Source organism: Liolophura sinensis, chromosome 6, assembly GCF_032854445.1.
Source record: "Liolophura sinensis isolate JHLJ2023 chromosome 6, CUHK_Ljap_v2, whole genome shotgun sequence".
NCBI lineage: Eukaryota > Metazoa > Mollusca > Polyplacophora > Chitonida > Chitonidae > Liolophura > Liolophura sinensis.
In genome coordinates, this window is record NC_088300.1 from 11,036,788 (window position 1) to 11,302,543 (window position 265,756).

Below are 265,756 nucleotides of genomic sequence, written 5' to 3' on the forward strand. Positions count from 1 at the left end.
AGGGTATAGGTCCCTTAATGATGTGGTAAGTAAATTTCACAGTATTGTCAACGTATTCCTAACTTTGGATATGTTTTAATTATACATGTACATCGTAAAATCACGAGGAATATGTTTTTGATTTGTATTTATTATTATGCTTTTACCTTCAGCATCCACCAAAGTCTCGGAGCTGCAAACGGTAAGAGCTTGGCAGTCTCATAGAGAACCACGTGAGACCCGGCGTTCACTCCCAGGCTCCTCAAGGTCTTCTGGAAGTCTTGTAGGGTGGGAATAGAGGACGGGATGTACGGCATCTGGGCCGGGCACAATCTCATCAGGTCGATGTACCGAGCGGACGGGATATGACATCTGAAACAGATACGAAAGATGGATTTGAGCCCGAGACCTTCTCGGTGTGACGAAGAAAAACGCTAACTGATTGAGGCAGCGAGGTCCATCATCTTAGAGGTGTATTAAATCAGTAGACGTTAGGACAGTAAACCTAATGCCTCTTTCGCACTGTGCGATTCCCAGTTACCACTCGAAAAGGGCAACCACATATGATTTGCTGATTTTGACTAAACATGAATCACAATTCACAATTTATGGAAATATTTACTGAATTCTGATTCGCCAAATCTGCTACCGTACAGATGGAATGGCTAATCGTCCAGCGGGGAACGGACAAAAACCCCGCGGACATAAGCCCCTCGATCAGTTTTAAGTGTATATGGAAAATGACATAAGTTGTTTGCTTGCTTGAAAAAACTTGAAACATTCTCCCTGAAGTGACGTTTCAGATTTCAATACATGTTTGCGGTCAATAGAATCTCGTCTTACTCGTTCAATCACCATCTATTCTAATCGTTTTTGACGTCACCGGAAAGAGATATATATCTGTCAGCGGTATACAGAATGCTCGACCTCCATTCCAGGCTTCTCTGAAAACTAAAGAAGTCTACAAGTAAGGTAAACGATTGCTGTATTGCAGCTTTAGTTAGACTTTTTTCCAATTCACAAATCTTACATATATATGATTCTAAGAACACAAATCTTAGATATATGTCAATCGTTCCTATCTTGGAGATATAATTCACATGCTATTGCCTAACACCTCTAAAGAAAACGATTGATTCCACATACTTGTAGCAGTGATGGTTTTAACGTCAGAATCTAAAGAAAAAACAAAATGTGCCTGTTTCGATCTTTCCGAGTGTAGGTGTTTTTTTATTCTTTTTAAGAGTATTCAAAAATAATGTTTTTCTTGTGAACTATAATAAGATTTGGTTTAAATGTCTAAATAATCAAAGTTTTTTTTTTAAATAAATCTGCAATGGGGAACACATAAAATTGCATACGATACCTGTAAATGGACTCAAAATGTATAATTCACTACTGTGAATCGTAGTAAGCTATAACCTGTATACCATGTTGAAATATTTCATCTAGACAAATTAAGTATAGTGGTACTATGTAGAATAAACTTATATTTGCTCGTCGGAAAGCATTCGATAATTATATCAGAGACATCAGAGACAGTCATTTTGGCGATATTGTTTTGAAAATGTACGTGTATAACGCTTATGAGAGGAAAGCTTTTGAACCCGAGTGACAGACTAGGATACGCTTTGATGACAGATTTTTAGATGGAAATCAAAGTCACACTATATATGAATTCCCGTCAACAAATCTTTGACTTCATGTTTTCTAGAGTGTCGGATATGTTCTGCCGATTAATCAAAACGACGGGTTTTTTGTCCGCCGGGGTTTTTTGTCCGCCGGGCTTCTGTCCACGGGGCTTTTGTCCTAGACTCCCGTCCAGCAATCGTTAATGTATCCCCACGTAAAACAACTGAAATATCTCAGTGCGACATTTAATTCTGTTCAAGAAAAGTTTTTAAAAGTTAAGGCGCCTTAAATATACTGGTTTGTTTGATTTCACGTTGTATTTGGGTTTTAAAAACATGCATTCACTTCTAGTATTTCTTCTTTTTTAATGTAGGCCTACGAGTCATATCAGGTCATCGATGCCATTCCGTATCTCACATAGGTGATTGCTACTAGCCTGTGTAGGCTGTATCATACCGTACAGCGGCGTAGGAAGCGGGCGCCCAAGGGGGACATGCCCCACCCCCCACTTTCAAAAGTGTGTGTGTGGGGGGGGGCATATTTTTTGCCCCCATCCCCCCCCCCCCCCCCCCTTTTCAGGTTCCGGAAATTATATATACTTGTAACACAAACAAGACCCTTCGCCGAGTAAAACATCACACTATTTGCAAATATATTTTCTCGGTAAACTAAACATGGTAAACTGCAACCTTTCCCAGTGCACATTGGTATTAATATAGGGCCTACATGTTTTTTCGGTCTTTCGGCCTACATATTATATGTTTATGAGTTAGCTCCCTTAGATGAGATTCGTCAGTCGATTGAAATGGAGCCGCCTGACCAAACTTCGTCGAGTTCAACGGTCGATAGATTCCTGCAACGTCGGTTTTGTATTTTATGCATCCATGCAACCATGGCTGCAATTGTCATAAGTTTGTGAATTTTGATTATTTCCTCAAAGATTTTGCTTTTCCAGATCACGTGATATAGAGTCAGCAAGTTATATTTGCCTGTTTTTCCAAACAGATAATATGCCAAAATTACACAGGTTTATGTAGGTTTGCTTGTTTTAACGTTCAGTACACATGCAAAAGTAGCATATATTAATATGTACAATTCTCCCATGGAAGGGCAAATCATCTACAGTGTAATTTGACAAAAAAGTCGGCTCATTTGTCTCCAAACACAATCTTTTTTCTGATTTAGTGACTATGTTTTATTGCGATGACGTTGCAGTTCCATTCAGCCCAAAAAGCAGAATAATTAATATATTTGTACAATATATGCGCTCATCGGTGTTTAGTTATTTATTTCATTATGGTTTATCGTCATTCCAAGATCTTTTCACTTAGGACGGGTTGCAAGATTCATCAGTGAAGGAAAAATAAGTAACCGTTGTAACCACCGACTTTGGCGCGTTACTGACATTCCCCTAAATCAGATGCACGCCTTTCTTCTAAGCCAAAGATCTTATCAAAAAGTGTATGTATACATTTGAATGACATTGATTTCAATCGAAATCAAGTCAGCGCGAATAGGCCGGCAAGTTTACCACCAAGGCCAGAAAAAAAATGGATGTTTCTTTCCCCCCGATCTCTCCTCCATGTGAGTTAAACATACCTCAACAATTGAGCTAACGTCTATTTCAATTTTTTGAGGCAGGCTTAAATAGTCAGTAACACTTCAGTTGACATATCTAAGATACGGCAAACCGTCTCTAAGGCGATATAGCTCCTTCAGAGCTTCCGGGGCCTTGGCGGCCCCTGGACCCACGCCTTTTTTGCTGGGACTCTTGGCCCCCCACTTTTAAATTGCTTCCTACGCCCCTGTCATATCTGTCAGGTACATACATCTTGTAGTCCTCCATCCCGGGCCGTTCTCTGTGAATGTCGTGTCCAGGACCCGGATGTCCTGGTTCTTGTTGGTTAGTTGTTCGTGAAGCCATTGGGCTGTGACCAGCGCTGGACAACACTCGTCCCCGGAGCTCATTTTGCTTCACAGCTCCCTGTATCTGTCCCGTTGTTCCAGGTATGTGTACGGCGGCTTTGGGTCTGTGTCCGGTGGATTCGGATTTCTCGCTGTAATAAGACTGACATGTGTAGCTAAGAGAGTTGTATATAACTTGAATGGTTCAAATTGTGCGTTATTTAGTTAATTAGCTGTCGGATCGAATATATATAAATTCAAACAGCCACGATACATACTGGTACACGCATGGAGTATAACGTGCTGCTAAAATTCGGTGAAGCACAGCTGTGCACAATGAGGTGCAATTGAAATAACGTCATGGGCGAGGGATGGCAGTACATAACAAAACTAGGCCACAAAACTGACTAAAACATGACCTAAACTGGTAACCAGCGGATGATTTGACGTATTAATCTGCAGTCGACTCGATCTGGAGAGTAATATGTCATGGATAAAGGATGAAGCCAGAAAATCTGTCTACATTTAAATAAATATGATTGCTAGTGCAGCAGAATGACGCTGGAGCCTCTCGCCAATACAATTACTCTCTGTTCAGATGATGCTATAGCTTCCTCTCCTATGGTTTTCTCATTCATTTAATTTGTGTTTAATTCAGTACTCAAGATGTTTTCACTTACACGACGGCAGTCAGGAGTGTCCGGAGTAATTAAACCAACCAACCAACCTGGAAAGCGACGAGAGCTAGGTTCGCCCCCGACATTACTGATGGTTTAAGTGAGGTAACGCTCTAACCATCGGTAAAAGCAAACTGGGTTTTAAAAAAGCTACATTCTTACCCTGGATTGTTAACGTATCTGATAGGTAATGACCGCCCCAAACAAGAAATTTCTACTTATATGAAAGATTAATGGTGAATGAAATCAGGCACAGCCCGAGGAAAGCCATTGCCCTTTATAACTTATGTAAAGCCGCGATGCAAACAGCGAGCGTTGGATTCGAACACGCGACCTTACTGATCAAAAAACTTTCGGCCGACATAATATCGCCGCATTGTTCTGCAGCTTGTGTGATGTCAGCACTAAGCGCCATGCCGTGAATATCACACCTGGGCTGGGTAACTCACAGGTGTCTAAGGTAAATAATCATTCAATCATGTCAGTCAGTTTGGATTCAAACATTCACACTCCATACGACTCGACAACGTTTATCACAGATTCATCAGTATAGGTATAGTATTAATGTTTTTAAATGATTTTATACACAAGTAAACCTGTGTTTCTTTCACATTGGTTAAACAGTCGATGCAGTGTACATGAACATAACTGTTTATTATAGGCCTACGTGCAACTGTAGATACAGTACTGCTGCCCACATACTACGTATTGTCCCATGACCGTACACACGGTCACTTAGTAGCTGGATTGAACTGATCCCGAATATAAGCTCCACTAAAGTATATCCACGTCTCATGTACGCTCATCAGGCTTAATAATGGGCCTATACGTAAACAGAATTTGACGGTTAACCCCTGCGTCGCGAACTTACCTGCGACGTGGATTATGTGACAGCGTAGGCTAGCTATAAGCTGACTACATAGAGAAGGCTGGTGGGGTAGGAGGCACACACACACACTCACGGTGTCACACAACCGTACAGTTATTATGTCACCCTGGGACAGCTGGATAACGTGTGGACTGGGCTGATAGGCTGTCAGGATCAGTGATAAGTCAGTCCCAGTCTATACTGACACTGCAGGGTGGGGTTTATGGTCTAGATACTCCTATGTATAGGCTACCACGATTGTAGATGAACACTGCAGGTCTAATGTCAGCAGGTCACCCGCCTTTCACAATGCAAACACTTCATATCTACCAACAGGGACACATACATGTATACAGGTTTTCTAGTGTGGGGGTCTAAAAATGGGTCGCTTAATTTCCCCTGGAGTAGGCTATACATATACGCTGCGCTGCAGAGGCGATCAAACAGAACACACTACGTGTACATGTAGGTATCCTGCGGCTAGTGCACCGATGAAAGTATTTCTGCGTGAATATCAACTAAGGGAACCTTACATTATAGACTACATTCTTTATTAAAGTATTTGTGAGAAGAAGGCAGATATCAATATAGCTCAGAGAGTAAAACCATAACATGCAGAAACGACCATGCGAAAGTTGACCGAAACTGTCGTTAGTCATAAAAAATGTACCGTGCTAAAATTCTTACTTAAGAGCAGATATTCCTACCGGAGATGCCGAAAAGTAGAAATTACACTTCTGTTGCCGTTCTTTCGGAAAAGTAAATGTATGGATAGTTTGTTCATCAGATGGATTAGCAATGTGAGAAAATAAAAACTGTGTATTCCCTTCTACACAAAGGGCAAACTAGATATCACTCCCCCCCCCCCCCCCCCCCCAAATTAGAAGAATTAGGTATCTCAGCTGCGCTGTAAATTCAATATACAACGCGCCGATTTTATTTAACACGACGCATATACAACCCCTAGCCCCGGCTTAAAAAATGGGATTAGACAAATTATGAAGCAGAGTGGCTGATATTCCGGACACTCCATCTGAACATGTTCATGAATTAATTGTATTAATATTGTTTTAAAATATAAGACATAAATGAGTTGAAGGCGTATGATGGAATATCCTTGACACACTGGACTATTGTTTGCAATAACAACTTGTATACGAGATATGTGTCCAAGCAATGTCCAGAATCATTTGGTATACTGCCATACTATTGCAGATATAACTAACAATGGATGTCAAAACAGAAACTCTCCATCTTGTGATAAAGGCGGGGTGACATGAAACTGTCGTCGTCTGAATACGTCTGAAGAAAACAGACGGCACACTTAGATGGGTCCCATGTGGGCATGATCTGGGCATCTGGGTATGGGTTTGCCCAGATATATCCCATGTGGGGCCCACATGGGTAGAATAAGGGAAATTCAGTTATTTTCCCATTAAGATCCCATGTGGGTCCCTCATGGGTAACATGTGGGTAAAAAGGAATCCAGGCAGAGACTTAGGGAAGAGTAAATATTTAGATTTCATTTGGAGTCGTCTGGGCTTGGGATGCCCATCAGGGTTCCATATACATCTGCCCATCTGGGCCTCATACACAAATACCCATCTGGGACCCATATTCAAAAACCCATCTGAGATCTATATCTGAATGCCCATATGGCCGACATATGGAAATATCCAATCATGCATATAATGCTCCCCAGCTTATACACAAGGTTTCATGAAGGATCCCATATTCGACATGTATTAGTATGGATCAGAGTTAATGGGCCCCACATACCTCCCGTATGGGACCCAGATGTAAATATTCATGGGCCCCATCTGGGATGGGGCCCATATCATATGGGAACCATGTGGGCCCCATGTTCGAATGCTATCTGGGAAGGTGAACCATCAAGAGAGTCTGTTGGTTCTTTTAAAATCAGCGAAGGTGGATGTGTTTCTTTCACAACCTTCAAAAAAAAAAAAAAACATAGGCCTAACACGAGTTATTTACAGCTAGCAGATCATCAAAATGCCATCTAGTGAATGAAGTAGCTTGATAAACATTACCTGTACTCCACGACAACTTCTGTACAGTCGTATTTGTATCAATGGGAATACTTATATACTGTTCATATACAGTTTCGCAGAATGTATCACACACTGTTCATATACAGTTTTCCAGAATGTATCACATGCTGTTCATATACAGTTTGAAAGCATGTATCAGACACTGTTCATATAGTTTCCCAGAATGTATCACACACTGTTCATATAGTTTCATCAGCATATATCACACACTGTTACAAAAATGTAACACAAACTTTTCATATACAGTTTCCCAGAATGTATCACACACTGTTCATATAGTTTCACCAGCATATATCACACACTGTTACAAAAATGTAACAAACTTTTCATATACAGTTCCCAGAATGTATCACACAGTGTTCATATACAGTTTCCCAGGTTGTATCACATACTGTTCATATACAGTTTCCCAGAATGTATTACATACTGTTCATATACACTTTCCCAGAATGTATCACACACTGTTCATATTGTTTCCCAGAATGTATCACACACTGTTCATAAAGTTTCCCAGAATGTATTACACTCTGTTCATATAGTTTCCCAAGCATGTATCACACACTGTTCATATACAGTTTCCCAGAATGTATTACATACTGTTCATATACACTTTCCCAGAATGCATGACATACTGTTCATATAGTTTCCCAGAATGTATCACACATTGTTCATATAGTTTCCCAAACTGTATCACAAACTTTTCATATAGTTTCCCAGAATGTATCACAAACTTTTCATATAGTTTCCCAGAATGTATCACATACTATTCATATACAGTTTTCCAGAATGTATCACATACTGTTCATATACAGTTTCCAGAATTTTATCACACAGATGTTAATTATCGGAAATTAAAGCAACTCAGTGAATCTGTATGTTATGAATCTGGAGAATGCATTTGATGTAATGAAGCAGTGATCCATTAAAGTGAACACCAAAACAATTAAAGACAAGAAATTCTCTCAGTTAAATCTCCATGATAACAGTAAAGAGTAGTAAAAAAGAGAAAAGAATGAAGAAGTATCCTAGTCCAGTCTTCATGGTGACGTTTTAATTTAAAAATCCCTCTAGAGCCGATGACTCATGTAAGGGTAATGTTATGATACATCCAGTAAAAGGAAGGCACCATAAAATATTTTTTTGGGTGGGTGGGAGGGGGGGTGTTGAGGTAAAAATTTAAAAATAGTTTTCTCAGAGTGTAGGTCGTGATCAGATTCGTTGAAGGAGCCAGGGTTACTGTTGCGTTTAACTCCTCTACCAGAACTTCAGTAATGCCAGTAGTTCTTTCAGCCTAAAAGAATATCACCAAGAGCTTTGTCTTCTGAACAATTACATATTTACCCAGAGAGTCAGCAAGTAAGAGAATAGGCTGCATGGGTAGCATTGCTATTTATATTGTGGATTGCAGACAGGACTTCCTGCCTTGACAACCCAAGTGTCAACCCAAACCAATGCTGCTTGATGTACAAGGCACTGCACCAAACTCTGGTAATACTGCTTTATGTGCAAGGCACTGCACCAAACTCTGATAATGCTGCTTGGTATACAAGGCATTGCACCAAACTCTAATAATGCCGCTTGATGTATAAGGTACTACGCCAAACTCTGATAATGCTGCTTGGTGTACAAGGCATTGCAATAAACTCTGATATTGCCTCTTAATGGACAAGGACTTGCAACAAACTCTAATAATGCTTCTCGATGTACAAGGCATTGCAATAAACTCTGATAATGCTGCTTGATGGACAATGCAATGCAATAAACACAGATAATGCTGCTTGATGGACAATGCATTGCAAAAAACTCTGATAATGCTCCTTGATGCACCAGGCATTGCAATTAACTCTGATAATGCTGCTTGATATACAAGGCATTGAAATAAACTCTGATAATGCTGCTCGATGTACAAAAGCAATCCGCCAAACATGTAATGCTACTTGATGTTCAAGACATTCCAAGCAAGAGTTATCAAGTTATCGAGTTATCAATGTCTATCAAGTCTTGGTACACTTCTGTAAGAACATATCCATTTAACAAATGAAATCACTCACTCACAAGCTTTAGATTTTCATTCAGTCATTTTATTTCACTACACAGTCTACCAACCGTACAGTGTCATGAAAATACATTACAATATGTTATCTTCGTATGATTAATTTTTGAAACATGTATTTATAGATGATACAGTAATGTTAAAGAGATCTGCAGGTTGGATGAGTCTCAGCCGGTGTGCACCCAACCATGTGTATTATATGTAGCTGGCTGGTAACACAAATCTTGACAAGACATAAAACACATGAACACAATAGTTCTGAAGAACAATCACAAGACAATAACATGCTTGTTTTCTGGGGGATACAGCACTGTATCATTACTGACAGAGGCCGACATACGTATACAAGACATTTGTGTTTTCTGGGGATACAGCAGTGTAGCATTATTGACAGAAGCTGGAGCTGATGCATATGATGCTTGTATTTTCTGGGGATACAATACTGCACATGTAGCATTACTGACAAAAGCTGGACCTGATGGACAGGATGTCTGTTTTCTGGGGATACAGCATTGCAGCATTACTGACAGAAGCTGTACCTGATTCACAGTATGTCTGTTTTCTTGTGAAACAATGCTGTAGCATTACTAGTGGACCTGATGGACAGGGTGTTTGTGTTTTCCGGGGATACAGCATTGTAGCATTACTGACAGAAGCTGTACCTGATTCACAGTATGTCTGTTTTCTTGTGAAACAATGCTGTAGCATTACTAGTGGACCTGATGGATAGGGTGTTTGTGTTTTCCGGGGATACAGCATTGTAGCATTACTGACAGAAGCTGCACCTGATTAACAGGATGTTTATGTTTTCTGGGAATACAGCACTGTAGCTTTACTGACCTGATGAACATGATGTTTGTGTCTTCTGGGGATACAGACAATATTGTGATTTAAACATTTTGAAAACAATTAGTGTTGTAATGAACATCTATACAACAGTTGTGAACCAAAATCTCAGTAAGCTCTACTAACACATACAAGTAATAAGTGAATCCTATACCAAGAGTTCTGGTTAACAATAAGGAATGCTGCAGAATGAAATGCCCCTTTTCACAACGAGGTTAAGGTGACAGAGCACCAGGTAAGTGATGTGTATAACAGGTAAAAACAGACTGAGGATCAAAAAGTTCAGGGCAAAGATGTAGAATAGTAACAAGCACACAAACTTACATGGATGATCAAACAGATCTGTGTTCAGGGTAAACAGATCAGTGTCCAGGGCCCACAGTGTCAAGCACATTACATGTATGTACATTTACAAAAATGACAGGTGTAAACTGTACAAATAGCTGCTGCAAAATCTGAGCTATTTGTAGCATTAACAAAAAGTCTTATCCCATGGCATCAATCTCATACTCATATCATAATAATATCAATAATAGGCTACTAGGGTAACTCTGGCACACTATATGTAGATGTACCATTAGTAACTCAGCTAATAACTAGCACTATTACCCCAAGTAATTTGTACCTCCAGTAACACCGGTCTACTGTTGCATTCCATTATTTGGAATAACAAGGTATATTATGTATAAGGACAAGCTCTTACATCTTCACATCAGTAAGGCATTCTGGCTCCACAACACACATCAACTGTCCCCCATGACATGTCAACTGTCCCCCTTGTTAACTCCCTTTGTACATTCCAACATTCAGAAAACAAAGGTAAGGAGCACTTGAGGGCATAAGGACAACAACACTATAGCAGAACACTTAAGTCATACTTAGCCATACCCCTAGGGCTTGTAATAACCTACATGTACCTCACAGATACATGTAGTAATTTACCTCAGTAAATACAACACACTAAAGACCCAGGCATATATTCTTTAGAACTTCCAAACACATACCTTTACAGTAAAGGAATAGCAAATACATCATTGTCACTAGTGTTACACAAAATGCTGTGTGTATATCCTTCACTAAGGTCAGTATAAGGAGACTTACTTTTTACAGAATACATTTTCATTAGGTTTATGAGTTTGAAGATTATTATTAAGTTCTTTTTAAGTTCCATTTGATATTAAAGTCTTTCAAGATTCACAGAATAAAACATAGGTAAAATCCATGTACCTGTGAGCATTCAGCATTTGTGTCACAGGTACAGTCACAACTGTCTGTGGCATGTGAATGGATGGGTACCCTCATGACTACACAACCATCTGACATGCTCCTAAAATCCACAACAACCCACAAACACACCCAACTGACACAGAACCAGAACTATATGCACTTTTTTTTTCAAAACTATTTACAAAATCCTTATATACAAAATGTATCATTAGCCTACTTATCAGAAGTCTTCAGTTATGTCAAATGATTTTAAAAGCTTATTTTCGGCTAAGTGTTATTCAGCCACAAAAATATTCAGTCAGAAAGGTCAGGCTTAAACCTGGAGAAATTACAACAAAATCCTAAAATTCCTTTCTTGCAGCCTACATCTAAATTGTTTGAGATATATACTCTCTATTTAGAGTAGACAGCGTGCACCTTAAAAGTAGATACATGTAGCAGAGAAGTTTTCAATTCAAATTCACAAAATGATTACACATGTAAAACTGTGCCATTAGTAAAGGGGCTAGGTAGCAGCCTGTTATAGCAGGATAATGTTTCTCATAAGCTACAAATGTAGTATCTAGAACTACTTCATACCCACATCATTGCTTAGCAACTGTAGAGAGACAAACTGAAGGCTGCCAAACTTCTCACAGCTATTCAATTTTACCCTTGCAAGAGATAAGCAAATTTTCTGTCAATACACAATAAAGATCACTTCGATACTTTAATATTGCCTAAATACAACAAAATGTTCAAGACAATATTGTGTGCAAAGCTATCAGAGCGCAAAGGGCATACTGTCAGAACCACAGGTACACTAATGACAAAATCAATTCTCATCCCATATGCCAATTTTACAATAATTAACACTGAACTTTATTTCATTAATTTATTCCAGACCTGCATGTACATGTATGTGTTCCTATGTGAAAAGTTGTTAGATGTGTCCAGCATTTACCCCTCCCATCAATCCGGCTCTGGAGTAACTCTAAAAGACATTACTTTATTTATCTTAAGGGGTAAGTGGTGAGCAATAATGGCAATGGACTGAGGAAACCTATCATTCCTAGTAAAATGAAATGAAACCCTTGAATCCAACAGCCTTTCATCTGGCTGGAGACTAAGGAATCATGTGAAACATAATCCACTTATGAGTGGAGATAAAGAGCCCAAACGACACAAGACATTCAGATACGGTACATGACTTATCTTTGCAGAGCACCTTTATAGCCTCAATGCATAGCATTATTATTTAATATATGAATAAGTCAGTAAAAATTGATCTCTCTTTTCCAGCCTCATTTTTCATGATGTTTTTCCTAAAGGTTTCAAAAGAAAAAAAAACTTGCACAAATATTGTGGATCAACTTTTACAGTATATCTGAAGAAAGAAAATACTTCCAAAGCCATAAATAAACTGACATTGTCAAAATCTGACTTTCATTCTTAAAACGTTGGCACTAGCTATACTGTGGTAACAATGCAGGACTATACTGGCAGTATAAGTCAAAAAGTCTCAATGAATGAGTGACAATTTCTGTTATATATTTGGTATGAAGCAGCAAATGCATTGTATACACACACACATACAAGTAGCACTGCAGGACACACCCAGGGATAACCAAAAACTTACTGATACATCAGCTTTACACTGCAGGATAAACCTTGGGATAACAAAAAAATTTATTGATACATCAGCTTTACACTGTAGGACACACCCAGGGATAACCAAAAACTTACTGATACATCAGCTTTACATTGCAGGACACACCCAGGGATAACCAAAAACTGACTGATACATCAGCTTTACACTGCAGGATAAACCCAGGGATAGCCAAAAACTTATTGATATATCAGCTTTACACTGTAGGACACACCCAAGGATAACCAAAAACTTACTGATACATCCGCTTTACATTGCAGGATAAACCCAGGGATAACCAAAAAATTACTGATATATCAACTTTACACTGCAGGATAAACCCAGGGACAGCCAAAATCTTACTGATACATCAGCTTTACATTGCAGGATAAAGCCAGGGATAGCCAAAACACTTAATGGTACACCAGCTTTATATAGCAGCATAAATCCAGGGATAGCCAGTGAGAGCTATTGGTACTTCAGCTTTACACTGCAGGATAAGTCCAGAGATAGCGAACAACAGTTACTGGTACATATCAACATAAATCCAGGGATAGCCAGTGAGAGCTATTGGTACTTCAGCTTTACACTGCAGGATAAGTCCAGAGATAGCCAACAACAGTTACTGGTACACCAGTTTTACATATCAACATAAATCCAGGGATAGCCAGTGAGAGCTATTGGTACTTCAGCTTTACACTGCAGGATAAGTCCAGAGATAGCCAACAACAGTTACTGGTACACCAGCTTTACATATCAACATAAATACAGGGACAGTCAGCGAGAGCTACTAGTACTTCAGCTTTACACTGCAGGATAAATCCAGGGATAGCCAACAACTGTTACTGGTACTCCAGCTTTATACTGCAGAAAAAATCCAGGGACAGTCAGCGAGAGCTACTAGTACATCAACTTTATACTGCAGGATAATTCCAGTGATAGCCAACAACAGTTACTGGTACTCCAGCTTTATACTGCAGAATAAATCCAGGTATAGCCAGCGAGAGCTACTAGTATATCAGCTTTATTCTGTAGGATAAATCCAGAGATAGCCAACAACAGTTACTGGTACTCCAGCTTTATACTGCAGAATAAATCCAGGGACAGTCAGCGAGAGCTACTAGTACATAAGCTTTATACTGCAGAATAAATCCAGGGATAGCCAACAACAGTTACTGGTACTCCAGCTTTATACTGCAGAATAAATCCAGGGACAGTCAGCGAGAGCTACTAGTACATCAACTTTATACTGCAGGATAATTCCAGTGATAGCCAACAACAGTTACTGGTACTCCAGCTTTATGCGGCAGGATAAATCCAGGGACAGTCAGCGAGAGCTACTAGTACATCAGCTTTATACTGCAGGATAAATCCAGGGATAGCCAACAACAATTACTGGTACGCCAGCTTTATACTGCAGAATATATCCAGTGATAGCCAGCAAGAGCTACTTGTACATCAGCTTTATACTGCAGGGTAAGTCTAGGGATAGCCAACAACAGTTACCGGTACTCCTGCTTTATGCAGCAGGATAAATAGATAGCCAGTGATACTTACTGGTACATGTACATCAGTTTCACAGTGTTAATATCTTCCCTAACAGATGAAGGCTTGAGAACACAACTTCATGACACAGTGACAAAAAAGACATACAGGATATAACAATAACTGACTACATGTATCAAGTCATTTCCTGTTCCTGTATTCCATGACAGAGTATATAATCATCAAGGGGCAGTAACTCTTGATAAGAGCACTTCACCCAGTCTATGATTATCTACCTTAATAATTGAGCACTATACAACTCCAGTTTGAAGCAACCAATAATGTTGTAATCCTCTCAGCAAACAGATGGACGATAAACTTGCTGCCTAAGAAAACCTTTTCTGAACATCCATCCATTTTGCCAGGTAAAGACGGATGCTTAACAAAAGGACGGTTAATGTCGCTGGGAAAATCAAAGTTAGAAAGCTGGCCTGCAAATGTCTGAAATGTACGTAACTAAGATGTACAATGATGAGACCGAGGTGAGATGAACTGAAGAAAAAGATGAATTTACACACAGTCCAGTGTGAGCCTATATGTACAGGGTACCATGGTGACCATTCCCATCTCCCAAGTCCAACTCCAAATCCTGCTCCTGCAAACTAATCTGGTTGATGGAGGCAGTTGCCATGGCAATGTCTGGCATCATCTCATTCAGAATACTGTCACTACAGGCACTCGCTTCATTCTACAACAGAAAACATAGAAAAGGTGATTACTGGCAGACAGGTAACATACATGTAGCACAGGTGATTACTGGCAAGCAGGTAAATAGCATAGGTGATTACTGGTAGACAGGCAACATAGCACAGGTGACTGTTGACAGACAGGCAAAAAACCACAGGTGATTACTGGCAGACAGGTAACATAGCACAGGTGATTACTGGCAGATATGTAACATAGCATACGTGACTACTGACAAACAGGCAACATTGCACAGATAGACAGCTTCAGTCTACAAAAGTAACAGCACAGGTGATTACTGGTAGACAGGTAACATAGCACTGGTGATTACTGGCAGACAGGTAACATAGCACAGGTGATTAGTGACAGACAGCTTGAGTTTAGAACATGTAACACAGCACAGGTGATTGTTGGCAGACAGCTTCAGTCTACAACGGTAACACAGCACAGGTGATTACTGGCAGGCAGGTAACATAGCACTGATAATTACTGGCTCACACACAACATAGCACAGGTGATTACTGGCAGACACCTTAAGATTACAACAGGTAACATAGTACAGCTGATTAAATTATCACTTTTCAGTAATTCCTTCAACACCCATGACTGGTAACTAACTGCATCAACAGCATTATCTTGTCAACAAGGGCAATGTGATGATTACGGTTAGGCCACATCAAAGATTTTAATATAATAAATCTTGATACCAGGCTGGCTAGGCACAAAGCAATGCTTGGCTCAGTGTCAGCTGTATGTTACTTGTGAGGAGGTAATTACAATATCCCATATCTAACATAAATGCACATGCATAATGACAGACAATGTCAAGTCAAAACTGTGAAAGTCTACAGCCACGTTAGTTTCGTGAACTACAAATATGTGAATCTAAATGTTAAATGTGGCATACCCAAATTTAATAGAAAGCCAAGTTGGTGGAGATTTATTTTATTACTATTCTGCATAGATCAACTAAGCCAGCCTAGCTTCAACCACGCTACCTTTCTCATAGACACGACATGCTGACTGCTGAGATGAAAACAATTACTGTGCAGGAAGCAATGGTACAGAGCTGAGGTCTGTTTACTGTTGCAGATTCTAACATTGGGGTCAAACTCAACTTGCTCATTTTCTCTAATTTTGTGTTAATAATTTTTGTCTGTGTGATAGTCTCATAAATCAAAAAGCATCAACAATGATGACTGATACAAAATATGAATCAAGTAGATCTTAATGATGACAGAATAAAACAGATGGTGACTTGAGACTTACCTCAACTGGGCTGTAGGAGTGGGTGGGTGAGATAGGGGTGGAGGAACTATGTTTGACAGGTGATGCTAGACGGCGATGACTCCGTGGGGTGGCAGTTCTGGGATAGTGACGCTCCAGATGTACAAACTGCAAGTCCTCTGGGTAGTAAAACTGACCATTCTGCAGAACTTCCACCGTGCTGTCCGGGAGACCAAACTCACGCACGATTCGCAACTGTAGCTGCAAAGTTATGGCCCTTTTGTCGAGGTAGGGAGTAGAGTAGGCCTTGAGCACCAGGCTACTCTGCTGTAACTCATGTTCTCTCTGGGTCATTAGCAGAAGCGTGTTTCTGTCTGGAACTGAACAGAAGCATCACTTCAGCATGAGTAAACTGGTACAGAAACTCAACTAGGGTCTGAGATGGTGAAGTACACGGAAAACAGGTTTAAAACAAGCAACAACAAATACACATACTCCAGTGTTAGTTATCTAGGAAGGAAGGATTGAAACAGATGCATACATGTATCGTCACAAACAGTTATTTCCAATGTGCTTGGCCACTAAGTCATGGGATACGGCATGTCAGAGAAACCAGAAATGTTAGGTTATGTTACTCTTAGCACACATAGCAAAAAGGCAACAGAGTGTTCGAATGACGACAGAGGTAACAGGTGCGTTCTTGGGTTATAAACTGGTAACATGGCCATATTTTTGATTTTCTTGAAGATTTTCTTTATTTCAAACTGCGATATCTTGGTTAGGTAACATCACAAAAATTAAAACTCATGGTTTCAAAACTTTATGTGGGATACTTTACTGATACATATATACATTTGCCTGCATTGTCTTTTTTAACGTTAATTTTCCAGCAGGACTAACCAACCTGTCCTGAGGCACCAATCAGAAGAATTAAAGGTCACTCTCACTATTATTCTTAATCAATACTAAAAAAAAAAAGACAAAAAAGAACGGCCACTTTTTTACATTTCCTTAGAACCACCGTTTAACAGATCTGTACTGTACAGACATGACATCAGTACGTCGTAACCTGTACTTACCTGGTATTGTCCCAGCGATGATATCTACAGTGGCAGTAGAGGTGCTGATATAGTTCCCCGGTGGGTATGGAGACAAGGGGCACTGTCGTTCATCCACCATGTACAGCGTATCTGGGATGGAAGACATGTGGATTGTGCGGATACGAGATGGCTCACTCTCCTGACCCTGGGACAATTGTTCCTCTAACAATGCCTACAATCACAACAGGGAGAATGGCAACCAAACTCTTTACAGCATCACCAAACTTACTCTGGCCCAGCCATAAAACAGATCTCTCTTTCTTTTCCCTGTACCAAATACCAACACACCCACTTCTCCCATAAGTGGAATAAATTGCTTCACAATCTTAAAGACTGGTTGTCCGTACCTGCGATTAAAATAATCCTCACATTAGCCTATAATTTGTACATTTGTTCTATTCTACTGACAGATGCACACAAATTATAACAGCAAGATAAATGTCATGATTAATGTCCAGGCATTAATCTCGATATCAGTACTTGAGAAATAACGCACCTTCATCTCCTCATAGTAGGGCATGAAGAGTCGAGGTTTCACATACATGCCGCTGTTTTTGCCGCGGATCCAGGCACAGCCCTGCAGACCGTGGGTCTCATCCGCCATCATGTGGGAGGGTGGCGTGCTGACCAGTCCCCGCTTGATGGCATTACTCAGCACATCATTGTTAGCCGGGATCACATGGTCCATCCTCACCAGAGGCAGCAAGTCCACTAGCACATCCCGCAGCTCTACATCATTCAGGTCACGTTTCTTCACACCCTTCTTACTGACGCTGTGAGCAGTATGACTTAAGAGGTTTGGCTCTACAACGCAGAAACATCACTGATTTAGAACCACCTGAAGGGTAATACTGATCATCATCTATACATGTACTTGAACATGATGCTACAACATCTATTTGAGCCTTTTTGGTCTTTCCTTTTTTCCCCCCCCCATCTTAAACAACTGGAAGTTTAGGCCACGCCTCTAAACTCCTTACAGTGGAGGCATTGTCCACATTATCTGCAGATACCATTTGTTATATGTACCTATAGTGCTAGGAAGTATCCCCTAGCATATCCGAGGTGTTGAGTGTGCCAGCGCGGCGCAATGACCCAGTTGCCTCTTACTGATGGTGACTTTGTCTCTGGACATATGTGGGAAAGTTTGCCAACAACCAGCGGATAGTCATGGATTTCCCCAGTCTCTGTCCGGTTTCCTCCCATCGTAGTGCTGACCACCATCGTATAAGTGAAATATCCATGAGTATGGTGTATAACACAATCAAATAAATTAAATACATAAATAAAGTATCCTCAGACTGAATCTGGAGGAAACAGCAGGTCATTTTTCTTGCGAATTAATCAGAAATAATTTGTCTTGCGCAATTAATAAGAAATATTTTTTCTTCAAATCAATTTACGTACCCACAAATAAAATTTAACAGCTATGAATTATCCCGTTGTACCCTTTAACATCCATGAGAGTAGATGACAAATGGCAGGTGTGCTGTGTAATGTGTAATCTAGTTAACATGAGTTGGTAATATTTATTGTTGCACTCTTCCTTTACTATGTTTCACAAATACATGTACTGTACTTATTCAACAGCTGATTTCTCAACACAAAGTGGAAAAACTGAGCTGACACTGTATACAGCTATACCAGTGCACTTATTCAATCTTTGACATATAGAAAATGACAAGTTGGAAATTCTGAATCTCACTGGCAATATTCTGAAATCATATTGGCTGGATGGATATGTATTGAACAGTTTGAACAAATGAATCTCAGCACAATGGCTCTTGAACACTGTTATCAGGAGTTCCTTCATCCCGTGTATACCCTTATTGTACTTTTAATCATAGGCAAATGTCCAGTACAATGTACAGTGTATGCTGCAAGTGTAACCAGGCAAGTCTAGGAGAGAGCACCTGGTACATGTGTACATGCTAAGGTGTGGAGATTAACACTGATATAAACCTGTGAATGTTTCTGGACATTCTGGCACCATCATTCTGTACATCTGGCATCATCAAAGGTAGAGTTAGTCTAAACTTTACAGCCCTGGGGTCTGACACTGACCTTCTCACAGTGGTTATCATCCACATGCATACAGAGGCAGAGCAAGGGTCTACACACCACAGCCGTATCTAGTAAGTCATGTTGTCTTCTGTAGTATGATTAGAACCCAGTGGGAATACCACACACGTCATTTTTAATACTGGTCATATTTTATGGCTTTTGGGGGAGGGGGGCAACACTATTGCTAAATGCAATAGTTATTCACTTGCAAACAAAAAAAAAAACATTCTGTTAAAAAAAGAAAAGAAAAAAATACTCAAATACTGTTAGAAAACCTATAACTAACCCTGTTCCAAAGTAACAATCCCTTTCCTAAAACATGTAAATCACTTCCCAAAATGGTAACAAACCATCACAAATCACAAAAGCCATCCCAAAACGAATATCAAACCATATCCTAAATTCTATCTTAACTCCAACTACATACTAAGTTTCAAATCCTGTAACAAACCCTCTCCCAACTCCCATCACAAACCCTGTCCCAATCCCATAACAACCCTATATAAAACCCTATAACAAACCCTGTCCCAAATCCTGTAACAAACCCTCTCCCAACTCCCATCACAAACCCTGTCCCAATCCCATAACAACCCTGTATAAAACCCTATAACAAACCCTGTCCCAAATCCTGTAACAAACCCTCTCCCAACTCCCATCACAAACCCTGTCCCAATCCCATAACAACCCTGTATAAAACCCTATAACAAACCCTGTCCCAAATCCTGTAACAAACCCTCTCCCAACTCCCATCACAAACCCTGTCCCAATCCCATAACAACCCTGTATAAAACCCTTTAACAAACCCTGTCCCAAATCCTGTAACAAACCATCACAAATATTTGTAACAAACCCTGTCACAAACACTGTAAGAAACCATCCCAATCCTGTCACAAACCCTACCCCAAATAACAATCAAAATTTTTTAATAAACCATCACAAATCCTGTAACAAAACTGTCACGCATCAAGCAGCATGATGTGCAGAGTGTTGCTCCTTACCTCGCTCTTCCATCCTTCGGATCAGCTGGTGCTCTCCCCATTTTAAAACAGCTGTCAGCACATCAATCTCTCCCGCCTGTGAATGAAAAACATACAGTATTAACTCAACGACTGCCACTTCGTCTGGCAAACAAACACATGTACAGTACAAACTGTTAGCACTCCAGGTAGTATAAAACTTACACACACAGGTAAACAAACATTAACACATTCTACAGTCTTCAGGTAACTGTTCTCACACTGTAAATGTCTGCACTGTGAGATGGAAATGTACATGTAGCATATTCAGATGAATGTCACCAAATGACAGAGAGGAAATGTCAGACAGGCAGCTTCTGTACCAATGCACCTATGAGGAACATCAATATGGATTCCCCGGTACAAGAATGATTAGGGTTTTATGCCACTTCAGCAATATTGCAGCCATGTTGTGAAGATGAGAGAAAAGAGGGCGACCATCAACAGACACTAATGAGGAGGTCTTTGAGAAATGCAATGGATTGGTATGATGATGATGATTACATGTAGGACAGGAAGTGGTGATGAAATGTATGAGGCTCTATCCACACATACTGAGCAAAAAAAGAAACTTCACGAGTATTACTTTATGTTCCAAACATATCCATGCCCATGTAGAACATAGTGTGGTGCTTGTGGATAAATCTAGTTTGTGGACATAGTGAGCGTACACTAAAACAGGATTATACATTAAGGTGTACTTGGTGCACCCCCTTGTCAAATGTAGCATAATGGGGTCTCTCGCATTCACAACAGCAAAGGAACATTGTCTCCTTGGCTGCCTTACACCCGTAAACAGAGCATTAGGCAACCTGTGCCACTGCTGTACCAACAAGGCACCCAGCTCTTAAACATTCTGGGGTTGATGTCTCAAGACGTGAGGTCTTCTTCCAAGAGCATGTTCTTCTTCCCATACATGTTCAATGGGATTGAGGTGAGGTCTCGTGTCAACAACACTTTCAAAATCAACATTTGTAAGGCTTGGCATGAGAATTGTTTGTTGCCACGTGTGAACTCAAGGAATAATGGATAACTCAAACTGACAAAGTTTAGAGTACCTTGTTCTCTTCTTTCTTTTTTCCATAGTTAGTGATATAGGTAGTCAGATACCTCAGTAATTCAGTGACAGTTCATATATTTTAAACAAAACGGTTGAGTGATTACGCTAATTTTTAATTTACAAAGTGAAAAATTGAAAATGAAAATGAAAATTAGATCTGCAAGAAACACCAAACACCAACACTTATTTGATGAAATGCTATTAATACTAAACATATATATGTATATGGAAAAAATATTTTCCACCGCTTCCCAGGTCAAAAGTACACGATATCGAAAAAGCGTTTCCCAGCAATTCTGAAATTCTCATGCCTGATATGGCTTTAATTTCCTAACATCCATCACTAAATCCACACCGCTGTGAGATCATATACTACAAGAAATAACATAAAATTCATTTATCAAGGTTCTACCATACTAAAACATGTAAACAATTTCAAAAATGGCAATGTCAGTAACAGGGATTATAGTTAATTCGATACCAGTTTAGGTAACTGGGGATGACCTCCATTAAAACATGTTGAACTCTGCCCAATATCCAGCATGTCACTGGTTTTTTAATAATTATGACGTCACCCGAGGCAATAGGTTCTTGCTATCTAAACCGAGCTTATGAACTTCAACAATGTGAATTAGAAAAGGAGTTCTCACTTAATTTTCCTAACAATAATAAGACTTCCAAAATATTCATGTGTAGAGGTGGTGTTGTTACGTGGCACTGACTAAAGGCAATTTCGGAAGCGAATATGACTGATTTTACAGACAGCTGGATATAGGCGAGTCTCTAAAAGAAACAGACTATAAAAGTACATGCTGTATGCATCCAGCCTGGTTCACCACAACTGTAACGGTCAGATGTGTCAGGTTAGAAATGGCCATTATGGTATTCGCCAATATTAACTACATGTACCTTGTGCTACCCTTTTCCAACATAATTCATTTCTCCAAATGTGAAGTTTCTTTTCCTGTTCGGTATACACATACACGTAGGTGTACATGTAGCTGCCAGGAGTGCTAGCAGGTGCTCTAGTTGTGTACTACAGGTATTATAGTAGTGCAGTGCCGCACATGTGGTCTTCATACCACATCGGAAGCTGTCTTACCAGCACAAACACTAGCTGTAGTGTGGTGGAGAGTGAGGGGACTTCAGATATGCCGTCTGTGAATGATACTGGGTGTTCCAGTTGTAGTACTACACATGTTCAGGGAGTATGAGATGTCGGAATGGGGGGTGGGACAAGCAATGAGAGTGACCTTAAAGGATGCATGAAACGCGTTGGTTTTATATCTTAATGTGCAGATAATGATGTGCAATAACATATGACAGTATAAACAAATTTTTCAACTTTTGCTCTGGGGGGTAAAAATGGCTTCGAAGTACAGTTTTCTTATGGCCCCAGCGGAAAGTCTAGAAATTAAGTAGCTTGCAGCGGTGACATCAAGGATGATTCCTCTTTAAAAACAGAACTAGGGAACAAACTGAATGGGTCTGGCTGAACGGAGGGGCAGGAGTGTGCTGAACAGACCGAATGGAGGTGGATGTAGGGGTGCGGAGGGGGCGCTAAGCTGGCCCGAAGAAGCCATACAGTATCTGTGTACTTGTCACACAGAATTCTGAGCAAGATCAATGATGATGTAATTTCCGAAAAAATCTGATTGTTGACGGAAAAATATGCATAATAGAGGGGTATTTAACAGGTATAAAAATACTCCAAAAATGAAATGATTTTACCAAAAATTCTGGAGCATAGAAACATAATCTTTGTTTTAGAGTTCCTTTTCATGTATTCTTTAAGTCTACTCCGACTGGCCAACTTGCCCAATGTCTCACTCTCTACTAACATATTAAACACATCTCCCTTGATAATTCACGTCTACATGTACATGTACACTATCATTCTGTTAACTCTAAACCCTCAACACCACAAACCTGCTACTGGGTCGGCAGTTAGGCAATGTCTCTGCCCTAGTCATACAGTAGGTGAGGTCAGGACAAATGTGATTACTACATCTCCTGAACATGGTGCATGGTATAGATACACAGCTGTCTTGTACATATACATGTACATGTACCAAGTCTCTTCAAACATCTCTGCCAGGTGACTGCCTTTACAAAGTTTAAGACATCACTTTCCCATCTACTGATGATCATTCACTTCATTACTTACATGTATATGTACATGTATCTGTCTCTCATTCATGCACTGGCAGGCAGTCACGTTTCTGGGTGGGGTTAATCACAGAGCATGGCAAATATCCGGATGTACATGTGAGTATTTATTTACTTATCATTGATGTTTTACACCATACTCACAAATATTTCACTCTGAAGTCTGTGTGGCCACCTAATCACTAAGACCAGAGAAGATCCAGCAAGATTCAGTCAGATAATGTCTGAACTGAAGTTGACCAGACTACACCCTTTTAAATCTGACTTTCTCTGAGCTGAGGCACACATATATGTACAGGTAGGCCAGGCTAGATGAAGCACTCACCATACAAATGTACAGGTACATGTTTGTCATGTTAATTTCATGCCACCTTCCTGATTTACCTTTAGTTTGCCCTGACTCCATGTAAATGTATCTACCCCCATAACCCCTCAACTTGCTCCTGCATGCCACAAACATTCATGTCAAACAAGAATGCACGTAAATCACATGTCTTTACACATTCAAGTATTCATTCATAATGAAACCCAACTATTGATCTGATCTGATGTGATTATGTTCAACAGATTTATACTCAACAATTTCTCAGGTATATGTACATGTATATAATATAATAAAAAGTTATGTGCTTTGAGGTAACGGTCATTGACCCCTGACAAGTTATTGGCAAACTTTCCCGCATGTGACATACATGTACATCATACTGGTGGAATAAGGTATATGTAGGCACCATGTGATCTTACCTGGAGAAAGTCTGAGCGTAATGCCTGTATTAAGTACTCTTTGCTGAGGTCGAAGAGTATCGGTGAGTGAGCGATCTGCAGGAACTCCTCACGCAGGAAGTGGATAGCCTGGCGGTGCACCCACTTGGAGCCATGAGCCTCCGAACTCCAGCCCAGTATGGACGTCAGGTTTTCCAGATTAATACTGTCAGAGATAATATCTTCACAACCTACAACATGTACACAATCCTTAATACTGTCAGATATAATATCTTCACAATCTAAAACATACACACACACACACACACACGCACAATCCCTATGCTGTCAGATATAATATCCTCACAACCTAAAACACACACACAATCCCAATGCTGTCAGATATAATATCTTTACAATCTAAAACACACACACACACGCACACACACAAATGCACAATCCCAATGCTGTCATATATAATATCCTCACAACCCAAAACACACACACAAAATCCCAATGCTGTCAGATGTAATATCTTCACAATCTAAAACACACACACACAAACACCCACACACAATCCCAATACTGTCAGATATAATATCTTCACAATCTACAACACACACACAATCCCAATGCTGTCAGATATAATATCTTCACAATCTAAAACACACACACACACACAAAACACAATGCTGTTAGATGTAATATCTTCACAATCTAAAACACACACACACACAATCCCAATGCTGTCAGATATAATATCTTCACAATCTAAAACACACACACACACAATCCCTATGCTGTCAGATGTAATATCTTCACAATCTAAAAACACACACACACACAATCCCAATGCTGTCAGATATAATATCTTCACAATCTAAAACACACACACACACAATCCCAAAGCTGTCAGATGTAATATCTTCACAATCTAAAACACACACACACACAATCACAATGCTGTCAGATATAATGTCTTCATGATCTAAAATGCACACACACACACACAATCCCAATGCTGCCAGATATAATATCTTCACAATCTAAAATGCACACACACACACACAATCACAATGCTGTTAGATGTAATATCTTCACAATCTAAATCACACACACAATCCCAATGCTGTCAGATATAATATCTTCACAATCTAAATCACACACACAATCCCAATGCTATCAGATATAATATCTTCACATTCTAAATCACACACACAGTCTCAATGCTGTCAGATATAATATCTTCACAATCTAAAATACACACACACAATCACAATGCTGTCAGATATAATATCTTCACATTCTAAATCACACACACAATCTCAATGCTGTCAGATATAATATCTTCACAATCTAAAATGCACACACACACACACAATCCCAATGCTGTCAGATATAATATCTTCACAATCTAAAATGCACACACAATCTCAATGCTGTCAGATATAATACCTTCACTACCTAAAATGCACAAACACACTCACAATCCCAATGCTGTCAGATATAATATCTTCACAATCTAAAATGCACACACACACACACACACAATCCCAATGCTGTCAGATATAATATCCTCACATTCTAAATCACACACACAATCTCAATGCTGTCAGATATAATATCTTCACAATCTAAAACACACACACACACAATCCCTATGCTGTCAGATGTAATATCTTCACAATCTAAAAACACACACACACAATCCCAATGCTGTCAGATATAATATCTTCACAATCTAAAACACACACACACACAATCCCAAAGCTGTCAGATGTAATATCTTCACAATCTAAAACACACACACACACAATCACAATGCTGTCAGATATAATGTCTTCATGATCTAAAATGCACACACACACACACAATCCCAATGCTGCCAGATATAATATCTTCACAATCTAAAATGCACACACACACACACAATCACAATGCTGTTAGATGTAATATCTTCACAATCTAAATCACACACACAATCCCAATGCTGTCAGATATAATATCTTCACAATCTAAATCACACACACAATCCCAATGCTATCAGATATAATATCTTCACATTCTAAATCACACACACAGTCTCAATGCTGTCAGATATAATATCTTCACAATCTAAAATACACACACACACACACAATCACAATGCTGTCAGATATAATATCTTCACATTCTAAATCACACACACAATCTCAATGCTGTCAGATATAATATCTTCACAATCTAAAATGCACACACACACACACAATCCCAATGCTGTCAGATATAATATCTTCACAATCTAAAATGCACATACAATCTCAATGCTGTCAGATATAATACCTTCACTACCTAAAATGCACAAACACACTCACAATCCCAATGCTGTCAGATATAATATCTTCACAATCTAAAATGCACACACACACACACACACAATCCCAATGCTGTCAGATATAATATCCTCACATTCTAAATCACACACACAATCTCAATGCTGTCAGATATAATATCTTCACAATCTAAAACACACACACACACAATCCCTATGCTGTCAGATGTAATATCTTCACAATCTAAAAACACACACACACACAATCCCAATGCTGTCAGATATAATATCTTCACAATCTAAAACACACACACACACAATCCCAAAGCTGTCAGATGTAATATCTTCACAATCTAAAACACACACACACACAATCACAATGCTGTCAGATATAATGTCTTCATGATCTAAAATGCACACACACACACACAATCCCAATGCTGCCAGATATAATATCTTCACAATCTAAAATGCACACACACACACACAATCACAATGCTGTTAGATGTAATATCTTCACAATCTAAAACACACACACAATCCCAATGCTGTCAGATATAATATCTTCACAATCTAAATCACACACACAATCCCAATGCTATCAGATATAATATCTTCACATTCTAAATCACACACACAATCTCAATGCTGTCAGATATAATATCTTCACAATCTAAAATGCACACACACACACACAATCCCAATGCTGTCAGATATAATATCTTCACATTCTAAATCACACACACAATCTCAATGCTGTCAGATATAATATCTTCACAATCTAAAATGCACACACACACACACAATCCCAATGCTGTCAGATATAATATCTTCACAATCTAAAATGCACACACAATCTCAATGCTGTCAGATATAATACCTTCACTACCTAAAATGCACAAACACACTCACAATCCCAATGCTGTCAGATATAATATCTTCACAATCTAAAATGCACACACACACACACAATCCCAATGCTGTCAGATATAATATCCTCACATTCTAAATCACACACACAATCTCAATGCTGTCAGATATAATATCTTCACAATCTAAAATGCACAAACACACTCACAATCCCAATGCTGTCAGATATAATATCTTCACATTCTAAATCACACACACAATCCCAATGCTGTCAGATATAATATCTTCACAATCTAAAATGCACACACACACACACAATCCCAATGCTGTCAGATATAATATCTTCACATTCTAAAACACACACACAATCTCAATGCTGTCAGATATAATACCTTCACAACCTAAAACGCACAAACACACATAATCCCCAATACAATAATATATTTTTATGGCAGTACAGTGATCCTCGCAATTTCAGCACAGGAGTACTGGCTTATATCATACATGTAGGAGCACTGGCTACTCCGAGAAAGCCATTTATCAAGAACAATATACAAGTAAGGATCGTCAGTGTCCTTGTGTTCATCCTTACACTTTAATTTCATTTATTTCACTAAAACATAAAATTAACAGGGTTAATGTGTGTACAATACACTGTGCATTTAAATTAAAATGTTTAAATTATGTTAAATTAAATGTAAATTAAGTTGCAGTGAAATATTTGGCAGGACTAAAACCCTAATTGGCTTGCATTACCCCATAAACTGATACTATTTTTATATTATTTATCAAGGAGATCAGTAAAGAGAATTCCCCTTGAACATGAAAAGGTGAAGGTAAAACTAAAATCATCCACATATTAACCACAAGTTTAAGAGGTATAGGAGGAAATATAACAAGTACAGTGTATAACACGTTTTTGATCATGGATATTTCTATAGTTGACACAGTGATGTGTAATATTTTCTTTCCAGGCATAGATGTATTAGGTGCAGGTACAAACTATACCTGGAGCACTGATGTAGGTATTATGAACTCACATGTGCCATTTAACAACATTTCACTTCAACTAAATTTGAACCAAATAACATTTTGTAGGTTTTGCACTTTCAAACTGATTGACCAGCTGTTAATGAATCCACTGAAATGTGATGTATACAAATTTTCAATTGGCCCTAAACATGCATGTAGTTACCTACAGTGCATGTAGTAACTTATGTTTTCCTACTTCTAAGAATATATCTTACCTATATATATAAAACACATGAATGCAAAACTTCTCTAGTGACGTTACACTGGTGTCTTAAAAGCAGGCCAAAACAATATGAATAAAAATCTGAGTTGCTTTCCTGAATTGTAAAGAAACTGCTGGGTATTAAAACTGATATACACAAATACCTAGAGGTGGAGGCAGAGTGATATGTATAGGAAGAGAGGCTTACCTTGAGACAAAACAGGAAAGTCCAGAAACTGACCGATCTGGTAAATCTCCATGGCTTCATCAGCATGAGTCATATGGCCTTTACCGGCTACCATAGCTTGCACTTCACTTAAGCTGCACATACTGGTGCTGCCACGCACAATGCAGCTGAGGTCTATGGAGTCCAAGTAGACAGCATGCAACAGAACACGTGCATACTGCCGTGGAATGACGGACTCGTCTAACACTATACGCGTGGGAGCCTGCAACGTCCGTTCTGTGATCTCCTCTCCCGACCTGGCCCTTCGCAGGAGCAAGTTCCTGAAGAAAGGGGAGCGCGCAGCCAGCACGGCCTTGTGGCAGCACAGCTCCTGTTTGGTGGAGTGGAAGGAGCCAGCCATGTCACACTGACTATCATGGAGGTCACAGTCTGAGGTAAACACCAACACTGCATCACAGTAGTCCCCAGTCTCTAACAGAGTCCTCAAGTCCTGCTCCAGTGGGCTGGGCATGCCAAACTCGTCCACCAGTCTGGACAGCACTTCCACTTGAGCCAGTCGTTGTACCGTCGGTACAGAGATCGTCGGTGTACAGATAGCGCAAAAGTGCTGCAAACATGGCAACGTCCACACCTGGCGTTTTCACTTTGATTGGAACCTGTGCCCCGTATTCGGGATACTTAGCTAAGATTTCTCTGAAGAATGGGCAGCGCACGGAGAGAAGGGCACGATGTGAGGGGAAGCAGGCCCCATGGTAGATCAGGTCCACATCTGTACAGTACTTGTAGTCAAACAGCGTTGACAGGTCCCTCCTGAGGCTGCGGGCTGGAGGCCGGGCCAGGTTGGCCGCTGTCGCCAGCTCCTTCAGTGTGATGGAGGCTTCATACTCTTCCACCAGCGAGCTCAAGTCACGGATGCTCCAGCTGGCTGTCAGCTCGCGCACAACTTTGGAGTAATCGAGCGAACGACTATGTCGCCTAACACGTGTCAACTTCTTCCTTAGTGTTGCGAATTTGGATGCTTTCTTTTTCTTTTCCCTAGTAACCACATCACTTTCGGCCCCATGGGATGCTGTATGTGATGTGGCGTGTCTTGTCAAGGAGGCTGGCTTTCCTGGGGCTGCCTGCTGTGCACGCTCCTGAGTGGAGTTTGCAGCTCCCATCATGCACCTGAGGCTTGATTAATCAGATCCTGTCAAACCATCAGCCTGTGGATAACATCTTTGAACCTGCAATGAACAATAACTCCATCACAAGTCACAATTTATCTACGAAATCCGGCGCACATACATGTACATGTTTTAGTAGACATTTAAGTGCATAACTATCCCACATGCACATGTACATCAACCATTCTTAGTGGTTCTGGGCCAGAACATATATGTCATGCTCTATCTCTAACAGTCAACGCTTGTGTGACCAGGGCAATGTGTGTGAAACTTTGGACAACATCTGTGTGATCAAAATGGGATAATGTCTGTGTGACCTGAGACAAGGTCTGTGAAACCTGAGACAAGGTCTATGTGACCAGGGACAATGTTTGTGAGACCAGGGACAATGTCTGTGAGACCTTGGACAACATCTGTGTGATCAAAATGGGATAATGTCTGTGTGACATGAGACAAGGTCTGTGTAATCTGAGACGAGGTCTATGTGACCAGCGACAACGTTTGTGAGACCTGGGACAATGTTTGTGAGACCTGGGACAATGTCTGTGTGACCTGGGACAAGGTCTGTGTAATCTGAGACAAGGTCTGTGTAATCTGAGACAAGGTCTCTGTGACCAGGGACAATGTTTGTGAGACCTGGGACAATGTTTGTGAGACCTGGGACAATGTCCGTGTGACCAAAAACAAAGTCTGTGAGGCCTGAGACGATGTCTGTGAAACCTGAGACAATGTCTGTGTGATGAGGGGCAATGTCCGTGAGACCTGGGACTATGTCTGTGTGACCTGAGACAATGTCTGTGAGGCCTGAGACAAGGTCTGTGTGACCAGGGTCAAGGTTTGTGTGACCTGGGACAAGGTCTGTGTGACCTGAGACAATGTCTGTGTAACCTGAGACAAGGTCTGTGTGATCCGGAACAATGTATGTGTGACCTGAGACAGCATCTATGTGACCAAGCACAATGTCTGTGATACCTGAGACAAGATCTGTGTAACCTGAGATAGTGTCTATGTAACCTGAGACAAGGTTGGTGTGACCCGCAACAATGTACATGTATCTGTGACCTGAGACAAGGTCTGTGTAACCTGAGACAAGGTCTGTGCGATCCAGAACAATGTATGTGTGACCTGCGACAGCATGTATGTGACCAAGCACAATGTGTGTGTGACCAGGGACAAAGTCTGTGTGACCAGGGACAAAGTCTGTGTAACCTGAGACAATGTCTGTGTGACCAGGGACAATGTTTGTGAGACCTGGGACAATGTCTCTGTGACCGGGGACGATGTCTGTTAAACCTGGAACAATGTCTGTATGACCAGGGGCAATGTTTGGGAGACCTGAGACAATGTTATGTAACATGAGACAAGGTGTGTGTAACCTGAGACAATGTCTGTGTAACCTGAGACAAGGTCAGTGTGACCCGGAACAATGTATGTGTGACCTGAGACAGCATCTATGTTACCAAGCACAATGTATGTGATACCTGAGACAAAGTCTGTGTGACAAAGGACATAGTCTGTGTGACCAGGGACAAAGTCTGTGTAACCTGAAACAAGGTCTGTGTGACCAGCGACAATGTTTGTGAGACCTAGAAGAATGTCTGTGTGACCTGAGACAATGTCTGTGTAAACTGAACATTCTGGAACATGATCTGTGTGATCAGGGGCAATGTCTGTGTAACCTAAGACAAGGCCTGTGTGACCAGGGACAGTGTTTGCGAGACCTGGGACAATGTTTGTGAGACCTGGGACAATGTCTGTGAAACCTGAACATTCTGGAACATGATCTGTGTGATCAGGGGCAATGTCTGTGAGACCTGAGACAAGGTCTGTGTAACCTAAGATAATGGCTGTGTAACCTGAGACAAGATCTATGTGACCCAGGAGAATGTATGTGTGACCAGGGGCAATGTCTGTGAGACCCCGAGACAAGGTCTGTGTAACCTGAGATAATAGCTGTGTAACCTGAGACAAGGTCTGTGTGACCCAGAGCAATGTATGTGTGACCTGAGACAGCATCTATGTGACCAAGCAAGTCTGTGATACCGGGGACAAAGTCTGTGTGACCAGGAACATTGTATGTGTGATCTGAGACAATGTCTGTGTGACCAGGGACAATGTTTGTGAGACCTGGGACAATGTCTCTGTGACCGGGGACAATGTATGTGTGATCTGAGACAATGTCTGTGTAACGTGAGACAAGGTCTGTGAGATCTGGCACAAAGTCTGTGTGACAAGAGACAATGTATGTATGATCTGAGACAATGTCTGTGCAACCTAGGACAACATCTATGTCACTAAGCACAATGTCTGTGAGACCTGAGACAAGGTCTGAGACTAGGGACAACGTGCGACCTGAGACAATATCTGTGTGACCTAGGACAGCATCTATGTGACCAAGCACAATGCCTGTGAGACCTGGGACAAAGTCTGTGTGACCAGGGACAAAGTCTGTGTGATAAAGGACAACGTCTGCATGACCTGCAACAAGGTCTGTGAGACTAGGGACAATGTGCGACCTGAGACAATATCTGTGTGACCAGGGACAAAGTTTGTGAGGCCTGAGACAAAGCCTGTGAACAGGGACAATGTCTGCGTGACCTGGCAAAATACTTAAAACCTGAGACAATGTCTGTCTGACCATGGATATAGTCTGTCTGACCTGGGACAATGTCTGTGCAGCCCGGGACAACGTCTGCGTGACCTAAGAAATGGAAAGATGCCTGTGTGATAAGGGACAACATCTGTGTGACCTAGGACAACAACTGTTGAATATCTATTTTAATTTAATTCTTTATTTGTTAACTGAAGATATCCCACAACCCATGGGTCACTAGGGGGTCTCCTCAAACTTATATACATCATACATTTATATAATCAAAACTTGATAGTGAAGAATAACATATTTGCAATACACATAGGCGTCCAATACTGCACACACTCATATACTTCATTAGGTACCGATTATATAACTGATTTAAGAATGGGTTTCAGTCTTAGCACTTTGTACCACAAAAGGAGCTTGTTTGAACTACTTGGTGAGTACGATGGATAAATCTTCGAGTATCTTGAATGAATTTGTGCACAGAACAGAATATGGTTTTATTGTCTTCAAGAGATAGGTCATTTGATCCAAAACGTAAAATATTTGAGATATGTCTTGAGCAATGCGGAAGGAAAATAGATAAGTGAGCATTTGGAGAAATCGTTTTAGTAAACCTGTCGAACATGTGCTTCCTTTGAGCGGCATATGCGGGACATTCAATAAGAAAATGATGAGAATTTTCACATTTGTAATTACATTTATGACAAGACTGGTCATATGAAAGGCCATTGGTAAATAAGTCTGCGTGAAGAGCGCTCAGTCCCATCCGTATCCTACAATGCAGTATCAAGGAAAATGTTACAAAAGAATCGTACAGTACGGAAATAGTAATGCTGTCAACAAAACTAGGTTTGAGATAGGATTTAAGCTTTTCTAGAGTCGTGACGAAAGTGGGGAGGTATTGAATTCCAATCTTTAATTGTTTGGGGAATAAATGATGACATGTACAACTGGATACGACCTTTGGGAAGACGGATGTTGTGCTTATTTCGTAGATTGTATGTACTGGCGACAGCTTCATTTCCGCATGGTAGTAATGTTTTCAAATAAGGAGGCGATAGCCCATTTATAATTTTATGGAAGAGAAGAATTCTGTGGGATCTACGTCTCACATAAAGCGGTTCCCATCTTAGTTCATATCTAGGCCAAGTCTACATCTCACACAGAGGAACAATATCAGGGAAATGACATGTCCATACGTAATGGCAAGTTTTGTATCCCAGAATACAGCTCTACAAAAGTTATACCCTAATTCTTCTAATTTTTGGGACGCCCGTTCTGCTCTGTCTACCAAATATACATATAATTGTATCATGAATATTTAGATTCTCTTTTTTTGCATGGTTAGTCCATCTAATGAACAACAGATTCATATGTTTACACCACAAATGTGCTGGAAAAAGACACACCAGTCTAGGTGAAATGATCACATACTGTACTCTACATGTACAAAGGCTTGTGTTGAAGTATACGGTCTCCCTGACAGCTGAACATGAAAAGGTGAACACAGGTCATTTATCACCCTTACATGCACACATCAAGTGTGATGCAAAAGAAGCGCAGACGAAAGCGACATGTGTGTGTACATGTATGTGTACTGTGGAAGTAAAAAATGTATGAAAAGCAACATGTCTGATTTCAATGCTTAAACACTAAGGTCATGAGAACAAAATACCAACCCTGAGTGTTAAATTAAAGGACTGGAAGATAAGGAATACATGTACAATACAGGTGGTCTGTTACAGTCATACCTGTAGATTACCTGTTTATAGCTGATCCCTGGTAACATTTCATTTTCACATTTAATTGTCAAGCTCCTCTGCTTCAAAAGATATGCACCCTGCATTACACTATCCATAATTCAGTCCAAAGCAAATTCACTCTTCAAATTGAATCTACGTTTTTTATGGTTATCGCTATCATCAACCAAGTTTACACATACATCATCATCACTCAGCTTGCCTACTTTCCTAAAGGTACCTTTTACATGGTTATCACTCACTCTGTCTTGTTCTGCCTTATCTAAGTTTACATGTGGGTTTTTCATACCATGGTTCTGCTATGAGCTAAACTTTAACACCTATGTCTTAATCTCTCTCCTCCACATGTGAAAAATCACTGTCTCTGTGTAACCAGTACATGCTGGCAACCCTTTCAGCAGTCTAACAGCTTACTAGCCTTATTCATTTACAATTACAAATGTCTATAATTAGATTGCCATGGATCAAGCTTCAACATTTCCTGCAGAACTAATTGGATGATGTCATGTCAGACTTGTCAAAAACTATAGACATAACAATTTGTAAAATAGCCTATTATACAGGTGAAGTCTTCTAATTAGTACTGCCTTCACCACACATGAATATGTAAAGTTCTACAGGCCACTTGACCACTCAGTACTGCCATCACTGTACATGTGCAATTAGCTAATATTACAGCAGACCAATACATATCCCCCTGCTTTCCGTAGAAGCTGCTTGCACACACAGGCATAACAATACTGCAATATACCTGTATAAGGCACATCTGTTATACATGTACATGTACCAATAACCTTATGCACATGTACCAATAACCTTAAGAAATACAGTACATATACCAATAACCATATGTACATGTCCCAATGACCTTAAGAACTACGTGTACATGTACCAATAACCTTAAGAAATATGTGTACATGTACCAATAACCTAAAATACATGTACATGTACCAAAACCCTTAATAATTACATGTACATGTACCAATAACCTTATGTACATGTACCCATAACCTTTACAAATACATGTACATGCACCAATAACCTCAACAAATATATAAATGTGCGTTTAAATTAGTAAATTCTGCACTGAGATGGACAGCAGAGACCTGGGCATTGCCCCTGTGGGACCACACTGACAAAATACCCAGTTATTTTGAGACACAGTCAAGGAAAAGATTAACAGCATCCTCCATAATGTAGATGTAATGTGCTCCAGATTTGTGAAGCTTTCCCCCACCCAAAGGCAGATAAGGGTGGGAGGCTAGCAAAACACTGTCACTTATCCACTAGACCCTCCTTACTCAAACCAACCAGGCTTTGAGGTCACCCTCTAGACCCTCACAAATTTGCAAACTACTACTGATAAATTTCATCTCTAGTTACATGTTGGGAGAGGAAAAAGGAAACTAAACCTGTAAAGCTGGACTGGAAAACTTTGGCTAGGGTCAACAAAATAGTTCTGTACAAACATCTCAACACAAACAGTAGATATCAATGCTTCTCGGGTCTCCCTCAATGCAGCAGTTTTTCTTGATGTCAGAACAGATTTACCTTGATCTCTCTCCAAGGGCTGCTGCAGATTAAATTCCAACGAAAAAACAGCCTGTTTGTGACTAGTATACTAAAGCTGACAGTACACAAGGAAGGTAAAACGAGCAGCCTTATAGCTACTTCTGGAAAATCCCATCATACCATCACGAAAAAGAATGTTCAGGCAGTTCACTTCCAGTACCCTTGGTGTATAATCTGTATATCAGGTCACATACTCAGATGGAGGAAGTATGTAAATCATATCCTACAGACACTTGCTTATCTAATAATAAATATGCTTTTATGCACCCACAAGGTGTGAAATTAATCACAAGCATATGCACATCTTTTAATAATTGCTCATGGTGTGTTATGTAGTCATATACATCATGTAGAGTACATCTAGTGCCATAAGAGAGTTAGTCACATAATGCATGCCCTGACCTGGTGGACTACATCATTGGTAACAGAACACCCAAAACATACATGTACGCTTAATTAAAACCACCTTGCCTTCAGTAGTTCCAATGACTACATGGGAAGAATTTTATTCTATACCTATATATGTATATAGGCTGAAGGCACTTAAGAATTTTTCATTCATGATACGAGGAGAGTCATTAGATGTGTGTGTGTATGTATTGTGTCTTCAGGTCGCAGGGCACACCCATGTCGCTGGATGCCACTGGGGTGCCATGCTAAAGACAACAGACATGAAACCCCAATGGGTCACATTATACTGACACCAGGCCAACCAGTCATGTTTCCTCTTGGTGTTGAACCATAAGTAAGGCAGTAAACAGAAAAAAAATCATCCCTTATATGCAAGAAAGACAAAGAAGCAAAATTAAATTCTTTAATTCTCATAAACTTAGAGAAAAAAATTATATCATAAGTTTTAATTAATTTTAATCATTGTCTAATGAGATGCTGTCTTCTCATTCCCATCAACCTTTGGCATACTTAATGAATTTTGTCACTGATTCTGATATTTGTTATTTAGTATTTGTTATTTAGAAACTGCTGACTAAATGGTAAAATGAACGACAAAAAATGTCTTTGTACAAGATGAACGACATGTCTTTAGTAGGCCTTAGGTCTACTGAAGAGACTGATTTGAGCTGAGAGTATGTTACTGTCTGAAATGATATGTGAAACCGTCGTTGAATATTACAGTGCTTGTACATGTACATCAACTAATTTTATGTCTGTGATGGTCCGTAAATGATACAGACCTGTCCAACAACACTGTGTGAAATGGCTCCCTGGCTATATGTAACTAAATCATTGCATCTCAAAATGATGCAGCAGTTCTGTGTTAAATGTACCTTATGTCACTTCATGGAGTGAATGGGTAAAGGCTACATCACAGCTTAGGCCATGCAATCTCATTGCAACGCGTTTGATAGGGTAAAATTCTCAAAATGTCTGCTGCGATTCACACCAGTCATTTGCGCAGAACTGACATTTTGTTCCATATGTTATTTGGTGAAATCTCATTAAAATAATAAAGTATGATACTTTTTAAAAGTCTTGAGAATCCTGCTTTTGACTGAAATATGTTTTAGCCAGGTGCTGTTTTGTCCCTTAACTATAATGATCTGTAAATAGAGAGACTACATATTTAGACAGATAAAATACACTGCTGTCACATTTTCCACTATAAATATGGCTGGATCTCAACGGCCTGAAGTCCTGTCTGGTACACATCTCCATGTTCAGTCTTTGAACAAAAAATATGAACAAAAAACAAATGCTGGTAAATGTTCATATATATGGCAAAGAAGGTTTTAATTTCGCTCAATCTTCTGACTCTCAAAAACGAAACCTGGAAGCAAACTGCGTGCTTGACTTGACAAGAACTGAAGATATTAGCACCACTTGACGTCAGGGGGAGGAAGCCAGCCTGACCATTTGCGCTCACATGCAGTCATTCGCGCTACGTTATTGTCAAAAACAGAGAGATCGGAACCTGAAGTAGGTTAAATTATTCGTGTGGATCGGCAGAGAGCAAAGAATCCTAATACTTGATTTCATATGCCCTTCCATTTACAAAAATAGCTTTCTTAAATCTAATAACACAGAGGGTAAAGAAGATTTCCATAAAAAGGGAGGTAACTCGTAACACTAACAGGTTGTTTCGCAGAACTTTGGATATCTCCAAATTGAGTGTATGTACAATTTTGAATATTTCTTTCCAAAAACAACCTCAAATTCAATAAACATAACCAGTATTGAGTTTTTTATTCAACTGAGAGACCGAAAACCGGCTTGTACAGACTTTTTCTATGAATCCCTGATGGCATACGCACTATAGATCTAGCTCTTTTAAACACTGCACAAAGGTCTAACGGTTTGAAGAAGTGCCATACAAAAGAATGGTGCACACCTGCAAGCAGTTGTAGAAAGTCTTTCTACAGCTCTGCTAAAAGCCACTTAACAATGCACACACATCACATCACTGCTATAAAGGCCACTGAACAATGCACACACATCAAATCACCGTGATAAATGCCACTGAAACAATGCACGCACATCAATTCACCATGATAAATGCCACTAAGCAATGCACACACATCAAGTCACCACTATAAAGGCCACTCAACAATGCACACACATCAAGTCACCCCTATAAAGGCCACTGAACAATGCACGCACATCAATTCACCATGATAACAGCCACTGAACAATGCACCCACATCAATTTGCCATGATAAATGCCACTGAACAGTACACTGACATCAATTCACTGTGATTAAAGCCACTGAGCAATGCATGCACATCGATTCACCACGATGAAACATTATGCTTCATTTCCAAACATTCGTGAAAATACTGCTATTTTACCGATACACTATACTTCATTATGTAAAGCTTATTATGTGCATACCGTCTGCAATGTCCTTACGCCACAACTTCTTACACTGTGAATAGGAAGAAAAGTAACCTTGTCCTGAGAAGGGGTAAGGCTTTTGCATTTGGAATGCATCACAAAGTTGTGTAGTTGTGGGATCATCACATGGTGGTGTAGTTGTGGAATCCATCACATGGTGGTGTAGTTGTGGAATCCATCACATGGTGGTGTAGTTGTGAAATCATCACAAGGTGGTGCAGTTGTGAAATCCATCACATGGTGGTGTAGTTGTGGATTCAATCACATGGTGGTGTAGTAGTGGAATCCATCACATGGTGGTGTAGTTGTGGAATCATCACATGGTGGTGTAATTGTGGAATCATCACATGGTGGTGTAGTTGTGGAGTCCATCACATGGTGGTGTAGTTGTGGAGTCCATCACATGGTGGTGTAGTTGTGGAGTCATCACATGGTGGTGTAGTTGTGCAATCATCACATGGTGGTGTAATTGTGGAATCATCACATGGTGGTGTAGTTGTGGAATCCATCACAAGGTGGTGTAGTTGTGGAATCAATCACATGGTGGTGTAGTTGTGGAGACCATCACATGGTGGTGTAGTTGTGGAGTCCCTCACATGGTGGTGTAGTAGTGGAATCATCACATGGTGGTGTAGTTGTGGAATCCATCACAAGGTGGTGTAGTGGAATCATCACAAGGTGGTGTAGTTGTGAAATCCATCACATGGTGGTGTAGTTGTGGAGTCCATGACAAGGTAGTGTAGTTGTGGAGTCCCTCACATGGTGGTGTGGTTGTGGAATCCATCACAAGGTGGTGTAGTTGTGAAATCCATCACATGGTGGTGTAGTTGTGGAGTCCATCACATGGTGGTGTAGTTGTGGAGTCATCACATGGTGGTGTAGTTGTGAAATCCATCACATGGTAGTGTAGTTGTGAAATCATCACATGGTGGTGTAGTTGTGAAATTCATCACATGGTGGTGTAGTTGTGAAATCATCCAGTGGTGTAGTAGTGGAATCATCACACACTGGTGTAGTTGTGAAATCATCCAGTGGTGTAGTTGTGGAATCATCACATGGTGGTGTAGTTGTGGAGTCCATCACAAGGGGGTGTAGTTATGGAATCATCACATGGTGGTGTAGTTGTGGAGTCCATCACATGGTGGTGTAGTAGTGGAATCCATCACATGGTGGTGTAGTTGTGCAATCATCACATGGTGATGTAGTTGTGGAATCATCACATGGTGGTGTAGTTGTGGAATCCATCACAAGGTGGTGTAGTTGTGGAATCCATCACATGGTGGTGTAGTTGTGGAATCCATCACATGGTGGTATAGTTGTGGAATCGTCACAAGGTGGTGTAGTTGTGGAATCCATCACATGGTGGTGTAGTTGTGGAATCCATCACAAGGTGGTGTAGTTGTGGAATCCATCACATGGTGGTGTAGTTGTGGAATCCATCACATGGTGGTGTAGTAGTGGAATCCATCACATGGTGGTGTAGTTGTGAAGTCCATCACTTGGTGGTGTAGTTGTGGAATCATCACATGGTGGTGTAGTTGTGGAATCCATCACATGGTGGTGTTTAAGTTGAATCCATCACATGGCGGTGTAGTCCTATGTCATCAAGTGTGCGTGTGCGGGCATCTCGTGCTCATCCAGCATATTTTATGAGACCAGTCAGAAGTTGGAGGTCATGTGACCACCCTTTCATGTTCAAAACAAAAAGGCTGCCCAATGTTAAAGCATTGGGGAAAAGGTCACCCCGTGCCAATTCGCTGGCGACCACTAAGGCCAACAAAATAACATTCTGCAGAAATAACCAGACAATCTGGAAAGCTGAAAATTGAACAACGGATACAAAATTGCTGACAGCGATTCAAAATTAGGCATTTTCCCATGCAATAACATTGGGAGGATCATTTTCTTCACCCACACTGTTTGTCACTAAGCAGATCACATGGTCATTAGCTTCAGATCCAGCTTTCAGAATATACACAATGATGTTTTCCAGGCTATGTTTCCACACAGATTTACATGCATGTAATCGGTGAGGGTGAGGGGGGGTGGGGGGGGGGGGGTGAGGGATAGTATCCATCTACATACAGGTGTACATCACAAGTGTAAAATGTGACATACACCACACAACCATATCACCAGTGACATGCCTTACTAGCACACATGATGTACATACCACCACCCACAGTATCCCAGACGGCACAACAGACAAATCAACAGCTTGTACATGTACTTATCCAGAGTATAAATACAGAATCAGGACATCCAGTCAAATGAAGCTAGATGTGGAATCTTAACCTATATCTGTGGGCTGTTTATGGGGTAAGAAATCAGGGTAACCCACCAACACATGCCATGTGTCTATCAGCACTTGACACTCTGCCAAATTCCACTGCCATGGGATCCAGGAGGGAGGGAAAGGGGGGGGGGAGCTGTAGTAGATATCATACACACCCCTCCTCACATATCACAGTTACTTACATCCTACTGACAGATATATAGACCAACTCCTTCTCACAGCATTAGATAACCATAGAATTACAACACAGACATACACCCATCTCACTCAAGCTTGCAGGACAAAAAACAGGTAAAGGTTACATGCTTTCCTACAAAAACACATCCTGTATTGTACAAGAGCTATCTCATGGTTTACATGTCACTGAACACAAAACACCTCTCCTACAAAGTCAAAAGTAACAAAAATTTAATAAAATGCAAGTCTTCTGTGATGTTAGTTGATTAAAAAAATGCCTGCAATATACTAAAAATACACCGTTGTGTCATACATCCAAACTTATCCTGTTTAAGTGCCTAACAGACTGATGATTCTCAACATCATCCGAATTACTGAGAATTCTTTGGCTCAGACACAGTGCATGTACAACACACATGTGACTCACCAGGTAAACCAACTGTTACTTGTAAATATACAATGAACACATGACATCTTGTGTTAGGATTCTAATCATACATGTACATGTAATCACACCAGTTTTAATGTTGGCTACATCAATCACTCATCCATAATCTTCTCAGATATATATCTGATGAGAGATAAACCTTACCCAAGTGTCAATCAAAAATATGCACTGGACCATTCACGATCAATGTGACTGCACTGACATTACAAGGGTCTCCAGAGTTCATGCAGGTTTGGAAGAAACAAGGTGGTGGGTCTCACAAACTAAAGGGGCTAAAAGGTGCGATTTTTCAATATCTGCTAAACTGAACACACATCTTGCATATTCAGGTATGTTGGCTCAGCGGCGCTGTTGGCAGCTACATTGTCGTTGGGGGGAATGTCGGTACCCCGAATGTTTCGGATCCAACCATTGGTCAGACCACTGAAAATCATCACACCAAGAATTGGAGGGGTTGGGAGAATGAAGGAAGACTGCATCTTTTAGGTTACTGTTACACTATAAATTTCTGCACTCCTTTTTTGCACCTAGTAAACTAAAATATATCAGAATTTTGCCAGATCTGAGTAGACCACAAAATGTTTGTGCAATCTCACAGCTCATCCCCTGGAGGTTACTTCACTTCCAGCAACCACAGCTGAAAACAAATGGTCATGCTAGGTTGAGGTTTTGACATGTTGAATAGAAAATAATGCAAGCTGCATATGGCGGTATGGCACAGTACAACACCAAAGTACTACATGTAGTAAGGAAAATCTATGCCCCTAGAGCTTGGTCAAGGAGAGCAATGAGATCAGCAGACAGCCACCAGTCACCCACCCCCACTGATGCCCATGTGACAGCCAGACATCGATGCCCCACCCTTCACACACACACAAACACCCAACTGCCTCACCTAATGCCAGGCAATAATGGGCATCCTGGATGGTCCCTGACCCTCCCACCCTTAGAGTGGTACTCTGCATGGCGTATTATCTGGTGAGTGTCCACACTTCTGGGTAAGTTGCAGCTGACCAGAACTAATAAATGACCAATGAAATATAATACATGTACTATGACTGTGCACATGTATCTTCAGTGTTCCACTCATCCAAACAGATCAAAGAACGATATTTTATTGTCCAACTCAACCTATACTTACATGTACATGCAAAAGTCAATTTAATTGCTTGGAATTTTTCAGCAGAGCCGACAGGTTATAGCAGAGGCTTCATGGAAATAAACTTGTACTTTCTCTAATTCTTCAAACTTTTCCACCTCAACACCCAGCACACTATTCCAGGCACAGCCCAAATGATCAGTTACGACGTCATCCACCTATTTCACGTGGGGGGATGACATATATAAACAACTCCACGGTTTACCGATGGGATCCCCCCTATCACCACTTATCTCCGAAATACACATGACAGAATTTGAGAACAAAGCCTTAGCTGCAAGCCCCATCAAACCGTTGTGTTGGTTCCGTAAGGTAGATGACACATTCGTAGCACTAAACAAGACTGACAACCCCCAGTCCCTACTTGACCACCTCAACACCCAGAACAACAGGATACAGTTCACCATGGAACAAGAATGCAACAAAACCATACCGTTTCTGGATGTACTTATTAGCAAGAGGAACCACAAACTCCTCACTTCAGTATATCGCAAACCCACACACTCAGACTGATACGTGAATTACTAATCTAACCAACCTAATCGGATCAAGAGAGGAATAATATCTACCCTAACAAAACGAGCCCTACAGATATCCAGCATCAACCTCCAAGAAGAAATAAATCACCTCAAAACAGCCTTCACCACCCAAAACCGATACCCCCCACAATTAGTGGAGAGAATGATCAGCAAAACCCTCAATCCGGCTAACAAGACCAGAGCAACGAGACCCGACCACCCCAATATATATATAACCATTCCGTATATAGGCACCCCAAGCTACCAGATAAGAAGACCCCTGCATGACAAACTGAACATACAAACAACGCTTACCTCCGCCTCTAACCTTAAAACCCTACTCAAAGCCAATGGAAAGAAACAGCCAACCCATAGGCAAGAACCCAAAGGATCTGTGTACTGCACTAATTGTGATTGTCAACAGCAATACATTGGAGAAACCGGTAGACCACTCAATATCAGAATTGCAGAGCACAAGGCCTCAGTAGAAAAATTAGATGGAAAATCAGCCCTCAGTGACCACATCAGAGCCCATCCAGAACACCAACTCCAATGGAACACAGTTCATACCCTACAAAACAACCAGTCAGACTATAAAAGAAGGAAACTGCTGGAAGCCATCATGATCCGACGACACAATCCACAGCTTAACCGAGACAGCGGGTACCACCTACCGAGCGCCTACAATGACCTCAATAGATTAGACAGTGACCGCCTTAAACCCTGAAGCCATTAATATCTATGTTACATTGTTGCCTGTTTTTAACACCACTCACTCTCTTATTGTATATATGTTGTCTTGTATCTCTGTATGTTCATATGGTTTGATAACGATGTAAGATCCTACATCGAAACGTCACCAACACAATAAATCCAGGAGTTGTTATCCATAAGTAATGCCTCTGTCAATCTATACCATCCCAATTCCTAAATGCCTCTGAAAGAAGAAACCTTTTCACATGTTTGCATGGTGTTTATTCAAGCACATTCTGAAGGCATTATTGTGTGAATACTAATAAAATCATACTTTTCGTAAAGCCCTGAAGGTGGCCAATCCAACTAGTGTAGTTCTGTCTCTAAAAACTAATTATAAATGTGTATATACTGCAATGAAAGTTGATTTTTCTTATGCAAAGATGTTGAGGCATCAGAATATCTGCGAAAAAAAAATATGGACATAGAATTTTCCAGCATTAGTTAGGCTTATCAGTTAACCTGTGTGCCTTGAGTAACTACCAGACTTGGGCAGACCTCCTGATTTAAGCCAGTCACCTCACAGGCCAGAGGCCAGCAGTTAGCCCAATAACAAGTTTAACTGTAAACACCAACATACATGTAACTTTATCTTATCCAGTTGAAATGCCATGCTTTGTGGTACCAATAATAAACAACAGGTCTACAGAGCAGTACTTGGAGCAGAGCAGGGGACAACCTTCAAGCTGGAGAGTTCACAGTTGATATGTAAGCCATGCTACAATATGGCAACCACATAAATGACGCACAGGTGTGTACGATGAAACATGCCGTTTCAAACCACATACAAAGAATAACATTACAGGTAATCTTATGTGAACTTGCAGTAAAGTCACACTCTCTTGGAGCTGGATTAAACTGACTTTCAAATTTCAAGTCTTCTTACATTTAAAGCCACCCTTTCTGAGAAAACCAGAAAATTTGTGAACATTACCCCTTTATCTTTTTAATATGGTACATATAACACTAAATTCATTTTATTCCCCAATATGCTGCACGCACCATATTCCACAATCTCTTTTCTATAAGTAGCTAGAAGAGTCTTCTTATCACAGGTGAGGCTGATGACAAGGCTGCAATCACTTCATAATCACATGTGACATATCCAATGAGTAAAACAAAAGACAACAAAAAAGTTAATACCAAACTAAAATACCTAAGTTATTTCAGGAGAGAGGTCCCTACAGATTGAAACTGGCATCTTAGCATTTTTTTATTACGTGCTTGGTAACTTTATGAATCAGATTTTAATCTGGGATTCTCACGAATATGCCATTTTAGAGAAACCGGAAACATGATGTCGCATCATCCGTACCCTACGCTCTTCAGTACTAGAGGCGAGACACTCTTTTGTTGTGCACACGAACAGTCCCCCACTATTATTACAACATTCCATGCATTTATACCTTGGGGACTCATGCCAGATGTGTTCCACTACCACTTTTTCATTGAGCATGGCTTTATATATCTGAATTGTTGCGGAATCAGAAGTGTCAAACGGTGGAATCTGATTAGATCATAAATCTCGTGTATTCATAAAGAAAAGCTCAAGGCTTTTAAAAGTTAATATGGTGCAGTAAATAAAGGCAGATGATGTTGGACATCTCTAGCCTGATTATTGAAGATGAAGTTGGATTTTCCATACATTTGGATGTTTTGCTTACTTTCAACTACTTTCAACTATCTTGTTTATCCTCCATCACAAAATAAAAACTGGTGTTTTCTGAACTTTAAATATGACTCGTTATCGATATTTTCTACTCTTGTCTTTTAACCTACTCACGAATAACACCTTACATACTGTACTACCTATATGATTGCCGGAAGCCTACAAATGCAAAACAATCATTCACATGTAGCTTTGTTTTCTTACTGAACAAAACATTATGAAAGATAAAATTCACGTTGTCTATTAAATAACTTCTGGTGCTCTCAAGTATGTGTTCCTAATTCCTATCAACAACACATAATAAAGGCACGTGCAATTTGATGCGCACATATCATCATAATAATATTGTGGTGCAATGACCCAGATGTTTCCCATTAATGTAGTCTCTGTGAGTTCAAACCCAGCTCATGCTGGCTTTGTCTCCAGCCGTAAGTGGGAAACACTAATCAAATAAATAAATCTAAATGCACCTGTTGGGACAAGTGTATGTATATACATGTACATAATACATACATGCACATCTGCATAGGTGCATGATGTGGCACCTCTGAATATTTATATATATTAAACTTCATGCATGAGTACAATGTAAGTAACGCATGAACATATTAATTATTACATTATGAGCAATCTAGGCCTGAGAACAAAGGACACGGATCATGTGTGACACAGATGAGTGAGTTCAGAAGACATTTTAAGCTTGCTGCCTTTATATCTGATCTTAACTCCCAGGCATACCTGTACCTGTGTGAATAGTACGAACATGTAAGGAATGATGGCAAATGTCGGGGGCTAAACTCTTGTAACATGTCTTACAAAGGATTTCATCAAGACATGGCACAAGTAAAATCAGTGCAGCACTAAATCTCATGACATTCTCATGTACAGGAGATATACATTATTACATGCATGTACCAGGTAAGCAAACGTAGGGCAATGTTCACTGATGGTGTGCCCCAAACTCAAAATGTAAGATTTTAGTCACGATTATTATACTTTCACATCAAAGTTAATACCTAAAACTGAATGAGACAATTTGAACAAATATACAAGATCTGGAAGGAACACTGTCTTGCACAACTACTGTGCATAGACTAAAGTATGAAGTACTCATGTGAGTTGACAGCAGTGTTGTGGACACTTACATCTTCGTGTCCGTTGAAGAGGAATGTAACGAGCTGTCTCCCACTATGGCACTAACCGGTTTCATATGTCAGGGCTACTGGTTGCCACAGTTGCAGGATTGGCAGTCATATTTGTCCTTGGTATACTGTACCTTTTGCTCTAGATGTACACATTTTGTTTGTGATGGCCTGGGGTAAGAACAGTTTTCTTGTAAATTGGCCAAGTTTATACTTTGATAAACAAAGATACTATACATGTATATTTATATAATACAACTAAACCATTGTTATTCAAGAATGAAAGAAATTGTCATTCACTTTTTAGTGCTGTTCAAAGTTAGTTTCATGTCAGAAGGAAGACTGATGCTGGAGTTTCATACTACATCTATATGTCAATAGAGTCAACATTATTTTTAATCCACACCTACATGCACATATTTATATGGATACTGCTTCTGTGGCTTAATGGTTATAGCATCCACCTCCCAAGTCAGGACAAATGGGATCAAACCCAGGTTGGGTCATAACAAAGACCCTGTAGAGAAGGCAATTTCACACAGACCATGCATATTGCACTAAAATACCTGGATCATTTATCTTGACATCGGCAACTTTTTCGGGTAAAACCTTTAACAGCTGGATCGTAATAGTACGCTGAATCTGGCAGTAAACCTGCATCTCCTCTCCTCTGCACAAACACCATTATACCCACAATCTTCCCTACTGCATGCACATCCACATCGCAAGGGCTGTAGTAATCATGTAGTGGTCTCTTAATGCAACAAAGGCAATGCCAAGGCAAATCATCCAAGCTCTTAACAAGTGTTATTTTGGTGCAATACCAAGTGGGGCCTGTAGTTGAATATACAGTACATCCTTCGAAGTGTAGTAACCTCTACAACCTTGCGAAGTGGCAGTGAACAGATATTTTTTTTTCCAAAATCGTGCACATTCGGGCATTTCTCTCACATGAGGGAGTGACAAGCAGACAACAAGGTGAGAGACCTAAATACTCTGACTGGTACCAAATGAAAATGACAGTATGTTTAATTGTTAGGCAACAAAACAATCTGCAAAGCTTACATGTACATGAATGTAAATTGTGAACGTGAACAAAACCTGGTTTAATGCTTATGAGTTTGAAAAGTAGAGCTTTGTATTAACTCACATGTTATTTAGACAATGAATTTACCACACTGTCTACTCCAGTAAAGCATACTGACAAGAGTAGAATGGCAAATACTTGGATGTCCACGGTCTCAAATAGGTGCATGTTTAGTTCATCTTGATAAGTTTATCCCTATCTCTCAAAAAATTTGCCACACATTTCCAAACGCTGAAGTTTTAGCAGTTTATGTGACCACAATACAGCAAGCTAATTAGCGTGCGATGATTTTCGCGACAAGCTGGCTGCTAAGGAATAAAGGTGAGGCCGCCAAAATTGTAGAGCACATATTTGTGCAGGTCACAAGGTAAGTGCCTGAGGTGTGAGGTAGCAAAAATGATATGAAAATTAAATAAAATGTTGTATACCTCTACTGGAGTGTTGGCAGTGGAAGAGCTATGTTGAGCCAAGAGTTGGCTCCCTGTTGTGGCATGTCAAACTTCACCACATGAGTTATTGTAGCACCACACTACACAAATTATAGCATTAAAATGCCTTATTTGAGTAATTTTTAAAAAGGAGAGAGAGAGAGAACACACCTTGTCTCACTGCAAATAAAACATTAAGTGGAAAAGATACATTACCCATACACATCATTAATTTCCAAAAGAGTAACCTCCCCTATTTATTATGTTGTGTACGTTTTCATGTCTTACAACTTATACTGAAAGACACGCAGGTTGATACCTTCGTGTGCTAGAAGGATATAACACTACTGTAGAGAGAAGAATAAAGGGTGCGCTATTAAATGCACCAAGAGCCCAAGTTACACTGTAATTTACCGCATCAATTGACTCAACTCGCACTTCTCTGCTGAAGTTGAAATAAAACTGAGCCTCCCCATCTACGCGAGTCACGCCTCGAGCACTTCATCAAAATGTCTGAAATCTACAATTTTTACACACTAAGACGCAAAAGATTAGCACAAATCAAGCTCAAAGTACAATTGATATACATACCGCTGTTAGCTACGTTTCACCCATTTCAATGTTTGTCGCTCTGAGTTCATTTTGTTACCTCCGGAAATTATCGCTGTCAAATATTGACTATCTGACGACATTAACCGCGAGATGGCGCTGCTTTCTTTCTTTTTTTTTTTTTACGAAGCCTCGTACATTTTCATGTTTGATGTCGAATCATAAATAAGTTTTTAACAGCTGTATGGAGTTAAATCATTTTTAATTGAATTATATTTCACTAGTCCATTGAATTGATAAAAAAACCACACGTTTTCAACGATTTCAAATAAGACTTCCGGTTTGTGAAACCTGTTGTTGTTGTTAATTGCTTCACTCGACCTTTCGCCATTCGTATCTGCACGCTTGTGTATCCCTGAGGAAATTGGCAATCATGTCAGCTACTCTGCGGGGAATTTCAAAAAGTTTGCTAGTCGTAAAGCAAACGGCTCAGCAAAAGGCTACAATTGTCGCCGGTCCACCGAGGAATATTGTAGGATGGCCTGTATGTAAAATTAAGATGCTTTCAATCTTGACCTTGATGGTTGAATTATTTGGCATGCTTAACTTAAGAAAGGCAAAGATCATTTCTACGAGTTAAATCGAAGAGCAGGTGGCTTCATGGCTTCATTGTAGATAGCTTTACCTAATGTTCTGTATATTCTATATTGCAATTGGCAAAGCTATATCATTAGATAACATTAAAACACATAGGCCTAGGTCAGTTAAATTAAATGTTGAGGTCTATTTTCAACAATCATCTAAATCTGGATGAACTCTTGAGTCCACTGGAATGCCAGCTTGACTTATAAAACTGTCTCTTGACATTTACCACATCCTTTGTCTTTTAGAGTTCAAATATATCAAACGTTGCGGTCTATGTTCAACAATTTCTGATATTGACCTGCCTCAACGTTTAATCGTCGAATTAAAAAACCCAGTAGGTCCATTCCGCTAGGCATCTTGTGTCGCCTATGTCTGCATGAACGTACGAGACTTCAGAAATGCAGATTGGGTTTATCCGTACAATGAGTTGTCGCTAGATTTTTTATGTTATGGTGACTTGTGCATAACCAGTCCCATGCAAATCCAGTCTTTATTCCTATCCAGTCTGTTAATCCCATCCAGTCTATTATTCCGGTCTTGAGGCCTACCTCAGCTGGAGCACGCAGAGCTGGATTTGAGCACATGATTTCAAAGGTCAAGAGCGCTTTAACCACATGAGCCAACGACGGCCACCCCCTCAAAGTGGAAAATATATTTCACATCAATCAACAATTAAGGACTAGCACCCTAACCCAATAAACTAGACGTATACCACAGACTGAGAGGCTATGTCAGACTGGAGCCCTCCTACTTACTGAAGTTTATTCTTAGTTGTATACTGAAGCAGTATTTCCTACCCGATAGCTTTCTGATCATTGTTCAGAGCCAAGGGTATGGCAGAATGCTGCAACCAAAATCCAGTCGCAGTAAAACCAAACTGCGAGTTTAATATCATGGGGTAGGTTTCATGAAGATAACTTAGTGTTAAGTTGCCCTCAGCTAAGTGCATTTTATGTCTATACAACATACATTGTTATGGTAGTTAAGGGCTTACTTCGCTAAGTCAGCTTTATGAAACCGGCTTCATGGTGTCTGCTAAGATTCCTACTGAAAGCCATGTCTGCTGTTTTGAAGAATTCTCCATGCTGTGGACATACCATCTACTGGAGGTTAGAAATTGTCTTGTACATATTACAGCCGAAAACTCCTCAGCGTGCCTTGGGTAATGTCAGGAATTGCACCATACATGCAAAACTTTCCAAACAAAGCAGACATGGCTGGTCTAAAATGTTACCTCCATGGACGGTATAAGCCCACCAGTCAAATACAGGCTTCATTAGAGTGGGTATGGACCCCAACAATCTGGAATACGCTTATCTTTCATTACTGTTTAAGGAATTAGGAGGTAGTTTCTGTATTGGGCTAGAAATGTACTTACTTAGTAGGAAATAGGGCCCTGTTTGGCTTATCTGGTACACAAAATCCGATATATCAGGCTAAGGATTGCTTACCTTGGCTATGCTTAGTCTTTATTTTTATTTTATTTTTATTTTTATAGTTTTAACTTGATATAGTGATAGCGTTAATGCTCTCCTAACCCGAATTATATTTCTCAGAGACTACAAACCTCAACAACAACTGTATAAGCCCAGGATATCCCCTTCATTGATATAATGTAGCACCTGACATATCTAGTGTATCTATTTCTGTCCCGTATAGTGTAAATGTTTGAATTTAACTGACAGTTTTCTTACCACCACGTTTGTTATTTTCAGGAAAAGTTGGCCCTTGGTGCTGTGATGATTGTGGGAACTGTTGCTCCTGCTGCCTACATCTTAGCCAACTTGCAGGAGTACAAGAAGAGGGAAGGGGATTGATGATGGACCACATTTAGAAGATATGCTGCCACTTCTTATTCCGTGTTCATATTGTGTGACGAATTTACACTTCAGACCGAACATTAGCGAACATTATTTCTGTGGCCAAGAGGCAGAAGCTATTCAGGCATGTGCTGCTATCTTCATTTGAAATGGAGATATGCAAACTAGACTTTCCATTAAAATGGAGTCCAAGGCAGTGGTGTGGTCTGGACAGGAGTGGGAGTTTATACAAGCAGCTCTACAACAGTTGTAGCCACACACCTCGAAAGAACTATTGAATTAATTGGTTTTATAGAACTAGCAGTGCATTCCTTTATAGCTTGAAAATGGAATAAAATAGCTATTTACAGAATTATGCAATGTGTACATGTGTATTGTGGGTGGGGGGTGGGGTGGGAGGGTTGATATAATGCATATGTTGTTCATGAGATGGACTAACCATGTAACAAAAAGAAACTGAATATTCCTGTTAAAATTAACATTAGCAAATTATATTTGCTAAAAAGAGCAGACCAGGTGTCCAAAAAAAATTAGAAGAATTGGTATCTCCCATTCTGCTTTATGGGTGTAGATAGATCAGCTGAAGGTCTTCATTTTTTAATGACTTGCCCGCTAGCACAGTTGGTAGAGCCTCCTCTTCGGGAGCGGTAGATCCAGGGTCAATCCTGGGTCGAGTCACACCTAAGACCTTAAAAGAGGAAGTTGCAGCTTCTCGCTTGGCGTTCAGCATGATGGGGATAGTGCAAGGACAAGGCTTGCTTGTCTTCGGTAAGGCGTCTCAGTGAAGCAGCACTAGATAAAAGAGCGATGGAAATCCGACCTGCTACAAGGAGACATATTACAAGTACTCTATGGACTCCTTCGTCATCATGTGACTGAAAAATTATTAAGTACGTTAAACCCAAAGCACGCATGCACTTTTAACTGTACACCCACAGGACCACTGATAGTTTTGCCTTTAAAATGCATTCAAAAACTCAATATTTTTGTTAATAAAGATCATCAGCTAGTAAAACGTCAGGATACTTGGTATAGTTTTCCGGTTATGATAAAAAAAAAGGAGCTAAAGCAGGTATGCCGGAGTTCAAGCCGATATTGCCGGTCTATGCGGTGTCACTTCAGGTTACCTTTATGGAATGCATGTATAGATACATAATCATCTTAATCAGAAAGCCTACATTCTTCATAAACATTAGTGCATTGTAAGTACACTGTACATCATATGTATGTAGATGTGCCAAACGGAGTAAATCAACCTTTGGGCAATATTTGATGGCATGCATGACTACTGGCATGAGCGATACAGGCCCGACGCCATCTACCTAATGTGAATTTTCCGATGTCAATCATCTTCGCCGTTCAACTGCCCGAGACACATCTGCGTCCAACTCTGTAGGGCTGTGTTTACATATACTATCACAGTCCTGTCTTGTTCCATAAGCTTACCTTGAACACCTCTGTACTTTCCTTTGGGGGCTTTAATATATTACTGCTGGGCACCAAATAATTTGTCTGTCAGTAGTCATAGTCGTCTCAGCTATCGGATCAAGGTAGGTGTTCCCATGTGTCATCACTAATAAATTCACACAAGCACGAAATTAGTGGAAACTGGATAAATTCTAACTCCAACCGCCATATTTGAATGCATACAGCACATATGACGGAGATAACTACTGACATCACCAGCAATTAGTATATTTTGTACATTCTTTAATTGTTTGAGAAATTCTTTTGTTCATCACTGCTGAATATGGGTTCCCTCTGTTTCATTACTGGTGAGACTGATCCTAAACAATTATCCAGTATGTGTGTCAAAAGGTCTAATTTGCCTAATAGTGGAATGATAATTGCATACATCATTCGCTTCACTCTGAGGAGTATGCATTCAAACATGGCGGTGGGTGTGTGGATGAGGTGGGGGGCGGGGGGGGGGGGGGGGGGAGTTCTCCATGGCCGTAAATGGAAATGTCTGTCAACAATCTGTGGATAGTCGTGAGTGGGTGTGCCCAGTTTCCTCCCACCAATATGCTGGCCGCCATTGTATAAGTGAAATATTCTTGAGTACGGCCTAAGACATCAATCAAATATTTTTTTTCATTTGAAAATACATTTCTTGATTCTCAAATACAATAGACCAATATTAAGACATATAAGATTTATATTTTTACCAATTTTGTACTTGTATTTGTTTAATTACATCATTAGTCTTGGACACCATAGAGATGGCTGGGGTAAGCCATCAACCGTGGCAATTTAGTAATGAAATTTTAAAGTGAATAAATTTTTTGAAGTGATGTCATAGCTGCTAAGAACCAGTCGCCTGCACGCTCTTTAGTCACCTGACTATGGAGTATTGGCGGTGAAAACAAACCCAGTGTAATCCAGGCGAGGTAGGACTTGAATAAGATTTTAGCATGAATAATAAAATTATGGCCTTTAGGTAAGATTTTTTTTTTTGATCAGAATGTGCCCAACCTTCAAATATGATAGCTTCATAGCCCTGTAGTGCTTTAAACTTTAGAAATAGAAAAAAATCTAGGTTCATATGTGATTTTCCACCTGGTCCTTGCGAAGAATCCAAACGCTATGAATGAGCGAGATATGTTGCACAACTGCTGGATTTCGATCTGTGTGTCACACGCTGAGGCCATTGGTTGTAAAAATCACGTGGTTGATAGTCATGCGCCATCGCTTGTCTTCTGGTAAGGTGTACAGCCATCAAGTACTACGCATAGACGGAAAGGATCCAGGAGAAAATGGCAGTAAACAGGTATGATATTGTGTCATCTATTTATCCTGATTCTAATTTAGGTGTTATATTATACATGGGATTTGATAATGATGGTGTCAAGTGGCGTTTTGAAAGAAATATGGATCAAGAAGGCTTATATTTTTAGAGGCCTACTGAAAAGACTGCAAACGAAAACGAAAGTAAATGGCAGTGGCTACGTGTAAACTTCCAGGCACACCAGAATGCTGTTTGTGTGTTGCAATATAGGGACAGCCAAGGGTCAGCTTATGCCAGGGAATCTCAGACAAAATAGCCTACATATTTGTCCTTTTAAACGAAAGGTCGTATATTTGGGGCGATAAAGCGGTGTCTCACCAGTTTCGTGTTTTGCGTGTGTCACTCATTCCGGAAATTGTACGTGTGGTCTTTACCAGGGTTTGTGTGTCACCAGTTCTGTGGTTTCCTTGTGTCACACACTCAGGGATTTGTAGGCCCTATGTGTCATCTTCACCAGGGTTTGTGTGTGTCACCAGTTCTGTGGTTTCCTTGTGTCACACACTCAGGGATTTGTAGGCCCCATGTGTCATCTTCACCAGGGTTTGTGTGTCTCACCAGTTCCGTGTTTTGCGTGTGTCTTTCATTTCGGGATTTGTATGTGTCATCTTCACCAGGGTTTGTGTGTCTCACCAGTTCTGTGGTTTGCGTGTGTCACTCACGCACAAATTTGTATGTGTCATCTTCACCAGGATTTGTGTGTCTAACCAGTTTCGTGTTGTGCGTGTATCACTCCTTTCGGGATTTGTATATGTCGTCTTCACCAGGGTTTGTGTGTGTCGCCAGTTTGTGGTTTGCTTGTGTCACTCATTCCGGGATTCGTATGTGTCATCTTCACCAGGGTTTGTGTGTCTCACCAGTTTCGTGATTTGCGTGTGTCACACACTCACGGATTTGTATGTGTCATCTTCCCCAGACGACACATACGCGTGTGTACGCGTGTCACACACTCACACTCTTCACCAGACGACACTTACGCGTGTGTACGCGTGCCAGACTCAGGGATTGCTATGTGTCATCACCAGTTTTGTGGTTTCGGTACGTGTGCCACTCACTCAGGGGTTTGCATGTGTAGTCTTTACCGGGGTTTGTGCGCTTTACCAGTTTTGTTGTTTGCCTGTGCCACTCACTCATTGATTTGTATGTGTCGCGTTCACCAGGATTTGTGCGTTTTACCAGTTTTGTGGTTTGTGTGTGCCATTCACTCATTGATTGGTATGTGTCGGCTTTACCAAGTTTTGTGCGTTTTACCAGTTTTGTGGTTTGTGTGTGCCACTCACTCATTGATTTGTATGTGTCGTCTTTACCAGCTTTTTTGACAGTCGTATGCTTCGGCTTGAATATTGATCAATATTCTCCGTTAAAGATCATTTCGCCGGTAAGATTGTTGGCTCTTATTTTGTTTTATTTTTGTTTCCTGTACAGACAAGAGCTTCAGCGCATTCTTTCCGAATTGTCGGTGAAGATTCGAGTAGACGAGGAGGACTTGAAGAAATCAAGAAGAACAATGGAGGGTGTCACCCAGACGCTGCTTAAAGGCTTACAAATGCAACATGGCATCGTCCGTAATTTTCAATACACCGGAAGCTCATATGAAGGCACCAAGATTATACAAGCTGACGAGTTTGACGTGATGGTTCTACTGAATGGAAATATGGAAGGAGGTCTGCAGATTGAAACTAGGACGCCAGGTTACGCAACCTTGCAACCGAAGAAACCATCGGCGGCTATATATTCAGATTTTTTGGTTTGCGACCATAGGTTTTTGAGTCCTGGAAAAGTGAGGCAGCGGTTCACAGGAATGGTGCAGACACAGCTGAATAAGTTGAACTTCCCTGTACCAGTGAAACTGTTGGCTCACGGACCGGCTGTCATGCTCAGGATAGAAGACAAACACCATATCGTCGATGTGGATTTAGTCCCAACGTTTGTTGTAGACGACCAGTTCTATGTGGCCAAACCATACAAGAGTTACGCTGACAACCCAGAACGCAGTATTGGCGGGGTCTCTAACTCCCTATTCTGGCGTCAATCCACATCCCTTGACGAGAAGAGCATGTTATCAACAATTGATCGCGACCAGGGCTGCCGACGTAAATGTTTGAAGATCCTGAAGTACATGCGCACTAGGGATGCCACGCTGAGTCGCCTGACCTCATTTCATTTCAAGAACCTTGTGCTGCATCATGCCGCCGACGGGGACTGGAGGGACGCCAATATGGCGGAAAGGTTCCTGGGTTTGTTGCAGAGCTTGTGTACTTGTCTAGATGGCGGTAACCTGAAGCATTACTTCATACCCCCAGTCAACTTGCTAGACGGGTTCGGTGCGAACGTCATCGCCAACCTCAAAGGACGCGTAAGACGGCTGACGAGCAGTGACCAGGCAATTCGACATCTTCTACAGTAGGTGAGCTGGGTTCAGCACTCCAGGCACGATGTCAACAGAAATTATGTTAGGATGTAACGTGTGTTTCACATACTGTATCACCACACCACGAGCTTACAGTGTGTTACGGGAGAACAGATCACGGGTTGATGTCAATATCAAATCAAGATAGGCCTGACGTGTTATATATAGTGGTCTTAAATAAACTTCAGATGGTGATTCTTCAATTTGTGCCTCTCCAATAGCACTAGCAAAACAGACTAACAGATTAAATTTATGTTACCGGAGTCAACCATGGCTGGACAGTTTGGTTAGGAATTACAGCAGTTTGCTTAAAGTTATGGGCTTCTTAACGCCCCAAAATACCGTTTTCTGTCCAGATATAAGTAATATTGAACAATAATATATATCTTGCTCCTTACTTGCAATTTATTAACCAAATAAAAATGAATAAAATTATAGTCTGACTTGTATGGACAGGTGCTAATAATCTAAGGACGAATCTAACGCCAGGAAGTGTCTGCTATCAGCTAATGACACAAGTGGATAACTTGTTGAACCAAAAGATGACAATCTTACCAGACAGACAGACAAGACAAGCGTTTTGGACCGACTGACAGTCCAAAAACATGACACCCACACTAGATAGACAAACAAGCCAACAGAGATAGCGTGCTGGACTGACAGGTACTCAAAAAGTTGGTATTCATACCAGATGAACAGACAAGCCAACAGGAGCAACGTGATAGACAGGCAGTATACAAAACCTGACATTGATACCAGATAGAGAGGCAAGACAACAGAGACAACGTGATGGACAGACCGTTTACAAACCAGACATCCATATCAGACAGACAGAAAAGCCAACACATATAATGTTTTGGACGGACAAGGAGACAAGCCAACGCAGATAACGTATTGGACCGACAGGCAGTACACAAGGCATGACCTCGACACCAGATAAACAGTCAAGACAACAGAGACAAGGTGGTGGACAGACAGTCCAAAATCACGATATCCATGCCAGACGGACAGACAAACCAACAGAGATAACGTGTTGGACCGACATGGTTATTGCCAAACTCTGAATGGGAAAAATTTTAATGATTTCATCAGAGTAAAGCTCTGACTTGATTCTCAGACTATACTGCAACTAACAACTGGTTCCTTCAATGAGTATCTGAACATGATGTACCGGTATCCACTCAGACTTTTATTTGACATCACCAGATGTCTCGATTTTTCTTGTGTGCAAGTGAGATTTCTTGACACGTGCATGTAGAAATTTGACAAGTGCACGTTCCAGGACACCAAGGGTCATGCAGTTGTTCAACATTTGCGTTAGGACTTGGGATGAGCATAAACTTTGGCGCAAACTAAAGTAGCATTTACCTTATTTATTTATTTAAAACTTTAATGCAAACTAGAGTAGCATTTATTTATTTATTTAACTGATTGGTGTTCTTAAGAATATATCATTTATATGTCGGCGGCCATTATTTTGGTGGGAGGAAACCTGGCCAATGTTCATGGGAAGAGAGCATATAAACCCGATATCCTGCTTTGATAAAAGATACAACTTTTGTCAGTTTGGGGTGTGTCCATTTATTTATGTATTTGATTCTTGACTCAGCACTGAGAGAGAGGAGACCGGGGAGAACCCAGAGAAAACGCACGCACTCCGCAGGTTGCTGGGAGACCCTCCACGTACATGCACTGCCGGAGAGACTCAACCACTCGGCCTCAGACCTTGGTATGTGCGTTGCAGATTGGTATTAACTGCCAAGCCAAGTCAGTGATGCATGATACCAAGATCCTTTATAGCTTGAAAATGGAATAAAATAGCTATTTACAGAATTATGCAATGTGTGCATGTATTGTAATTGTCTTTGTAAACCCAGCTGTGAACAAGGTGTTATTGTGTGTGTATTGGGGTGGGGGTGGGGGTTGATATAATTCATATGTTGTTCATTAGATGGACTAACCATGTAACAAAAAGAAACTGAATATTCCTGTTAAAATTAACATTACCAAATTATATTTGCTAAAAAGAGCAGACCAGGTGTCCACAAAAAATTAGAAGAATTGGTATCTCCCATTCTGCTTTATGGGAGTAGATAGATCAGCTGAAGGTCTTCATTTTTTAATGACCTGCCCGCTAGCACAGTTTGTAGAGCCTCCTCTTCGGGAGCGGTAGATCCAGGGTCAATCCTGGGTCGAGTCACACCTAAGACCTTAAAAGAGGAAGTTGCAGCTTCTCGCTTGGCGTTCAGCATGATGGGGATAGTGCAAGGACAAGGCTTGCTTGCCTTCGGTAAGGCGTCTCAGTGAAGCAGCACTAGATAAAAGAGCGATGGAAATCCGACCTGCTACAAGGAGACATATTACAAGTACTCTAAGGACTCCTTCGTCATCATATGACTGAAAAATTATTAAGTACGACGTTAAACTCAAAGCACACATGCACTTTTAACTGTACACCCACAGGACCACTGATAGTTTTGCCTTTAAAATGCATTCAAAAACTCAATATTTTTGTTAATAAAGCTCATCAGCTCGTAAAATTGCAATATCTCCTAAACCAGTAAAGATAGAAAAAACATCAGGATACTTGATATAATTTTCCGGTTATGATAAAAAAAATAGCAGCTAAAGCAGATATGCCGGAGTTCAAGCCGATATTGCCAGTCTATGCGGTGTCACTTCAGGTTACCTTTATGGAATGCATGTATAGATACATAATCATCTTAATCAGAAAGCCTACATTCTTCATAAACATTAGTGCATTGTAAGTACACTGCACATCATATGTATGTAGATGTGCCAAACGGAGTAAATCAACCTTTGGGCAATATTTGATGGCATGCATGACTACTGGCATGAGCGATACAGGCCCGACCCGATCTACCTAATGTGAATTTTCCGATGTCAATCATCTTCGCCGTTCAACTGCCAGAGACACATCTGCGTCCAACTCTGTAGGGCTGTGGTTACATATACTATCACAGTCCTGTCTTGTTCCATAAGCTTACCTTGAACACCTCTGTACTTTCCTTTGGGGGCTTTAATATATTACTGCTGGGCACCAAATAATTTGTCTGTCTGTAGTCACAGTCGTCTCAGCTATCGGATCAAGGTAGGTGTTTCCATGTGTCATGTGGGTAAACCCACACAAGCATGAAATTAGTGGAAACTGGATAAATTCTAACTCCAACCGCCATATTTGAATGCATACTCCTCACAGCACGTACGACGGAGATAACTACTGACATCACTAGCAATTAGTATATTTTGTACATTCTTTAATTGTTTGAGAAATTCTTTTGTTCATCACTGCTGATTATGGGTTCCCTCTGTTTCATTACTGGTGAGACTGATCCTAAACAATTATTCAGTATGTGTGTCAAAAGGTCTAATTTGCCTAATAGTGGAATGATAATTGCATACATCATTCGCTTCACTCTGAGGAGTATGCATTCAAACATGGCGGTGGGTGTGTGTATGAGGTGGGGGGCGGGGGGGGGGGGGGAGTTCTCCATGGCCGTAAATGGAAATGTCTGTCAACAATCTGTGGATAGTCGTGAGTGGGTGTGCCCAGTTTCCTCCCACCAATATGCTGGCCGCCATTGTATAAGTGAAATATTCTTGAGTACGGCCTAAGACATCAATCAAATATTTTTTTTCATTTGAAAATACATTTCTTGATTCTCAAATACAATAGACCAATATTAAGACATATAAGATTTATATTTTTACCAATTTTGTACTTGTATTTATTTAATTACATCATTAGTCTTGGACACCATAGAGATGGCTGGGGTAAGCCATCAACCGTGGCAATTTAGTAATGAAATTTTAAAGTGAATAAATTTTTTGAAGTGATGTCATAGCTGCTAAGAACCAGTCGCCTGCACGCTCTTTAGTCACCTGACTATGGAGTATTGGCGGTGAAAACAAACCCAGTGTAATCCAGGCGAGGTAGGACTTGAATAAGATTTTAGCATGAATAATAAAGTTATGGCCTTTAGGTAAGATTTTTTTTTTTGATCAGAATGTGCCCAACCTTCAAATATGATAGCTTCATAGCCCTGTAGTGCTTTAAACTTTAGAAATGGAAAAAAATCTAGGTCCATATGTGATTTTCCACCTGGTCCTTGCGAAGAATCCAAACGCTATGAATGAGCGAGATATGTTGCACAACTGCTGGATTTCGATCTGTGTGTCACACGCTGAGGCCATTGGTTGTAAAAATCACGTGGTTGATAGTCATGCGCCATCGCTTGTCTTCTGGTAAGGTGTACAGCCATCAAGTACTACGCATAGACGGAAAGGATCCAGGAGAAAATGGCAGTAAACAGGTATGATATTGTGTCATCTATTTATCCTGATTCTAATTTAGGTGTTATATTATACATGGGATTTGATAATGATGGTGTCAAGTGGCGTTTTGAAAGAAATATGGATCAAGAAGGCTTATATTTTTAGAGGCCTACTGAAAAGACTGCAAACGAAAACGAAAGTAAATGGCAGTGGCTACGTGTAAACTTCCAGGCACACCAGAATGCTGTTTGTGTGTTGCAATATATGGACAGCCAAGGGCCAGCTTATGCCAGGGAATCTCAGACAAAATAGCCTACATATTTGTCCTTTTAAACGAAAGGTCGTATATTTGGGGCGATAAAGCGGTGTCTCACCAGTTTCGTGTTTTGCGTGTGTCACTCATTCCGGAAATTGTACGTGTGGTCTTTACCAGGGTTTGTGTGTCACCAGTTCTGTGGTTTCCTTGTGTCACACACTCAGGGATTTGTAGGCCCTATGTGTCATCTTCACCAGGGTTTGTGTGTGTCACCAGTTCTGTGGTTTCCTTGTGTCACACACTCAGGGATTTGTAGGCCCCATGTGTCATCTTCACCAGGGTTTGTGTGTCTCACCAGTTCCGTGTTTTGCGTGTGTCTTTCATTTCGGGATTTGTATGTGTCATCTTCACCAGGGTTTGTGTGTCTCACCAGTTCTGTGGTTTGCGTGTGTCACTCACGCACAAATTTGTATGTGTCATCTTCACCAGGATTTGTGTGTCTAACCAGTTTCGTGTTGTGCGTGTATCACTCCTTTCGGGATTTGTATGTATCGTCTTCACCAGGGTTTGTGTGTGTCGCCAGTTTGTGGTGTTGCTTGTGTCACTCATTCCGGGATTCGTATGTGTAATCTTCACCAGGGTTTGTGTGTCTCACCAGTTCCGTGATTTGCGTGTGTCACACACTCACGGATTTGTATGTGTCATCTTCCCCCAGACGACACATACGCGTGTGTACGCGTGTCACACACTCACACTCTTCACCAGACGACACTTACGCGTGTGTACGCGTGCCTGACTCAGGGATTGCTATGTGTCATCACCAGTTTTGTGGTTTCGGTACGTGTGCCACTCACTCAGGGGTTTGCATGTGTAGTCTTTACCGCGGTTTGTGTTTGTTGCCAGTTTTGTGGTTTGCGTGTGCCACTCACTCAGGGATTTGTATGTGTCGCCTTCACCAAGTTTTGTGCGTTTTACCAGTTTTGTGGTTTGTGTGTGCCACTCACTCATTGATTTGTATGTGTCGCGTTCACCAGGTTTTGTGCGTTTTACCAGTTTTGTGGTTTGTGTATGCCACTCACTCATTGATTTGTATGTGTCGTCTTTACCAGCTTTTTTGACAGTCGTATGCTTCGGCTTGAATATTGATCAATATTCTCCGTTAAAGATCATTTCGCCGGTAAGATTGTTGGCTCTTATTTTGTTTTATTTTTGTTTCCTGTACAGACAAGAGCTTCAGCGCATTCTTTCCGAATTGTCGGTGAAGATTCGAGTAGACGAGAAGGACTTGAAGAAATCAAGAAGAACAATGGAGGATGTCACCCAGACGCTGCTTAAAGGCTTACAAATGCAACATGGCATCGTCCGTAATTTTGAATACACCGGAAGCTCATATGAAGGCACCAAGATTAAACAAGCTGACGAGTTTGACGTGATGGTTCTACTGAATGGAGATCTGGAAGGAGGTCTGCAGATTGAAACTAGGACGCCAGGTTACGCAACCTTGCAACCGAAGAAACCATCGGCGGTTATATATTCAGATTTTTTGGATTGCGACCATAGGTTTTTGAGTCCTGAAAAAGTGAGGCAGCGGTTCACAGGAATGGTGCAGACACAGCTGAATAAGTTGAACTTCCCTGTACCAGTGAAACTGTTGGCTCACGGACCGGCTGTCATGCTCAGGATAGAAGACAAACACCATATCGTCGAGGTGGATTTAGTCCCAACGTTTGTTGTAAAGGACCAGTTCTATGTGGCCAAACCATACAAGAGTTACGCTGACAACCCAGAACGCAGTATTGGCGGGGTCTCTACCTCCCTATTCTGGCGTCAATCCACATCCCTTGACGAGAAGAGGATGTTATCAACAATTGATCGCGACCAGGGCTGCCGACGTAAATGTTTGAAGATCCTGAAGTACATGCGCACCAAGGATGCCACGCTGAGTTGCCTGACCTCATTTCATTTCAAGAACCTTGTGCTGCGTCATGCCGACGGGGACTGGAGGGACGCCAATATGGCGGAAAGGTTCCTGGATTTGTTGCAGAGCTTGTGTACTTGTTTAGATGGCGGTAACCTGGAGCATTACTTCATACCCCGAGTCAACTTGCTAGACGGGTTCGGTGCGAACGTCATCGACAACCTCAAAGGACGCGTAAGACGGCTGACGAACAGTGACCAGGCAATTCGACAACTTCTACAGTAGGTGAGCTGGGTTCAGCACTCCAGGCACGATGTCAACAGAAATTATGTTAGGATGTCACGTGTGTTTCACATACTGTATCACCACACCACGAGCTTACAGTGTGTTACGGGAGAACAGATCACGGGTTGATGTCAATATCAAATCAAGATAGGCCTGACGTGTCATATATAGTGGTCTTAAATAAACTTCAGATGGTGTTTCTTCAATTTGTGCCTCTCCATTAGCACTAGCAAAACAGACTTGACAGATTAAATTTATGTTACCGGAGTCAACCATGGCTGGACAGTTTGGTTAGGAATTACAGCAGTTTGCTTAAAGTTATGGGCTTCTTAACGCCCCAAAATACCGTTTTCTGTCCAGATATAAGTAATATTGAACAATAATATATATCTTGCTCCTTACTTGTAATTTATTAACCAAATAAAAATGAATAAAATTATAGTCTGACTTGTATGGACAGGTGCTAATAATCTAAGGACGAATCTAACGCCAGGAAGTGTCTGCTATCAGCTAATGACACAAGTGGATAACTTGTTGAACCAAAAGATGACAATCTTACCAGACAGACAGACAGAAAGACAGACGGACAAGCGTTTTGGACCGACTGACAGTCCAAAAACATGACACCCACACTAGATAGACAAACAAGACAACAGAGATAGCGTGCTGGACTGACAGGTACTTAAAAAGTTGGCATTCATACCAGATGAAGCCAACAGGAGCAACGTGATAGACAGGCAGTATACAAAACCTGACATTGATACCAGATAGAGAGGCAAGGCAACAGAGACAACGTGATGGACAGACCGTTTACAAACCAGACATCCATATCAGACAGACAGAAAAGCCAACACATATAATGTTTTGGACGGACAAGGAGACAAGCCAACGGAGATAACGTATTGGGCCGACAGGCAGTACACAAGGCATGACCTCGACACCAGATAAACAGTCAAGACAACAGAGACAAGGTGGTGGACAGACAGTCCAAAATCACGATATCCATGCCAGACGGACAGACAAACCAACAGAGATAACGTGTTGGACCGACATGGTTATTGCCAAACTCTGAATGGGAAAAATTTTAATGATTTCATCAGAGTAAAGCTCTGACTTGATTCTCAGACTATACTGCAACTAACAACTGGTTCCTTCAATGAGTATCTGAACATGCTATCCGGTATCCAATCAGACTTTTATTTGACATCGCCAGATGTCTCGATTTTTCTTGTGTGCATGTGAGATTTCTTGACACGTGCATGTAGAAATTTGACAAGTGCACGTTCCAGGACACCAAGGGTCATGCAGTTCAACATTTGCGTTAGGACTTGGGATGAGCATAAACTTTGGCGCAAACTAAAGTAGAATTTACCTTATTTATTTATTTAAAACTTTAATGCAAACTAGAGTAGCATTTATTTATTTATTTAACTGATTGGTGTTCTTAAGAATATATCATTTATATGTCGGCGGCCATTATTTTGGTGGGAGGAAACCTGGCCAATGTTCATGGGAAGAGAGCATATAAACCCGATATCCTGCTTTGATCAAAGATACAACTTTTGTCAGTTTGGGGTGTGTCCATTTATTTATGTATTTGATTCTTAACTTAGGGATATTTCACTTATGCGACTGTGGCCAGCACTGAGAGAGAGGAGACCGGGGAGAACCCAGAGAAAACGCACGCACTCCGCAGGTTGCTGGGAGACCCTCCACGTACATGCACTGCCGGAGAGTCTCAACCACTCGGCCTCAGACCTTGGTATGTGCGTTGCAGATTGGTATTAACTGCCAAGCCAAGTCAGTGATGCATGATACCAAGATCTCCGCCACATTCTAATTACGAAGTTTATACAGGTGTAGTTGAGCGATATCACTTTATACAGAAACATGAATCGCCTGAAGGGCTGTTGCCAAAACAAAGTCAATTCGAATAGAACTTGTGTCTCTGTACAGGTGTACGATTTATATCTTGTTACAGTTACTTTGTCGTCAACAAGCTGAATCTGGTGACTGAGTTCGTGGGCAACGCCAATACCATCCGACAGCACAATACCAATTTACACCTGTCCAAAGGTAATTTTAGTCAAGTAAAAGCTTGACGCTTTTCGTCATGGCCGATCGGAAGTTAGAAACAATGCGGCGGAATGCTGCAGAGGAGAAGCGTCTGGAAACAAAGCAATAATCTCTGTACAGTAAGTACAAAAAGAAGGTGGATCGGCTAGACCGAAGACGGGCCTCGCTCATGACTGAAATGGGCGAGTTACAACGTAGAACTCCGGACTTGGAGGAGCTAGATTCCGGCAGATTCATGTCACGACCACGATCATCATCTTTTAGAACAAAATCTCCGCCATCTTTGTCGCCCGTTTCCCAGGACAATCAGAGACGCACCTCAGTTTAACTGGAGGTTCCTCATATGAGCCATCGACCAAGGAGCTCTGGAGAGCTGCACACAAACAGCACCCGGCCCAAGACCGGGCGATAAGCGCATTCGTCAGTCAGAACAACAGTTCATTATAAGAGAAGTGTTGTGGAAGTGTACGGGATACACCAATCAAGCATCACAGAAGTTGAAACCAATATGAAAAGCTACAGCACACCACAGGGTAAATGTCAGAGAACACACTCCAATCATTCATGCATGCAATCAGGAGGTACTGGTGACTGACATGGGAAACATGAACCTTAAATTTCCATGTGAAACTAGTGACAGACATGTGAAACATGAACCTAAGATTTCCAAGGTGGTACTGATGACTGTGATATGTCCAACATGAACCTTAAATCACCAGTGTTAAACTGTTGACAGACATTTGAAACATGAACCTTGTATCTCCCATGTGAAACTGGTGACCAGCATGTGAAACATGAACCTTACATATCCAAGGTGAAACTGTTGACAGACACGTCAAACATGAATCTTCCATCTACAAGGTGAAACTGTTGACAGACATGTGAAACATGAACCATGTATCTGCAAGGTGAAACCGGTGACACGTCAAACATGAACCTTACTTCTCCAAGGTGGGTCACACGTAATATCTTAAAAAGGATGTTGTAATTCCCTCGCTTGGCGTTCAGCTTTAAATATGAACCTTACATCTCCAAGGAGATATTGGACAGACATGTGAAACATGAACCTTACATCTAAGGAGGTTAACTGGACAGACATGTGAAATATGAACCTTACATATCCAAGGAAGTACTGGTGACAGAGATAAGTGACAGATATGTGGAATATGAACCGTACATCTCCAGTGTAAAACAGGTGACAAGCATGTGAAACATGCACCTTACATCTACAATGAGGTAATGGTGGCAGACGTGTAACAAGACGCCTAGAAGATACCCGGGTTTTTCATCACTGAAAACTGTAAACTGCTTCTCTTAGCATGATTCCGTCCTATTTTCGTACTTAATATACTTTCTTAGTTTGTGTTATGCGTTGTTTTGGGAACTGACCTTGCGATTATTGACCTGAAATGCCCTTTTTGGTTGGCGGCTAGTATGCGAGGTGGTACTGGTGACAGACATGTGAAACATGAACCTTGTTTACAGAAGTACGAAAGATAACACCGTTACGGAAGTATTGGTGGCAAAGGTGTGGTACGGGGATTGCATGGTTACAGAAGTACGGGTGATAAAGGTGTGGCACGTGGATTGCATGGTTACAGAGGTATGGATGATAAAGCTGTGGCACGTGGATTGCATGGTTACAGAGGTATGGATGATAAAGGTGTGGCTCGTGGATTGCATGGTTGCAGAGGTATGGATGATAAAGGTGTGGCTCGTCGATTGCATTGTTACACAAATATGGGTGATAAAGGTGTGGCACGTGGATTGCATGGTTACAGAGGTATGGATGATAAAGGTGTGGCACGTGGATTACATGGTTACAGAGATATGGATGATAAAGGTGTGGCACGTGGATTGCATGGTTACAGAGGTATGGATGATAAAGGTGTGGCTCGTGGATTGCATGGTTACAGAAGAACGGGTGATAAAGGTGTGGCACGTGGATTGCGTGGTTGCAGAAGCACGAGTGATAAATTGTGACCCATGAGTATAGTAAATGAGCAAATGTGAGATATTGATCGAATTGCCATTTTGTTTTTGTATCAAACAATCGAAAAACAGAAGTTAACCGTTACATATATGTGAGCCTAATAATGCCCATATAAAATGATGTGTGACGAAGTGAGATACATGAATACATAACTTTACCTGCCTTTAACGGGAGCATATTGTTCTGTCTCTTTTTATGAATAAAGACTCGTTTAACTTTGAGATGACTTAATGGAGATGTCATTTCTTGTTTTCGGGCTGATCTATGCCCTAAGATCTGCTCTACGTCAGACGCTCGGAGCCTGGCCGAATGTATATAAGGACACTTAAATTATCAATGACTACACTTAAGAACTGAAAGATTGATAAGGTGCCTTTGGCCTGGTCACACGAGACGTTGATTTAATCCCACTCCTGGACAAGGGATCTAGATTCCCCGGATTCGCCTATACATGTACTTCCATATTTCCCAGAGTGGCAATGGTGCTTGATCTTGTTTATGTACATCACATGCGACGTCGGTAACACGCCAACATAGGGCGGTTGTAACATCAAGTACGTGAATGTCATGCAGATTACACAGGAGGCCACACATTATGGGATTAGCTGCAACAGTTAAGAGTACACGAGAGTTACAGAGTACACAGACTGGATCGGAAAAAAACACAGTCTATGTGGATTATAGAATACAGTGATTGTTTTATCTGATTTTTTTGACTGGTGTTTTACGCCGTACTCAGAATATTTCTATTATACGACGGCCGCCAGTCATGGTGGGAGGCCGCCAGTCATGGTGGGAGGAAATAATACACAGATTTTGACCAGTTAAAGCAAACAGAGTATGTTGCAGAATACGCAGACTGGGACTGGTTGTAACACACAAAATATGCTACAGAATACAGAGACTAGGATAGGTTGTAATAGGTAGGGTACGTATGTTACGGAACACATAGACTGAGGCGAGTTGCCGTAACAGACAGGGTAATGTTAAGTTACAAAATACGCATACTGGGACGAGTTGTAACAGACATGGTATGTTACAAGGTACACAGACTGGAGCCGGTTGTAGCACACAATGTATGTTGCAGAATACAGTGATTGGGACCAGATATAACATACAAGCTACATTATGTTACAAAATACACAGACTGGGTCCTGCTACAAAAATGTGAACCCCCGAAAAACAACAAAACACAGCAATATTTTATTTGACAATCATTTCAATCAATAAACCAATATTTATACTGTAGCGAATCTTAATTTAAAATAAACGACTTAAAACAAACGATATAAATAGCTCACCTGACATTTCTTAATGTGTGTACAATATTAAGTGTAAAGCACAAGGCAATTGTTTTGTCCCATATTCAGAGCTTGCAGGTTGATCACAAATGCACTGAAACTGCTCTAAAGTTCCATTCCTTCTGAACTACATGCACAATAAGAATGTATTCATGCTTGGGCTTTAACGCTTGGGGCCTACTGAATAATTTTTCAATCAAATTATAATGAGAAGTCATTAGGTGAGTGCACACTAGTTGTGTCTTGTGGCCCCCCCATATCCGTGCTGCCTAATAGCTGAGGCAACAACAAATGCAAGCCGAGGCCTCCGTGGCTCAGTTGGTTACCGCGCTAGCGCAGCGTAATGACCCAGGAGTCTCTCACCAATGCGGTCGCTGTGAGTTCAAGTCCAGCTCATGCTGGCTTCCTCTCCGGCCGTATGTGAGAAGGTCTGTCAGCAACCTGCGGATGGTCGTGGGTTTCCCCCGGGCCCTGCCCGGTTTCCGCCCACCATAATGCTGACCGCCGTCGTATAAGTGAAATATTCTTGAGTGCGGCGTAAAACACCAATCAAAAAAAAAACAAAAAAAACAACAAATGCAAGCCTTACAATAAAGTCTTTGGTATGACCTGACCCAAGTTTGATCTCGGGTTTGCCGACTTCGATGTAAAAGAATACATGTATGTGTATATATATATATATATATATATATATATATATATATATATATATACCTGTATGTACATAGATATATAAGCCATTAAGAATACACATAGCCACAACTTATACCTTATTGCCTACAAGACATCAGACAAGACTAACTAATATCACACAGGCACATGTGTAATATATATTTACAGGTATAAATGTGTTTACATTTTCATAATTTATACTACACATATTAAATACTCTATCTGTATATTGGAATTAAAAGTACTCCACAGGTAATTAGAATAAATAGCTCTATAATAGGAAATAGATTTCTCCATACAAAAATAATCATCATCAAGTGCAGCATAAGTAAGCCTACTATTTCTTTGGTTGAACAACTAAAAACACTTTTATTACTCTATATGTCTTCCCTAAAACATATAATAAACAAAGCTTCCAAGTAAAGTCAGACTCTACACGTATTACTGACAAAATACAAACCTGAAACTGACAGTAGACCAAACATCAATTGCACTCCCGACAATCAAATCTGGTCTGGGCATACATGCAGCCAGTGTTTACAAATACTAATTTTCCCGCATGTGACTGTACCACATGACCTGCATTTCCAAAGATTAAAAGGGAAACAAAGTAAAATGTTGAAATAAAGCAGCAAAAATCCTAAGAATTTTTTCATTTATTTGATTGGTGTTTTACGTGGTACTCAAGAATATTTCACTCATACTTCGGTGGCCAGCATTATATGGTGAGAGGAAACCAGGCAGAGCCCTGGGGAAATCCCATGACAACGCGCAGGTTGATAACACACCTTTCACCATGAGCTGCATTTGAACTCACAGCCACCACACTGGTCAGAGGCTGCTCTGTCACTGCGTTAGCACACTAACCACCAACACTGCTGCAGAATGCTGTGTGACAATTATGCTCATTCTTTATAATAGGCTTCATATTCTTACACCTCACTCAATCAGTTTCAAAATAGTATTTTCAAAATCAGTATTGCAAAATAATGCATAAGCTGGGATATATTAGTCCCAGGTGTAACAATCTAGGCCACCTTGAATTACATGCACAATACTATATTTGTATATCAAAAGCTACACTATAAAAGACCTCTCTAGAACCAGAATGTTATATAACCATCTATATATAGGGTACATAGGATCTCTTTTGAATTACAACGTTATTACCATCTACATATACATTACATAGGATCTCTCTTGAACTGCAGTGTTATATAACAATATATACTATATTGGATCTCTGTTTAAAATTTTTTCAATTTCTGGAACACCTTTCTTAATTATACTTTTGAGTCGTGTTCTCATGTTTTCCATTGCACTGTCTTTAATGTTTTCAAACACGTTTATGTCACCATCAATGCAGTGGGGAAGTTTTCTCTGCTCTAGATAGAGTGACAGCTGGTTGAGAAGCCCCCAGAACCGCTCCGCCAGCTGGTTGGCCGCCCATGTTTCTGAGGTCTGGGGCAGTCGCTGACACTCGTTCAGCAGTAGGATCTTGTAATGGTAGGAATCCAATCCCTTCAGGGTAGACTCACGCAGACGGAAAAATTTGAGCAGCCTCAAACACTGTCTCCGACAGCCACCATCCTTGTCGATTTTGCTCAGCCTCTGCTTCTCCAGCAGTGAAAATGATTTCCTCCACAAAACTTCTTTTTGCGGCACACGACCTTTGATAGCCTTGGCTTCAACATCAGTCTTACATGATTTGGCTACATAATTGTCATTCAACACTTCAAAGGCAGGAACCAGGTCTACATCAATCTTACCAAAGTCTGATTTCCGCTCAGATTTAATGGACAACTTGACAGCTGGTCCATTTTTGCTGATAGTTACTTGATATTCGTGGCCTTTGGGGAAAAGTTTATTTGCCGCGAGTTGAGTCCAGCCAAATATCTGAGATATGACCTTCTCAGGATCCAGGAAACCATCGGAGTCCAGATACTCTTTAAACTTATAGTTGTCAGGGTTACGGGGATGTAGGGATGCAAACTGGGGATGCTGTCGTGTTGGGTCCAGCTCCTTCCCATCCAGCATGAGTAGCACATCATATTCGTCAGCCGACTCGATCTTGGCTCCTTCAAAGGAGCTTCCGGCATACAAAGGGCGAAGGACAAGCTCGTGTTCTGTCTGTAAAATATTCACAATCTTTCTGGTGACATCGTTCATCACCTTACTTGACTTAATCTTCTCTTTTCCAACTCCAAGGGGCACCTTCCTCAGGAGTGCCAACAAGTCTTTTGGAGCCTCAGCATTGTTCATACTTTCAGATTGCCGTCTTTGTGATGGTATGGAAGGCGGGACGTTTGCATCTGGACTTCCAGATTGCCGTCTTTGTGATGGTAAGGAAGGCAGGGCATTTGAATCTGGACTTTTAGATTGCCGTCTTTGTGATGGTAAAGAAAGTGGGGCGTTTGCATCTGGACTTTCAGATTGCCGCTTTTGTGATGGTAAGGAAGGCGGGGCATTTGCATCTGGACTTTCAGATTGCCGCTTTTGTGATGGTAAGGAAGGCGGGGCATTTGCATCTGGACTTTCAGATTGCCGCTTTTGTGATGGAAAGGAAGGCAGGGCGTTTGCATCTGGACTTTCAGATTGCTGTCTTCGTGATGGTAAGGAAGGTGGGGCACCTGCAACTGGACTTTCATACTGTCGTCTTCGTGGTGTTAAGGAAGGTGGGGTGCCTTCATCGAAATATTCAGACTGCCTTTTTTGTGATGGAAAGGAAGGTGGGGTGTCTTCATCGGCACTTTCAGGTTGTCGTCTCAGTTCAGTCTCTGAGTCTACCTGATACCCTCTTCTGCGAGACCTGTCCTGTTCTAATGTAGTTTCATTGCTTGCACAACATGTTACTTCCTGGTTTGATAAACTATTTCTTGCGGGATCCATTAAGTGAACACTCTCTAATTGGCTCTCCAAACCTGCCTTTTTACGCTCATTGCTGTTTCTGAACAATGTGGTGAAGCTCCCCTGGTTATCGCTGGTCCAACATTTAAAGACAATAAATGAAACCGAATTAGTCATTATCAAACAATCTTTTACATACATGTGCACGTATATGGGTGAGATATCATTATTTACGATGACTTGAACATGAAATGGAAATAATATATTTCATAGTTATTTTGCAATAGAACATATTTGTGCAAAATTATGCTTAAGTCCAAAGGTTTTGCCCACCAGTACAGAGCAATGACCCAGGAGCCTCTCACCAATGCAGTTTCTGTGAGTTGCTGCTGGCTTCCTCTCCGGCTATATGCAGGAAGGTCTGTCAGCAAAGTGCAGATGGTCGTGGGTTTCGTCCGGGTTCTGCCCAGTTTCTTCCTATCAGAATGATGGCCTCCGTTGTATACGTGAAATATTTTTGAGTACAGCATAAAACACCAATCAAATAAGTACATTAATACTCAAATAACTCACTGGGAAATCTTCCAACCAATCAAAAGTCAAAATGGCATGTTACTTATTTCTTCACTCACCTTTGGTGTTCTTCCAAGGACAGTGAATCTATTACATTTGTCCGGTGGGATGCTGAGATGAAGGGCCAGAAGTTGATCTTTCTGATGTAGCACTTTAACTGTACACCTGACTGGTCATCTACACAGACCTCTGTCATCAGGTTTGACAACTCCACCCACTCAAAGTCGCTCTCAGCTTTCACGCTGTTGACAGGGGTCAAGGTCATGGTAATGAGGCGGACATACTCTTCTTCATTACAACCATCTTCTACAATGAGACAGTTTAGCTCTTGTACGACACGGCTTGCCAGGTTGTCACTCTGGGTTAAGGAGCATCTGACAAGCTGACAACCGTTTGATATGCTCCCTCCTCCTCCTTCTATTGTCTGGGACTGTACAACTTCTACCACAAACTCTACAAAATGTAAAACAAACATTAAACAATCACTTTTAGAAAATGGAGTTGAGAATAATGGCTGGACTGAGACTGAATGGTCAGCTTAAATCCAAATCAACTTGATACAAGGTCAATTTAATACCAGGTCAACTTAATATTTATTTATTTAACTGATTGGTGTTTTACGCTGTACTCAAGAATATTTCACTCATACGACGACGGCCAGCATTATGGTGGGTGGAAACCGGGCACAGCCCGCAGGGAAACCCACGACCATCCGCAGGTTGCTGGCAGACCTTCCCACGTACGGCCGGGGAGGAAGCCAGCATGAGACTTGAACTCACAGCGACCGCATTGGTGAGAGACTCCTGGGTCATTACGCTGTGCTAGCACGCTAACCAACTGAGCCACGGAGGCCCCTCAACTTAATACAATGTCAACTTGATACAAGGTCAACTTTATACAAGGCCAACATGACATGTACTGATATGATTGATGTTGTCTTGCTCTATTGGTACATCATCCTTTTCAATGGAAGCTGTTTTATGGTAATGTGTGATGCATGAATATTATACTTTTGTAACATGTAGCTGAACTTGCTTGTCTCACTCATGCAGATATGGTTCCTGTAAAAGTTTTTGATACAGAGCAAGACATAAGGGGAAAGTATTTTCTAACCTGCATATTTTCCATATGATACATCATTTTGTGTTATACCTGTCAAACAAAGAGCAAAGAATGTGATAAGAAACAAAACATGAAGTATCATATATATAATAATCACGATTAGCATTGAATACCATAAAATACTCTTCTACATGTGTCTGGATAACAAACAGATGAAAAAAAGAAATGTTTCTTAATACACATCAATAATGAACACTCCTTTCAAATATGGCAATTAAAAAAAAACAACACAAGAGCCAAACCTTTTAACCTTAAAGGAGAAGAAAACTTATAAACATGACACAATAGGCTGAAAAGAGCACATTTTTTCTATCTGGTGGTGCCTGCTGCATAATTTTGCGACTTTTCTTTGCCACACACGTTAAGCTTGAAAATGGCACAGCTGGCATAAATCGCTGAATCCATTGCGTCCTACATCTTTAACACCCTGTAACTTGTGTGGTGGGTGTGTTGCTTCTCAGCCAATGAGAGTCGTTAAAACTGCCGGCTTGTTCGTGTAAACTCAGAACCTACGTCCAACATTCCGGTTTCTCGATCGTCAAGTGGAAGAAGAGTTCTATCAGAAATGAACGAACTGCACTTTGGCGGTTTCCGATGGCAATTTTCCTCCTAACACAGAAGACTTCAGGACTACTTCTTGGGCAAAATGGAGTCACCCACAGCGGATGTTGGCGCTGACTTTATTTATAATTTCTCAACTTGAGGTACATATATTAGAATTTTGTTTATGGCATGCACCTGCCAGGATATACATACTCTTTTCAATGGTATTTGATTGATATTTTCTTCTCCTTTAAAGAAAAAACAACACATGTGTCAAACCTTTAAAACTGTGCCCTGACTTCTCTGTTAGTTCACTTGACTGCATCTTGAGGGATTTGTACTCTGTGGATAGGAAGGAGCAAAGTTCAGTTCTGTAACACAATTCACAGTTTCAGGTTTATCCCTTTTGCTATCCCACAAGTAATACAAGATTGTTCAGAGTGCATCTCGATCTCTTCCCAATCTCTCTACCATGGCAATGTAATGTCTACAGGGCTGTTTGCCGTAGTAGTAAAGTGCTCTTAATGTCATGAGGGCTTCCTGCAAATGAGCCCAGGAACAGATAGCCCTGGCTGATATCTCCTTGTCTGAACAGCTTTGAGAAAACCACTATATGTCTGGTTATTTATTTCACTGGTCTTTCACATGGTAGTCAAGAATATTTCACTCACACAAAGGTGGCCAACATTATGGTAGGAGGAAACTAGGCGGAGCCCTCGGGAAACCAGATCTGCTGACAGACCTTTACAAGTATATGCCATATGCCTGGAGAGGAAGAAAGCACGAGTTGGATTTGAACTCAAAACGACTGCATTGGTGAGTTACTCCTGGGTCATTGCTCTGAGCTGGCATGCAGAAGACAACTACAGTAGCAGTCTCAAGCAAGTGGGGGGTTATACATTGGCACATGTTTATGACGTACCTTTGAACACTGTCACATACAGGTGGCGTTGACAGATATCTCGGTGTTGGAACAGCTCCATCATTACCTCACATCCCTCGTCTCGCTTCCAGACTCGTATCAACAGCTCTCTGGCCATGTCCTGAGCACTACCCTTAGATCTGATCCCGTCCATCACCCCCAAGTTGATCACTTCCCTCTGCACCAAATGGTCTAAGTAGTCCTCGACGATGATGTTCTCTGTCAACTTTACGAATACTCGCTGGAAGGCACGCCGTAAGGTATGATGGTCAAACCGCAGGTAAGGCTTCTCCCCAGAGGTACTGGACACCTCCGAGGAAGAGTAAACAGACTCTGAGAATGGAGTTTCTGGGTCCATCTCACTGAAGCCGTCCCCACTGAGAGATAAAAAATCCTCCTGCATCCTGTGCTGCTAGCTGATTGACACTAGATCGACGACGAGTGGGACACTATGCGTTACACTGCCAGCAATATTTACAACTCTTCCGATTTCAACCCACCCTGTCACAAAAAATATAAAAAATAATTTTCACACTTTTTCAGACCAACCAAATTCTTTCAAACATTAATTACCAGGCTAAAATGAAGTGTTTATTTTCGTGTATACCTATTTTCCCAGACATATATGTGTATGAAACAAACAATGTCTAAGGATGGTCTGGCCCTAATTAGATACTTACACACTTAGGCCTACATCACTGTATGTTGACTGCAGGGAACACCACAGCTGTACCTGTACCTAATACACAGGGACCTGTAACATTGGCCTACACTGGTGAAATGAGTAGGATACATGCATATTCCTATAGGCCTTATGTACCAATAATATAAACTATTCATTTGCGCCTACTAAATTAATACACGTGATAGGCCTCCATAACACTACAGTATAGGCTACCATGTTGGCCTACGTAAATTTAGGTAGGCCTAATATATAGGCTACTGATGGCCTAGCACACAAGCGGTTAGGTATAAAGGCCTGCATTTATGTCTTCATATATTGCCGTTTATTCTTTTGTCCACGCGATGCCGGGTGAGTATACTTAATTACCCCACAAAAGACGTACCGACTGTCAGTGAGGAAACATGGCCGACCAGCTTGTCGACCTCCCAGTCACGGCGTATGCAAACATGTGACTCAATGATTACGCTATCTAAACTGAGATAAGACAATGAGATCGGTATGTATATATGGACATCTATACAGACATCTGTCAACACTACACGTTACCTGTTGTGACCTTAATTAGCAGCAGAGGGAACTTCACGGAATATATCCTACACACAACCACTCCAATCCACATAGATATACGTCATCACTACGCGCAAAGAGAAAGCGAAAGTAAAACACACCGAGGGTCTGGACTTTCAACAAGGACCTGGATCTGAATGTATGGTGTATGGCCAAACACGATTATTCAGTTTGCTCTGTAACAAAATTCATTCATGTAAAAGATTCTGCTGTTGTTTAAATAGGCCTGTGTACACCTTGTAGGCCTACATGGATATATGTAGCTGGCTAACATAGGCCTACAAACTGACGCTGCTATGGCTGTGAAGGGAGACAAATATGGATAATCAGGGATAAGGTTGTCGGCCTTTGTGAAACAGATGGCGCTTCAAAACCCATCATGGACGAAATTGTGTTGATGATGCACAAATGTATCATCGCACAAAATTAAACATTATGGCTCCTGTATTTAAATAATTCGCTTAACGGTGAAACTGGGCAGAGCTCTGAGGGCCTCAGTAGGATGGCCGCTCCTCCGTTGGCCGTGCAAGGTGACATTATCCATCTGAATGTCGGTGGCACACGGTAGGTCGGAGTGCACCATTCTTTCTGCTACGTTGTGTACACTAACAGCGCGTGATGATATTTGATTCCGTTGAGGTGTCTTTTTAATATATTAGATTCCATGCTAAGAACTGTAGTGCTTTCATGTACACATTATCAGTCAGCACAGATTGATTTACACTTCGGATTTGCTTTTGCGCCCGCCGCCGGTACCACGAGGAAAATCGTGGAACAATTTGATTTACAACATCAAGGAAATGTTTTGAGGATGCAGGGTTCTATCATGTCAGTCTGCTAATTAAATTGTTTACCTCTCTGATTAGAAATGATGGAGAACATCGAACTAAACCGCAACTTAAGTTGATTAACTTGGACTTGGCTGCAGTCCAAAAGTGGTGTCAACTTTGGCTCTTACCTCTCAGCTCACCCGCACACGCAGCATCCAAGATATATTCCATTTGGTAATGGCTCGGTGTATGGTTTATCATTGGTTACCTCTATAGCTACAATACTCAGCCAGCCCAATATAAAGAGAGGAGTTGAAGGAGACACCTGGGGGCTACAATGACGGATGAATACAGCTAGGTGTATCTTACAAAAAAGTTGCACGATTGAAATGTTTTATACTTTTTTTGTATTGGGCCATTCACAGAGAATGTTTGCCTACTCTGCATCACTTTTCTGGGTGCAAAACATTTACTCTTTAAAACGTAACACTTTTTTCTGGCCGTACATGTTTAGGTCTTCCGACAACCTGCGGATGGTCGTGGGTTTTCTCCCACCATAATGCCAGCCTCTGTTGTATAAGTGAAATATTCTTGAGTATGGCATAAAACAACAATTAAATAAATAAGTAAAAACTTAACACAACCCATCAAAAGCATAAAACATCTTTATATTCCTAATGGATTTTATTTTGATTGAATTTTGTTGATAAGGATATTTATCAACTTTCCTCTATGATGTCTTGTACTTTTCGTAAATCTGAACATTTCTAAGTGAAGTACGCATGTTTTTTTCACATAGATTTGCTGCAAAGTTCTGCGTCCAACACAGGTGGCGCCTTTCTACCTTCTATTTTAAATTCTGATATTCAGCATTATATTGAGCTCAGTCATGTTGCGATTGCATGGTATCTCAGTTTCAAACATAGAGCTGCAGAATTGTGAGCTCTAACTCAGTTCATGCTTGTAGTGCATAAACTTTTAGCAAACATACTGTCCTCTAGCTCTTGCTTTTTGCATAGATGCGTATTGCCTTTAATAGGTTTATGTGGTTAAATATTATTGAATTATTTCCATGTCTTTGTTCTGATAATATGGTACTCGAAGTGGACAGTTTTTGTCATCCACCTCACTGTTCACTTTTCTTGTCATTTAATATGTTTGTGATGTTTTATAAATCTCTTTTCCAGGTTTTCCACATCAAGACAAACATTGACATGGGTCACAGATTCTTTTTTTTCAAGGTGGGTAACTTTTGGTGTAAATGCATAATGTGTGAAGTTTAACTCTGAGAGCGAGTTCCAAAGTACCATGCAAATGTTTTGGCACTCTAGAATGATAAATGAAGGTTTACATGCATTAAAATTCCATTATTTATTTTCAAACCAGTTGGCTATGCCAGAGCCATAACAGCTTCTCTGGTATTAATTTTGACGACCATAGTAATGGTGTGTTACTTTGGAATCTATGGAAAGTGGAGATTTCTTTTAGTAAAACTTTGAACAGTAACCAGAACCTAGCATGGGTAAACCACCCCTGATGCTACATGTGAAACCCATTCTTTGATACAGACATGTAACAGTGGAAAAAATTAGGCTAATAAAGTTTTCTGTGATCTTATAAAATGTCTGTTGTTGATTTCAGCATGTTAAGTGGAAGGATATCCACTCTAAAGGATGAAACGGGTGCAGTAAGTTAAACTTGTTTTATAGTGTAATTTTATTCTGCTTTCTGTAGTGCTAGTTTTGTAGTTTTGAAGGGTTGGTAAGGGAAGCGAACGTGGTGATTATTTTAGGAAAAAAAAATGCTAAAGCTATAAGTACAAATCTGTGTTCACTTCAGTTAAATGTATAATGGTAGATTTTTCTTAAGGCAGAATCTTGTTGCAGTACTGTGATGGTTTCTTAGTTCTTCTTTGAAAATTCATATTCACAAAGGCTAACACATACAAATGAAATTAGATTTGCACTGAGGTAACCTATTTGTGACTTGTTTGTTTTTTGTTGCAGATATTTATAGACCGAGATCCAAAGTTGTTCTCTGTGGTTTTGAGTTTTCTGAGAACAAAAGAAATAGACCTCCAGTAAGTACTTGTAATTTGTGAAAGTTTTTTTTTGTAAATATATAACATATATGGAATTTTTATATTTTCCAAGGCTAGAGGTATTTTATTTAGATATATTTTCACTTTTTAACATTTTCATTGTCTAATCATGGAGGAGACATGTAACTGCCACATAATTTCATATATCTGTTAGAGTAGGCCCCCCCTAACTGTGGCTCACGATGACATTTACAGAGTACTCTGGGCTTTAACTACAAGGATTGACTTGAGATATTTTGTAATTTAGACATTTCTCTTTGTCAACAGAAGTGTGGATCTACATGCTCTGCGCCATGAGGCCGAATTTTATGGCATTTCTCCGCTGGGTAAGATTGTGTATATTATTGATCAATGTTTGAGGTATTGCATAGCACATTCCAGAAATGGGGTGACATTAAAAGAGTCACAGACACGTCACAGTAGATAGTAATATTCTACATATTTAAAAATGAGAATGATCAACCACCCATAATACAAACTGCCATTATATAAGTGAAAAACAGTCAAATAAATAAATATATTAATGGTGAAATATAGTGCTGAAAATGTTTTCATCTAGTATTGGTAATCCCTAAACTCTTCTGTTTTTACTCGTAAGGATGGGAAAAGACTTTGTAGTTACATATGTATGCATCTTTTTATTGTTTTTTATTGTTTTTTAATGTCATGCTCAAGAATTTTGATATCTCTCACCATGATATGACGTTAAAAAAAAATATTTTGTTTTATGATGTTTTAATCCAAGCTCAGTGGGACAACATCAACTTTAACATTCTTTTGTCACGCAACCAGTCACAACATCCTACAAGACATCATGCACCACATCACAATGAAATCATAAGCCATTTCCACCTCTCATTCAAAAAATATTTATGCTATTCAACCTTTACTATGCAAAATCCTCTGTATACAATTTGGAGTTACAACCATTAACATGGCATTGTTATGTTCTTATGAGTGTATCTCCACATCAAAAAATCTTCATGGTAGAGTATACATGTACATGTATTCATCCTGCCTTTTGTGTGAGTAAAACTTTCTATGCTTTATGACAGTTCGGCGACTTGTGCTGTGTGAAGATCTGAATCATGCCTCATGCGGAGATGTGCTGTTTCACGGCTACTTGGGGCCTCCATGTATGTACACTACACCTGTGCACGTATTTAAGTGTATATGGGTCATATCTCCCTCCAAGTGTGTGTATGCCATTATCTCTCTCCAAGTGTATGCTATATCTCCTTCCAGGTGTGGATGCTATATCTCCCTCCATGTCTGTGCATGCTATATCTCCCTCCATGTGTGTATGCTGTATCCCCCTGTGTGTGCATGCTATACCCCTCTATGTATGCATGCTATATCTCCCTCCATGCTATATCTCCCTCCATGTGTGTATGCTATATCCCCCTGTGTGTGCATGCTATTTCTCCCTTCATGTTTGCATGCTATATCTCCTCCATGTGCACATGCTGTGTCTCCCTCTATGTGTGTATGCTATTTATCTCTCCATGTGTGTGAGTAATATTTCTTCCATATGTCTATGCTATATCTCCCTCCATGTGTGTCTACAATATCTCCTCCATGTGTCTTTGCTATACCTCCCTGCATGTGTCTTTGCTATACCTCCCTGCATGTGTCTTTTGCTATATCTCCCTCCATATGTCTCTGCTATATATTGCCCTCCATGTGTGTTTGCTATATCTTCCTCCATGTGTCTGTGCTACATCTCCTATGTTTATTTATGTTTCTCTCCATGTTTGCATGCTATACCCCCCCTCCATATGTGTATGCTATACCCCCCTCCATGTGTGTATGCTATGTCCCCTTCCATGTGTTATGTATGTCTCCTTCGATGTATGTGTGCTACATCTCTCTCCATGTGTACATTCTATATCCCCTTTCTTCACAAAGGAAATTTTCTTGTTTGATTTTATTTTATCTACCTATTGCTGGGAAACAGTACGTGTGTAAAGTACTGTAGGCCACATGTGTGTGAATCTGAAATATCTAGCTTACATACTGGATATTTGAGTTTTGCACACATGCAGCCTCTCTCTGGTATAGGTTATTAGAGGCCATATCATTGTGCCCAATGTCGTCTTGCCAGTTGATGATGAGGTGTAAACAACCACAGTTAAACTAGATGTATGACAAAGATGGATCTGTTTGCTTAGTGGCTCCTGCCCCAGAGGGAGGTGTTTTGGACAAGCGCCACTCACAGTCCATCAGCAGTCTAGACCTGGGAGCCAGCACGGAGACCAGCCGCCCTGGCACAGTCCTACGTCTCCCAGACACCGCCTCTTACAGAACTCATTCCAGGTAGGCATGACGTTTCTCATAAAACATGTGGCTCATTGTAACAGTACATTTGTGTATCTCATTACTCCTCCTATTATAACAGGACAGGACACTTGTGTACAGTACAGCTCAGGCTAAAGTCAATTGTTTACTGCTTGTATCGCACACCGAGATATTGAATAACACTCCACTGACATGTGACAAACTCTCTACTAAGCTGTCTCTGAGACCTGCTGGGGGGCACAAGACACATCGGACAGTGTGAATATAGTTCCATCTACAGACATATGCCTATCCTAGTTTGCAAGCAAAGGTGTAGTCCTCATGTTTCAGCTGTTTGAACATATACCAGCCATGAAAAGTGGAAAATTTATCTTGCACTATATAACCTATCTTTGCTCAACAAAATCAGTTCATCAACTTCGTTAAGGGAGTAAATATGCGATCAGGGTCTCAGATTGATGTTGACAGTTGACACACTAATTTTGATATAAAATTGATATAAATTTCACAAACCAATGCAACTTTCTCGTGAACAAAAGCACATCAATAGCACGCTTCCCACCTAGGACTTTGCTCAAACAGTGGCAGACAGCAGTCTCATATGGCCGTGCCTCTGCATGATCCTTCACGCTCATGCCTTACCATTTGTCGCGTTTGTATAAAGGTGACGTCTAAATAACATTATGTTTCATATCACTGCAAGGATCGCGTAAGCCTCATGTCAAAAGAATTAAGAAATAAAAAAATATAACCCAAAACATGTATGTTCGTGTCAGAATCGGGCATCATCAGGCTGCAGGCCTTTCAATGTATGCTACTTCCGGTGGACGGATGTGTAGACCTCACCGCTGCAATCAAAGTAACCCGAAATGGCTGGTGTATTTTTTTTTTTAATCTGACTGGTGTGTTCCTGAAGCTTTCAAGATTAGCCTACATCGCTGATTGTCTGTACAGACTTGCTTAGTTGCTGACCAAATTGCCACCCGGGTAGTTGTACAGAAGGATGATTTACATAGAAACAGTGAATTTAGCCCCAGCAGCCAGGTTTGAGAGATTAATTTATTCCTACTGTTTATAATTTTCAAAACCATACGGTGTGTTTCAGTTAATAAAGTTTGACACTTGTGGGTAGTATTTACTTACGCCAATATGACATGCCTATTATTCTTCAGTTTTGGCAAAGTGTCACTGCTGGACATTAAGCCTGCATGGATTCTTCCAGGTCTCTGCTTGACACTTTCGAATATTATACTTAAGCCTGGGATTAAGACAGGCATCTGTATTAATCTCAGATTAATCCTACAATAATCTGCTTTGCTGTTGCTGCCTATTAAACACCCATGATTTTTTTTCACACAAGTATAGTGAATGCCAAAACAATACTGGTCAAACTGAAGAAACAAAAATAAAACTCATAATCATATGTTTATTGATACATGTAAAAGCTATTCAATACATTTTGCCTCAGGTTTTATTCAAGTTCACAAATAACATTTGACAACCCTGTCTAAATTCATCTGGGTGTTGGTGCAAATCATGTATTGTTAAGCATAAATTAACAGAATGGAATGAATTCCATGAAGACATTTTGTAGTCACAGAGTCAGAAAAGAAAAGGTACACTGTGTCTGGTAGGCCAAAAATTCAAATAAACTGTATTGGTGTATAAAGTATTGTATTACTTTTTTGTGAGAAAAACCTTTCAAACAAATAATTTAATTTCCTTCATGGAATTGCTGTGTGGGTGCTTTTCCTACATGGTTTTGTATGAACTACAAATTCTCTATAGTCATATAGTCAAAGTCTAACTTGTCCTGTATCATGCTTTAATTTTTTTTAACACTTCTGTTAATGAAATTCATATTGTTATACTGTGTTGTTGTTGTACAGAATGTAAGCATCAAAATGTCAATTTGGTCTCCTAAATCACTGAGTGGCAGATAATTTTTCACTTGCAAATGACTCCCACATCAAGGAAAACCTTCTGTGGAAGAAACAAAAGATATTTGTCGATCCTTTAACATGAAGAATGAGATGAAGAATGAGCTAGTTTTAGTGCTCGTAGTGCTGCATTACAAATCTCACACGGACGGGCTCATAAATTACTACTTAAAGGGGGATTGCCACTTTGCGGTCAAAAACACACACATCAGATATTATATTTCAGTTTCATGTATTGTGTTAGTCTTTCAAAAATCTTATTAATCATTCTAACAGAGTACTATATTTTCCGCTGTCAACTTGCCACAGCCAACACATAGGCCTACAAGTGCTCAGCCACGTGTGTGTGATCAGTCACAATGGACAGATCACGGACTCTGCAGATGACTGTTTGTCTACAGGCCCTCTACAAACTCTCTACAAGACCTCTTGGATTACGCTAATCTCCTGCCTGGTTTTGACTTTTAGCATAAGCTTTTCTGTACCTCTCGCCACCTGTTCTTGTCACATTTAATAGTTTGTCATATTCAACTATCAGTGCAAATTGCCCCACTGGATGTATTGCAAGGAAGAAAATCCATGGCTACAAACTGTGTTTTCTAAGCAAATAATGCATTGTGTTCCCAGCAATGACAGACAAACCTACAACTGTTGAGAATCCACCAGGCAGTCACAATATGTATGCATACTGTAGTATTGCCTTATTTCCCATAGGAACTCCTCTGTTGATCTGCGCGTAAGCCACACCCACTCCCGCCAATCATCCCTTGACCTGCGAAATCGGACACATTCCCGAAACTCGTCACTAGACCAGCGACACTCTCGCAATTCTTCCCTCGACCTCAAGAACAGTAAGTGTCTTGAAAGTGATTCATTTTCTGACAACAAATGCGTGCTGTTTTAAAGGAGATACATTTATCTCAGACCTCATTGCAGGATCAGAATTGTAGCACATAACACATGATGCTACTTGCTGACTGGATCTGTGTGATTTTCCACATGTGTCTTCTGTTGTCAGGAGACTTTATACCCCTAGATCTGTGTTGTTTACCACATTTGTGTGTTTCTGTCGGGTTGTCATACCTAGATCTGTGTGATTTACCCCATGTGCCTGTCAGGGGATATGGTAACTGAATCTGTGTGATTTACCCCATGTGCCTGTTTCTGTCGGGTTGTCATACCTAGATCTGTGTGATTTACCCCATGTGTCTGTTGTTGTCAGGGGATATGATAAGTGAAGCTATGTGATTTACCCCATGTGTCTCTTGTTGTCAGGGGACATCATACCCAGATCTGTGTGATTTACCACATGTGTCTGTTGGTGTCAGGGGATATGATAAGTGAAGCTGTGTGATTTACCCCATGTGTCTGTTGTTGTCAGGGGTCAGTACACATAGATCTGTGTGGTTTACCACATGTGTCTGTTGTTGTCAGGGGATGTGAGAACTGAATCTGTGTGATTTACCCCATGTGTCTGTTGTCAGTCAGGGGATATGATAAATGAAGCTGTGTGATTTACCCCATGTGTCTGTTGTTGTCAGGGGTCGTTACACATAGATCTGTGTGGTTTACCACATGTGTCTGTTGTTGTCAGGGGATATGATAAGTGAATATGTGTGATTTACCCCATGTGTCTGTTGTCGGGGGACATCATAACCAGATCTGTGTGATTTACCACGTGTCTGTTGTGGTCAGGGGATATGATAAGTGAAGCTGTGTGATTTACCCCATGTGTCTGTTGTTTTCAGGGGACATCATACCTAGATCTGTGTGATTTACCACGTGTCTGTTGTTGTCAGGGGATGTGATAACTGAATCTGTGTGATTTACTCCATGTGTCTGTTGTTGTCAGGGGTCATTATACCTAGATCTATGTGATTTACCACATGTCTGTTGTCAGGTGGCATGGTAACTGAATCTGTGTGGGTTACCACATGTGTCTGTTGTTGTCAGGGGACATGATAACTGAATCTGTGTGGTTTACCACACGTGTCTGTTGTTGTCAGGATGTGATAACTGAATCTGTGTGATTTACCCAGTGTGTCTGTTGTCAGGGGACATGATAACTGAATCTGTGTGATTTACCCCATGTGTCTGTTGTTGTCAGGGGACATCATACCTAGATCTATGTGATTTACCACGTGTCTGTTGTCAGGTGGCATGATAACTGAATCTGTGTGTTTTACCACATGTTTCTGTTGTTTAAGGTGCTGCTGTCAGTAACTGCGTGGACCCCCTCCGTGTTACCCTGGTCAGAGGACATCATAACTGGATCTGTGTGGCTTATCCCCATTTTGTCTGCTGTTTTAGGTAATATATTGTTAAATGTTTGTTTTCTTCCTTATTTCTTGGCTTAGTTTAGATTGTATTTTTTAAGAATATGGATTTCTCTTCACTTCATGAAAGGTATATGTAAATTGAGGATTATGACTTTGTGGGAAATGAAAAAATGGAAAAAAAAACAACAAAAAAACGTGCACATGCATCTAAAGAAATTGAAACCATTTGTTTCATGTATTATCCTGTCAAATTCCTTGTGTCTTTTCTGTGCCTGTTAGGATGAAGGACTCAACAGGCTGGTACCTGATCTGGACGAGTCCGTACATGGATAGTGTGGTAGAGAGAATAGCCATCAATGCCAAGGTGCTCAATCCAAGCCAGGACAACATCAACAACAAGATGGTGGCTGTGGCCCTGTGCAGTTTAATCCGTCTGTGGTCAATCAGCGATGACGGGGAGTGCCGGGAAATTGGTTAGTATATGTCAGACTAGTCACACAGCTCTTCAGGTGCATACAACATAGGCTCTTAACACTGATTACCTGTTTATACCAGAAAGGTGTCACATTTCACCTTACAATCTGTTACAGTAGATATATCCTGGACAGTTCGATAGGAGCCCACTCACTAGTTCGGTCACTGTGAGTTCAAGTCCAGCTCATGCTAGCTTCCTCTGCAGTCGTACGTCATGGTTTCCCTTGGACTCTGCTCAGTTTCTCATCGTAAAGTGAAATATGCTTGAGTACATCGTAAAATCAAAGTCAATAAATAAATGGACAGCTCCGTATGGAGACATGCAGTTGCATCATACGGATTATTTGCTGATTAGCCCCTGCCTGCATCGCACACCCAACTGACAAAGATTGTTTCTTTTATCACACATGGATATAAGCTCATGAGGTTTGTATGTTTTCTTCCCAGGCACATTCAACCTGAATGTCTCCGTGGACTCGTTGTTCTTCATCGGCAGTCAATTAGTGGCTCTCAGCCAAACGGGCAAGGTGGGGGTGTGGCACGCGATGACACAGCACTGGCAGGTATGTACAGCACCTAACCTTCATCAGGTGTTAGTTAGTGGTTGTCAGTCAAACGGACAAGGTGGGGGTGTGGTAGTGATGGCAAGTTGGGGTGAGACGTGTGATGATATGACACCTAACCTTCATCAGCTGTCAGTTATTGGCTGTCCGTCTGAGTTAAAGTCCAGCTCATGCCAGCTTCCTCTCCAGCCATATGTAGGAAGGTCATCCAGCAACCTGCGAATGGCCGTGGGGTTCCTGGGCTCTACCCAGTTTCCTCCCACCATGATGCTGGCTGCCATCGTGAAAGTGAAATATTCTTTTGCACTGCAGAAAACACCAAGCAAATAAATAAATACATCAAACAGGCAAGGTAGGTGTGTGGCACTCAGTGACATAGCACAGACAGGTAGATATACATACAGCACCTAACCTTTATCAGCTGTCAGTATGGCGGAAACATGCACTGGCTCTGCAGATACATGCAAAGGTTCTGCAGATACATGCGCTGGTTCTGCACATACATGTACATGCACTACACGAGTACAGCAGGTACATGTATGAGACATAGTCATGCACAGTTTGTTTTTCTCATGATGTCATTTTGTCTAGCTGTAGGCTATTCATCTTAATCTGCTATTTCTTGACAGATTCAAGATGTGGTTCCCATCACCAGTTATGACACAGCGGGTTCTTTCCTGCTCCTAGGTTGTAACAATGGTTCTATTTATTACATCGGTGAGTGTTAGCAGAATGTATGTAGTCAAGTTCATGTACGCTGTCACATAAAGATAACAGTGCTACCATGTGACTAGAAGTGGAAACAGTCTAAGTGATGGGGCTAGTTTATACATTGTAACACTTTGTTGTTGACAATACTGGTGGATTTCACTCTGTGGCAATTGCTAAGTGTCCATCCCCAGAAATCGTTTGGTTCAGTTTGGTTAAAACGAATGAAACAAAGGAATACTCAGAAAATGGGTGTCGAGTTGGTTAATTTTTTTCCTTGGAGTCGATTATTAGAAACAGCTGTTGAGAGAGCAGGCCTGGTGAAAGTAGTCCCACAAGCACAACAGGGAATGTTTACTACTACAATGACACGCTTCACCGATCAGAACTGTCATGATACCGCCCAGCTGTATTTACCATGTAAATCTTTTCTACATGAAACGTTGGCAACGCACTAAATTAAATACCCAATTAGTATAAAAATTAGTTTTCTTTTTTTTTTTAAAGCCTCTTAACAAATTGTCAGTTTACACAATATTGTTTAAATGTATCACTACTCAGTGGCCAACTGATAAAGGGATTCATTTGATTCGCTTAAATCGTTTTAACCGAATGGGTAAGTAAAGGCTGTAGATCAAGTTCGGTTTTCAGGGAAAAATAAAATAAATGAATGCAAACGATTTAAGGGAACGGTCACTTAATTTACTATTAAATGGTATTATTAGCTGAGTACGTAGTGTGATAGCACAGCAAAATGTCTCGGGAGCCTACCACTAATGCAGCTGCTGTGTGTTCAACTCCAGTGTATGTGGGAAGGTCTGCCAACAACATGGAGATCGTTTCCCCAGGGCTCTGCCCAATTTTATCTCATCATAATGCTGTCTGCCGTCATATAAGTTAAATATTCTTGAATATGGCATAAAAAACCAATCAAATAAATGAATAAATAATGTCATTTTGGACAGTAGACTTGTACTAAAGATTTGTTGCAAAGCAACTGAGGAATAGTAAATAAAATTTGCTGTGTTTAACAATGTTTTGAATTATTGAGCAAAATTTTGCAAAATGCTACTGATAAGCAGAAAAATTGTGTTCAGGTCGAACATTTAATGAAGTTGAAAACTGATTATTATCTGTTATTTTCAGACATGCAGAAGTTTCCATTACGAATGAAGGATAATGACCTGCTGGTGACAGAACTATACAGAGACCCCTCAAATGACATGGTTACAGCCCTTAGTGTCTACCTTACCCCCAAAACCAGTGAGTAGCTCTGGCGTGAAGCAGTCTGACAAAGCACTGACACAGACGTATATTCTGTATCAAAGCTCAGGCAATTCTTATCTGTCACAGAAAGTGAATCACAACATTGTTATTTGAATGGACCACTATTCTGAATGAAAACTTTGTGAAGCAGTTTTCAGGTATATGCAGTCTAAATGTCTTTGCCAAAATTCTGTTCAGAAGTTTATCTTTACAGTATGACTGTGGTTATAAGTATTGCAGTGTGTCTGTTTAAATATATACTGCTTTTTCTGTGAGGATAGTGTAAAAGTAGAAAGACTTCTGATTTATTATTGACCTAAGTATTTGAATGAATGAATGCTTGGGGTTTAACGTCGTACTCAACAATTTTTCAGTCATATGACGACGAAGGAATCTTTAGGGTGCATGTACATGTAATGTGCCTCCTTGTAGCAGGATGGATTTCCACCGCTCTTTTATTTAGTGCTGCTTCACTGAGACGACTTACCGAAGACAAGTAAGCCGCACCCCCCCCCGAGCCATTATACTGATACGGGTCAACCAGTCGTTGCACTATCCCCTTCATGCTGAACGCCAAGCGAGGAAGATACAACTTCCTCTTTTAAAGTCTTCAGTGTGACTCGATCAAGGATTGATCCTGGATCTACCGGTCCCGAAGCGGACGCTCTACCAACTGTGCTATCTGGGCCGGTCATCCTAAGTGTTTGATGTAATGGAAACCGGAAACCCATTTCATATGACAGTACTTGTGTGTCATGTTCAAGTTGATGTAGTTCTGTCCCCTCTTTTGACAAAGATATGCCCCATTTGATACTAATATTTTGTATGCATGTGTTTAAAGTGTTAGACTTGTTTCAGGTATAAGTGGTAACTGGATAGAGATTGCTTATGGGACAAGCGCTGGGACTGTGCGGGTAATTGTGCAGCATCCTGAGACAGTGGGTCATGGGCCACAACTCTTCCAGACATTCACTGTCCATCGCAGCCCAGTGACAAAGGTCATGCTCTCTGAGAAAAACCTTGTTTCCGGTAAGCATGCTAGAAATACCAACCTGGCTAATAACCTACTTGGTAATGATTATTGTGCAGTATGGTATCAGCCTGTCATAGCAACATCAGCAGTGTGAGAGTTGTGTGTAGAACAGATAGTCAGCTGACTCTTAGTTTGCCCCTCAGTCTGCTCCAAGTACAACCGTAGTGTGTGAGAGTTGTGTGTACAACAGATAGTCAACTGACTCTTAGTTTGCCCCTCAGTCTGCTCCAAGTACAACCGTAGTGTGTGAGAGTTGTGTGTAGAACAGATAGTCAGCTGACTCTGCTCCTAGTACAACCATAGTGTGTGAGAGTTGTGTGTACAACAGATAGTCAGCTTACTGTGTTAGTTTGCCCCACAGTCTGCTCCAAGTACAACCATAGTTTGTGAGAGTTGTGTGTACAACAGATAGTCAACTGACTATGTGTTAGTTTGCCCCACAGTCTGCTCCAAGTACAACCGTAGTTTGTGAGAGTTGTGTGTACAACAGATAGTCAACTGACTGTGTGTTAGTTTGCCCCACAGTCTGCTCCTAGTACAACCGTAGTGTGTGAGAGTTGTGTGTACAGCAGATAGTCAGCTGACTGTGTGTTAGTTTGCCACACAGTCTGCTCCAAGTACAACCGTAGTTTGTGAGAGTTGTGTGTACAACAGATAGTCAACTGACTGTGTGTTAGTTTGCCCCACAGTCTGATCCTAGTACAACCGTAGTGTGTGAGAGTTGTGTGTACAACAGATAGTCAGCTGACTGTGTTAGTTTGCCCCTCAGTCTGCTCCAAGTACAACCGTAGTTTGTGAGAGTTATGTGTACAACAGATAGTCAACTGACTGTGTGTTAGTTTGCCCCACAGTCTGCTCCTAGTACAACTGTAGTGTGTGAGAGTTGTGTGTACAACAGAAAGTCAACTGACTGTGTTAGTTTTCCCCACAGTCTGCTCCAAGTACAACCGTAGTTTGTGAGAGTTGTGTGTACAACAGATAGTCAACTGACTGTGTGTTAGTTTGCCCCAAAGTCTGATCCTAGTACAACCGTAGTGTGTGAGAGTTGTGTGTACAGCAGATAGTCAGCTGACTGTGTGTTAGTTTGCCCCACAGTCTGCTCCAAGTACAACCGTAGTTTGTGAGAGTTGTGTGTACAACAGATAGTCAACTGACTGTGTGTTAGTTTGCCCCACAGTCTGCTCCTAGTACAACCGTAGTGTGTGAGAGTTGTGTGTACAACAGATAGTCAGCTGACTGTGTTAGTTTGCCCCTCAATCTGCTCCAAGTACAACTGTAGTTTGTGAGAGTTGTGTGTACAACAGATAGTCAACTGACTGTGTGTTAGTTTGCCCCACAGTCTGCTCCTAGTACAACCGTAGTGTGTGAGAGTTGTGTGTACAACAGAAAGTCAACTGACTGTGTGTTAGTTTGCCCCACATTTTACTCCTAGTACAACCGTAGTGTGTGGGAGATGTGTGTACAACAGATTGTCAACTGACTGTGATAGTTTGCCCCACAGTCTGCTCCAAGTACAACCGTAGTGTGTGATAGTTGTATGGAGATCAAATATTCATCAGACTGTGTGTTAGTCTGTTCCACACTCTGCTCGTAGTACAACCATAGTGTCTGAAAGTTGTGTGTACAAAGATAGTCAATTGACTGTGTTAGTTTGCCCCCCAGTTTGCTCCTAGTACAACTGTAGTGTCTGAAATTTGTGTGTACAACGGATAGTCAGCTGAATGTGTGTTTGGTTGCCCCACAGTTTGCTGCTAGTACAACCATAATGTGTGAGAGTTGTGTGTACAACAGATTGTCAGGTGACTGTGTGTTAGTTTGCCCCACAGTTTGCTCCTGGTATAACCATAGTGTCTGAAAGTTGTGTGTCAACTGAATGTGTGTTTGTTTGTCCCGCAGTGTGTTGGTCTGAGTACAACCATTGTGTGAGAGCTGTGTGTACAGCAGATAATCAACTGATTATGTGTTTGTTTGCCCCATATTCTTGAGCATGGCGTAAAACACCAGTCAAATAAATAAAACAAATTGTTTGCCCCACAGTAGTAAAATGATAGTGTTTGAGAGTTGTGTATACAGCAGATTGTCAGCTGACTGTGTGTTTGTTTTCCCCACAGTTTGCTCTGAGTACAACCACGTGAGGACGTGGAGCGTCACGCGGTTTAGGGGGATGATATCCACCCAACCCGGATCCACTCCCCTCGCCTCCTTCAAGATTGTTTCCTTAGAGGAGATGGACCCACACGTCAGTTACAGTGCAGGCAATGATTTTGGTGAGTACACTGGTTACAGCAGATGATCTAAGAAACATGAAAAAATCAGGAAAACTGTCAAAAAACAAATATCTTCTTGCATTTAACAGCTCAGCTTTCTGCATACATGTAGCACATTTTGGCTACACATTGAGTAGGCCTACTTTACATGTGACACAGTTATTAAATAATGAAATAATGGTTTGTTTTTTGTTTTGTTTTTTTTTTTGGTTTTGTAATGTAACTGTCACCTTGAGGAAAGTTTGTTCATAACTCAGTGATGTACATGTATTAGTACTCTGCATGTAGGTCCATTTGGGGAGCAAGATGACCAGCAGGTGTTTGTCCAGAAGGTCGTCCCGGAGACTGACCAGCTGTTTGTTCGTCTATCCTCCACTGGACAGAGGTTAGTTTTGTATTCAGAATGGTTCATTGGCGAATGTATCATGCAACTTGATGGAAGATCTGTCTGTCCATCTGTCCATGAATTGTTCTGAATTCCTATCCAAGTGGTTAATCACAGTAACTTGAAACTTGGTCCATAGCTTCATAATGACTGATCCACAAGTTACTGATCAAGTTGTAGTTTCGGACGATTTCGTTCATTTTTGATAAAATTATGACCGTTCTGCCCTGTTTTTGAATATAGAAGATGGAGATAGTAGTTTGATTTGATATGTGTTCTTTTCATCAGCGTACATGTCAGCCTGTTACAGTGCTGGTATATTCTGTCACCTCTCGCAACCATTCAGTCAATCAACCAATCAGTTGCTCTGTCTTACCTGCAGGGTGTGTGTGATCCAGTCTGTGGACAGTAGCACAATCAGTGCGTTTTGCGTGCATGAGTGTGAGGGCTCAAGCAGGATGGGGTCACGCCCCCGACGCTATCTCTTCACGGGTCATTCCAACGGGAGCATCCAGGTAACTCAGGGGTAGCAGATTATAAAGGGACCTGTACTTTGCATAACTGAAAAATACTCCCAGATTAAGAGGATAAGTCTACTGCAGCAAGCATGTTCTGTAACACCTGAACAGAAAGCCCTGTGCGCCAGTTCTGAACACTTGCTAGGAGAATATTTAAAGTAAAATGTTAAGATTTTGAATTTCTGAGTAGTGCTAAAAGAACTCAGTGTGCCATTATTATGATGGGTGAGATTTGGAACACCTGCATCTGTGATCTGCTCATTTATAGTATAGGTGACACCTGGTTTTATTTATATATTTACAGATGTGGGACTTGACTACTGCCATAGACATAATGAACAAGGCTGATCAGCGTGAGTATAGCCTCGCAAAAGTAGAGACAATTTTGTTTAAATAATGTAAACTTAATATTTAATTGTTTAAATATTTCATGCTTGCCTGTGCTTTGACTGTAGGTATTAATGTATGGCTAGATTTTGCCACATGTATTTAGGCCTGCAGTGAGTTTATTTCCATCCCAAGAGTTATCTGCAACATATATGTCACTTAAAGTAAAATATGTCTCCGTTATAAACACTTTATTGTTTTTTCTGACTGTTGGTTGGATATGGATGTTTGTGTGGACAACATTGCCAAAGAGTCATCTGTTCATTCAGTGCTCTTATCACAGTCCTACTTCATTCTCCATCTAATTATCTACCTTACTTTCTTACCTCATTCTCTGTCTGATTATCTCCCTTACAGCCTCGTCTCACTCTAGCCCTCTCCCGGGTGGACCCACCGCCTCAGAACTGGTGAAGGTGTTAGATCAGTGTGACCTCATCAACTCCCGAGGCTCTACTCCCTGTGTCAGCCCTTCCCCCTCCATGATGCTCGCCCCTGGCTTTCTGCAGGGCCTTCACTTTTCACGCTCCAAGGGAATCCCACCGGGGGTGTGGAGTGGGGGCGGGGCTCAGCCTGGAGATATTCCCCATCTGGAGGGTGCTACTGCAGACACACGTTTTCAGATCACACGGTTCTGACAATCACAGAAGATGGATTCTTAATTTACACAGAAGTAATCTTTGGTTTTGTTTATCAGCAAAGTCTCACTTCTTGCAAGAAAAAAAGAGCTCTCATCGTAGGTAATTACATCTGTCTGTGTCTGCCCATGTCGAAGTTCAAGGCAGGTAAATCTTAGAAATCCGACTGTAAACACTCAGATCTTCCAAACTCTATGACAGCACTGGGCATCATACATGTAGCTAGTGTCTTCTGCATGGTTTTCCATGTTAGACAACATTCAAATTTTTGAGAATTAAACCTATTTGCAACAAAGAGATAGCATCATCATATCAACAAAATAAGGGGCAAATGATGATTTTTATTAAATTGATGCTGTATCTTTTTGATTGCTTGTTAGATGTTATGTAATCAGGCTTACATTGTGCAATGGGAAATTCTTCCACAAGCATGTCCCTCGCTATATTCTCAGTAACTATGAAATTAAAGTTCATATTTTTATGCTGTCAGTCTTGTCTCTGAACGACATATGACATTTCTGCCTGTTTATTATCATAGTATGCCCAAGGGTCTGAAAAGATGTGACTACAGTTGAATCCATCATGCAGATTTGACAATGGGTGACCATTCACTGAAAAAGTTCTTAGCAGCGTTTAAAGATGTCACTGAAGTGGAGCACTCATCAAAGGAGCTTTGGCGATGGAGTAGATGTTACACTGATAGACTAGTCACTGATGGAATCCATTACAGGCATGATAAGATAGACTTGAGACAGGATGAACCCATCTGTATCTACAGAACACTACAACACATGGACATGCAATTTTACTGTTGTTTGCATTTCTGGTGTGGAAAGAAAACAGCTGCCAGATAGATAGCCCTGAAGAATGATAACTGAAAGGTGAAAAAGGCTCAAAGTTTTCAAGTGAAATTGTCATTTTGATTTCTTAATGGCGTGTGCCTGTACTTGATTGTTACACAGGTAGTGAGACCTTCCATGGCCTGTGACCATACTCAGATGTTAATTTACAGGTGAGACTTTCCATGGTCTGTGGCCATACTAAAGTGTTAATATATAAATGAGACCTTCCATGGCCTGTGGCCGTACTCAAGTGTTAATGTACAGGTGAGACTTTCCGTGGCCTTGGCTGTACTTAAATAAATGAAAGTGTATATACATTCATTTGTTTATATCACGTTGGTCCCCATACATTCGTCTGTTTTGTTGGCCTTACTGACCAAATGTATATTGCTATGTGTGGCAATTCATGTTTCCGGTGACTTATTTAGACTCAGTGGGAAATAGCTTTACCAGAACAGGGGTGACATCCAGTTAATATGCCTACCCTGTTCTAGCAGGATAGAGACTATGTGGATGTTTGGTGGGAGACAGAGTTAGTGTCGCTGGTATGCTGTGGAATAAAATGATAACTTAGATTGTGTTGTATGAAAGTCTTCATTGCCTGTTTATATTATAGGCAAAATTCTGATTTGTTCTCCTCAACAGAATAGTAGTTATGGAATAGGTGTATACTGGGGTTATATGACCTGACATACTTGTATGCTGGGCTCATGTGTCCTGACATAAGCGTATGCTGGGGCTGTGTGACCTGACATAGGTATATGCTGGGGTTATGTGACCTGATGTAGGTATATGCTGTGTTTATGTGACCTGATATATGTGTATGCTGGGTTTATTTGACCTGAGATAGGTATATGCTTTGGTTATATGGCCAGATATACATATATGCAGGGGTTATGTGACCTGACATACATATATGCTGGGGTTATGTGACCTGACATACATATATGCTGGGGTTATATGGCTTGACTTACATATATGCTGGGGTTATGTGACCTGACATAGGTATATGCTGGGGTTATGTTACCTGACATAGGTATATGCTGGGGTTATGTGACCTAACATAGATATATGCTGGGGTTATGTGACCTGACATGCGTGTATGCTGGGTTTATGTGACCTGACATACGTGTATGCTGGGGTTATGTGACCTAACATAGGTACATTGTATATGCTGGGGTTATGTGACCTGACATACATGTATGCTGGGGTTATGTGGCCTGATATGCAGGATGAATTTAGGGGTAGGACAAGATTTGATTTTGATAAAAATATTCTAAAGTTACATCACTGTACATGTGTGGCACATCATTCTTTTTGATGTACTATTACATGTCCTTCTACCATGTTGGTGATATATTTTGGTGCAAAATTTTCTAAACTAATAGATGTGTACAGGAGTGTGCCCAATTCTGGCTGAGTGCAGTGATGCAGTAGTTGAGTACAGCTGTGCCGGAGGGAATCGCATTTCTCTTTTAGTCTTCGTGATTTTTGTTAAAAGTGCATGTATATTTGAATCTTTTGCATTGTTGAAATGTTGACATTTTGTATTGGCATAAACCAGTTATTTTCATCATGAAGTTTTATATCCCAACATGAGGCACACTCAAAGTGTGCTGTGTTTATAACCTGACACAGTCCAAGCATGGTGATTTTATAAACATTTATGTGATTTACCAAGGGATAGCTCATTAAGTGCCGTCCTGTTTTAGAATATGTTTGCATGTAGCGAAACCATTAAACATTGTTAGTCATAAGATGTTTTACACGCTTGTTAGTCCCTTATTAATGTTTTGGACACGTTATATACATGTTATTCTTATGTTTTACACTAGCACTTTAGGTATACTGGACAGTTTGTGTATGATAATTTCAAACTTTTGTATATGCTTGTATAAAGGACAGGTAAATTTGCCGTGTATGACACCACCTGTCCCAAAATATTGTATGGGTTTTTCTCGGAGATGACCTCTGCATCATAGACGACCTCTACATCATAGACGACCTGTTTGTTATAGATGACCTCTCATTTCAAAATATATGACCTCTTTATCATAAATGACCTCTCTGCCATAGATGGCCTTTCAGTTATAGGTGAGGTAGATCTGCCAATATTGCATTAGAGAGTTAGTTGGCTAAACCCCTAGATTTGTTTGAAATCTGCTAATAGTTGAGGATACAGGAAATTGTATCCTGTTTGGGATGATAATCCAGACGATTTATTTGCAAATTATTTTATAAGAAATCATTTATCCTAATAGCTTCACCTTGGTACCTGGATTTTGTCCTGAAGAGAAGGCATTGACCTCAGTGAAGGCTAGCTGGAGTTTTCTCTTTGATTTACTATTTAAGGCTTTCTGAAAAGACAATTGTATAAGTTCATGCACAGGATATATGTTTGTATAGTAAGTATTGCATAAGTGCTGGGGAGACACTTTTCTGATGTGTATAAGCGGTGATTATGTCAGTATTTATATGGATGTACATGCATATATCTATAAATAAACTGAATGATAGATAAATTCAAGTTTCTTGCTATTTCTGAACATTTGGGATCTAAATTCCAGGCTGGAAACGTGTTTATATTGGGCCCCTACAGCCTTTTATTTCACAGGCTATATAAATACTTGTATTTTGTACTGAATACAAGTGTATTGATCATGATGATTTTAAAGGCTAAGCTCAAACCCTATTTGACACGCTTTCAGTGTTGGGGTACAAAATATATTTGACTCTGCCCTATATTGGTATTGTGTAACCTGATACTGTTATCTAATTGAACATTGTTCGAGTCCAATTCCGAGAACAATAATAATTTGTACAGGTCCAGACTTCAAATAGCTTGTTAAAAACTTTTAACTATTCAAGCCAGTAGTTTGAAATGAAGTTCCGTTTGATTTGCATTACAAATGATATATTAATGTCAGACTAAACTTTTAATCTACTTCTGAGCATTCTCTGTGTGCGATATTTTAGTCAGAAGCATTTGTACTATTATAGTTACTTTTGTAACTCTTTGATGTTTCTGTATTTGAAAGCAGCTGCAACAATTTAATATCTGAACTGAAAAACGCCCCAAGAAGTTTATTATCGTACAAACCATGGCGAACCTCTCCATAATTTGATCAACTTTTTGTTGCTACCAATTTGATGAATAGTGATTAGTAGCCAAGAAATCGACTTTTAATATAGGTTAAGGTCTAGTTCACAGCTGAGAGGACGTCCAAAATAAAATGTGGGTATGGGACTTCCGCCAGCGCTGTGGGCGGAACGAAAATAGGAGCCATTTAAAGCTTAATTGTCAGGGACAAAAGTCAGGTGAATTACATTCGCCGACGGCTTCGCGGTCTTCTGGACAGTTTTAATCTCATTCCATCGCGAATACATGAGTGGTAATTCCATAATATCTCGCTTTTGTGCCTTACAGCTGTCAACGTTGGCAACATTTTTTCCGCGGGCTACGTATGCATGCCGAACGATGTTTGACTTTTCGTACTGTGTCACATCAACTCGATGTCTATATTTCTTGTCGTTTTAAAAGCGTCACTTAATAAATCTAATTTAGAATACGTTTCCAAAACAACGTCGTTGTCCACCTTTGCTCCTTTTACTCAAATATTTATTTATTCATTTGATTGGTGTTTAACGCCGTACTAAAGAATATTTCACTTATACGACGGCGGCCAACATAATGATGGGAGGAAATATGGCCTTTTACTCAAATAAGGTGACATATTTTAGATGATGTCGGTTTCTCAACATGACTGACGTAGCAACTGAGATCAATCTGGTAGACATAAAGTCACACCGTAACTCAAAACAAGCCCAGTTATCGAGTTCGACTCAGATTTCCTGAGTAAATGTTTGATAACGCCCAGAGTAATTTGTTACAAAGGTGCATAAATGTCTTTCCGGATAGACCTTGTATAAATTGGATTTGGCTATAAAATATCGCATACATTTATCGAGCTTTGGCAGTGGGGTAGCTAACTACAGATACAATGAGGTAATGGGCTGCACACGTCGCCCAGGCTAAGGATGGCAGCCTCCGCGTATCAGTAAATATAAGCCATCCTTAGACCCGATTTTCGAGCAAAGTGATTGGCTGAAACGCTTTCCAACTGAACAGTGAAGGTCAAGTCGGTCAACACCCAACTCTGCTCAACTTACGTCAGGTCGTAAGCGCTCGTGCATGCAAAATAATGACGAGACTCATTTGGAGTTGTACTCCAATCGTTACCTATATGCCTGTGAATGTTCAAGTCGCACAAGCCATCAGCGACTGGGACCAACTGCGTATGACCAGTTGAGTTGAGTTGAGTCACGTCTTAAGCTATAGTCTCCGTCTGAAAATCGCCACTGGAGAGGGACTTGGAAACTCGTACAACGAGTACGCCTGTCAACAGCTTCAGATGCACGCTCGTTGGAACAAAAGGTGACTACCCAATGTCAGAGGAAGAAACTGATGAACAAATGTAGGTCACCAAATCCGCACACCTGCATCTTATCTGAAAATGGCTCTTCTCAGAGGCACCCACACCCTTCAAAAGAATTCCTCCCTCCTCTGAGCACACAACTTATTCATTCACTCGTGTTTCATACACTCATTTATCCCTGTATCATTATATTCTCAACGACCCCCACGCCTCAAAGAAACAAGAACACCCTATGCAAAGCATCAGGTTTCTTTAACTGTCTTTTTCAAGGTACATTAAGCTAATGCCATAAAAATTTGGTCAATGTGACAACAGACGGATAAAATCCGGCTTTGAAGTCATATAGGAACATCTCTTTCTTTTTTCTATTGCAAAATGTCATTGCTGGTAGTGGTTAAATTTGTACTTTTACTTAGTCTTAATGTTATTACCTATACACAAAAATCGATTGCAAAATAACGATTTATATCCCTTGTAAAACATCGCCCTATCTACACCTCTTTTTATTCCAAAGCCAAAAGTAGTTTATCAACCAAATTTGAATACACACCAGTAATATTTTTCAGTGGTCGTAGAAATATTTCTTACATTTTATTTTCATTTTAAGTTCTACCGCAACAATAAAATCAATGTCCTCGCATAAAAATGCGGTCAAGAACACGTCTAAAACGCAACCAATGATTATGTGTTAGAATTAATGAAACACAATGTAAACAGCGCTCGAAATCTGGCAAATACAAGCGATGTCCATCATAGATAATGTCTTGGATTGTCAGTATTTCCTTTATAATGCAACTCATCCGAATCAACAATGCCTCAGTATCACAGCACTTTATTTTAACCATTAGATTCATATATAGCCAAGAAAACACTCCCATCACTCAGTGCTTATATGCTTGACTCACTTCTATAAAACAGCCAATTCATAGTGTTCAAGACATCTAGCTTATTTCCTACGACAGTAAACTCAAAAGATTTCTTTGGTTCCTTTTCGCAGCAAGTCTATATTTCATAGGTAAGACGCCGTAGGAATGGACCAAAGAGAAATTTTCATGTTTAACTATGTATATGTCTAAGTAGATGAATGCCTGTTTCGACGCAAATACAGACTCAAACTATATAACAAAACCTTTTAAGAAGAAGAAAACATAAAAATAATGCCAAAATCAGATGAAAAAGCGTCAAAAATGCAAATATATTGTTTAATATTTGTTTTCTTTCAGGAAGAAAGTGTACATGTATTTGAAAATATTTTTGGATGGCACGGTGCATATTTGAGACAACCTCTTGGTATACATGTATATAGCTTTTGTCCGTCACCCACGTATATATCGTCTTTGCATAACAATGTTAAATTTAAATATGGATGTGACGCATGTGTAAGACGTTTATTTGAATATAAATTTGTTCTTTATATCCAAACACATAATCTGAATTAAATTACAATTTATGAATATATTAAAAAATATCAGTATAATTAAAATCCAGACTGAACACATTTGTTGGCTGAAAAGACCTATTTCTAGTGCAAATATATTTATTAAACACGCCTTACATCATCATTTATAACAGCACAAAGACCTAGAATATATACCAAAAGGTGGTCCCAGATACTCATCATACAGAAATTGTTTTCAAGCATGTGTTTCTCTTTAAAGAAAAAAGCGAAAATTTTTGCAGCAACCTTTTATGATGAAGATTGAAATCGTCCATGTTTATACACGCTGTAGCATATGTAACTAAGCCAGATATGTACACACCATATCAGATTTTTCTGGGATATCGCCATCAATTAATGTATAGTTAATAATATCAAAATGAAGCCATCTCTCTTGTCACACAATCGAGAGAAAGCTCTTGTCGTTTTTATAAATGCACAAAGCCAGATAGGGAGAGTAGGCCTATATCTAGTACAGTTCTATAAACTGTTTAATATGCAAGATGGTAACCTGAATATAATTTACTTATTTATCTGACTGGTGTTTCACGCCATACTCAAGAATATTTCTTTTATACGACAGCGGCCAGTATTATGGTGGGAAGGAGCCAGAATTGGAGCTAAACCAATTATGAACTCCGATAATTATGGTTTGTCATTTGCCCCCCCCCCCCCCAATACCCCCCCCAAAGAACATGCAAAAAAAATAAAATAAATAAAACAATACAGTGGTATATTCTGATTAAGGTGCTGCATTAGATCTTGGCTAGGGATTGTATATGGTGTATATGCTTGGGTGACGAGATAACATCAATGAACAACACACTCCTCAGTGGTCACTGTAGCAACAAACATATAGCATAAGATCTGACATCAGTCCTGCCTGTCATGGGTGAGGCCACGTGTCTACCGCTCGTAAACAACCAAACACATGGGAAACAGCGCCCTCTGGCGAGCAATCTCGGCAAATATGGCGACGTCTGCCAAATGCGGAAACGGGCAGCGCGGCCGAAAACAAACACAGAAAACATCCAAGCAAAAGAGTCAGGTTGGTAAATTTTCTCTTGTATGTATTTTATGTGCTTGTAACCTTCATGAGACAAAGGAAAAGACCTTTGCGGATTGTAATCGGTTGTAGAATGACAGTATTGACATTGCCGTTAGATTGACCAGACACTTGTGACGTCAGCAAAGCGCGCTGTTTCACACTCGAGGTCACGCATGCACGCGCACCCAGCCTGCCTCTACCCTGTACGGAATATATGGCAATTAATTGCGGATGTCGTGGCTAAAGTTATCGCTCCAAATATAGATGAATTGTTTTATGGGGATTGGTGCAGTTGCCACATCTGTTGTCGATTTAGGCAGCAGGCTATATGGTGACATATGCATCCTGACGGATTTATGAATTGTGTGTGAGTTGATTTGCCCATCTGCTATGATCTGGATAGACTAACATTTCAGGGGTAACCCTGTTTCCTTAGACTAAACTACCACAAACAAATGCTGTTTTGATGCTAACATACAAGAGTGTAAATTGATAGTATCATGCTAGCTGTTCCCCAAGTCTTGCTTGCATACCTTATAATCACTATAGGCAGAGGTGCGGGTTCAAATCTGGCCTTGGGCAGTGAATTTGTAGATTCCACAGTCACCTCTCACTGTCTGTGTGACAGTATTAAATAAGCAAAATGGGCAATGTTCATGTGAACATTTGCAGAATATCATGTATGTTTAAGGCCACTTGTTTTCACAAATATGTTGTGCAGGCCTATCAGTTCATCTATAAATGACTAAGTATAGCTGGTTAATGGTTTACGCTGTAGGGCACTCTTTTTTTTTATGTGAACCTGATTCACGTCATTATTCACCTGCATGAAACAAAATAAGGGAATTTGCTTGTATTCCTGTAAAAAAGAATCTCCTGGTTTTATTAAAATAATATACATATATTGTTTTATAATGTTGAAGTTATGAACATGGAATCCCCAAAAGCTTTTCACTTATATATGTATTAAAACTTTCAGCATTGTGGTACTAGATTTTAACTAGATCCTGGTGGATTCCTGTAAAAGCAAATGTAGAGGAATTCATTTAGACTAGATCGATAAAAGAACAAAGAAAATAAGAGCCTGATTCAGGTATTCAGAGTTCCTCCACTCTTGGGAATGACTGTCATTGTGTATGGGGGGGCTCCGTGGCCAAGGGGTTAGCACACCAGCATGGCGCAATGACCCAGGAGCCTAACACCAATGCCGTCGCTGTAAGTTCCTGTCCAGCTCATGCTGGCTTCCTCTCCGGCTGTTAATGTGAAGGTCTTCCAGCAACCTGCAGATTGTCGTGGGTTTCCTGGTTTCCTCCCACCATATTGTTGGTCGTGTATAAGTGAAATATTCTTGAGTACGTCCTAAAGCAACAATCAAACAAACAAATAAATCATTGTGTATGTGAGTAATTCATGAGTATGGCATTTAACGACAAGCAGATACATAAAAATATTAGTTGCTCCTTAAGGTACTTGTAACTAGTGTTAACTACATGTACATGTAGGCTGTGTGCCTGGTAGTCCAAATTTACACATGTACAGTATATACTGTATTATTAGGTTATTGTGAAGTGTTTTGTACAAAATGGTATTGTATGAGCCCATGTTGTGTTGAAAATCTGCATTGGATGGGATGCCGCATTGAATCCCCTGCGGATTGCCAATTCAACATGGACATGTAGGCCTACAATACCACTGTATAATGTACAAAAGACTTAACAGTGACCTATTTATTATGTAGCTGAACCTGTCCAAGGAATTGAACCTCGCGCAAAAATAACGATCGAAGATATGCGTACAAATTCAGCCGGGCCTTGAGAAAGTTTTTTCGATCTCCCTTTTCACGGCGGGCAATACGCTCTGAATCCAGCGTTTATGTATTCTTAAGTCGCTTTTGATCTTTGCCTTAGTATTTTGCGAAATTTGGAAATCAACAAATAATGAAATTTATTCCCCCGTGCACATTTTCTTGTCAGAAACTTGATGAGCAAACGATAAACACAAAAGCATCCTCAGCCCAATGCTTTTAGCATATAAAGTTACTGCACTTTACTACCGTACATTATGAAAATATACGGCTCTCTGGGATCCAATATCGCTCCATGTACCAGACGGTCATGTGGTACGATCCGACTTATTACATTTGACCACAGTTATAGCTATATATAAAAGTCGGTGTACGTGTATCAGCAGTGCATCTACATCTACATCAGATGTAGTTAGGTCTCAAACTGTAAACAACACAATAATGTACACACTGATCAGGTTTTACTAGGTGTTAGTTATGTATGCTACATAGAGCAGGACTCACTGTAGATACAAGCTACATATAGGGTACAAGTAGCAGGTGATAGGACTCACTGTAGATACAAGCTTCATGTAGGCTGTAGCATGTGACAGGACGGAAGGCTTGATGCCTAGCAAGAAGTGTATGAATGTATGTATTCAGAATGATGCAATGTGTATGAAACTGAAATGAAATGGTAATGAAGTGCATGCAGTCTGCTAGGTGGACTGGTAACATGAAATAAAAAAAGTGTTGGTTGTTTTTAGATGTAATGGCATCAAAGTGTACAGTGTATTGTCCGAGTATGACACGAGAGGCAGCTGTCTGATCCACAAGGAGACATTTTTTAACCCCTCCCCATGACTCTCCAAGATTCTGCTGCTGATCACTGATGCTATGGGTATTTGCTTTAACTTTAGCCCCACCAAGCCTTGGAATTGGAATAGCCTTTGAATGAATGTATATCTACATGTGTGCAAACGTTGCACCGCAACATTTACCTTAAATGTGTTTACATCTACATGTACATGCAGTTGAAGCTGTAAACAAATAATCTGGGGAAAGGACATTAGTACTGTAAGCAGTAAAGAGCTCTGTGTGAGGAATTTTGTCCCTGGTGAAGGTTTGTAGAAACCACAATGCTAAAAGGAGCATCTTAAGTCTTAATGTTAAGCTCGAAGAGCGGTCAGTCTGTGTTTTTATGATGGTCATACATATGGCAGTGAAGAACCAGTGAGACTACCGCTACACATTGTGGAACCAGTGAGACTATTCCTGTTTTACTGCACATTGTAGAACCAGTTGGTCTGTTGCTGTATTACTGCACATTTTAGAACCAGCGGCTGTATTGCTGTATTACTGCACATTGTAGAACCAGTTGGTCTGTTGCTTTATTACTGCATATTAAGAACGAGAGGCTGTATTGCTGTATTACTGCACATTGTAGAACCAGTTGGTCTGTTGCTTTATTACTGCATATTAAGAACCAGTGGGACTATTGCTGTATTATTGTACATTGTAGAACCAGTGGGTCTATGGCTGTAATATTGCACATTGTAGAACCAGTGGGTCTATTGCTGTATTACTGCACATTGTAGAACCAGTGGGTCTACTGCTGTATTACTGCACATTGTAGAACCAGTTGGTCTGTTGCTGTATTACAGCACATTGTAGAACAAGTGGGTCTATTGCTGTATTACTGCACATAATAGAACCAGTGGGACTATTGTTGTATTACTGCACATTGTAGAACCATTGACACTATTGCTGTGTTACTGCACATTTTAGAACCAGTGAGACTATTGCTGTATTACTACCCATTGTAGAACCAGTGAGACTCTTGCTGTATTACTGCATATTAAGAACCAGTGGGACTATTGCTGTATCACTGCATATTGTAGAACCAGAGGGACTATTGCTGTATTACTGCGTATTAAGAACCAATGGGACTATTGCTGTATTGCTACCCATTTTAGAACCAGTGGTACTCTTGTTGTATTGCTGCATATTAAGAACTAGTGGGACTATTGCTGTATTACCGCACATTTTAGAACCAGTGGCTGTATTGTTGTATTTCTGCACATTGTGGAACCAGTGGCCTGGCCTATGTTACTACACATTTTAGAACCAGTGAAACTCTTGCTGCATTACTACATATTGTAGAACCTGTTGGACTATGACTGTATAACTAGACATTATACAACCAGTGTGACCATTTTTGTATTACTACACATTGAAGTATTTTCCATGGTTGCTGTTTTGGTATGTAAAGGTAACATGGAGTCAGGAGTCACCCTAGAATTTGATTGGTAGATTACGATATACATTGAGAATGTTTAAAGCCCTGGACCGTGGCTGGGTTATTGACTGGCTATCGATTGCCGTGTTAGGGCATATGATCCCACAGCAGTGTGAACCTCACCCCCATTCTGAACCCCTCAGCCATAGCTACCATGGTAACATCAAGTAATCTACATGTACGTGCCCCTGTGCTTGTGATAATTGTCTTGTGGTTAATTCTGATTAGCAGCAAGATCACTGACTGGCGAGGTATTTGTCTTCATTAAGTGATGATAAATGGTAGAGATCAACTCAGGCATGTTTACAGATCAGCTTCCTCATAACGCTCTGGTAACTATTAGCACCTCTGGGAGGTTCTACTGGTGCTTGTCACATAACGACATCTGATTACTCATAAACCTGATCATGGTTATACCTCATATAATTTGGGTTGCTGTGTGGCTATGTATTTCAGAAAGCGTGACACTACTCAGGTTTTTTTACCTGGACACTTGTGTAACTAGTGTGTACAACTGTGGATAGCAGCCAGCACTTTCATACAGGTAGATGGGTCATCTCTTTGCATTATGCCCTGTGAAAGTGAACATTAGGACAAGGAAGGGCTGTATAGACATCATAGGCAAGACCTAGTTTTGAACTCGCCACATTTTTGATCAAGGTGGTGCTGTGACAGTGGACAGTACCACTTGATCCAGCAGTCTTCTCGGCAGCTGTATTGTGTCATGTTGTTGCCTATTGGCTCTGATTCTACAGAGCATGCCATTAATGCTCAATCAATCAGGATAATGCTGTGGGGCTGTTTGACTTGACACTGGAGGCTCCATTACCAGGGCTGTGTTCTAAAGCCTGCCTATTGATCTACCATCCCTGGGTGGGGGACAGTCCGCTATTGAGGGGCAGGTCCAACTGTCTGGAGTTGAATCCGCAGGCTTAAGTACTGCTACTGAGACTCTGGGAAAGTGAAAGTCAATGATAAAGCCTTGCTTTGGCAATAAGTATGGACATTGATCACCCCCCCGCCCCTTCCCCTGGAAAATAAATGTACATACAATATAGTCAGATCCGAGACAAATATCCTATACTCATCTTGGGTGCACCAGTGCTTTGAGCCCGTATTCAGAGATCCTGGGGTAAGGACTTCTGTGTTGGTGTTCAGGGGTACAGGCTCTTGTGTCCAGGGCCTTGGGTACAGGCTTACATGTATATGTTCAGGTGTACAGGCTTTTGTGTTCAGGGGTACATAATTTGGTGTTCAGGGATACAGGCTTTGGTGATCAGGGATACAGCCTTTGTTGTTTAGGGGTACAGGCTTTGGTGTTTAGGGTACAGGCTTTTGAGATCAGGGGTACACGTGGTCACCTTCACTGATATAGTCCCAGACCTTTACCTTCAGTGGTATAGTCCCACAGGTTCACCTTCAGTGATACAGTCCCACAGCTTATATAGTGATATACTCCTGCAGCTTCAACTTCAGTGATATATTCCCACAGCTTCACCTCCAGTGATATAGTCCCACAGCTTCATGCTCAGCGATAGTCTCACAGCTTCACCCTCAGTGATAGTCCCACAGCGTCATCCTCAGTGATATAATCTCGGAGCTTCATCTTCAGCGCTATAGCTCCTCCTTTTCACCTTCATTGATATAGTCCCACACCTTCACATTCAGTGATATAGTCCCACAGCTTCACATTCAGTGATATAGTCCCACAGCTTCACATTCAGTGATATAGTCCCGCAGCTTCACATTCAGTGATATAGTCCCAAAGCTTCATTCTCAGTGGAGGCCTCTGTGGCTCAGTCGGTTAGCGCGCTAGCGAAGTGTAATGACCCAGGAGTCTCTCACCAATGCGGTCGCTGTGAGTTCAAGTCCAGCTCATGCTGGCTTCCTCTCCGGCCGTACATGGGAATGTCTGCCAGCAACCTGCGGATGGTCATGGGTTTCCCCCGGGCTCTGCCTGGTTTCCTCCCACCATAATGCTGGCCGCCGTCGTATAAGTGAAATATTCTTGAGTACGGTGTAAAACACCAATCAAATAAATAAATAAATAAAATCATTCCTAGTGATATAGTCCCACAACTTCACTCTTCTTGATATAGTCCCACAGCTTCATCATCAGTGATATACACCTTAATGTGCCAGATGTTTACTAATGCCAAGGCATTTCACAAGTGAAAAAGTGACTGATAAAACCAGATTTTGGCTGCTACTTGGAGATAACGTGCCTGTTTTCCTGTGGTCATAGGTGCACGTACTGTATCGCCTGTATGCGGTACTGGCATTGTGGGTATCATGCGATTTGATCAATCAAGTTTACAAACTCTGAAAAGATTCCTGGATTTTACTTGACTTTAAATGGTGCCTGTTGAGTGAGCAGTGTTTGTGAAGTATCTTCTGACTAAGGGTAGTTCTAGGGATCAGAATCCATGTCTTAAATTCTCAAAAGCAGGCTGCAAGGAAATATGTTTATTATGAAATTTCTCTGTGTTCAAGTGTTATTAAAATCAAACATCTATAGTGAGGGATCTTCTTAGACTCAGCCTGCTGAGATAAGTGTGGACATACAGTGTACTGTTGTACAGAGTTTGGTGTGAATGAAAAGGCTGTGCTCTACACCCCATACCCTACCCCCACTCCCATTGTCGAGCCATGTGTATCTGCTACTTTGGCTGATCCCTATCTAGGTGCTTCACACAGTCCTCATTGGCACACTTATTGCAACACATTACCCAGGGGCAACACTTTTGTAAGCTTTCTTAGTGGAAATGGAGCATATTCATGTGCAGTTGTACTGACAATAACAGAGCGCTGCAAGTTTTCTGTTTGCCATTTGTGCTGTGTGACACAGTTTATCTCCTTCCTGCTATTGACTCGGTTGACTGTGTGACACCCTACCCCAGTGTGATTGCCAAAAATAATGGCCCACTAGGGCTCCCTGTCTGAGCACAGGCCTGCCCACAAACATTGCATATGTGTCTGATGTTGACATCCTGTGTGCCCAAATCATGGCCCAATAGGGGCCTCCCTGTCCGAACACATCTCTGCTGATAGCACCCAGTACATGCACCTGTATCAGCTGTTGACATGCCATATATCCTGGGCTACTAGGGCTCCCTGTCAGGGCGCATCTCTGCTGATAGCACCCAGTACATGTACCTACTGTGGAAACCATGTATGGTTGTCCAAATCATGGTCCAGTGGGGCTGTAAACCTTGACACGTACCTGTTGACACAGCATTTTAATCCTATATTAGAGACTATATCACTGAGGATGAAGACTATTTTAATAAGGTTGTTGCAGTCTGTCCTGTTATGATCTAGGTCTGAATAATCAGTCAGTTTGTGGTTGTGCGAGGAGTCCTGAAAATAGGAGGTGATAAAAGCATTCATAGTGGCTTGTCCTTGATCTTGTGTGATTGATTACCTGTCCTGGTAATTAATGAGTAATACAGGTATGTGAAACCATGCCCTGCAACCATGACAACCAGGTAACTCCTAGTTTGCAGTATCCATGTTTGTGTATTAAGTTTATGACATATAGGTGGTGACACACCTGACAACTTCACATGTTAGAACAGGTAAAGTTTGACAGGTTAAGAGTTAATTTAACAGGCTGTTAGTGTAGAGCAGACTAGGGAAAGATCAAATTTGACAGGTACTGTAATATTCCCACCTATTGTTGTGTTGTTACGTTCATAATTGGACATGAACATCTATGAGAGTAAGGAGGGTACACTGGCTTATATTGATTAATAAAATTCATAAAAAACATGTAAGTAGGCTATACCCAGTGACAGTATACAGTATGAGCTGACCAATATACATTATTATACCTCATGCAAATTTATCGTTCCCCCATTTTATAATATCACATCATGTGGGGTTCAGCATTTCGTGATGCTGCATGCTGTGACATCATTACAGAAACAAATGCAATGTAGCACGCTAAATTTGCTACATCACATTTATTTTTGGTGGCGTCTTATTAAGCCTCATCTCATTACGTCACATCTGCTGCTTGCTTTGAGAGCCACTGTTTTAACAGTCATTGTCTTTGACAATTCACCGAGAATCTGTTAACATGACAGACCAGTACAATAAAATAATTATTGCCTGTTTCAGAGTGGAACTTTGTGATCTGTTGGCTCTTGACAGCTGATGGAGAACTCACACTGCGTGCCGACAAATCACGCTGTTCTACCCTGAAACATGCAATAATTGTATATTGTTCATCAAAATGTACAGGCATATAGATAGAAGTATCTCCTAGTATGTCTTGATCAGTGTCAATTGAGAAAGTGTGGTGTTGAATATTAATTCCTTGTGTTACAAGGGATTATGGGTTGTCCGGTGCAACTTTGCAAATAAATATGTGTCCTACCTGAATTGATTGGCACTTGCTGGAAATTGTAAGTGATTGGCACTTGCTGGAAGTTGTAAGTGATTGGCACTTGCTGGAAGTTGTAGGGACACTAAATATGGGCTACTGCAACATGGCCATTCAGATGGAAAGTTTACATTGAATTATATGTATATGTAAATATATATTTACACCATAATTCATATTAATATCAATAAATTAGTAGTGATATCCATCATATCATATATGATAGTCTATAAATAGCAGGCATTGGTCACTGTTTGTACATGTATGTTTATAGTAGTATCTGTAGTGCTAGTGAGTCTATAGTTGTGACATCTTCAGTGTAGTGATCCCCTCACATTGTAAAGCTGAGATAATATGCAGAGGAAGGCTGTCTGAATCAAGTGTACAGGGCTACCCTTAAAGTGTATGTATACAAGTAGTGCTTATTGATGGATAATTTCACAGTCTGTGACAGTATTTTACAGTGTTGACATGACACGTTGTAAACATGTAAGGAAAAGAGTGCCTGCCCAGATCAGCTGTCTGTACATGTATGTTATTCTCATATGTACACCTACATTGTATACATGTTTCTTTATGCGTTTATAATGATATTCCATGCTGAATACTTGTACAGGAAATGTGGACACTCTGGCAGAAGTACATATGCATTTGCATTTTATTTACAGTCACTGCGGTGCTTAGGGTACAAGGAAAGCTAATCCTCACAGGTACATCTAATCGTAACTACCGGAATTCTTCTAATTTTTGGGACAGATATTAATAGTGCTGAAAGCAGAATATTATATTACTTTCCGAGCTCTTTGGAAAACTAAAGACATGAGTACATGTATGTTGTACATGAGGTGGTCTAACCATGTTAGAAAAAAGAAACAAATATTCCTGTTACAGTTACATGTGTACTGGCTAAAAATTAGAAGAAAAAGGGTATACATGTAAAGGTGTCTCTTTATTTGGGTTCTATATTTTGGGTTAAAGTTGATAAATTGGTCTTAATTTTGATGTATTTAATATTAGAGTAGTTATGTGTGAAACAGATAGGGACAGGAGTCCAGTATATATTCATGTGTATACATGTATGCATGTCAGTTGTTTCATCCACCCATAAAACTGACTGTCATCGTGTTAGTGAAAACTTCTTGAGTATGGCACAAGTTTTGATCGATAAATACATACATACATACATAGGAATTGATCAGTAATCTTAAGGTCACTCATTTCTGACTTCAAATTATTCACTTAAAGGCATTTCTGAGTAAATTTTCCTTGACTTTGTAAATCCTCTAAAATAAATATTCCAAGAAAGAAGAGTCATTGATTTGGGATAATATTGATTATTGTATATATACCCACCCATGTTGAAATGCATTGATTGGCCCCACTCTGCTGTAAATCAACAGTTCCAGCCCAAAGGGACTTCACAGTGATGTTGTATAGCTAAAGTTTCATATTGTACCCGACCCAAACACTGTTAGTATAGAGAGACTTAATGCCAAATTGCATTACAATTAAGTACATGCATGTACAGATTATGCAAGGGATTTGAAAATTGTTAGGGACAAATAGATATATACATGTACACGTCTAGATTGCCATTTTTAGCTCAACACGGATGTGATAATATGTTCAGTTGAAGGGTATATGTGGCTTAGCATTATAAAGCTGTAAGGGTACAGTTCTTGTTTTGTACAGGTATAGCCAGCAGCCAATTTATTTTCCTCTACTCAAAATCTAATACTGTGTGTCAGGTATTATAACCATCTTCAAGTGAACAGCACGTCTAAACACCAGGAAAACAGCCTGGTCAAATAAATAAATTCATGTAGATGTACTTGTAAATTCTATCAGATATAAATTGAAGTAGGAAGGCTCACTGACTCACTGATCCCATACCTATCCCAGGAACTCACTGATATCATAGCTACCCCAGGTACTCACTGATCCCATAGCTACCCCACGTAGTCACTGATCCCATAGCTATCCCACGTAGTGACTGATATCATACCTATCCCAGGAACTCACTGATATCATAGCTAGCCCAGGAACTCATTGATACCATACCTATCCCAGGAACTCACTGGTATCAGACCTATCCCAGGAACTCACTGATATCATAACTATCCCAGGTACTCACTGATCCAGAGCTATCCTATAATGCTGTGGACCCATTAACCGTCTCCATCATGGCCATAGCCTGGCTAAGATTCACCTGATTGGCTGCTGTATTATAAGATATAACAGAACATTTCCAGGTACATGCCTTGGCTGGAGGACATCTGATGGCTCAGGCAGTTGAACATTTACAGGTACACGCCTTGGCTGGCAGATGTTTGATGGCTCAGGCAGTTGAACATTTACAGGTACACACATTGGCTGGCGGACATTTGATGGCTCAGGCAGTTGAACATTTACAGGTACACGCCTTGGCTGGAGGACATTTGATGGCTCAGGCAGTTGAACATTTACAGGTACACGCCTTGGCTGGCGGAAATATCATGGCCCAGGCAGTTAACATTCTGATCTCCCTACAGCTGATCAGAAGACCAGTAAGGTCGTAGACTCAAATGCAGGTCTTGCAAAGTGAAAAATACTTAAGTTTGGAATTGTGAGTTTATAAAATTTTTTATGTACTAAAATGAATGATTTAGCATGTACGTGTAATTATATGGATATTCTGTTTCAGATCCTGAAGAACAAAGTGAAGAAGAAGTGTCCAGTAGTGAGGTTACCACGCCTGTCTCTGTCTGCATGCCTGGGGGGTGGGGAAAAGAAGAAGACAGCCATGGTGGACCTGAAGTCAGCCTACGTGGCACTAGAGTACAAACATTACCACAACATCGGAAGTCGTCGAGCTGCTGAACAGGTCATCACGTACGATGAGTCTGTACCCATATATGAATCTCGATTAAACTCGCAGCAGACTGATTTCAACAGCAATCAAACTTTACCCAATGCTAATCTGTGTGCACCCAATGGCAACCATGGAAGCACCAACCCCAAACTTCATCAACAAAAGTGCAATACTAACTCTTCAAATGTGCAAACATCATCTCCCAAGAGTAAGAAAGGATCTGTGAAAAATTCAAAACTGACACGGGAAAGGAAAAAAGACACTTCCAAAAAAGCCAAGAAGAGAACTGTGAACAGGGTGTCCGGGGATGTTCTACACTCGGTGCCTGTTAGGAGAGAAGCTAGTCTAAATGCTAAGGCTAAACTGAACATATTTTATCATGAGACTGACCCCATCAAAGGCATAGATTCTAGTGAAGATTCCAGTGATGAGGAAACTTTAAGTGTTATTGCAAAGTCAGTGTCAGATGGAAAAAAGCAGGACAGAGTGTGTGAAGAGAAAGTCAAAACGCAGGACAAAGTATGTGAGAAAAAATCAACCACTTCCTCCCTAACCAAGCATAGAACCCCTGAGAAATGTGACAAAAGTCTTCATGAGAAACCCAGAAACTCAAAATCACCGGTGAACAAGGCCACAAGGGAGGCTGTTGTTAAAAATGTGAAATCTCCTGTGAAAAGGACAGCTGATTTAGAACTTGGTAATTCTGATAGCCCAAAGTATGCGCGTCGCATTGCCAGCCTGAATGCAGAGGCCATCATGGCTGTGACTGGGTCATCCCTGCCCAGCTGCACCCAAAAGGCCGCACGCACACAGGTGTTGGAGGCGGCGCGCACCAAGGCGTACATGTCCAGCAGGCGGGAGGTGGGCAGGTGGGTAGAAGGGCGGGGAGAGGAGTATATCCAAGCTCTTCACAGCAACGCCCCCATTGAGTGGAGCAACCGAGACCTGGTCAAGGACAGCCCTGTCAAGGATGGGCTTCATGTGAAGGAGGGGCTTCAGGGCACCTCAGACCCCCTCCATTTGGGGGACAGCATTGCACCTACCCTGGACAGAGTGGGCAATGTGGATCGTCCTCTGTGTCACACATATCAGTCACCAATTCACGTGAATGTGGAGGACTGTGGGCCGTATGTTGGAAGTCAGTCCCATATCGCAGCACCCCTTCCACGCTATTCCTTCTCTCCCGCCCGCAGCGTGGCCCCAGGCCCCCAGTGCCAGTCCTACACGCTAGCAGGGCTTGGTAGTCTCAGCAATGTCCAGATGGTGCCCTTCCATCAAACCTACAACAGCGCCTTCACTGTGCCCTGCAACCACAACATCAATGTGCCCTGTAACCATGGCAATGCCTGCAGTCTCACAGCCCCTTATTATGGTGAGTGTGTCTACCTGTATGTACTACTGTACTTTTCTTGTCCGAATGCACCATTCACCTCACAGACAGACAGAAAGTTTTTAGACAGGTAGAAAAAAAATCTTGCACATGTGACAAGTAAATGTTCATGAAAAAAAATTACATGTAGAAAAAGATTACGTGATGATGTGTGATATCAGTTGTGACACTCACTCATGAGCCCAGCATTGACCAAATAGAAGAGGGGCCTCCAAGGTGGGGGGGCTAGCACGCCAGCACGGCCCAATAACCCAGGAGCCTCTCACCAATACGGTCGCTGTGACCTCAAGTTGAACTCATGCTAACTTTGTCTCCGGCTGTAAGTGGAAAGGCCTGGCAGCAACTTGCAGATGGTCATGGGCTTCCCCCGGGCTCTGATTGGTTTCCTCCTACCATAATGCTAGCCACAGCCGTATAAGTGAAATACTCTTGAGTACAGCATTCAACACCAAACAAATTAATAAATTGACCAAATAGTCCATAGTAGAATAAGCTTGTTGTAAGTTACCATATTTACCAAAGAGTCTATCCTCACCCATTGTATATAGAGCAAAACTGCAGTGAAAACACAAGTGTGCATTGGCTTACATACGAGGATTAATTAAAAAGGCGTTTGTAATGATCTTCAGTGTGATAAACTCATTATACCAGTGTGTTTCATGAGGTTTTCTTGGGAAAATGTTAGGCAGCATATCCATGCATCACAACCTTGATGAAATATCAGGTTGTAAACGCACACAATACCTTCTTGATGAAATATCAGGCTTAAGCCCACACAATACTTTCTTGATGAAATATCAGGCTGTAAACCCACACAATACCTTCTTGATGAAATATCAGGCTTAAGCCCACACAATACCTTCTTGATGAAATGTCAGGCCTGATACCCACACAATACCTTCTTGATGAAATATCAGGCTGTAAACCCACACAATACCTTCTTGATGAAATATCAGGCTGTAAACCCATACAATACCTTCTTGATGAAATATCAGGCTGTAAACTGACACAATACCTTCTTGATGAAATGTCAGGCCGTGTACCCACACAATACCTTCTTGATGAAATCTCAGGCCGTGTACCCACACAATACCTTCTTGATGAAATGTCAGGCCGTGTACCCACACAATACCTTCTTGATGAAATGTCAGGCCGTGTACCCACACAATACCTTCTTGATGAAATGTCAGGCCGTGTACCCACACAATACCTTCTTGATGAAATGTCAGGCCGTGTACCCACACAATACCTTCTTGATGAAATGTCAGGCCGTGTACCCACACAATACCTTCTTGATGAAATATCAGGCCGTATACCCACACAATATCTTCTTGATGAAATATCAGGCCGTAAACCCACACAATACCTTCTTGATGAAATATCAGGCTGTAAACCCACACAATACCTTCTTGATGAAATGTCAGGCCTAATACCCACACAATACCTTCTTAATGAAATATCAGGCTGTGTACCCACACAATACCTTCTTAATGAAATATCAGGCTGTATACCCATACAATACCTTTTTGCTTAAATATCAGGCCGTACACCCACACAGTATGTTTTTGATGAAATATCAGGCCATATACCCACATAATACCTTCTTGATGAAATAACAGGCTGTTAACTCACACAATACCATGTTGATGAAATATCAGGGTGTACACCCACACAGTATGCTCTTGATGAAATATCAGGCTGTAAACCCACACAATACCATCTTGATGAAATATCAGGGTGTACACCCACACAGTATGTTTTTGATGAAATATCAGGCTGTATACCCATACAATCTGACAATAAAAGTTTGATGAAATATCAGACCATATCCTCACACAAAATGATCTCAGGCATGAAATTTGTCCTCTTTGTGGAGGAATTCCTCTTTGTATATACAACAAATTCATCAGAAAAATATTCAGAATTTAATTCAGAAATACTAAAAATGTCAAAATTATGAGTATGATGTGTAGTTTCCTCTTTTTCATCCCAGTGTCTGTCTCATCTCTGTGATCTTCTTGGTGAAATATCAGGCCGTATATCCACAGAAAATGATCTTCTTGGTATGTCAAAATGTTGAGAACATGGTTGTGGTGTTCCAAAGAACCTCGTACATGTACGTGTAGTGTCCTCCACCCATAGACCTGACTATCATGCATGTTTGTATACTGGAACATAATAGTACATAGGAACAATTGACAAAGCTGTCAAGTAAATCAACCTCTGGTGATCTTGTGTTGTCAGGTTATGTCCACAACAACTACTACCCTAGTGGTGGTTCCCTACTACAACCGCTTCCCGAGCCTTGCATCATCCCACGGCCGCACCCAGTGCCTGTCCAGTGTCCGCAGGCAGAAGTCAAGGTGCTCATTCACAATCCACATACAGAGCACCCGTTCATCACGCCCAGAGAAGAGTCGGGCCCCATCAAAGTGGAATCTCTCACCCCATCGCCCCTCAATCCCGCTGACCACAAGGTGCTAGAGGACAAACAGCCTGACCCTAAGTGTAGCAGCTCTCAGACCAAAACCAAATCCCACAAGCGCAAGCTGGGCCAAAAACAAGATGGGGGCTCAGAAGCCTACAACAACAGCAAGGTCAGCAAGAAAAGGGAGAAATCTGCAGAGGCCAAGAGAGGGAGCAAATGTAAGAAAAAGCCTGAAGGAAAGGTGCCAGTGAAGAAGAAAAAGCTGAGTGAGGAAGTGACAAAGGATCAGAAAAGAGACGATAAAAAAGTGGAGAAGAAAAAGAAATCAGCATTGACTGATGGGCCGACGAAAACAGCCAAGACAGACAATGCGATTGCTGTCTGTGGACCAAAAATCGAGGAGAAATCTCAGAAAAAGCAATGTAAGGCTGGCAGGCAGGAGGATAAAGGGAAGGCTGTTAGGCAGGAGGATAGAGGGAAGGCTGTCAGGCAAGAGGATAGAGGGAAGGCTGTCAGGCAGGAGGATAGGGGGAGATCGGTGAGGAAGGAGGAGAAGGGAAAGAGGAAGGATGGGCCAGGGATGCAAAAAGAAGAGTCGCCAAACAAAACAAAGCGGAAGCGTGTGGACAACCATGGCTGGTCGTGGATTGGAGCTCCAGACCTTAAGATCGTCCACTCTCCAGTGAGTCATTCAAATGTGTGTTTTGGTTGCTCATTATCTGTGAATTAGTTATTTTCTTGTTACAGTGTACATCCCATCTTTATTTCTTGCAAGAGAGGTTTTCTAAACAAGGTATATTTGGTAGGCTGTTTTTTTTGTGTACGTGTATGTTTCACTGATATAGAGAGCTCCATTCTCTTTTAAAGTCTGAATCACCAGTAATGCATCAAAGGTGTAAAACTGTTGTTTGTGTGCATTTTGCGCTATTCAGTGGCAACTAGTTACAAGTATATCTTTGAGAGCTTCTCTTGCCTTCTGGATGTTATTGGACTGTACACGCACGTAAAATCTAACACTTCCATGGAAGACGCTCTGTTTGATCTAGAGCGAGTTACACAAAGTGTCAGTTCACATCGTGCTACATGGTATACATACGTAGTTACATGCGCTCCACACAGCAAGTGCTTCATACAACTGGGCCTTCCTGATTGTTGACAGTATGTCCCGTATTGTTTTCAGCGAGAGATCCCTCCCACGGAGCGTCCATGTTACCCAGCCATGCGTCACATAGATGGGGACGAGGTGCGTGCTGGTGACTGCGTATTACTCTGCTCAGGACCACGTAAATCTGATGTCCCCTATGTTGCCAAGGTAACCAACCTGTGGGAAAACGCAGACGATGGTGAGTGGCGTCTTACAGTACATGTACATGTCTAATCATTTACTGTTGTCCACTGCAGTTTGGGGCCATGATAGATTTAATAGTGTAAAATGTGCGTTATTCGTAAAATTTGGAAAAACGGTTGGTATGAGTTATTGAGAAAGTTGTGGTGATTCATTGTTTTGTACCTGTCTTTTGTTCTACCAGGAGAGATGATGATGAGTTTGCTGTGGTATTATCGTCCTGAACACACTGAAACTGGGCGACGCCCACAACACATGGACTGTGAGGTGTTTGCTTCTAAACACAAGGATGAGAACAGTGTGGCTTGCATAGAGGACAAGTGTTATGTTCTCACTTATAATGAGTATTGTAGGTAAGTGAATGAGAACAGCATGGTCTGGAAAGAGGATGCATGTTATGGCAAGAACTGTAGGTGATCGAATGAGAACTGTGTGGTCTGTATCGAAGACAAGTGTTATGTTCTCACTTATATCGAGTACTGTAGATGAGTAAGTGAGAACAGCGTGACCTGTATAGAGTACAAGTGATGTGTTCTCACTTATAACAAGTACTGCAGCCATAGGTAAGGCAGTGAGAATTGAAGATGAGTGTTATGTTCTGACTTATAATGAGCACTGTAGGTGAGTGAATGAGAACAGCATGGTCTGTGTAGATCGCATGCATTATGTTCTCATTATTAACTGATAATAAAAGACAACAAAATGTTGTGAGGGTTTAGTCAGAGACCCTGTCCTAGAAATCTGCTAGTTTGTAGTCTGATGGCTTACATTGGCTGTTACAGATACCGAGCTGACTTAAGGTACACTGAGGAAGGCTGTTACAGGAGGACTAAGGTTGTCCCAGAGCCTGAAGATGATTATGCCAGATCAGCACGCTTACCTCCCCTGGATGCAGACCCAGAAATCGTGCTCCTGTGCAGACAAGTCTATGACTTCCGGCAGAAGAGGATACTGAAGAATCCCGCCTAACTCTTTCAAACATGTCATGAATATTCAGATTTATGGATAATTCCAGTTTATTTTAACATAATTTTTAAATTTTAATTCATGAATGATTAAGACATCAGTTTTAATGCCCACAGTTGTAACAAGTACATACGCCACTTTTCTCACCCAACATCAAACATTTAATGATGTTTTTATCAGAGTCTGCACAACATAGATAATCTTGTATACCATTGGTGCAACTGGTATTCCTTCATTTTGTATTTAACGGAGTAAAATGCATGTTTCGTACATCCACCCATTGTTGGAGGATTTTTCTCTTCTCAGAATCCTTAAAGTATTTGCAAGTTGCTTATTCACTGCATCTCTAAATCCAAAGACAAGAAATAAACTGCATAGATTTTACCTTTTCACATGTTATGTTGATAAAGTAGTTATGATAAGGATGTGTTTATATTTTAAAGTCTAAAAAATTGTACACAAGGCATTTGAAAGTGTACCTGTTAATCAATGTGATGAGATACATACAGCATAGGGTTGTACTCTGCTCTTTGTGAAGGGAAGAAATCGATAGACATAGCTGTGCGACACAGATTTCCATGGGGACAACCTGTGTTGTGTTGCTGTACATGGAATTAAATAACTATACCGATGTGGTAATAATGTCTGCAGTGTATTCTGCAGGAATTTCAAGGAACAAACTAGTTTTGAATTTATCCCATATTTTTCTGAAATTTTTTAAAGTGTTACAAATTACATGTATTGTAATCTGCTAATTTGAAAAAGGAATTTTTTGAGTGTATTTTCAGCGAATGTCTCCAGTAATTTAGTTCACTTTAAGTAATGGTATGCGCATATGTATACATGTCAAAAAGGAGGTTTTTGAACATTTTTAAGAATAATGGGAAGGTCTTGCAGTTTTTCGTGGCAAGTTTTATAGTCTTGTATATTTGAGATCAGGACAAGATGGATTGTATGGATCCCTGTGCAGGAGGGTTAAGTTGGGAGTTTTAGCTTTTGCTTTCTTCTGTGTTGCCAGTCTGCATTGATGAAATTGAAAGGGAATGATTTTTAATCCTGTGATTGAGATAATCATTTTAATACTTTAATTTATTTGTGTTTTTGAGGCACATGAGTTCAGTTCTGACTGAAAGCTGTTTGCTGATAGTGACATATTGCTGAATGACCTATGTCCATGGCCAACCCCTCAAGCTGCCAGACTCTCTGTGTTGTTGTCTTTGTTGTTGTTGCTCACCTCATTGTGCCATTAAATCTCTGAACAAGGATGGTGTTGGTAGTATTGGCTGTTTTTTATGTGATATGTGGATAGGTATGTGACAGAAGTATGAACTATTTGTGAGCAGACGGCTTGTTCCAATAATTCCTGTGATGATAGGATAGTATTCATAGGTGTAATTAGGAATTCCAGTATTGTAGAGGTATAAATATGTGTGTATGTTAACATTGCGTCATGTAAGATTAGAGGTATAAATGTGTATGAATGTTGGCATTGTTTTCATGTAAGGTGTGAATGACTGAAACATGTAGGTCATATATCATGATAACAGCCTCAGACTCGCAGGTTTCTGGGTGGTTATCAGGAAATCCTGAACCCAAGCTCAGCCTTTGTTTAGTGTTGGTTTTACTCAGTTGATGTACTTCAATCTTAGAGTGTTGATCACAACAAGCTGATTTCAGAGTTTTTCCATCTAACTTGTTGATCAATTACCTATGCAATACTTCTGTTCAACACAAAGGCGTTTTTTCTGTTGTCTATTGATTAAGTTATGAATTATCCTACTTTTGTACCCATTGTCCATTTGCTGTATAAATGACTATGATTTATTTATTGTTCTTCCTGAAAATCCATTTATGTACAGTTTTAATACACGATATGCTGTTAGATTCATTTTGAAATATACCTTTATGTATGTGTTACTAGATTTTGATTATTTAAAAGTATTGCATATATTATTATACATCCTTAGCATAATAACATAGTCTGTGTGATAAGAACCTGAGCAAAGAACACATGCTTCTATAGATATATGGATGTCAGAAATCATGTCATTTTGTCTGATGTGCAAACACTAAATTGCTGTTACATGTAGTTGATTTTACATGGAAGTGTAAAGTTTTCCCTTATTACAATAGAGCTTACATCTTGCCTAAGTCTACCTCCCCTGTTATCCTATCTTTCTGTCAGAATTGGTGTAGAGTTAAAAGTCAGACCAATATTTCGCTATATATAAGGTTTCAGATCACAGATAAAAGTTAGCAGTGGTGTACAACTTATTTCCTTCCTGATATAAAGTGATATCCCATTATTGTGATATGATAGAGAAGAAAGCTTGTAAATATTGCACTTTGCCTGGTAGCCTATCAGCACATGGATCGTGACGAAGATAAAACTTCACTGTGCTGTTACATATACCTGCTGTTTGTGCTAAGTCTGCACCTGTACATAGGCTGACCTCTTCTCTTGGCAGCACCGTTACTCTGTCCCCTTCAACCTTCATCCATGTGCCTTTGTCTGTAAACTGTTGGCTCTCTCCTGTTGTTAGAAATCAAACATTCATGCACCATGTCCGAGACAAGGGCAGGTAACTCTGTCAGATCTCAAATCCTCTGCCACTTCTGACACCAATTTTACCAGAAAGTTATCAGATCTGAAAATTGTCACCAAAAGTCTGGTAGTCTTTTTAGGTAGTTCAAAGGGCCTTCTTCAAGCACAGGACACATCACACTTGTTTGGGCAGTCACAATTTCTAAATGAACTGAAAATACCTTTTGTTACGTTGAAAAGGCAAATTTCCTTACAGGTCTTGTTTGTCCTTGCATTCTTCCATTTTATTTTGAAATTAAGTGCACTCTGGAATGCGGAGGATCCACGAAGGGCTCTGGAATATTGAGCTCATTCACATATCAAGTTGACAGCTTTTTGACAGTGTCGAAGCCTTCCTCAGAATGTGTTTATTAAGATGACTATTTTCTATACAGAATGCTTGATACATGTAGATGAAGGTACCCTAAACTGACTAAGTACTGTATTAGACCCAAGATTGCTTCATATTCTTCATTTTTGTTTTTCATAATCACTTCAAGACATTTTGAATGAGATTTGCATTTTGGAAAGATTGGAAAGATATTGTACAGGTTTGGAAAGTGATTTTTGCATGCTTGGCCTTCAGAACGGTTACATATAGTAATGGACTGTGTGCATTAAGCTGAAATGTGGAGATATGGCTGAAGGTCTTGGCTGGTTCACAAAGTGCATGCTGCGTTATGTATGAGTTAACACTCATGGGGACCAGTACTGTAGATGTAACGTCGCCATGGTAGTTACGTGCACAGAGCGATTCGTGAAACGGGTGCCAGGTGATTTAGAGGTAGGAATGTAGCTGATCAGCATGTGCCAACTACTGTGGTAAATGTTCTGGTTTTATTTCACCCATCAACCACAGTTAATAAGTTGTTTACTGATAAGAAGCAATTCAGTGTAAAAGAAAACAGACTGCCTTATGTGTATAATCATGGCAGCTATTGACCCAAATGAATAAAGCTGTAAGTATTCAAGGCCTGAACAAGTATGTACTGCCCTTGATGTGTGTGCTGGCAGGCCTCTAAACCATATTACACGGTCTTTTCAACCTACAATGAGTAGTCATGCAAGGTAAATCCTGTAAGGATTGGTAATTAATCTCAGTATGACGATGAAGATGGGCATTACTCATTTGAGATGGAGGCTGTTGATTAATCTTGTGATAACATGGAATAAATGAGGATGTGGCACATGTAGATGTACATTGCTCTCAAGCATGCTGCCTGCCACTGTTAGCTCTGGATCAGGAATGGCTTTAATATATTAGCTGCCAATACTCCGTAAATCAGCTCTATTAAAAATTGTATGTGAGGAAAAATTAAAAAGCAAAAAATGTGCACGTTACTTTGTTGTTGTTGTTGTTTTATGACTGATATTGTACAGGTTTAATATGAGGAATGGCTGGTATTACTCTTTGCTTGTAATGTCGTCCTTGGCTGATTCAGCTGAAGAGTTATTATCTCAGTCGCTCATTGGCCTAAACCAATAAGATTACAACTTTTAAGTCCAGCTCTGTTGGTTCTGCTGTGGTTATGGGTTAGGAGGTTTGTCTAGCCCACCCAGGCCCACTTAGCATTGGATGCTGATTTACTCCGGTTACCTCCACTCAACAACCTGACTGGTGTCATGATTTCCTCCACGGTTTCTTGCAGACATGACTGTCGAACAACAGCTGTAAGCTAACAAACCAATAGATTATTTGATGGAGGTTCTTGCCAAGTTTTATAAATTAATCTATGCACCATTGGGCCATCGCTGGTTAAGACAGTAAAAAGCATTGACCTGCTTCGACTGGCTGATACTTGACCACTGAGGTCGTGTGCTTGCTCTTGCTGATTAAAACTTTGACTGTGGCTTTGTTAGGAGGTTTGGCAAGAAGACATAGGCTTCATATACCCAGCATGGGATAGTGGTTTACTCACGTTTCCATCAGCCACAAATCTCACCTTCGTCCGAAAAGCAAGCTATTTCTTTCAGTACAGCATTATAAACACCAAGCACATAAATAAATTCCCCAGTTGTTTTCAAAACAAAACAAAAACAGGTCTTGCACAAAGTGGTTCAAGGGAGACAATACATTGTGGGTTCGCAGTTGTCTCCCCGCTGTTAACTTGTTTCCGGATTTTAATGAGGGAGGTGGAGATGAAAAATGTAGATTATTTTTGTTGGAACTGACACTACTGGCTCCGCAATGTCACTGCAAGAGCTAGAGCAGGTATGACTAAATCGATTGACATTTCACGCAGACCGTATTTACTCTCATTCATGTATGATGGATCTTCTGATCGCACTTGCTTCCCCGAGTGCAACAACAACAACAACGAAGTTGCATGATTCTCTTAGTGCACTGCATGTCTCTCTGCGTCATGCAGAAGTACAGTAATGTTTACCTGGCAGATGTGGTCAGTAGTAAAGACTAGCTGTCTCAGGATGGGCAGCTGAGAGTTGATATTCATAACAAATGCTAGTTCAATATGGGATTAACAATTAAACAGGTAAATATCAGATATTTTTCAAAATAGACCTCAACGCTTAATTTAATTGAACTAGGCAAATGCCTCTGTTCTATATTTCTTGATAAATCATGTCGACTGGCAGACGACAGGTGAAAGATAAAATGTCAAGGTATCAGGAAATGAAGAACATTGAGCATTATTTTGAGAAATATTGCTGATAATAACTGAATAGTGTAGAACAGAATGGTCGACAGAGCATATATAAATTATGAATGTAAACAAAGCCTAGTTTTGTGTATGAGGCAGTTTATATTGAATTTCATGTTATTTAGGCAATATTTTCCCCTCTACATATGGCCTGTAATAGCCATGCAGTAACATTGCTACAATGCTAATTTCATTATGCTGTCCAAAAGTACTCACAAACTGTCCATTCAGATTGTTAATGTGAATATGTGCAACCCGTGGCCTATTGTAAGTTGGTAAGGGATTAACCGTATACAAGATTTGAGCAACTGTGGTCCAGTTGGAATCAATGTGTTTTATTTTTTTTTAAACTATAACATTTAACATCACATGATAAGAACATCAGAGTTTTATGAATGTAGCTTGAATCGGCTTGCCAATAAATGTTTAAATGTTGAAATGGAGAATTAAAAATCCAAGTAAGCTAAAATTATAGGTACTATACAAATACTGCCTGCTGAATGGTGAATTGTATATTCAGCAAACATTCAAACATGTTTGCTGAATATTAACATATTGTTACTCTTATTTCTTAGGATCCTTTTGATCCAGAGGAGTTTGTAGAACGGCTGGCCTGGAGGACAATGGGAACTAAGGCTCGGAGTAACCCAGACGAGTTCTACCCAATGACACTCCATGGGGCCTTTGAGAAGACCATCCGAGACCTGAAAGACATGAATGCCAGGATGCAAAAGAATGTGGAAAAGTTAGAGAGTGAGTGCCAGGAAGAAGAGAAACGGCATTGGCAGAGAGTGGCAGAGTTACAAAAGACAAACCAGGTGAGAATCTGTTGAACCAGCTTTCCATGATGAAACATTGCCAGTTATAGGAATTTAAAGGTTAAGCAGTTTTGTACTTGCTAATAGAATGAACCCCAGATTAAAATGGATTAGAAGGAAGGAACATATCCGTAAATTCTTTGTTTCAGCAATCTTATGCTCACTTCCAAGAGTTGAATGAACGGATCAACTTTGTGGCCACCAAGGTTGTTCATTTAGGGGATCAGTTGGAGGGTGTGAACAACCCCAGGGCACGGGCGGTGGAGGCACAGAGGCTTATGAACTACTTCTCAGAGTTTCTGTCAGATGAACCATTAAAGTCAGCTGTCTTTACTGACCCCTTCCAGGTACTCACAGCTCAGTCTACTTATTCTGGTGTCTAAGTAACAAACTTTTAAGATGCATCTATAGGTAATCTTTGGAAAATTAGTTTCAAAACACAACTTTGTAAACGTAAATAATGCAACGCAGAGAAAGAAGTATGTCTGACTAATGAAGTTGTGTATGTACTCACTGAGACAAATGCCTTTTTCTCCATAGCTACAGTTGGCAGCTGATATCATCCAGAAGCTCCACCTAGTGGCCATGGAGTTGCCAAAGGGAGAGAAGTAAGCTTTATATTTACCTTCGCCATTTTCTGTGGAAAGACAGGCCCAGTGTCACTCTAGTGTCTGAAATAAATATTGTGAAGTTTGAGACATAAGAACTGACCACAACACATAATATGTATACAGTTTACACTATTTCCATGTTGGTTTGTCAGATATTATCTTTCTTATACCAACATGAAAACACAGGCATGTTCTTCAGTGTGCTTGTGTTTTTTTTTTTTTTGCTGTTGATGAATACCCAGGAGCCAAGAAGCCTAGACATAGTTATCTGACTGGACATCTTGTGATTTGATAATAGATTATATTATAAACAGATAAGATACATTTTGTGTTGTTTATTGAATGTATGGTTTTAGATGAATGTTCTCTACCCTCTGTGGTGTGCACATTAAAACTGCTCAGTTACAACATACAAGCACCTTGACATGTAAAATGAATTGTTCATGGCCAGACAGATCATGCGACTGTTTGTCAATGATGTCCTTCATGACCAACGATGACAAACCAGTGGATGGCAACAACTTGGGGATGGTTGTGGGTTTCTCTCGGCCTCGCCCTGGTGTCCTCTGAGTATGTTGCTGGCAGCTGTCATATAAGTGAAATATTCTTGAATACGGTATTAAGAACCAATAAAATAAGTAAATAAATAAATAAATACCAGTGAGTTATATGTACATGTTGCTTATGCTACTTTAGCATTTATATGTTTTTAATTTTTGTGTTTGCAGGTTTGTAAAAGCCCGAAACAGAATCAATGGTGAGAAGCATTTACTGCATTTCTCTGAAGAGAGAGAAGAATGTTAACCCTGTAAACTTCATGCACAATGTCTATTTTTTAATGTCTTCAGTTTAATTTCCTGGAATGGTAAAGTATCAGATGGTTGGAAGAAAGTACTGAACATGCATTTGGTCAACCACCATATTTCCTCCCCCGTGTAATTCAGGATTTCAAAATGCTTAATTTTAATTGATGTGACAAATGTCTTGGGCTATATTCACCTGACCTAACGCCACTGTAAATCATGTTTCAGTGAAATACGAGCACATTGAGAAGGAGCTGATAGAAGAGTTCCGAATCGCTCATCAGGCCGGGGAGCGGAAACAGATGAAAAGGGTGGCCTCTGTCCTCTCCCACTTCAAGGTGAGTTCCTTGTATTGTTCTTGAGCTCCTTTTGTTGTTATTGAGCTCCTGGTGGTGTACTTGAGCTCCTGTTGTTGTTGTTGAGCTCCCAGTGGTGTTGTTGAGCTCCTGGTGGTGTACTTGAGCTCCTGTTGTTGTTGTTGAGCTATCCAGTGTTGTTGTTGAGCTCCTGGTGGTGTTGTTGAGTTCCCAGTGTTGTTGATGAGCTCCCAGGCACAACAGACTCAAATACACCTTTCAAATTTGGGTACCGATGAAAACTTCGAATTTGGGATAAAATTCCATATACCATACCACTGTAATGTACAAAAACAAAATATACGTGTAAAGTTAATCAGGTCTTCTAAATAAGAAGATAGAGAGACATTCAGTGAAATAAATTAAATTGAAATTTGATTCATGAAGTTTTAGATTGAAATTTCAAGAACAGAATTGTCGATGTAAATGGACCGGTATTTTTTTGGAGCAGTCATGACAGTTTGCATTTGAGTCTGTATTTGCCCCAGCTGCATCATCTGAAATCTTATAATTTACGTGTACACCACTGCAACTCACAAAAACTGATTAGACTAAGGAAGTACATCTTGGTTTACATAGTTAGCATCTTGATTTACATCGATAGCATCTTGATTTACATACATGTGCAGTGGAATTTTAAATACATTGGATGCAAGCTGTAAGGGCAAATCAGAGGGCAGTTGGTGCATCAGAAATCAAACAGCTCTGCATTGCTTAGCCAAATGGTCCCTTTATTATCCTGTTAAAGCTGATCTTATTATGTGTTGTGTTTACAGGGATATGGCCAGTGCATTAATGCTTTCATAGAAGAGTGTCAGAAAGTAAGTTACCTCCCTTCATCTATCTGTTATTCTCTGTGCCTTAAGTCCCATGCCTTTCAGGTTTTTATATGTCTTACACAACGTTTGTAGACTGTACAAGTCCAGCAGACAGTTGGTTTGTAACTGTACAGGAGTTGTTAGAATTAAGAAAATAAATGGCTGCACAATGACTCAGTCAATGTACTCTCCTTAAAGTATTGTAGAATTTAAATTTTTGATATTTCTGATTATTTTAAAATTTCAGATTTAATTGTTACATACATCTACATTTACTAAGTGAAGGTCTCCACCGCTGCATGTCTGACAAGAGAGGTGTTAATTTAACTAGGCCTTGTAACATCTGATTCAGCCATGATTGAGTGATGCAGCATTAAAGCATTTTTGTCTCTGTCTTTGTATCTGTCTCTCAGAGGAGACATTTCATGATCAGGGCAAATACTCTTTAGTCTCTGGTCATTCCGAGAGCTATGTGCTGATTGTGCCTCCTGTGGTTTGCGGTTTTCAGGGTGCCTACAAAAGAGAAGATCTGTATGCAGACATAGTGCCTCTGTGTCAGACAACCTACCAGCTGATCAATGAAGTCTTCACCAGTCCAGAGACTGTCATGAGCAAGTTTATACAGAACATCTACCTGGTCAAGTTAAAGGTACGTGTACAGCGAATGCTGTCTGTGTGATGAGGGGTGTGACAATGAGCAAACTCATCCTGATCATCAACCTAGTCAAGTTAAAATTACGTGTCTCTTACCTATGTGATGAGGGGTGTGACAATGAGCAAGCTCATCCTGATAATCTACGTAGTCAAATTAAAGGTATGTCTTCACTATCTGTGTGATGAGGGGTGTGACAATGAGCAAGCTTATTCAGAACATCAACCTAGTCAAGTTAAAGGTACGTCTCCCCTATCTGTGTGATGAGGGGTGTGACAATGAGCAAGCTCACCCAGAACATCTACCTAGTCAAGTTAAAGGTACGTGTCCCCTACCTGTGTGATATGGGTTCTGACAATGAGCAAGCTCATCCAGAACACCTACCTAGTCAAGTTAAAAGTACGTGTCCCTTACCTGTGTGATGAGGGGTGTGACAATGAGCAAGCTCATCCAGAACATCAACATAGTCAAGTTAATAGATGGATGATATTACAGGCACCAGCCTTAAAACTGTACCCCAGCCAGTTATGGATAGAGTTGGTCAAGTTCTAACAGACTTCAGGCAGAAGCTATTGAAGGACCCCCTTAAGCCCTGTTCAAACAGTGTTGAAGCCATATGATGTATAGAATTCTACAAATTGCAAAAAAATAGAAAATAAAATGTGTGATTCATAACAGCTAGGTATCTGTATGATGCCAAAGCTGTCACTGTTATGGACTTTGCAATGATACAGATTTACTATATCTTCTCGAATGTAAATCCTGTTTTTGTCCCAGAAATTTTCTCTAACATGTATGATAGCACATGAAAATGTATCTTTTTGTTTCTGTTTCAGAACAACATCAATGAACAGTTACAAAATACAACAGATTCAGAAAAATATTTACAGAAACTTTTTAAATATTATACAAAGTAAGTAATAATTTCTGTGTCTTGTGTCAAGGTAGATTTATTGTATATAGCAGTAATATATCATTTTTAGTGTTCAGGGTTTGAGACAAAGCTGATTATTTTATTTTAAAGTGACATAAGTACATGTGCATGTATTCACTCAACCTCTAACCTCTGTTTAGTGTATAATGTATAGAGCAGATGATATACTGTCAGAGGAATAGTCCAAGTGCTGGTCAGCTGGGTGTCAGTATATTGTGATTAGATCAATAGCACTCATTTTATGTTTGTTGAAGGTCACTTATCGTTCACTATTACATGGATGTTGTACAGGTAAAAAAATCATCAGGGGGGGCTTCATACAGCAACCAAATAAACAAAATGTAATGAATACCATTTTCAGTGAATGATCAGTCGTATATTTTAAAAGCAGATTCATGTTAAACTTTATAGCTAACTGCATGTTTCATCAAAACTCAGCATATTAAATTAAGTCTAACCTGAGCTGATGATGTTTTCTGCTGTAGAACAACAAAACTGTCTAATGAGCTGTCAACCTTTAAGCTGGGTAATGACAGTTCCTTCCTCAATAAACAGACCAAAGCTATCTTTGATTCATATTTGGACACCTACATCAGGTGAGTGTAGAAATGCTCAATTGACAAAGTTACGTATTCTTAAGATTTACGGGATGAGATGTTGTCAGTAAGTTTTATTTATTTTAATTTATTTGATTGGTGTTTTACGCCATACTCAAGAATATTTCACTTAAACAGTAGCAGCCAACATTATGGTGGTAGGAAACCCATGGGCATCTGCAGGTTCCTATCAGTGCTTCCCACGTACAAGCGGAGAAGAAGTCTGCTGGACTTGAACTCACAGTGACAGCTTAGTTGGTATTCTGAAAGCAGATTCATGTTTATTTGTCTGAATTGATCTGACAATGGCTGCACTGTGTAACAGATTGAGAGACAGTCCTCAAAAGTATATATTGTTTTTCATTAATGAATTAGTCCTAGCCAAGTTGTAACAGCTTATATCTATGGTAAGGAGCTGGGATACTTACAGATGTTGATGATGTAAAAGTTGACTGTAGTGGTTTGAGTGCTGTGCCTCATAATAATGCCTGTTTTTCAGCCTGGAGACGCGGTACCTAAAGGAACGAGGGGTGACCATCTTACAGCGGTACTACCACGGCAAGGACCACGAGAAGAAGCAGTTTCAGTCTGGAGGGTGAGTGTTCCATTCAGGAGGGTGTGTCTGTCAGTCAGGAGAGTTATTGTGTCAGTCAGGAGAGTGAGTTTGTCAGTCAGGAGGGTGTGTCTGTCGGTCAGAAGGGTGAGTGTTAGTCGGGAGGGTGTGTCTGTCAGTCAGGAGGGTGTGTGTCACTCAGGAGGGTTTGTCTGACAGTGAGAAGGCTGTGTCTGTCAGTCAGGAGAGTGAGTCTGTCAGTCTGAAGTGTGTGTCTGTCAGTCTGGAGGGTGTGTCTGTCAGTCAGAAGGGTGTGTCTGTCAGTGAGGAGAGTGAGTCTATCAGTGAGGAGAGTGAGTCTGTCAGTGAGAAGGGTGTGTGTCAGTGAGAAGGGTGTGTCTGTCAGTGAGGAGGGTGTATCTGTCAGTGAGGATAGTGTGTCTGTCAGTCCAGAGGGTGTGTCTGTCAGTCAGGAAAGTGAGTGTGTCAGTCAGGAGGGAGTGTCTGTCAGTCCGAAGGGTGTGTCTGTCAGTCAGGAGGGTGTGTCTGTCAGTCAGGAGAGTGAGTCTATTAGTCAGGAGGGTGTGTCTGTCAGTCAGAAGTGTGAGTTGTCAGTCAGAAGAGTGAGTCTGTCAGTGAGGAGAGTGAGTCTGTCAGTCTGGAGAGTGAGTCTGTCAGTCAGTATGGTGAGACTGAACAATGCTATATCTGTCAAGTTACCTGAACAGTGCTGTACCTGTCAGGTTATGGGAACAATGCTGTATCTCTCAGGTTATGGGAACAGTGCTGTATCTCTCAGGTTTTGGAAACAATGCTGTATCTCTCAGGTTACGGGAACAATGCTGTATCTCTCAGGTTAACTGAACAATGCTGTATCTCTCAGGTTAACTGAACAGTGCTTTATCTCTTAGGTTATTGTAACAATGCTGTATCTCTCACCAATGCGGTCGCTGTGATTTCAAGTCCAGCTCCTGCTGGCTTCCTCTCCAGCTGTACGTGGGAAGGTCTTTCGGCAACCTGCGGATGGTCGTGGGTTTCCCTCGGGCTCTGACGGGTTTCCTCCCACCATAATGATGGCCGCCGTCGCATAAATGAAATATTCTTGAGTACCGTGTAAAACACCAATCAAATAAATAAATAAATAATAAACGCTGTGTCTCTCAAGTTACCTGAACAGTGCTGTATCTCTTAGGTTAACGGAACAGTGTTTTATCTCTCAGGTTACCTGAACAGTGCTGTAGCTGTCAGTTACCTGAACGACAGTATATAGTTCGAGTTACCTGTTCAGCGCTGTATCTATCAGGTAACCTTAAAAATTCTGTGCATGCATTTGTCAGGTTACCTTAACAAGGTAAGGCTGTATCTCTCAAGTTACTTAGGAATGCTATTTCTGTTAGTTAACTGAATAATACCGTATTTGCCAGGTGACCTAATCATTTCAGCACACTCTGTGGTTCTCAAGTGGTGAGTGTGTGTACAGGTAGGCTTCAGTGTAAGGATTAGGTCAGTAGTTTTATTACTGTCATGTTAGTAGTGACTTTGTGCTGATTGCTTTCCCTTTAAGTCTGTATTCATGAGTGAATGTGATACTATGGCTGGCTATCTAAGTTAATTTAACATTGGTTTGTTTGTAGGATTCATGACTTAAGGAGAGATCTACAGGCTAAGATAGGCACAATATCAAACAAAGCCAACATAAACATTGGACCTGCCATAGAGAATTATGGAGGGGAGACTTTCTTGAGTCAGGAGGTGGCCATCAGCGTGTTGCAGGAGACTAAGGAGGCCTTCAAACGCTGCAAAGTTGTGAGTATGTCTGAATTACCCTGTGTATAGGCTCAGTCTCAAACATTGCAATTGCTCAAGTAGAATAAAGACTTTATGCCTTGTGTTCCACATCAGTAATTTGTAGATCCCCATGCTCTCACTGCTGTTGAGGGCTTCGTTGAAAATAAGTGGTCAACAATGCTCATGTGATCGTTAAACAGTAAAAATTTCAAACTGTACATCACATGAGGAAATTCATAAGCATCATTGCTAGTGGACGTGGCTTTACCATGGACATTCCTGTTTCTCCAACCATAGATTTGACTGCCATATTATAAGTGATAAGTGAAAACTTTACCCGGTTTTCTCCCACCATAATGCTGGTTGTATAAGTAAAATATTCTTGAGTGTAGTGTGTTTAAGTGACCTGGGTCATATTATGTGATGGCATCTGTGCGTTCGTCCATCCTTCTGTATATCCTATATCTTACATACTGTAGATTCATTTTGGTGTAACAGGTGGAAGTAGAGTAATACGTCACATAGTATTATTGTCTTGGTGAGCCATTGCCATGACTGGTCTACATTTCCAGTTGTTTTCCATGTTCAGTTTTAACTTCTGATGAATACACATAAACAACTGTACACCTGTGACACCATTATCCATGCATTTACTGTAAAATATTTATTTATTTTATATTTCGTTGGTGTTTTATGCTGTACTCAAGAATTTTTCACTTGTACAAGGGCAGCTGCTGTAAAATAGGTAGGCTTTTATGTCCAGGCTACAACTTCAGTTTTCGTAGATACAGTCAGAAGAGACGACATGTCATCCTACACCTACCCGTATCACCTCTTTGCTGTGACCCTTGTTAGTCTGAGAACTTTGATTCACAAAAGGTGAAGAACAATTCTTTCCAAACAAAAGTTTAATGTTTAATACGTAGATGTATCCAGCTAGAGCAATGAAGCACCTTCTGCCAGGATATCTCATTAAAATGCTCATGTATGTACATGTAGTATTCTCCTGTGCATGTTCATGTTCGTTTTCATTATAACTATGTTGTCCATTTCTCTGTGTGTTTGCTGTTACAGTTGTCTGGCCCATCAGACCTTCCTAAGAATGCTGTGAGAATATTTGAGGTTCTGGTACAATTCCTGATCACAGAGCATATAGACTATGCCGTGGAGTTGGGGTTACAGGGTGAGTTGGTATGAGCTGACACATAGCCGTCCGTGGGCCTCATTTGATCGGCCTGCACATGTAGATGTAGGAAAGTGTGGGTTACAAAAACAGTTAATACCATAATTCCTCAATCTTTTTGCGTGTGAAAAACTTCATTGTTTGGACTTGCCAGTTACAGTGCTTCATAACAGAATAAGGCCTTCAGACTATGCTAAGCCCCTTGCAAACATGTGAAAAGGTTAACGACTTGCAGTAGTCGTGTAATAGCACACCTCAGCAAGTTGAAAATGATCATGGATGGTAATGTAATGAAATCAAAATATTCACTGCCAGGAATATAATTCTGGTCATGAATTGGGCTGATGAGACCATTGATGTGTGTTGTTTCCCAGCTGTGCCCTTAGCGGAACCAAAATCAGAACCACAGGTGTATTACTTTGATGTTGTGGGACAGGCCAACACCATCTTCCACCTGTTTGAGAAACAGTTCAGTGACAGCCTGGTACCCTTAGTTCTGTAAGTACACCTTGACTGATTGTGATTAGTTCTGTGCGTACACCTTGACTGAGCGATTGTGTTTAGTTCTGTGAGTACATCTTGACTGAATGATTGTGTTTAGTTCTGAGTACACCTTGACTGAGTGATTGTGTTTAGTTCTGAGTACACTTTTACTGAGCGATTATTTTTAGTCCTGTGAGTACACATTGACTGAGCGATTGTGTTTAGTTTGGTGAGTATACCTTGACTGCATGATTGTAAAATCATTACATATATAATCCCAGGTGTCAGAAATCTGGTGGGTTTTTAAATGCTGTGTGAAAGGCAGTATTTTCCCCCAAACTGACTTTCATTTTTTATACCACTCTGCTATGGACTTGAACATACATGTACAATATGATAATTTTTTTTAGCAACAACCAGATTTGGGTCTTCAACCTATGTGTTTTGAGATTTGACCATGTACAGTGTATAAGTACTTTTATGTTTTGTTCACACTGCCCCATGTGTAAAGAGTACCAAACTGTGTTGTTCAGGTGGACACTGATGTATGTTCTGTTGTCAGGTCCTCCCCTCAGCACAGTGAATGTGTAACAAGGAAGAGAGAACTGATTGAACAGCTGGAGAACAAGATGGACCTTGGACTGGACAGGTAAATTTTCGTGTCCTTCTTTCTTTGAGATAATGAGAGATTTGCTTGAGATTTGAGATTTAATGCAAATACCTGTCCTGGTATAATTTATGTTTGAGGAGTTAGACCATTTTTTAGGATTGACTACAATAATATTGGTAGATTGAACTAAATAAATTCAAACCTTGGTGTTTTCTTTTGGTGTATATGCTATGAGATTTGAAATTTGTTACCTGTGGTATTTGTTCAGAACTGTTAGTGAACCACACAACAGGTTATAAAACTTACCACCCAGCTGAAGGAAGAGAACACTTTTGTTTTTCAGATCTGTGTCAGCCATCATTGGCTGGATCAGGTTTATCCTGGCCACAGAACAGAAAAAAACAGATTTCAAAAATGATGCAGAAGATGCTCCTCTGTCTATGTTGTCTCCGGTAAGATTTATTTATTTATATGTATGATTGATGTTTTACACCATGCTCAAGAATATTTCATTTACCTCTGGTAAGAGGTCAGTGCTCCATCTATCTGATAACTAAATGCCTCATGTAGATGTATTGTGAGTAGATGTAAGTACTTAATTTTCATGTGAAACTAATTTTCGCAGATTTTGTGGTCAATAATTCACCGCGAAAAATAATTCCAGAGAAAAAAATTTCCAATATTGAATCATATACTACAGGTAGTTCAATAGCAGGGAAGGGAAATTATGGTTTAAATATATACAAACTCTGGTGCTAAGGCTCGGTGGGTATAAAACCAAGTGGGAGTTTATTCGTCTTTAGTTTCGCTGTGCCCCTAAAGGGAAAGAAAAGTAGATAGTAGCTCATGCTGGCTTCTGATGAATGTCGCTCACTTAAACGATGACAGCCAGTATTATGGTGCGTGGAAACTGGGCTGAGCCCGGGGGAAACCCACGACCATCCACAGGTTGCTAAATTTTTCAACAGCAGGGAAGGGAAATTATGGTTTAAATATATACAAGCTCTGGCGCTAAGGTTCATTGGGTATAAAACCAAGTGGGAGTTTATTCGTCTTTAGTTTGATCAATCTTCGCTGTGCCCCTAAAGGGAAAGAAAAGTAGATTACAGCACATGCTGGCTTGTGATGAATGTCGCTCTGATACACCCTATCCCCTTGTGTCTGTGTCTCTGCTGTGATCCAATGAGTGAGCTTCTAACAAACTGTGAAGTGTGTACAACAACTCAACGGCTGTTTGACAGCTACGGCAATGTTTGCGGTTTCTGACCTGCTACAGGGGACGATTAAAACTGAAAACAACGCAAAACTTACCATTTTTCTTGATAAAGAGTGAGTGACTGGCGCCGATAATGGTGAATTCATGTGTTACTGCTCATAAGGTGACAAGTCACTTTGCCAGTTGTTTAAAAGTGACCAAAAAGAAGTGGCGCCTGTTTTTGATTACTGCTCACGGTAGGTGCGAAAGTAATCTTCTTATGTTGGGATAATCCATCCCCCATTGTTTTAATCTCTGATCCAGATCACAAGGATTAGCGACACCATAGGAAACAAAGGAGGATTAAAGCCACCCATGATGATACCTGTTTGACGTGCTTGAATAATTTCCGTCATATTATATCTTGGAAAATTTTCAGATTTTAAGATTTGTTTTTCAGTATTCTCTTAAATATGCGAAAATTAATTCCCGTAAACATATTTTTGGAGACAATCCACGAAAATAAATTCAGGCGAATAATAAGTACTTTATGGTATGTGTATGTTAGTCTTGTGGTAGGTTATGAGATTGTGAGTACGGCAGAGTTGCTTATAGATTGTGAGTAAAGCAGAGTCACTTATAGATTGTGAGTACAACAGAGTCGCTTATAGATTGTGAGTACGGCAGAGTCGCTTATAGATTGTGAGTACTGTGCAGTCACATACAGGTTATGAGTACTGTGTGAAGTTACTTACAGTTTGTGAGTACAGGTTATGAGTACTGTGTGAAGTTACTTACAGTTTGTGAGTACTGTGTATAGAGTCATTTTCAGGTTGCGAGTGCTGTGTGCAGAATCACTTATGAGTTATGAGTACTGTGTGCGGTCACTAACAGTTTGTGAGTACTGTGTGTAGAGTCACTTTCAGGTTGTGAGTACTGTGTCCAAAGTCACATGCAGTTTGTGAGTACTGTATGCACAGTCACTTACGGGTTTTGAGTAGTGTGTGCGTCACATCGGCGTCCAATAATAGAGAAAGCAATGTTAAACAAAATGGGGGTGGTATCTCAAAAACTGCTGCATATGTTGATCTCAGAGTTTGCACACGTGCAGAGTAAAATTGCACAAGGGAGATATTCCATTGTTGATTCGGTGTGTGCCTTAAGTGTCAGATAAAGTGCCTTAAATTGCTGAATTCCTGACTTAGTGTATTATGTATTAGAATAAATGTTAAGCAAAATGATAGGGGTGGTATCTCAAAAAGTACTGCATGTATTGAGCTCAGGGTTTGCACACATGTAGAGCACAATAGCCGTGAGGGGAATATTCCATCTTTCATTGGGTGTGTGCATATTAAATACCATAAATAACTGAATTCCTGACATTGTGTATTAGAATCACTGTTAAACAAAATGTTAGGGTTGGTATTTTAAATTTAAAAGTATTGTATGTGTTGACCTGAAATTTTACATGCATATAAAGCACAATAACACAAGGGGGATGTTCCATCGATGATACCCTGTGAGCATATTAATTACCGTAAATTACCAAATCCACGATTTCAGTTCTTTATACATGGAGCTGAAGTTTTGCATTCATGTATCTCATACAGGCGAGCTCTTTGGTAAGCTTACTATCAATTCTATGCTTTGACTCTTTTTCTGCTCTGATCAGGTGCTCGTTTATTCATTTTGGCAGGCATGTGAAAAAGTGACAAAATTTCTGAGTCGACAAGTGCGAAAAATCCGTGATGGTTTAGATGGGAAGAATGTGGAGGCAACTCTGATGGAGTTAGGCACACGCTTTCATCGGCTAATCTTTGAACATTTCCAACAGTTCCAGTACAATTCAATAGGTAAGAAATCTTGATCAGTAAAGACATGTATATCACCAGCAGATGGATGTTGTAAACTTTCTGGACACTGTTCTGTTTTTGGACACAGACACTAAGAAATGAAGGTTTTCTCTTTGTACAACATTTACAAGTTTTGTAGTAGATACCAACAACTTGTGTGGAACTCCTCTGTGGTTTGGTTACAAGAGCCATCTTGCTGATCTTTGGTGTGAGTGATGTTATCTTGGTTTCAGGGGCCAATTTAGTGATCTGTGGGCTGAATGATGTTATCTTGGTTTCAGGGGCCAGTTTAGTGATCTGTGAGGTGAATGATGTTATCTTGGTTTCAGGGGCCATATTAATGATCTTTGATGTGAATGGTGCTGTTTTGTTTTCAGGGGCCATGTTGGTGATCTGTGATGTGAATGAATACAGGAAGTGTGTGAAGGATTTCCAATTGCCACTGATCACACAGCTGTTTGAAAAGTTGCACGCGCTGTGTAACTTGCTTGTAGTGGTACCTGAGAACCTGAAGCAGGTGTGCACGGGAGACCCACTGGTAAGGCCAGGTGTTCAGTTGCGAGATAGAACTCATTGTAGACGTTATTTCTTAAATACAGAGCCCAGTGTTGACTTTACTTCTTCAATAGTCCAGTGTAAATCTTACTCCAATACCAGGCCCAGTGCAATTCTTACTCCCACAATACAGAGCCCAATACAAATCTTACCCCTTCAGTACAGAGCCCAGTTAAAATCTTACTCCCTCAGTAGAGCCCAATGCAAATTTTACTTCTTCAATACAGAGCCCAATGCAAGTCTTACTGCTTCAGTACGGAACCCAATGCAAATCTTACTCCTTCTGTACTGACCCTGTTGCAAGTCTTACTCCCACAATACAGAGCCCAATACAAAATCTTATTCCTTCAGTACAGAGCACAGTGCAAATTTTACTCATTCAATAGACCCCATTGCAAATCTTACCCCTTCAGTACAGAGCCCAATTCAAATTTTACTTCTTCAACACAAAGCCCATGCAAGTCTTACACCCTCAGTACAGAACCTAATGCAAGTCTTACTCCTTCAGAACTAAGCCCAATGCAAATCTTATTTCTTCAATGCAGAGCCCAGTGCAAGTTTTACTCCCTCAATACAGAGCCCAATGCAAATCTTTAACTTGTAAATCACACCAATTTTTTGACATTTTATGCAGCATGCTTTCCCTCATTTGTTTTTTTATCATTAAAGGTAAAGTGCCAAATTCCAGTGGTGATTCAAATGGTGGTTACAGTACTGATATCATTGATGTGGTTACTCATACCTTTGTTGTAGTTACAGATACTGTTGTTGTGGTTACTGATACTATTGTTGTAGTTACTGATTTTTTTTTTTTTTTTTTTTCACAGACTGGCCTGGAGAAACAAGTTCTGCTCTCTTTTGTTCAGCTGAGAGCCGATTACAAGACTGCCAGGATTGCCAACATCCTCAAATAGACAACACATCAACACATTGTATGCATAGAACCTTTTTGTGCTTATAGGACCTGTTTGTGCATAAAGAACCAGTTTCTGTATAAAGAACCTGTTTGTGCAGATTGGACATGTTTACTTACTGCCAACATTGATATCCAGCACAGACATCTTGGGCGTGTGCATATAGGACCTGTTTCCTCAATGTCAACACTGATCTACCATGGTGACATATAGGACCTGTTTCCTTGCTGTCAACACTGATCTACAATACTGACATACAAGACCTGTTTCCTTGCTGTCAACACTGATCTACAATACTGACATACAAGACCTGTTTCCTTACTGTCAACACTGGTCTACAGTACTTGACATATAAGACCTGTTTCCTTACTGTCAACACTGGTCTACAGGACTGACATATAGGACCTGTTTCCTTACTGTCAGCATTGATATACATGTACATGTACAGTACTGACAGCGTGGTGCTGCCTGGATTTTGTGCCTCTGATGGTTTGGGACTGTTTTGTCTTGGTTCTTCTAGCAGGGATGGCCTCCCAAGGGCACATAACCTGGGATGACTGGCCTCACAAGGACATACCTACTTTGGCTGGCCTCACGCGTGACATAACCTACCCTGGCTGGCCTCATGGGGGCATAACCTACATGTACTCTGGCTTGCCTCATGAGGGCATAAGCTACTCTGGTTAATCTCAAGGGGGCATAAGCTGCCCCTGGCTGGCCTCACAGGGACATAACCTGCGATGATTGGCCTCATGGGGATATAACCTACTCTGGCTGGCCTCACAAGGACATAACGTACTCTAGCTGGTCTCACAAGGACGTAACATACTCTTGCTGGTCTCATGAGGGCATAAGATACTCTGGCTAGCTTCATGAGGGAAGAAACCTACTCTGGCTGGCTTTACGGGGACATTGCTTACACTGGCTGACTCTCACAGTGGATGGGATACAGTGTCAGGCTACAGCTCCGGCTGGGTCAGGTACTCCTCGACATCAGACATGTCAGGTGCCTGGCAAAGTGCTGCAGTTGCCTTCCATTGGTTTTACTGTATAAACCCCACATATGCCATTTCAGAGACGACCAATAAGTCATCCTTATGCATTATTGGGGGTAAAATATGGTTGTCAGCTTGATGCAGTTGTGGATTAGACTTCTGACAGTAGGCATTGACTGATTGCTACATGTATCTCTGGATGTCATTTTACACATGTTGCTTATGAAATGCTGTGGAAATAATACCATGATAATTGTTTCAGACAAGTAATGTAGCTTTGTTGCCATAAATTGAGGGCGTCAGTTCTGTTTGTGTAATCTTTTATGGTTAATTTCTTGTTCAGGACACTTGAACGCCATCTGAAAACAGTGCATCCAGTTGTAAACAGTACATAATTCAGTGGGCGCAAGCTCTGAAAGCTTCTGGTTGTAAAGTAGGGTACTTTCATATCTTGTTGCTCCTTGGACTACCTGAGCTAGTGTATGTTTGATGTCGTCTTTTGCTGATGTCTCTGTATGCTATAGGGCAACATCATTTATGAGAGAAGTTATGATAAATTAATTTACAAAGATTTGTTAATTATTTATTTATATTGTTGGTGTTTTGCGCCATACTCAAGAATATTTCACTTATACGACGATGGGGAGGAAATACAAAGTTTTTTTACAAGTGGGCCGTGGTTTCCATTACATTGACTTCAAGTGGCATTTAGAACTGCATTATATGACTGTGCAGTCCATATGTCTATTCAAATGCTACTGCGTGTATAACTATTATAAATTACAACAACAATGAACAATTTGTAAACAAAACTTGTCAAAATTTGTAACAATACTTACGTTTGAACTCATTATGTGGTTATAATGTCATGGATGTACATTTAGATATATAACTATGTGCTGTTGACATTGTACATGTAATGGATATATAATTATTAAGATCTTCATTTACTCCCATCATTATATGAATTTCTTTCTCCAAACTGGTATGATAAAAGCTGTAATCTGTAGTCAGAAATGTTACAATGTATTGTCTGTATGCCTGTATAAATGTGCAGAGTGCCAATACTGTTAATATATTGGTGATTGAAATGTGTAAGAATACCCCAGCTTATATATGTGTGTAAATATGCACTATTCAAAAACATGACTATATAAACATCAAACACGTTTGGCTCTGTTTTGTTAGCTCGCCATTACAAAGTAAGACAAGGTGTTGTGGGTGGGGGAGAGTAGTAGTGTTTGTGTTTGTCTCCTGGTAAGGTCAGATGTTGAGTATAAGGTTTCAGGTTCTTTATGTACATGCTTTGAAGATGTAGACCTCTTAACTCTGTGAATTTATATGAATTATATTTGAGAAAACAAGTCCTATAACTTTTACTACATCTTAAGTTTAAATCTGAACAAGCTTGTGCACCTTCTAAATGTGAAATAATATATGAATTTCCTCAAAAATTAGCAGGTTTAGCTCTCTTGACATCACCTGTTTAAATCAGCTGTCTAAACCACTTAGGCAGCCACTTAAACTGAACTACTAATCTGCAAGCTGCCAGATTTCTCATAATAATGTCGGTGAAGTGCAAGGAGATGCTTTGTTAAGGCCGGATCTTTGGACCACACCTATAATTAAAACTGAGAGCCGCGCCCGCAAACAATGGCGTAACAATGGTAGGAACAGGGACCGGAAACCTAACGCCTGTAGGGCTTGTGGCGATCGAGGCCATTACCGATACCAATGCCAAACACAAAAACCTGTGGAAATCGACAAAAAGGAACAAATGTACAGTGAGCCTATTCCCCCGGAGAAGCTGGACTTTTCCTTCCAGTGTATATAGGCTCCACTCGCTTGCTTTGTTGTGTTGATATCGGTGCCAAAGTTACCACTTTGAACAGAGATGTTTACCATAAGTTAAGTTCCGAGGATAAGCCTGTGTTGGAAGTTTCATGTGTCCAGTCCTTCGCATAGCAGACGTAAATGACATGATTATCGAGGGAGGTCAGTGCAAGGCTAAGGGTCGGTGGTGTAGTACGGAAACAGAGGATGGTGGTTGTCCCTCTCACCGTCGACGTTTTACTAGGGCTTGGTTTGCAGGGGTGTTTAGCTTGGTGGTCAATTTGTTCTGGAGAAGTGTTTGGCTTTCCAGAGTGTGGACGTGTATGTGTGTCAGAAACATTCACGATTCCCCCAGGTTCTGAAATAGTGGCTTATTGATGATATGTTGGACAGTTTGGCTGGTGCCGGATGGATCCAGTTCCATCAACCAGTTTTGGCAATGCTTACATATTTGTAATTGGAGGCTATTTCACCCGGTGGGTAGACAGTAACCCTTCCTAACCAGGAAGCTCGGACTGTAGCCCAGGCTGTGACTGACATTTACATTCGGACTAGGGGCGACAGTTTGAAAGTGCCCTGTTTCAGGGAATGTGTCGCATCCTTGGGATATGGAACACGAGAACTACCGCTTACCACCCCAATTCCAACGGGAACCGCAGCTTCGACGGAAAGGTAGAACTAACATCCCAGGAACAGCACGCTGTCCTCTCACTACATACACCTCAACCTGACCTCAATTTATTAGTTAGCGACTAGCCTGGTTTACGCTACCATTTGCCCGAGACCGGGCCTGGCTAAATCACAGGAACTCACCCGTGTGTACTGCAACCGTTACACTGCGAGTGGGGACACGATTTCCAATGCAGAATTTCAATGAAACAGATATTTAATGTAGCAAGCATGCTGCCACTAGGTTAAAACATGGGCTGTTGAGCAGCTCCGTAGGGCTGTGATTACGTATACTATCACAGTCCTGTCTTGTTTCTAAAGCTTACCTTGAACACCTCTGTATTTCCCTTGCTGGCTTTAATATACTATACTGCCGGGCACCAAATAATTTGTCTCTCCGTAGTCATAGTCGTCTCAGCCAGCAATTCCAGATAGGTGTTCCCAAGTGTCGTCATTAATAAATCCACACAAGCTTGAAACTAGTGGAAACGGGATAAATTCTCCAACCGCCATGTTTGAATGCTCACAGCACATACGAGGGAGATAACTACTGACATTACTGGCAATTAGTAGGCTATATTTTGTACATCTTTAATCTATACTTTAATTGTTTGCGAAAGTCTTGTTCATCACTGTTGATTATGGGTTCCCTCTATGTCATTACTGGCGAGACTGATCCTAAACAATTATCCAGTATGCGTGTCAAAAGGTCTAATTTGCCTAATAGTGGAGTGATAATTGTATACATGATTTTGCTTCACTGTGAGGAGTATGAATTCAAACATGGCAGTGGGTGTGTGTATAGTGGGTGGGGTGGGGTGGGGTGGGGTGGGGGGAGTTCTCCATGGTCGTAAGTGGAAATGTCTGTCAACAATCTGTGGATGGTCGTGAGTGGCTGTGCCCAGTTTCCTCCCACCAATATGCTGGCCGCCATTGTATAAGTGAAATATTCCTGAGTACGGCCTAAAACATCAGTCAAATATTTTTTCATTTGAAAATACATTTCTTGATTCTCGAATACAGTAGACCAATATTAAGACATATAAAATTTATATTTTACCAATTCTGTACTTGTATTTATTTAATTATATCATTAGTCTTGGACACCATAGGGTTGGCTGGGGTAAGCCATCAACGGTGGCAATTAAGTAATGAAATTTTAAAGTGAATAAATTTTTTGAAGTGATGTCATAGCTGCTAAGAACCAATCGCCTGCACACTCCTGACTATGGAGTATTGGCGGTGAAAACAAACGCAGTTTAATCCAGGCGAGGTAGGACTTGAATAAGATTTTAGCATGAATAATAAAATTATGGCCTTTAGGTAAGATTTTTTTTCTGAAAAAAGTGATCAGAATGTGCTCAACCTTCAAATATGATAGCTTCATAGCCCTGTAGTGCTTTAAAGTTTAGAAATGGAAAAAAAAATTCTAGGTCCATATGTTATTTGTCACCTGGTCCTTGCGAGGAATCCAAAAGCTATGAATGGTCGAGGTATGTTGCACAACTGCTTGATTTCGATCTGTGTGTCACGTGGTTAGGCCATTGGTTGTAAAAATCACGTGGTTGATAGTCACGTGCTTGAGTTAAGCCATCGCTTGTCTTCTGGTAAGGTGTACAGCCATCAGGTACTACGCAAAGACGGAAAGGATCCAGGAGAAAATGGCAGTAAACAGGTATGATATTGTGTCATCTATTTATCCTGATTCTAATTTAGGTGTTATATTATACATGGGATTTGATAATGATGGTGTCAAGTGGCGTTTTGAAAGAAAGATGGATCAAGAAGGCTTATATTTTTATAGGCCTACTGAAAAGACTGCAAACGAAAACGAAAGTAAATGGCAGTGGATACGTGTAAACTTCCAGGCACACCAGAATGCTGTTTGTGTGTTGCAGTATAGGGACAGCCAAGGGCCAGCTTATGCCAGGGAATCTCAGACAAAATAGCCTACATATTTGTCCATTTTAGGCGAAACTTCGTAGGTTTGGGGGGATGAAGCAGTGGAGCAGTTATCAGTGTCGAATGAGCTGTAAAGATAGGGCTACTGATGTGTAGACACTTACACGGTATAGGCCTATTTCAGAAGGCCTAATCGTTGAACTTTGATTATACTATATAAAGGCGAGTACAGATAATTTGGTATGATAGTACACCGAAAAATAAAATTCTGCTAGCATATATATTTTCTGCCTTGGGGACAGATGAGCAAAGCAAAAATTCCCTCCTCCCATCCCATTTTCTCTGATGTGGAGGTTGACAGGGATTCTAATAGCGTAACAAGGCCTTTCGGCCTTGAGGGATCACACTGCACAATTATCAAGCGGTCAGCGTACACGTGATACAGCAAAGAAAATAGTCCGTGGTCAACCCTATATAAGGCCACATAATCCACAACATACTGTCTTTTTTTTTTAAATGAAACCGTGAGATGTCAGTCGTCCCACAGGGAGGGCAAATGCTTAAACACGCTTTCAGCTCTACTAGATAGATTACTTGGGCGGGTGTGAGCCCTCAAGGCAGAAAGGCCTTGTTATACTAAAAGAACTTCTCTCATCCTGCCCATCTGAGATGATGGGATGAGATGGGGGGATTTTTTACGCATGGCCTTGGCCTTTCGGGGTCACACTGCGTCTTAAAATAACTTACACAGACGGTGAAACATCAAAATACATGAGAAGGCTCGTTTTATTTCCAATGCTTTCAACTTTCAAGACAGCACACTTTTAAGGTAGTTACAGACGACCAGTCTGCAATCATAATATCGCCAACTGAAACACCTTTCCGGGAAGCTGCTGAGGTTGACGCTTCCCTATAGGAATGAGCCTTAAAACCTGAAGTACCAATCCCAGCGGCTGCTAACGTCATTGATAACCAGCGGGAGATTGTCGAAGTTGACACTGGTTTAAATTTCTTGAAAGAAATTAAGAGCTGGTCGTTTGTTCCCCTCGACCGAGTTCTACTCAGATATTTAAACAAGGTTCTAACAACATACAATTTACTATCCCCAAACTTTCTTAGCTCTACCGGAGGGGGCAATTTGTGCTTCCTCGTTGTCTTCAACACCTGAATGACAAGAAAAACAACTTTTGTCTTACATACAGACATTCTTAAATTTGAAACCAACAAAGATTTCAAAGTTTGCACTCTCTGTGCAGAAGTCATAGCCAACAGCGCCAGCAATTTAAAGGTGAGACATTTGAGAGAAATGCCATCAAGTGGCATGCAAGCCTCCAGGTGAGCTAACACAATCGACACATCCCACACACATGAATACCTTGGCCTAAACGGCTTGTTTTCAAAGAGACCCTCCATGAATCTACGAATGAGATTGTCCTGTAATGTAACTTTAAGACACTCTAGGGTCTGAAACAGCATTGATCTGTGAGTGTTCACAACACTGTACGATGACTCAGACGACAGATCCGCCAGGTAATTGAAAATGTCAGCTTGACGCGGTCTATTACACCAAGCACACCATCGTCCCCAGGCATAACTGTACCGTTTACTGGCAGAGGCTGTCCAAGATTCACAGATAAGGAAAGCAGCCTGCACCGAAATTCCGTTCGAGCGAAGGTGCTGCCAGATACGTGACAGGCGACTAAGCGCATTTTCCTCCCCTATGGATGGCGGGTATCCGAGCCAATATTACCGGTAGTGCAACCATAACATCCAGGAGCTTCAGGAACTAAACTTGCGTCGGCCAAAATGGTACCACCAGGATAGCCCTTTGGATGTTGTCAGAGGCTATCTTCTGCACGACTCTCAAAATCAGCAGTGAAGCATACACACTTTATTGAGCATTCAAGCGAGATGCAAACATATCAATGTCAGGGGTGAAATAATGGGACACCAGGAATTGGAATAGATTTAACTTCCATTCAGTTGAAGTAATGAAAGACCTTGATAATCGATCTGACAAGATATTTTGTATTCCAGGAATAAAGGTAGCACTCAAGTAGCAAGACCGGTGCTCTGCCCAAGCATAAGCCCCATCTGAACTGCCAGCATCTCTGGCTCATTGATTACCGATTCTTCTTTTGTCCATCTACCATTTGCAGTTAACTCTTCACACACTGCCCCCCAGCCAAGCTTAGAGGCATGAGTTTTCAGGGTATAATTAACTGAAGGCTTTCTAAACCGAGTACCATTGTTTGTTGTCACATGATTAACCCACCAGGATATGTCCTGTCTACCAGTATTTGATAGAGACATGCGATCATTGTAGTTACCTGACTGATGCTGCACCGCATTTTTATCGGCCTATAAATATCTATAGTGTAGCAGAGCCGAGTCTGACTGCCTTCATAGAAGATGTGTTTATGCCTATCAGGCTCGCTACCTGCCGAACGGTGGCCTTATCTGAATTCAGTATTTTGCAGGAAGCTTCCAATACATTTTGCACTTTATTGTCTCCCAAGCTAAAAGTCATCATATCTGAATTGATAATGAACCCTAAATGTGAGATTAATTTGGTGAGTGAAAGGACAGACTTCTCCAGCCAAGGAACGAATCCCGCTGATTGGAGAGTTTTCTTGGTGCCGGCCATAATCAGGGAGTCATCAATGTAGTAAATACATCTTACGCCTTTCTGGCGTAATCTTGCATACAAAGGCTTTAGAGTTTTTGTTAATACCCTCGCAGCAGAAGACAAACCCAAAGGGAGACAAGTGTACTGTTAAGTGACCTCTTTCCACATGAAGCGGAGATATTTCCGGTGGCGTTCATCTATGGGAATGCTGTGGTAGGCGTCCTGTAAATCTATGTACGTAAAATGATCCCCCACATTGATGAGCTCAAGTGTTACGTCTAGTTTTTCTTGCTTAAGGTGGTAATACTGAACAAAATTGTTCAAGCCTTTTAAGTTCAAAATAGTTCTGTATTTGCCATTCTTTTTCTGGCGAATAAAAATATTAGATAAGGACTCCCCAGGAACAGGGGAGCAGACTTCAATAGCTTTTTTGTCTATCAAAATTTTAAGCTCCATCAATAATTTCCACCTCTGTTAGGTTAAATTTGATTGGAGCGGGCATAGCATGTTGAGCCGGTATCTCTACAAATTCAATTCTGTGGCCCTTCACGTTCTGCAGAATCCATTTATCTGCCGTCAATCTCTGCCAGTTTGGCAAATCATTTTAATATTTTCATCAATGAAATTATTGTTTACCTTTACCTTCTGGTTTGTGAGCTCATGGCTTCCCCGCTTAGCAGGTTCCTGGGTCGGTACGTGCACCTGGTACCGGGTTATCGGCTGTTGACTCGCCGGTCGCCTCTTGAGGCCTGACCTCGCCCCGGTAGCCTTTTGCCCAGTTTTTTGAGATTGGCTTTCCTGCCGGCCGGAATTCCGTTTTCCTGCTCACCCTCCAGATATTGTCAATCTCACTAACGCGGTCTCGGATATTATCTCCGAATAACAATCGTGTTGTCGGCGCCTCCGCCGCACATGATGGCACATATCTCCCAGCCACGTGGGGCCGAATCTGTAACCGTCTTGGCAGAGATACGTTGAAGAAGCAGTTTGCCATTATAGCCAAAGTCCGTGAAGCAATCGCCCTGCAGTGGGACACCTCCACCTCAGATTTCGTTATTCCTAGTGCGCGGGCAAGGCGTCTCAACGATGAGATTCCTATCCCCGAGGAGCCCCTTAGTCAATGAAATGTCGTGACCCCTCACGCGGCCGTCCAGCGACCCCCAGATTTCTGGGTTGATCTTAGAGGGGATTAATACTTCGCAGTTCTGTGGAATTTCAAACTGTTTTAGCAAATCTGCAATCTCCGTTTGACGTGAGGTCGCTTTGCTAAGGAATTCGGCCACTTTGTGCTCGGCGGGTGCTTTATTGGCCTGCGTGTTAATGAACACGTCTGGGACGACGTGGTTTTCGTCACCGTTCCTATTTGAAATGAAATCACATTCCTTATGCAAGTCGACAGGCTTGACCATTTCATGTTCCACTTGCAGAGTGGATATTGGGTCTTGGCTCGTGTCCACAATGTCAGCTATTCCGAGCCCGATCCTGAAGGCCAGCATGTCGGCCTCCGTCATATCACTAGGGTAGGCAGTTTGTCTATTTGAACCACGGAGCCTCTTAGCATGCGGGGCTTCGGCCTCGTTCTGGGCGGTCTCTCTCTTTTTTGTTTTGCTGCCGGCTTTTGTTTTAGGCTTTTCCAGTCCACTTTGAATCCTTGTGTCATTCTCATTACCAGAGCCAGCGCCGTTGTCACTGTCCACGGTTTTGTCACACGCGGTGCATGCCGCGAACAAAAACATGATGGGCATCCCCTGCTTGTCGAAACCCTCGAATTTGGAAGGCTGGTTTCCGACTCAGAGACAAATAACTCGGCAAACTCACCACAACGCTGCGTGCATGCCTCGTTGGGCCCATTAATCGCACTGCAATCTCTTTTCGACATACCTGTCCGAAGGGTTGGCCACGGACTATTTTCTTTGCTGTAAAGATCATGTCCGCGTTGACGGCTCGATAATTATACTATATTATATTATATTATTTCGTGTTTTGCGTGTGTCACTCATTCCGGGATTTGTATGTGTCGTCTTCACCAGGATTTGTGTGTGTCACCAGTTTTGTGGTTTGCTTGTGTCACACAGTCAGGGATTTGTATGCGTCATCTTCACCAGGGTTTGCGTGTGTGACCAGTTCTGTGGTTTGCGTGTGTCACTCACGCACAAATTTGTATGTGTCATCTTCACCAGGATTTGTGTGTCTCACAAGTTTTGTGGTTTGCGTGTGCCACTCATTCCGGAATTTGTGTGTGTCTTCTTCACCAGGATTTGTGTGTGTCACCAGTTTTGTGGTTTGCGTGAGCCACTCATTTAGGCATTTGTATGTGTTGTCTTTACCAGATTTTGTGTGTGTCATCAGTTTCGTGGTTTGCTTGTGTCACACACTCAGGGATTTGTCTGGGGAAGACGACACATACGCGTGTGTACGCGTGCCACACACTCACACTCTTTACCAGACGACACTTACGCGTGTGTACGCATGCCACACACTCACACTCTTCACCAAACGACACTTATGCGTGTGTACGCGTGAGACACTCAGGGATTTGTATGTGTCATCACCAGTTTTGTGGTTTGCGTACGTGTACCACTCATTTACTGGTGACTTTACCACGTTTTGTTTGCCACAAGTTTTTTGTCGTTTTTTGCGCCCATGTGCCACACACTCAGGGATTTGTATGTGTCGACTTTACCAGGTTTTGTGCGTTTTACCATTTTTGCGGTTTACGCTTGTCACTCACTCATTGATTTGTATGTGTCGTGTTTACCAGCTTTTTTGACAGTCGTATGCTTCGGCTTGAATATTGATCAATATACTACGTTAAAGATCATTTCACGGGTAAGATTGTTGTTTCTTATTTTGTTTTATTTTTGTTTCCTGTACAGACAAGAGCTTCAGCGCATTCTCTCCGAATTGTCGGTGAAGATTCGAGTAGACGAGGAGGACTTGAAGAAATCAAGAAGAACAATGGAGGGTGTCACCCAGACACTGCTTAAAGGCTTACAAATGCAACATGGCATCGTCCGTAATTTTCAATACACCGGAAGCTCATATGAAGGCACCAAGATTATACAAGCTGACGAGTTTGACGTGATGGTTCTACTGAATGGAAATATGGAAGGAGGTCTGCAGATTGAAACTAGGACGCCAGGTTACGCAACCTTGCAACCGAAGAAACCATCGGCGGCTATATATTCAGATTTTTTGGATTGCGACCATAGGTTTTTGAGTCCGGAAAAAGTGAGGCAGCGGTTCACAGGAATGGTGCAGACACAGCTGAATAAGCTGAACTTCCCTGTACCAGTGAAACTGTTGGCTCACGGACCGGCTGTCATGCTCAGGATACAAGACAAACACCATATCGTCGAGGTGGATTTAGTCCCAACGTTTGTTGTAGACGACCAGTTCTATGTGGCCAAACCATACAAGAGTTACGCTGACAACCCAGAACGCAGTATTGGCGGGGTCTCTACCTCCCTATTCTGGCGTCAATTCACATCCCTTGACGAGAAGAGCATGTTATCAACAATTGATCGCGACCAGGGCTGCCGACGTAAATGTTTGAAGATCCTGAAGTACATGCGAACTAGGGATGCCACGCTGAGTTGCCTGACCTCATTTCATTTCAAGAACCTTGTGCTGCATCATGCCGCCGACGGGGACTGGAGGGACGCCAATATGGCGGAAAGGTTCCTGGATTTGTTGCAGAGCTTGTGTACTTGTCTAGATGGCGGTAACCTGAAGCATTACTTCATATCCCCAGTCAACTTGCTAGACGGGTTCGGTGCGAACGTCATCGCCAACCCCAAAGGACGCGTAAGACGGCTGACGAGCAGTGACCAGGCAATTCGACAACTTCTACAGTAGGTGAGCTGGGTTCAGCACTCCAGGCACGATGTCAACAGAAATTATGTTAGGATGTCACGTGTGTTTCACATACTGTATCACCACACCACGAGCTTACAGTGTGTTACGGGAGAACAGATCACGGGTTGACGTCAATATCAAATCAAGATAGGCCTGACGTGTTATATATAGTGGTCTTAAATAAACTTCAGATGGTGTTTCTTCAACTTGTGCCTCTCCAATAGCACTAGCAAAGCAGACTTGACAGGTTAAATTTATGCTACCAGAGTCAGCAATGGCTGGACAGTTTGGTTAGGAATTACAGCAGTTTGCTTAAAGATATAGGCCTCCTAAAGCCCAGAAATACCGTTTTCTGTCCAGATATAAATAATATTAATTAATACCATATATCTTACTGTTTACGTGCAATTTATTAACCAAATAAAAATGAATAAAATTATAGTCTGACTTGTATGGACAGGTGCTAATAATCTAAGGACGAATCTAACGCCAGGAAGTGTCTGCTACCAGCTGACACAAATGGATTTGGATATCCGGATATCTTTCTTTGGTCAACCAGACAGACTGAGAGACAGACAAGCAGACAAGCCAACAGAAATAACGTGTTGAACCGACTGACAGCCCAAAAACATGACACCCACACTAGATAGACAAACAAGCCAACAGAGATAGCGTGCTGGACTGACAGGTACTCAAAAAGTTGGCATCCATACCAGATGAACAGACAAGCCAACAGGAGCAACGTGATAGACAGGCAGTATACAAAACATGACACTGATACCAGATAGACAGAAAAGCCAACAGGGACAACGTGATGGACAGGCCGTTTACAAACCAGACATCCATATCAGACAGACAGAAAAGCCAGCAGAGATAACGTGTTGGACGGACAGAGGGACAAGCCAACGTAGATAACGTGTTGGACCAATAGGCAGTACACAAAGCCTGACATCCATGCCAGACAGACAGACAAGCCAACAGAGATAACGTGTTGGACCGACATGGTTATTGCCAAACTCTGAATGGGAAAAATTTTAATGATTTCATCAGAGTAAAGCTCTGACTTGATTCTCAGACTATACTGCAACTAACAATTGGTTCCTTCAATGAGTATCTGAACATGATGTACCGGTATCCACTCAGACTTTTATTTGACATCACCAGATGTCTCGATTTTTCCTGTGTGCATGTGAGATTTCTTGATACGTGCATGTAGAAATTTGACAAGTGCACGTTCCAGGACACCAAGGGTCATGCAGCTGTTCAACATTTGCGTTAGGACTTGGGATGAGCATAAACTTTGGTGCAAACTAAAGGAGCATTTACCTTACTTATTTATTTATTTATTTAAAACTTTAATGCAAACTAGAGTAGCATTTATTTATTTATTTAACTGATTGGTGTTCTTAAGAATATATCATTTATATGTCGGCGGCCATTATTTTGGTGGGAGGAAACCTGGCCAATGTTCATGGGAAGAGAGCATATAAACCCGATATCCTGCTATGATAAAAGATACAACTTTTGTCAGTTTGGGGTGTGTCCATTTATTTATGTATTTGATTCTTGACTCAGCACTGAGAGAGAGGAGACCGGGGAGAACCCAGAGAAAACGCACGCAATCCGCAGGTTGCTGGGAGACCCTCCACGTACATGCACTGCCGGAGAGACTCAACCACTCGGCCTCAGACCGTGCGTTGCAGATTGGTATTAACTGCCAAGCCAAGTCAGTGATGCATGATACCAAGATCCTTTATAGCTTGAAAATGGAATAAAATAGCTATTTACAGAATTATGCAATGTGTACATGTATTGTAATTGTCTTTGTAAACCCAGCTGTGAACAAGGTGTTATTGTGTGTGTATTGGGGTGGGGGTGGGGGTTGATATAATTCATATGTTGTTCATTAGATGGACTAACCATGTAACAAAAAGAAACTGAATATTCCTGTTAAAATTAATATTAGCAAATTATATTTGCTAAAAAGAGCAGACCAGGTGTCCAAAAAAAATTAGAAGAATTGGTATCTCCCATTCTGCTTTATGGGAGTAGATAGATCAGCTGAAGGTCTTCATTTTTTAATGACCTTCCCGCTAGCACAGTTGGTAGAGCGTCCTCTTCGGGAGCGGTAGATCCAGGGTCAATCCTGGGTCGAGTCACACCTAAGACCTTAAAAGAGGAAGTTGCAGCTTCTCGCTTGGCGTTCAGCATGATGGGGATAGGACAAGGCTTGCTTGCCTTCGGTAAAACAGCACTAGATAAAAGAGCGATGGAAGCCGACCTGCTACAAGGAGACATATTACAAGTACTCTATGGACTCCTTCATCATCATATGACTGAAAAATTATTAAGTACGTTAAACCCAAAGCACGCATGCACTTTTAACTGTACACCTACCGGACCACTGATAGGTTTGCCTTTAAAATGCATTCAAAAACTCAATATTTTTGTTAATAAAGCTCATCATCTAGTAAAATTGCAATATCTCCTAAACCAGTAAAGATAGAAAAAACGTCAGGATACTTGGTATAGTTTTCCGGTTATGATAAAAAAAAAGGAGCTAAAGCAGGCATGCCGGAGTTCAAGCCGACATTGCCGGTCTATGCGGTGTCACTTCAGGTTACCTTTATGGAATGCATGTATAGATACATAATCATCTTAATCAGAAAGCCTACATTCTTCATAAACATTAGTGCATTGTAAGTACACTGTACATCATATGTATGTAGATGTGCCAAACGGAGTAAATCAACCTTTGGGCAATATTTGATGGCATGCATGACTACTGGCATGAGCGATACAGGCCCGACGCGATCTACCTAATGTGAATTTTCCGATGTCAATCATCTTCGCCGTTCAACTGCCCGAGACACATCTGCGTCCAACTCTGTAGGGCTGTGTTTACATATACTATCACAGTCCTGTCTTGTTCCATAAGCTTACCTTGAACACCTCTGTACTTTCTTTTGGGGGCTTTAATATATTACTGCTGGGCACCAAATAATTTGTCTGTCCGTAGTCATAGTCGTCTCAGCTATCGGATCAAGGTAGGTGTTCCCAAGTGTCATCACTAATAAATCCACACAAGCATGAAATTAGTGGAAACTGGATAAATTCTAACTCCAACCGCCATATTTGAATGCATACTCCTCACAGCACATATGACGGAGATAACTACTGACATCACTAGCAATTAGTATATTTTGTACATTCTTTAATTGTTTGAGAAATTCTTTTGTTCATCACTGCTGATTATGGGTTCCCTCTGATTCATTACTGGTGAGACTGATCCTAAACAATTATACAGTATGTGTGTCAAAAGGTGTAATTTGCCTAATAGTGGAACGATAATTGCATGCATCATTCGCTTCACTCTGAGGAGTATGCATTCAAACATGTCAGTGGGTGTGTGTATGAGGGGGTGGGGGGAGTTCTTCATGGTCGTAAGTGTAAATGTCTGTCAACAATCTGTGGATGGTCGTGAGTGGCTGTGCCCAGTTTCCTCCCACCAATATGCTGGCCGCCATTGTATAAGTGAAATATTCTTGAGTACGGCCTAAGACATCAATCAAATATTTTTTTCATTTGAAAATACATTTCTTGATTCTCGAATACAGTAGACCAGTATTAAGACATATAAGATTTATATTTTACCAATTCTGTACTTGTATTTATTTAATTATATCATTAGCCTTGGACACCATAGAGATGGCTGGGGTAAGCCATCAACCGTGGCAATTTAGTAATGAAATTTTAAAGTGAATAAATTTTTTGAAGTGATGTCATAGCTGCTCTGAACGAATCGCCTGCACGCTCTTTAGGCACCTGACTGGAGTATTGGCGGTGAAAACAAACCCAGTTTAATCCAGGCGAGGTAGGACTTGAATAAGATTTTAGCATGAATAATAAAATTATGGCTTTTAGGTAAGATTTTGTTTCTGAAAAAAGTGATCAGAATGTGCCCAACCTTCAAATATGATAGCTTCATAGCCCTGTAGTGCTTTAAACTTTAGAAATGGAAAAAAATCTAGGTCCATATGTTATTTGTCACCTGGTCCTTGCGAAGAATCCAAACGCTATGAATGAGCGAGCTATGTTGCACAACTGCTGGATTTCGACCCGTGTGTCACACGCTGAGGCCATTGGTTGTAAAAATCACGTGGTTGACAGTCATGCGCCCTCGCTTGTCTTCTGGTAAGGTGTACAGCCATCAAGTACTACGCCATTGACGGAAAGGATCCAGGAGAAAATGGCAGTAAACAGGTATGATATTGTGTCATCTATTTATCCTGATTCTAATTTAGGTGTTGTATTATAGATGGGATTTGATAATGATGGTGTCAAGTGGCATTTTGAAAGGAAATATGGATCAAGAAGGATTATATTTTTAGAGGCCTACTGAAAAGACTGCAAACGAAAACGAAAGTAAATGGCAGTGGCTACGTGTAAACTTCCAGGCACACCAGAATGCTGTTTGTGTGTTGCAATATAGGGACAGCCAAGGGCCAGCTTATGCCAGGGAATCTCAGACAAAATAGCCTACATATTTGTCCTTTTAGGCGAAAGGTCGTATATTTGGGGGCGATAAAGCGGTGCAGCTATTTTCACTGTCGAATGAGCTGAAAAGATAGGGCTGCATATATGTAGACAATTACACGCTATAGGCCTATTTCAGTAGGCTATTCGACTTTGACTATACTATATGATGGCGAGTGCAGCCAATTTGATATGCAGAGCACACCGAAAACAAAATTCTGTCAGAATATATTTTCTGTCTTGGGGACGGATGAGTGAAGAAAAATAAAAATTGAATTCTGTTTGTAGCAACATGTTTACTACACTAGGTGGTTTGCTAGTTATCTTCTGATGTATATTTGCATTATGAGGCTCTTGTCGGTCAATTGTTCAACTGCCCCCCTACCCCCCCACCCCTATCCTCTTCCCACCATCTGTGTGTTTGTTTTCTCAGTATTTTGCGTGAGCCTGTCACTCAGGTATTTGCATGTGTCATCATCACCAGTTTGGTGGTTTGCGTGTGTCATTTATTCCGGGATTTGTATGTGTCATTTTCACCAGGATTTGTGTGTCTCACCAGTTTTGTGTTTTGCGTGTGTCACTCATTCCGGAAATTGTACGTGTGGTCTTTACCAGGGATTGTGTGTGTCACCCAGTTCTGTGGTTTCCTTGTGTCACACACTCAGGGATTTGTAGGCCCTATGTGTCATCTTCACCAGAGTTTGTGTGTGTCACCAGTTCTGTGGTTTCCTTGTGTCACACACTCAGGGATTTGTAGGCCCTATGTGTCATCTTCACCAGGGTTTGTGTGTGTCACCAGTTCTGTGGTTTTCCTTGTGTCACACACTCAGGGATTTGTAGGCCCCGTGTGTCATCTTCACCAGGGTTTGTGTGTCTCACCAGTTCCGTGTTTTGCGTGTGTCTTTCATTTCGGGATTTGTATGTGTCATCTTCACCAGGGTTTGTATGTCTCACCAGTTCTGTGGTTTGCGTATGTCACTCACGCACAAATTTGTATGTGTCATCTTCACCAGGATTTGTGTGTATCACTCATTTCGGGATTTGTATGTGTCGTCTTCACCAGGGTTTGTGTGTGTCGCCAGTTTTGTGGTTTGCTTGTGTCACTCATTCCGGGATTCGTATGTGTCATCTTCACCAGGGTTTGTGTGTCTCACCAGTTTCGTGATTTGCGTGTGTCACACACTCACGGATTTGTATGTGTCATCTTCCCCAGACGACACATACGCGTGTGTACGCGTGTCACACACTCACACTCTTCACCAGACGACAGTTACGCGTGTGTACGCGTGCCAGACTCAGGGATTGCTATGTGTCATCACCAGTTTTGTGGTTTCGGTACGTGTGCCACTCACTCAGGGGTTTGCATGTGTGGTCTTCATCGGGTTTGTGCGTTTTACCAGTTTTGTGGTTTGCGTGTGCCACTCACTCATTGATTTGTATGTGTCGCGTTCACCAAGTTTTGTGCGTTTTACCAGTTTTGTGGTTTGTGTGTGCCACTCACTCATTGATTTGTATGTGTCGACTTTACCAAGTTTTGTGCGTTTTACCAGTTTTGTGGTTTGTGTGTGCCACTCACTCATTGATTTGTATGTGTCGTCTTTACCAGCTTTTTTGACAGTCGTATGCTTCGGCTTGAATATTGATCAATATTCTCCGTTAAAGATCATTTCGCCGGTAAGATTGTTGGTTCTTATTTTGTTTTATTTTTGTTTCCTGTACAGACAAGAGCTTCAGCGCATTCTCTCCGAATTGTCGGTGAAGATTCGAGTAGACGAGGAGGACTTGAAGAAATCAAGAAGAACAATGGAGGGTGTCACCCAGACGCTGCTTAAAGGCTTACAAATGCAACATGGCATCGTCCGTAATTTTCAATACACCGGAAGCTCATATGAAGGCACCAAGATTATACAAGCTGACGAGTTTGACGTGATGGTTCTACTGAATGGAAATATGGAAGGAGGTCTGCAGATTGAAACTAGGACGCCAGGTTACGCAACCTTGCAACCATCGGCGGCTATATATTCAGATTTTTTGGATTGCGACCATAGGTTTTTGAGTCCGGGAAAAGTGAGGCAGCGGTTCACAGGAATGGTGCAGACACAGCTGAATAAGTTGAACTTCCCTGTACCAGTGAAACTGTTGGCTCACGGACCGGCTGTCATGCTCAGGATACAAGACAAACACCATATCGTCGAGGTGGATTTAGTCCCAACGTTTGTTGTAGATGACCAGTTCTATGTGGCCAAACCATACAAGAGTTACGCTGACAACCCAGAACGCAGTATTGGCGGGGTCTCTACCTCCCTATTCTGGCGTCAATCCACATCCCTTGACGAGAAGAGCATGTTATCAACAATTGATCGCGACCAGGGCTGCCGACGTAAATGTTTGAAGATCCTGAAGTACATGCGCACTAGGGATGCCACGCTGAGTTGCCTGACCTCATTTCATTTCAAGAACCTTGTGCTGCATCATGCCGCCGACGGGGACTGGAGGGACGCCAATATGGCGGAAAGGTTCCTGGATTTGTTGCAGAGCTTGTGTACTTGTCTAGATGGCGGTAACCTGAAGCATTACTTCATACCCCCAGTCAACTTGCTAGACGGGTTCGGTGCGAACGTCATCGCCAACCTCAAAGGACGCGTAAGACGGCTGACGAGCAGTGACCAGGCAATTCGACAACTTCTACAGTAGGTGAGCTGGGTTCAGCACTCCAGGCACGATGTCAACAGAAATTATGTTAGGATGTCACGTGTGTTTCACATACTGTATCACCACACCACGAGCTTACAGTGTGTTACGGGAGAACAGATCACGGGTTGACGTCAATATCAAATCAAGATAGGCCTGACGTGTTATATATAGTGGTCTTAAATAAACTTCAGATGGTGTTTCTTCAACTTGTGCCTCTCCAATAGCACTAGCAAAACAGACTTGACAGATTAAATTTATGTTACCGGAGTCAACCATGGCTGGACAGTTTGGTTAGGAATTACAGCAGTTTGCTTAAAGTTATGGGCTTCTTAACGCCCCAAAATACCGTTTTCTGTCCAGATATAAGTAATATTGAACAATAATATATATCTTGCTCCTTACTTGTAATTTATTAACCAAATAAAAATGAATAAAATTATAGTCTGACTTGTATGGACAGGTGCTAATAATCTAAGGACGAATCTAACGCCAAGAAGTGTCTGCTATCAGCTAATGACACAAGTGGATAACTTGTTGAACTAAAAGATGACAATCTTACCAGACAGACAGACAGAAAGACAGACAGACAAGCGTTTTGGACCGACTGACAGTCCAAAAACATGACACCCACACTAGATAGACAAACAAGCCAACAGAGATAGCGTGCTGGACTGACAGGTACTTAAAAAGTTGGCATTCATACCAGATGAACAGACAAGCCAACAGGAGCAACGTGATAGACAGGCAGTATACAAAACCTGACATTGATACCAGATAGAGAGGCAAACCAACAGAGACAACGTGATGGACAGACCGTTTATAAACCAGACATCCATATCAGACAGACAGAAAAGCCAACACATATAATGTTTTGGACGGACAAGGAGACAAGCCAACGTAGATAACGTATTGGACCGACAGGCAATACACAAGGCATGACCTCGACACCAGATAAACAGTCAAGACAACAGAAACAAGGTGGTGGACAGACAGTCCAAAATCACGATATCCATGCCAGACGGACAGACAAACCAACAGAGATAACAGTCGCAAACTTCTCTCCACCTTTTTCTCGAGTGCTCGGGAGATTTTTCTCGTGTGTAAGTGAGATTTCTTGGCATGTGCATGTAAAAATTTGACAAGTGCACGTTCCAGGACACCAAGGGTCATGCAGTTGTTCAACATTTGCGTTAGGACTTGGGATGAGCATAAACTTTGGCGCAAACTAAAGTAGCATTTACCTTATTTATTTATTTAAAACTTTAGTGCAAACTAAAGTAGCACTTAATTTATTTATTTATTTTTTTATTTATTTATCTGATTGGTGTTCTTAAGAATATATCATTTATATGTCGGCGGCCATTATTTTGGTGGGAGGAAACTGGGCCAACGTTCATGGGAAGAGAGCATATAAACCCTATACCCAGCTTTGATCAAAGATACAACTTTTGTCAGTTTGGGGTGTGTCCATTTATTTATGTATTTGATAGGAATATTTTGCGACTGTGGCCAGCATTGTGTGAGAGGAGACCGGGGAGAACCCTGGGAAAACGCACGCCCATCCGCAGGTTGCTGGGAGACCCTTCACGTACATGTACTGCCGGAGAGATTCAACCACTCGGCCTCATACCCCACTATGTGCGTTGCAGACTGGTATTAACAATTAAGCCTGGGTTAACGTTTAATACGCTTTGTAACAGCTGGGCCAATCTGAAAAGTCTGAAAAGGTCTAGGTGGACTTTGTTATCATTAAACACACATTTCAGAAAAGAACACAAAAAACAAATTACAACATCGTTTCATCTAAAGAGAATGAATATATGAATGAATATTAACAGTTTATGGTGCATTGGTAGTAGTCATAGTAAAATCAATGTACCAAGACGATAGGCTAACAGTTCGCGTATCAATGTCTGCCAAGGCAAGTCAATGATGCATGATGCCAAGATCTCCGCCACATTATAATCATGGGGTTTATACAGGTGTAGTTGAGTGATACCACTTTATACAGAAACACGAATCGCCTAAACGGCTGTTGCCAAAACAAAGTCAACTCGAACAGAACTTGTGTCTCTGTACAGGTGTAGGATTTGTATTATCTTGTTAGCGTTACTTTGTCAAGGTGAACAAGCTCAATCTGTTGAATGAGTTCGTGGGCAACGCCTATATCATCCGATAGCACAATACCAGCTATGTGACCTGTCCAAAGGTAATTTTAGTCAAGTAAAAGCTTGACACTGTTTATCATGGCTGATCGGAAGTTAGAAACAATGCGGCGGAATGCTGCAGAGGAGAAGCGTCTGGAAACAAAGCAAGAATCTCTGTACAGTAAGTACAAAAAGAAGGTGGATCGGCTAGACCGAAGACGGGCCTCGCTCATGACTGAAATGGGCGAGTTACAACGTAGAACTCCGGACTTGGAGGAGCTAGATTCCGGCAGATTCATGTCTCGACCACGATCATCATCTTTTGGAACAAAATCTCCGCCATCTTTGTCGCCCGTTTCCCAGGACAATGAGAGACCCACCTCAGTTTACCTGGAGGTTCCTCATATGAGCCATCGACCAAGGAGCTCTGGAGAGCTGCACACAAACAGCACCCGGCCCAAGACCGGGCGATAAGCGCATTTGTCAGTCAGAACAACAGTTCATTATAAGAGAAGTGTTGTGGAAGTGTATGGGATACACCAATCAAGCATCACAGAAGTTGAAACCAATATGAAAAGCTACAACACACCACAGGGTAAATGTCAGAGAACACACTCCAATCATTCATGCATGCAATCAGGAGGTACTGGTGACTGACATGGGAAACGTGAACCTTAAATCTCCATGTGAAACTAGTGACAGACATGTGAAACATGAACCTTCCATCTACAAGAGGAAACTGTTGACGGACATGTGAAACATGAACCTTACATCTTCAAGGTGAAACTGGTGTCAGACACGTCAAACATGAACCTTCCATCTACAATGTGAAACTGTTATCAGACATGTGTAACTTTACATCTGCAAGGAGGTACTGGTGATAGAATGGGAAACATGAACCTTCCATCTACAAGGTGAAACTGTTGACAGACATGTGAAACATGAACCATGTATCTGCAAGGTGAAACTGGTGACACGTCAAACATGAACCTTACTTCTCCAAGGTGGGTCACACCTAAGACCGTAAAAAAACAGGAGGTTGTAACTTCCTCGCTTGGCGTTAATGGGCCATAAACAGAAGTTAACCGTTATTTATATGTGAGCCTAATAATGCCCATATGAAATAATGTGTGGCGAGGTGAAATATATGAATACACAACTTTACCTGCCTATAACGGGAGAATATTGTTCTGTCTCTTTTTATGTATAAAGACTCATTTAACTGTGAGATGACTTAATGGAGATGTCGCTTCTTGCTTTGAGGCTGATCTATGCCTTAAGACCTGCTCTACGTCAGAAGCTTGTATCCTGGCCGTATGTATATATAAGGGCACTTAAATTATCAATGGTCACGCTTAAGACCTGAAAGATTGATGAGGTGCCTTTCAATGGCCTGGTCACACGAGACGTGGATTCAATCCCAATCCTGTACAGGGAATCTAGATTCCCCGTATTCGCCTATACATGTACTTCCATATTTCCCAGAGTGGCAATGAGAGAATTCGTCGGTAACACGCCAACATAGGGCGGTTGTAACATCAGGCACGTGAATGTCATGCAGATTACACAGTAGGCTACACGTATTGGGATTAGTTATAACAGCTAGACAGAATACACGGTAGTTACAGAGTACACAGTTTGGACCAGAAAAAAACACAGTTCATATATGTTACAGAATACACACATCGCTTTATTTGATTTATTTGACTGGAGTTTTACGCCGTCCCCAGAATATTTCACTTATACGACGGCCCCCAGCATTATGGTGAAAAAGAAAACAAAATGGGACCAGTTAAAGCAAACAGAGTATGTTACAGAATACGCAGATTGGGACTGGTTGTAACAAACCGGGCCTGTTACTGAACACATATTGGGGCTGGTTGTAACACACAAAATATGCTACAGAGACTAGGATAGGTTGTAATACGTAGGGCTTGAATGAATGATTATGACTTAACGCCACATCGGCAGTATTTCAGCCATATTGGTGGGTGTTCCCATGTGTCACCACTAATAAATCCACACAAGCATTAAACTAGTGCAAACTGGGTAAACATTTTTCCATTTTTGAATGCGAAAGTGACTTATTGCAACAATTCGGAGAAGGCTTAAACTAAGAAATTTTTTTCAGTTCAGATCAATAACCTAGTCATACTTTTAGATCCACCGGGTGTTGTGGCGAGTAAAACGTGGTTACAGAACAAAAACTTTGGGAAAAAGCTGTCTGGTTTTAATGAGATCATGACTTCGTGTTATTTCATTAAACGCTACATTTGAGTAGTAGATGGGCAGGTAATTGTGTGATAGACTGAAAGCCTGGAGTATCACAGAAAGAAAAGAGAAAACAATACTAAATACGAAATAATCTAAATAGTACTGCAACAACAACAACAAGTTGGCCTGCTGTAAGCAAGGTAGGTAACTATTTGGAGTGTTCCTGGAAGTATGTATGGTTCATGTTTGGTTGCCATGTGCAAAAATAGATTTTACTTTGAAAGTTTTGTCATCTAAGTTCTGGAACAGATGTGCGTAGGTAGCACAGGCGCTTGAATCCAGTCCGTAAACCCTGTATAGGCCATATACCAGTCTCCTATATATATATAAGAAGTGAAGGTATCAAACAACTTTCGGCCAGACGACTGAGCTGTTATCTACACAAATCTACCATTAGTATTTCCAACCTTTTCATACCTTATATGGTTCTTATATATATGTAGGAGGCTGGATTTGAGTGCTCATGGCAGATTGTCTCAACAGCAACAGCATACTCACTGTGAGATGCAAGTTCTCGGGAGTCCCACTTGAGGGGCACTCGCGCATAGACAGGAAATTGGGGTTAGAACCCTGGTGGTACACAGCCTTTGTGTACATGAGTTTTGGGAGAATGGAGCACGTTCTTAATGAAAAAAAATGTGCACTCTGCCTTTGTTCATGACTTATTTGTTTTGTTTTCCTCTGTGGCGATATCTATATGTGTCAGTAGTTTATTTAGATCGGACTAAGCATTGGTCCATCTAAATGGACTCAGTGGGCTCATAAAAAAGAACTTTAAATGTTCTAAATGCATGTAAGTTTGAGGTCTGTCAGCGTGGACTTCATTGAAATCAGTCTCATCGAGTTGAAATTGACAGATGTGCAACTATTTGTTTGAGACGCGGCGATGGACTCAGTGTTACGATGAATGTAATAATTTTAAAATAGCACATTGAGTCCATCTAGATGGACTAACTAAGCATTAGCCAGCACAAGCTTCAAAGTGTAAGGTAAGCGTGAGTGCTGCCATGCGGAACTCTCAAGAACATGTATCTCATAATAAATTATATGGACCCATGACAAGTAAACTAACCTGTTGGGGAACAGTGGCTTTAAAGGTGCTAAACACCATCATATTGTATAGGACTATATTCAGGGGACATTATGGGCAGATTTCACCTCATAATCATGTGACAGGTCCATTTGTTTTAGTTGTCATGCTGAAGATGAAAATCTGTGGAAGTCGCTGAGACTTGATTTATGTGACTGCTTTATTTTTCGGGAAGAATGTCTTGTCCAGAAGGTTACGTGGTTGGGCAGGTTGCAAACCTTCTGTCAAGGAGTGATGTTTTCAAATCAAGTGTTAAGACAGTGAGCAGAGAAAAGGCAGAGAGAAAGAAAAGAAAGTTGGAGTCCTTGTTTACAGTGTCACAGGTAAGTAACACACTCATTGTCTGTAATCTGTTTCACTAGATTTAGGTGCTGTATTTATCAAAGTGTAATAAGTAAAATCTTAATGCCCAGGCTTTTAAAATTCAGTCAAAGAGGTTTTGTCACATACAGATTGATAGAGTGATTCACCCATGATTACAATCCACTTTATTACATACTGTGATTGAGGGAAATCTGTAGACTGATCTAAGAAATGGTCAAGTTTGACAGGCTGTCAGAATACACAGGGATTATTCTACAAGAAAAATGTAAAGAGGTGACCTGGAATGTTACACAGTCAGTCAGTCAGTCAGTCAGCCTTTCTTTCTTTCTTTCTTTTTCTTTCTTTCTTTCTTTCTTTCTTTCTTGGGCCTGATATATTGAAGTGATTTAATTCAATCACCTGGTATTCTAGCTTTGTGTTTTGTAGGTAAGATTTTGTTTTGAAAATTTATTTGAATAAGTACAGTATGTTTTTTTACCATGACAGAGCTATGGTGTAAAAAGGAGTGCCGAACAACCTGGAACAAGGTCAGAGAGAGGCTACAGCCCTCCCTCGGGGGTGGTGCATGAGTCTGTCCATGCTGAGAAAGTGCATCAGACTACAACAACTCCACAGTAAGATTGCTGTAATCGTTGACTAGTGGTAATCTTTGTAGTAAATAGCATAAAGAAGGTAATTTAATGACTAGTGAATGAAATGCCCCACTCAGTGAGAATGTACAGCAGACTGACTAGTAAGACCCGACCCAATGTGAGCGTACAACAGACTGTCTGGTAATACCCCACTCAGTGAGAATGTACAGCAGACTGACTAGTAAGACCCCACCCGATGAGAGTGTGCAACAGACTGATTGGTAATGCCCCACTTAGTGAGTGTGTACAGCAGACTGAATGGAAATGCTTGACTCACTGAGAGTGTACATGACTAGTAATGCCCTGCACGGTGAGAATGTATAGCAGACTGACTAGTAATGTTTTATGTGCATTATCATCAGGTTGTGCTGAGAAATGAGGATTGGTAAAAACATACCATCATTCATTTTGCAGAAACGAAAAAAAGAGAAAATCCCCAGCTGACTCGAGTCTTTCAAAAGAGATGGAGAGATTAGGCCCTCTGAAGCGAATGAGACGTAATCGTCGTGACAGGACAAACGATGAGAGAACTGTGTTTGTAGGAAACCTGCCCACTACAGTTACACAAAAGGTAATGTGCTCTGAGGAGATTTGTATGCTCATTATGTGGAAAGCAACAGAGAAAGGGTATTCATGGGTAAAGTTGATGGCAAAATTGACTAATCGATGAAGGTGCAATTCCGGGTGCCTTTGTGGCCACTGTGTGAGTTCAAGCCCGGCTCATGCTGGCTTCCCTTTTGGCCGTACATGGGAAGATCTGTCAGCAGCCTGCAAAGGGTTGAGGGCTCTGTGGGTTCCCCAGGTTTCCTCCTACCATGATGTTGACGGCCGTCGTACAAGTGAAGTATTCTTCAAACACCAATCATATAAATAAAATAAATAAGAAATTTCAAATCCTGTGTCACATATCATACATAAAGTATATATGTTAAAAGATAAATGAAAGTCACAAAATAAATAAAGTGAAGAAAGTAGCCTTGAATGAATATGTTAGTTTTCTTTAGTTAAACCATGGAGCCATTTGACCATATGTTGTACAAGCAGACTTGATTCTGTTTGTCATATATTACTAATCAGAAAATGAATGGAAATCAGTTTACTGTTATCTCTTAAGTTCTACATGTGGTTATTGTAACATAATTTGCTTTCCACAGGCCCTGAAAGGACTGTTCAAAACATTTGGTGAAATAGAAACGGTTCGCATTCGCTGTGCTGTGAGTAAATAGAGTGGAGAAAGCTCTGATGAATATGTGTAACTTTCTTACAGATTATCAATGCATAAAATCATTATGTAGGACACATTATTTTGTGCAGAAAAACCTAAGTACATGTACTGATGTGAACCTCCTCCCACCATAACACTGGTCAGCGTTGTCTCGGTGAAATTTTCTAGAGTACAGCGTAAAACACCAACCATCAAATAAATAAATACAGTCTGAAAACAGTCTGATGTTTCTTCTGTCTTTTCATTTTCTGTCCAAGTAACACTTAAGACAGCTTATACAAATCTCCTGGGGAAGTGTTGTTTACTGCCGCATATTTTACACAGTTTGTGTTGATTATGATCTTTTGCCATGTACGGAGTACATTTATGTGGACAAGTTTGCAATACTCAATCTTCTTGAGGACATCTGTCAACAAATAGACTTATGGCACTTTGATTTGTCTTTCAGCCAAGAGCAGACTTGAAGATACCCAAAAAGTTAGCCATAATTAAGTAAGTTGGTTCTCGTATTGCCTCGTGTTAAGGTGTATTCACTAGGACTCCCTGGCTAGTCTAACAGAAGTATACCCGAACAACTACACTTCTTAAGTAAGTTGTTCCATATATTGGCTGGTGTCAAGGTGTATTCACTATTACTCCCTGTCTAGTCTAACAGAAGTATACCCGAACAAGTATACTTCTTAAGTAAGTAAGTTGTTCCGTATATTGGCTGGTGTCAAGGTGTATTCAAGTTTACTCCCTGTCTAGTCTAACATAAGTATACGTGAACAAGTATGCTTCTTAAGTAAGCTGTTCCGTATATTGGCTGGTGTCAAGGTGTATTCACTATTACTCCGTCTAGTCTAACAGAAGTATACCCGAACAAGTATACTTCTTAAGTAAGTAAGTTGTTCCGTATATTGGCTGGTGTCAAGGTGTATTCACTATTACTCCCTGTCTAGACTAACAGAAGTATGCCCGAACAAGTATACTTCTTTATTAAGTAAGTTGTTTCATATATTGGCTGGTGCCAAGGTGTATTCACTAGGACTCCCTGCCTAATGACACATAAATGTATCCAAACAGTTAGCCATAATTAAGTAAGTTGGTTCTTGTATTGTCTGGAGTTAAGACAGCACTATAGCTGCCCGTCTACATGTGTCCTGGAGAAAACTGGAATTTTATTTCAGAATATTGTTCTAATTTGTTGTTGGATGTTTACCGTGTTCCATACATAGTCTATGTTAAGTCATGTGGATTAAGCCAATTATTGCAGTGTCACATCACCTAATGTCACCTACTGATCATCCTCACCTGGATTCAACCCATGGCAGAAGTTTGCTCTTGTTTTATGTCTGGAACTTCTGTGTCCCTAGGAAGGAGTTCCATCCCGATCGCCATAATCTGGCCGCTTTTGTTGTGTTTAAGAAGTGTGAGGATGCCCAGAAGGCTACAGCATTGTAAGTTTGCGCCTGACCTCTCCTCCTTCACAGCTTTGTAATATCAAAAATATAGTGGTGGGTGACATATACCTGTATTTATTTACACTTTTTGTTCAATTCATGTCTTTTTGTGCAGTTCATTACAGTTCCAAATCTGTGTTTATATGTAAGATGATTTTTTAATATAGGCTTTTGATTAATAGTTAAGGTTAATATAAACGTATCATACAGATCACCTATAATTGATAAGTGTTTTGTTTTAGGAATGGTGACTTGTACACAGAAGGTTTTCATATGAGGGTTGATCTGGCCAGTAAGGACAAACAGGTGAGTCTTGACCATTGTGAGACTGGATATTAAATATGTCAACAGGTGAGTGTGACTCTTGTGAGGCAGCAATGTGAACATGTCAGCATGGAGACAAACATGTGGATGTGACTCTTGTAAGGCAAGTGTAAGCATTGCAGTGTCCTCTCGGATGTGTCAGCACTGTATGAAGACTGCGAACCATAACTGGGCAGGGTATATGTCTGGTGTCTGCTGCATGACGTTTGAGGCATCAATGTATGGAGACAGTGGACTATGACTGGGAAGGGTGTCATATCTTGTTTTCAGCATGGTGTATACTGTGATTGTGTATTGTATCTGGTGACCATGAGTGACATTCCTGTGAGGCATCCTACCATGAGACAGTGACTGGGAAAGGTCCTATATTTTTTCTATGCATGGTGTGTACTGTGATTTGGCATGGCGTTACAGTGGGGCATCACCTGTATGTTTTCTATGCATGGTGTGTACTGTGATTTGGCATGGCGTTACAGTGGGACATCACCTGTATTTTTTCTGTGCATGGTGTGTACTGTGGTTTGGCATGGCGTTACAGTGGGGCATCACCTATATTTTTTCTGTGCATGGTGTGTACTGTGATTTGGCATGGCGTTACAGTGGGGCATCACCTATATTTTTTCTGTGCATGGTGTATACTGTGATTTGGCATGGTGTTACAGTGGGGCATCACCTGTATGTTTTCTATGCATGATGTGTACTGTGATTTGGCATGGCGTTACAGTGGGGCATCACCTATATTTTTTCTGTGCATGGTGTGTACTGTGATTTGGCATGGCGTTACAGTGGGGCATCACCTATATTTTTGCTATGCATGGTGTGTACTGTGATTTGGCATGGCGTTACAGTGGGGCATTACCTATATTTTTTCTGTGCATGGTGTGTACTGTGATTTGGCATGGCGTTACAGTGGGGCATCACCTATATTTTTGCTATGCATGGTGTGTACTGTGATTTGGCATGGCGTTACAGTGGGGCATTACCTATATTTTTTCTGTGCATGGTGTGTACTGTGATTTGGCATGGCGTTACAGTGGGGCATTGCTTTATGAAGATTGGATTTTGATTTGGCCAAATAAATGTTTGGAGATGATGGTTAAATGCCTAGAAAAGAAATAGGCTTTATCTAAACAAGAGTTTGTATTTCCTTGCAGCATGACCATCAAAGATCTGTTTTTGTAGGAAATCTTCCATTCGGTAAGTTGCACTTTACCTTTCCAGTGTAGACCTATACAGATTTTGTGGAGGGAAGTAAATTTTGTGTCGATTGCCGTTGCACATATTCTTGGGGAAAGTAGTTTGCTTTGATTGTTGTTACACATTGTGGAGGGAAGTAAGGTTTGCTTTGATTGCCATTACACGTTATTGGGGGAAGTAAAGTTCGCTTTGATTGCCGTTACACAAGTTATTGGGGGAAGTAAAGTTTGCTTTGATTGCTGTTACACATTGTGGAGGGAAGTCAAGTTTGCTTTGATTGCCGTTACACATTATTGGGGGAAGTGAAGTTTGCTTTAATTGTTGTTACACATTGTGGAAGGAAGTAAACTTGGCTTTGATTGCTGTTACACATGTTGTGGAGGAAGTGAACTTTGCCTGGATTGTTGTTACACATGTGGAAGGAAATAAATTCTGTGTTGATTGCTGTTGCAGATGTTGTAGAGGCAGATGTCTGGCAGCACTTCCAGGAATACGGGGAGGTTGAGAATGTACGCCTGGTGAGAGACCGTAACACCAGCATTGGCAAGGGCTTCGGCTATGTCCTTTTTAAGGTAATACAATCCAGCATCAGCAAGGGCTTCAGCTTCATCCTATTTAAGGCAATACACTCCAGCATCAGCAAGGGCTTCAGCATCATCATGTTTAAGGTAATACAATCCAGCATCACAAGGGCTTCAGCTTCATCCTGTTTAAGGTAATACAATTCAGCATCAGCAAGATCTTCAGCTTCATCCTGTTGAAGGTAATACACTCCAGCATCAGCAAGGACTTCAGCATCATCCTGTTTAAGGTAATATACTCCAGCATCAGCAAGGGCTTTAGCCTCATCCTGTTTAAGGTAATACAATCCAGCATCAGTAAGGGCTTCAGCATGATCCTGTTCAAGGTAATACACTCCAGCATCAGTAAGGGCTTCAGCATGATCCTGTTCAAGGTAATATACTCCAGCATCAGTAAGGGCTTCAGCTTTATCCTGTTCAAGGTAATACACTCCAGCATCAGTAAGGGCTTCAGCTTTATCCTGTTAAAGGTAACACACTCCAGCATTAGCAAGGGCTTCAGCCTCATCCTGTTTAAGGTAATACACTCCAGCATTAGCAAGGGCTTCAGCTACATCTTGTTTAAGGTAATACATTCCAGCATCAGCAAGGGCTTCAGCCTCACCCTGTTTAAGGTAATACACTCCAGCATCAGCAAGGGCTTCAGCTTCATCCTGTTCAAGGTAATACACTCCAGCATCAGCAAGGGCTTCAGCTATGTCTTGTTAAGGTAAACACACTACAGCATCATCTACATACCAGCATAGGCAAAGGCATCAGCTAGGTTTTGCTTGAGGTAAACACACCCCAGCATCAGCAAGGGCTTCAGCAAAGTCCTGTTTAAGCTAAATACACCAGAATCAGCAAGGGCGACAACCAAGTCCTGTTTAAACACATCAGCAAGGGCTTCAGCTACGTTCTGTCTAAGGTAAACACACTGAAGCATCAGTAAAGGCTTCAGCTACATCCAGATACCGGCAGAGGCTTTGGCTAAGTCCTTGACCTCTACAGAGCATGTACACCTCTGTTCTGGTTTGGCAGCGTCTTTGTCTGGAGGTTGGTGATAATAGCTGGATCTGCCCATATACCTGATCTCTGTTATAAATAGTTGAAATATAGCCTGCGTACAGCCTATTAAAACCAGCTAACAAATGTAAGTAAAACTATACTTGTGATCAGAAATTCTCAGTGAAATCCGTAAGATATCCAGACCACGGTTTTAGTATATATAAATTTCTAAATTCTCAGACAATATATATATTCTCATAAGCTATTAGTATTCAGCAAAATGACCATAATGTATGTGATTCTCATGGCCGGTATACAGCGTTACAAAATAGTTGATTTTGTAAAATATTTTCTGTGAAATTTCAGATAATGCACAGCTTATTGGAGGGTTTGACTTTGTTTCTTTTTCCAGGACAAATCATCGGTTTCTTTGACACTCAAATTCGGGAAACACCAATTTAAAGGGAGGGAACTGAGAGTTCAGCAATCAACTGCACATCCTGTGGAGACCAATGGTGGCAAAGGTATTTCTGATATTCACTCGATGTGTAGAGGCACATGTACTTTTTGTAGGCAGGGTTAGCTATTTTCATTGTCACACTATTTATATCCACGGAAGCCTATTAGTGTTGACTTGACACTAGATTCAACTTTGTTTACTTTTTGAAATGTTTGCTATACCTTTGTGCATGCACTCCATGAGAATCTGTATGTATCCATGATGAATATAAATATAGGTAAACCAGAAGTTTTACCAGAGAAAAAATAAAATTCACCACCTCCCACTCCCAAGTTTTTATAACTTGATACTGATAAGACTTCTGTAGAACACACTTCCTATTTAAGTGTGGATATAAAATGAGATCTTCACAGCAAGCTTGGAATAAGATGTATTTTCACTGTTTGTTAGTCATCGCTGGGTTTGATTTCAGGAAAGTCTGATGACCTCAGCACAGCCCAGAAACACAGGACAAGGCCCAAGTTTAAGGCCAGCAACATTACATCTCATTCATTTCAAGGGGATAAAGCCTTCAAAAAGTCCTTCAAGAAAGGTCATTCACGCAAAGGACAGAGACCTGCGTCTGTGGGAGATGTTGGTGGGAGCAAGAAGACATCAAAGGGGTTTAGTGAGACACAAGGGACCAAATCCACAGGACAAAAACGTGTGAACAGAGCCGTTGAACTGAAAGGACAAGCAAAGAAAAGCACTTCAAAGAAAGGACTCCCAAAGAAAGGAAATCACAAATTTCACAAAGCAAGATAAATAACTTTAAGACTTGTTACAACTCTGCTTGATAATTGGGAAAGTGTTTAAATACATGTATTACAGTAGTAAAGGTCTTCAATGAATCGGGTTGCTGATCGTTAATTCAAGAAGTAAATGAGTTGTGCGAGAGCAGGCGGAATTCCATGCATGTTCACCAAGTCACAGTATATTCTACTGTGCGTGTAGGTGAAATTCAACGACTGTTTCTCTTGTCACATTATTCTGTGCTCTGAGTGTAGGTGAAATCCCAGGCCTGTTTATCCTGTCACAGCAGACTGTGCTGTGAGTGTAGGTGAAATCCCATGCCTATCCTGTCACAGTATACTGTGCTGTGAGTGTAGGTGAAATCCCAGTATACTGTGCCGTGAGTGTAGTTGAAATCCCAGGCCTGTTTATCCTGTCACAGTATATTCTGCTGTGAGTGTAGGTGAAGTCTCAGGTCTGTTTATCCTGTCACAGTATAGTGTGCTGTGAGTATAGGTAAAATCCCAGGCCTGTTTATCCTGACACAGTACATTCTGCTGTGAGTGTAGGTGAAATCCCAGGCCTGTTTACCCTGTCACAGTATACTGTGCTGTGATTGTAGGTGATACAACTTTTTGCTCTGTCACAATATGCTAGGCTTTAAGAGTAGGTGAAATTCCATGCCTGTTCACCCAGTTGCAGTACATGGTGACACCAGACAGTACACCCTGCCCTGACAAAGTGCATAGCTGACAGACCAGTACAGTGACACCAGACATGACACTCCATGTATAGTATACGGCTAATAGACCAGCACATGTTCACCATGACGCAGTAACAGAGTACAGTCAATGGACATCACACCCCAAGCAATGACTTCAGATGTAGTTGCAAAAATAAATACCAATGTATATGGATCGATTTGTCGAGTTTTTGTGTTTATTTGTGGCTAAGAATAAATAGTGACAACAGTGTAGTATAGATCAGTGTGAAGGCAGGGGTATGTGCCCCAAACCTCTGCTGGCTTCAGTAATATCATTGCCTGTGCACCACCCAGTAAGCTTTTTACACACCTCAGAGTTGCTTGAACTGTACAATTAACGAAATCTGTAACACACCACTGCTACAACATGGCATCAACTCAATGTAAAAGGAAGCCTTCCGTTGAGTTAAAAATTCATAATATTTGGGGTTTAAGAGCAAACTGTACAAAAAATGACCAACATTATAGTCTTTTCAACAGAGAGGTCAAGCAACATTCGACCATCAATACCCATACATCAACAGCTTGGCACCATTAACTCTCCATACACACATGTATATTATTATAATATTTTCATCAAAACTGTCAAGATGTTCAGCTTTTCATTCAATTTAATGACTTGGCAAGGCAGCCTTAAGAAAAGTAATTCATTTGAATATGGATGCCAATGAAAATAAATAACACACCATGATAAACATATTATCAGAAAATTCATTTCTCTGATGTGAATTATGGGGTGGAAACACTTAATTCTTGATCCACCTCACCTCCCAAGATTTGGGTTTCTGAGACACAATGCTTGCACTCAGCTGTTCATTATAGTGACAATACCAGACAGATGTGTAAGTTCACAGCTTGTCCTACCAACAAATTGGACTTGCATTTCAAAATTTGCATTGCTTGTCATTTATACACGAGCAAAAATAAAACCCCAACCATAATACAAACATTTGCAAAAATTCATTGCATCAAGATCTCTCAGTTGACTGTGATACCCTCAGTTACATGTAGAAGTCTGTGGGTCACATATAGGGTATATAAAATCTATACCTAACAATTTGTTCTAACATTATCATATATCACTTTTAATATAAAGTTTTATGTCTACATCATTTTCAAAATAATCTTAAGTTCATTGTATCATGGCAGCAATGTACAAAGAAAGCATTATATCATAGCTTAACCCAGCATCCAGTAACTGGGAGCATTACTAACATGATCAACATCGTAAGTCACATGTGACAGTGAGGTCCATGTCACATGTCCACATCACATGTCCATGTGTGACAGTGAAGTCCATGTCACATGCCATGTGTGACAGTGAGGTCCATGTCACATGTCCATGTGTGACAGTGAGGTCCGTGTGACAGCATTATACACACCACGAAATATAACATCAAAGTGCCCTTTGATGAATGCATCATGATTGGTTGGAATACTGCGTTACCATAGCAACAAGCATTGGTGATTGTTTTGCACCATCATGTAGAAAATGGCACTGTATGGTTGATGAGAAGCCAGACCATCTGGCTAAACAGCAGTAAGGCAAGTGTATTGAAGACAGAGAGAGAGAGAGCACTGTAGTCCTGGACAGCCAGACAGACGGACGGACACTCACCACAGTCTGGATGACAATTCCGCCCATCTGTGCATCCGTGAGCATTATAGACTAGCACAGTCATGGTGACTTGTCTCTTCGACTGTGACTACACATCTGCTACAGTCACACCGACTCACTCTCCCGCTCCTTTCGCTTGTGCCGTTTACGTCGTCTGTCTATACAGGCCACCTCTGCCTTCAATGACATATAAATTTTGCGTATCTCAGAAATCTTCTCCACAAGGAATGTGATCCTCTTCTCTCCCTCCAGGTACTTGCCTTCCTCTGTAAACATAATCATACTTATTTAGGGGGTGTTATGGTTAGTACAATGCTTATATTTGTGTAAATGTCTTTTCCCCAATGTTATTTATTTGATTTATTCAAGGACTTCCAACAAACTGGAGTGACTGAGGAAAACTATTGACCTTTGGCAAGTTACTGATAATCTGTGGAATACAGACATGCGCATCATATTGGTGGAAAACGTGTGGTCTTAAAAGCTTGCGCCAACAACCACATGAGCTTCATTTATTTAATTGATGTTTTACGCAAGAATATTTTATTTTTTTAAGAATACTAACATAACGGCATTATGGTGGGAGGAAACCAGGCAGAGCCCGGAGGAAACCCACAACCATGTGCAGGCTGCACATGAGAACAACCAGAGGAGGGGAATCCACAAATTCCCTTTCCATAGCCAATACAGAAACTGCTTTGTCCTAACAAGTGAAAGACAACGCTCTCTCCCATGTATCTTCTTCATCCATCTGATGTTGATCCAACAGCAAATCATACCTAGGTTAAAGTTGTATTTGGAAGGTTTAGGTGACCGGGGTTCCAATCTGGAGGGAGCAGCTCGTGCAGGTGAGGCTCCAGAGGGGACCACCTCCTCAGCAGCTTCTTTCTGTTCTCCTACTACAGCCTCTTCACTGTCACTCCCTGCACACAAAAAACACACCAACAGTCAAGATACCAGCCAAGAGCAACCAAGTCAGTCATCTTGAGAAATATCAGATACATGCAGCACATCGCAAAAGTTTTATTTACTTACTTGATAGCTGTTTTAATACATTACTCAAAAATTTTTCACTTCCACGAAGGCCGTCTGTTTTACGCATGGAGGAAACAGGAGTTCCAGGATTAAACCACAAGTACTTTCGACAGCCAACGGTCACCCAGGAATTACAAGATTTGAAGGCTGACAAATTCACAACTCTCAAATCTGCGTTGTTCAAACTGATCAAAACAAAACAAAACAAACGTTTTTATGGACACATGATTTTGGAAAATTCATTTTAAACTTGCAATGAACGGTTGCTTATTTACAATGCTGTACAGTTTTGCTGAGTATGTGGACTATGTCCTCACCCGCAGCCTTGGCCGCCTGCATCTTTTCCTGCCTTTTTGATGCCCTCTTCTTCTTCTTAGACGGAGTAGTGTTGTCCGTGTCCCTCTTCCTCTTGCTGGGGGGCAGGAGCATATCATTGCTACTCTCAGAGCTTGGCATATTCCCACTACTACCACTCTCGTTGGAGGTTGTGCTGCCCTCACCACCACTGGGGGATTCCCCTCCTGCCGGAAGCCTTTCTGTCGTCCCAGACTCCAGGTTAGCCTCCGCCATTGTCCGTGATACTGCCCGGTCTATTGACAGCTGGAGGTTGTCGGGGGGTGCTTCTGGGGCGTCACCAGACTCATGTTCCGGTGTGGTGGGCGGGGTGTTGTCCATCAGAATACTGCTGACAGAGGGCTGTGGGTCTTCACGAGGTGGGGTGGGGTGCCTAGGGGGTGCAGGAATGGCTGGGGAAGGCTGGGGTACTGTGCTGGCTGTGACAGTAGAGTCTTTGGTATGGGGGTTAGCACTGGCAGAGGACAGAACTGATGATGAGGAGGAAGAGGCAGAGGCAGTAGCAACCACTGGAGGGGTGGACACAGTGGGAGAGGAGGGGACCACCCACTCTGGACTGACAGACTCACACTTTTCTGTCTTCCCACTTAGCACCTCAGCCACCAACTTTCTGAGACTATCATTTGACAGATCGCTGGAAGAATTATCTTTTACCTTTTCCGCTTCATTTTCTCTGTGTTTATTTTTCTTCTTTGCTTTTCTCTCTTTCTTGCTGAGCTTGTCTTTGCCAGACTTTCCCAGTTTGGAAGAGTCTTTCTTGGAACCATCCTTCACTTTCTTCTCTTTGATTGTGCCATCTTTCTTGATACCCTCATTTTCTTGCCTCTGCTGCTCATGCTCACCCTTCTCTTCCAAATGCTGCTTCTTTTTCAGTTTTTTCTTCACCTTTTTCTTCTCATTTTCGTCCTTGGTTTGTATTTCCAGTCCATCAGACTTTTCCTCAGAGGACTTTTCCATTGCTTCATCTCTCCTTTCTCGCTTTACCTGCGGCTCTAGGAGTGGTTCCTGTACAGACTGGACGGCTGAGCCTTCACGCGGTCGTTTCTCTGCTAACTTATCTTTCATCACAGGTGCAGCAGACACATTTTCCCTCACCACAGGTGCAGATTCACACATTGGCTCTGGCATAACTGGCAGCAATTCAAAGCCAGAGGACCTCCCCTTCTTGTTTTCCTTGGGTTTCCTGGTTCGTGATTTCGCGTCAGATTTCTCTTGGCTAGTAGACATATCTGTTAAACTAACAGCCTTGACTAATGTTGGGGGTTTCTCAAACTCTGCCATTTCGGCTTGAGGCAGCTTCCTGTCTCCCTCCTTCACAATGACTGGTACTTTGCTGAAACTTTCGTCATCAGACCCGGAATCTTGCCTGTTCTCTGGTATCTCCAAAGATCTCACGTCCCTGATCTTCTCAGATACAGGCTCTTCCAGCCCTTTGCCCTTCCCTATTTTGTCAGGTGTGAATTTTTGGGCGTCATTTATGCTGGACTCGATTTTCTCCTGAACAGGGGACTTAGGCACCACAACCACAGCTGATTTCTCTGTTGGCTTTTCAGTTAGTGGTTTTTTACTCTCGCTGATCTGGGCACTGTCGCTGGGAATCACAGCCTCCTTAGGTGCAGGTCTAACTTCAGCCTTCTGACTTGATGAGCCAGAGTTGTTCCCCTTTTTCACTCTGTGCTCTTCGGTTTTCTTTGTCTCTTTCTGCGCTGGCAGGTCTTTGTCTTGCTGGGACGGCACATCCTCTGCTTTATCCAACTTGTCCACTGTGGGTTCCTGCTTGACCTCAAACGCGGGTTTAAGAGTCTCCCCCGAGGTAAAGAGTTTACTGGCAGGTGTTTGTGTGAGATTATCAACAGGGGGCGGGGCCGGTTGCTCCTCCTCTTCCTCCTCAGGCTCCACCTTTACAGCCGTCTCTTCCAAGTCAGCACACTCCTCTTCCTTACTCTTCTCCTCAAATGACATCTCACTCTCCTCACTTTCTGAGGCTATAACAGAGGATGAGGAGGCAAACATCAAACACACCACCAGGTTAGGACATAGGCAAGATTAAACATGTGTTTATGTTAGACTTTTATCTATCTATCTACAACCCAAGCTGTAATATACACAACTTCAATGGATCTCAATAAGAGTGTAAAATTAACTAGATTCCTGATCAAATGTCAGCCAGGTGAAAGAATTAGGGGTCCGAGCATGCCAGTGCTTTGGTCATGTATCTTCTCTACCTTGTTCCAGGTGTAGACATATTTACCAGTGTAATGTAAAGAAGAGATCAGTCCCAAAGGCCTGTAAAGCCTTGTCATGACCAAGCACTTACCAAGAGGACAATGTATGCTTGAACAATGAACCAACTCTACTGGAAACTTACCGTGGGATTGTACATCTGAGGACTCTGTGTAACCTGAACTTCTGCGAGTGCGACGAGCTTTACCTAAAACAAAACAAACAGCTAGGAACAGCGACCAAAAAACCAGAGTGTTATCAAAAAAAGGAAACGACACATTAGCTGAACAGGTTATGTTATCTGAAATGGCGGCAAGCATGTATGTGAAACTTACAAATTAGTTATGGCCACAGCAATTTTAACTGTTTTAAGAGGCAGAATAAATTGTTCTCACTAGGTAGAGGCATGACGGGGACCTCCAGTGAGTTTGACCGGGTGGGGCGACTCTTGGCTGAGCCTGTAGGAGCCGGGGAACGGCTTTTATGAGACTTCGTGTCAGCCCCACCGGGGCGTGTGGGTGTGACAGAGCTGGGTCGCCCTCGCTTCTTCACAGGGGGTGTCTGTTGCTGCTGCTGCTGACCCTGTCATATGAAACAATCACATATGAACAATTATTTTTGCAATTTCTGTCTTTGATGAGCAAGTGACATTACACCAAATTTTATATACAAACAATTTAGCAGATGTCCAACACTAATTTATTAATTTATATCTGATTTACAAAAATGGTACAGCATTAATTACTGCAGGGAAAGCAGAGTCTTTCTCCCAACATTTCCATTTGCTGCTCAGGGAGTTTACCAGCTTTCTCACCTTAGGGGACTGCGGTGTTGGTGTCGTCTTTGTCTTGTTCGCTTTCTTGCCTGTGTCTGGTTTATCCACTATCTTGACAATCCTGTCAGGTTTCACCCATTCATCATACCTGCACAAACAGTAACACAATTATTCAATTTGGCATCTACATGTACATTCACTATAACCTGAGTCAAACTATTTTCATTGGCTCAACAAAGGTTTCATTTCAAAAAAAAATATATATATATATATATATATACCACATGCATATGAAAAGCAAGCCTATATTTTGAAGGATTCCATCAATGTTTGCCATTACTTGGCTTCATTACATTTCCTTTATGACACACAAAGTGACACTACAGCCTGTGTAACAGAAGGGGTGGGTGCAGCAGTTTACCTCATGTTCCAACCAGCATAATGAACCAGGTACTGGAGAGATCCATCCTCTGTACTCGCTTCCACAACCTGAAATTACACATCACACTGTCAAATACACCTTTTAAATTTGGGCACTCTTTTGGTAATTTAATTCAGGCTAAAACATTTTCAAATATTAAAACTTGAACTTAATGTCATATACACCCAAATCATAGAGTCAAAATAAACAAATAACAAATCTTTGTACAGCAAGTTCACATGAATACAAGAGATTTTTAAAAAATGTATTAAGCGCAATTACTCATAATTTGGCTTATTTTAAGGTGTGTTGTAATTAGGGCACCTGGAGGGTATAAAAATGTCCTTGTATTTGACTTTCTATTATACTATTTGCCACTTATACTAACTGAAAAACTGCCATAGAATGCCATCTGGGGATGTATTATGGCAGGATCACTTGTTTAAAGACGTGAAAAATGGGTGAGGAGGCAAACAAATGGAAAAAAAAAAAAGGAACAGGCATCAGGTAGACATGTAACAATGCATGACTACAACTTCACCTTTTTTATTTATTTATTTGATTGGTGTTTTACGCCGTATTCAAGAATATTTCACATATACAATGGCGGCCAACATTATTGTGGGTGGAAACTGGGCAGAGAAACCCAGGGGAAACTCACGACCACCCATACAGCAACCTCACGACCAGGTTGCTGTATGACCTTCCCACCTATGGCCGAAGAGGAAGCCAGCATGAGCTGAACCTGAACTCACAGCGGCCGCATTGGTGAGATACTCCTGGGTCATCAAGCTGCACTAGCGCGCTAACCAAATGAGCCAAGGAGGCCCCCTTTACCTTTCAGGCTTGACTGTGAGGACAAAACTTGTAAGGCAACAACAACATGCTGTCAGCTCTTTTATATGTGGAACTGAAGGTGCAAAACACAGAAGTGTAACTGACAAGATCTCCCAACAGGCCTTTGGATATTACAGCTACTACTCAGCACCAGCTTATCTCACCTTGGCTTCATAGATCTTCTGATTTCTACCTCGGCCATATTTAACCTTCAGCTTTGTTGCTGATGGTAGCACATCTCCATCATCAACCTCTGCATCTGCCTTCTCCTCCGATCTACAAAACAACAGGAAAATAGCACCCTTAAAGAAGCCAGGAAAATCATACATGACAATAAAAATCAAATTACACAAGACAATCAACTGTCCACACCGTCTGTTGAATGCTACAACTTCAGACTTTCCCTGAGGCTTACATTTACATAATTTTAATACATCATTATGAGTAGACTAGGTAGACAACAGCGAGGTAAGTGTTGTGGCAGACTTACTAATCTACCTAATCCTTGTCCTCATGACTCGTATCTACAGCATCCAATACATCATTATGAGTAGACTAGGTAGACAACAGCGAGGTAAGTGTTGTGGCAGACTTACTAATCTACCTAATCCTTGTCCTCATGACTCGTATATACAGCATCCAATACATCATTATGAGTAGACTACGTAGACAACAGAGAGGTAAGTGTTGTGGCAGACTTACTAATCTACCTAATCCTTGTCACCATGACTTATATCTACAGCATCCAATACATCATTATGAGTAGACTAAGTAGATGGCAGAGTTTACTGTTGTAGCAGACAATACTCTTCTACTTCCTGTTTGTCCTCATGATTTATATCTACATCATCGAATATACCATTATGAGTAGACTAGGTAGACAACAGAGAGATAAGTGTTGTGGCAAACTTACTCATCTACTTCCTCCTTCTCCTCAGCCTTGCTCTTCACTTCCTCCTTCTCCTTGCTCTTTTCCTTCATCTTCCTTCTTGTGTCCTTCTTTTCCTCCTTCTTCTCCTCCTTTTTCACTACTTCTATGTCTTCATCTTTCTCATCCTCCTTCCTCCCCTCATCAACACGAGGAGATTTTCGACCGGGCTAAATTGAAGCACATCACTTCAGTATATTGAGCCATATATTTTTGATAAAGCACAAGCGTTGCCTGTTAAGCGATACATTACGTGTTGGAAATGTTGTTTTAGAGGTAAACCAATCGCTCTAACACAACTGATCAAATGAAACATCCATTTCTTTTCCAGACGTTACAAGAATCTCGAGTACTGAAATCTGAATGTAGGATCCTTTAATTATAATGAGCAACAAATGAAGAGGACATTACCTGTTTCCATCAAAGCTTGTAGTAAGATGTGCTATGCTTCACTAAGCATGTGACCTAGATCAAAGTGTATTAAGGCCAGGTCAGTAAAGGATGGTTAGTGATGCGTGACGACCTCAGTTGTTCAAGCCACATCCTGGCTATATAACTACAACAGCTAATGGAACTGAGGAAAACTCACATGTTAGACAGTCTTACCGTGACACTGGCAGTAGACCCAGCTGCCGAGGCAGCAGCTCTGGCACGTTTGCGGGTGGCCTTGAGTCCCCGGTCCTCCTCGCTGGGGTCCCTCTTCACATCCTCTCTGCGTTCCTCCTCTTCACGCTGGGTGCCTTTCCTCTCCTTTGTTTCCCGCAGGTCTCTCTTTTCCCGCACCTCCTCTGATTTCTCCTCAGGTTCTGATTTGAAACTCTCTGACAGTTCCTTCTTGATGCTGTCCAATTGTCGTCGGGAATCGCTCTCTGGCTCTGCACTGGCCCGGCCTCTCTCGGGCGTGTCTTTACTGCGGCGTTCCAATTCTTTCCCCTTTACCTAACACACAGACAGACAAACATCCAGTCAAAACACAGATCTTGTGAAACAAATGATGCCATGAAGCCCACAGCTGTCATTATCTTATGGGACTGGTCATTTTGTTAGCTTTTTTATCTGTCCAACATAACAGCACCCCCCCCCCCCCCCCACTCCCCACACCAACCAAACTACATTCACCTCTACATGAATACAAGGACTATTAAAATTATCACAGAGCAGCAGTTCTTAACTTATGTTAACAGTCTGATCAAATAAAAACAGAACTTAGAGGAAGCAAATCTCTTAGGACATGATACACAAACCGAAGTCCTACCTCTTTCACCGGGGTCTTGCGTTCCTTTGGAGACATCATAATATCATCAGACTTCCTCTGCGTTTCCCTGAACAAGGATCGGTTAGAGCTGTGGCGACTCCTTCCGGGCCGACTGATCGTGCCCATTGTGCTGCCTAGTTTACGGTAAAAATCCTCAAAGGCGTGTAAATACCTGGTAAATCAGTGAAAAGAAAAGAGTCAAGTGTGAAACTGTTGTTTAAAGGTTTACTAGGGCAGTCTTAACCAGACATGGCTAAATGTTGTTGTATTCACCTAGTCAATTCCCTAAAATGCATAAGAACCTTTGTTTGTATTTTCAAAAGCAATTTAAATGTTTCCAGACATCACATAACACATTCAATGGTGTAGAGCAGGAGTAAAAACGTGAACTTACTTTTTGTAGGCATTCTTGATTTGTGCAGATGCCGAATTTGACTGAGGGAGATTCATCTTTGAGTAGACAAGACGCCAACGCATGGTGTTTGTTACCTGAAACACAAAATCTGGCCTTAGAATCCAATCCGCAGCCTAGCCATACCCCTTGGTCATACCCCGTGAGCGGCTCAAGCCGCATATTTGTCAGGACCTCGTTTCCCCATGAGTGGCTCAAGCCCCATAATACACTACCTCTGACTGGTCTAACTTTGCAAGGAAATTCAGATTTTTTGAGAGCTACGCCAATCCAATACTGCCTTATGAGATCCTATGGGAGCCACGCGAGCTGTGTTCGTAGATTTTCATTGGATGCAAGCCATAAAAAGGCGCAAGAAAATGTGGAGAAGATTCGACGACTTTCTATGAGTGTGTTGACAAATTGGCAGATTCGAACACAGAAGACAATTTCGAGGGCTTTAAGAATGAAGACATTTGGGAGGGTTTCGATTCGGATATTTCGGTTTCAGAAGTTGGTAGTGACATAGAAGAGTCTTTTGACGAAGAGGAATTAACCTCGCACTCCAGAATTAACGAGAGACGAGAACCTGAACAATCGGTAACTGTACCTATAACAACAAGAACGTGAACTACGGATACGATCAATTTTCAAGCTCTTACACCTTTTTTTATCACAATCTTACTCAAATCGAGATACACAGTTCTAATAAAGTGATTCCTTTTATGTTTACACACAAAAATACCAACTGCGATCCTAAGTCTGATGGTTAAATTATCCAGAAATCATGAGACAAAAAATTCGAATGTTTACTGCAAAATTGTATTTCTGCCGTGGCCTGCTGGGGATCAAGCGGTGAACAGGGTTGCAGTAGCGAGGGCTGTATGACGTTGAGGTAGCAAATGAGTTAATAGAACATGCATGTTACACTCATGATGTGGTGATGTATACAAATGTGTTTTCCATCAATCTATTGCACAGCCACCTCACCCTGTTATATCCACCAATAGTCTGCACAACCTTGAACAGTTTGTACAGGTTCAGATCCTTGCTTCCAATGCTTGGGGCCTTATTAATGGGGGTTCCTGTCAATAAACAAGAGCAGCGAGTGAATTTCCACTAACAGAACTGTCAGATTTGAGCCAAGCACTGCATTTCTACTTTGTAATTAATTAGTGCAAAGAAAACCATACAAAAGAATTCCAAACACAACAAGAAATGCATATGAAACAGTCCAATACATTAGCTTAATATCTATCTAAATTACTCACTTTAAATACAAACATAATGGTCAATCAGGTAATTTGTATCATTACATGTATCTACAAGACAACCACATGATGATAGCAGCCTACCTCTATCATCCATAAACTTATAGAGCTGAGCCACAAATCTGTCTTTCTCTTCACTAGGCTCATCATCAGACGACTACAACAAAAAAATTTAAAAGTCAGACAGAGGCATATTAAACAAAACATTTCCATTAAAATGTCATGTCAGAGCACCAACAGCTGCGGCCACTCTAACCACACAAAGATTTCCTTCTGTAAACAAGGTGACCATTCAGGAGAACAACGCGGACAGCATATTTTTAGAATGGAGAGAAAGCTTGTTACAAAGTTTTACAGACGATGTCAAGAAGCCACAAATCTGTCTCCATCCAAATTGGCTTATCATCAGACAATTTCAACGTAAGTTCTATATCCATCATACATATCCTCCTAATTCTTACGGTGTGTCACCCGTACCAATTTTAGTACTCCAATATGTAGTTTGATATCAGACATCATGTGTTACCTCAATTAAAGCAATTTTAGTACTCCAATATGTAGATTGATATCAGATTTTATGGGTTACGTTGATTAAATAACAATTGTAATACAGCACCACACGTCTAAATCTGAATATTAGAGATTGCCATATTGATAAGTCTATCTTGAATGTCCTTAAAATTTCAATAGTTAATAATAAACAAAACATAAACAAAATGATTATGCTATTCCATATTTTACAAAAAAATAAATGCTGTTCATAAATCGGTGCTCTCCTGAAATGGGCTTAGGTTTGACTTACATCATCATCTGCCCCTTCATCCACTTCTGTCTCGTAACCTAATAACTCCTCCTTGTTCCAAGTCGCTGGAGGCTCGCCGCTGTCATAATATAACAGGGCCTTCTCCATAGCTGAAACAGATACACCACCATATTACACGACATTACAGAGAATCTTGAGTACTCTAAATTGTGTTATAGATTAGTGTAGAACATAAAGTCACTTAAAACTTATCTCTCAGTCAAGTTCAAAACAGGTAACCTGACTGGTCTTCCTGTAAATCTTTAACCTTTTCAACGACTAAAGCACTTTTATGAGTGGAATTTATGCATACAATTATAATGAGAATGCCGCTAAAAATGATTTTTGTGTATCATTATAGATGTAAGCTTCACAAAACTGTGCAACTTATTTCTCTACACCCATTAGCTAACATTCTCAGAATGTTTAAAAATATTTGTGGCTGAGGTGGTTGAAAAAGGTTTAAGTATTAAGAAATGAAACGCTGTTTACCATGCTCAAATCACCAAGATAATGCACAGCAGACGAGAGTTGTCCACTCTTTGAGAATGAGGGGCCGCATGCTGTGCATTATCTTGGTGATTTGAGCATAGCAAACTATATATTATTTCTATTCTAACATACCATTATAAAATAACAGAGCTATTAGAGGGGAAAAAAATAACACGTAACCGCTCTCCCCTTTTTGTTTCTAGGTTGTTTTGTTATGATTTTGGGCAAATCCATGCCAGGGTAATGGGTGAGAAGCATAAATGGAAGGTGCTTCCTGAGATGGTAGCGTTGCCGAGAATTTTAATAACCATCTGGAGCTGATTTAGGCAGACTAACTTCTTCAACTCGGATGACACTTTGTGTCTGGGTGACGATAGGTATGCAGCCCGGCGCCCTGACACAAGTCACAGAGTCATCCGACAACTGGGAGGAAAAACCGGTTGAGTGTAAAACACTGCTCAAAGGGCGGTATTGTTCTTCAGACAGCCTGTAGCTGTATGTGACTCCTCAGGCTGGACTTGTTCCGGTGGCCAGTTACGGACATTATCCCCTATATTCCATCACCAGTGAGGCTTGGAACAGTGGCTTCAGTGGCACGGAGGGAGTGGTTTGTGCACTACATCACTGGAGATGTCTGCCATCATTGAGGACAGGCTGTTCACTCCCATCCCTTTCTTGTAATATCAGCAATTCATCACTTTTGGAGGGGTTACAAGCAAGAGAACATTGAAAAAACAATTGAAAAAATAAAAGTTCCCAGAGACTTGTTAGATGATGCCACCTCTTTGTTTCTCATACATAGGATAAGTGCCTATTAGCCACATGATGTCGGTAACAGTAAATAATTCACCCTCAAAGCTGACTACTTGGCCAATTGCCTTTGTCCTCTGAAAATGTGAGCTGTCAAATTTTGAAGAAAACCAGACGTTCTGAGAGAACAACCAAGCCCCTCTATTCCATGAGCAAAATGGAACTTTTCCAGTGTCCATGGTGAGGACAGCACATGTGTTTAGATTGTCAATTTGAGCACGCTTCGCTCACCATTGCTTTTAGTGTTCAAGTTTTTGAAGGTATGTGAGCATTAGGGTATAACAGAGCTAAATAATGGGCAGAAAACACCTGTGAAACAATAACCTGAAATGAACATTCAGGCCACATATGTGTCTCACAGAGCATTCTGACCACAGCATGGAGTGACCCAAATTAACAACTTCCCAATACACTTTCACAAAACTAGGGTCCACTGTAATTCATTGCCACCTTGGTGTCATAGAAGATCTACCACTTTTAATGACTATGTCTTAATTCTTTAATTCTTTTCCTTAACAAATTCAGCAAGGTTTCATAGGAACACTTACCACTTTTCATAGCTTTGTCTTCATTCTTTAATGCCACTTCCCTGACAAATTCCTTTAGTTCCCTTCTGGACACCGATAAACTGAACAGAGAAGTACAAACAGTCAATAGCAGAACAACCCAAACAAACAACTGCAGTAAATGAGATGGCCTAGAAAATCCAGTCAGGTTAAACTAGGAATTTTATCACAAAACCTAAACACAGTATATATCATGGCAACTCTTTCTGTATTGGTAACTGAATTAACATTGAATGCCACATCTCCCCTCCTCCCTTCCGTATCTTGTACCATAGCCAGACACTACAGGACACTCACTATTTACTGTCTTTGAAGGAGCGGACTAAAAGGTGGTCCTTGGTGCGCAGCTCTGTGGAATGAGCATCAGGCAGGGCCACCAGCACTGGTACAGCTGTCATCTTCTTCTTGTCACCCACCTCTATGTACATCACCTTTCCCACAAGTTCTCGGTTTTTCCCCTTGTAGTTTGCCCGTTTGGTGACCGGCATGTCACTCTCAGCACTGCTCACTTCTGACTCCTCATCTCTATAGATAGACAAAAAATAACATCACAGCTCTCTCCACAAGTATATCAACAGCATACACGTAGGCATAAAGCCTCTAGTCAAACATCCAATTCAGTAACTATCATTACGATAGTTCTCAAATTTCATTAACTCCTGTACAGCATCCCAATGATCAAGGCCTTAACACACAAATTCAACAGTTCCTCTGGCTTAACTTATGTTATATGTATATGATAAAACAAAATGAAAAGTGCATCTTACTGATAACAAAAATCCATAAAACTGCTCATACATGTAACTTTCAGTCCTTGTCAAAAAACTTAAACATAGATAACATAAAACTTACTCAGGGTCTCTTAAAGAGCGCCTCTTTTTTTTTTCCTTGTTACTTTGCATGACGGGTGTACCAAAATGTTCTGGATGGGATAGGGGAAGATTATCTAAAGTCTGTAAAAACAAAAAAGTCATATTTCCTTAAAGATTATGAGCATTTTTTACACATCAAGATGACTCATAAAATATGCATAATTATGTTTTTAAATGTCCCTTGGCAAGGACTTCATTGTAAACTTAAAATAAACCAGAATCTGAATGTCTGAAATACCCCCTTTTTTTTAAAGAAAAAAAAAGCAAGAAAACTTAATAGAAATGACAGGACATTCATGTTGGTTAGCTTGCCTTAACATAGATTGTTTCATGGGACATTTGTGGTGTGCACTGATTGTGCCCATGGTACATATAGTTTAAAAGGAGGATTGCAGTAATCAGAAGAGAACACAGTTTACATGAAAGTCCCTTACTGCCTGAAAATACCTGAAAGGGAGTAATTATTAAAATAATTACCTAATTATAATTAAACTTAAGCATGAAGTTTATACGACAGGTAAGATGTATGCCAAGTTTCATGGAAATAGGTTCGTTACGTTAGCAAGAGTTGCATGGGCAAAATCTGAATACATGGAAAAACGCTATTACGCAAATGGACGTAATTATAAAAACAATTAACCGATTGTCATTAAATTGATTGTCAAAAGTTCAGATGATAGGGAAAATGTGTAGTAAGTTTTCATCAAAATCTTCATTTAGGGGGTATAACAAGAAGTTGAATATCTATTGTGTATAAATCAAGCAACTGCAATGCACCTTACCACTTCACCATAAGCAATGTTCGGAGAACAATACAAAGTACATACATGTATGTCAGCAGAAATATAACCATTTACTGCATTTACAAGGCCTCCTTGTAATTTATTTTACATGTATTTACTTATTTGATGAGAGTTTATTGCAAGTAAAATTTTATACGTAGCAATATAACAACTCACCTCACTCTCAATGAAATGTTTTTCGCCCTTTAAACACAATTGCGTTCTTCTTAATGTACGCTCATCAGCGTCATCAAAAACTGAAACGATAGTAAAACAAATAGTCACACTCTAGTCTCATTTCAAAATATGAAGACATGGAATAAACTTTCAATCCTTGTAATTTACAACATGTACTATGACAAATGTAAGGTTCCAAAGTAATGGTGCATAGGTGTACTTTTTAGCCAGTGGACACAAAAATGTTTACCTGTGCAGCCATTCTGTAAATCTAAGTGCATTGTCTGCATCCATAACTTCTTTTTTTCCTAATTCAATCCTTGAAATGTAATCTTAATAGTAACAAGTGATGACTTACCAACTGTGTACATAGAAGAATCTGTCAATTTACTAATAACTCCTTCAACAATATCACCAGTTTCAGGATGCTTAATCTCAACTGTTGCTCCAAGCTGAAGAGAAGAAAAGGCGACACATACATAATCAAACTGATCTGGTTTGCTGCTCCCAGAACACATGACACAGTCACACCTGCAACTTCTGTGCTGTTGCTAATTAAATATGAACATACTTCTAACCAGATCATCAAATCAATGTCTGAGCCACATTCCTTAAAACAGTCTTTAAAAGTTTGTACAAACTAAAATGATTACATGTAATTACAGATGCTTCATTTGCAGACTATTACCACAAACTGATCAACATCAGTGATATATGCCAGGCAGTCCTAAACACCAGGGACAGAAATCAGAAGTGCAGTCAGCAGGACTGACATATACTTGATACATGCCAGCTCATGCTGGCTTCTTCTCACCCTGCAGATGATCATCAGTTTCACACAGGCTTTGCCCGCTTTCCTCCCACCATAATGCTGGCAGCAGTAAGCAGTGATATAAGTGAAATATTCTTGAGCATGGTGTAATACACCAATCAAATAAATATTTGATACATGTACAACAAAAAAAAGCAACCCATTCAAAAAATTGGAGAGAATTTGAAGTTCCACCTCCAATGAAAGCACATCAAATAGTTTCTTACCTTCAATGGTCCCTTAACAAATTCATCAGTAACAACTACTGAACCACTCATATCTTTTAAAGTAACCTGCAACAAAAACAAATAGAAATGTGTTAAATGCAAATTGAAATGGAAAAATCATGACATACTTAATTTCTGTGTACAGTTTATTCCACTCGACTTCCTGTCTCCACTACGTTCTGGCTCAAGATCAAACCAAACATGATGCACAATAAATGTAACTTAATGGGTGCACAAAACAGTTCTACCAAATCCACTAAATCAGTAAAACTGCACTGACCCAATGGGCACTAAGAGAAAACTGCTGGACTTACCTTGCATTTGACGGATTTGACAATTTTCTTAACTTTAGCTTCACAGAAGGCTCCCCTGTATTTAGCACTGACGTCTGTACCTACAGGCAAGTACGGGGGTTCAGCCCCGGCCTGAAGCAGAAAAACATAGCTGAAACACATCCGCAAAAAGCCGGAAAATCTTTGTGAGTGTACATGGAGTCGACAGCGCTGGATACAACCAGCATGAAGTACTACCATAAAACAGAAGGCTCAAGCAAGGCAATAAATAACATACATGCTTGTGTTATTGTTACACGTAGATAGATGTCCTGGTACTAATACTGGGAATGGGATCTGCCAAAAACACTGCACAGCTGCAGTCCTACGTCAAGACAACCCCTACTAAATGATCAATATAAGGTAAAATAAGTCTAACTTATTACTTTACTGCGTTAAATAACTTACCCTTGCAGATTGGCAGTTCATGATATTCAGCAAATTTTAGTATGTAACTTTCTGGAGGATACTGCAGGCCGAAGAGAAGAGCAGGTTCCAAATGGTCACTTTAGTATGTATCTCCCACATGCAATAACGGGCCAAACCATTATACATGCTTATAAAAATGTGGTACAGTAGTAATACTCTACAAAAAGCATACTTGGGTTCTCTCAAAATGTCACTATAGACCCACTTTGATATTTGTGAGTTTGCATGGTTGGGGTTAAAACTAAAAGCAATCTTCGAACGAGTGACCCCAAATCAACAGTACTTTACTGTCCATCTACACTTGAACCCAGTATTTAATCCAGCAAAGTATAAGTTGTTTGTGCTACAGATACCGTATATCTGTAGCACAAACGCAGCCATTTTGCCAAGAAACTGTAGCACAAGTGTCCTCAAGTATGACCATTTTGACATCAGTCATTTCGGCGAGCTGAGCAGCCATCCTGATCTGTATTCCGGATACTATGACAATTACAAGTGGTTTGTGGTTATTTCTTGTTCTAAATGATTACCCTGGTTATATGTCCCACTTTTCCCATGCAACGTCAAATGGTAAAGAGTTAGAAAGACACATTACAAGAATTAATTTGACTTTTAGAAAAACTAATTTCAAGGTATGATTACGGAGCTGAGAAAAAGCTAAAACAGATTCTTTGTCACCTACACCAACACCAACTTGTACGTAACTGATTCCGGTGGTTAAAGGGTGATCAATGGAATTACAGGGGTCTGATGAATCTTCCCAAGAAAATGTAATGATTGTCATACAAGTAAGTTCTGCAAGGAAGCCAAATAATTTGTCGGACCAAATTAAAGTTATGAAGGCATCTAGTAAATGGTTGTGTGTACCAACAGAGATTAATTATCATGACAAGCTTTGTTCTTCTTGATAGATAAGACAATTTCAACATTACAACAGACTTCTTTCTACCTACTTCGTTCAAAAACTGTAAACAATGCAAGTAAAAACCAGAGAACTACATAAATTTTGACAGAGTCTAATTCATCTCAACAAGACGTCAAACACTGCAACATAAACATAAACCAGTGCTTACTTCACAGAGGAGTACATCCATTTCACATTTGATGGTTTTACTTATAATGACATGATGTTGCAGTATAAACCTCCAATCCTTGCAAAACATAAACAAAATATTAAACCACAATTCAGGACTAAGCAACACTGAAAAGTAATGGATTTAGGCTAACCGTAAGCTATTAAAACTAAGATAAATTTAACGTATGAAGTTTATGGTCTTTCAGGTTATTTGTATGTTCGGGCATCTGAGAATGATATAGAGTTCACACAACAAGCAACTGTTCAAGCAACTATCTTTCTTCTTTTTTTTTCCAGTCCATGTGAGCTTTGTCTACGCCAACTCAGCAGCCCTGGGAAATGGCAAATCATGAGCGTCACTGCGAAAAAAAAAGATCTTACCAAACGCGGAATACACATTACACACAAGTTGCTTTCTGGAACCATCAGAACAACCACATAAAAGGCACAGGAGTAACGAGGTAACACAAAATAAGCAATACAAGCAAGCCAGAGTTTAGTTTTTTCCGGTGCCCTGTCACTCGGTTTAATCATGGATGCAGTGAGCTGAAGTCCTGCACGACATCAACCGTTTTTCCACAACATTTACATCAACTAGCAATACTTGGCAATGTACTCACCATGACTAGTTTCCTGCAGGCGGTATGGTGTTTCGGGTTTTCTGTCTGCCAACCCGGGACGAAAAAGGTGATCGGCCAAAAAGCCGAAAATCTTTTCGAGTGTATATGGAGTCGACAGGGCTGTATCTTCCCTCTGCCTTAGACCACGGCTGAACAACAACTTGTCATGGGGGGTCTCGCCATTTCATTGGCTGAAAGTCACGTGGATCAGCAAAATTTACCCACAACACCCTGCGAGGGCCTGCGCGCTACAGCTATTCCTTGCGGAAGTGACTGTCTCGTGGAGGCAAAACATTGACAATTTGGTTACTTACTCTTGAAATGGTAGGCAATTATTGTAATTTGAGCCATGTTGAGCTGCACCGCTTGATTCATTTAAACACATGCAACAACGTTCAGTAAGATTAAAACACTTGTTGCCCTGTGATGGCTATTTACATCCTATTTCTTTGCTCAAACGACGTTGGTCTGTGAGGCTTCGCTTCGCATAGTCGGCGACATAACGGTGGTGGGATTGGGCGCGTTACAGTAGGAAAGGTCAAGGTCGCAGAGGTTTGAGCAAGGCGAAGGTCGTATATTGACAGTTCGCTATTTTAAAAGTGAAGGGTCAGTTTTCTGAGTCTTAACGCGTTGTTTTGGCGGCATACATGCATTAAATCATCCAGTAACTCAGTTAATTCGTACCACCTAGTAAAGCTCTATGGGACTATGTATTTAAAAGCAAAGCCCACAATGACTTACAGCGCACTCCTTTTTTTATTATTTGGACGGCCATCCCACAGGCATGGCTGGTCCCATTCATTCCACGTAAAATTTCGGAAAACAGTCGATTACTAACCTCCTCATGTCCAGTTGCCATTTGCAACACATAGAGCTTAGACTGCCAGATGGTTAGAGACTGATCTGATGTTAAGTTTGGCAAAATTTCCGACGGCCGAGGACGTCAGAGCACTCCTCATTTAAACACCTGATGCAGTTACCTGCTCGTCAAATATGTCGAGGCTTTCGGTACAGTCTGAATCCAATATTGGATACATCATATTCATGGCTGCTCAACTTACAGTCAGAGACCAGGGCATTTGGCTAAATGGTGTGAAACAGGTCACGGCCGATATAATCGCTTCACCAACCTCTAGCAGGTCAAATCCACGCCGTTGCATATCCTAGGTAGTTTCTAACTAGGGATAAAAAACAAGGTGATTTGATTCTAGTGTCAAGTCAGAACTATGAAACACAAAGCCATATTGTATAGGACCAGGTTCTCAGTGTGCTGTCCTGGACATACTGATGTCTGTTGTATGACCTAGTTGTTCGCAATCCCTGTCCATTTCTGCGTCAGATGTATGTTAGATTAGTGATATGCTTTGCCATGCAAACCTTCACTGGCCCAAAACATGGTCCATATATATACATGACCACACAAGCCTCTTCTGTCAATCACAGAATTTCTGTATAATCACTGAGTTATACTGGGAACTTCTCTATTTCTTGAGTTACACCATGGAAAAGCCAAAGGTATGGCCAGGAATCTCAGAGTGTTGCTGTGTGAACATGTGCAACATTTTAACACTGTCATCTGCATGTTTACAAAGCAAAGCATTACATTCACCAAACTGACATATATTGGATGCATAGATGGACAGGGATTTCCAACAACCATGTCATACAGCCAGCAGACATCACCACCACACCGAGGACAGCACACTGAGAACTGAGCAGTACAGGACAAGTCAATGCTTGAATAAAGGGGTTTGTTTCTACATGAAAATCCCATTAAAGAACTTGTCGTAGCAATATGTGATCGGTCACGAGTGTAATCAGTTTATTAAGCAGCAGATTTAGCTCTGCAGGGCTGTGATTATTATTACGTGTATGTTTACTGTCACAGCCCTGACTTGTTCTATAAGCTTACTTTATCTCTGTACATCCCATGTTATGCTTGATATACTATTGTTGTCTACCAAATAATGTGTCTGTCCTGTATCCAGGTCTGTTTCTGTATGCAATCCATGTGTTTTTGGCTTGTCTTTTCCGGTGTAGCCTATGAGATACCATAAGAGTCTGCATCGGCATGCAGTAACATGCACAAGTACTACTGGTCTTGAGCTCAGCGTTTGCACATATGTAGAGCACAATAGCATAAGGCTGATATTACATCGTTGATATGGTGTGTTCATATAAATACTGTAAATTACTGAATTCCTGACTTAGTGTATTGTGTATTAAAATCATTGTTAAACAAAATGTTAGGGGGAGCATCCGAAAAGTACTGCATTTGAGCTCGAGGTTTGCACCCATGTAGATCATAATAACATGAGGGAGATATTCCATTGTTGATGTGGTGCCACTGTGTACATATTAAATACCGTTAGCCTACATGTAAATTACCAAATTCCTGACTGTATTTTTTATTAGAATCAGAGTGATACAAAAAGTCTAGGGGTGGTATCTCAAAAAGTACAGCATGTATTGACCTGAAGTTTTACATGCACATAATGCACAATGACACAGTGGAGATGTTACGTCGCTGATACTCTCTGTGCATATTAATTAGGGTAAATGAAGTTTTGCATTAAAGTGGTGTCCTACAGACGAGCTGTTTGGTAGCCTTGTTACCAAATCTAAGGTATCGCCTGTATGCTATTCATTCTTAGTGCAGTGCATTTGACAGAACTCCTTGCTGGGGCCTTCACTTCTTGTTGTTGCCATTTTGAGTCTTGCTTGCTTGTCTTCAGCCCCTTTTGGAGTCCGATGAAATGGAAGAGGCCAGGACAGCTGAATGCGCTCTGACAAGACTCAAGATGGCTCTGCCTAGAGGCTGTGGAGGCTCAGCAAGTAGGTTGTTTTACTGTTCTAGTCATGATGAAAACACATGGATTCATTGTATGCAGAAATGAACTTGGGTTAGAACAGAAACTTTATTTGGCAGACAACCGTAGTACACTGGGGACAGTATGGGAAGTACACAGGTATTCAAGGCAAGTTTGTGGAACTAGATAGGGTTGTCATACTATACATAACGATAATGTACTGCATGCCTGACGCTAACAGTTATAACTTCCAGTCATCTTCAGTTTTGTAAAATATTTAGCATGCAAACCTGAAGAAAAGCAAATGTAAGCCAAGGTGAATTAAATTCTGGTGTACTGTGAAAGTGACACTCAGACTTTTCAGTGAATTAAGCTAGTATTGTGCCATAAACTCTTGGTCACGGGGACCATTTTTGTTGTTATAGGTTACAGCGTTGATTCCGTGTGTACACCTTGAGCACTGTAAATCACTGAATTCCTGGCATAGTGTATTGTGTATAAGAATGTTAAACAAAGTGTGTGGGGTAGTTTCTCAAAAGGTACTGCATGTGTTGAGCTCAGGATTTGCACATGTGGAGCAGAATAGCATGAGGGGGATGTTACATCGCTGATTCGGTCTGTACATGTTACATGTAAGTACTGTAAATTACTGAATCTCTGATGAAGTGTATTATGTATTACAGTCGATGTTAAACAAAATGTGAGTGGTGTCTGAAAAAGTACTGGTTTGCACTCATGCAGAGCAGAATAGCATTAGGTGGATATTCCATCGTTGATTTTGTGTGCATATATTAAGTCCCATAACTTAATGAATTGCTCAGGGCAGCGTAATGACCCAGGAGTCTCTCACCAGTGCGGTCGCTGTGAGTTCAAGTCCAGCTCATGCTGGCTTCCCCTCCGGCCGTACGTGGGAAGGTCTTGCAGCAACCTGCGGATGGTTGTGGGTTTCCCCCGGGCTCTGCCCGGTTTCCGCCCACCATAATGCTGGCCACTGTTGTATAAGTAAAATATTCTTGAGTACGGCGTAAAACACCAATCCAATAAATAAATAAATACTGAATTGCTGACTTAGTGTATTATGTATTAGAATCAATGTTAATGTAAGCTAAAACAAGTAAGGTTCATCGTACAGACAACTGAAAGCTATGCATAAAAATACTTTTAATTTATTTTTTCAGATTTTTTAAGAGCGTTAAAAGGCATTCAAATATTTGTTAACTATGGTGGGCTTCACGAGCCACACTAACAGTATATCTGAACTCTGACGTCACATCATCTTTTTTCCCTAATGTTTACCAGAAGGAAGGAATTTTTGGGAACATTATCACAGTAATCTTTCACTCATGGAAGAAAAGAGCTATTCTAACATTCAGTGATGTTACTGGAGTTGAAAAAATTTCGTCAGATTTCCTAACCTCTGATAGTATGGTCCATAAGACCTCCTTAGAATTCAAATGTTTGAGCGCCTTAAACTCTTTTTTACAAAAATCAAAAAAAAAATATAATAAATGAAAGTATATTTATATATAATTTCAAAGTGATCTATTTAGCAACACCTACTTTTCAGGCCTTCACCTTTAAACAAAATGTTGAGAGTGGTGTCTCAAAAAGAACTGCATGTATTGAACTCAAGGTTTACGGTCTACATGTACAGACATGTAGAGCACAATAGCAGGAGAGAGATATTTCGTCATTGATTGGGTGTGTGCATACTGAATACCATGAATTACTGAATTCCTGACTTAGTGTATTTGAACCAATGTTGAACAAAATGTTAGGGTTGGTATCTGAAGAAGTATTGTATGTATGGACCTGGAGTTTTACATGCATATAAGGCACATTGACACAAAGGAGATGTTCCATGTCTGACCCTTTGTGAGCATATTACTGTAAATTGCCAAATTACCTCTATGTCTGCTCTTACCAGGTGTTCATTTATTCATTTTGGCGGGCATGTGAAAAAGTGACAAAACTTCAGTGTGACAATCACTTGAAATTGCCATCCTGCCCCTTTTGATTGCTAGCTAGGTCCTGTAGTGTTGAATATGTGCTTGCTAAGTTTTCTATTTTTGTATAATTCAAATTAATTTGGAGGGGACTCTGATCAGATCAAGATGAAAATAAAATGTTGATGTGTCAGTTTTAATAGCATCACAGTTTTTGAAACAGTACAGACTGGACAATCATTGACAGCTTGAATTCAAAACAATGTTAAAAGCTGGCTCCTCTCGGGCCGCAGTGGTGTCGAAAGGAAACTGAAACATGGTGTGGCTAAAGTATCACAGCACATTATGCTTTAGACAAGATCTCAGCCATTTTATGGCACCCATAGATGGGGTCTGAAGAGTATAGAGGTGCTAGGGACATGTGGAAGAAATTAAAACATTTTTTGAATATGTACCGGTATGTCCTCCCAGTTCCCCTGTCCTTCTTCAGGTTAGCCGTCCTTCTCCGGGCCCCGTCCTTCCGCAGGTCGAAATTCCTCCAAGTCTATTCCTCTTGTCGTAAAGTCATTGAGAAAGGAAACCGTTTTGGTCTTCTTACAAATGTACAGGCCCAGATAAGACGTACTATGTGGAGAGTGTGTGGTTTCTTATAAATCCAGCGAAGGTGGATATATATCATTGACAGCCTTTGCTATACTGTTTAAAGCTGGCACATCATCAGTATAGCGTTTAGTGAATGAGAAAAATAGGCCTGGTGATATTACTCATTAGTTTCTGCATAAAATCATGTTATGTCAATATAGAACAGGGCAGCCAAAAGTGGGGCACAATGTGTACCCTTTGAAATACCTATATCCACTGTTGACAAATGGTTCCCTGAATTTAACGTAGATTTTATGAATGAAGAATTCAAGCAACTCGAACATCCCATGGTAACCCTTGTGTGTATGTATGTGTGTATGTATGTATTTGATGGGTGTTTCACGCTGTACTCAGTAATATTTCACTGATAAGACGGCAGTCGGCATTGTGGTGGGAGGAAACTGGGCAGAGCCCTGGGGAAACCCATGACCATCCACAAGTTGCTGACAGACCTTAATTCGCGCGTACGGCAGGGACCGCATTGGTGAGGGTCATTGCGCCGCGCTGGCGTGCTAAGCACCTTGACGACAGAGCCCCCCCCCCCCCTTGCCCGTAGTGAAACGAAGGCTTTGTTGCCTTTGTTGTTAATGTAGAGGTGACCAGATTTATTACACACCGAAGCAATTAGTGATGAAATTCTCTCAACTAAATCTGTTTGAGCAATAGTAGTATGGGGAGCGTGTACCTGTACTTGAGTATCACTTGAACTAGCACTTTAGGAGATCATATATATATATATATATATATATATATATATATATATATATATATATATATATATATATTGGTGGTACAGTTTCTCGACTGTGCTATTGAACGAGCTTTGTATGGGGATTTGAGCACTTTTGAACCCAGTAACATTGTGATATGTCTTGTGTGTGACACAGGACCGATGAGTTCAAATTGTTCCTCGGGAGAACAGGACATAGAATTCATTGATGTGACCTGCTTTAAAAACGCACCAACATTTTTCAACGAAAATACGATAATAGTTTGAGAATAACAACAGAATTATCCGTGGTTGGGTTAAGCAGCTCCAAAGATGTTAGATTTGTTAGCCGTTAGGGAACGCACTAGGGAACATGATGGGGGGTGGGGGGGGGGGAACACTTGTCATTACGTATGCTATCCGCATCATTGCTGTAGCTCGGAAAAGAGCGACGTGTGACAACAGCAAGGGATTACTCTGCGCCAGCATTACAAAGAACGCAGACATTTGAACTGATCATGCCTATGCGGAAGAGCTTTTCTCTTGTACACACTACATTATGCATGATTTACCAATCCATCTGAACATTTTCCAGGCTCTTTCCCCGGCAAGTAAAACCACGATCAGCATTTCTCCAAATCTAAGTGAGAAAACACATTCCCCCAATACTGGACACATACAGGTTCAATAATAGTTATATTCCTGATAGCCTTTTATAAATTACCTGTCCTTAACCTGTAAAATGAGATAGATTCAGCTCCAAGTATTAACAAAAGACATTCACATTCCACCACAAGCCCGTTGTTTCCAATATTCAGTTTGGTTAGTCAGTCTACAGGCACTGCAGTTTAAAAAATACTGTAACCGAGTGATATATTAGCGCAATCTACCTCTAGGCTTGAGTAAATTTCACTTTAATCTTGTGGTAGAAGCGTGGACTCCAAGCCCAGATATCACTGGTTCAAATCGCCAGATATTACAGGGCTCGCACAGTTCTTGAAACTCCTTGAAAGTGCTTGAAAAATACAATTTCATTTTCAAGTACTTGAAAGTCCTTAAAAAACTACTCCTGGAAACTCCTTGAAAATCTTAGTTTGTCCCCAAGTTAAATATTGTCTAATGATGGCCCAGTCGTATATCGGGAGCTCGCTGATAATTCTCCCATAATCAGGGCTCCCGCTGGCACTCGCCATGGTTGCAAATTTCTAACAATTTTTTAAAATGGCGATAAAATTTGAATGTTTTTGGCGACAAATTTATTTACTCAAAAAAAAAAAATAAATAATAATACAAACCTTATACAAAATCTACCATGAGAGTTTTCTGGGTTTTTTAGCAGATTTTCACAATTTTTCTTATAAAAATTATCCACTAACTTTCATTTCAAACGGCCTCATCTCGGCGAAACAACACAGTTGTATGGCGATTACTTGACAGAAATCTGCAAAGTGGGTTCAGCATTGATGCAAGTTGACTTCCATTAAATAACGCTTGAAATCATTTTTGTTAAATAACGAACGAGAATAATGGCATTTTGGGGATGCCTTTCAACGCCAATTGTAAAAAAAAAAACAAAAAAAAATTATCAAGGGAAATAAATTAAGGTAGATTTACACTTGTAAATGAAATTACCTCCCTTAAACAATTAAAACTTTTCCAGTTAAACTATTTTTTGGGGATCCGAAGTAAATTAAATGTTTCAGAATATGTGCCGTTACATAAATGTGTACGCCGTCTGGTTTTCTCCTGTCAGACTGTGTTTCTCCAATGTACTGATCATAATGCTGCATTTAAATAAACTGAATTTACAAATTAATTTCGTAACAAATGTTTCTGATAGAGGAAATTACATTTTACTAGGATCCTACAGATAGGTTGAAGAAAGGATTGATTTTTCTTTTAAAAAAAAAACGAACAAAAACATGCTGCCAAGCATTGGTCCATTATTTTGAGGGCAATTGTTCTAAATGTAACATTTGATAAACTCCAGATATAGCTGGAAGAGACCAAACTGATTCTAGCATCTACACCAAAGGCAGATAAAAACGAATTACAGAAGGAGACCTACAAGTCATGGCCGGAAAGGAAGTCTCATGTGTGGCTAAAGTGACTGGCTGAAAAAAATACGGACCCAGGGGAAGCCCTGCATAATGATGTATAGTGTTCATTTTTTTTTTACTGAGCCAAGGCCTGTTCAAAGAATTTGTCGCATTACAGAGGTGAACGGCAAAAAACTCCTGGAAAACTCCTTATAAACTCCTTGAATTTCATTTTCATATACCTGTACGAACCCTGTAGTAGGATTGTCCCACTTGGTGCTGTGTTGCTGGGGTTGATTATATAGCAGGCCATGATACGTTGGTGGAGCGTGTGGGTGTGTTTGACTCTAATTTCCTGGGTCGTGACTAGGAAAACTGGTGGTGAATGTAACAATGTGATGCCGAAAGTTTTTCAGACAAAACAGTTATGATTTTAGAAATACATCTGAGCCCAAAGAAGCCATGCAGTATCTGTGTATGTGTGTTCACCGAGTTCCGAGCAAGATCAACGATGACGTAATTTGCGAAAAATCCGACCGTTGATGAAACATATAATATAAAGAGGTATTTAACAGGTATAAAAATACCCCCAACATGACCTTTTATATATATATTTTTTTCCGGGGTATAAATTTCTTGATTTGGCTGAGAAACATAATCTTTGTTTTTCATGAGTTTCTTTTCATGTATCTTGTAAACCTATTAGCCATACGACTAGAGATGATTTTGCCACTTTATATTCACAGAAAAAATGGTACAGGACACAATTTGATTGATGTGACGTTATAGTACTCCTTCTGTGACATTAAGTTATTCTTTTTTGAAACGAACAATAATTCTTAATCCTTATTTTGCATAAGGATGTTGATGTGCCAGTTTTAATAGCGTCACAGTTTTTGAAACAGTACACACATGACAATCGTTGACAGCTTGAATTCAAAACAATGTTAAAAGCTGGCTCCTCTCGGGCCGCAGTGGTGTCGAAAAGAAACTGAAAAATGGTGTGGCTAAAGTATCACAGCACATTATGGACGATGCATCAGGGGCCGTCAAGGCCCCGGAAGCTCCGCGACCCAAGATTACTATAGACGAGGTCTCAGCTATTTTATGGCACCAATAGATAGAGTCTGAAGAGTATAGAGAACATGTGGAAAAAATTAAAAGATTTTTTAAGTATGTATCAATATGTCCTCCCAGTTCCCCCCTTCCATCTTCAGGTCGGCCGTCCTTCTCCGGGCTTCCGTCCTTCCGCAGGTCCAAAGTCTATTCCTTTTGTCGTAAATTTAGCGAGAAAGGAAACCGTTTTGGTCTTCTTACAAATGTACGGGCCCAGATAAGGCGTACCATGTGGCGAGTCTGTGGTTTCTTTTAAATCCAGCGAAGGTGGATATATATCTTTGACAGCCTTTGCTATATTGTTTAAAGCTGTCACTTCACCAATATATCGTTTAGTGAATGAGAAAAATAGGCCTGGTGATATTACTCCTTAATAGTTCCTGTATAAAACTGTGTTATGTCATAGTATAGTACAGGACAGCCAAAAGTGGGGCACATTGTGAAACACCTATATCCACCATCCCGAATTTCACATAAATGTTATGAATGAAAAATTCATAAATTCATGGGATGAACATCCCATGGTAACCCTTGTGTGTATGTATGTATGTATGTATGTATGTATGTATGTATGTATGTATGTAACTATATATGTATTTGATGAGTGTTTTACGCCGTACTCAATAATATTTCACTTATCCGACCGCGGCCAGCATTGCGGTGCGAGGAAACCGGGTAGTGCCAGGGGGAACCAAACGGGGAAAATAGGTTTTTACTCCTAAAAAGCACGCAAAATTGAGTGTCATTACTTGGGGGTGCAGAAATTGTCGTGTGACAGCGCGGAACTCTCACCACTAGACCACATGGAAAGGCTGCCTATTAAGTAGTTAAAGCGGAAATAAACTGTTTACTGGTCGTTTCAAAAAGATTTTTCAAGACTGTTTTTATTCTGAACGCTTGCCAATCCACTGGATGTCTTCCCAGCTAAAGGCCTTTAGCTCCCGGCTAAAGGCATACTTGCTTTACTGTCGTATTGCAATCGTCCCCCGCGAAAATATTATAGACTACAGCATAGGCCCTTAAAACTGTTCGCCATTCTCTCACCTGCATGCCAGTTCCATTGGCCTAAGCAGCGCTCATTCTCCTTTTTCTTGAAGCAGAACACAATTTAACGAATAACCAGAAGCATTTAAGTATGAAAAACAAGCGTTTGCTTACATTTGATAATTGCACGAAAGTTTACTTAATCATGAAAAATTGTTTGCGAATTCAAGAAATGATTTTCTCATGCGGGGAATCGAAGCCCGGCCGCCGCGGTGAGAGTGGGGGAATCTTAACTACTAGACCACATGGAAAGGCTGCCTATTAAGGTGTAAAAAGCGGAAATAAACTGTTTACTGGTCGTTTCAAAAAGGATTTTTCAAGACTATTTTAATTCTGAACGCTGGCCAATCCACTGCATGTCTTCCCAAGAGCTCCCAGCTAAGGCCTACTTGCTTTACTGTCCTGGTACAATCGTACCCCCCCCCCCCCCCCCCCGCAAAATATTATAGACTACAGCATAGCTGGTTAAGAGTGTTTGTCATTCTCTTACCTGCATGCCAGTTTCACTGGACTAAGCAGCTGCCTTCTTTCTTTCTTTTTTCTTGAGGCAGAACACCAATTTAAAGCAAACCAGAAGCATTGAAGTATGACCAACAAGCGTTTGCTTACATTTGGCAATTGCAAGAAAGTTTAATTGATCAATGAAAATTATTCGCGAAGTCAAGAAAAGACTTTCCCATGCGGGGAATCGAACCTCGGACGCCGCGGTGAGAGCGCGGAATCCTAACCACCAGGCAACATGGAAAAGCTGCTTATTATGTAGTAAAAAGCGGAAATAAACTGTTTACTGTTCGTTTTAAAAAGGATTTTTCAAAACTAATTTTATTCTAAACGCTTGCCAATCAATTGCATGTCTCCCAAATTGCTCCCGGCCAAAGGCCCACTTGCTTTACTGTCCTGGTACAATCGCCCTCCCCCACCTCCCCGAGAAAGTAATATAGAGTACAGCACAGGACATTAGGAGTGTTCGTCATTCTCTTACCTGCATGCCTTTTCCACTGGACTAAGCAGCTTTCTTTTCTCTTGAAGCAGGACACCAATTTAACGCAAACCAGAAGCATTTAAGTATGAACAACAAGCGTTCACTTACATTTGTGAATTGCAAGAAAGTTTAATTGATCAATGATTTAACGAAATATAACGAAAACCAGACGCATTTACGTATGAACAACAAGCGTTTATTTACATTTGGCAATTGCATGAAAGTTTGATTTTTTTTTTTGTTTTTTTGAAAATTGTTGAATTTATTCCCAATTTGTCATCAAATACACAAGATTTAACAATGCCCGGCTATCACAAACTTTTGAAATCACAAAGCAGTCTTAATTAAAATAACACAGAAAAGTTGACTGCTTTGTGAATAGAATAATTAGCTGCTCATTTCAATAAATACACTAATTTATCTTTCCGTAATGTACAGAAGACTTTGTTTATACACCAGATTTTCTCGAAAGATGGCCTGTCTAGTCGAAAAAAGTCAACATGAATACGGGTTTTAACAATGGCAACAGCATCCCTGTTCTTTTTCTGAAATATTACATGTATGTCACACCAAATACTAAACTGAAGAACACATATGACATACACCATCACCCCTCTAACTTCCTGGTTAAAGGTGGAATTGAATACCTTGTAAATTAATGTTTCCGAGTCTGTATTTGGTAGGTAGTTCGCATACAAAATAAATATCCGGTTAAAGTCATTAAACACATCCTGAACGATCTTACATTGTACAAACAGATGTTGCCGAGTTTCAGACAGGGAGCAAAAAACACACAAGTCATCGGTGGCTACATTTCTCCTAAGAAGTTTTCCCTTAACAGGCAAAATGTCATCAACCAATTTGTAACTCAAGCTGGCCAAATTGTGATCTAAGAATTGATGAAAAACAGTTTTCCATATTCTAACCCAGTCCAAATGCGGCATAGACACCATTGCTCTTGGACAATGTACTATTTTTGTTACAAAATATTCATAAATACACCTGCTTGAACACAATGTTACAGGTTGCTGTACACCTGTGGTAAATTCTCTCCAGGCGCTCAAGGCCAGTCTGTGAAAAGGTGGAATGTTTTCAGAATGTGGGACATTGGAACGACAGAATTCACGACAAACATACCTTAAGGGTAAACCCAACCAATAGATGGCAAGGTATTTCCATTCCGCTGTTGTTCCATGAATTAATTTTAAAACATGCCGAGTAACAAGTGCTTTTATTTTACATTCCCTATTTTATTATGTACGACAACTCTCTTCAAACTTTCGGGCTTGTTATCCCACAAAAATCTGAACACAGTTTGGGAACATTGATTGACACATTTAGGTGGCAACAGAGTACACTGTGCAGAAAACCATAAGACAGCTAAAGCAACTGTATTAATTAAGACAGACCTCCCCCGTAGGGTCAAATATCTTCCATTCCATGCTGATACATGTTTCTTTACCTTACTTAAAACACGTTCAGAATTGAGTTCTGTTTGATCTTGTCCAAAAAATACCCCACAAATCTTTGAATTTGTGATGTTAAGCCCACCACTGTGCACGTTAGTTTCGTCCCAGTTACCAATGGGAAGAACCGTGCTTTTCAACAAGTTGAGTTTTGCTCCTGAGGCTTTTCCATAACTTTCTGCTATTTTAATTACATGCGGAACAGAACTCTCTTCAGATAAAATTGCAGTCGTATCATCTGCAAATGCCGACACTCTTGTTTCCTTATTTGTGCCGGGTAACCGTACACCATTAATTTCGTCATTGTTTCTAATGGCGGCTATAAAGGGCTCTAAGGACAAAATATACAATAATGGTGACAAAGAACAACCCTGTCGGACACCTCGACTCAGTTTAACTTCTTCTGTTATGTGCCCGTTCACAATAACAGTACTTGTGATGTCAGTATATAATAATTGCTCCCACTTACAAAAGTCGGGTCCGAAGTTAAATTTCTCTAAACATTTGAACAAAAATGACCAGTCTACTCTGTCAAAGGCTTTCTCCTGGTCTTAGTTAAGAAAGCATCCTTTTAAATCTTTTGTTCAACATAATCATATGTATTTCGTAATAAGTGAAGGTTGTCAAAAATACTTCGGCCTGGTATTCCACATGTCTGATTCTGAAGTACAATTGTATCGATCACATTTTTTAACCGATTGCACAAAGCTTTAGAAACAATCTTATAATCTACATTTAGTAAGCTAATTGGCCGCCAGTTTTTTATGCTTTCGGCATTGTCGGGGTCCTTACATAATAGTGTGATTAACCCAGAACGCTGTGAATTACTTAATCTACCCAAGTTAAAACAGTAATTAACTACATCCGTAAACACACCCGAAAAAAGGGGCCAAAATTGTACATAAAACTCTGCTGGCAAACCGTCGCATCCCGGCGAACGGTTTTTAGACATATTTTTCACAGCAAAAAACAACTCCTGTTCAGTCAAAAGGCCTTCGCAGGCAGTTTTACAATCGTCATTTAACATCGGAAGCGATGACAAGAACTCATCTTGAATGGAGGAGTCAGTATCTTGTTCAGTATACAATTTCATATAATGCGACCTTATACACTTAGCAATACCTTCCTGAGATTCATGGGATATTGAAGAATCACTATGACAAGTAATACTTTTGATCATCTTCTTTCTGCCCCTACCAACTTCTCGTCTAATGAAATATTTGGTTGATTTTTCACCCTGATCAAAATGAACAGCTTTAGCACGGATAACCGCTCCCGCATGATTCGACTTATAAAGGGCATTTAGAGTCTTTTTCGCATTGTCAATACGCTCACAGTTAATGATTGGACTAGATTTCAACGCATTTAATTCTTGTTCAAGTTCCAACAAATCACGTTTTTTGTTCATAGATTTCTCCTTACAGTAACTCCGAATCCTGTCTTTACATTCCTTTTTAAATGTCTCCCATCTGTCTATTAGATCTGCATGACCAGTTGTACAGACAGAGAAAATATCATGGAAGACGGATTTAATATCATCAACAAGCTCCGTGTCATTTAACACAGAAGTATTACACTTCCAGTAGAACGGCCCCCATGAAATGACATCTTCAAAAGAGACATCAAAAAACAAACACGAATGATCAGAAAAAGACATGTACAGCATCACACTGGGTTACATACTTAAACACAGCGTTAGGGATATAAAATCTATCCAATCTACTGGCACACTGGCGCCTAGACCACGTGTAACAATTCTTATTCGGATGCAGTTTCCTAAAAATATCACAAATACCAAAATCTCTTTTCAAATTATTAATTTCGTCCACTCCATCATTCCTTCCATTAGTGGCACAGCCAGCTCTATCTAATTCAATGCTCTCAACACAATTAAAATCCCCACCCATAATAACCCTGCCCTGCATCACATTATCTGGATTAGAAATAAACTCTTTTCTTTCCTTTGGATTATTAGGGGCATATACACAAACAAGGTTTAAAACAGTGTTGTTGAGCTCAACCCTAAGGCTTATGTAGCGACCGTTAGGGCACCTCTGTATTTTCGTATAAAGCAGTCTACCGTATACCTAATAATTATTCCCACCCCACAACTTCGATTTGACCCATACGCCCACCTTGCATCGCCCGGGATTTGCAAATATTTAGTGTCATTATAGTTTTCGAAGTGTGTTTCCTGTAAGAATAGTACATCAATTCCTTTATCGAAAACAAATTGCTTGACATGTTCTTGTTTAGACGGATCCCGTAAACCATTAATGTTTAAAGTCCCAAAACGAATATTATTTAAGCTCATTATACAAATAAGTAAAGGTAGAGCGTACATATCCATTGTGGTCAAATAAGAGACCCCTAATTACGTAACTCATTTGTCTCTTTTCATTCGCTGCCTCGCACGAGAAGCAAGCGATTTTCTTTTCCTGTATTCCAGAAGCATGGTGTCCCCCTCCTGAGATGGAGTCGGCGTCATAGTCTGACGACTGATCGGCATCAACACCATCATAATCAGTAGGATGGGAACTGCGCGGGATAGATGACGCTGCCTCTTCGGCTGTACTGCCATTGTCCAACTGAGCTCGCTTTTCCTCGACTGGGACTGGTGAACGCACGTCGGGAGCGTGCACGACAGCCACGACCACATTCTTCACCCTCGGGATAGCTGATGACGTTTCATTATCACCAACATCCACTTCTTCGGTGTTCTTAGTATTCTTCCGGACGTCCATCTCCTTATCAGACTCGCTGTCGTCGCTGACGTCATCATCGGCGCTGTCGCCACCATTCCCGTCGATTTCGTCTTCGTTCTCCTCGCTGTCTTGAACCAGTTCCATAGCAGGTGCGTTGAATGGGTCTTCATCGTCGCTGACGTCAGCATCAATGTCATCTTGTTTTACAGCGTCTTCCTTGTTATACTGGCGCATAGTCGGTAGGTTTCCCTTAACTCGCGCCGCGTACGACATTGCTCTCGCACAACAGTCACTGACCGTATGAAGCCCTGAGTCACACATTCGGCATGGATCTGTACAGTCCTTCTCTGTATGAGGATTCTCATGGGGGGAAAAACCGTCGCAGTTAGAACACCACAGTGCCCTACACTCTGCCGCCTTGTGTGATTTTTGGCCACACTTTCGACATTCATAGGTTTCCCCGGGGTAAACATAACAATGTCACCACCGAAATTAATAAAATTTGGTACATAACGAACTTTGTGACACCTAAATCTGTAAATCCGAATACCTGTCCGAACATGTGAGAGCTCCGGGTCTGAAAATCTGGGTTTCGTCACACCCAGGCATTTACCATAGGGTTTCAAAGCTGCCTCGAAAGTGTCATCTGACATTTCATCCGGTGCCCAGTGGGCCGTCAGATTCAGGTAAACTGACGACGCGGGCATAATGGACCACGTCGTTCCATTTATAACAACATTGGATTTACTCACTAGGGCATTATGCCCAACCACTGTAGACACGCGGAGATAGAAGTGTTTCTATAAATAATTCTTCTGAAAACTTATTAGCTCTGTCTTGATATTTAACACACTTGACAGAAAAGGGATAAAGTCCCTCTGGAGAGCCGCAGAAAATGCCGGGCTGCTTCGTGTAGAGATTGACACAGACAAAGTTCTGCTTGGCCTGTTTACAGGCGAAAACGACACGGGTTTGGACATACCTGATCCAACGGGGCACACGCCCTTCACCAAAGAGTAACCCACTGGCCAAACTCAAGCTCTGTGGGCTCCCAGTTCACCAAAAAATCAAAAAACCGAAAAATCCTTTAAAAGGATTTTTCAAGACTATTTTAAATTGCTAATCCACTGCTTGTCTTCCCAATAGCTCCCAGCTAAGGCTTACTTGCTTCACTGTCCTCGTGCAATCGGCCCCTTGCGAAAATATTTTAGACTACAGCATGAGCTTGATGCAGAACACCAATTTAACGCAAAACCAAAAGCATTTAAGTATCAACAACAAGCGGTTTACTTACATTTGGCTTTTGCATAAAAGTTTAATTTATCAATGATTTAACAAAATATAACGAAAACCACAAGCATTTACGTATAAACAAGTGTTTACTTACATTTGGCAATTGCATTCAAGCTTAATTGATCAATGAAAATTGTTTGCGAGTTGAAGAAAAGATTTTCCCATGCGGGGAATCGAACCCCGGCCGCCGCGGTGAGAGCGCGGAATCCTAACCACTAGACCACATGGGAAGGATGCCATTTATGTAGTAACATCCGGAAATCAACTCTTCACTGTTCGTTTTAAAAAGGATTTCTCAATACCATTTTAATTCTGAACGCTTGCAAATCCACTGCATGTCTTCCCAAAAGCTCCCAGCTAAGGCCTACTGGCTTCACTGTCCCTCGTGCAATCGCTCACTGCGAAAATATTATAGAATACAGCATGGGCCTTAAGAGTGTACGTCATTCTCTAACCGCATGCCAGCTACATTGGACCTAAGCAGCTTTCTCTCTTTTTTTTTTGATGGAGAACACCAATTTAAGGGAAACCAAAAGCATTTAAGTATGAACAGTAAGCGTTTTCTTACAATTGGAAGTTGCATGCAAGTTTAATTTATCAATGATTTAAGGAAATTTAAAAAGCACAAGCATTTATCTATGACAAACAAGCGTTTGCTTACATTTGGCAATTGCATTGAAGCTTAATTGATCAATGAAAATTGTTTGCGAGTTGAAGAAAAGATTTTCCCATGCGGGGAATCGAACCCCGGCCGCCGCGGTGAGAGCGCGGAATCCTAAACACTAGACCACATGGAAAGGATGCCATTCATGTAGTAACATCCGGAAATCACTCTTCACTGTTCGTTTTAAAAAGGATTTCTCAATACCATTTTAATTCTGAACGCTTGCAAATCCACTGCATGTCTTCCCAAAAGCTCCCATCTAAGGCCTACTGGCTTCACTGTCCTCGTGCAATCGCTCACTGCGAAAAATATTATAGACTACAGCATGGGCCCTAAGAGTGTACGTCATTCTCTAACCTGCATGCCAGCTACATTGGGACTAAGCAGCTTTCTCTCTTTTTTTTTTGATGGAGAACACCAATTTAAGGGAAACCAAAAGCATTTAAGTATGAACAGTAAGCGTTTTCTTACAATTGGAAGTTGCATGCAAGTTTAATTTATCAATGATTTAAGGAAATTTAAAAAGCACAAGCATTTATCTATGACAAACAAGCGTTTGCTTACATTTGGCAATTGCATTGAAGCTTAATTGATCAATGAAAATTGTTTGCGAGTTCAAGAAAAGATTTTCCCATGCGGGGAATCGAACCCCGGCCGCCGCGGTGAGAGCGCGGAATCCTAACCACTAGACCACATGGGAAGGATGCCATTCATGTAGTAACATCCGGAAATCAACTCTTCACTGTTTCGTTTTAAAAAGGATTTCTCAATACCATTTTAATTCTGAACGCTTGCAAATCCACTGCATGTCTTCCCAAAAGCTCCCATCTAAGGCCTACTGGCTTCACTGTCCTCGTGCAATCGCTCACTGCGAAAATATTATAGACTACAGCATGGGCCCTAAGAGTGTACGTCATTCTCTAACCTGCATGCCAGCTACATTGGACTAAGCAGCTTTCTCTCTTTTTTTTTTGATGGAGAACACCAATTTAAGGGAAACCAAAAGCATTTAAGTATGAACAGTAAGCGTTTTCTTACAATTGGAAGTTGCATGCAAGTTTAATTTATCAATGATTTAAGGAAATTTAAAAGCACAAGCATTTATCTATGACAAACAAAGCGTTTGCTTACATTTGGCAATTGCATTGAAGCTTAATTGATCAATGAAAATTGTTTGCGAGTTCAAGAAAAGATTTTCCCATGCGGGGAATCGAACCCCGGCCGCCGCGGTGAGAGCGCGGAATCCTAACCACTAGACCACATGGGAAGGATGCCATTTATGTAGTAACATCCGAAATCAACTCTTCACTGTTCGTTTTAAAAAGGATTTCTCAATACCAATTTAATTCTGAACGCTTGCAAATCCACTGCATGTCTTCCCAAAAAGCTCCCATCTAAGGCCTACTGGCTTCACTGTCCTCGTACAATCGCTCACTGCGAAAATATTATAGAATACAGCATGGGCCCTTAAGAGTGTACGTCATTCTCTAACCTGCCATGCCAGCTACATTGGACTAAGCAGCTTTCTCTCTTTTTTTTTGATGGAGAACACCAATTTAAGGGAAACCAAAAGCATTTAAGTATGAACAGTAAGCGTTTTCTTACAATTGGAAGTTGCATGCAAGTTTAATTTATCAATGATTTAAGGAAATTTAAAAAGCCACAAGCATTTATCTATGACAAACAAGCGTTGCTTACATTGGCAATTGCATTGAAGCTTAATTGATCAATGAAAATTGTTTGCGAGTTGAAGAAAAGATTTTCCCATGCGGGAATCGAACCCCGGCCGCCGCGGTGAGAGCGCGGAATCCTAACCACTAGACCACATGGGAAGGATGCCATTTATGTAGTAACATCCGGAAATCAACTCTTCACTGTTCGTTTTAAAAAGGATTTCTCAATACCATTTTAATTCTGAACGCTTGCAAATCCACTGCATGTCTTCCCAAAAGCTCTCAGCTAAGGCCTACTGGCTTCACTGTCCTCGTGCAATCGCTCAGTGCGAAAATATTATAGACTACAGCATGGGCCCTTAAGAGTGTACGTCATTCGTCTAACCTGCATGCCAGCTACATTGGACTAAGCAGCTTTCTCTCTTTTTTTTTTGATGGAGAACACCAATTTAAGGGAAACCAAAAGCATTTAAGTATAACAGTAAGCGTTTTCTTACAATTGGAAGTTGCATGCAAGTTTAATTTATCAATGATTTAAGGAAATTTAAAAAGCACAAGCATTTATCTATGACAAACAAGCGTTTGCTTACATTTGGCAATTGCATTGAAGCTTAATTGATCAATGAAAATTGTTTGCGAGTTCAAGAAAAGATTTTCCCATGCGGGGAATCGAACCCCGGCCGCCGCGGTGAGAGCGCGGAATCCTAACCACTAGACCACATGGGAAGGATGCCATTTATGTAGTAACATCCGGAAATCAACTCTTCACTGTTCGTTTTAAAAAGGATTTCTCAATACCATTTTAATTCTGAACGCTTGCAAATCCACTGCATGTCTTCCCAAAAGCTCCCAGCTAAGGCCTACTGGCTTCACTGTCCTCGTGCAATCGCTCACTGCGAAAATATTATAGACTACAGCATGGGCCCTTAAGAGTGTACGTCATTCTCTAACCTGCATGCCAGCTACATTGGACTAAGCAGCTTTCCCTCTTTTTTTTTTGATGGAGAACACCAATTTAAGGGAAACCAAAAGCATTTAAGTATGAACAGTAAGCGTTTTCTTACAATTGGAAGTTGCATGCAAGTTTAATTTATCAATGATTTAAGGAAATTTAAAAAGCACAAGCATTTATCTATGACAAACAAGCGTTTGCTTACATTTGGCAATTGCATTGAAGCTTAATTGATCAATGAAAATTGTTTGCGAGTTGAAGAAAAGATTTTCCCATGCGGGGAATCGAACCCCGGCCGCCGCGGTGAGAGCGCGGAATCCTAACCACTAGACCACATGGGAAGGATGCCATTTATGTAGTAACATCCGGAAATCAACTCTTCACTGTTCGTTTTAAAAAGGATTTCTCAATACCATTTTAATTCTGAACGCTTGCAAATCCACTGCATGTCTTCCCAAAAGCTCCCAGCTAAGGCCTACTGGCTTCACTGTCCTCGTACAATCGCTCACTGCGAAAATATTATAGAATACAGCATGGGCCCTTAAGAGTGTACGTCATTCTCTAACCTGCATGCCAGCTACATTGGACTAAGCAGCTTTCTCTCTTTTTTTTTGATGGAGAACACCAATTTAAGGGAAACCAAAAGCATTTAAGTATGAACAGTAAGCGTTTTCTTACAATTGGAAGTTGCATGCAAGTTTAATTTATCAATGATTTAAGGAAATTTAAAAAGCACAAGCATTTATCTATGACAAACATTTCTCAATACCATTTTAATTCTGAACGCTTGCAAATCCACTGCATGTCTTCCCAAAAGCTCCCAGCTAAGGCCTACTGGCTTCACTGTCCTCGTGCAATCGCTCACTGCGAAAATATTATAGACTACAGCATGGGCCCTTAAGAGTGTACGTCATTCTCTAACCTGCATGCCAGCTACATTGGACTAAGCAGCTTTCCCTCTTTTTTTTTTGATGGAGAACACCAATTTAAGGGAAACCAAAAGCATTTAAGTATGAACAGTAAGCGTTTTCTTACAATTGGAAGTTGCATGCAAGTTTAATTTATCAATGATTTAAGGAAATTTAAAAAGCACAAGCATTTATCTATGACAAACAAGCGTTTGCTTACATTTGGCAATTGCATTGAAGCTTAATTGATCAATGAAAATTGTTTGCGAGTTGAAGAAAAGATTTTCCCATGCGGGGAATCGAACCCCGGCCGCCGCGGTGAGAGCGCGGAATCCTAACCACTAGACCACATGGGAAGGATGCCATTTATGTAGTAACATCCGGAAATCAACTCTTCACTGTTCGTTTTAAAAAGGATTTCTCAATACCATTTTAATTCTGAACGCTTGCAAATCCACTGCATGTCTTCCCAAAAGCTCTCAGCTAAGGCCTACTGGCTTCACTGTCCTCGTGCAATCGCTCAGTGCGAAAATATTATAGACTACAGCATGGGCCCTTAAGAGTGTACGTCATTCTCTAACCTGCATGCCAGCTACATTGGACTAAGCAGCTTTCTCTCTTTTTTTTTTGATGGAGAACACCAATTTAAGGGAAACCAAAAGCATTTAAGTATGAACAGTAAGCGTTTTCTTACAATTGGAAGTTGCATGCAAGTTTAATTTATCAATGATTTAAGGAAATTTAAAAAGCACAAGCATTTATCTATGACAAACAAGCGTTTGCTTACATTTGGCAATTGCATTGAAGCTTAATTGATCAATGAAAATTGTTTGCGAGTTCAAGAAAAGATTTTCCCATGCGGGGAATCGAACCCCGGCCGCCGCGGTGAGAGCGCGGAATCCTAACCACTAGACCACATGGGAAGGATGCCATTTATGTAGTAACATCCGGAAATCAACTCTTCACTGTTCGTTTTAAAAAGGATTTCTCAATACCATTTTAATTCTGAACGCTTGCAAATCCACTGCATGTCTTCCCAAAAGCTCCCAGCTAAGGCCTACTGGCTTCACTGTCCTCGTGCAATCGCTCACTGCGAAAATATTATAGACTACAGCATGGGCCCTTAAGAGTGTACGTCATTCTCTAACCTGCATGCCAGCTACATTGGACTAAGCAGCTTTCTCTCTTTTTTTTTGATGGAGAACACCAATTTAAGGGAAATCAAAAGCATTTAAGTATGAACAGTAAGCGTTTTCTTACAATTGGAAGTTGCATGCAAGTTTAATTTGTCAATGATTTAAGGAAATTTAAAAAGCACAAGCATTTATCTATGACAAACAAGCGTTTGCTTACATTTGGCAATTGCATTGAAGCTTAATTGATCAATGAAAATTGTTTGAGAGTTGAAGAAAAGATTTTCCCATGCGGGGAATCGAACCCCGGCCGCCGCGGTGAGAGCGCGGAATCCTAACCACTAGACCACATGGGAAGGATGCCATTTATGTAGTAACATCCGGAAATCAACTCTTCACTGTTCGTTTTAAAAAGGATTTCTCAATACCATTTTAATTCTGAACGCTTGCAAATCCACTGCATGTCTTCCCAAAAGCTCCCAGCTAAGGCCTACTGGCTTCACTGTCCTCGTGCAATCGCTCACTGCGAAAATATTATAGAATACAGCATGGGCCCTTAAGAGTGTACGTCATTCTCTAACCTGCATGCCAGCTACATTGGACTAAGCAGCTTTCTCTCTTTTTTTTTGATGGAGAACACCAATTTAAGGGAAACCAAAAGCATTTAAGTATGAACAGTAAGCGTTTTCTTACAATTGGAAGTTGCATGCAAGTTTAATTTATCAATGATTTAAGGAAATTTAAAAAGCACAAGCATTTATCTATGACAAACAAGCGTTTGCTTACATTTGGCAATTGCATTGAAGCTTAATTGATCAATGAAAATTGTTTGCGAGTTGAAGAAAAGATTTTCCCATTCGGGGAATCGAACCCCGGCCGCCGCGGTGAGAGCGCGGAATCCTAACCACTAGACCACATGGGAAGGATGCCATTTATGTAGTAACATCCGGAAATCAACTCTTCACTGTTCGTTTTAAAAAGGATTTCTCAATACCATTTTAATTCTGAACGCTTGCAAATCCACTGCATGTCTTCCCAAAAGCTCCCAGCTAAGGCCTACTGGCTTCACTGTCCTCGTGCAATCGCTCACTGCGAAAATATTATAGACTACAGCATGGGCCCTTAAGAGTGTACGTCATTCTCTAACCTGCATGCCAGCTACATTGGACTAAGCAGCTTTCTCTCTCTTTTTTTTTGATGGAGAACACCAATTTAAGGGAAACCAAAAGCATTTAAGTATGAACAGTAAGCGTTTTCTTACAATTGGAAGTTGCATGCAAGTTTAATTTATCAATGATTTAAGGAAATTTAAAAAGCACAAGCATTTATCTATGACAAACAAGCGTTTGCTTACATTTGGCAATTGCATTGAAGCTTAATTGATCAATGAAAATTGTTTGCGAGTTGAAGAAAAGATTTTCCCATGCGGGGAATCGAACCCCGGCCGCCGCGGTGAGAGCGCGGAATCCTAACCACTAGACCACATGGGAAGGATGCCATTTATGTAGTAACATCCGGAAATCAACTCTTCACTGTTCGTTTTAAAAAGGATTTCTCAATACCATTTTAATTCTGAACGCTTGCAAATCCACTGCATGTCTTCCCAAAAGCTCTCAGCTAAGGCCTACTGGCTTCACTGTCCTCGTGCAATCGCTCACTGCGAAAATATTATAGAATACAGCATGGGCCCTTAAGAGTGTACGTCATTCTCTAACCTGCATGCCAGCTACATTGGACTAAGCAGCTTTCTCTCTTTTTTTTTGATGAAGAACACCAATTTAAGGGTAACCAAAAGCATTTAAGTATGAACAGTAAGCGTTTTCTTACAATTGGAAGTTGCATGCAAGTTTAATTTATCAATGATTTAAGGAAATTTAAAAAGCACAAGCATTTATCTATGACAAACAAGCGTTTGCTTACATTTGGCAATTGCATTGAAGCTTAATTGATCAATGAAAATTGTTTGCGAGTTGAAGAAAAGATTTTCCCATGCGGGGAATCGAACCCCGGCCGCCGCGGTGAGAGCGCGGAATCCTAACCACTAGACCACATGGGAAGGATGCCATTCATGTAGTAACATCCGGAAATCAACTCTTCACTGTTCGTTTTAAAAAGGATTTCTCAATACCATTTGAATTCTGAACGCTTGCAAATCCACTGCATGTCTTCCCAAAAGCTCCCAGCTAAGGCCTACTGGCTTCACTGTCCTCGTGCAATCGCTCACTGCGAAAATATTATAGACTACAGCATGGGCCCTAAGAGTGTACGTCATTCTCTAACCTGCATGCCAGCTACATTGGACTAAGCAGCTTTCTCTCTTTTTTTTTTTGATGGAGAACACCAATTTAAGGGAAACCAAAAGCATTTAAGTATGAACAGTAAGCGTTTTCTTACAATTGGAAGTTGCATGCAAGTTTAATTTATCAATGATTTAAGGAAATTTAAAAAGCACAAGCATTTATCTATGACAAACAAGCGTTTGCTTACATTTGGCAATTGCATTGAAGCTTAATTGATCAATGAAAATTGTTTGCGAGTTGAAGAAAAGATTTTCCCATGCGGGGAATCGAACCCCGGCCGCCGCGGTGAGAGCGCGGAATCCTAACCACTAGACCACATGGGAAGGATGCCATTTATGTAGTAACATCCGGAAATCAACTCTTCACTGTTCGTTTTAAAACGGATTTCTCAATACCATTTTAATTCTGAACGCTTGCAAATCCACTGCATGTCTTCCCAAAAGCTCCCGTCTAAGGCCTACTGGCTTCACTGTCCTCGTACAATCGCTCACTGCGAAAATATTATAGAATACAGCATGGGCCCTAAAGAGTGTACGTCATTCTCTAACCGCATGCCAGCTACATTGGACTAAGCAGCTTTCTCTCTTTTTTTTTGATGGAGAACACCAATTTAAGGGTAACCAAAAGCATTTAAGTATGAACAGTAAGCGTTTTCTTACAATTGGAAGTTGCATGCAAGTTTAATTTATCAATGATTTAAGGAAATTTAAAAAGCACAAGCATTTATCTATGACAAACAAGCGTTTGCTTACATTTGGCAATTGCATTGAAGCTTAATTGATCAATGAAAATTGTTTGCGAGTTCAAGAAAAGATTTTCCCATGCGGGGAATCGAACCCCGGCCGCCGCGGTGAGAGCGCGGAATCCTAACCACTAGACCACATGGGAAGGATGCCATTCATGTAGTAACATCCGGAAATCAACTCTTCACTGTTCGTTTTAAAAAGGATTTCTCAATACCATTTTAATTCTGAACGCTTGCAAATCCACTGCATGTCTTCCCAAAAGCTCCCATCTAAGGCCTACTGGCTTCACTGTCCTCGTGCAATCGCTCACTGCGAAAATATTATAGACTACAGCATGGGCCCTAAGAGTGTACGTCATTCTCTAACCTGCATGCTAGCTACATTGGACTAAGCAGCTTTCTCTCTTTTTTTTTTGATGGAGAACACCAATTTAAGGGAAACCAAAAGCATTTAAGTATGAACAGTAAGCGTTTTCTTACAATTGGAAGTTGCATGCAAGTTTAATTTATCAATGATTTAAGGAAATTTAAAAAGCACAAGCATTTATCTATGACAAACAAGCGTTTGCTTACATTTGGCAATTGCATTGAAGCTTAATTGATCAATGAAAATTGTTTGCGAGTTCAAGAAAAGATTTTCCCATGCGGGGAATCGAACCCCGGCCGCCGCGGTGAGAGCGCGGAATCCTAACCACTAGACCACATGGGAAGGATGCCATTTATGTAGTAACATCCGGAAATCAACTCTTCACTGTTCGTTTTAAAAAGGATTTCTCAATACCATTTTAATTCTGAACGCTTGCAAATCCACTGCATGTCTTCCCAAAAGCTCCCATCTAAGGCCTACTGGCTTCACTGTCCTCGTACAATCGCTCACTGCGAAAATATTATAGAATACAGCATGGGCCCTTAAGAGTGTACGTCATTCTCTAACCGCATGCCAGCTACATTGGACTAAGCAGCTTTCTCTCTTTTTTTTTGATGGAGAACACCAATTTAAGGGAAACCAAAAGCATTTAAGTATGAACAGTAAGCGTTTTCTTACAATTGGAAGTTGCATGCAAGTTTAATTTATCAATGATTTAAGGAAATTTAAAAAGCACAAGCATTTATCTATGACAAACAAGCGTTTGCTTACATTTGGCAATTGCATTGAAGCTTAATTGATCAATGAAAATTGTTTGCGAGTTGAAGAAAAGATTTTCCCATGCGGGGAATCGAACCCCGGCCGCTCCCAGCTCCCAGCTAAGGCCTACTGGCTTCACTGTCCTCGTGCAATCGCTCACTGCGAAAATATTATAGACTACAGCATGGGCCCTTAAGAGTGTACGTCATTCTCTAACCTGCATGCCAGCTACATTGGACTAAGCAGCTTTCTCTCTTTTTTTTTTGATGGAGAACACCAATTTAAGGGAAACCAAAAGCATTTAAGTATGAACAGTAAGCGTTTTCTTACAATTGGAAGTTGCATGCAAGTTTAATTTATCAATGATTTAAGGAAATTTAAAAAGCACAAGCATTTATCTATGACAAACAAGCGTTTGCTTACATTTGGCAATTGCATTGAAGCTTAATTGATCAATGAAAATTGTTTGCGAGTTGAAGAAAAAGATTTTCCCATGCGGGGAATCGAACCCCGGCCGCCGCGGTGAGAGCGCGGAATCCTAACCATTAGACCACATGGGAAGGATGCCATTTATGTAGTAACATCCGGAAATCAACTCTTCACTGTTCGTTTTAAAAAGGATTTCTCAATACCATTTTAATTCTGAACGCTTGCAAATCCACTGCATGTCTTCCCAAAAGCTCCCAGCTAAGGCCTACTGGCTTCACTGTCCTCGTGCAATCGCTCACTGCGAAAATATTATAGACTACAGCATGGGCCCTTAAGAGTGTACGTCATTCTCTAACCTGCATGCCAGCTACATTGGACTAAGCAGCTTTCTCTCTTTTTTTTTTTGATGGAGAACACCAATTTAAGGGAAACCAAAAGCATTTAAGTATGAACAGTAAGCGTTTTCTTACAATTGGAAGTTGCATGCAAGTTTAATTTATCAATGATTTAAGGAAATTTAAAAAGCACAAGCATTTATCTATGACAAACAAGCGTTTGCTTACATTTGGCAATTGCATTGAAGCTTAATTGATCAATGAAAATTGTTTGCGAGTTGAAGAAAAGATTTTCCCATGCGGGGAATCGAACCCCGGCCGCCGCGGTGAGAGCGCGGAATCCTAACCACTAGACCACATGGGAAGGATGCCATTTATGTAGTAACATCCGGAAATCAACTCTTCACTGTTCGTTTTAAAAAGGATTTCTCAATACCATTTTAATTCTGAACGCTTGCAAATCCACTGCATGTCTTCCCAAAAGCTCCCAGCTAAGGCCTACTGGCTTCACTGTCCTCGTACAATCGCTCACTGCGAAAATATTATAGAATACAGCATGGGCCCTTAAGAGTGTACGTCATTCTCTAACCTGCATGCCAGCTACATTGGACTAAGCAGCTTTCTCTCTTTTTTTTTTGATGGAGAACACCAATTTAAGGGAAACCAAAAGCATTTAAGTATGAACAGTAAGCGTTTTCTTACAATTGGAAGTTGCATGCAAGTTTAATTTATCAATGATTTAAGGAAATTTAAAAAGCACAAGCATTTATCTATGACAAACATTTCTCAATACCATTTTAATTCTGAACGCTTGCAAATCCACTGCATGTCTTCCCAAAAGCTCCCAGCTAAGGCCTACTGGCTTCACTGTCCTCGTGCAATCGCTCACTGCGAAAATATTATAGACTACAGCATGGGCCCTTAAGAGTGTACGTCATTCTCTAACCTGCATGCCAGCTACATTGGACTAAGCAGCTTTCCCTCTTTTTTTTTTGATGGAGAACACCAATTTAAGGGAAACCAAAAGCATTTAAGTATGAACAGTAAGCGTTTTCTTACAATTGGAAGTTGCATGCAAGTTTAATTTATCAATGATTTAAGGAAATTTAAAAAGCACAAGCATTTATCTATGACAAACAAGCGTTTGCTTACATTTGGCAATTGCATTGAAGCTTAATTGATCAATGAAAATTGTTTGCGAGTTGAAGAAAAGATTTTCCCATGCGGGGAATCGAACCCCGGCCGCCGCGGTGAGAGCGCGGAATCCTAACCACTAGACCACATGGGAAGGATGCCATTTATGTAGTAACATCCGGAAATCAACTCTTCACTGTTCGTTTTAAAAAGGATTTCTCAATACCATTTTAATTCTGAACGCTTGCAAATCCACTGCATGTCTTCCCAAAAGCTCCCAGCTAAGGCCTACTGGCTTCACTGTCCTCGTACAATCGCTCACTGCGAAAATATTATAGAATACAGCATGGGCCCTTAAGAGTGTACGTCATTCTCTAACCTGCATGCCAGCTACATTGGACTAAGCAGCTTTCTCTCTTTTTTTTTGATGGAGAACACCAATTTAAGGGAAACCAAAAGCATTTAAGTATGAACAGTAAGCGTTTTCTTACAATTGGAAGTTGCATGCAAGTTTAATTTATCAATGATTTAAGGAAATTTAAAAAGCACAAGCATTTATCTATGACAAACATTTCTCAATACCATTTTAATTCTGAACGCTTGCAAATCCACTGCATGTCTTCCCAAAAGCTCCCAGCTAAGGCCTACTGGCTTCACTGTCCTCGTGCAATCGCTCACTGCGAAAATATTATAGACTACAGCATGGGCCCTCAAGAGTGTACGTCATTCTCTAACCTGCATGCCAGCTACATTGGACTAAGCAGCTTTCCCTCTTTTTTTTTTGATGGAGAACACCAATTTAAGGGAAACCAAAAGCATTTAAGTATGAACAGTAAGCGTTTTCTTACAATTGGAAGTTGCATGCAAGTTTAATTTATCAATGATTTAAGGAAATTTAAAAAGCACAAGCATTTATCTATGACAAACAAGCGTTTGCTTACATTTGGCAATTGCATTGAAGCTTAATTGATCAATGAAAATTGTTTGCGAGTTGAAGAAAAGATTTTCCCATGCGGGGAATCGAACCCCGGCCGCCGAGGTGAGAGCGCGGAATCCTAACCACTAGACCACATGGGAAGGATGCCATTTATGTAGTAACATCCGGAAATCAACTCTTCACTGTTCGTTTTAAAAAGGATTTCTCAATACCATTTTAATTCTGAACGCTTGCAAATCCACTGCATGTCTTCCCAAAAGCTCCCATCTAAGGCCTACTGGCTTCACTGTCCTCGTGCAATCTCTCACTGCGAAAATATTATAGAATACAGCATGGGCCCTTAAGAGTGTACGTCATTCTCTAACCTGCATGCCAGCTACATTGGACTAAGCAGCTTTCTCTCTTTTTTTTTGATGGAGAACACCAATTTAAGGGAAACCAAAAGCATTTAAGTATGAACAGTAAGCGTTTTCTTACAATTGGAAGTTGCATGCAAGTTTAATTTATCAATGATTTAAGGAAATTTAAAAAGCACAAGCATTTATCTATGACAAACAAGCGTTTGCTTACATTTGGCAATTGCATTGAAGCTTAATTGATCAATGAAAATTGTTTGCGAGTTGAAGAAAAGATTTTCCCATGCGGGGAATCGAACCCCGGCCGCCGCGGTGAGAGCGCGGAATCCTAACCACTAGACCACATGGGAAGGATGCCATCTATGTAGTAACATCCCGAAATCAACTCTTCACTGTTCGTTTTAAAAAGGATTTCTCAATACCATTTTAATTCTGAACGCTTGCAAATCCACTGCATGTCTTCCCAAAAGCTCCCAGCTAAGGCCTACTGGCTTCACTGTCCTCGTGCAATCGCTCACTGCGAAAATATTATAGAATACAGCATGGGCCCTTAAGAGTGTACGTCATTCTCTAACCTGCATGCCAGCTACATTGGACTAAGCAGCTTTCTCTCTTTTTTTTTGATGGAGAACACCAATTTAAGGGAAACCAAAAGCATTTAAGTATGAACAGTAAGCGTTTTCTTACAATTGGAAGTTGCATGCAAGTTTAATTTATCAATGATTTAAGGAAATTTAAAAAGCACAAGCATTTATCTTTGACAAACAAGCGTTTGCTTACATTTGGCAATTGCATTGAAGCTTAATTGATCAATGAAAATTGTTTGCGAGTTGAAGAAAAGATTTTCCCATGCGGGGAATCGAACCCCGGCCGCCGCGGTGAGAGCGCGGAATCCTAACCACTAGACCACATGGGAAGGATGCTATTTATATAGTAACATCCGGAAATCAACTCTTCACTGTTCGTTTTAAAAAGGATTTCTCAATACCATTTTAATTCTGAACGCTTGCAAATCCACTGCATGTCTTCCCAAAAGCTCCCAGCTAAGGCCTACTGGCTTCACTGTCCTCGTGCAATCGCTCACTGCGAAAATATTATAGAATACAGCATGGGCCCTTAAGAGTGTACGTCATTCTCTAACCTGCATGCCAGCTACATTGGACTAAGCAGCTTTCTCTCTTTTTTTTTGATGGAGAACACCAATTTAAGGGAAACCAAAAGCATTTAAGTATGAACAGTAAGCGTTTTCTTACAATTGGAAGTTGCATGCAAGTTTAATTTATCAATGATTTAAGGAAATTTAAAAAGCACAAGCATTTATCTTTGACAAACAAGCGTTTGCTTACATTTGGCAATTGCATTGAAGCTTAATTAATCAATGAAAATTGTTTGCGAATTGAAGAAAATATTGATTTTCCCACGCGGGGAATCGAACCCCGGCCGCCGCGGTGAGAGCGCGGAATCCTAACCACTAGACCACATGGGAAGGATGCCATTTATGTAGTAACATAAGGAAATCAACTCTTCACTGTTCGTTTTAAAAAGGATTTCTCAATACCATTTTAATTCTGAACAATTGCAAATCCACTGCATGTCTTCCCAAAAGCTCCCAGCTAAGGCCTACTGGCTTCACTGTCCTCGTGCAATCGCTCCCTGCGAAAATATTATAGAATACAGCATGGGCCCTTAAGAGTGTACATCATTCTCTAACCTGCATGCCAGCTACATTGGACTAAGCAGCTTTCTCTCTTTTTTTTTGATGGAGAACACCAATTTAAGGGAAACCAAAAGCATTTAAGTATGAACAGTAAGCGTTTTCTTGCAATTGGAAGTTGCATGCAAGTTTAATTTATCAATGATTTAAGGAAATTTAAAAAGCACAAGCATTTATCTATGACAAACAAGCGTTTGCTTACATTGAAGCTTAATTGATCAATGAAAATTGTTTGCGAGCTCAAGAAATGATTTTCCCATGCGGGGAATCGAATCCCGGTTGCCCCGGTGAGAGCGCGGAATCCTAACCACTAGACCACATGGGAAGGATGCCATTTATGTAGTAACATCCAGAAATCAACTCTTCACTGTTCGTTTTAAAAAGGATTTCTCAATACCATTTGAATTCTGAACGCTTGCAAATCCACTGCATGTCTTCCCAAAAGCTCCCAGCTAAGGCCTACTGGCTTCACTGTCCTCGTCCAATAGCTCACTGCGAAAATATTATAGACTACAGCATGGGCCCTAAGAGTGTACGTCATTCTCTAACCTGCATGCCAGCTACATTGGACTAAGCAGCTTTCTCTCTTTTTTTTTGATGGAGAACACCAATTTAAGGGAAACCAAAAGCATTTAAGTATGAACAGTAAGCGTTTTCTTACAATTGGAAGTTGCATGCAAGTTTAATTTATCAATGATTTAAGGAAATTTAAAAAGCACAAGCATTTATCTATGATAAACAAGCGTTTGCTTACATTTGGCAATTGCATTGAAGCTTAATTGATCAATGAAAATATTTTGCGAGTTCAAGAAAAGATTTTCCCATTCGGGGAATCGAACCCCGGCCGCCGCCGTGAGAGCGCGGAATCCTAACCACTAGACCACATGCGAAGGATGCCATTAATGTAGTAACATCCGGAAATCAACTCTTCACTGTTCGTTTTAAAAAGGATTTCTCAATACCATTTTAATTCTGAACGCTTGCAAATCCACTGCATGTCTTCCCAAAAGCTCCCAGCTAAGGCCTACTGGCTTCACTGTCCTCGTCCAATAGCTCCCAGCAAAAATATTATAGACTACAGCATGGGCCCTAAGAGTGTTCGTCATTCTCTTATCTGCATGCCAGCTACATTGGATTAAGCAGCATTGTTTCTTGTTTTTTTTTTTTTTTTTGGAGAACACCAATTTAACGCCAATCAAAAGCATTTAAGTATGAACTTGCTTTACTGTCCTCGTGCAATTGCCCCCTGCGAAGATATTATATTTCCCATGCGTGGAATCGAAGCCCCGCCGCCGCGGTGAGAGCGCGGAATCCTAACCACTAGACCACATGGGAAGGCTGCCTATTGAGTAGAAAAAAAGCGGAAATCAACTCTTTACTGTTCGCTTTAAAAAAGATTTTTTAAAACAATTTTAAATCCAAACCCTTGCCAATCCCAATAGCTCCCAGCCAAGGCTTACTTGCTTTACTGTCCTCGTGCAATCGCCCTCTGCGAAAATATTATAGACTACAGCATGGGCTTGATACAGAACACCAATTTAAAGCAAACCAAAAGCATTTAAGTATGAACAACAAGCGTTTACTTACATTTGGCTACTGCATAGAAATTTAATTTATCAATGATTTAACAAAATATAACGAAAAGTACAAGCATTTACGTATAAACAAGTGTTTGCTTACATTTGGCAATTGCATTGAAGCTTAATTAATCAATGAAAATTGTTTGCGAATTGAAGAAAATAATGATTTTCCCATGCGGGGAATCGAACCCCGGCCGCCGCGGTGAGAGCGCGGAATCCTAACCACTAGACCACATGGTAAGGATGCCATTTATGTAGTAGCATCCGGAAATCAACTCTTCACTGTTCGTTTTAAAAAGTATTTCTCGATACCATTTTAATTCTGAACGCTTGCAAATCCACTTCATGTCTTCCCAAAAGCTCCCAGCTAAGGCCTACTGGCTTCAATGTCCTTGTCCAATAGCTCCCAGCGAAAATATTATAGACTACAGCATGGGCCCTAAGAGTGTTCGTCATTCTCTTACCTGCATGCCAGCTACATTGGACTAAGTAGCATTGTCTCTTGTTTTTTTTTTTTGGAGAACACCAATTTAACGCCAATCAAAAGCATTTAAGTATGAACTTGCTTTACTGTCCTCGTGCAATTGCCCCCTGCGAAGATATTATATTTCACATGCGTGGAATAGAAGCCCCGCCGCCGCGGTGAGAGCGCGGAATCCTAACCACTAGACCACATGGGAAGGTTGCCTATAAAGTAGGAAAAAAGCGGAAATCAACTCTTTACTGTTCGCTTTAAAAAAGATTTTTTAAAACAATTTTAAATCTAAACCCTTGCCAATCCTCTGCATGTCTTCCCAATAGCTCCCAGCTAAGGCTTACTTGCTTTACTGTCCTCGTGCAATCGCCCCCTGCGAAAATATTATAGACTACAGCATGGGCTTGATACAGAACACCAATTTAAAGCAAAACAAAGCATTTAAGTATGAACAACAAGCGTTTACTTACATTTGGCTACGGCATAAAAGTTTAATTTATCAATGATTTAACAAAATGTAACGAAAAGCACAAGCATTTACGTATAAAGAACTGTTTGCTTACATTTGGCAATTGCATTGAAGCTTAATTAATCAATGAAAATTGTTTGCAAGTTCAAGAAAAGATTAGACCACATGGGAAGGCTGCCTATTAAGTAGAAAAAAAGCGGAAATCAACTCTTTACTGTTTGCTTTAAAAAAGATTTTTTAAAACAATTTTAAATCTAAACCCTTGCCAATCCTCTGCATGTCTTCCCAATAGCTCCCAGCCAAGGCTTACTTGCTTTACTGTCCTCGTGCAATCGCCCCCTGCGAAAATATTATAGACTACAGCATGGGCTTGATACAGAACACCAATTTAACGCAAACCAAAAGCATTTAAGTATGAACAACAAGCGTTTACTTACATTTGGCTACTGCATAGAAGTTTAAATTATCAATGATTTAACAAAATATAACGAAAAGCACAAGCATTTACGTATAAAGAAGTGTTTGCTTACATTTGGCAACTGCATTGAAGCTTAATTAATCAATGAAAATTGTTTGCGAATTGAAGAAAATACTGATTTTCCCACGCGGGGAATCGAACCCCGGCCGCCGCGGTGAAAGCGCGGAATCCTAACCACTAGACCACATGGGAAGGATGCCCACTATGTGGTAACATCCGGAAATCAACTCTTCACTGTTCGTTTTAAAAAGGATTTCTCAATACCATTTTAATTCTGAACGCTTGCAAATCCACTGCATGTCTTCCCAAAAGCTCCCAGCTAAGGCCTAGTGGCTTCACTGTCCTCGTGCAACCGCTCACTGCGAAAATATTATGGAATACAGCATGGGCCCTTAAGAGTGCACGTCATTCTCTAACCTGCATGCCAGCTACATTGGACTTAGCAGCTTTCTCTCTTTTTTTTTGATGGAGAACACCAATTTAAGGGAAACCAAAAGCATTTAAGTATGAACAGTAAGCGTTTTCTTACAATTGGAAGTTGCATGCAAGTTTAATTTATCAATGATTTAAGGAAATTTAAAAAGTAAAAGCATTTATCTATGACAAACAAGCGTTTGTTTACATTTGGCAATTGCATTGAAGCTTAATTAATCAAAGAAAATTGTTTGCGAATTGAAGAAAATAATGATTTTCCCATGCGGGGAATTGAACCTCGTCCGTCGCGGTGAAAGCGCAGAATCCTAACCACTAGACCACATGGGAAGGTTGCCATTTATGTAGTAACATCCGGAAATCAACTCTTCACTGTTCGTTTTAAAAAGGATTTCTCAATACCATTTTAATTCTGAACGCTTGCAAATCCACTGCATGTCTTCCCAAAAGCTCCCAGCTAAGGCCTACTGGCTTCACTGTCCTCGTCCAATAGCTCCCAGCGAAAATATTATAGACTACAGCATGGGCCCTAAGCGTGTTCGTCATTCTCTTACCTGCATGCCAGCTACATTGGACTAAGCAGCATTGTCTCTTGTTTTTTTCTTTTGGAGAACACCAATTTAACGCCAATCAAAAGCATTTAAGTATGAACTTGCTTTACTGTCCTCGTGCAATTGCCCCCTGCGAAGATATTATATTTCCCATGCGTGGAATCGAAGCCCCGCCGCCGCGGTGAGAGCGCGGAATCCTAACCACTAGACCACATGGGAAGGCTGCCTATTGAGTAGAAAAAAAGCGGAAATCAACTCTTTACTGTTCGCTTTAAAAAAGATTTTTTAAAACAATTTTAAATCCAAACCCTTGCCAATCCCAATAGCTCCCAGCCAAGGCTTACTTGCTTTACTGTCCTCGTGCAATCGCCCTCTGCGAAAATATTATAGACTACAGCATGGGCTTGATACAGAACACCAATTTAAAGCAAACCAAAAGCATTTAAGTATGAACAACAAGCGTTTACTTACATTTGGCTACTGCATAGAAATTTAATTTATCAATGATTTAACAAAATATAACGAAAAGTACAAGCATTTACGTATAAACAAGTGTTTGCTTACATTTGGCAATTGCATTGAAGCTTAATTAATCAATGAAAATTGTTTGCGAATTGAAGAAAATAATGATTTTCCCATGCGGGGAATCGAACCCCGGCCGCCGCGGTGAGAGCGCGGAATCCTAACCACTAGACCACATGGTAAGGATGCCATTTATGTAGTAGCATCCGGAAATCAACTCTTCACTGTTCGTTTTAAAAAGTATTTCTCGATACCATTTTAATTCTGAACGCTTGCAAATCCACTTCATGTCTTCCCAAAAGCTCCCAGCTAAGGCCTACTGGCTTCAATGTCCTTGTCCAATAGCTCCCAGCGAAAATATTATAGACTACAGCATGGGCCCTAAGAGTGTTCGTCATTCTCTTACCGGCATGCCAGCTACATTGGACTAAGTAGCATTGTCTCTTGTTTTTTTTTTTTGGAGAACACCAATTTAACGCCAATCAAAAGCATTTAAGTATGAACTTGCTTTACTGTCCTCGTGCAATTGCCCCCTGCGAAGATATTATATTTCACATGCGTGGAATAGAAGCCCCGCCGCCGCGGTGAGAGCGCGGAATCCTAACCACTAGACCACATGGGAAGGTTGCCTATAAAGTAGGAAAAAAGCGGAAATCAACTCTTTACTGTTCGCTTTAAAAAAGATTTTTTAAAACAATTTTAAATCTAAACCCTTGCCAATCCTCTGCATGTCTTCCCAATAGCTCCCAGCTAAGGCTTACTTGCTTTACTGTCCTCGTGCAATCGCCCCCTGCGAAAATATTATAGACTACAGCATGGGCTTGATACAGAACACCAATTTAAAGCAAAACAAAGCATTTAAGTATGAACAACAAGCGTTTACTTACATTTGGCTACGGCATAAAAGTTTAATTTATCAATGATTTAACAAAATGTAACGAAAAGCACAAGCATTTACGTATAAAGAACTGTTTGCTTACATTTGGCAATTGCATTGAAGCTTAATTAATCAATGAAAATTGTTTGCAAGTTCAAGAAAAGATTAGACCACATGGGAAGGCTGCCTATTAAGTAGAAAAAAAGCGGAAATCAACTCTTTACTGTTTGCTTTAAAAAAGATTTTTTAAAACAATTTTAAATCTAAACCCTTGCCAATCCTCTGCATGTCTTCCCAATAGCTCCCAGCCAAGGCTTACTTGCTTTACTGTCCTCGTGCAATCGCCCCCTGCGAAAATATTATAGACTACAGCATGGGCTTGATACAGAACACCAATTTAACGCAAACCAAAAGCATTTAAGTATGAACAACAAGCGTTTACTTACATTTGGCTACTGCATAGAAGTTTAAATTATCAATGATTTAACAAAATATAACGAAAAGCACAAGCATTTACGTATAAAGAAGTGTTTGCTTACATTTGGCAACTGCATTGAAGCTTAATTAATCAATGAAAATTGTTTGCGAATTGAAGAAAATACTGATTTTCCCACGCGGGGAATCGAACCCCGGCCGCCGCGGTGAAAGCGCGGAATCCTAACCACTAGACCACATGGGAAGGATGCCCACTATGTGGTAACATCCGGAAATCAACTCTTCACTGTTCGTTTTAAAAAGGATTTCTCAATACCATTTTAATTCTGAACGCTTGCAAATCCACTGCATGTCTTCCCAAAAGCTCCCAGCTAAGGCCTAGTGGCTTCACTGTCCTCGTGCAACCGCTCACTGCGAAAATATTATGGAATACAGCATGGGCCCTTAAGAGTGCACGTCATTCTCTAACCTGCATGCCAGCTACATTGGACTTAGCAGCTTTCTCTCTTTTTTTTTGATGGAGAACACCAATTTAAGGGAAACCAAAAGCATTTAAGTATGAACAGTAAGCGTTTTCTTACAATTGGAAGTTGCATGCAAGTTTAATTTATCAATGATTTAAGGAAATTTAAAAAGTAAAAGCATTTATCTATGACAAACAAGCGTTTGTTTACATTTGGCAATTGCATTGAAGCTTAATTAATCAAAGAAAATTGTTTGCGAATTGAAGAAAATAATGATTTTCCCATGCGGGGAATTGAACCTCGTCCGTCGCGGTGAAAGCGCAGAATCCTAACCACTAGACCACATGGGAAGGTTGCCATTTATGTAGTAACATCCGGAAATCAACTCTTCACTGTTCGTTTTAAAAAGGATTTCTCAATACCATTTTAATTCTGAACGCTTGCAAATCCACTGCATGTCTTCCCAAAAGCTCCCAGCTAAGGCCTACTGGCTTCACTGTCCTCGTCCAATAGCTCCCAGCGAAAATATTATAGACTACAGCATGGGCCCTAAGCGTGTTCGTCATTCTCTTACCTGCATGCCAGCTACATTGGACTAAGCAGCATTGTCTCTTGTTTTTTTCTTTTGGAGAACACCAATTTAACGCCAATCAAAAGCATTTAAGTATGAACTTGCTTTACTGTCCTCGTGCAATTGCCCCCTGCGAAGATATTACATTTCCCATGCGTGGAATCGAAGCCCCGGCCGCAGCAGTGAGAGCGCGGAATCCTAACCACTAGACCACATGGGAAGGCTACCTATTAAGTGGAAAAAAGGGGAAATCAACTCTTTACTGTTCGCTTTAAAAAGGATTTTTTAAGACTATTTTAAATCTAAACCCTTGCCAATCCACTGCATGTTTTCCCAATAGCTCCCAGCTAAGGCTTACTTGCTTCACTGTCCTCGTGCAATCGCCCCCTGCGAAAATATTATAGACTACAGCATGGGCTTGATAAAGAACACCAATTTAACGCAAACCAAAAGCATTTAAGTATGAACAACAAGCGTTTAGTTACATTTGGCTATTGCATAAAAGTTTAATTTATTAATGATTTAACAAAATATAACGACAAGCACAAGCATTTACGTATAAACAAGTGTTTGCTTACATTTGGCAATTGCATTGAAGCCTTCTCGCTCACCGTCCTCGTCGGATAAGCTTTCACAAGCATTTGCTTACATTTGTCAATTGCATGAAAGTTTAATTGATCAATGAAAATTGTTTTCGAATTCAAGAAAAGATTTTCCCATGCGGGGAATCGAACCCCGGAGCGTGGAATCCTAACCACTAGATCATATGAGAAGGCTGCCTATTAGGTAGTAAAAACCGGAATTCAACTCTTTACTGTTCGTTTTAAAAAGAATTTTTCAAGACTACTTTAACTCTGAACGCTTGCCAATCCACTGCATGTCTTCCCACTAGCTCCTAGCTACGGCCTGCTTGCTTCACTGTTTTTGTGCAATCGCTCCCTGCCAAAATGTTATAAACTACAGCATGGGCCCTTAAGAGTGTTCGTCATTCTCTTACCTGCATGCCAGTTGCATTGGACTAAGCAGATTTTTTTTCTTTTTTCTTCAAGCAGAACACCAATTTAAGGTCAACTAGAAGCATTTAGGTATAAACAACAAGTGTTTATTTACAATTGGCAATTGCATTAAAGTTGAATTTATTAATGATTTAACGAAATATAACGAAAACCACAAGCATATACGTATAAACAACACGTGTTTGTTTACATTTGAAAAAGTTTAATTGATCAATGAAAATTGTTTGCGAATTAAAGAAAACACTTTCCCATGCGGGGAATCGAACCCCGGCCGCCGCAGTAGAGGGCAGAATCCTAACCACTTGACCACATGGGAAGGCTGCCTGTTGAGTAGTAAAAAGCGGGAATAAACTCTTTACTGTCCGCTTTAAAAAGGATTTTTCAAGACTATTTTAATTCTGAACGCTTGCCAGTCCACTGCATGTCTTCCCAATAGCTCACAGCTAAGGCGTTCTAGCTCCTAGCTACGGCCTACTTGCTTCACTGTCCTCGTGCAATCGTCCCCTGCCAAAATATTATAGACTAAAGCATGGGCCCTTAAGAGTGTTCGTCATTCTCTTACCTGCATGCCAGCCACATTGGACTAAGCAGCATTCTTTCTTTTTTCTTCAAGCAGAACACCAATTTAAAGCAAACCCGAAGCATTGAAGTATGAACAACAAGCGTTTACTTACATTTGGCAGTTGCATTAAAGTTTAATTTATCAATGATTTAACGAAATATAACAAAAACCACAAGCATTTACGTATGAACAACAAGCGTTTGCTTACATTTGGCAATTGCATGAAAGTTTAATTGATCAATGAAAATTGTTTGCGAATTCAAGAAAAGAATTTCCCTTGTGATGAGAGCGCGGAATCCTAACCACCAGACCACATGGGAATGCTGCCTAATGAGTAGTGAAACGCAGAAAAAAATGTTTACCTGTCGTTTGAGTCGAGGAATTTTCAAGCCATGTTTTCTTGGCCACGCAGGCCAATCCAATGCATGTCCTCCCAGTTGCTCTCGAGCAAAGGACTTCTCTCTTTACATTTCTGGACTAATCGTTCTCTGCGAAAATATAATAAACAACATAGGCCCTAAAGAGTTTTCTCCATTTTTTACCTGCATGGCAGTTCCATTGGAATAAGCGGCTGCCTTCTTTCTGTCTTGAAGCAGAACACCAGTTCAACAAGTAACCAGAAGTATTTAAATATAAACAACAAGCGACTGCTTACATTTGGCAATTGCACAAAAGATTAATTGATCAATGAAAATTGTTTGCAAATTGAAAATAACATTTTCCCGTTCGGGAATCAAACCCCGGCCGAGGCGGTGAGAGCGTGGAATCGTAACCACTAGACCACATGAGAAGGCTGCCTACTAAGTAGTAAAAAGCGGAAATCAACTTTTTACTGTTCGTTATAAAAAGTATTTTTCAAGACTATTTTAATTCTGAACGCTTGCCAATCCACTGCATATCTTCCCAATAGCTCCCAGCTAAGGCGTTCTTGCTTCACTGTCCTCGTGCAATCGCCCCCTGCGAAAATATTATAGACTACAGCGTGGGCCCTTAGTAGCGTTCGTTATTCTCTTACCTGCATGCCAGTTGCATTGGATTGAGCAGCATTCCTTCTTTTTTCTTCAAGCAGAACACCAATTTAACGCAACTGAAAGTATGAAGAACTGAAGTATGAAAAACAAGAGTTTACTTACATTTGACAATTGCATAAAAATTTAATTTATCAATGATTTAACGAAATATAACGAAAACCACAAGCATTTACGTATAAAACCGCAAACCAGAAGAATTGAAGTATGAAAAGCAAGAGTTTGCTTACATTTGGAAATTGCACAAAAGTTTAATTGATCAATGAAAGTTGTTTGCGAATTCAAGAAAATAATTTCTCTTGGGGTGAATCGAACCCCGGCCGCCCAGGTGAAAGCGCGGACTCCTAACCTCTAGACCCAATGGGAAGGCTGCCTAATAAGTAGTAAAAAGCAGAAAAAAATGTTTACCTGTGTTGTTTGAGTCGAGGATTTTTCCAACCTTTTTTCTTCGGCACGCAGGCTAATCCAATGTATGTCCCCCCAATTGATCTCGACCAAAGGCCTTCTCTCTTTACTTTTCTGAACTAATCGTCATCTGTGAAAATATAATAAACAACATGGGCCCTAAAGAGTTTTCTCCATTCTTTTACCTGCCTGGCAGTTCCAATGGACTAAGTAGCTGCCTTCTTTCTTTCTTTAAGCAGAACACCAATTCAACGAATAACCAGATGTATTTAAGTATAAAAAACAAGCGTTTGCTTACATTTGGCAATTGCATAAAAGTTTAATTGATCAATGAAAATTGTTTGCGAATTTAAGAAAATACTTTCCCATGCGGGGAATCGAACCCCGTCCGCGGAGGTGAGAGCGCAGAATCCTAACCACTAGACCACATGGGAGTAAAATGCGGAAATAAACTGTTTACTGGTCGTTTTAAACAGGATTTTTCAAAACTATTTTTATTCTGAATGCTCAAACATGCCAATTCATTGCATGTTTTCCCAATTGCTCCCACCGAAAGGCCCACTTACTTTACTGTTCAGGTACAATCACCCCCCCCCCCTCCACCGCGAAAATTTAATAGACCACAGCATGGGCCCTTAAGAGTGTTCGGCATTCCCTGACCTGCATGCCAGTTCCATTGCACTAAGCAGGTTTCTTTCTTGTTTCTTGAAGCAGAACACCAATTTAAGGAATAACCAGAAGCAGTTAAGTATAAACAACAAGTGTTTGCTTACATTTGGCAATTGCTTGAAAGTTTAAATGATCAATGAAAATTGTTTGAGAATTCAAGAAAAGATTTTGGGAAGGGTGCCTGTATCGTCGTAAAAAGCAGAAAAAAATGTTTACTGGTCGTTTGAGTCGAGGATTTTTCAAGCCTTTTTTTCTTCGGCACACTGGCCAATCCATTACATGTCTTCCCAATTGCTCCCGACCAAAGGCCTTCTCTGTTTACTGTTCTGGACTGATCTTCCCCTGTGAAAACATTACAAACTACAGCATGGGCCCTAAAGAGTTTTCTTCATTCTTTAACCTGCATGGCAGTTCCACTGGACTAAGCAGCTGCCTTCTGTCTTTCTTTTTTCTTAAAGCAGAACACTAATTTAACGAAAACCAGAAGTATTTAAGTATGAACAACAAACGTTTGCTGACATTTGGCAGTTGCATGAAAATTTAATTGATCCATGAAAATTGTTTGAGAATTCAAGAAAAGATTTGGGAAGGCTGCCTGTATTGTAGTAAAAAGCAGAAAAAAATGTTTAGTGGTCGTTTGAGTCGAGGATTTTTCCGCCCTTTTCTTCTTCGGCACGCTGGCCACTCCAATGCATTGTTTTTCAATTGCTCCCGACGAAAGGCCTTCTCTCTTTACTGTTCTGGACTGATCGTCCCCTGTGAAGACATTATAAACTACAGCATTGGCTTTAAAGAGTTTTCTTCATTCTTTTACCTGCATGGCAGTTCCATTGGACTACGCAGCTGCCTTCTTTCTTTCTTTTTCCTTGAAGCTGAACACCAATTTAACGAAAACCAGAAGTATTTAAGTATGAACAACAAACGTTTGCTGATATTTGCATGAAATTTTATTAGATTTTTGTTTTTGTTTTTATTGAATTTATTCCTAATAAACGTTTACGGAAACATACATACACATTGTCTACTCTACAGAAGGTTTTGTTGTGACACCAATACTTTTGAAACATTGACCGTTTTAACCGATAAAAATCAACATGAACTCTTGTCTTAATCATACCTTTAGCCATGTCAACGACTGTATTCGCATCTCTTATTATTATCTCTTATTCTGAAACACCACTTCGTTTCTTGCACACAAAGTACAAAATTGTAACACTGTAATTATATATAAAAACACAACAGCCCTCACTTCCAGACTAAGAGGAAAATTAACTAATTTGTAAATTAGTGTGTTCTTGTCAAGGTTCGGCAAAACGCAACCATAAAGAATACTCACCCGGCTGAATTCCTGGAAGACCTGAGAGACAATGTGACATTGAACAAACAAATGGTCCTGTGTTTCCTAACCAGAACAAAATACACAGGAGTCGTCAGTGGCGATATTACGCCTCAGTAGTCTTTCCTTGACGGGTAAAATATCATGAACAAGCTTAAAACAGAAATTGACCAAGTTATGATCTAAAAACTTGTGGAACACCGTTTTCCAAATAATACCCCATCTCATTGAACCCTAAATCAGGCACTAACGAACTATCCCAATTTCCAGTAGGTAGGACAGTGGTCTTGGACAGATTCAGTTTTGCCCCAGATGCCCTGCCGTAATTTTCTGTCCAAGTAACCACTATTTACACGGAACTTTCATCTGAAAGAATTGCCGTAGTGTCATCCGCAAAGGCAGAAACCTTGGCCTGCTTAGTTGTTCCCGGCATGGCAACACCATTAATCACACTGGACTTCCAGTCGATATAAACGCTCTAACAATAAAACCTACAACAGTGGAGATAGGGAACACCCTTGACGGACTCCTCTATTTAAACTAAATTGTTCACTTATGTGTCCATTTACAATCACACTGCTGGAGATATTTATGTACAGTAGTTTAACCTAGCACAAAATTCGGGCCCCAAATTAAACATCTTTAAACATTTGAACAAAAAGGACCAATCAACCCTGTCAAAAGCCTTCTCCTGATCTAAGTTTAACAAGCATGCGTTCAAATCTTTCTGTTCCACGTAATCATAAACATTACGTAAAAGATGTAAATTGTCGAATATACTACGACCTGGTATTCCACAAGTTTGGTTCTGATTTATTTATGTATTTATTTATTTATTTGATTGGTGTTTTACGCCGTACTCAAGAATATTTCACCTATACGAGGGCGGCCAGCATTATAGTGGGTGGAAACCGGGCAGAGCCCGGGGGAAACCCACGACCATCCGCAGGTTGATGACAGACCGTCCCACGTACGACCGGAGAGGAAGCCAGCATGACTTGCTGGACTTGAACTCACAGCGACCGCACTGGTGAGAGACTCCTGGGTCATTACGCTGCGCTAGCGCGCTAACCAAGTGAGCCACGGAGGCCCTTGGTTCTGATTAACCACGTTGTCAATAATAGATCTTCAACGATTACATAAAGCTTTTGACACAATATTGTAATCCACGTTCAGTAAACTAATAGGCCTCCAATTCATTGTGTCCGTTGCATAATTGGGGTCCTTACATAGCAAGGTGATAAGACCACTCTGCTGAGACGGACTTAAACTGCCGGAGCGAAAACAACAATTGACAACTTCAGTAAATACACTGCCAATCAGAGGTCAGAACGTTACATAAAACTCGGCCGGTAAGCCATCACAACCAGGCGAACGGTATTTACACCTATTATTTACAGCAAACAAGAGCTCTTGCTCCGTCAATGCGCCCTCACATAGAGCTTTACAATTATCATTTAACTTCGGTAATTCTCATAGAAACGCGTCTTGACACACAAAACCAGTATCCTGCTTGCTGTACAATTGTTTGTAATATGACCTGATACATTTAACAATTTCATGCTGGGATTTATGGGACTGAGACTCATTCCCATGACACATAATTTCCTTTATCATTTTCTTTTTCCCCTCCCCACTTCCCTCCTAATAAAATACTTCGTAGGCTTTTCCCCCTTATCAAAGTGAACAACCTTAGCCCTAATAACCGATCCCGCATGTCTGTCTCTATTTAAACAATTAATAGTCTTCTTTACATTACTAATCTTATCACTATTTACAACAGGGTTTGTCTTTAATACATTCAATTCATCTTGTAGATCCAACAACTGGCTCTTTTTCCTTACGAAACTTGGGAACAATAATTACATATTACATCTTTACAATCCTTTTTGAAAGCCTCCTACCTGTCCACTAAGGTAGCATCACAATTGTCACAATCAGAAAAAATACTTACAAAGACATCATTTATTTGTACAGCAAGTTCATCGTCATTCAAATCAGAAGTGGTACATTTCCAATAAAACGGACCCGAAGTAATTACATCCGTAAAATTTACATCAACAATAGGACAAGAATGATCAAAAAGGAGACATTTTTAACATCACAAAAGGTTACATAACTCTGAACAGCATTAGGAAGGTAGAATCTATCAAGCCGCACTGGCCTCTTGACCAGGTGTAGCACCGCTTGTCCGTACGAAACTTCCTAAAAATATCACACACCTCAAAATCATATTTAATACTATTAATCTCATCAATACTAACATTTCTCACATTACTTACAGACCCAATTCTATCCAATATAATATTTTCAACGCAGTTAAAATGCCCACCAAGAATGACTAGTTAACTCCCACGCATTACACTGTTCACGTTAGAAATAAATTCTTTCCTATCCTGTGGATTATTAGGAGCATATATACATATCAGATTAGGAGCCGTGTCATTAATTGTCACTTTAACACTTATGTAACGCCCGTTAGGACATCTAACGACATTACGTATTACACAGTCAACAGCGTATCTAATAACAATCCCTACCCCACAACTTTTACTTGACCCGTGGTCACCTGGCATCCCCTGGAATTTTAAAATTCCTAGCGTCCTTATAATCTTGAAAATGTGTTTCTTGCAAGAAAAAAATATCAATTTTGTTATCAAAAACAAATTGTTGTATCTGCTCCTGCTTTGTAACAGCACGCAGGCCATTAACATTTAAAGTGCCAAAACGTATGTTAGATACGAGAGACATTAAACAGATAAGAAAAATATGAAGGTACATATCCATTGTTCATGTGGGAGCATATCCATGTCCATATTCTGGTAAAATCTATTCATTGTCTTTACGCGCTCTCGAACGAGAGGCGAAAGATTTCCTACGCCGGTACTCTAATAACATTTTATCAGTACCTTGAGACTGGGTGGGTGTCATGATTTCAGATATGTCCGAGTCCCCCTGCATTACGCAATCCGACGGTAGAGTGCTCCATAATGCCGACGACGTCCCCTCCGGTTCATTGTCCAGTTTTGCTCTCTTTTGTTCAACGGGCTCTGGAGATCGCAGATCGCAGAGTGGACTTCCGCCTCGACGTCTATCGCACCAGACAAATCTCTGGTCACACCATCACGGCCTTTGGTGACATTAGGTACAACACGCGTACCTCTGTCACACTCCATGTCACCAACTGGATCATCCTCCGCTCTGGTAGCGTCAATCTCAGTTTCGTCATCTGCGCCCATTTCTTCGGTATCATCACCATCACCACTATTACCATCATCATCACTATCTACGTCAACATCATCACCATCTTCTCCTTCGCTGTCAGTTATGTTGTTGTCCTTATCCAGTTTAACAATTTCCATGGCAGGAGGCGGAAACTCCAAGTCACCATCGTCGCTACCGTCCCCGACAACGTCAACGTCAATTGTGACGTCCTGATCAGGGCCCTGCACACTCGCCGTATTCTGCACAGAATTCTTTGGACGCATACGTTGAAGCCCGAGCACACATACGACACGCTCGTGTACAATCCTTCACAGTGTGGGGATAATTATGGGGGGAGAACCCCGAACAGTTATCGCACCATAAGGCACAGCACTCCATGGCTTTATGCCCATTTTGTCCACACTTCCTACAATCGTAGATTTGTCCAGGGTATGTAAACATTACTACCTCACCCCGCAGGTTAATATAAAGTTCGGCACATACCGCGTTTTGTGGCACCTGAACCGATATACTCGAATACCAGTTCGTACGCCCGCAAAATCCTTGTCAGAAAACCGTGGCTTCGTAACACTAAGGCACTCCCCGTATGGTTTCAACGCGGACGCTATCAAATCATCCGACATTTCATCAGGGGCCCAGTGGGCAGTAAGGTTCATAAACACAGAACTGGCCGGGGTAATATTCCATACACTGTCACCAAGAACAAACTTTTCCTGCTTCCACAGAGCACTATGTGCAGCCTGTGTGGCAACACGAACATAGAAAATCTATGTAATTCTTTTGAAAACACACAAAGTCAGATTTGATGTTAATCACACTTGACAAAGCCCCAATAAAGTCTCTTTGCACGGCAGATGAAAAGCTTACACTGCTACGTGTAGACATATCTACGGACAATGGCCTGTCCGGCTTGTTCAGAACAGGGAAATAAACAGGCTTCGACATTATCATGAAATTTGACAGGGCCACGGCCCAAATCCCGCAAATAAAGACACCCTCGAACTCAGCTAAGTTTTGTCAACAATATGGCACAAAAATGTTGTATAAAAACAGTCAATATACCTAAGGATGTCACCGATTTATAGCGCCGGAAAAAGGCACGTCGTCACTCGACCTCCGCTCCAGAAAACTCCAAGAAGCATTTAAGTATGAACAACAAGCGTTTGTTTACATTTGGCAATTGCATGAAAGTCTAGTTGATCAATGAAAATAGTGTGCGAATTCAAGAAAACATTTTCCCACGCGGGGAATCATACCCAGGCCGCCGCGGTGAGAGCGCGGAATCCTAACCACTAGACCACATGGGAAGGCTGCCTATTAAGTAGTCAAAAGCGGAAAAAAATGTTTACTGATCGTTTGAGTCGGGTATTTTTCAAGACTATTTTTATTCTGAACGTACTGGGAACGTTCGGTTCCAATGCGGGGAACGGAAGCCCGGCCGCCGCGGTGAGAGCGCGGAATCCTAACCACTAGACCACATGGGAAGGCTGCCTATTAAGTAGTCAAAAGCGGAAAAAAATGTTTACTGATCGTTTGAGTCGGGTATTTTTCAAGACTATTTTTATTCTGAACGTACTGGGAACGTTCGGTTCCAATGCGGGGAACGGAAGCCCGGCCGCCGCGGTGAGAGCGCGGAATCCTAACCACTAGACCACATGGGAAGGCTGCCTATTAAGTAGTCAAAAGCGGAAAAAAATGTTTACTGATCGTTTGAGTCGGGTATTTTTCAAGACTATTTTTATTCTGAACGTACTGGGAACGTTCGGTTCCAATGCGGGGAACGGAAGCCCGGCCGCCGCGGTGAGAGCGCGGAATCCTAACCACTAGACCACATGGGAAGGTTGCCTATTAAGTAGTCAAAAGCGGAAAAAAATGTTTACTGATCGTTTGAGTCGAGTATTTTTCAAGACTATTTTTATTCTGAACCACATGGGAAGGCTCCCTATTAAGTAGTAAAAAGCGGGAAAAAATGTTTGAGCCAAGGATTTTTTAATCCTTTTTCTGTTCGGCACGCAGGCAAATCCACGGCATGTCTTCCTAATCGCTCCCGGCTAATGACCCACTTGCTTTACTGTCCTGGTGCAATCCTCCCCCGCGAAAATGTTACAGACTACAGCATAGGCCCTTAAGAGTGTTAGTCATTCTCTTAACTGCATGCCAGTTCCATTGGAGTAAGCAGCTGCCTTTTTTCTTTTTTCTGTCTTGAAGCAGAACACCAATTTAAGGAATAACCAGAAGAATTTAAGTATGAACAAGAACACCACTAGACCATATGGGAAGGCCTCCCATTATGCGGAAATAATCTGTTTGCTGGTCGTTTCAAAAAGGATTTTTCAAGACTATTTTTCTTCTGAACGCTTGCCGGCCGAACCCTGGCCGCCGCGGTGAGAGTGCAGAGTTTTTATCCCAAAAGAAAAATAATATCACAGAAAGGTGGGGATGAATAAACATACATGTATTTCTCTTTTAACAATCAAGTCAGACTTGGTATACATTTAAAAAACATATATGAGTTCTCCAAATTCAGATAATTGTATGGCATGACTGTTTCGCAGAAATCGGTTGGAGATATCTCCGTTCCGTCTTTTAGATCTATAGTAATCCTGATACTGTTCAAACGTCTGTTTAACACAGTATACAAATAGTCTGTGGATATCAATATCAATGCCATGAAAACTCTTTAAACGCCTTCTTTTTTCAATTACAAATCTGGCTGTAGAACATATTATGTTTACAGAATTTTCATTGACAAGCCTTGATTTCCCAAGGAAGCCAAAAAAGCAGTAAGCATTCAAATGAATGGTGCGTTGGATACAAATGTGCAGCTTTTTAGACATTTCAAAAATATATGTACTATATCTTCGGATTCTTTTCCACGTGTACTTCTCAAGTCTGAATTCACAGTTCCCATTTTAAACAGTTTTGTTTTTGTAAAAATTTTAAAATCTAATTCTCGCCACTGGGGAAGGATGCCCATTTGTGGGAAAAAACGGAAATAAACTGTTTACTGGTCGTTTCAAGAAGGATTTTTCAAGCCTATTTTTATTCTGCACGCTTGCTTATCCACTGCTTGTCTTCCCAATTGGACACATACTCCCATTACAACTTCCGTTTTTTGGTAGGGACGAATGTTATTCTGTGAATTTTAGGGTATAAAGTCTTTTTTTTGCTCCTAGGCGGCCATTTTTGGTACACAGGTGCATGCTAAGGATTAAAATGCTAGAAATTGTCTAAACTTTGAGGAGGTATGAGCTTAATTGATGAAAGTTTAAAATTGTTGGCAGACGACACAAGGTGTGAGGTAGTGATGAGACTGCGAGTGACTTCCCCTTTGCGTTGTTAGGCACGCCTCCCAGCTGCCGGCATAGAAAGGTCCAGATTTTGACGGTTAACCTATGTCAAGATTTTTATGGCTTCTTTCTCATCGGCTGGGTCAGGTATGCGCCAAAGCTTATTAGCCACAGAATGTTTGGGGCTGAGCTACAGCTCTAAACGTTAACATTGTCGCTTATGGAAAATTAATGGGGGTCTGTGGCCTGTACTGACAAAGTCACCAAAACATGTAAAGTGTCACTATGCGCTCAGATTTTTGCAGCAGCCTGATAATTTTGATGGGTATGTCTGGGATGTGTTTTGCATTGATTTCAATCTTGATTGAGCCATTTTATTGCTTCTTGGGGCTATTTATTATCCATTTTATCCATATTATCCATTAAATATCCATTTTGATGAAAAATATATAAAATGCTGTTGAGTGTAGGGTAACATTTGTATAGGCATTCTGAAATGAATAATATGCAACTTTCTAGTCTTCCTACGCTTGTAAATGGAGACATTCAGAGCAGAAATTGTAATTGTAAAAATTGCTAAAAAAAAGTTTTCAGTGTTTATTGTGAAAACGGAGCCTGTCGGCTGTGATCTGGACCATTCACAAGGGATGGCCGATAGGGACTCGCCTCATACAAAGACCACGTCACACATCGATGGAAGAAAAAACACATCAGTAGACTTATTTATATGGCTAGGCAGGGGGTGTTACATTTAGATGCAAACCTTGATGCTCCTACACGTGCAACAACACACGCTGTGTAAATGTGGACCACATATCCTTGGAACCGCATGGTATTAACAATAACAGGCAGCGCTGCTACTACGTAGGGCGCTGTCTCCGCCATGGGCAGTATGTAAGGTGCATGCTGCATTTAAGACTGAAAAGGTTGGTTTCCCCCTCGTTAAAAATAATAAAAAACAGATGTGTCAGGTTTTGCTCAATTTCAATATTTATTTACTTATTAAGTTCTTTCATAAGCGACAATAACACTGACAAATTATATACAAAACTGGCGGTTATAAGTATCTAGCGTATGTTTGATATGTTGTGGTGTTGTTCAATTTACCCTTGGCATAGTCAGTTTTCTCTTCTGGATTGAAACCCTAAACTGGATGTGCTATTGGAATTTTCTGGATGTATTGCGGAGTGATCTCCCCTTAACTGTCTGTCGCTTCTTATAAACCTTGTGGTACTGGTTCACTCTTTGAATCTGTTGTATTGTTTCCTCGCTCCTAGGTGAAATTCTGGCACCGACAGCTCGGACTTTGGTAGCAGTGGAATTGTCCTGGCCGTTGTTAAGTCTGTGGATGGTGGACGCCGCCCTTCCCTCCATATTTCTGCTCTAGTTTACATCCTTGGGCAAGGTGACACTGAGTGACCTGTTGACATCTTCGCACTTTTGAATGCTGGTGTTCATCCGGAGACTGGCGACGGATGTCTCGCTCAACCTCATGTGCTGTACTTACTTTCCTGTCGTTGTCATCCATGTTGAAATGGTAGAGTTTACTGGTGGATAAAAACAGGGACTTATCACACCAGCTGTTGGTTTCTCCTCCGGAGCAAACCACACTGTTCCTGCGGCACTTGGAACAGTCCCCGCCGTAACACGTTGCATCCATAACCCGGGGTGAGTAAGTTTTTATTATCCTCATGTCATCACCATGCTCAGACATAAGTTGAGAAAATATCAAGCTACACCTGGCCTTAATATCCTGGTTCAGCACCTGTGCTTTCTTCCCTCGTTCGGCCCTGTCCCTCGAACATGGTATCGCTGAACTTCTCCTGTTTACATTTCTTGAACTGGGATCTACCTAGGTGAGTGGGGTCTGCTAACCGGTCGACCTCCTACAGTGGCTCGACTAGTCGGATGCCGTCTTCCACTCCTTTGGCTGACCTGGAGTCACCGTCCGTGGTTACGTGCTTGGCTAAAACACCTTGCCTCGCCAATCCTTCGGCGATTTCACGTCCCATGTTATACTCGGACCACGGGGCCTGCGGGTTTGTGTTCGCCGTGCACTTCTAGTGCCCTCCAGGGCACTTTACTTTGAAGCCTTTCCCTCTCAGCCAAGACCCAGGCCAACACAATTTATTCTTCAGTGCGGCGGAACAGTTTGCTTGTCTGTTGATGTCTCCACAGCCAGGGAAATGGCAGGTGAAGCATTCTGGCCTGGTTTCTCGGGGCTGGTTATGGTGATGCTGTTGTAGCGAGCGTCTGTGACCAGATCTATTGTGCTGTCATCCTCTCCTCTTTGCCTTTTGTATGCCTTTACCTCTTCCACCTTATTTGCCATATCCTCTCGGTTCAGCTTTGTGATTGCAGATGCGACTTGGTTTGCAGTGCGATGCATGTTCCTACCACTTCCAGGTGGCAGGCGGCACGTCCATCGCTGCGAACAGGAGTCCCCAATGGTGTGTCCTGGAGACCTACTTGAAGAGCTCGGTTCACCGCGGCAGCTTTTTGGCCAGGTCTGTTGCATTCTACGTCTTTGTAGAATTTGTGGCAGCCAGATACATAGCCACAGTCACGGCCATATTGCAGACCATACCACCTAAAGATGTCCTCATTTCTTCCAGTGTTACAGGCTGCTCGCACAGGAGCCTATCTTCTTCATTTAAGAAGAACTTAACACAGATTTCTTGACATCATCATCAATCGGGTAATACTTGTACAAATTACTATTATATGAGTACACTTCGCCTAAAATGCCTCTACAACCTGATACAATATTGCAGTTTTATGGTTTTATCTTGTTTGTGTTTTTTAAAATTAAGGAAAAACTTTGAGTTTTGATCACTCTCGTGTACATAGAGGGCTTTAGATCGTAAAATAGCACCTTTACACTTCTCCTTTTCAAAAACATCTAGTTCCCCCTCCAGTTGCACAATATAGACTGACTGCCAAAAGAAACTTTACAAAGAATTCAAATCAAAAGAGGATGACTGTAGTTTAATATATTGAGAAGACCAAATGACTTTTGGTTTTGGTTTTAGATTTTGAAAGCCTTGAGTAAGAACAGACAAAGCAGCCCTCAAATCATTTTACTAGTGAACAAACAGAGCAGGGGTAGAAAAATGGCCATTCTATCTTGGTTAACAATGGGTAGGGTATACAAAAAGATGATTATTTTTAGCATCAGTCAATATCAAAACCAATTAATATCGCGTGTGGCCACCTTTGCTTCAATGCATGCAAAAACTCTCCGACGTATAGAAAAAGTCAGTCGTCTGATGACATGACGTGGGATTCGTTGTCATTCATCTTGGAGAGCGAACGCCAGATATTGTAGACTGGCTGCAAGGTGTGGTCGTTGTCTTACACGACAACACATGATATTCCAAAGGTGTTCTATGGAGGACATATCCGGGGACGTGCAACCCGCGGTAAGACCTTGACGTCGTAGGCGTCCAGGAAGTTCTCCACAACTCGAGCTGTTTGGGGTCTGGCGTTGTTGTGCTGGTACAGGACACCACGTGGCTGCTGTTGAAGGAATGGCAGGACAACAGGACGTAGAATTCCATCCACGTAACGTTTAGCTGTTAGGTTCCCGTAGATGAAGATCAGTGGTGTCCGTTCCTCTCCACAAATCCCACCTCACACCATCACGCTGCCGCCACCAAAGGACACCACCTCGTGGACGCTTGATGCAGCCGTTCGTTCGCTTCTTCGACGGCAAACTCGCTGTCTGCCATCGGCTCGGAATAGGCAGATGTGACTCTCATCCGTGAAGACAACACGGTGCCAATCACATCGCTGCCAAACACGAACATATTCGTAGCTGTTTCCCGTACTAAACTTCATGGCATGCGGCAGTGACTTCACATTTGGTTGAAGAACAACACGCACATACCTTCTTCCATCGGCTATATTCGTTCCTCTGTAAAAGCGCCGTTTGATTTCCGTCACCGTTTCCACGTTCATTTCCAAGAATTTGGCTCTAATTTCACTCTCCAGTACATAGCTCGACAAATGACACGACCACAGACCTTCTGGTCACCTGTGTGCACAAACATTCCTGGCCCTCGACCGTAATCCCATCTTTCAATAAATCACACACTTCTCTCCCTGCCACCGTAATCTCGAAAACGTCGGTACCTTTCGGCACACATGAAAGAATGCTGTTTAGTCCACAAACACGTTCAATTCCCGCAATCACCTTTTCTGCCGATATTCTCCTGCTATTTCCAACCACCACAAGGAGCGTTAATTCCTTCTGGTAAGATTTTCCACTCCGGGAATATCGATTCATATTTGAGGAGGCCCTGGCGTAAAGGTCAGGTCCCTCCGGAAACAACGCCAACAACAATAACAACTCGCACGTCCAAAAACAGGTCCGATCACCTAAGTGGCTAGCACTGAACTCCCTGCGCGGATTCCTAAGCACTAGACCACATTGGACGGCTGCCTGTCAACTAGTAAAAAGCGGAAATAAACTGTCTACTGATTGTTTCAATAAGGATTTTTCAAGCCTATTTTTTATTCTGCACGATTACCAATCCACTGTACGTCTTCCCAATTGATCCCGGCTAAAGGCCTACACGGTTTACTGGAGTGAGTGAGTGAGTGAGTGAGTGCTTGGGGTTTAACGTCGTACTTTCAGTCATATGACGACGAAGGAATCCTTAGAGTAAATGTAATGTGCCTTCTCGTTGCAGGACGGATTTCCACCGCTCTTTTATATAGTGCTGCTCCATTGAGACGCCTTACCGAAGGCAAGTAAGCTGCCCCGCCCGAGCCATTATACTGACACGGGTCAACCAGTCCGTGCACTATCCCCTTCATGTTGAACGCCAAGAGAGGAAGTTACAACTTCCTCTTTTAAAGTCTTATGTGTGACTCGACCCAGGATTGACTCTGGATCTACCGCCCACACGGTTTACTGTTGTGATCTAATCGTCCCCCGTGAAAATATTATAGACTACTGGTATACAGGCGTATGTTGCTAAAACAGCGTAGGCCCTAAAGAGTTTTTTTTGCGTTCTCTTTCCTGGACGCCAATGCCATTGTACTAAGCATGTGCCTCCTTCCTTTTTTTCTTTCTTGAAGCAGAACACCAATTTAACGAATAACAAGAAGCATCTAAGCATAAACTATTTGTTGTTGCTTACATTTGGCAATTGCATTAAAGTTTGTAAGCTTTTATTGGTTTTTTTTTTTAATGATAAATGTTTATTCCCAGAATATGATGCACATGTTAAAGTAGCACAAAAATAGCGCTAAATCACAGTTACTTAGCAATGTTGGATATTGTTTCCCTTTGATCAAGCGTTACATACACTGACCATATTCTAAAATAGATATTTAATTGTACCATTCCTTATGGTGCAGAAGGATCGGTTTCTGACCCACATTTCGTTGAACTGTTAGGTACTCATACGAATGAAATCTACTTGTATCGTCAGCTTTAGCTTGTTTTTCACAGGGTTTTCTCCTGAAACACCCCCCCCCCCCTCGTTCCTGTGACACCAAACTGAAAATTGTATGAGGCTTACTAACAAGATATACATATTAATTTCCCATCTACTTAAAGAAGTGTTGGGAAACATCTTGTAAATCAATTCTTCCTCGTTAAACCCAGGAACATAGGAAGCATGGGATAGAAATATCCCAGTAAAGTTGCTCAACACATCTTTTCATAAAGGCACAATCAACAAAAATTACTGCCTGGTTTCAGAGTTTGAGCGAAAAACACAAAAGTCATCAGTGACAATGCGTCGCCTTAACAGCCTCTCTTTCAATGTCAATGTATCGTGCCCAAGTTTAAAAGAAAAATTCACAACATTGTGATCTAGAAATGCGTTAAAAACTGATTCCCATATTTTGTTCCATTTGAAACCAGGGTTGTTCAAAACTACTCTTGGGGTTTGAACTACCTTGTTAACAAAGTATGAGTATATTCTCATATTATATTTTTGACACAGTGGTACATGTAGCAGACTGGGTATAACAAGGATAAAATTCTTTCCATGCGTTAACCACAAATTTATAGAACAGTGGTAGGTTGAGACAGTGTGGAATACTACTCCTTGTGAGCTCTGGCTGTACACCTTTTAGGGACAGCCCCATTGGCAAAGTATTTCCACTAAGCAACTGTGCCATTGATCAGAGTAAGTACATACTTTACCGCCAACGTTTTCAGTTTGCTCTCAATATGTTGAATATTTATACGACCACACCTGAAATCGTTGTACAGGACTTCCCTCTTGATGCCCTCAGGCTTCCCTTCCCAAAGAAAGGAAAAGACTTTAGAAGCACATTGTTTAACACAGCTTGCGGGTAAAAAAGCACATTGGGCTGTAAACCACAGCATAGCTAAAGCAACAGTGTTAATTAAAACTGATTTGCCCCTCAATGTGAGTTGGTGACTTGACCAGGATGACAAAGATTTGCCAAGTTTGTAAACAGTTTAGGTGCAATTATTTTCAACAGATTTCTCACCAAAATTAACACCGCATATCTCAGTAGAAGAAACAACATTTAATCCCTTATTTGACAACTCTTTCTTGTCCCAGTTGCCCACTGGCAGCACAGAAGTTTTCAGAATATTAAGTTTCGCACCAGAAGCTTCGTGAAACTTTTCAGCCACCTGGATAACTTTACCTATTGATTTCGTATTACCTACAAAGACAGTCAAATCATCAGCATAACCGTATAGCTTTGAAACAATACTGGTGTCAGGCAGTGACAGACCAGTTACGTCAAGTGACTTGAGAATAGCCTCCATCAAAGGCTTCAGTGTAAGAATATACAGTAAAGGTGAAATAGCACACCCCTGCTTTACACCCATTGATAAGTTCTGGCAGCCCAGATATAAATTCTTTTTGCATGGCAGAATCTGTGTCCTGTGCTGTGAAGAAGTCTGCAATACAGTGTTCAATCGACTGCTGACTTCTGTGCACGACAGAATGATTTTTGTCACACTGAAAGTTGCAATTTAACTTTTCCACTCCCTTTTGGCCTCTGTGCTAAGAAAATGTCTTGTAGGTTTTTCGCCCTGTTCGAAATCTTTAGCTTTAGCTCTGATGATAGCTCCTCTGTTATTTTCCGATTGAATCGTTATAATATAGTCTTTTATAAGGTTTATCTCATCTTTATTAGTCACCGGGTCACTCTGTAGCAAATGTATTTTTTCATGCAAGGCTTTTGGTTTTAATTTACACATACTAGCCGCAGAAACACAAAAATATCTTAACACCCGCTTAGATGTACGTTTAAATGTTTCCCATCTGTCTACTAGGGTACCGCTGCCTGAAGAAAAATTATCTGAATACACATCAGAGATGAGGGCAAACACATCAGGATCATTAAGGATAGATACATTACATTTCCAGTAGGTTGGGCCCAGCGATATGACATCTTTAAGGAAAATGGTAAACGGAAAATAGGAGTGGTCAGAAAAGGCTACTGAAGTGATCCTCGCATCTAGAACCGGGACTTACTTACATAAAATCTATAAAGGCGAGACGCTGCTCCACTACCTGACCAAGTAATCAGAGATTGGGGATGGTTACGCTTTTTAAATATGTCCAGAAGTCCAGAAGCTGACTTCAAAGCCCGCATTTCACTTTTCCCCTCAGAACCCCCCTCAGTCTGTCTAAACGGCAGTTTTCACAAAGTTGAGGTCACCTCCTAGTATTACCAGGTCACTCCCAGAGACCAGTTTTTCTAAACTCTTGATGAATGTTTTACGCTCTGTGGGACAGTTGTAGGCATAAATACATACATGTACTAATTTAACAGGTACTTTATCAATAAAGGCTGAAACCACGATATAACTACCGGACGGGCATCTAATTACTTCTCTGCTATTGCAATTCACTGTATATCGGATGATTATTCCGACAACACAGCTCTTGTTCGTTCAACATGCCCAGAATGGGATGTTAACATATGCATTGTCCGACTTCGGACTAAAGTGTGTCTCTTGCAAAAACAAAATGTCTATATCGTTGTCAAAGACAAAGTCTCTTAACTGTACCTTCTTCAGTTCATTCCTTAAACTATTCACATTTAAGGTTGCTGTCTTTATAATGAGAAGAAATATGTTAAGAATACATGAGAAGAAATATCGTTATATAACATCCTCACCCATTTACAAAAATCTGGTCCAAAATTAAACTTCTCCTAAGCATTGAAACCAATCAACCGGCCAAAACCTTCTCTTGGTCCAAGTTTAAAACACATACTTTCAAATCCATTTGTTCCACATAATCGTATGTATTACGTAATAAATGTAAATTATCAAATATGCTGCGACTGATTCTGTAATATGACTGAATCAACAACACATTTCATACGGCTACATAATATGCTTCCACTGATTCTGTAATATGACTGAATCAACAACACATTTCATACGGTTACATAATATGCTTCCACTGATTCTGTAATATGACTGAATCAACAACACATTTCATACGGTTACATAAGGCCTTGGAGACTATTTTGTAATCTACATTCAAAAGGTTTATAGGTCTCCAATTCTTCATCTGAATTATTGAGGTCTTTGCATAACAATGTAATCAAACCTGAACTTTGTGAATTGCCGAAAGACCCAAAATGAAAACAACAATTGATAATTTTCGTAAATATTTCCCTCATAAGAGGCCAGAAATTAACATAAAATCCCGCCGGTAATCCGGAGAACCGTACTTGGACATGTTCTTAGCAGAAAGATGTAATTATCAGGCCTTCAAAAAGAGTTTTACAGTTTTCCTTCAGTTGCGGTAGATCAGACAAAAAACCTTCCTGACACAAGGCATCTGTTTCCTGCTTTGGGTACAACCATTTGTAGTAACTTCGAATACATTCCGCTATGTCATTTTATCTTGTTAATCGTTTTCTTCTTTGTCCTGCCGCCTTCCATTCTTATGAAATATTTCGACGGCTTTTCACCTTGTACAAAATGGACTGCTTTCGCCCTAACAAGCCTTACTTCGTCCATTAATTATTTTCTTTAAATTTCAATTTTTTTCACTGTTAATAACAGGGCTAAATTTTAATGCATTGAGCTCCTTTTCAAGATCGAACATCTTGATCGACTTCTTTTCTTTATTGAAGCGTTACTACAATAATTCCAAATTTTCTTTACATTTCACCTTAAACATATCCAACTTATCAATTAATTCAGCATCGCCACAAGCATGATGAGTAAATACCTCGTTGTAGGTATGCTCAATTTCAGCCGCCAAGTCCTCGTTACTTAAGACCGAGGTGTTACACTTCCAATAAAATGGACCCCATGTAATGACATCATTACGACTGACATCAGTACATACAAATGAGTGGTCGGAAAATGCCACGTGTGAGACATGACTTGATGTTACATGATTTTGCTTAGACATCGGCATATAAAACCTATATAGTCTACTTACACTTTGGCCCCTAGACCAAGTCTAGCTAGGTACACTGGGATGGAGCTTTTTATATATATATCACATACTGAAAAATCTTTCTTGAAAGCATTAAGCTCTTCATTTCTGTTATTCTGGGATCTGTTACACTGACCATATCTGTCTAATACAATGTCTTCAACACAAATGAAGTCACCTCCCAGAATAACCAGTTTATTCCCCCTCATTATACTGTCTAAATCTGAAATAAATTCCTTTCTCTCTTTCTGATTATTTGGCGCATACATACAAATCAATTTGAGTGAGGTATTATTTATTTCCGTTTTCATACCTATATATCTACCATTTGGACATCTTGTAACATTACGTATAACACAATCAACAGAATATCTCACAATTATGCCGACATCACCACTTCTGCTGCACCCATCGGCACATATACAATCACCACGAATATTCAAAGATTTGGTATCATTATAGCTTTCAAAATGTGTTTCTTGCCAAAACAAGATATCGATGTTATGATCAAACACAAACTGTTTCAACTGTATTGTTTATCAGGCAACCGAAGGCCGTTAACATTTGAAGTTCCAAATCTTATTGAACTGTCAACTCCCATTAACATAAGGGGGGCCTCCGTGGCTCAGTCGGTTAGCCCGCTAGCGCAGCATAATGACCCAGGAGCCTCTCACCAATGCGGTCGCTGTGAGTTCAAGTCCAGCTCATACTGGCTTCCTCTCCGGCCGTAAGTGGGAAGGTCTGCCAGCAACCAGCGGATGGTTGTGGGTTTCCCCCGGGCTGTGCCCGGTTTCCACCCACCATAATGCTGGCCGCCGTCGTGTAAGTGAAATATTCTTGAGTACGGCGTAAAACACCAATCAAAAAAAAAAATTAACATAAGTAGTATAAACTGAGTATACATATCTGACATTATGAATTTTTGAACAATGCCAGTAACTTTCTAATCTCTAGTCAGGCGCATTTTCCCACGAGAGGTAAATGACTTCTTCTTTCGGTAGTCCAAGAGTACATTTGAACACTCCTGAGACGGCGCTGGCGTCATTTCTTCAATCTCCAGTTTTTCCAAGGTAGAATCATCTGTAAAACAAAAAGGTTGAGGGTTACCGTCATCAACCAGAGCGGGGCTTGCATCTTCCTGCAGCCTTGGCTTCTTCTGAACTGTAGGCTCTGGTGAACGTACGCTATGTCCATCCGCCGTCACTTTTACAATAACGGACTGATCCTTCGAAGGAATCGCAACTGGAGTCCTCTTCAACATCAACGTCGAGATCGCTATCAGTCTCCGACTGTATATCCGAGTCACGTTCTTCCTGTTCGTCCTGGTTGGCAGCGGGACACAGCATCCCCGCATTACCTTTGACACATGCAGCATTCGACCAGGCCCTAGAACAACAATCGCAAACAGTGTGCTGATCTGAACAGCACATCCTGCATAAGTCGTCACAATCCTTATCGGTGTGCGGATTCTCATGGGGTGAGAATCCGTAGCAGTTTGTACACCATGTAGCCTTACAATCCACAGCCTTGTGACTTTTTTGTCCGCATTTACGGCATTCATATATTTGTAGTGGGTAAGTAAACATTACCGCCTTACCTGCAAAATTGATAAAGTTCGGAACGTACCTAATTTTATGGCACCTAATCCGGTACACACGAATCCCAGTTCTCACATGGGCAAGTTCAGCGTCAGCAAACTTTGGTCTTTTAAAACCAAGACATTCCCCGTAAGGCTTCAAAGCCTCCGCAATGACGTCATCTGGCATTTCGTCCGGTGCCCTGTTGACAATTAGGTTTAGGTAAACAGATGAGGCATGCATAGTATTCCATGTGGCATCCCCAGAGCAAAACTTTCCTTATCCAACAATGCGTTGTGTCCCGCTGTGGTAGCAACACGGATATAAAACATTTTTTTTTAAATTTTCAAGTAGTTTTTCTTTAAACTGACTAAATCCGTCTTAACATAAAATAAACTTGACAGTATGGGAAGAAAGTCACATACGGGCAGCCGTAGAAAACGCAGCACTGGATTAATTCGAAATTGACACAATGTCTTTGCAGACCTGTTAGCAGGCGAATAATAAACCGGTTTCCACATACCTGAGGCCGTGGGGCTAGAACCCAACGCACAGTTACAAACTGTCACAAAATTTCAACATTATGGCCACAGAACAACGCCAAATTTACCAAAACAGAAACGTTGTTGTTGCAACAGGAGTGTAAACAAGCGAGCTCTGCAAAACACGTCCCGGAAGCATTTAAGTATGAACAACAAGCGTTTGCGAGCATTTGGCAATTTCCTGAAAGTTTCATTGATCAATAAAAATTGTTTGTGATTTGAATAAAACATTTTGGCATGCGGGCAATCGAACACCGGCTGCCGCGGTGAGAGCGCGGAATCCTAACCACTAAACCACATTGAACAGCTGCCTGTGAAGTAGTAAAAAGCGGAAAAAACTGTTTAATGGTCGTTTTTAAAAGGATTTTTCAAGCTTATTTTCATTCTTCACGCGTGCGAATCCTCTGCATGTTTTCCCAATTGCTCCCGGCTGAAGATCTACTCGCTTTATTGTTCTGGACTAATCGTCCCCCGTGAAAATATTATAGACTACTGGTATACTGGTGTATGTTGCTAATACAGTATAGGCCCTTTAAACTTTTCATGCCAGTTCCATTGGACTAAGCAGCTGCTTTCTTTCCTTGTTTTTTCTTGAAGCAGAAGACCAATTTAACGAATAACAAGAAGCATTTCAGTATGGACAACAAGGGATTGCTTACATGTGGCAATTGCATGTAATTTTAATATTTTTTTTTTTTTTGAAAATTGTTAAACAGGATTTCACAACACCTGGCCATCACACACTTTGGAAATCACAAAGCAATCTTAATTAAAATAAAATATCATAGATAAAATAACTGCTTTGTGAATAGAACAGTTGCACTTTAGCTGCTCATTTCAATAAATGTTCTAATTTATCATTCCGTAATGTACAGAAGAAAACCATAAGACGGCTAAAGTAACCGTATTAATTAAGGCAAACCTCCCCTGTAGGGTCAAATAGGGTATCTTCCATTCCATGCTGATACATGTTTCTTTACCTTACTTAAAACACGCTCAGAATTGAGTTATGTTTGATGTGGCCCAAAAAATACCCCACAAGTCTTACAGTTTTTAGTGATATTAAGGCCACCACAGTGCGCATTATTTTCGTTCCAGTTGCCAGTGGGAAGAACCGTGCTTTTCAACAAGTTGAGTTTTGCTCCTGAGGCTTTTCCATATCTTTCTGCTATTTTAATTACATGAACAGAACTCTCTTCAGATAATATTGAAGTTATATCATCTGCAAATGCCAACACTCTTGTTTCCTTATTTGTGCCGGGTAACCGTACACCATTAATTTCGTCATTGTTTCTAATGGCTGCTATAAAGGGCTCTAAGGACAAGATATACAATAATGATGACAAAGAACAACTCGGATACCGTATAAAGAGCATGTAGAGTCTTTTTCACATTGTCAATACGCTCACGGATAATAATTGGGCTGGATTTTAATATATTTAATTCTTGTTCAAGTTCCAACAAATCACGCTTTTTGTTCATAGATTTCTCCTTACAGTAACTTCGAATTCTGTCTTTACATTCCCTTTTAAATATCTACCATCTGTCTATTAAATCTGCTTGATTAGTTGTACAGACAAAGAAAATATTGACGACGGATTTAATATTATCAATAAACTCTGTGTCACTTAACACAGAAGTATTACATTTCCAGTAGAACGGTCCCCATGAAATTACTTCTTGAAAAGAAATATAAAAAAACAAACACGAATGATTAGAAAATGACACATGTATAGCATCACACGGGGTTACATGCTTAAACACAGCGTTAGGGATATAAAATCTATCCAATTAACTAGCACACCACGTGCGCCTAGACCCCGTGTAGTAATTCTTATTCAGGTGTAGTTTCCTAAAGATATCAAAAATACGAAAATCTCTTTTCAAATTATTAATTTCATCTACGCCATCATTCCTTCCATGAGTGGCACAGCCGACTCTGTCTAATACAATGCTCTCGAAACAATTAAAATCCCCACCCAAAATAACCAACTCACTGCCCTGCATCACAGTATCTAAATTGGAAAAAAATTCTTTTCTTTCAGGCGGATTATTAGGGGCATATACACAAAGCCATGTTGTTGAGTTCAACCCTAAGGCTTATGTACCGACAGTTAGGGCACCTCTGTACTTTCCGTATAATGCAATCTACTGTATACCAAATAATTATTCCCACCCCATGACTTCGATTTGACCCATACGCCCACCTTGCATCTCCTGGGATTTGCAAATAGTCAGTGTCATAATAGTTTTATCTTCAACAACCTGCGGATGGTCGTGGGGCCGGTTTCCTCCCACCATAATGCTGGCCGCCGCCGCATAAGTGAAATATTCTTGAGCACAGCGTAAATCACCAATCAAATAAATAAATAAATCATTATAGTTTTCGAAGGGGGTTTCCCGTAAGAATAGTATATTAATTTCTTTATCGAAAACAAACTGTTCTTGTTTCGACGGATCCCGTAACCCATTAACGTTGAAAGTCGCCAAACGAATATTATTTAAACTCGTTATTGTGGAAAAGTAAGAATCCTGATTACGCTACAACTCATTTGTCTCTTTTCATTCGCTGCCTCGTACGAGGAGCAAGCGATATTTTTCCCTGTATTCCAGACGCATGATGGGTCTCTCTTGGGATGGAGTCTAACGACTGATGGGCGTCAACACCATCATGATCAGTAGGAAGGGAACTGGACGGAACAGATGACACTGCCTCCTCAGATGAACTGTCATTGTCCAACTTACGCGTGCACGTCAGCCATGACAATATTCATGACAATAATAGCTGACGACGTTTTATTATCACCAACAACCGCTTCATCGGTATTCTTAGTATTCTCACGGCCGTCCATCTCCTTGTCAAACTCGTTGCCGTCGCTGGCGCCATTCATCGCCGTGTCGTCACCATTTCCGTCGATTTCGTCTTCGTTCTCGTCGCTGTCTTGTACCAGTTCCATGGTTGGTGGGTTGAATGGGTCATCATCGTCGCTGACGTCAACACCAACGTCAATTTCAACGTCATCCTGTTTTGCAGCATCTTCCTTATTATACCGGCGCATAGTCGGCAGGTTCCTCTTAACCCGCGCCGCGTAGGACATTGCTCTCGCACAACAATCACAGGAGTTGGGGGGGGGGGGGGGGAGGTACGGGTTGGAACCGTCGCAATTAGAACACCACAGTGCCCTACACTCTGCCGCCTTGTGGGATTTTTGGCCGCACTTCCGACTTTCATAGGTCTGCCTGGGGTAGGTAAACATCACAATATCACCACAGAAATTAATAAAAATCAGCACATAACGAACTTTGTAATACCTAAATCTGTAAATCCTAATATGTGTCCGAACATGTGAGAGCTCCGGGTCTGAAAATCTGGGTTTCGTCTCACCCGGGCATTCACCATAGGGTTTCAAAGCTGCCTCGATAGTGTCTTCCCAATTGCTCCCGGCTGTAGGCTTGCACGGTTTACTGTTCTGGTCTAATCTTTCTCCGTGAAAATATTATATACTATGGTATACAAGCGTATGTTGCTGAAACATATAGGCCCGTTAAACATTTTTTCATTCTCTTACATGCATCCCAGTGCCATTGGACTAAGCAGGTGCCTTCTTTTGTTTTTCTTTCTTGAAGCAGAACAACCATTTGACGAACTACAAGATGCGTTTACGTATGAACAACAAACGTTTGCTTACATTTGGCAATTGCATGCAAGTTTAACTGATCAATGAAGACTTTGCGAATTCGCCAAAAAACTTTTCCCCTGCGGGGAATCGAATCTCGGCCAGTGCAGAATGAGCGCGGAATCCTTTTTTTTTTTTTCGTCTTGAAAAATATTTATTGAGCTAATATTAAATGCATGCTCACATCCAACATATAAAAGGAAATATCACAGACAGGTGTTGGGAGCGAGCTGACAATATGTACATAGCATCATTTGAACAGTCTTCGTGAAAGATAGGTTTTGGGGAGCACTTACATGCATTTGTAAATATCTGACACTGGTATACCTACAAGGTGCGCCTCTGGGAAAACCATTTTCAGCTTTCCACTTTCGTATAGGTAAACAAATGGATTTAATTCCACATATCTCTTCTGAAAAAGATCTGCATGGTTTTGTAAGTACAAATGAGCACCTTTAATCTGTTGTAGCAGCATAATTTTGTACAATGGCAGTGGACAGACTGATTTGTCGTAGTACAGCCTTGACACTATGTAGAATCTTGAAGTCTAATTGTACACTTTGAGGATTATTGCCTGGCAAGTTTGTAAGTTTCCAACACTGCTTTTAATTGAGAGTCAGGTAAGTTGCCGCCCAAAACGCAATACTTGCCGGTGGTCGCACACTGTGTGCTCTTAATAACTTATAATGATCTGTAGTTTGGAGAGAAGACACCGTAGTGTCCTTACCTTTAAGGTTAATAACCGGTTCAGCTGTTGCATCGCCCTGACTGGACTCTTCCAGCTGTAATATCCATTTTGCGGGAATTACAGATTTAATAAAAAGGTAACTCAATGCGGCGTTCATCAGTCTCTGGGAAAGCAGACCAGATTATTTCACGCACCGCTATGCTCGGAAAAAACCCTGGCACAACTTCGTACAGAAAGTCTTTCATACAAAATAAGCCAGATTTAATAAACAGCTCTCAGTTTCTCAGTTTCCCCATTCCTAACTAGTCGGCTGTTGAAAAATACAGGCTGCTCCAAAATGTGGTGCCTGTTAGTCAAAAGTAAGGATTTACAGTGCTGGAAATCGGATGAAGTAGCCATAACTTCTCTATAGAATAGAAACCATACTACTTTTCCCCCACAGAAACTTAACACAAATTTATTCAATTCATTCACACACCATGTTGGGGTTGAGAGCACCGACATACACCCTAGACAATAGTAAGCTAGAAATGACACATACTTTTCCACACAGCGTTAAGCTTCTCTGTGACCACATACTAATCAAAGATCCCACCTTGCTTCATTTTTCTTTAAACTTCTTCTCCTCCCACCTTACTTTGTTTTAGCCCATGTATACTCCTAAACTTTGAACACCGTCCTTATTAATTGGAATACTTTCAATTTCCTCAGTGTCGCCAATATCAACTCCGACTGGGTGTATCTCAGATTTATCGACATTTAACTCTACATTAGAGGCATTGCTGTACAACTGAAAGCAATTCACTACATGTTTCACAGAGCCCCGGCCATTAACATTAACAGTGGTGTCGTCCGCATGCTGATATAATAAAGAGACCACGCTGGATCTCGGAATGTCTGCACCGTGTATATGATTACAAGATCATATTAATGTAACAAATGGTTCCGTCGTTAGGACGCACAGTAGAGCTGAGATAGGACAGCCTTGTCTAATGGATTTTTTCACTGGAAAATAGTTTGTAACAAAGCCGTTACACTTTACCCCACTCCTAATATCAGCGTAAAACATTTGAATCCACTTCACAAAATTGTCCCCAAAACCAAAATGATACAAAACTTTAAAGAGATATTCGTGAAACACTCGTGTCAAATGCTTTTTCTTGATCCAGCTTGAGAAAATAGTTTTCTAACTGGTCGCTTTCAACATGACACATTACATCTATGATCGAGCTAATAGTATCGGCGATATCACGCCCAGGTATACAGAAGGTCTGACACTTATCTATTATTGTATCCACTACACGTTTTAACCTATTGGCCTAACCCTGGAAATCAGCTTATGGTCCAAATGTAGAAAACTAATTGGTCGCCAATTCTTCAGCGCAGTCCTTTCACCTTTTTCCTTTTAAACTAGAGAAATAACATCAGATTTCATTGATCTTGATGGGCAACCTGAATTAAAAGCCTCTATATATACCTCAAATAGAAACGGTCCCAACTCTTCCCAGAAGTGTTGATAAAACTCAACTGTTATTTCATCGCTACCCGAGCTCTTGTTTTTTGATATTCCGAATAAGGTTGATTTAAGCTCCTCTTGGGTAATACCTAAGTCACAGAATTCTGAGTCCCTGGTACATAAAACTCTGTTCACAGAGGACAAAATTCGTTCTATGGCCAAGCCATTCACACCATCTCTTTCATACAAATTTTTCTAATATTCATACATTTTATCTAGAATATCATCAGATTCCTTTAAAGATTTGCCTTGTTGGCCTACTAGTTCGGATATAAGTTTCTTTTCCTGTCTATTTTTCTTAAGCGAAAAAAATACCTTACGTTACAATCACTTTCATGTGGAAAGATAGCCTTATTCCTCATAATAGCACCCTTACATTTGCTCAAAAACATTCATCTCTTCTTGCAATTTTTCAACAACCGTGGCATCATAGTGGTTTCCATTAGCGGTTTATTTTGCAATATGTACATTTTATTGTTTCTTTCTTTCTTTTTCCGTATCCCATACGTATCAACATATTGTTTCATTTTGTACTTAGTATTGTCCCACCAGTTGAGAGTACCTGTTTCATGTAAAGGGCAGTGTAGCTGGTCGCTGATTATTATTATTATTATTTTTTTTTTGATTCGTTCACAAAATTTCTGGTCATACAAAAGGGTATTGTTGTATACATAGAGATCTGGTCCCCGTTCGACCACTGCAAAATCTAGATTTAGGCACACACTGCTGTGATCACTAAAGCCGTTGTGTTTGTTATAGACTGGTTTGACACATGTTAGGATATCCTTAGAAACAAAGACATAGTCAATCTGGCTCTGCCGAACAACTCCGTCAACTATCCATAGCCAAGTAAAGGCTATGTGATGTGAGGAACAATTTCTCACAACATGACCTTGTGTTTTACAGCGGTGATGTCGAAATTCTGGGCACGCTTTGTACGTATAACGCACAGGCTGCATACTTTAGTTTGGTTATCATGAGCAACCTTAAAACACGCAGAAGTATTACCCATGCGAAATTTCATTGCATGCGGCAATGACTTCACTTCATGGGGGAAGTCACACGTACATACCATGTACCGCCCGCCACATTTGACCCTCTATGGTACCTTCTAATATCCGAGAGAATTTCCACGCCCATGTCTTCCAGTTTTGCATTAATGTCATCTTCCCCCACATAGCTTGAAGGGAGCATAAATGACACAACCAGCGATCTTGTGCTGACTTCAGAAACCCACACTGAGTGCCCATTGACCTAGTCCATTCTTTAAAATGTTATGGGTTTCTCTTTCACCAACTCTGATTTCGAAGCAGCTTCCTTTTGCCGGACACTCGTACAACGTATTCAGTCCACATGTCTTTTCAGTTTCTTCAATCAACATCTCCACAGAAATACCCGAATCCTCTCCAATGTCATCAATGAGATACAGCTTCTTTTCGTAAGTCTGACATCTTCGTCCAGATCTATCACTGTGGGTTTGGAAACCCATGGCAGCCATCGAGCCAGGGTCCCGGGGCGTACTGGGGTAACAACAACCACAACACAATACTAATTCTCTGCTCACACCACTCGCCTGATCACTTAACTGCCACACGAGAAGCGCGGAATCCCAACCACTAGACCACATCGGACGGCTGCCTGTGAAGTAGACAAAAGCGGAAATTAACTGTTCACTGATCGTTTGAGTAGGGATTTTTCAAGCCTATTATTGCTCTGCAGGCTTGTCAATCCACTGTATGTCTCCCCAATAGCACCCGGTGGAAGGCCTATGCGGTTTACTGTTGTGGTCTAATCACCCTCCGTGAAAATATTATAGATTACTGGTATACATGCATATGTTGCTAAAACAGGATAGGACCTTAAAACTTTTCTTCATTCTCTTACCTGGACGCCAATGCCATTGGAACAAGCAGGTGTCTTCTTTCTTAAAGCAAAACACCCATTTAACGAATGATAAGAGGCATATAAGTATGAACAACAAGCGTTTGCTTACATTTAGCAATTGCATGAATGTTTAAACTGTTTACCGGTCGTTTGAGTAGAGATTTTTCAAGCCTATTCTTGTTCTGCAAGCTTGCCAATCCACTGCATGTCTTCTCAAATTGCTCTCGGCTGTGGGCCTACGCCGTTTACTTTTCGGGTCTTATCGTTCCCCGTCAAAATGTTATAGACTCCTGGTATGCAGGCGTATGTTGCTGGAATAGGTTTCTTATTTGCTGATGATGTATTGAAAAGACAGTGACAACTCATCCTAGTTCTCCGAGAATGTGTGAATTGTTTCACGTGTAGTGCACTCCTGGGCACAGTTTCTCGAAAGTGTGTTAGGTAATACAATTAAGTCATATTTTATATATGAGATTTTAGCCAAATTCAGCAACCAATGCAGTTGTCCAAAGTCAAAGTATAACATTAGTAGATTTAGTTCAGATTTAATATAATGTTGCGCAATTATTTTGGGGAGGGGGGGGGGCTAAGCACAAAATTAAAGAATTAGTTAAAAGTTAAATCAGTTTTAAAACAGTTTTGAACAATCTGCCTGGATGGTGAGAAACAAGAGAATATACGTGATGCCTTCCTTTGATTCTACGTTGAACTACGGCCACTGAATGGACCCCCAACCATCATCAGGACAGACAATGCACTAAATTTTAAGTCACATGAATGACGAGCTTCTCCAGAAACACAGAATAACAATTAAACTCGACCGAGCCAAAAACATCAACAGTATCCCGGTGTGCAAAAGGGCTATCCAGGAACTGCAGTCAGATCTACTACAATAGGATTCGTGTAACGTGCCCATCGCCACTGTCCGCCAACAACTACTCGCAGAGGAACAACTATCGGCGCGAGAAATGTTGCTTCAGAAGGGCTAGTACATACCAGTATCTCCATTCAAGTAACAGATCGCCAGCTTACTTTGGGCCAACATGCACACTGTATTAAAAACCACCCATACAGCGAGATAGCCAAGGCTCTGTCCGGAGGAACACTGGAGATACCAACCATACACGTCGGTGACCTAGTATATCTCCATTCAGATAGTAACAAATCCAAGTCTGGGTCAAGAAAAATCCAAGTCTGGACATCTTCTTGTCGCTGTGGATGGTGACTGGTGCAGCGTAAGAAGGTTTGCTGGTTCTTCAACTTCGGTTATAGATATATCGCGTCAAGTCGGCTGAGTGCTTTAACATTTCCACAGTGTTTTCGGTCTCAGATCACTTGCTGGACTCCACCCCATGCACTACCCAAGAAGCTAGCGTGGACCAATACCATGATTCCATTATAGCATTGCATATTACCAAGATGACTCCCACGGCCTCGTCTATCCACTCGGAAGCGATCCCGACCGAAGCATTCAAATGAGTTAAATAACATGTTCGTCTTCGGGCAGATTTATCCTCAGGGGCTTAAGGACAGTCTAACCAAAGATGGTGCCCTCGTATCAAGAGATCCTGTTTTAGGGAAGGCCAATGCCTATATCCACGACCAGTCTTTACCAGTTTGTGTTGTATGACTTTCTGACTTTTACTATGCAGTTGCAGTCTTTGATACGAACACAGTGTTGAACCTCCCTGTAGCCTTTACTTTCCTACCTATAACATACACACACCTCCACACACCTCCACACACCTCCATGCAGCACTTACCTTCCCACCTATAACATACACACATCTCCACACACCTCCATGCAGCACTTACCTTCCCACCTATAGCATACGCAAACCTCCGTGCAGCCCTTACCGTCCTATCTACAGACCACCACACACACACACCATGGAGCCTTAACCTTTCTACCTATACCATATACTCACATCTTTTATCCCTTACCTTCCCACCTATACCATATACACACTTTCTTTTATCCCTTACCTCCCTATCTATAGCATATACACACCTTCTTTTATCCCTTAACTCCCTACCTATACCATACATACACCTTCTTTTATCCCTTAACTCCCTACCTATACCATACATACACCTTCTTTTATCCCTTTACCTTCCTACCTATAGCATATACATACCCTCTTTTATTCCTTACCTTCCTACCTATAGCATATACATACCTTCTTTAATCCTTTACCTTCCTACCTATAGTATATACACACCGTCTTTTATCTCTCACCCCCCTACATATAGCATATACACGCCCTCTTTTACCCCTTACCGTCCTACCTATAGCATTTACACACCTTCTTTTATCCCTTACCTTCCAACCTTTAACATATACACACCTCCTTGTAGGCCTTACCTTCCTACATATAGCATATACACACTTTATTTTACCCCTTACTTGCCTCCCTATAGCACATGCATGTACATGTTTATACAACTCCCTGTAGCCCACATTACCTTCTTACCTATAGCATACTCACACTTTCTTGTAGCCCTAACCTTCTTACCTATAGCATATACACACTTTCATGTAGCCCTAACCTTCTTACCTATAGCATATACACACTTTCTTGTGGCCCTAACCTTCTTACCTATAGCATATTCAGACCTCCATCCAGCATTTCTTACTACCAATGACATACACACACCTCCTTGTTACCTTTACCTTCCTACCTATAGCATATACATTTAGATGTATATACAACTTCCTGCCTACCATGTACATAGCCTATTCATGTACACATCTTCGAGTAGCCCATACCGTCTGATTGATACATTGTAGTACACACACCTATAGGTAACAGGCTTCCTCTCCGGCAGTAGGTGAGAAGGTCCACCAGCAATCGTTGAAAAACATACATAGTCATAAGTAAGTGAACTACTCCCTATGTTCATTTCGTGCCACCATAAAACGGGGTCCATTTAACTCTTAGATTATTCTTTTGTGCAAAATATCCCTAACAATCTAGATTATTAGGGTTCTTCAGGGCTACATCCGTCTGTCCAAACTACCGTCAAACCGAAACGCCAACCAACCGACCAACTGTACCTCTGACCGGGAATCGGGATGATGGCTGGGAAGTGACAGCGACCGACACAGCCAATCTATGCGTCTTAACAGACATTCGTATGCCAGCCGTCAACCATAAGAACGTTACAGGCCAATAATCCCAAGGCCAATTCCCAAAACAACACACCACCAAAGAAATAAGAAAGTATACGAAATACGGAAATATGACGGAATCACGCAAAGAGAAGCAGTCAACAGCTTTCAATGGTGTCCATAATATCTGGTGCTCTAGTTCTTAACTGTGTCTATTTCCGCATAGTACACGATTTGAATACTGACTTCACTCAGTCGGCTAGAACGTACCTTGCGTCTTTCCAACATCATTAAAAACTACAGACTGCTTCTCTTAGCATGATTCCATCCTATTTTCGTTCTTTATATACTTTCTTGGTTCTTTGGTGGTTTGTGTTATACGTGGTTTTTGGAAATTTGCCTTGTGATTATTGACCTGGGACGTCTTTATTGGTTGACGGCTAGTATACGAATGTCTTTTTCCACGCATAGATTCAGGCACATAGGACGTCTGCCCAAACGATCACTGCAAACCCCACCACCAGTGCGCCTTAGGCACATAGGACGTCTGCCCAAACGATCACTGCAAACCCCACCACCAGTGCGCCTTAGGCACATAGGACGTCTGCCCGGTCGGTCACTGCCTACCCACCACCAGTGCGCCTCAGGCACACAGGATGTCTGCCCGGTCGATCACTGCCAACCCACCACCAGTGCGCCTCAGGCACGCAGGACGTCTGCCCAAACGATCACTGCAAACCCCACCACCAGTGCGCCTTAGGCACATAGGACGTCTGCCCAAACGATCACTGCAAACCCCACCACCAGTGCGCCTTAGGCACATAGGACGTCTGCCCGGTCGGTCACTGCCTACCCACCACCAGTGCGCCTCAGGCACACAGGATGTCTGCCCGGTCGATCACTGCCAACCCACCACCAGTGCGCCTCAGGCACACAGGATGTCTGCCCGGTCGATCACTGCCAACCCACCACCAGTGCGCCTCAGGCACACAGGACGTCTGCCCGGTCAGTCATTTGGCATCCCCACCACCTGTGCGGCTCAGGCACACGGGACGTCTGCCCAGTCGGTCACTGCCAACCCACCACCAGTGCGCCTCAGGCACACAGGACGCCTGCCCGGTCGGTCACCGCCAACACACCACCAATGTGCCTTAGGTACAGGGACAAGACACCATTTGGCCTCTCAAGAGCGATGTGATGTAAGAGCTGTTTGAATCTGACATGGACTCAGGGGATGACAGCAATGAATACCACTGATGGCGACACTGAAAGGTGACATCGACCTAAGCCATTGACTACAATAGTGGACACCTTTAATGTCTGTGCTTTGAACGTTTGAGGTCTCAGAACGAAACTGTTATATCCCGACATTGAGATACTTTTCAGTAAGTATGATCTGCTCTGCTTGTGTGGAACAATACTGAAAAATATTTATGCAGCTGTAATTGATGGATTTTAGACCGGCAAAAAAATATTTCAGTTATAGCTATAGCTATCCGAAAAAAAATGAAAACATATTGGACAGATTAAGAACCACAGTCCGTACTTTATGCGGTCCGCACGTGACCTGCTGTGAGATGATTTCTGAATGAAAAAATTATGTTGACAAATATTGTTTTA

At 40.8% G+C, this 265,756-nt stretch overlaps 10 protein-coding genes, 2 long non-coding RNA genes and 27 other non-coding genes across 44 annotated transcripts in view; 8 read left to right on the forward strand and 31 right to left on the reverse strand.

The window, feature by feature from the left end:
• The window catches only part of LOC135468057 (uncharacterized), a 10,522-nt gene extending 10,233 nt beyond the window's left edge, over window positions 1-289 (forward strand). Inside the window, exon 3 of the long non-coding RNA XR_010444203.1 lies at window positions 153-289. This is a non-coding gene — a long non-coding RNA (uncharacterized LOC135468057). The remainder of the gene's footprint in view (window positions 1-152) is intronic.
• The window catches only part of LOC135468056 (thiosulfate sulfurtransferase-like), a 9,099-nt gene extending 5,432 nt beyond the window's left edge, over window positions 1-3,667 (reverse strand). Inside the window, exons 1-2 of the mRNA XM_064746080.1 lie at window positions 3,441-3,667; window positions 147-351 (exon numbers count right to left, since the gene is read on the reverse strand). Coding sequence (XP_064602150.1) covers window positions 147-351; window positions 3,441-3,535 — 300 coding nt within the window. The 5' untranslated portion in view covers window positions 3,536-3,667. The remainder of the gene's footprint in view (window positions 1-146; window positions 352-3,440) is intronic.
• A 10,778-nt stretch (window positions 3,668-14,445) lies between these two features.
• On the reverse strand, window positions 14,446-49,373 carry LOC135468055 (BTB/POZ domain-containing protein 7-like). Its single transcript, XM_064746079.1, is given in 9 exon segments — window positions 14,446-15,119; window positions 16,385-16,722; window positions 17,422-17,614; window positions 17,939-18,246; window positions 20,505-20,580; window positions 24,496-24,704; window positions 29,077-29,623; window positions 29,625-30,281; window positions 49,275-49,373. Coding segments are annotated over 8 exon segments (2,421 nt in total). The 5' UTR covers window positions 30,219-30,281; window positions 49,275-49,373; the 3' UTR covers window positions 14,446-14,963.
• A 93-nt stretch (window positions 49,374-49,466) lies between these two features.
• Window positions 49,467-52,052, forward strand: LOC135469109 (uncharacterized). Its single transcript, XR_010444287.1, has 2 exons — window positions 49,467-49,776; window positions 51,593-52,052. It is a non-coding gene; the product is annotated as an uncharacterized LOC135469109 (long non-coding RNA).
• A 9,124-nt stretch (window positions 52,053-61,176) lies between these two features.
• On the forward strand, window positions 61,177-152,774 carry LOC135468955 (cyclic GMP-AMP synthase-like receptor 3). Of its 2 annotated transcripts, none has more exons than XM_064747448.1 (2): window positions 61,177-61,226; window positions 150,656-152,774. In XM_064747448.1, exons 1-2 carry the CDS (start codon window positions 61,213-61,215, stop codon window positions 151,635-151,637), a joined length of 996 nt encoding a protein of 331 aa, XP_064603518.1. In that variant the 5' UTR covers window positions 61,177-61,212; the 3' UTR covers window positions 151,638-152,774. The 2 variants fall into 2 exon arrangements, with proteins under 2 accessions (XP_064603518.1, XP_064603517.1); XM_064747447.1 differs by lacking the exon at window positions 61,177-61,226 and adding an exon at window positions 144,864-144,923.
• On the reverse strand, window positions 70,456-76,995 carry LOC135468665 (uncharacterized). Its single transcript, XM_064747039.1, has 6 exons — window positions 76,928-76,995; window positions 75,697-76,197; window positions 75,054-75,116; window positions 74,223-74,261; window positions 73,169-73,562; window positions 70,456-72,669 (listed from the first exon to the last, which is right to left on the reverse strand). The coding sequence occupies exons 2-6, from the start codon at window positions 76,097-76,099 to the stop codon at window positions 70,920-70,922; spliced, it is 2,649 nt and encodes an 882-aa protein (XP_064603109.1). The 5' UTR covers window positions 76,100-76,197; window positions 76,928-76,995; the 3' UTR covers window positions 70,456-70,919.
• LOC135466392 (BTB/POZ domain-containing protein KCTD3-like) lies at window positions 77,337-97,936 on the forward strand. 2 transcript variants are annotated; one of them, XM_064743840.1, is made up of 20 exons: window positions 77,337-77,512; window positions 78,906-78,959; window positions 79,360-79,405; window positions 79,725-79,798; window positions 80,087-80,145; window positions 80,875-80,955; window positions 81,991-82,135; window positions 84,772-84,908; window positions 86,265-86,367; window positions 86,616-86,809; window positions 87,258-87,373; window positions 88,003-88,090; window positions 89,228-89,344; window positions 90,206-90,376; window positions 92,492-92,647; window positions 92,936-93,032; window positions 93,415-93,547; window positions 93,855-93,903; window positions 94,295-94,607; window positions 95,111-97,936. In XM_064743840.1, the coding sequence occupies exons 1-19, from the start codon at window positions 77,451-77,453 to the stop codon at window positions 94,570-94,572; spliced, it is 2,160 nt and encodes a 719-aa protein (XP_064599910.1). In that variant the 5' UTR covers window positions 77,337-77,450; the 3' UTR covers window positions 94,573-94,607; window positions 95,111-97,936. The 2 variants fall into 2 exon arrangements, with proteins under 2 accessions (XP_064599910.1, XP_064599909.1); XM_064743839.1 differs by having other exon boundaries at window positions 94,295-97,936.
• On the forward strand, window positions 102,289-123,701 carry LOC135466369 (uncharacterized). Of its 2 annotated transcripts, none has more exons than XM_064743808.1 (6): window positions 102,289-102,336; window positions 113,489-115,028; window positions 117,291-118,156; window positions 118,655-118,817; window positions 119,004-119,172; window positions 119,602-123,701. In XM_064743808.1, the coding sequence occupies exons 2-6, from the start codon at window positions 113,588-113,590 to the stop codon at window positions 119,786-119,788; spliced, it is 2,826 nt and encodes a 941-aa protein (XP_064599878.1). In that variant the 5' UTR covers window positions 102,289-102,336; window positions 113,489-113,587; the 3' UTR covers window positions 119,789-123,701. The 2 variants fall into 2 exon arrangements, with proteins under 2 accessions (XP_064599878.1, XP_064599879.1); XM_064743809.1 differs by lacking the exon at window positions 102,289-102,336 and adding an exon at window positions 102,550-102,703.
• On the forward strand, window positions 124,474-142,081 carry LOC135466370 (exocyst complex component 5-like). Its single transcript, XM_064743810.1, has 19 exons — window positions 124,474-124,581; window positions 125,605-125,847; window positions 125,997-126,194; window positions 126,388-126,455; window positions 127,187-127,215; window positions 127,490-127,599; window positions 128,394-128,438; window positions 128,944-129,084; window positions 129,924-130,000; window positions 130,507-130,617; window positions 131,117-131,212; window positions 132,805-132,976; window positions 134,033-134,141; window positions 134,516-134,639; window positions 135,187-135,273; window positions 135,578-135,686; window positions 138,126-138,282; window positions 138,660-138,820; window positions 139,665-142,081. Exons 1-19 carry the CDS (start codon window positions 124,558-124,560, stop codon window positions 139,749-139,751), a joined length of 2,148 nt encoding a protein of 715 aa, XP_064599880.1. The 5' UTR covers window positions 124,474-124,557; the 3' UTR covers window positions 139,752-142,081.
• Window positions 152,775-158,261: 5,487 nt separating the features above from the next.
• On the forward strand, window positions 158,262-158,867 carry LOC135466890 (cyclic GMP-AMP synthase-like receptor 3). Its single transcript, XM_064744644.1, has one exon. It carries the CDS (start codon window positions 158,262-158,264, stop codon window positions 158,865-158,867), a length of 606 nt encoding a protein of 201 aa, XP_064600714.1.
• Window positions 158,868-163,202: 4,335 nt separating this feature from the next.
• Window positions 163,203-173,238, forward strand: LOC135466302 (RNA-binding protein 34-like). 3 transcript variants are annotated; one of them, XM_064743722.1, is made up of 12 exons: window positions 163,203-163,428; window positions 164,465-164,701; window positions 165,189-165,316; window positions 165,749-165,905; window positions 166,489-166,548; window positions 167,008-167,051; window positions 167,915-167,998; window positions 168,244-168,307; window positions 169,480-169,522; window positions 169,976-170,094; window positions 171,503-171,614; window positions 172,023-173,238. In XM_064743722.1, the coding sequence occupies exons 2-12, from the start codon at window positions 164,555-164,557 to the stop codon at window positions 172,352-172,354; spliced, it is 1,290 nt and encodes a 429-aa protein (XP_064599792.1). In that variant the 5' UTR covers window positions 163,203-163,428; window positions 164,465-164,554; the 3' UTR covers window positions 172,355-173,238. The 3 variants fall into 3 exon arrangements, with proteins under 3 accessions (XP_064599792.1, XP_064599791.1, XP_064599790.1); XM_064743721.1 differs by having other exon boundaries at window positions 164,480-164,701; XM_064743720.1 differs by having other exon boundaries at window positions 164,554-164,701.
• On the reverse strand, window positions 173,239-192,323 carry LOC135466301 (AT-rich interactive domain-containing protein 4B-like). Its single transcript, XM_064743719.1, has 23 exons — window positions 192,188-192,323; window positions 190,046-190,156; window positions 189,732-189,797; window positions 189,052-189,145; window positions 188,694-188,773; window positions 187,715-187,815; window positions 187,160-187,387; window positions 186,845-186,924; window positions 184,995-185,104; window positions 184,277-184,349; window positions 183,912-184,006; window positions 182,925-183,019; window positions 182,531-182,702; window positions 181,882-182,214; window positions 181,261-181,445; window positions 180,512-180,623; window positions 179,511-179,578; window positions 179,129-179,237; window positions 178,710-178,896; window positions 178,460-178,522; window positions 176,055-178,076; window positions 175,482-175,625; window positions 173,239-174,968 (listed from the first exon to the last, which is right to left on the reverse strand). Exons 1-23 carry the CDS (start codon window positions 192,188-192,190, stop codon window positions 174,808-174,810), a joined length of 4,692 nt encoding a protein of 1,563 aa, XP_064599789.1. The 5' UTR covers window positions 192,191-192,323; the 3' UTR covers window positions 173,239-174,807.
• A 16,774-nt stretch (window positions 192,324-209,097) lies between these two features.
• Window positions 209,098-209,169, reverse strand: Trnae-cuc (transfer RNA glutamic acid (anticodon CUC)). The gene has a single exon. It is a non-coding gene; the product is annotated as a tRNA-Glu (tRNA).
• A 495-nt stretch (window positions 209,170-209,664) lies between these two features.
• Trnae-cuc (transfer RNA glutamic acid (anticodon CUC)) lies at window positions 209,665-209,736 on the reverse strand. Its single transcript has one exon. It is a non-coding gene; the product is annotated as a tRNA-Glu (tRNA).
• A 495-nt stretch (window positions 209,737-210,231) lies between these two features.
• Trnae-cuc (transfer RNA glutamic acid (anticodon CUC)) lies at window positions 210,232-210,303 on the reverse strand. Its single transcript has one exon. It is a non-coding gene; the product is annotated as a tRNA-Glu (tRNA).
• Window positions 210,304-210,798: 495 nt separating this feature from the next.
• On the reverse strand, window positions 210,799-210,870 carry Trnae-cuc (transfer RNA glutamic acid (anticodon CUC)). Its single transcript has one exon. It is a non-coding gene; the product is annotated as a tRNA-Glu (tRNA).
• Window positions 210,871-211,364: 494 nt separating this feature from the next.
• Trnae-cuc (transfer RNA glutamic acid (anticodon CUC)) lies at window positions 211,365-211,435 on the reverse strand. The gene has a single exon. It is a non-coding gene; the product is annotated as a tRNA-Glu (tRNA).
• Window positions 211,436-211,930: 495 nt separating this feature from the next.
• Window positions 211,931-212,002, reverse strand: Trnae-cuc (transfer RNA glutamic acid (anticodon CUC)). The gene has a single exon. It is a non-coding gene; the product is annotated as a tRNA-Glu (tRNA).
• Window positions 212,003-212,497: 495 nt separating this feature from the next.
• Trnae-cuc (transfer RNA glutamic acid (anticodon CUC)) lies at window positions 212,498-212,569 on the reverse strand. Its single transcript has one exon. It is a non-coding gene; the product is annotated as a tRNA-Glu (tRNA).
• An 851-nt stretch (window positions 212,570-213,420) lies between these two features.
• On the reverse strand, window positions 213,421-213,492 carry Trnae-cuc (transfer RNA glutamic acid (anticodon CUC)). Its single transcript has one exon. It is a non-coding gene; the product is annotated as a tRNA-Glu (tRNA).
• Window positions 213,493-213,987: 495 nt separating this feature from the next.
• Window positions 213,988-214,059, reverse strand: Trnae-cuc (transfer RNA glutamic acid (anticodon CUC)). Its single transcript has one exon. It is a non-coding gene; the product is annotated as a tRNA-Glu (tRNA).
• Window positions 214,060-214,553: 494 nt separating this feature from the next.
• On the reverse strand, window positions 214,554-214,625 carry Trnae-cuc (transfer RNA glutamic acid (anticodon CUC)). The gene has a single exon. It is a non-coding gene; the product is annotated as a tRNA-Glu (tRNA).
• A 494-nt stretch (window positions 214,626-215,119) lies between these two features.
• On the reverse strand, window positions 215,120-215,191 carry Trnae-cuc (transfer RNA glutamic acid (anticodon CUC)). Its single transcript has one exon. It is a non-coding gene; the product is annotated as a tRNA-Glu (tRNA).
• A 496-nt stretch (window positions 215,192-215,687) lies between these two features.
• Trnae-cuc (transfer RNA glutamic acid (anticodon CUC)) lies at window positions 215,688-215,759 on the reverse strand. The gene has a single exon. It is a non-coding gene; the product is annotated as a tRNA-Glu (tRNA).
• Window positions 215,760-216,253: 494 nt separating this feature from the next.
• Window positions 216,254-216,325, reverse strand: Trnae-cuc (transfer RNA glutamic acid (anticodon CUC)). Its single transcript has one exon. It is a non-coding gene; the product is annotated as a tRNA-Glu (tRNA).
• Window positions 216,326-216,820: 495 nt separating this feature from the next.
• On the reverse strand, window positions 216,821-216,892 carry Trnae-cuc (transfer RNA glutamic acid (anticodon CUC)). The gene has a single exon. It is a non-coding gene; the product is annotated as a tRNA-Glu (tRNA).
• Window positions 216,893-217,385: 493 nt separating this feature from the next.
• On the reverse strand, window positions 217,386-217,457 carry Trnae-cuc (transfer RNA glutamic acid (anticodon CUC)). Its single transcript has one exon. It is a non-coding gene; the product is annotated as a tRNA-Glu (tRNA).
• Window positions 217,458-217,951: 494 nt separating this feature from the next.
• Trnae-cuc (transfer RNA glutamic acid (anticodon CUC)) lies at window positions 217,952-218,023 on the reverse strand. The gene has a single exon. It is a non-coding gene; the product is annotated as a tRNA-Glu (tRNA).
• Window positions 218,024-218,928: 905 nt separating this feature from the next.
• Trnae-cuc (transfer RNA glutamic acid (anticodon CUC)) lies at window positions 218,929-219,000 on the reverse strand. The gene has a single exon. It is a non-coding gene; the product is annotated as a tRNA-Glu (tRNA).
• Window positions 219,001-219,496: 496 nt separating this feature from the next.
• On the reverse strand, window positions 219,497-219,568 carry Trnae-cuc (transfer RNA glutamic acid (anticodon CUC)). Its single transcript has one exon. It is a non-coding gene; the product is annotated as a tRNA-Glu (tRNA).
• Window positions 219,569-220,420: 852 nt separating this feature from the next.
• On the reverse strand, window positions 220,421-220,492 carry Trnae-cuc (transfer RNA glutamic acid (anticodon CUC)). Its single transcript has one exon. It is a non-coding gene; the product is annotated as a tRNA-Glu (tRNA).
• An 851-nt stretch (window positions 220,493-221,343) lies between these two features.
• On the reverse strand, window positions 221,344-221,415 carry Trnae-cuc (transfer RNA glutamic acid (anticodon CUC)). Its single transcript has one exon. It is a non-coding gene; the product is annotated as a tRNA-Glu (tRNA).
• A 494-nt stretch (window positions 221,416-221,909) lies between these two features.
• On the reverse strand, window positions 221,910-221,981 carry Trnae-cuc (transfer RNA glutamic acid (anticodon CUC)). The gene has a single exon. It is a non-coding gene; the product is annotated as a tRNA-Glu (tRNA).
• A 494-nt stretch (window positions 221,982-222,475) lies between these two features.
• Window positions 222,476-222,547, reverse strand: Trnae-cuc (transfer RNA glutamic acid (anticodon CUC)). The gene has a single exon. It is a non-coding gene; the product is annotated as a tRNA-Glu (tRNA).
• A 498-nt stretch (window positions 222,548-223,045) lies between these two features.
• Trnae-cuc (transfer RNA glutamic acid (anticodon CUC)) lies at window positions 223,046-223,117 on the reverse strand. Its single transcript has one exon. It is a non-coding gene; the product is annotated as a tRNA-Glu (tRNA).
• Window positions 223,118-225,093: 1,976 nt separating this feature from the next.
• Window positions 225,094-225,165, reverse strand: Trnae-cuc (transfer RNA glutamic acid (anticodon CUC)). The gene has a single exon. It is a non-coding gene; the product is annotated as a tRNA-Glu (tRNA).
• Window positions 225,166-226,467: 1,302 nt separating this feature from the next.
• On the reverse strand, window positions 226,468-226,539 carry Trnae-uuc (transfer RNA glutamic acid (anticodon UUC)). Its single transcript has one exon. It is a non-coding gene; the product is annotated as a tRNA-Glu (tRNA).
• A 1,423-nt stretch (window positions 226,540-227,962) lies between these two features.
• On the reverse strand, window positions 227,963-228,034 carry Trnae-cuc (transfer RNA glutamic acid (anticodon CUC)). The gene has a single exon. It is a non-coding gene; the product is annotated as a tRNA-Glu (tRNA).
• A 1,302-nt stretch (window positions 228,035-229,336) lies between these two features.
• On the reverse strand, window positions 229,337-229,408 carry Trnae-uuc (transfer RNA glutamic acid (anticodon UUC)). Its single transcript has one exon. It is a non-coding gene; the product is annotated as a tRNA-Glu (tRNA).
• Window positions 229,409-265,756: the final 36,348 nt, after the last annotated feature.

Coding starts and splice junctions, on each gene's coding strand:
- LOC135466392 (XM_064743839.1), top strand. CDS start 77,451: ATGGCCGCTCCTCCGTTGGCCGTGCAAGGTGACATTATCCATCTGAAT. Junction 78,960..79,359: donor ACAGATTCTTTTTTTTCAAG/GTGGGTAACTTT, acceptor TGTTGATTTCAG/CATGTTAAGTGGAAGGATAT. Junction 90,377..92,491: donor TGAGAAAAACCTTGTTTCCG/GTAAGCATGCTA, acceptor TTTTCCCCACAG/TTTGCTCTGAGTACAACCAC.
- LOC135466370 (XM_064743810.1), top strand. CDS start 124,558: ATGTCACTGCAAGAGCTAGAGCAG. Junction 134,142..134,515: donor CGTGGAGTTGGGGTTACAGG/GTGAGTTGGTAT, acceptor GTTGTTTCCCAG/CTGTGCCCTTAGCGGAACCA. Junction 135,274..135,577: donor ATGGACCTTGGACTGGACAG/GTAAATTTTCGT, acceptor TTTGTTTTTCAG/ATCTGTGTCAGCCATCATTG.
- LOC135466369 (XM_064743808.1), top strand. CDS start 113,588: ATGGTGGACCTGAAGTCAGCCTACGTGGCACTAGAGTACAAACATTAC. Junction 115,029..117,290: donor TCTCACAGCCCCTTATTATG/GTGAGTGTGTCT, acceptor TTGTGTTGTCAG/GTTATGTCCACAACAACTAC. Junction 119,173..119,601: donor ACTTATAATGAGTATTGTAG/GTAAGTGAATGA, acceptor TGGCTGTTACAG/ATACCGAGCTGACTTAAGGT.
- LOC135466302 (XM_064743722.1), top strand. CDS start 164,555: ATGTCTTGTCCAGAAGGTTACGTGGTTGGGCAGGTTGCAAACCTTCTG. Junction 165,317..165,748: donor CAGACTACAACAACTCCACA/GTAAGATTGCTG, acceptor TTCATTTTGCAG/AAACGAAAAAAAGAGAAAAT. Junction 166,549..167,007: donor CGGTTCGCATTCGCTGTGCT/GTGAGTAAATAG, acceptor TTTGTCTTTCAG/CCAAGAGCAGACTTGAAGAT.
- LOC135468665 (XM_064747039.1), bottom strand. CDS start 76,099: ATGCAGGAGGATTTTTTATCTCTCAGTGGGGACGGCTTCAGTGAGATG. Junction 74,262..75,053: donor GTCAGGGCACAGTTTTAAAG/GTTTGACACATG, acceptor TTTGTTTGACAG/GTATAACACAAAATGATGTA. Junction 72,670..73,168: donor TCCTTGGAAGAACACCAAAG/GTGAGTGAAGAA, acceptor ATGTTGGACCAG/CGATAACCAGGGGAGCTTCA.
- LOC135466890 (XM_064744644.1), top strand. CDS start 158,262: ATGGTGCAGACACAGCTGAATAAGTTGAACTTCCCTGTACCAGTGAAA.
- LOC135466301 (XM_064743719.1), bottom strand. Junction 189,146..189,731: donor TTGTTAAGGGACCATTGAAG/GTAAGAAACTAT, acceptor TCTTCTCTTCAG/CTTGGAGCAACAGTTGAGAT. Junction 179,579..180,511: donor AGAAGATCTATGAAGCCAAG/GTGAGATAAGCT, acceptor GTGTAATTTCAG/GTTGTGGAAGCGAGTACAGA.